The sequence below is a fragment of the Equus przewalskii genome, chromosome 1 (assembly GCF_037783145.1).
Source record: "Equus przewalskii isolate Varuska chromosome 1, EquPr2, whole genome shotgun sequence".
Lineage (NCBI taxonomy): Eukaryota > Metazoa > Chordata > Mammalia > Perissodactyla > Equidae > Equus > Equus przewalskii.
This window is the reverse complement of record NC_091831.1, coordinates 29,196,269-29,456,406: the sequence shown is the minus strand read 5'-3', so window position 1 is coordinate 29,456,406 and position 260,138 is coordinate 29,196,269. Positions and strand designations below refer to the sequence as shown.

Here is a 260,138-nt window from a genome sequence, read left to right as displayed (position 1 = left end):
GTTTTCCTTCTGTTAAAATGGGAATAATAATACTGACCTACCTCAAAGGGCAGTTTTGAGGCATGACTAATGCTTTTTATAAAGCATTTTGGGATTCTTCAGCAGAGGAATTCTCTTAAGTCCTGAGTATTTTTATAGAAGCAGTATCCACCACGAGCTTGTGTCCACCGTGAACCATGTGTCTTGGATGCTATCATTAATCTATATGGTTCTCTCTGAGAGATTGAGGAAATCCATTGGATAAGTGGTGGATAACCAGCCAGACAAAATTCAAGAATGTGTAAACTCTTTGTCACGGAAGCTTACACAGGATACTTTTTCCTTGATTGGGTGGGATTTTTCCCTTTTTATGTGGGATAGTAGTTATTTGTGACCTAAGAATAATTTTGGAATAATTTCTATTAATATCAACTCTGAAGCTAGTTATACTGATCTGAGATTGTGTTTGTTCATAATAAAAGTGAAGTGAATCTGATTGCACTCTGTCTGGGAGTTTTTTGGCTGTGATTCAGTCTCCTGGGACTTATCTCTCTGGTCCACCACCCTATCTATGACCTGTTCCTCTACCTTTAAGAGTGAAAAAGAAGTCAAAGCTCCCATGCCTGACTCATACCCCAGTGACCCGCCCTGCCCTTCCTAAGGGTAACTTTAGGTTAAACTCAGCCTTGGCAGCAGGAAACCAGGAGTCTGCTGCCATTAAATCAAACATTTACACCAGCTGGCACCCTGGCCCTGGGGAGATGCCAGGTCTCTTGTATGTCACATGGTCACATGGACCCACAAGAGAGATCCTGAGAGGAAGAGAGCAGCAGGAGAAACACTCTGAGAAAGCAGTTCTTTACCTTGCCCCCAAGGCTGTTCAGTCCAGGTCATTCCTCCAAAATGTAGTCCCTCCTGGCAATAAAATAGCTTTCTGAAGATGCTGATTAACAACAGTGGAAAGATAGGAAAAACAATCCCAGGGAACGTTTGTAAATTCCTGGACTAGAGAGGGTCTCATGATCATAAGGCAGGAAAGGCTTTACTGAGAATCCTCATGTGGAAAAGAGAAGGTGGACTTTTTACAGTTGGAAGAAACTCCATCTTCCACAGGGGCCACCTTGACAATGTGAGGTTTCTAAGAGTTCCCTGGAACCAGCTCACTTCACTTTCTAGTGTAAAGTTGCCCTCCCCTTGGACAAAAAGCAAGATTCTCTTGGAATATATCTGAGCATCCAAAGTCAAGTCTATATTTACTGAGGTCTTGCCAGACAGTAATGTAAGTTGATGGCAGCCTTTTCTTCATCGATTAATATCTGGCTTTTCACCCTGTTCCCACGGTTTTATTTAAAATGTTCAAGCTGGACTATTTTTTCAGTTCTATAACTGCACTCTCTTTGCAGGTTTCTGCTTTGTTTCCCATTAACTGGCATCCACTTTAAACAATTGTTCCTCACTCAGCTCTGCTCCGTTTCATTTCCTCCTGTCTTATGCCTGGCTGCCCTCCCTCGGATTAAATATACTTCTATGCTTCCACCAGACAATTTGTATTTTGTATATTATTTTCTCCTGGGGCTGTTTTCTTATTCTTATCTACAAAAGTTTCAAGAAGGAAGAGGAAAGGGGAGAGCTCTCAGAGCTTGACCAATAGGTTCAGTTGAATTTAAGATTGAAAGAGAACGGGAATAAGTAGTGAGCATACCTGCAAGGGGGAGCTGTAAAACAAGAGCTGGGGGCAAAATAAATGAACCCTTGTTTTTGCCATGCTTTGTATAGGGAGGTATAAAGAGGTTAAGGCTCTATTTAATAATCAAGATTTAACCATGGGACAAAAAGATAAAAAGTAACAAGATAATAACGGAGAAGAGCATAGAAATAAAATTCCTGATGTCCAGTGGCCATCAGTTTGCTCCCTCTTCCCTAAAGGAAGAAACAGCCTAGTTCCTAAAACTGTCCGTCAGGGTAGAAAATGAAATAAAAGGCATCCAGACAGGAAAGGAAGACGTAAAACTCTCTCTGTATGCAGGTGACATGATTTTGTATATAAAAAAATCCTAAAGAATTCACACAGAAAACTTTAGAGCTAATAAATTCAGCAAAGTTGCAGGATGCAAGATCAACATACAAAAATCAATTATATTTCTATAAACTAGCAATGAACAATATGCAAACAAAGTTTAGAAAAGAATTCCATTTATAACAGCGTCTAAAAGAATAGATAAACAGGGATAAATCTAACAAGAGAAGTGCATAAGAATGGTAGATTTTAAGCTACAAAATATTATTGAAAAAGATTAAAGAAGGCCTAAATAAATGGAAAGAAATCTGATGTTTATGGATTGGGAGACTTAAGTTGGTAATACTCCCCAAACTCATCTATAGATTCAATGTAACCCTTATCAAAATTCCAGCTGCCATATCTTTTTACAGAAATTGACAAGCTGATCCTAAAATTCATTTGAAAATTCAAGGGACCCAGAATAGCCAAAAGAAACCTGAAAAAGAAGCACAAAGTTGGAGGACTCACATTTCCTGATTTCAAAATTACTTCAAAGCGTCAGTAATCAAGACAGTGTAGTACTGGCATAAGGACAGACATATACATTGATGGAATAGAACTGAGAATGTAGAAATAAACCCATCAATTGATTTTGACAAAGATGTCTAGACAATTCAATAAGGAAAGAATAGTTTTTCAACAAATGGTATTGGACAACTGGATATCCACATGCAAAAGAATGAAGTTGGCCCACTACCTCACATCATATACAAATATTAACTCAAAATAGATCAACTAAAACTATAAAACTCTTAGGAAAACACAGAGGTGTAAATCTCCATAACCTTGGACTAGGCAATGGTTTCTTACATATGACACCAAAAGTATAAGCAACAAAAGAAAAAAATACATTGGACTTCATCAAAATTTAAAAATTTAGGCTCTAAAAGATACTATCAAGAAAGTAAAGGGGCCAGCCCCATGGCCTAGTGGTTAAGTTCAGCATGCTCCACTTCGGCAGCCTGGGCCCAGTTCGAGGGCATGGACGTACACCACTCGTCAGCAGCCATGTTGTGGTGGTGACCCACATACAAAACAGAGGAAGATTGGCACAGATGTTAGCTCAGGGTGAATATTCCGCAGGAAAAAAAAATTTAAGAAAGTAAAAAGACAACCCATAGAATGAGAGAAAATATTTTCAAATCATGTATCTGATAAGAGATTAGTACAGAATATAAAAGGAACTTTTACAACTTAACAATAAAAAGATAAATAGCCCAATTTTAAAATAGCCAAAGTATTTGAATAGACATTTCTCCAAAGAAGATACACAAATGACCAATAAGCATATGAAAAGATGCTTAATGTTATTAGTTCTCAAGGAAATGCCAATTAGAACCACGATGAGATACCACTTCACACTCACTAGGATGGCTCCAATCAAAAAGATAGCTAATAACAAGTGTTGAGGAGGAGGTAGAGAAATCGGAACCCTCATACGTTGCTGAGGGGAGTCTAAAATTATGCAGCTGCTTTGGGAAATAGTTTGGCAGTTCCCTAAAAGGTTAAAACCTAGAGTTACCATAAGACCCAGCAATTCCACTCCTAGGTATATACCCAAGAGAATTGAAAACATATGTCCACACAGAAACTTGCACATGAAAGTTCATAGCAGCATTATATACTATATAATGTAATAGCCAAGAGATAGAAACAACCCAAATGTCCATCAAGAGATGACTAGATAAACACAATGTGGTATAGCCATATAATGGAATATTATTCAGCCACAAAAAAGAATGAAGTACTGGTATGTCTACAACATGGATGAACTTGGAAAACATTCTAAGGGAAGGAAGCCAGACACAAAAGACCACATATCGTGTCATTCCATTTATATGAAACATCCAGAACAGGCAAATCCAGAGACAGAAAGCAGATTAGCGGTTGCCAGGGGATGGGAGCAGGTAATGAGAAGTGACTGCTAGTGGGTATGGGCTTTTTGGGTGAGGAGGAAAATGTTCTAAAGTTAGATCATGGTGATGGTTGCACAACCCTGAACATGGTAAAACCACTGAATCACACACTTTAAAGGGCGATTTTATGGTAGATGAATTATATCTCAATAAAAAATGCGTGAGAAAAAATTGTCCTCTGTTTTAATGTTTTTACCATTAATTGTAAATAGCGGAGATTCAAATACAAATAGAATGAAAAGAAGCCCTCCATATGCTCTAATTATATAGTGATGTGGTCTCCGTTCTCAAACTACAAGGAGACAAAGACACCAGCCACATGAGAAAAGGCAGCTGCTGTAAACAAGAGGCTCTGGGATGATATTCTCGCAACACCAAACGCCTTGGAAAAATCTATATACCATGTTCTACATTAGTTAAACGGGGTTAAGGCCACTGCATAAACACAAATCTAACAACATTTTAATGCAGGAAATCCAAGTTCTGAGTCCACCAGACCTGTGGATGCAATAACAACCACAACAACATTGACTCTAGCCAAGCACTGTCCTGAGCGCTTGACAGAGCATTGTCTCATTGGATTGGAAGCCAATGTTATTATTACCCCGATTTTACTGATGAGATAACTGAGTTCACTTGGAGAGAAAGTAAGTGGTGAAAGTGTGAGTAATGGTGCCATGATCCAGCTCCAGAACTATGGTTATTAACTACTTTCTATATTGGGTGTGGAATACATGACAAACTAGATAAGCCCAGAGTGTGTGTAATCTCTCATGTATTCAAGTATATGCCCGGTGATAATTGAGTTATCCTCAGAGGCAAAGCCTCATTGCAATGCAGGAAGCTGAATTTATGCAAAGTTAAACTGTAGGCACATCCTTTGTTCCAGAAGAACCCAACTCACTCCACCTCGTGACCCATTTTAACATTCAACCACACGTGAGTTTTAAGTTCTCTTTTCAAACCGTGGAAACATACCTGACACTTCCTCCTTACTTTTCTAAACCCTACTCCACTCTCTTCTCTTGTCAGATTTTGAGATCCTTAAGGGCATCTTCTTTTAAGAATGTCCTCTGCACCTAAACAATCAGTGCTTGATAAAATTATTGAAAGATCTCATGTTTTGTTTTAAATTCTGTCTCTGTGACAAACTGTGTGAAATGTCACAGGGAAGGAGTGGTAGTCTGTGACCGGTAGTTAACTTTCTACGCTACAAGCAAAGCGCTGATTCTTGTATGCTGACTTCGGGGCAAATGCCACAGGCCTTAATTGCAGGCTCCAAGGAGCTGAGATTCTATACTGGGGTTGCTGGAGGCAGAGCCTTCCTCTTTTCAAGACCCAGGCCTGCCCCTCCCCCACCCAGTCCTGTCCAGCCTGCTACACCCAGGCCACAGAGAGCTCACAAAGGCCAAGTGTCTGCTGTGCTGACTCACAGAGGTTCCCGGTCCGGGCTAGCGCTGTCTCAGAGGGGCCAAAGGGGCCTTCTCCTTCCTGGCCATTTCCCATAGGGGCAGTGAGTAGCCAGGCCCATGTCAGGCTTTCAAAAACTTTGTAAATCACTAGAGGAAATGAGTAATGAGAGGAGAGTGAAAATGAAAGGCAACAGAGGGTACAGAATTGCTCATTACTGTAGTCCTATGCCCTTCTTAGAGCATTCTGGTCGGCAGTTAAGGATTCACCCCTTAGTCTTTTTGTTTGTTTGTTTGTTTGTTTCACATATATACAGATATTTAATCGAACTAAAATTTGCATAACATAAAATTAACCATTTTAAAGTGAACATTTGGTGGCATTTAGTCCATTCACAATGTTGTGCAACCAGGACCTCTATCTGGTTCCAAAACCTTTTCATCACCCCAAAAGGAGACACTGTACTTGTTAAACAGTCACTCTCCATCTTCTCCCTGCCCCCAGCCCCTGGCACCCACCAGTCTGCTTTCTGTCTCTAGGGATCTACCTGTTCAGGATATTTCATATACATGGAATCCTACAATATGGGACCTTCTGTGGCTTCCTATTCTTAGCATAAAGCTTTCGAGGGTCATCCACATGGTAGCACGTAGCAGTACTTCATTCCTTTTTTTTTTTTTTTTGCTGAATGAATTATATTCCCTGAATGTATATACCACAACTGGTTTTTCTCTTCATCTGTTGATGAACATTTGAGTTATTTCCCCCTCTTGGCTACTGTGAATAGTGTTGCTGTGAACACTGGTGTAGAAGTATTTGAGAACCTTTTTTCAGTCCATTTGGGTCTATACCTAGGAGTGCAGTTGCTGGAACATATGGCAATTCCATGTTTAACTTTTTGTGGAACCACCAAACTGTTTTCCACAGTGGCTGCAGTATTTTACATGCCCACCAGCAGTGTGTGAGGGTCACCGTTTATTCTTAACACGCCTCATTTGTTCCTTTCCTTCTCCCTATTTCTGAGAAAGCCAGTCCCCGAATCCCCTTTCCCCTGGAGCAGAGGGTGGGAGAAGTTGCACCTCTGGTGGAAAGACTATCCTCAGGCAAAGCTGAGCAGCAGGGATCCCTCTGGCCTTATCCTGTGCAACCATTCCTGCCTTGTCTACAGATAAGATCCTGTGACCAGGAACAGGCGAGGACAGGCTCCTATCGACCTGGGGCACACCCTCTACAGCCATTTATGTTACCTGATAAAACTACCCTCCTAGCGCTCGCCGGTACCTCCGTCCTCGCACAGAGCATTCCATTAAACCCACTTAAACAGCCGAGTGCAGAAAGGAGGCAGCTCTATGTGGAAGCTGCCAGCCTTGGCTCAGATCTGTGGGCGGGGGTTTAACTGTCAGCTCAAGCTTAAGATCTCCGAAGACACAACCTCTAGCCTTGTCCTGCCCAGCCCCCTCTGCAAGAGGGCCCGCCTGTCCTGGGCAGCGCTGGTAGCAGACATGAATGGAGAGGAAGAGCCTCCCTCCCCGCCCCCTCTCACCGGGGTTACTGCCGGTCACAGAGCTATTTACATTTACAACAGCCCAACAGCGCCTGACGAAGCCGGAGCCAATCAGCAGCCTCCAAGCTTGTCTGATCCGTCTGCTCCAATCAGGAGGTGCTATCCAGACAGCCTCTCTCTCTTTGAATCACAGGTCGGCTGTCGCCTTTTCTGGGGAGGGGAGCCTGACTCAGACTCTGCTCTCCTGGACCTCGGTCTGCCCTTCTCTGGAATGGGGAAAATACTGAAAGGCCGTTCGGTCGGGGAGACATTTTACATAGGAATGGAAACCACTGTTCCTTAAAGCCAGCACAGATCCAATGCTTTTCTGCTGTGAAGAAGTTTCCCCTCCCTCACTGCCACCCTCTCCCTAACTCATGATTATTCATATGGGCTCTTAATCCACAGCTGCCTTTCAGGTGGTGTCAGACCTTGCTAACCAGGACAGGCCAGTAGGCAGAGCTAATTTTTATCCTCGTCTGCAGTAATGCAAATACCTATCATGGAAAAGGCAGAGAGCAGAGAATCAGCGAAACAGCCTAAAGATTGGATACGCACAGGGTAGAGCAGAAGCAGGAACGTGTTCTGGAATGTTCCTGGCTGACGTAGTAACCTGAGCATGAAGGAGTGAGAGAGTGGAAGGGAAAAGTGGAAAGCTGGCCTTGAAACCCTCCCTGGGAAGTTTAGACTTGCTCTGTAAGTGACATGGAGCCGTCAAGTAGTTTCAGGTTGGAGAGGAAAATTATCTCCTCTGTGTGTCAGAAAGTTAGCTCCGGTGGAAACTTAAAGAGCAGATCAAAGGAGGCCCAGATAAGGGTCTGGAAGACCAGTTAGGCGGTCTAAGGACCTAAAAATTCAGATAGTAATGGTGGAAATGAAAGGAAGGGAGCAGACTGAGAGGCATTTGGGAGTCAAATGAATAGCAGTTTATTGACTGGATATGTGAGGGGAGGGAGGAGAGGAGCCAAAAATGACTTTGAGGTTTCTCTCCTGAGTGATCAGAAGAGTCCCACCTCCACCAACCGAAATATGTAATGGGAAACAAAAAAGGAGAGAGAGAGAGAAGCAGATTTTGGAAGGGAGTTCAATTTTTGACATGTAGAGTTTGAATTACAAGAAGATTATCCACATGGAAATAATACCCAGGCCACAGCAGGGAATAAGGGGGTCTGTGTTCAGAAGAGAAATAGAGGTGAGATCCAAAGAGTCTGTGGTGAAACTAGAGAGAAGATTGTTCACCTAGGAAGGGATTACTGAGTAAGACGATTCAGTGACAGAACCTTGGGAAGTAGCAACGCTTCACAGGTAGAAAGAGGACAGAGAGTTAGCAAAAACGACTGAGAAGTATCAGATATGTGAAACAAACAAACAAACTCGAGTAGTGTAATAGAAGTAAAAAAAGAATTCTCCGAAAAGGGAGCAGGACATGGTAAAAAAAAAATAGATATCTGACAAAAGAACATTGGTAAATAAATTATGAAACATACATTTAATGGGCTTCTATGCAGACATGAAAATTGTGTTGTAAAACTATATTAATTGCCATCAAAAGATGTTCAATACATCTTGTTGAGAGGAACATTCAGGTTAAAAAATAGTAGGTACAAAATGATTCCATAAAAGATAAATTACATATATGACTGCAAAAGAGCATGAGGGAACTTTTAGGGTGAGGGAACCGTTCTATATCTTGATTGGGGTGGTAGTTACATAGCTGTATACAATTACCAGAAATCTTCACTGTAATGCCTTTAAAAAGAAAGGAAAGGGACAGTGGATGGTACCTACTTCATAGGGCTGTTCTGGGAATTGGATGGCACAGTGCCTGGAACACAAGGAGGGCTCAATCAGTGGAGAACGGAAGGGTAACCCAGGAGCGCTGCATGGAGGAGGTGAGACTGGAAGCAAGGCCTGGAAGGATGAGAGAAGACCTCATCTAGCCCTCCAAAACAAAGCCAAAACCAAACTAACAAAAAACCCTGGAGCAGTCCAGACGAAAAAGAAAGTGGGAGAAATTGAACACTTTTAGAAGTACTTTTAAACTGAAAACGGGACGATAGATAGGGGCTGGCCCACTGGTGCAGCGGGTGAGTGTGCACATTCTGCTTCAGTGGCCCAGGGTTTGCCAGTTTGGATCCTGGGTGAGGACATGGCACCACTTATCAAGCCATGCTGTGGCAGGCATCTCACATATAAAGTAGAGGAAGATGGGCACGGATGTTAGCTCAGGGCCAGTCTTCCTCAGCAAAAAAGAGGAGAATTGGCGGCAGATGTTAGCTCTGGGCTAATCTTCCTCAAAAAAAAAATAAATAAATAAATAAAAAGGGAAGATATGTGAGGGGGCTTGGTAGCTGACTTAATATATGCCACAGAAAAGGAAATAGATCTATTCCTTACTGCTCTGGAGGGTTGAATAAAGGAGTGAAACTATATGGGAATGATAGTATGGCTAGGGCTGGGGTGGAGCTGATTTTAAGTCAAAATAACTTGAGCTGTTACGAAGTCTTGGTAGGAGTAAGCCACCTCTCACCAGATTTGTTCAACCTGTCTGAGATGCTGTCACAAGGTTCCTTTATGGGGTAAGATACTGGACTAGATCACCTTGAAGGTTCCAACTTGCTTTAAGACTCTGTGATTGCAAGTACATGAAAACCCTTTCCAGGACAGTAAGTTAAGTTTTGTTCTTTTCAGTCTGTCGTATGGATGTCAGCCTTGTCTCTTTTGGTTGTCCGGCTGTATCCCATCTCTTCATGGTTCCAAGCACATCCATTCAAGCTATCTTTATGACCTGGAATGGATGAGCTTAAATTGATCATATCTGGCTGATAACCACTAATTGCGTTTATAACTAGGCCTCTGGTAGAAATTTAATTGCTTGGTTTTAATATGGATTCACATTATATTTCATATCTGTGCCACTCATTTGGCATCCCAAGGTACGGTGGAGATGCTGTTAGACTGGGAGTCAATAGGCCTTAGTTTCGAGCAGTGGTTCTGCCACTTACAAGATGCTTGACTTTGGGAGAGGCGTTGAACACAGAGGTTTTCAACATGTGATCCATGGGCCCCTGAAGATCCCCCAAGAAACTTTCAGGGGATCTGTGAGACCAAAATGATTCTCATAATAATAATAGTAAGCCTTTATTTGTCTTTTTTCATCATCATGTTGACATTTGTACTGAAGTAAGGGTGGGTATCTCTTCATACCTTGACAGGAATCAAGGAGGTAGCATGAAACCGTACTAGTGGTCATTGTACTCCTCACTGTCATGCACCTGGAGGGAGTTCAGTTTCACTTAAAAGTATTCTTGAGGGCCGGTGGGGTGGTGCGGCAGTTAAGTTCGCACGTTCCGCTTCAGCGGCCTGGGGTTCGCCGGTTTGGATCCTGGGTGCAGACATGGCACCACTTGACAAGCCATGCTGTGGGAGGCGTCCCACATATAAAGGAGAGGAAGATGGGCACGGATGTTAGCTCAGGGTCAGTCTTCCTCAGCAAAAAGAGGAGGATTGGCAGCAGATGTTAGCTCAGGGCTAATCTTCCTCAAAAAAAAAAAGTGTTCTTGATAAAGAAGGACAATTATTAATTGCATTAAATCTTGACCATGGAGAACATGTATCTTTAAAGTTCTGTGTCACAAAACAGGAAGCACAGTACGCATACAGCACTTCTGCTGCATTTCAAAGAACGATGGTTGTCTTGTGGAGAAGCACTGCACCATTTTAGCTGTGAACTGAATTAACCACTTTTTTCCTATAACATCGTTATTTTTACTGAAAGAATGACTGACCAACTATGGATATTTAGAGTTGAGTATTTGGCACACATTTGCTCAAACATTAGTGAAGTGAGATTGTTACTTCCAACTTGCAATATTTGTTCCAACGATAAAATTTGAGCTTTCAAGAAAAAAAGTTGAATTTTGGAAACCCTGCATGTGGCACTGAGTTTGACAGCTTCCTGGTAATTAAAGACTCATCTGATGAAATCAGTGGTGATATTAACAAATGTGTTTTTTTTTTTATATTGTAGAATGAAATGTGTCAACCCTTTGGAAGATTTGCATAATTCAGTGAACCAATACTTTCCAAATGACAAACACACAGTGTTACAAAATCATGCATGGATGAAAGGTGCTTTCAAAATGCAAGACAGACCAAGGATTCTAATGTAACAGTACATTAGAAACTTTTGTTTCATATAATGAAACAAAAAGTTTACTGATGTCGTTTCAGATTCCACATCACAATTAACCTTTCAGAAATGATTACTTGTTGAGTTTTAGTGTAGTATCAAAGAAGAACAGCCAGAATTCTCTTTAAAAAGGCTATTAAAATACTCCTCCCTTTTGCTACCAAATATCTGTGTAATATTAGATTTTCTTCATATACTTCAACCAAACCACATATGGCAACCAACATGAGTGTCCGGCTATCTTCTATTAAGTGAGACATTAAAGAGTTTAGTAAAAATGTAACACAATACCACTACTCCCCCTAAATATTTTTTTGTTTTGGAAAAAATATAGTTATTTTTCATAAAAATTTATGTTATTTGTTTATGTTAACATCTAATAGGTTTATTGTTCTTATTTCAAAAATTAATAAATATTTAAAACTATGTTTTAATTTCTAATACGGTGAGTGTTTAATAGATATAACCCACATAAACAAAAACTCTTCAGGGTCCTCAATCTTTTTATAACAGCTTTATTGAGATATAATTCACATACCATAAAGTTCACCCATATAAACTGTACAGTTCCATGGTTTTTAGCACATTCGGAATCGTGTAACCATCATCACAATCAATTTTAGAACATTTTCATCACCGGAAAAGAATCCCCTCCCCACAAGCAATCATTCCTCGTATCCTCTCAATGACGCCTCCCTATCACCTGCCCCAGTCCTAGGCGACCACTCCCTATTTTACTGTCTCTTTCTATAGATTTCTCTGTTCGGGACAATCCATAGAAATGGATTCATACAGTATGCAGTCCTTTGTGACTGGCTTCTTTCAGTTAGCATAATGTTTTCAAAATTCATCCATATATCAGTACTTCATTCTTTTTATTGCTGAATAAGGTTCCATTATATGGATATACCCCATTTTATTTATCCATTTGTCAGTTGATGGATATTTGGGTTGTTTCTACTTTTTTTTTTTAAAGATTGGCCCTGAGCTAACAACTGTTGCCAATCTCTTTTTGTTTTCCTTCTTCTCCCCAAAGCTCCCAGTACAATGTTGTATATTCTAGTTGTAGGTCCTTCTAGTTCTGCTATGTGGGACGCCGTGTCAGCATGGCTTGATGAGCCATGCTAGGTCCACGACCAGGATCCAAGCTGATGAAACAGTGGGCTGCCAAAGCGGAGAGCGGGAGCTTACTCACTTGGCCACCGGGACGGCCCCTGTTTCTACTTTTTTGCCTATTGCGAATAACACTGCTATGAACATTCATGTATAAGTTTTTGTGTGTAACACTGCTATGAACATTCATGTATAAGTTTTTGTGTGTACATATGCTTTCAATTCTCTTGGATATATGTCTAGGAGAATTATTGGGTCATATGGTACCTCTACGTTTAATCTTTGAAGAACTGCCATCATCATTTCATGTGCTTATTGGCTATTTGCATGTCCTCTTTGGAGAAATGTCTGTTCAAATACTTTACCCACTTTAAAATTGGATTATTATTTTTTAAAATTGTTGAATTACAAGAGTTCTTTATGTGCTCTGAATACTAGTCCCTTATCAGATACATAATTTGCAAATATTTCTCTCATTGTGTGGGTTGTCTTTCCACTTTCTTTTTTTTAGTGATCAATGTTATTAAACCTCACCGCCTTTTTTTTTTTTTAATTTTATTTTTCCTTTTTCTCCCCAAAACCCCCCAGTACATAGTTGTATATTCTTAGTTGTGGGTCCTTCTAGTTGTGGCATGTGGGATGCCGCCTCAACGTGGCCTGATGAGCGGTGCCATGTCCACGCCCAGGATCCGAACCAGCAAAACCCTGCGCCACTGAAGTGGAGCGCGTGAACTTAACCACTCGGCCACGGGGCCGGCCTCTCACTTTCTTGATAGTATCTTTTGAAGCACAATTTTTTTAATTTTAATGAAGTCCAATTAATTTTTTTTCTTTTGTTCTTTATGCTTTTGATGACCTAAGAAATCGTTGCCTGATACAAGGTCACAAAGATTTACACTTACATTTTTGTCTGAGTTTCATAGTTTTAGCTCTTACACTTAGGTCTTTGATCCATTGCATTCAGTCTTTGTATATGGTGGGAGATACTTTAATAATTTTAAGAATTTACATTGGCTCTGACTGCAAAATGTTTGAGATCAGAGATTTACGTCTCTGAGCCTTGGTTTCTCATCTTTAAAATGGTGACTGTATTTGATTTACCACCTCATAGGGCAGCTAAAAGTCAACGAGATGATATAAATGATTGGACATGATAAATTAAAGCACTATTCAAATACAAGCTATCATTGCCGTTATCATTTCCTATGTATATGTTGTCTGTCAGTCTGTTAAGACTTGAGTTCTTCTGATTGTTAAAAAAAGAAATAGGCCCAAAATGGAGTCATTTGCCCCCACGACAGCAAACCAGGACATAATTGCAGTTTTGACCTTCCCCAGAAATGTAATCTTAGTCAACCAGTCTGGAACTTTCTGGTCAGTATCAATGAGGTGATCCGTCATGTGGGCCCTCTCCACCCCCCAGAGGCAGATGAGGCATCTGAAGGATAGAACCCTTGCCCTTCACTTCTCCCAAACGAGAAGATGTTCTGGCCCAAAACAAGTCTTTCTTTTCTCTTGCTAATAACTTCCTTGCCCACCCTCTTTCCTATAAAAGCCTTCTATTTTTGTTTTTCTATGTGGTCCTTTGTGACTAGCTGCTGCTGCTGCTTTTTTTTCTTTTTTGCAGGGAAAGATTCGCCCTGAGCTAACATCTGTTGCCAATCTTCCTCTTTTTTTTTCTTCACCAAAGCCCCAGTGCATGGTTGTATATCCTAGTTTAAGTCCTTCTAGTTCTTCTATGTGAGCTGCTGCCACAGCATGACAACTGACAGACGGGTGGTGTGGTCTCATGACTGGGAAACGAGCCCAGGTTGCTGAAGCGGGCGCACTCAATGTTAACCGCTAGACCATCAGGGCTGGCTCAAAACCTGTTTTGTATAACTCCTCAGAGTATCTCTCTGCTTACTAGATGGGATGCTTCCAGATTCAGGAATTGTTTAATAAAGCCAGTTAGATCTTCAAATTGACTCAGTTGAATTTTGTTTTTTATCACTCTTGAAATCTACCTGTCACAGCACTTTCCTCGTACTAGACACATAGCGATCCTCAGTAAATATTTATTGGTGAACTGATTGATAAAACATGAACAATCCTGCCTATGTTCTCAGGGAGGCAGGAAGAGAAGAATTTACTTTTTTTGGCAGTCACTCTCCAGACGCTTCTCACTGTCAATTCACTAAATTTGCGGTTAGCCAAGACTCACAGCCTTTTTCACTTGAACTGTTAAGCTAAATCTTCCACATACTACATTTGTGAAATTAATATTTTGAACAGAAGCATGGAACTTTAAAAGTATCCCTGGTAAATTTCATTTACTTGTTAATCCTAACTTTGGAAGCTACTGAGAGCTTTTTGAATCCCTATTCTTTCTTCCAAGATATCTCTTCTAGCTTTGTTTAGTTGAAAATAGGATAAGCATGTCTTCTCTATCGCAGATAAGAGGGTTGTCTAGGTCAGAGCCAAGGACAGTGTGAAATGTTTTATTTTGTTTTCAGCTAATCTAAAATGAGACCTTCTTCTCTCCTGAGTACTGTGCAATGAATGGATGAGCTCACCTGATCTACCAGCATGGCTGGGTCCTCTAAACAGTTGCCTTATTTATGTCATGGATCGGCCTTAGAGTCAGAGCCAGGAGAAGAGCCAGTGAAAGAGAAAGGGAAAATATTCTAGAATTTAGTAGGTTAAGGGTAACAGTTACCAGCGAATACATAGCTGCATACATAGAGGTACATAGCTAATAGTACCTCTGCCATTTATCCCTGGTGAAATCAACACAGTGAGGTGAAAAGGTGACACAAATAGTCTGCTACCCAAGAGTTAAAGACTTGGCAAGTGTGAGTCCCTGCCAAAGGCAGATGGACCCTGAGGCCATTCCTGCCTCTAAAAGAGTAGAACCTAGAGAAAAAAGGAGTAGAAGGTGCATTTAGAATCAAGGGTTTTGGAGTCAAGATATTCAGTGAAATGTAAGAAAGAGGAAATATACTAGGCTCTCCTAACTGGTTTTGATATTTGTAACTACAGTAGAAAACCTTTAAATCGTCTAGGGAGAAGTTATCTACTGATAATGGACTAAAGAGCCAGGGGTCCTAACAAGATCCCGGCAAAGCAGATCTCAGACTCAACCAGTGTCTCCCTTTCCTCTCTTAGTAACCTGGTGTGGGTGTGGAGGTGGTGGTGGTGTGGGAGAGAGGTTGATGAGCTATGATATGACAACGTTGTGTAATAGATTAGGAGGGTGGGGGAATGTCCCAATGGGCTCTGTTCACTTGAACAGTCTCTTGGAGTTTCTTTGAATTTTGTTTTTATTTTATACCTAAGTTATACTTGTAAATAGTTTTAAAGAGTCAAATAGTTTTATAAGACTTGTTTGAAAATAGCAACACCCCATCCACCTCTCCACACCATATTCTGCTCCTCAGAGGGAACTATTTTCAACGTTTTTTGCTGACTCTTTTGACATTTACCTCTGTACTTCTAAATGATGTGCTTATATGGCTACGTATTGATTAAAAAAAAATTTTTGCAATTATTTATTGACCTCTCACCATGAAATTTCATCTTCTTCATCACCATCACCACCTGCTCACTCAGTCACATGGGCATGTGCATGCTTCACTTTCCCTGGCCTGCTAACATGGTAGTGTTATAATTTTTGCTTATAGCAATATTCAGTGTTTATATTACTGTGACTATGTAAATATTGCTCCACATAGCCCTGTAATATAGCCATGATTTCTCTCTTGCACAACTTTTTGTTTTCTCTGGAACTATGATTGTCTTTTTTTCTTTTAGCTTTCTGAGTTGTAATCATTAATTCAACCCAGTCTCCCCACCAGCTGTCTACATCTCTTCTCAGTACATTCGGTCACACTGGGTGTTCTACCAATTTCATCTTCTCGAAGAAATCTCTCTTGGAGCCTTCTCACCTGCTCCAGCCTGGACTGGTTGCTTTCTAAGCCTGCTCCATAGCTCTGTGCTGGGAATTCTCTTCAGCATCGTTCTAGAGATTCCCTTTTCTTGTCTCCCAGGCTGGATTCCCTGTTCCGGATCTGCTGTGCTTCTCTTTCTTGGTTTCTCCATGTTTTGAAGAAGCCCATTCTCTATGAGTCTTATGAAAAAGAGTGTTCTTAAGCTATTCTCTCTTTGTCCTAAGTGTTCTAAAATTTCATGATGATATGCTTTGGTATGGATCCATTTTCATCCAGTATCAAGGACATTTGGTGGACTCTTTCAATCTGGAAATGCTGTCCTTCAGTTCTAAGAATTTTTTTGTATTATTTCTTCCCCTCCATTTTTTGTTCTCTCTCTCTCTCATCTCCAGAATTGATCCTCTATTTTTAGAAATCTTTGTCTTTTATTTTCCATGTCTTTTTCTTTTGCTTGATTTTCTAGGAAGTTTTCTCAACTTCATCTTACAAACCTTCTATTGAGGTTTTTTTTGGTTTTGTTTTGCTGAGGAAGATTAGCCCTGAGCTAACATCTGTGCTACTCTTCCTCTACTTTGTATGTGGGTTACTGCCACAGCGTGGCTGACAAGTGGTGTAGATGTGCTCCGGGGATCTGAACACGCAAACCCAGGCCACAGAAGTGGAGCACACCAAACCCAACTGCTATGCCATGGGGTTGGCCTCTTCTAGTGAGTTTTTAAGATCTGTTATCATACTTTAATTTCTAAAAGGTTTTTTGGAATTTTCCTTTTTATTACATCTTGTCTTGCTCCATTTTCTCTTCTTCCTTTAAGAATATTAATGATAGGGGCTGGCCCTGTGGTGTAGTGGTTAAGTTTGCGCACTTTGCTTCGGCTGCCTGGGGTTTGCAGGTTTGGATCCTGGCGCAGACCTAGCACTGCTCATCAAGCCACACTGTGGTGGCGTACCACATAAGGTAGAGGAAGATTGGCACAGACATTAGCTCAGTGACAATCTTCCTCAAGCAAAAAGAGGAAGATTGGCAACAGATGTTAGCTCAGGGCCAAGCTTCCTCAGACACACACAAAAAAGAATATTAGTGATAGCTTGAGGGAATATTCATCTTCTCCCTGCACAGTGTCCTGTTCTCCAAGTTGGGGTTTTGTTTTCCTCTTTTCTATTTTGTCAGATTTGTGTCCACAGATAACTGATGATCCTTGGTTGTCTGTTCTTGTCTAATCGTGAGGCACCAAAAAGCCAACTGGAGGCTCAGAGCACGTGATAGGACACACTCAGTGTAAGGAGATCTCTGTGTACCTAACCAGATTGTTTCTTTGAGTCATTTGCAATATCAGTATCACAGGTTTTTCCTTTTAGGCTGTCAGAGTCTGCAAAGAAGCTTCCTCCAGTGTCCTTCCTGAATAGTTCAGGACTGGCTGCCAGCATTTTAAAGGCTGAAAGAGAAAGGTCTAACCTTCTCTAAAGAGTCTAACTTTCAGTATGTAAATATTCTACTTAACCTCCACTTTTTTGTATAATACTGGGTAGTTTCTATCTCCTGGCTGCACCGGGACTGATACAATAACTCTGCCTTTAACTGAATCTGGTTTTCCCCAGTCAAGAGATTTTTTTTTTTTTTTTTTAAAGATTGGCACCTGAGCTAACATCTGTTGCCAATCTTTTCTTCTTCTTCTTTTTTCTTCTTCCCAAAGCCTCCCAGTACATAGTTGTATATTCTAGTTGCAGGTCCTTCTGGTTGTGCTATGCGGGATGCTGCCACAGTATGGCTTGATGAGCAGTGCCATGTGCACACCCAGGATCCTAAATGGTGAAACCCTGGGCCGCTGAAATGGAGCGCGCGAACTTAGCCACTTGGCCACAGGGCCGGCCCCAAGAGATCTCTGATTTTGCTCCTTCCAATGGGTAAACCTCTGGTGTTTTGCCTGGAGTTGGGGGGATCTCCTCACAACAGAACAATTAACCTCTTCTAAGCCATACCTTCATCCCCCCTCTTCCAAAAAGGTAGCTGGTTCCACCAAATCTGGAGCCATTGTGTGGTCTTCAGTGTAAATTGCACTGATTCTTGGCTATCCCCATTGCCTGCTTAAGCTTCAGCTTCCCAGAGTCTACTAAGGCAGTTATCACTCATCCATCTGTTTTCCAGCTTCCAAAGTCTTATTGTGGTCTCTTCTCCCATTCTTTTTGTTCTTGTGGGATTATGTCTCTTTAAAAATCCCTTTACTGTTATTTTTCTAGGGTTTCTGGAGGGAGCAAATGCATGTCTTCAAAATGTCTTCTTTATCTTGAAATTCTCCTGTCGTTTCTCAGAACCTGTTTATCCCGCACATATTTGTTGAGTGCCTCATATATATGTTAGCCTCCATTTACACACTTGGGATACATCAGTGAACAAAACGGAATATCCTTACACTTATGGAGTTTATACTCTAGTGTGTATGTGGAGGGAGAGGTAATAAAAAATAAACCTAAATATGTAGACTATATCATAGATATTATATTGGTAAGGTAAAAATTGCAGCAGGAAATGGAAAATCAGAAGTAATGAGCAGGGGGCTAGGCTGCAGTATTCAACAGTGTGATCAAGGTAGTTGGCATTGAGAAAGCAAAATTTCAGCAAAGACTTGAAGGAATTGCGATCATAAATATGTATATTCCTAATGGGATGTGTTTCTACATATTTTCCACAAATTTTATCCTCTCTTTATTCTTCCATTGAAGGTAGCCCAATGTCTTCTCTTTATTTTACACCTCCACTGCACCTGGCATGTAACTCTACAGAGAACCTGACATCACTGGCTGCCTATGTGCCTGGAGAGATATTTGAATATTGGTGCTGACTTGCCATATTCTTTTGGGTAAGATGCCATTCTCAGATCTCAACTTCTCCATTTGTGTGTGGGAATAATGGGAAATTGCTGGACCTCATTCTTTTCCAGAAGCTAGTACCCATGAGCTTCTAAGATTACTAAAATTATAAGGAAAATCATGGTATTATCATGACATTTTTAATGATAAATGAGTGATAAAGCCCACATTTTTTTTTTGTCAGAGAGAACATATTCAACTTATCCTGGACTTTAGATTTACTTTGGGGTATACTGAGGCAAGCTAGTTTGACCCTACCATTCCCATTCACCAACTCATTAAGCCCCACCCCACATTCTTGCAGGCTGGCTTCATCACCAGATGGACAAGTAATGTTCTTCTGTTCAGGGCCACAATCAAAGAAACTAACTTTAAGTGAGTACTTATGTGCCCAGCACTATGCTGGTGCTTGACCTGTTGATACTCACAACAGCCCAAGGAGACATACGTGACTGGTTCCATTTTCAAATAAGGAGCCTGAATCTCAAAGATTAAATGACTTGTGTAAAGTCACACTGTTAATAAATGGCACAGCCAGAATTCAATCCATGTCAGTCTGACTCCCAAGAACAAGCCCCTTCTGCACACCACACTGCCTTCTTAGGACACTCTCTCAGAGTTGCATTTCAGAATATTTTATGATTCATCAAAAGCAGATAATAAATTGAAGAGTTTCTGAAATGTGAGCAAATTAAGCTCATGAAAATAAAACCCCATTTTATTTAGTAGGTGTGTTAGTATGGGTTCTCCAGAGAAAGAACCAACAGGAAATCTATTTTGTCTTTCGATCTATCTAGCCTAAGCTGACTTGAAGCAAACCTATGATGATATCTCTTTCCTGTTTTCCTGTGCCAGAGCCTGCAAGAGTTCTCTGTTAACTACCAAACAATGTCTAAACTCCTTAGCATGATATTCCAGCCTTGCCATAATATGAGTCCGGTTAACTTTTAAAAAAATGTTTTATGCAATATTTAAGATATATGGACTACATTAAAAATAACACAACAAAACATCCATACACCCTGTATCAAATTTACCAAATGGCACATGGTCTGCAGAGTCAAACACCTTTCATAAACTTCCCTGATCACATCTCCTTCCCTACTGTCCTGAATTTGGTGTTCATCCTGCCCAGGCATTTGTATATGCATATATACGCCCCTAAACAACACATAGTACTATTTTACAGTATTTTAATCTTTATGTAAAAGATAATACAGGAATTCCCCTGCAGCCGTAGGTTTTTGTCTCCACTCAATATTATATCTATAATATCTACCCATGTTGATATAGCTATAGTGATACATTATTATTCATTATATATAACTAACATCATTGTTATTCATTATTCATTATTGATACATCTATTGTTATTCATCCATTCTCCTGCTGATGGACATTGAGTTTGTTTCCAATTATTTGCTATGAATATTCTATATCTGTCTCTTTGTATACATGAGCAAGAGTTTCTCTAGAATTGGAATTTATGGGTCACAAGATATGAGCATCTTTGACTTTATTAGATGTTGATAAATTGTTCTCCAAAATGGTTGCACCCACTTACAGCCTCACCAGCAGCATAGGAGAGTTCCTGTTACTCCACTTACTCACCAACACTTGATCGCGTTGGACCTACTCTCCAACCTGCTTTTGTAGCTTTAATTCCCACTGCTCTCCTTCATGGCTCTTTGATTCCAGCCAGATTGTAGTACTCACTGATCCCCAAATGTATTCTGTAATTGATTTCCCTTCTCCCTCGGTATTTATTGATTAGGTACCCTATGTCAGAAACCCTGCCAAATGTTAGGAAAACAAACATGAAAGACACGGCTCCTGTCCTAAAGGACTTTATAGTTTCCTGGAGAGACAGACTTGCAAACGATTAGAATTTAATTGTCACAGTGAAGTCTGTACAATGACAGTATGCAGTAAGGCAGAAGGAGCACTCAAATCTGCCTCCATCTGGGACAGGGGAAGGAAAAGGAGTGGGGAGAGGGCTAGGGAGGACTTCACAGAGGAGGGAGTTTGACCAGGCTTTCACCCAGGCAGTTATCTCTGCTTGGAAGATCTCATCCTATTCACGACCAGCTCAAAGGCCAACTCCCCACAAAACGTCCCAAACACTCCAGGAAAGTACTTTGCACTTTTCTTATAGCCGTATTACATTGTCTTGTATTGTAGATAATTGTATATGTATATCTTACCTCTTCTACTAAATTATAAACTCATTAGTGGAAGGTGTTGCCCTCTTAGATATCTTTATACCTCCCATAAAGCCTGGAATATTGCTGACACACATTATGTGTTCAGTAAATGCTTGCTGAATGAAAGACTAAAACAAAGGAGGAGGAGCTCCAACATTTGGCTCCAGTTCTCCCAGATGCCTGATGCTTCAAACATTCTAAGTATAAATCAGGCTGCTTTTTGCTATTGTCAAAGTAAGAGGAAGACCTAAAAACAAACAAACTCTCTTTAAAGTCACCTGCCCAATTCCCTTGGTGCAAAAACCATGTTATGTAACATTGTAAAATCTGGCCAATCAAGAGAGCTTTCTCTAGTCTTCTGTTTCTCGCTTCTTTAATAAACTCTACATTCTCATGTCAAACAATCTTGCCAACATTAATTCATTGCCGCTGCGCCCATCAGCAGAATGAAAAATACTTGCATACCTCTTTGGTATAACAATGGGGCAATGATGTTGGAAGCAATTTAGGTTGGAAGCTGCTGGCTTTTGACTCTCTCTGTAATGAATCCTCTTCCTTCTTTTCCAAACTGAGCCACCACTCCATGTTGAAATAGAGAGTTTGACTCTGCTCCAGGATTTTGTGAGAAATACATACTAGCTATTAACTAACAGACGTGTTTGAAATAGTTTTTTTCATAGCTTTTTGTACGTAGTTGAAATCAGAAAGCTATGGAAACTGAGGTGAAAATACTTCCATATTGATTTATAAATCCTCTGTGTTAAAAACGAATCTGCAACTTTCCCAGATTTTAGGTTGGCAGAGAGCTAGGGCAGATACCAAAGATGTCCCTCTGATTGTTTGTTGCCACCTGAGCAACACTAGTGGCTTGGAGATATCTGTGAAAGCTGGATTTGGAGTCAAAATCTACTCACAGGTCTCCCCTAGGAGCCCTTACAAAGAATTGCATTGGGAAATGAGGCTCTTTCATCGAGGAAGATAAGAGGCAAGCACTCGCATATCACAGTAAGAATCTTTAGATTCCTTCACAAGGGGAATTCCATTTGCATCCAGTCTTAGGACCAAGATGGGAGATTCTAGGAAAAACAGATTCTTTTCATGAAGACATCTGCAATAACAACTGCAGCATTTTTTATTTTTCTTTAAACATATCACAGAAAAAACTATTTTTACAATGATTTCGTTACCACGAGAATCAGGAAGAAACGCACAGGAATTCGCTCTTTGCACTCTGGGGCTGGGGAACCAGTACACACAATCTACGAGTGTGTTTCCAGACTTTAAGATGAGTATAACACTTCTGTCAGCTACTGGACTTGTATGAAGAAAGTGAAGCTCTTTACAGCATTTTATTCACTAAGGGACTTTGTAAGGATGCAGCGTGAGATAAAGAGAATGGTGAGTCTCTCCAGCCAGGTGTAGGCTCTAAGATTCTGTGGTGATAGGCTGGTGCCAGCCAGGGGGCAGAATGACTACTTAGGGCAGGAATGAATGGCAGCTGCCTCTGCTCCTTCTGTCAGTAATTCTCCCTTTCCATTTTGTGCGACATAAACTCCTCTGTCAGCTTTCAGTGTATGCGTCCCTTTCCACCTTTTGTCTGGAAGGAAATAGACACTGGACGGCTCATAGCCCTGTTCTTGATGTAACACTGAAGGGCTGATCGTCAATTGTCTTTGGCTTTCAAAATCTATACTTCCCTCTCCCTAGCCTGGTAATTGAATGAGACATTCAATAAAAGGAAAAGGTGTTGGTCAAGCTTTTCTCAATGTCAGTAAAAGGTACACCTTCCCATCTTTTGTATTCATCCACCAAAGCTAATAAATTTTTTAAAATCCTATACTTGCAATCCTGTGCAGCAGCAACCGACTTAAGCCTAGATTAAGGTAAAGTGTAAAATTCAATCTCAGACAAACTGGCCTTTGCCAGAATTTTGAAACTAACATAGATAAGTGGAGTGCTTCTCCTGTTCAGCTGAGCATCCCTATGCTCAAACTCTCAAAAAAATTAAACTTCTAGACTCTTACAGCTGGAAGGGACCTTTGTCCTTGTGACTACCCCTCAGTCTTGCTACCCATGAGTCTTGCCTCCAAAAATGTCTCTTTTATGTGAAGTGGGACTCTGGTGCAGCCAGAGTTTTTTGTCTGTTACCTCTTTGTAATCAGAGAAAACACAACTGGCTGAGATTGTTGTCAGTATGTGGGTGTGCCTAGAAAAAAATACCCTCTGTGACCAATAGTTCTTTCTTCGCTGTACTCTGCTTTCATAAGATTTCTTATGAATAAAACATATTCACATGACGTTTTGTACTTTTCTTTCCTTATTCAGTTAATGCAGATGCTCACCTCCTCTGGGCAGTATGAGAGAAGTATCAGCTCTGTTGTAGCTAAAGATTAAGAAAAAGAGGCATGAAGAAGCTCCAGAACTTGCTTAAGAGCACATGAGGGGACTCTTTTGGAAATGGGATGAAAAGTCAAAGTCATGGACTCCAGGTCCATAAGTTAGTCTACTTTCCTCCCTATGAAAAGCTTGTTTGGGCCGGCCTGTTGGCACAGCAGTTAAGTTCACATGTTCTGCTTCGGCGGCCCTGGGTTCATCAGTTTGAATCCTGGGTGCGGACATGGCACCGCTTGGCAAGCCATGCTGTGGTAGGCGTCCCACATATAAAAAAAAAAAAGTAGAGGAAGATGGGCACAGATGTTAGCTCAGGGCCAGTCTTCCTCAGCAAAAAAGAGGAGGATAGGCAGCAGATGTTAGCTCAGGGCTAATCCTCCTCCTCAAAAAAAAAAAAAAAAAAGCTTGTTTACCTTCCAGGACAAAAGAAATTCTCAGCAACTTTCTTTTTCTGGGAACAAATATGTACCCTGTTTTCAGGAAGGAAGGCAGGAAGAAAGGAGAGAAGGAAAGGAGAGAGAGAGAATCAGAGTAGTTTCAAATTCAAACTTTTTACAAAAATACAAACTTGGGCCGGTTTGAAAATATGAATCTCCAGTAAAGTGAACATGATATCTTTGTTGTTGTAGAACACGGTAAATCATTTCAAAGGTCACATACAACCAGAGCAGTTAGGGTCAATCGGAATAGTTAAGACAGTGACCTGCTCACCCTGAACTGTTAGAGGGAGCTGTGGCTCTAACAGGGTCATGTCATCTCCAGTCACTGACCTTTGGGTTCTCTAAAGTGGCTGCTTGGAACGTTTGGCTTTTCCCATAGCTGAATTATTCTTGTGCCAACTTGGCTTACGAAATGCTTACAAGCCGTTCAAAATATTGCCATGAAAGACACGGACAGCTCCAGAGACAGGTCCACAGTTTCCTAATTTCTTTTTTAAAAGTGCTAAGATGGGAACAAAAGTTACTGGGAGGATTTTCAACAGGTTTGCCCTTAACATTTGCAGAGCTATGGCAAGAGAACAAATGAAGGCCCACACACTGTGCTTAACTATTTAAAACTTATAAATCATGCTAACAAACTTAAACAAAATAGGATAAAGATAGATTCTTTCCTTTTGCCTTGACACATATGCCTTTCTATTCTAGATGGCCAGATTTGGATTTAGAATTCTCAGCCGCCTCAGAGTTCCCTACCAGAAAGTGTTGGTGCAGGAGGAGCTGCCCCCAGCCCCGAGCCTCTCGTGCTTTTCTCTCCCTACCCCAGCTCTGTTCCACACTGGGAGGGAGGGTCCTCTCACTCAATCAGGTGAACTCTGTGACACACACACTTCAAAGAGCCAACCCTGGGGGTCTGGTGATGTGGGCACAGGTGGTACAGTCCACTCTTAGAGGACAGACTCAGGGAAGAGGCCCACGCAAGCTCTGGGAGAGGGCTTGGGGCCATCTGGGCAGGAAATGCTGGGGTTGCAGGTCCTCAGAGCTTAGTCTAGGAGCAGGTGAACACAGATTCAGGGTGGAGACATCTCGTTGGTCCCATGGATGCTTCCACAAGCTGAAAGAAGGTCAAAGGGGGCCCTGAAGCCTGGCGCTCAGGGCAGGGCTCCTCTTGCCTGGGTCCAGATGTATACTAACTTTCAGATTTTTTCGTTTATTTTTATTAAAGTAATGCATGTACATAAAGTAGATCAAACAGTAAGGACTAGTTTACAAAGGGAAGTCAACGCTCCCTCCCACTGCGACTGCTCTTCAGAGGCAACCTTTTTGAACCGCTTCCAGCATTTACGTCAATAGCCCTAAATTATGTTTTTACTTCTATTTAATAATTTATCAACTTTAGATGTTATCTTTTTTATGTAAGCAATCTTAAATTCTAGAGAAGTTGGAAGTACAGTATAAAGAACTCTTTCTCTTTCTGAGCTGTTTGAAAGTTGCCAGTACAATGCCTCATCCCCTATGCATTTTTTTAGTGTGTATTTCCAACATGCAAGGGCATCCTCCTATATAACCCCAGCACAATCATCAATTCTCAGACTCCATTCAAGTATCCCAATAATGTCCATTTTAGCAGAAGAATCCAATTTGGAATCATGAATTGTATGATTTATCATGAGTTATGTCTCCTTAGTTTTGTTCAATCTAGAACACTCTTTTCTTGACTTTCATAATCTTGACACTGTTGAAGACTAAAGGCCACTTGCTTTTTGGAATGTCCTTCAATTTGGGTTTGTCTAGTATTTCCTCATGATTAGATTCAGGTTCTGCACCTTTGATGGTAGTGTCACAGAGTGCTATGCTGTGTTCTCATTGCGTCATTTCAGGTGGCACATGACTTAGATTTGTCCCACTATTAGGGATGTTAACTGTTCCCTTGGTTAGGGTGGTGAAGGAAGGGTAGCATTCAATAATTATTCTGCGGGGAAATACTTTGAAACTGTTTAAATAGCCCATTTCTCAGCAAATGGATGCCTTTCTCGCTGAACTTGGGATCCAACACCCTGCGTCAGGCAGCCCCCTGCATGGACACCCCCCACACCTGCTTAGACTCCAACACCCTACCTGAGGCACCACTGCCCCCAACCACTCCCACCGTGAAGACACCTGACTTGCTTACCTAACGGGCTTTTGGCTTGATTGTTCATGAAGGGAAGGAAGGGAAAGAAGAGGAGGGGAGGGAAACAGGTAGAGGAAGGGGGAGAGTAAGAGCAATTCTGATTTACTTTCATTATGGTGAATATGAGAATAATCTGAATTAATATTAATTCAACATTAGAAAACTTCTTCTAGGATAAGTGTTTACTTCTTTTTCTTTTCTTTTCTTTTTTTTTTTTTTTTTTGAGGAAGATTAGCCCTGAGCTAACATCTGCTGCCAATCCTCCTCTTTTTGCTGAGGTTTGCCAAGTGGTGCCATGTCCACACCTGGGATCCGAACTGGCAGCCCCTGGGCCGCCGAAGAGGAACGTGCGCACTTAACCACTGCGCCACCGGGCCAGCCCCCTAAGCGTTTACTTCTTACGCTAACTTTTAATTATTTTTCTTTTCCCTCATTGCCAAGGTAAGCTTGTATTGTGATATTCATTTAATGTGAAAAAGCTGAGAAAGAGATTTCTCTAGGTCATATGGCAAACGCTTTGCTGAACTAGGGTAAAATATTAGCAGGGTCAAGCCTATCACCATCTCCTCTCTATTACTTTCACTTGGTTAGCTCCCGCCTTTTGTATAGAAAGTAGAGGTGGAATTCGTGCCTACACAGTGCGACTTGAGGGCTACTGTGAGGTCCCAAATATCTGCTGGAAAAAATATTCCCCATTGATCTGTCGTTCTCTGCTCTCCCTTTCTGTGTGCCCTGAAATTCACATGATTTGTAGCACATTTAGGGAACTCAAACAAAAACAAAACTGGATGCAGTTTCCAGGAAGTCTTCATTTAAATGCACATCTATTGCCCAAAAACCAGCAGGCTTTAAAGAGCGAGTCCTTTAAACATCTCCCATTCATGGCTTATGCAAAAGTTCAGTTCAACAAATACCTACCAAATACAACCCCTGGGCTAGGTACCAAGAGGGAGAAGGCAGTGAAGAGACAGACATGGTGCCTGCCCTCACGGAGAACCACAGTACAAAAGTGATGAACGTCACAAAACAGAAACCACAGGGGGCTTGGAGAGGGTGTAATATGGAGAGCTAAGCTGAATAAACTTTCTGGGGACTTGAAGAAAACAGGAATTACAGTAGCCCCCCACCCCCTTATCCAGCAGGGACACATCCAAGACCCCCAGTGGATGCCTGAAACCTGGGATAGTACCAAACCCTACGTACGCTATCTTTTTCCTCATACATACACATTTGAGGTACGACAGCTGAATTAGCACAAATTTCTTTCTCCTTCTTCACAGTTAATGGAGAGGAGATTCATTCTTACCATAGATCTTAGCAACCTCAACATACAATTTTTTCCCTTTCCTTATTAAGTCAAGAAATTTCACTTTTTCACCTAAAGGAAGCACTTGAAGGCTTCTCTTTGGCATATCTGAATTGCGAGCATCACTGCCCTTAGGCTTTAGGGCCATTATTAAGTAAAATAAGGGTTCCTTTAAAACAAGCACTGTGTCACTGCAACAGCGGATCTGGTAACTGAGCGGCTACTAAGTAAACAACGTGTAGGTAGCGTATACAGCGTGGATACGCTGGACGAACAGATAATTCGTGTCCTGGGCAGGACGGAGGAGGATGGTTTGAGATTTCATCATGCTACTCATTATGGCGCACACAATTTAAAACTTACGAATTGTTTATTTCTAGAATTTTTCATTTTTTATTTTTGGAATGCAGTTGACAATGGGTAACTGAAACCGCGGAAAGCAAAACTATGGATAAGAAGGGACTACAGTACTTAAGTGAAAGGTTAATGGGAGAAGGGAGAGGGGCAGCAGAGAGCTCTAGGCAGAGGGAAGGAACGTGCTAGGGCTCAAAAAGTAGAGTATCATGGGAGTAGAGAGCAAGGAGGAAGGGTGACCAGAGATAAGGTAAATTTATGAGTAGGGAAGGGCAAGGCATAGAGGGCCTTGTAAGCCATTCAGTCCTTTATCCCACTGAAGGGTTTTAAACAGGGAAGTGACATACAGATTTGCACTTTTAAAAGATCACTATGGATATAATGTGGTAAATAGACTGCAGGTGCAAGGGCAGACGTGGGGAAACCTGTTAGGAGGCTCTTAAGTAGTCCAAGTGAGAGATATTGGCAGCAGTGGCATGGAGAGAAGAGGACAAACTGAAGAGATATTTAGGAGTTAGAATTGATAGGTGGTACAATGTAGGAAGGAGAAAGAGTCCAAGATGATTCCTTGTCTTTTCCTTGGTAATGCTTGTAACAATTATGACTAATTATTTGTGCAATTATTTATTTAATGTCTGCCTTTCCCCACTGGATGATAAGCACCCCAAGGACAGAGACCAATCTTATTCAACACCTTATCCATAGTGCACATACTCTAGCATGGTGTGTGGTACATAACGGGGCTTAAAAACTATTTGTAGGTTAAATTATGTTTTTGGTTATAAGTAAATGGGTTTATGGTGGTATCATTCCCTGAGTTACGGACATGGAGGAGAAAGAAGTTTGGAGGATGAGTTTCAACCATGGTGAGTTGTGGGTACCTGTGAAACATCCAAGGGAACATGTCCTGGAAGCAATTGGAAATACAAGTCTAAACCTGAGGAGAGAGAGTTGGGCTGGACCGATGTGGGAGTCTTGAGCATAGACAAGGCAATCAAAGCCATGGAGGACATGAGATAGCCTAATTAGAAAGTTTAAAATAAGAAAAGAGACCCTAGAAGGGCACTCTGAGGAAGTAATATTTCAGAGTTGTGCAGAGGAGTAGCAGCCAGCAAAGAAGTTTGAGGAGTGGCCAGAGTGGTCTAGGGAGGGGGAAAACCAGGAGAAAATGGAGTCTGAGTGTGAAGGGCAGTGTTTAAGAAAGAGCGAGTCGTCAACAGTGTCCAATGCTTCTGAGCACTCACACGATGGAGGTAATTGATAACCAGCTTCTATACAGACATTGGGCAAAAGCTAGAGTAAAGAATTAAGGTGAAAGTGGAAAGAGAAAATGGATTTAGCAAATGTAAGCAGCTCATTAATTAATTTATCAGATTAGTTAATTGTCATCTTTAAAAACAATGTTTGCTCCAGAGAGGATAAAACAGAGAACTTGCATTAAAAAAAAAAGAGCATAGAGCATGTGTGTAGTTGAGCTCTTGATGGGGAGGTAACATGGAGATTCAGGGCTAAGGAGGAGGTCTCCAGGGTGAGTGCCTATATGTGGGAGGAGCGTAGGGTAGACAGCTTTGATTAATTCACCATTTTGCCATAGGTCAGCCCTAATCCTCACCTTTAAAGAGGATCAAGGGGTCAGCCCCGTGGTCTAGTGGTTAATATCTGTGTGCTCCACTTCAGCACCCTGGTCCCAGTTCCCAGGTGCAGACCTACACCACTCATCAGCAGCCACGCTGTGGTGGTGACCCACATAAAAAATAGAGGAAGATTGATACCGACCCTGGTATCAGTTTCCCCACATTAAACCCAGAATATATGGGGTTAAAACCAAAACAGTCATTCCCTGCTTACTCTCTGGCTTCTTGCCTCCAGAATCCACTATCCTCCATGGAGACAGACACCATCAAGGACAAGCACCTGGACCATCTCCTCCCCACAAAGGGATATGGGCTGGTGGGAAAGCTGCTGACCAGCAAGGTCACGGGCTCCCTCCTCTCTGCAAGTAGTCTCAAGGCCAAAGACAAGCTGGTGGGAAAGCTCTGACCAGAAAGGCCATATGCTCCCGCCTCCCCTACCTAAAACCCCAAATAAAAACCCTTCCTTTTAGCTTTTCGGGGAGTTTGGGATTTCAGCGTTAGCTGCCCTCTCTCCTTGCTCAGCGCTGTGCAAAAAAATAAAATTCCTACTTTCTTCCACCACACCCGGTGTCAGAGATTGGCTTGCTGCACAACGGCTGAGCGAACTCACTTCAGGTTTGGTAACAACATTAGCTCAGGGCTAATCTTCAAGCCAAAGGAGAATACGGCAACAGATGTTAGCTCAGGGCAAATCTTCGTTGGCAAAAAAAAGAAGCTCAAAGAATTACTGTCAGGATTTAGTAACCAGTGGAACTCTACCTCTTATAGATTTTCTTAATGTCCTCAATCAAATAGCAAGAAGATAAAGCTTTGTTGAGAAATTTTAGGACGTTTCTGGAAGCTTCTTAACCTCTCCTCTGCAAAGAAGCAATCCAGAGGAGAGAGCAAAGAATATTTAAAAACAACAACAACAACACTGAGAAACTGGGATTAATAATTAGCTAAGCTCTTCTTTTGTTTCAGAGATTTGATTTGTTGTGTATCATCATTCTTGCCCCTTATCTAGTTATAGGCATGTTGGGGGAACTAATAAAACCATTTGTGTGAAATGTTTAAACCTTACAGTCAATAACAAAAATGCAAGGTGACACTTCCTTTCTTAAGAGTTAATAAATTAAACATTAACCTAAAGTGCCATTTACTCCTGGAGGTTTATACATGCAGCCCAATGGCTAACTAGAAAAATGGAAAGATAAAGGACAGCTTCTGTCCCTGATCTTGAAATTTCTAGAATTATAAGATCAGGAAAAGTTGGCATGAAAAATGCCTTTCCAAGCTTTCGGTACAGAAAACTGGACCCTTGCGACAACCCTGAGCTCAAGGGCTCAAATTCACCTCCAGGTGAGCTTGGATCGGAAGAGTGCTTCGGTTAAGAGAATGTGCGCTCTGCATGCTTGCCTGGCTAGCCGGTTCTCAGCTGCTTCCTAAAGGCTGGATCTTCCTGCTTTCAGGGTTTGGGGACAGTATTCTCTGCCCTGCATTCTCTATGTGCAATCATTTCATCACCGTGTAACCTCTCCCACCACACAACTTCTTGCTCAGAGGTTAAAGTTGAATAGAAATCTGAGTGCTGAGGGTGCAGAAAGTAAAATTTCAACCCAGAAAGCAATATCTCCACGGCACGTGTGAGACTCTTTAATAACAAGTGCGTTAGTTCAGAAATTAGGCAAAATTAAGAATAAAGAAATTATAGGAAAACTGTCCTCTCGATGTGCTTTGGTAATAGCGAACATGTTTTTGTGCATATGTGTTTTTCGCAAAGCTCTGTTCCCAGCGACATTTGCGATAATGAGGATTAAGGGGCTTAGAGGCGAGCTCAGAAATATCCGAGATTGGAGCTTCAAAAAGACAAGTCAGTCTTCATTTCCTCCAATCTTTCCCCATCTCTTTCACTCCAGTTTTAAGTTTTCCTGGATAACCATAAACTCTTTTCTACTAATGTTCCCATCTAGCATTACAATTTAGAAGAGGGCCATTAAGTCTGTCCCTAATATTCATTCATTCAACAAATACTTACTGATACTTATTAAATTCCTTTTGTTTTCCACCAGCATGCCACGCACTGCAGATACAAATATGAATTAGATACGATGCCCAGCTTCCAGGAACTTGTGCTTTAGTGGTGATTCCAGAAAAAAAAATTCCAAGAATTCTGGTGACCTAAAGCATTTTCTGGAATATAAAGATGATAACACATGGATCTACTTTTGTAGATAAGTACCATCTTCTAATTTTGTATTATTGAAACCATGACTCCAAGTCTAAAAATATCTGTGTATGCGTATAACCTTAGATGTTTACACTGTTAAATTTTTAATTGGTCCTTAAGTAGAAGGTTTTTGCAATTCATTCATTCTTGGGTTTGTTTCTGAGGTATTTCTTTCTTTTTTTTAAATGAAGATTTGCTCTGAGCTAACATCTGTTGCCAATCTTCCTCTTTTTTTTCTCCCCAAAGCCCCAGTACATAGTTGTATATCCTAGTTGTAGGTCATTCTAGTTCTTCTATGTGGGACGCCACCACGGCATGGCTTGATGAGTGGTGTGTATGTCCGTGCCCAGGATCTGAACTGGCGAACCCCGGACCACCAAAGCTGAGCGCACGAACTTAACTACTTGGCCATGGGCCAGCCCCTAAGGTATTTCTTAACACTGACGTACTTATCAGATGATTAAGCATACCTACCAATTTTGAGAGTCAAAGGGCATTTCTGATAATAAGCGCAGGGTATAGTGTCCAAGAAATTGCTGTTCTGCCCAGTTTTGATGGCTTTTTTTTGCCTCGTTTAAAGAGATGTTTAATTATTATGCAGAATTAATATTTAACAAACAGCTTTGCAAAGCTGAGTTGTGACATTTTCTATTTTGTTGATTCATTTCACTATCTGAAGGGTGTTTTGAAATTTAATATCTGAGCTCCTCACTTCAAAACTCAGTCTTTGAGGGGCTGGCTCCGTGGCCGAGTGGTTGGGTTCGGATCCTGGGTGTGGACATGGCACCCATCAGGCCACATTGAGGCAGCGTCCCACATCCCACAACTAGAAGGACCTGCAACTAGGATATACAACTATGTGCCGGGGGCGGGGGGGGGGGGTGGGAAGGGTGGGAAATAAAGCAGAAAAAAAAAAAAAAAGATTGGCAACAGTTGTTAGCCCAGGTGCCAATCTTTAAAAAAAAAAAAAAAAAAACTCGGTCTTTGAAACTGAGATACATTGTCGAAGTGAGACAAAGGTCATGATGTTTTACCACAACAATTATTTAATATTTCTCCTTTTCCTTTCTTTTTCTAATTATGAATTCCAAGTGATTATAGTGATTCTAGCCAGTAATCTGCATACCGTCAGTTTTAATGAAGGCTGAATAGATTAACATGGAGCCATAGGTAGCCTGTGAGCTTAAAATCAAGTTATCTGGTATAGAGTAAATATTCCAATTTCATTTCATTCTTTCATTCAACAAACGTTTATTGAGGGCCTTCTAAGGGACAGGCACTGTTCTAGATATCAAGAATACATCAATGAACAACAAAGATAAAATTCCCTGCCTTGAGAGAGCTTATACTTTAGTAAAGCTTACATTCATTCAAAAATTCCAAGTAACCAGTTCTGAGAATGGACTCCACTTTTTTTTTTTTGAGGAAGATCAGCCCTGAGCTAACTACTGCCAATCTTCCTCTTTTTGCTGAGGAAGACTGGCCCTGAGCTAACATCCATGCCCATCGTCCTCTATTTTATACATGGGACGCCTCGCCGCAGCATGGCTTGCCAAGCGGTGCCATTGGACTCCACTTTCATGGGGGAAGGGAGACAAATGACAAGAATCCCAAATCACTTGAAAGTTGCAGCATGTTAGAGTCAAAGGGCCACTGGATTTGCAATCAGGAGACATTGATTGTAGTCTCACTGTGCTAATTCTCCTTGTTATTTTCTTGGTCTTAGTTTTCCCATCTGTTAAATAATGGTGTTGAATTTCATAATCTCTGAAGTCTCTCCTGGCTTGAATAGTCTATTATTCTATGATATGTAACAGGCATTTACTTAATTAATTAAGGTAAATTTACATACCATCAAATGCACAGATCACAGGGATTTATCTTTAAAAGTATAGAAGTGTCCAGGAGTCATCTTAAACTCCTGTCCCTTCTGTAGCTACAATACAGTATAGAATTATGTATCACGTTCAGAGTAATGATCCTGAGGCACTGCAGGATGCTGAATCAGTGAGAGAAGCCTTCATTATGTTCATTAGACTACTTATTAAAGCAAGAAAATGCACTGAGGCAATTTAGAGAGATTTCAAACAGAAAGTGTCTTCTCATTAACTCATAGTTAATCAGAAACCCAATTATCCGGTGTGCTCTATTCCATGGTTTTACTGTTTTTAGACTTATTTATTCTCCTTTACAACCATGACCAAATCATTGATCCAGAGCCCAGCCATTTCACATTTATACCCACTAAAATCAATGGATTATTTCTCCTTCAAACAATATGAAATGCTACCACAGAGAAAGAAAAAGCAAATATTTAAATAAGAAAGAGACATAAATGAAGTGATAAAATTCTGAGTTTTATTTTTTAAAAAATAAAGAGGCCAAGGCCCAGGATAAGGTAGACATTTAAAGGGATAGGTGCTCAAGGTAGAGGAGACAGCTGGCAGACGGAAGACATTTAAAGTGATAGGTACTCAAGAGAGCAGGACCTTTTTTTTATTATTATTATTGAGATCATAATGGTTCACATCAATGTGAGATTTCAGTTGTACATTATTTCTTGACTGTCACCACATAAATGGAGAGCAGGACATTTTAGGGAGACTAGAGGCAAGCTTAGAAGACAGTTAAAGAGGTACGCGCTGGGGTTTGAGAACATGTTTAGTAAAGAGGCAGGGATAAAACAGTCATTTGTCAATGGCCTGGTTAGGAAGGAAGAACATGCACTCCCGCTCTCTTCCATTGGAAAGAAAGAAAGGAAGGAAAGAAGGAAGAAATAGGAATGAAGTGCTAAAATTCTGAGTTTTGGGGCCGCCCTGTGGCTGAGTGGTTGGGTTCTCTCGCTCTGCTTTGGCGGCCCAGGGTTTTGCAAGTTCAAATCCTGGGCGTGGACATGGCACCACTCATCAAGCCATGCTGAGGCGGGGTCCCACATGCCATGACTAGAAGGACCCACAACTAAAAATACACAACTATGTACCGTGGAACTTTGGGGAGAAAAAGGGAAAAAAAATCTAAAAAAAAAAATTCTGAGTTTTGCTTTAAAACACTCCAGATGTATTGTATCAAGTATATGTGCAATTAAAAAGCAACTAAAAAAATAAGAAATAAAACCTCTATTTTCCAAGTATGTGTTTATTTCAACAAATCTTAATCTTTTCTAAATTCTAAATATCTATAAGCATTAAAATATGCTAAACAAGGGTCTCTGGAAAAGGTACCTCACTGATGAGACTGAGCGTCTGAGAGGCTGGGCTGTATTCCTCTTTAATTCAGTGTATCTGAGAAGCTAAAGCTAAAGCAGAACTCTTTGAAATCTTAGTGAACACAAACTGGCTCAACTCTACAGAATAATAAAGCAAAACGTAAAAATGGTTTAGGTATTCAATATTTGATTGTGACATTCAGGGAGAATGTTGAGGTTGGCCTATTATATAAAATCTATAGACACATTCATCAGTCTGAACTCCTTCTAAGATTACACCTTTCTTTCACAGGATACCCCTTGTACCATTCATTTTTATCTTCAATCAGAGAGGAAATTTTATTTCTTTCTGTATTGACAATGAATATCTCCTCAGAAGTTATTATCATCCACAATAACATTTCTATTTTTTTTTTAAAAAACTAGACTTTAATTTCCTCCCTTCACGTGACCTTTGATTAGAACTTCTCTTCCATTCTCCTTTCTCAGCTGCATCCTTCCACTGGTCAGTTAAGTCAGTCTTTTAGAAGCATTATTTTTTATCCTATCCGCTCTCCTGGCTCTCCTTTACTTCTCACTCTTTTGAAACACGTTTCCACATTATTCAACCTAAACATTCGTATTGAGCAAGCGGTGCACGTCCAACAATGTGCAAGGTGAGTGTTGGAGTGATGTAAGAGGCCTCCAGGTTTGGAGCCTGCAAAGAAAGGGTTTACAGGATACTTAGCGAGACGGCAAACAGCAGAGCAAACAAAACCATGAGAAAACCATCACACTACCATGTGATCCTGATGACCAGGGTGACTCTAGAGTTCAGAAAACCAGGCAGCTAGAAAACTCAAAGCTGAGAAGCAGGGGCTGGCCCCGTGGCCTAGTGGTTAAGTTCGCGCGCTCCGCTGTGGTGGCCCAGGGTTTCGCTAGTTCGGATCCTGGGCGGGGACATGGCACCACTCATCAGGCCACATTGAGGTGGCGTCCCATATGCCACAACTAGAAGGACCTGCAACTAAGATATACAACTATGTACCAGGGGGAATTTGGGGAGATAAAGCAAAAAAAAAAAAAAAGATTGGCAACAGCTGTTAGCTCAGGTGCCAAACTTAAAAAAAAAAAAAAAGCTGAGAAGCAAAGCCATGCAACCGTCTGCCAGGAAATCTTATGCTAATCTGAAGTGTATGCACCCTTCTCAGTGCCACCTCCCAGTTTTGGGGCCTATGTGCAACTATCAGAAAACAAGAAGAGAATGCAACCAGGTAAACTGGTGGGTTTATGTAAATTTTAATACCTCTTCTTTCTAGCTGTATTAATTTAGCTGGATCACTAAGTGTGATCAGACCATTGAAAAAGGTGTCCAGGAACAAATATCAGAAAAGTGTGAGTATGAGAGTGTACATGTGTGTGTATATGTGTCAGAGAGAGAGAGACAGAGACAGAGAGATACTTAGCCAGGTGGGAATCAATCCAAAGATGTATAATCACAACACTACAGTGACGCAACCTGCTCCACCAACATAAACCAATGGGTCATTGGGTAGAAATAACAGCACACAAGAGGCCAGATCTATGAATTAACACCTGACTCATGAGTACCATATAAAAAAGTAACTCCAAGACTTCCCTGAGGGCAGTTACTACCCCAGCTAGATACGTCTTTGTAAAGTCACACCTTGACCTGGGGACCTCCGTAGTCTTACCCTGACCAAGACTGTCATAAGGATTGGCTTTTACCCTCAGCAGAAGGCTTGTGCATGCCTAAGCACTTAGTGTCTTCGCCAGTTTATTCTAGTTTCACAACATAGAGGTTTTTGCTGTTTACTGAGATCATCCAAGTATCAGGCAGCTGCTGCCTCAACCTATAAATGTAAGGAAGTGGCGCACTCTGCAGGACAAAGCAGCCACTGCAGCCCCGGTGATCTGTCAGGAACCCGTCCTGGGCTTTTTGTAGCTCTACACTGTTTCTCTCCACAATGTGGCGCTGCTGTTCTAAATGCTATTTTTACAACCAGTTAGGACGGGATGTCACTGTGTCCACGGTGACAGAGAGGGGACGGTATAGGGAGGGGGCGCAAGGGAATTAGAAGGAGGGAGAAGTTAAGGAAGAAAGCTGGATTTTCTGCCAGATAGGGCTTCCCTAAGCTCCCCAAATCAGACCCATTTCCATTAGGGAAGTTATCCCCCTAGGCCAAGTAATTCATTTGGGATCATTTAATCCAATCCTTCTCAAGCCTGGCTGACCAACAGAATCACCAGGGAAACTCTTTTAGATACAGATTCCCAGATTCCACTCCCAGGAAACTCTGATTTGTAAATTTAGGGAGAGACTCAGTTATCTATCTTTTAAAAAAGCTCTCCTGAAGATCATTGGCATTTTGCTTCTACAAGATTTGGAAGGAAAAAAAAAAATATTTTAAGGGGACTGAGTCCTTGCAGGACTTGGCAAAATCAACTTCCATTTCTCAATTCCATAACAGTGAACGTAGTGAGAATTTATTCTGTTCTCTAGGAAATAGCACATTTTACTGAGTAAGCCCATCTATATCCTTTAGGAGCTTATTTAACAGACCTCTGTTCAGTGTTTTCTCCTGTCCGTTTTGGGAAAAGACTTTGTGACCCAACAGATTTGGAATTCCGCAGTAGCAGACCCCGCTGTCTCCCTTCCGTGTACTCATCACCCTAGTTGGGGAACATGGGGATCTGGCAATCTTCGACATCGCTCAGAGCTAGGCTTGAATCCCAACTCAACAACTCATCAATTATGGGACATTAAAAAAGTTACCAAACCTTTCTGAACCTTTATTTATAATAGAAGATAATCATACCTGCCTCTGAAGGTTATCATAAGGTACAAATGAGATAAAGTCCTTAGCACTCTGCCTGGCACCTGATGATCAATAGATGTCATTTATTAATAGGAGTAGCATTAGCCTTGTCTCTTTTTCTCCTACCTCGATTTCTAGAACTTCTCTCAAGCACCCACGTAATCTGATGACTCTCTATGTACACAGTCTGCCTGTGTCCTACGGCCCTGCTTTGCGGAGAACAGCTTTGCCTTGCCTCCGATGATCCGTAAAGAAGGAAGTCCTTCTCGCCCCAGAACCGCAGCAGGTGGAGAAAATAAATATACTTATCGGTCCTTAATTCTCTTCCCCTCCATTCTCTCTCTGTCTAATGTTGGAATGATATAGTTGGAACTTACCTCAGCAGGCGTTTTCAAACTTGGGTGAACAATAGAATCGTCAGGAGCACAAACTGAAGATGCAGTTTCCTAGGCTGCTCTGCAGGATTCCGATTAAGTAAAATTCAGGAACTTTCACTTTAACAAACCCCTACAACACACGTTAAGAAACATGGCCTGAAAAATTACCCAGTCCCAGGGTATCAACCTCAGAAGCTTTCAACGGCCAAGCAGATCACGCACATGTATGAAGGGGCGGGACAGAAGATAAAAACAGAGTGATACTTACCAAGTGAAACTGGACAATGCACGACCTACATATCTTCTTTTCTTTTTAAATTTAATTTATAATGCATTTTGAACCACCTTGATAGACAAATAAAGTTTGTCTTGAGTCCAGAGAGGTGAAATGACTTGATCAATGTTACTGATCAGTAGCAGAGTACAGCCTCGCTTTGGGAATGCCCTGGTTACCGTGCCATGTCCCAGCCTCATAAGAGGAAGTCAACAGTCTTCTTCTTCTTTGGCCAATCTCATACCAACCCAATCTCATATGAATCTCATACCTAGTTGGAGAAAAGGAAGAACGGCATTGAGAACACCCAGCTCAGAGGGTTACGTCAGCCTGGATTGTTATCTCGAACGGAATTTTCTTAGTGCAAAGCAGCCCGGCATTCACGGAGGAGGTTTTTGCCCAGTGGTCCTGAGTACCAAGACCTCTCAAACTGCAGACAAATACCATCAATCATTTTGTCATGGGCCTTAACCTTATTTAAATGTTTATTTTCAAAGCAACTAGAAGGAGTTTCTATCCTTCCTAAGAGAACTATCCACCTGGTAGTGGTGATCCATAACAAGAACTATCAGACTATTAGTCCTTAAAGATGTCCCCAATGTATTGTTAAGTGGAAAAACCAAATTGCAGGAAAAATGTAGATAGTAAAGTGATAGAAAAAAATTAAATATATAGGGAAAGGTAGAAAAATGTTGAGAAAGATATATACCTGGCTCTTAAAAGTAAATCTCTGGAGGATGGGACTGGGGATTTTCCTTTTTATCTTAGCTATCTGAATTTTTTTAAACAACGAGAATGTATCATTTTTATACATTTTTTTCAAAAATAAAATACAGATATTAGATAAATGACAGTGGTGATGGCATAGTTATTTAATCTCTCCAAATCCCCACATAAAAACTGAGAGAGCAACAGATAGCAAAATCAAAATCCAGGGACTACATTTGCAAAACCAGATGACAAGATATCCCAACGAAGCCCAATACAAGCAGGTGAGAGCAAATCACGGCGTCTACATACTTGCAGCATCTGTGCGGGAGAAAGCAGAGGAAGAGGCAGGACACCTGACAGAACTGCAAACTGGAAAACCCCAAAAGAGCCAAGAGGAAAGTGAGAAGAGTTAATCTGAGAACAAGAAGTAAAACTGGAGGAGTTTCGCCTAATCTTCTCAGTGGCTGAGTGCCCAGGGCCCACGGTACAGTCTGAAGTGGCCAGCACAATCTAGCCCTTATACACTCTGGAAACTGATCAGCCAGGGCTCCGTTCCAGGACGTGGCCACACACTGAGAAGAAGCCTCTGGGCGTAGGATCAAAATTAAGCAGATTGGGGTAATAGAGGCAAAGGAAGAGGCGGTCCAGATAAGTGAGGGAAGAGAACAATATCGGGAAATTGCAGAAAGCAAGCCACCGTATTTTTAAACACTACTCTCACATCTCCTAAAGTTTCAGGAAAACCAACATTACATAAAAATAAGTAACAGAAAAGTATCAAGGTTCAATCCAATAAAACGTATTATAAGGAAAAAGAGACTGAGAAGCAGAGTAACGTTTTTACAGACAATTAAAGCATTCCACAAACAGATTAAAACATTATACTCTGCTTCAGGACAAACTGAAAAAACATTTTCAAATGATATAAGGCATAAAAGAATAGTAGAAATCAGAAATAGAAAAACTCAGAAATAAAGTGACAGAACTCATGAAAGAGTTAGAAATAAAAGGAAAAATTCAGAGATTTTTGAAAAAATTCAAAAATAAAATTTTAAAAATTCAGAATAAAGACTAAATAAACACAACAGGTAATGCCTCAAGAGAAATAGAAGGGGAAAAAGAGGGAAAATTTTGGGGCTGGCCCCGTGGCGGAGTGGTTAAGCATCCCACATGCCACAACTAGAAGGACCCACAACAAAGAATATTCAACTATGTACCGGGAAACAGAAAAGTATCAAGGTTCAATCCAATAAAACGTATTATAAGGAAGAAATAAAATAAAAGGAAAAAATAAAATAAAATCTTAAAAAAAAAAGAGGGAAAATTTAAAAACCAAAAGAAATAAATGAGATTAAAGAGAAAAATGCAAATATTGAAGATAAAATAAGAACATCCCAACTAACAGATAATGAGAGGTCTATACTCTCATTGTTGGGAGAAATCTCGACTATATTGGGAAGAAAAATGTTTAAACTTTTTAGTACAAGATTAAAAGTTCACTCAATGATCTTGGAGTTCTTCACTGATTAGAACCCACATCCCTCTTTCCCGGGAAAGGTCTATTTTAGCTAGTTTCAAAAAGAACGCTCAGGATGAAGAGAGTAACATGGATCCTATACATCTCAGATGGATGCAGATTTTATGGGTCCTATAACGTACACAATTTGGGCAGTCCTCCTTAAGAAAAAGAATACAAAATGTCTTATTTTTGTAAATTTTTAAAAAAACATATGGCAGTTCAAGGGACCCTAATTTAGCCTTGTGGGAAATCTCTCTCTGCCCATGTCTATTTCTAACCCCAGGATGGGCTGTCTTCTAGCTTTTTTAAAAATGATTTTTTTAAAGACAATTTTTTGAGAGCGGTTTTAGGTTCACAACAAAATTACAAGGAAGGTATAGAGAGTTCTCACATAGCCCCTGTGCCCACACATGCATAGTGTCTCCCATTATCAACATCCCCCACCAGAGTGGTACATTTGTCACAACTGATGACCATACATTAACACATCATAATCACTCAAAGTCCATTCTTTACAGGAGGGTTCATTCTGAGGGTTGTACATTCTACGGGTTTGGACAAATGTACAATGACATGTGTCCATCATTATGGTAATGTGTAGAGTGGTTTCACTGCCCTAAAAATCCTCTATGCTCCATCTATTCATCCCTCCCTCCTAAGCCTTGGCAACCACTGATTTTAGTCTCTGGTTTTGCCTTTTCCAGAATGTCATATAGTCAGAAGCATACAGTATGTAACCTTTTTGGACAGGCTTCTTTCAATTAATAATATTCATTTAAGCTTCCTCCATGTCTTTTCATGGCTTGATAGCTCATTTCTTTTTAACACTGAATACTATTTCACCGTATGGATGTATCACAGTTTATTTATCCGTTTGCCTAGTGAAGGACATCTTGGTTGCTTCCAAGTTTTGGCAATTATGAGTAAAGCTGCTATAAAGATCTGTGTGCAGGTTTTTGTGTGGACATAAGTTTTCAACTCCTTTGGGTATACCAAGGAGCATGATTGCTGGATCGTATGGTAGAGTACGTTTAGTTTTGTAAGAAACTGCTAAATTGTCTTCAAAGTGGCTGTGCCACTTTGCATTCCCACCAGCGATGAATGAGAGCTCCTGTTGCGCCACGTCTGCATCAGCATTTGGTGTCGTTGGTGTTCCAGACGGCCGCAAGAAATGTAAAATGTTACACTGCTGATAGAAACGTAAAATAATATAATCATTTTGGAAAAGTTTGTAATTTCTTTTTTTAATTGCAGTAACATTGGATTATAACATTATATAGCTTTTGGATATACATCGTAATATATTTCAAATTCTGTGTAGATTACATCATGTTCACCACACAAAAACTAATTATAGTCCATCCCCTCACATGTGAGCCTAATCACCCCTTTTGCCCTCCCCCCCACATCCCCTATGGTAACCACCAATCCAATCTCCATTGATATGTGCTTGCAATTTCTTAAAGTGTTATGCACACATCCACTATTAATTAGCCACTCCATTTCTAAATGTTTACCCAAAATAAATGAAAGGATATGTCCATTCAAAGACTTGTACCAAATGTTCATAGCATCTCCTTTTGTAATGGCTAAAAACTGGAAACAATCCATAAGACCATCAACAGGTAAATGGGCAAACGAAATTCATACAATGGAATACTACTCCTCAATAAAAAGAAATGAACCGTTGATAAATGAACAACTTGGAAGAATCTCAAAAAACATTATACTGAATGAAATAACCCAGACAAAAAGAGTACATACTGTGTGGTTCCATTTATATAAAATTCTAGAAAGTCCAAATTAATCTATAGTGATAGAAGCCAGATCAGTGGTTGTTTGGAAATGGGATGGGAAGCTGTGGAGGGGTGGAAGTTGACAACACTGTATTGTATAATTGAAATTTGCCAGAGAGTAGAACTTAAATGTTCTCACCAAAGAAAGAAAAAATGATAAATATGTGTTCGAGGCGATGGATGTTTTAGTTAACTAAATGGGAGGAAGCCTTTCACAATGTATACATATATCAAATCATCAGAATGCACAGTTTAAATATATTACAATTTTATTTGTCAATTATGCCTCAATAAAGGTGAAAAAAAAAAGAGAGAGTAGGGAATGACTGATGACGAACAGATAATCGTGCCTGGTGGCAAACGCCCCAATAAAACACCCGCACAGGGAACCCTTCCAGCTGGTGCTCGGGAAACCTAGGTGGGTAAACAGTAAAGACAATGGTCTCAGGCAGGAAGCCTTTTAGATCCATCGGTGAGGTGTAATTTCATCACTCCCCTCCTAGCACATTAGCAGAGGTATAAGCAGATGGGTGGGAACAATTTTGTGTATGACTTGGTACTCATTTTTTAAAAATATGAAACATACTTCTTCAGGAGTCCAGAGAAAAATAAAATCCCAGAGAGTTTCTTGGAGGGCTGGCTTTGAGGCTCATGTGGTCGCTAGACATCGTTTCATTCTTGCAGACTTAAGCTGAATGGTTGCCATCTGTCTCCTTGACTTGCCCTACAATTCACCAAACTAAGGCATCCTTCTCTCCAGCCTGTCCTTTAGCAGATTGCTGTCGCTGATACAGATTAGCTTGCCTTTATTACCCTCCTGTATCCTATTTCTTTTTTTAAAAAATTGTGGTAAAAAACTCATAAAATAAAATTTTAACCATTTTTAAGTGTACAGTTCAGCAGCGTTAAGTATATTCACATTATTGTGCAACAGATCTATCCTCTTTCCTCTTGCCCTGAACCATCTCCTCTTCTGTATTCCACTTTCTCTTGACAGCATCCCAGTCATCCAGATTTGAAATCTCAGAAACAACCTTTGACTATTTCTTCTACTCCACTTACTAACTCCATCAGTTCCATCTGTAAATTCTGTCGGTTGAGTCAGCCTCCAAAATGTTTCTCACTTCATCAGTCCCTTTCTTTCCAATTCCTTTATCTCTATTCTAGTCTAAATACTTGTTACTTCTTACCTGGACAATTGCAAGAGTCTCATGATTTCCCTGTTTCCAGGAGCTCTCCTCTTTGATCCATTTTTTCCAAATTAACATTTTTTAATAAAAATTTTTAATCATGTGATTCCTCTGTTCAGAAAAACCTTCAATGACTCGACCTACAAAATAAAACATGGTGTCCTTAGCCTCTCACAAGGCTCTGCCTGATCTGTTGTAACTTATCTTTCTAGCCTTATATCCCATAAGTATGGTGTGACTTCAGGGGATCCACAAGGAGAAAAGAGCCATTATCGGTGTACAAAGCAGAGAATGCATCTCCATCAAGGCCATTCCATAGCACCAGCATGACACTGATTTCATTAGTGTTCTCATTTCAAAGAATGCCTTTCCTATCCCAAACAACGTTTAAGTGTAAAGTCATTGTGAAATCATAGGCACCAAAAATGAAATGTTCATGACTTTTGCATGTCTGCATTATTTTTCTTTTGGAAACAATAGAAATATAATTTCTTCGGAAAATCATAGGACCAAAGTACTGGAGAAAATCTTCTGATCTGTCCTCTTGTCTTTACATCCACTGCTACCACCCTTGGCCGAACCACTGGTATCTCTCACCGGGACCACCACAGCAGCCTCCTAAACGGTTCTCCCCGCTTCTATTCCACCCCCTGCTAATGCATCTCCACACAGCAACCAGAATACATTTTTCTAAAATATAAAACATACCATGATATTTTCCTGCTTCAAACCCTCTTATGGCTTCCCATTGCTCTTAGGAGAAAATCCCAACATCTCGAAGCCTCTCTCGGATCTAGTTTATTCTACCCTTTGATTTTCTCCAACTACTCTTCCCTCTTTGCTCACTACGCTTCAGCCATGTAAGTCTATTTTCGGTTCTGGAAACCTGCCTAACTTGTTCCTTGTTCCTAATTTGGCCCTTTGCATGTACTGCTCCTTTCACTGGAATGCTCTTCCCTATAGCTATCCAGATGGCCCCTTCCTATCTTTCAGGTCTATCTCACATATCATCTTCTCGTAAATGCCTTCCATGAGCATACAATCTTTAGATTGTAGGCCTCTAGTCACTTCCTATTATCCTGTTTCTTGGCATGTGGTATCTGAAATTATTTTGTCATTTGTTCATTTATCTATTTTCACCACCACCTCTGTAATGTAAATTTCATGACGACAAGAGTTAGTTTCTGTCTTCCTCACAGCTGTATCCTTTGTGAATAGAAGACCGTCTAGCATATCACAGGCACTCGTTAAATATGTGTTGAATGAATGAATGAACTACCTTCAAGCAGTCTGAAAGGAGAACAGCCTGTTCTCTCCTTAAGTATCTCCAGAGAAGAGTCCACCATTTTTCTGAAAATGAATTCTAGCATCCAATAACTTTTAGTTGTCAGAAGAGTCCTCCTAACATCCAGCCAAAATCTTTCCTAAAGCAATTGCTGTCTCTTCTCATTTGGTCCTCAATGGAATCGTTAAATTGCCTTTTTATAGTTGGTGATAAATTGTTACTGGTTCTATTTCCCACACTTCCTAATAGTATTGTGCTCTTCTGATCCTTGTTGAGCTTCTCTGACTCGTTTCATTTGTGAGCCCAATATTGAACACAAATATTACGGCTTGAAATAATGCTTACAGAAGGAAACGTCAGCTTATAAGTACTTACCTTAGAGTAAGCCTTACATCACTCCACCTCTGCCTTCCTCTCTTTTTCTATAGGTTCCACACGTGTTTTCATAACAGCCTTTGGTGAAAATGCTTGGACTTTCTCAAGAATCTCTAGGTTCAAACAAGAAGAAATTATGAAAGAGCTAAAGGGTGCAGCTCCTAGAAAAGCTCCTGAACGTGACTGACCCACCTGTGTTTTGGCCACTCCATGCAAAGCATGTTACAGGCACAAGGTCTGAAATTCCGACGACCCAGAGGAAAGTTGAAAGAATAGCAGTTAAAGCCCACTTTGGTGAGAAGTTATTAAGACTAAAAGTGGACTGGGGGGGTAAATCTCCTCAAAGCTAAGATGAGGACAAAGTAAACAGAACTGCGGGTCCTCTAAACGGCACTGGCCAAGGCTCTCTGTGAGTGGCATTTGGTTTAGTTAGACAGTATAGGCACTGAGGTTAAAATGACAAGCTCTGGAGTCAGGCACACCTAGGTTCAAATCCTGGCTTGCCACTTACCCACTGTGTAAACCTGGGCACCTGACCTTGCCGTTCTAAGCCTCAGCTTCTTCACCTGGAAGCGAGTGCAACGAGAATCCTGCCTCCCTCGTGGAGCTGTGAGAATTAGACAATTTAACTCACGTGTGCCCCTCTATCGGATTATAGGAATTGCTCAAGACGTGTTAGTTACTACTACGAATTCTATGTTCTCTAAATTATTTTTGCGGTTTCAGATTTTATGTTTTAACTCCTCTAATTTTTTTTTAAGTTTTTCTGTTTATTTTCTTACTATTTAAGGACTTGGTCTTGTCTGAACTAAAGGACTTTTTCACACTTGATTCAGGATAACTGGTGGATCAGAGTATATTGAGACACCAGGTGTGATGATGGCAGCAGCCATCTGCGCTTGTGTAGCTCTCTGGGACCAGGTAAACTCGCATATGGGAAAAAAGGCAACCAAAAGTGTTCAGCACAAGAGCTACTCATAAGTCCCTGAGTGAATGTAGACAAATGAACATAGAAATATCAGTTCCAGGATATGGCCAGAGAGGAACAGAAGACATGATGAGCAAACGAAAAACCATCATCTCTTGAGGTGTGTTCACCAATTTTCTCACAGTCTACGGGTGAATGACCATCCTACTGGGAAGTAAGCGGAAGACACAAAGGGTGAATACCCTATCCTAGCGTATAAGAGCAAGACAAAAAGTTAGACACATAGTCTATTGAGAGAGAACAGTACTCACCTAAAGATATAGCACGAGTCCCAACTTAATTTGCAAGAATTAAAGCTGACACTTGTAAAACCTCATAAAGCGATGGTGGTGGGGAGAGAGAATAAATCCATGTTAGCATTAGGAAAGAAGAAAGAGTATCACTAATCTGTGAGAACTGTTAGGGTGATTTGCAAAGATAAAAAACAGCTAAGGTCCAGCCCAGTAGCGCAGCAGTTAAGTTCACACATTCCACTTTGGTGGCCCAGGGTTCAGTGGTTTAGATCCGGGGTGAGGATGTGGCACTGCTTGGCACGCCATGCTGTGGCAGGCGTCCCACATATAAAGTAGAGGAAGATGGGCACGGATGTTAGCTCAGGGCCAGTCTTCCTCAGCAAAAAGAGGAGGATTGGAAGCAGATGTTAGCTCAGGGCTGATCTTCCTCAAAAAAAATTAAATTAAATTAAAAAAAAGAACATTCTGAAAAAAAAAAAAAAACAGCCAAGAGTACAGAGAGATGGTTGACGTGGGGAGGGAAATAAAAACACGCTAAGGTTATTATCTTGTTTGGGGAAAGGATACAGATACTTATTAACCTTAGCTGTCAATAGAAAAGTATAAATTAAATATACCAGTTTAAAATTTAAGAGTAATCACTAAAGGGGCTGCCCCTGTGGCCGAGTGATGAAGTTCGCGCACTCTGCTTTGGCGGCCCAGGGTTTCGCCGGTTCGGATCCTGGGCGCGGACATGGCACCGCTCATTAGGCCATGCTGAGGCAGCATCCCACATGCCACAACTAGAAGGACTCACAACGAAAATATACAACTATATACTGGGGGGACTTGGGGAGAAAAAGCAGGAAAAAAAAGTAATCACTAAAGAATAGGATTAAGATACATAACTTCTAAACAACTAAAGAGGAAACATGGAGCCAACTTATGAAAGGAGTGATAATGATGATGATGATAATACAACAAGAATTCATAAGTGGATGAGATAACATAAGGTAGGTGGATACATCTAAACATATCAGTAATGACAAAAAAAGTGAGTGAATTAAATCCCTATATGAAATGAAAGACTTTCAGATCATGTTAAAAATAAAAACTCTAATTCATAGCCAAATACTATTCACAATATACATGCCTAAAAAAAGATGAAAAAAAATAGGAAAACAGAAATAAGAAAAAAAATACCAAGCATATGGTCACTAAAAAAAGAAATTTGAAATGTACTAATATAAGGTGAAAATAGATTTTAAGGCTAAAATCATTAAATGAGATAGAAAGAGATATTTCACATTAATAGAAGTTCAAATCATTAAGAAGATATGACTATCACAAAATTTTATGCACATAACTCACAGCTTCAGAATTTATGAAGAAAAAAAGACAGAAATGCAAGGAAAAATTAAAAACTGCATGATCGTTATGAGAGACTTTAACATACTTCTCTAAGAAATTCATAGACTAAGTAAGTTAAGAATACATAGCAGCAGTATGAATTCATGTCTAGCTTAATATAGATACAGGTGGTTAAATGCATTAAATATTTATAGATATGTATGTATACGTGGGTCAGTATACACACATATGTTTCCTTATTCTATAAGCTGAGAGGGCCTAGAAGCAATGAGACTCCAACAGCAGCGAGCACACTCAGCACCCAGATCTTTGTTCTAGTACCCATCCTCCAGTAAAAAGAAGGAGGGACCCTTAGAGAAATGGCTGATCCTAAGACTAGGGCAGGAAATGTACAACATTAAGCCTGGAACATTTTGTACTGCCAGAAAGTAAGGAAGTGCTCAAGAACAAAAACAAAAGCGATAAACAATAGACCCACGTGACGGAGGCGTGCCAAAGGGACACAAGAGCCAACTGAGAGAGGTTCAACGGCCAAAGCTGGAACAATTTGAACAAGAAAATAAACAAAGCCATAGTGAATTATAACTCAAGGTATAAAATAAATATCTATGAATCTTACTGATATAAATAAAATGTGAAACAAATAAATGAATAGATGAAATGAATAAATGAAATGAATAAATAAATAAGTGAAAGGAGACAAATCTCTCATCTAGAAGAATCTCGAATAATTTATGTAGCTACTCCACCCTCGAGGAAGTGAAAGATAGCTCCCCGCTCCTTAAATATGGGCTGCACATAGTGACTTCTTTCCAAAGATTGTACCACGGAAAGGGGGAAAAACAGAGTAACCTTACAGTTGAACACAAATACTACCAGCAAACAGTACCTCAGCCAGGTGGTCAAGGTCGACACAACAGTGATGAGTTACATTAATAGTATGTATTCTTAATATGTGATGAAAATGGCACTTTATCTCTGTGGTCTTCTTCCCAAAACCCACAACTCCAGTCTGATGATGAGAAAAATATCAGATGATTGCCACATGAGCGACATTATATAAAATCCTGACCAATACTTCTCAAGGTCATCAAAAACAAGGAAAGTCTAAGAAACTATTACAGCCAAGAGAAGCCTAAGGAGACATGATGACTAAACATAATGTGGTATCCTGAATGGGATTGTGGAACAGAAAAAAGACATTAGGTAAAAACTAAGGAAATATGAATAATGTGTAAACTTTAGCTAATAATAATATGTCAGTATTGATTGGTTAATTGTAACAAATGTAATATAAACCACACTAATGTAAGATGATAATAATAGAGAAAACTAAGTGTGGGGGTGTATGAGAACCCTCTAAATAATCATTTTTTAATGTAAATCCAAAACTGTTCTAAAATAGAAAATCTATTTTAAAAATAAAGGAATAATAAACTCACGCACAGAAGAACAAAAAATTTGCGTAATACAATTAAGAAGCTTGATCCAGAACTTCCACTTCTATTAGCATGGCAGACTAATATCCTGAGCAACTCTTACATTGAAAAAAATCTAAATATGCTGGATAAAATATATATATATATAAAATATATATATATATATATTTTAAAGGTTTTATTTTTTCCTTTTTGTCCCCAAAGTCCCCCAGTACATAGTTGTATATTTTAGTTGTGGATCCTTCTAGTTGTGGCATGTGGGACGCCACCTCAACGTGGTCTGACAAGCAGTGCCATGTTTGCACCCAGGATTCAAACTGGTAAAACCCTGGGCCATCGAAGCGGAGCATGTGAACTTAACCACTCAGCCACGGGGCTGGATCCTGGATAAAATTTAAAAAAAAAAAATTTTCTTTTCCTTTTTCTCCCCAAAGCACCCCCGTACATAGTTGTATATTCTTCGTTGTGGGTCCTTCTAGCTGTGGCATGTGGGACGCTGCCTCAGTGTGGTTTGATGAGCAGTGCCATGTCCGCGCCCAGGATTCGAACCAATGAAACACTAGGCCGCCTGCAGCGAAGCGCACGAACTTAACCACTCAGCCACGGGGCCAGCTCCTGGATAAAATATTTTTGAAAAAATCTTTTTGAATGAATTTGATGAGCTGACAAGATAATAAGGAACACTCTGAGGCCAAAACAATAGTTAAATAGGTGAAAGCAATAACTCAAAAGGGTAAGTTGAGCATAAAGCCGGATTTTCCTCTGAAGGCATTTGACAAACTTAAACAAACTTGAATTTTGTTTTTCAGGGTTTAATGGGTTATTGAAGAAGAATACATGGCCTGGGGCCCTCCCAAGGTGGGAAGTCTAACAAGAAAGCTCTCTTTCCTTCGGAAAGCCAGGACTACCAAAAGATTATACCTTCCACATAAAAGTAAACTAGAAACAAAAATTGATGCCCTTTTTCCAGACTGAAAGAAAATTTTTCCTGTCTCACACCATAGAAATGGAAAAATTCACCTGAGAATTTCATAGATTCACAGTCTGAATTCACGAGACTCAGGTAGTCCAACAAACCTAAAATCAAAAATTTATTTTAAAGTTTCCCTGTGTTGAAAGGTTTCCTAGATGCCTGACAAAAGCAAAACTAAATCCTTTTATGGAGGACCCACTTTTAACTAGGCCTCAAAGAATTCCTAAACACACACTTCTAAGAAATATAAGCTCACAGTAAAAAATCATAAAACACATAAGAAAACAAAGTATTATGAATGAGAGCCAGAAAGAAAAAACAGAATGAGAAACAGACTTTCAACTCCATTCAGAGAGTTTAGATATTTGGGTTATCAATCACAGAATTCAAAATAAATATTTTAATATACTTTAAAAAATAAAAGAAGAAATAAAAAAGGTGGGTAAGGCTCAAGAGACTACAACAATCACAATAAAGATTGTAAAATAAGTAGATAGAATTTATTGAAATGAAAAATATAATAATTTAAATTTAAAATGTAATGAATAAGTTTAAAAGCAAACTGGAAGCCAAGAAAGACAGTCAGTGAACTGGAAGACAAAGTGTGAAGAAATTACCCAAAATCCAGTTCAGAAAACAAAGCTACAAGAAAGATAAAAGAGAGGTAAGGGAGGGTACAGTGAAAAAGTACTAACATGGACTCAATCATAATTCTAGAAGAAGAGGAGAGAGAGAATGGGCCAGATGCAATATTTGAAGAGAAAAATGGCTGAGAATTTTCTAGAACTAATAAAAAGCATCAAACCACAGATTCAGGAAACAACAAATCACTAGAAGGTTAAGTAAAAAAAAAAAAAACCCACCCTTAGAAACAGCATAGTGGACCTGTAGAACGCTCAAAGCAAAAATAATATCTTAATAGCAAACAGAAAGAAAGTCACTACTTTCAAAGTTACAATTATTAGACTTTAAGCTGACATTTCAGTAGGAACAATGGAATCCAGAAAACAATAATATCTTTAATATTACCAAATAAAATAACTATAAACCTAGAATGACACAGTCAGTAAAACTGTCTTTCAAAAACAAGAATGAAATAAAAACATTTCAAACAAAAACTGAGAGAGTTTGCCACCACACCACACTAAATGTTGTAATTAAGGTAAAGGAAATGATCTATTTCTTGAGATCACAGATAAAATAATTAGCCAAGAAAGTGGTAGATATGTGGGTGAATCCAAAAAAGCAATGACTAGATGAAACTATAATGATAATGTCTTGTGGAGTTTAGGTAAAACCAGATAGAATTAAAGTGCATGACAATAATAGCATATAAATTGGGAGGAAGATAATTGGAGTCAAAGTTTTCTACAGGTCTTTTATTGTTTAGAGTGGAGTAAAGACACTGATTAACTTTGGACTTTGAAAAGTTGGGTATGGATAATAAAATTTCACGAGTAAACACTAAAAGCATAGAGAGTATATAACTTCCAACTTACTAGAGGGAAATAAGGAATGAAAAAAATATTCAATCACTTTAAAAGAAGACAGGGAAAGATAGAAAAAGATACATAGAGGGGAGGTGGGACAAATAGAAATCACCCAGAAAAATGGCAGCAGGAAATTCAACTATGTCAGAAATCACAATAAATGTAAACGGATTACATTTAAAGTAAAGACAGATTGATTAAAAGTAAGTCTATCTATATAAGGTTTACGAGAGAGACATAAAACACAGTGACACAGAAAATTTTAAAGTAAAATTATGGAAAAAGATATGCCAGGCAGACACTAACAACAACAGCAATTTGCTTAGCTATACTAACGTCAGACAAAATAAACTTAAAGACGAAAAGTCCTACTTGAGATAAAGAAAATCAATTTGTCAGGAAGGTTTAACAATTCTGAACAACATAATTCACAATTTTACCTAATGGACACATCTGGAAGATACACAACATTACAAAGTATATATTCTCTAAGAATTAAAAAATACTTAGAACTGAGTGACATAAATATACCACATATGTGATACAGCTAAAGCAGTACTTAGAAGGGAAGTCATAACCTTAAACGCTTTTGAAGAGAAGATGATCACTATAGGGATGCTTGAGTGTGCCCCCCACATGGCAGTTGGCTTCCCCCAGAGCAAGCGATCCAAAAGTAAGAACAAAATGGCTTGCGACTTAAGAAGTTAGAGAAAGGAAAACATAATAAATCCAAAGAAAGTAAAAGGAAAGAAATAGTAAAGAAAAAATCAGAAAAGAATACTTTACATACATTTACACTTTCTATGTGCTGGACACTGTTCTAAATTCTTAGCACTTTAACTTAAGAAAATCATACAGCAGAGAGGATTAACAAAACTAAAATTTGATTTTTAGAAAAAACTATTAGAATTAAAAAACCTCAGGGCTGGCCCCATGGCATAGTGGTTAATTTCAGCATGCTGTGCTTTGTTGGCCCAGATTCGTGGGTTTGCATCCTGGATGCAGACCTACACCATTCATCAGCCATGCTGTGGCAGGCCTCCCACATATAAAGTAGAGGAAGATGGGCATGAATGTTAGCTCAGGGCCAGTCTTCCTTAGCAAAAAGAGGAGGATTGGCAGTAGTCAGCTCAGGGCTAAACTTCCTCAGCAAAAAAAAAAAACAAACCTCTGGCAAGATTGATCAAGAAAAGAGATAGAAGGGGATCCAAATAGTAATAGTTATAAAAATGAGAACACTATAAATATGATAGATTAAATATATAATAAGCACAAATTATGAAAAAATGTATATCAACAGATTTGGAAACTTGCATGAAATGAACCAGTTGCCAGAAAAAAATATGATTTACTAAGACTGACTCAAAGGTAAATAAAAACCCTGAATGATCCTATAGCCATTAAGTCATTAAAACAATAATTTAAGGGGCTGGCCAGGTGGCATAGTGGTTAAGGTTGCACACGCCACTTCAGCAGCCTGGGGTTCATGGGTTTGGATCCTGGACATGGACCCACACACCGCTCATCAAGCCATGCTGTGGCAGCATCCCACAGACAAAGCAGAGGAAGATTGGTACAGATGTTAGCTCAGGGCCGCTCTTCCTCAAGCAAAAAGAGGAAGATTGGCAACAGGTGTCAGCTCACGGTCAATCTTCCTCATGAAACAAAAACAAAAAAACCCAATATCTTAAAATATTCCCACAAAGAAATCAGGTCCAGATTGTTTCACCAGTGAGTCCTAATGCACATTTCAAGGGCCAAACAATTCCATTTTATATAAACCAATCCAGAGTATAGAAAAGGCTAAACCATTCCCCAACTAATTTTGTGAAGCTAGCGAAATCCTTATACCAAAACTTGATAAAGACTTTATGAGAAAGGAAAATTGCAGGTCACACTCACTCAGTGACATAGATGCAAAAAATCCTAATAAAGTGTTAGAAAACTAAATCTAATAATGTACAAAAATCACAATATGTTATGACCAAGATGGGTTTATTCTAGAAATGCAAACTTGGTTTAATATTAGAAAATCAACCAGTATAACTAATTATATTTGCATATTAAAGAAAGATATTATGTTCATTCACTAGATGGATAAAATTCAACATCAATTTGTAATTTTTAAAAATCTCTTATAGGGGCTGGTCCTGTGGCCAAGTGGTTAAGTTCGCGCGCTCCACTTCAGTGGCCCAGGGTTTCACCGATTTGAATCCTGGGTGCGGACATGGCACTGCTTGTCAAGCCATGCTGAGGCGGCATCCCACATGCCACAACTAGAAGGACCCACAGCTAAAAATACACAACTGTGTACTGGGGGGCTTTGGGGAGAAAAAGGAAAAAATTAAAATCTCTTATAAAACTAGGAATAGATGGGGACTTTCTTAGTCTGACAAATCTACAAAAACTCCCTGTATTAGTTATCTATTACTACATAACAGTTCACCCCAAAGCTTAATGGCTTAACACAATAATAAACATTTGTCTTTTCACATAGTTTCTGTGCGTCAGAAATTCAGGGCAGCTTAGCTGGGTGGTTCTAGCTTAGGGTTTCTCATACAGTTTCAGTGAAGAATGCTGGCCAGTACTGCCATCATCTGAACGCCTGGCTGGGGCTGGAGCATCCTCTTCCAAGATGGCTCACTCATAGAGTTGTCAGTGATGCTGCTTGCTGGCAAGAGGCCTCTTTGCCACATTGGCCCTCCCCTAGGGCTGCTTGAGTATGCTCCCAACACAGCATCTGGCTTCCAAAAAAGAGCAAGGTTGAAACACCAATATCTTTTATAACCTAGAAGTCACATACCATCATTTTCACAATATTCTGTTACACAGGTCAGCCTGATTCAGGGATGGGGTGTGAATGTCATCAGGCAAAGATCATTTGGGGCCGTCTTGGGGACTGGTTATCACAACGCCATATCAAATATCTTATTTCATGGTGAAACAGTCAAATGATTTGCTTTAATTTCATGAACAAGACAAAGGTTGCCACTATCATCACTTCTATTCAACGTTGATCTAAACGTCTTAGCTGAGAAAGAAAAACAACAAAAAGAAACAGAAGGAAGAAACAGTCACTGTTGTCAGATTATATAGATGTAGCAACATAGAAAAGACAAAAGACTATACCACAAAATATTAGAATTAAGGTAAATAATGTTTCTGAATACAAAGCCAATATACAAAAATCAGTTGAATTTTTATACGCCAGTTAGAAAATGCAATTTAAAAAAAAATGATTTCACTTACCGTAGCATAAAAAATATGAAGTAGCTAGCAATAAACCCAACAAAAAAACACAAAAAACTAAACAAAAAAATATATCTAAATTCTTGATGGAGAATATTATAAAACTTTATTGAAAAACATTATAGAAGACCTGAATAAATGGAGGGCTATATCATACCCATTGATTGTAAGATTCAGTGTTGTGAAGATGCCAGTTCTCCCCAAATTGATCTGTAGATCTGATCAATTCCAATCAAGATCCTAGAAGTGTTTTGGGAAGGGGGAAGAATTGACAAAGAGATTCTGAAGAAAAACTAGATGGGAGGACTTGCCACACAAAATATAAAGAATTATTATAAATCTCTACTAATTAAAATGTTATCTTACTGATGTAGAGAGAAAAAAATGTAGCCAATGTGAGGGTGGCCCCATGGCCTAGTGGTTAAGTTCAGCACACTCCACTTTGGTGACCCAGGTTCAGTTCCCAAGCAAATACCTACAACACTTGTCACAGCCAAGTTGTGGCAGCAACCCACATACGAAATAGAGAAAGATTGGCACAGATGTTAGCTCAAGGTGAATCTTCTTCAAGCAGAAAGAAGATTGGCAACAGATGTTTGCTTAGGGCGAATCTTCCTCAGCAAAAGAAAAGAAAAGAATAAATGTAAATTTGACTGATGAAAGAACTGGTAATAAAGAGCAATGGAAAAAGAATAGATATCTTTTACCTAGTTATCCACATAAAAATAAGTAAATTCGACTCCTAACTTACACCATACACAAAAATCAATTCTAAGTGAATCTGGAATCTAAACATAAAAGGCAAACTATAATATTTTTAGAATACAATATCAGAGACTATCTTTACAATCTATGAGTGGGAAAGAACTTCTCAAACAAGACACAAAAGGCACAGGTTGTTAACAACAACAACAACAAAAATAAATTTCATAGAATCTCAGATGTCAACTATTCTATGATGCATCACTATTTTAAGAGAGGAAAAATACTGACAATTGAACTATAGGATAATGCTTTCTTATTACTTAGAATTTTTAATCTTATACTATTAAAAACTTATTTAAATGTAGATTTTATGTGCATGCATAAAAAAGAAAATATGAGGGAAATAAACTGGTTAAAATATTCCCAAGATGTTTTCCTATTCAGAGCCTGAATCTTATGAATAGTTCTTGGCAACAGTCTTGAATTCTGTGTTTTCTACACACCCTTTGTTCCTTAAAGGGTGCCCCATCCTGTCTTCAGGATTTTCTTCCAACCCACTGGCACCCATTTTGCAAATTTTGATATCAACATTTCCTTGATTGACAAAAATGTGTCAACAGAATATTTCAGACAATAGCCAGGACTTATAGTAGTTTTCCACATAGTCTTTAAATACTCTGTTGTTTGAAAAGTCAAAGGATTACAGTTGTCTGGGAAAGAGATCAGGAGTAACAACCAAGTCCCTGTCTGCGTGGGGAATAACAACTACATCACGACTGCTGCCTGGCTGGCAGGGAGTGTAAGATCCATCAATTATAAGAGATGCTGTATTTATTTCCTATGGCCACCATAACAATGACCACAAATGTGGGGCTTAAAACAACACACATTATCTTACACTTCTAGAGCTAGAGTCTGGAATCAGTTTCAATGGGTCAAAACCAAAGTGTAGGCAGGGCCATGGTCCCACCAGAGGCTGTGGGGCAGAATCCATTCGCTTTCCCTTTCTGACTTCTGGAGTTGAATTCCTTAGCTCATGGCCTCTTCCTCCATCTTCAAAGCCAGCAGCATAGCATCTTCAAGTTTTTCTCTACTTCCATTGTCACATTACCTTCTTTCTGTCATTGCAGTCAAATGTCCCTCTGCCTCTGTCTTATAAGGACACCTGTGATTACATTTAGCCCACCCAGATAATCCAGGGAAATCTCACCATCTCAAAATCCTCAATTTAATTACATTTGCAAAGTAACTTTAGCCGTGTAAGGTAACAGTCACAGGTTCCGGCGTTTAGGACCTGGATATCTTTGGGGGGGGGGGGGCACTATTCAGCCTACCACAGATGCTAAATTGTGAAAAATGTGCATCTAAAAATTTAATAATATCAATAATCGCTAACCTATATAGCACTTACTCTAATGTGCTAGGTACTATTCCATATATACTTATTTGTTAAATTCAACACCATATAAGAGACTCTCTCTACAACCTAGGGTTAGGGAAGGATTTCTTAAACTAGATAAAAAGGCACAAACCATAAATGATGATGATAATAATAATATGAACAAATTACTATTGATAATAACACTAAATTATTACATTTTAGTAATTATAACATTAAAAGTAAGAATTTCTATAATCAAAAGACACTAGCATAAAGAAAGCAAAAAAAGAACACCACAGGGGCCGGCCCCGTGGTGTAGTGGTTAAGTTCGTGAACTCCCCTTTAGTGGCCCAGGGTTCTCCAGTTCAGATCCCAGGTGTGGACCTATGCACTGCTTATCAAGCCATGCTGTGGCAGGCGTCCCACATATAAAACAGAGGAAGATAGGCACAGATGTTAGCTCAGGGCTAGTCTTCCTCAGTGAAAAAAAGAGGAGGATTGGCAGCAGATGTTAGCTCAGGGCTAATCTTCCTCAAAAAGAAAAAGAAAAGCATACCTCAAACTTGGAGAAGATATTTGCTATGCACATAATTGACAAAGGTTTAAGGTCCACAGTATATAAAGAACTTATATATCATTTAAAGAGGAAAGACAAATAATCCAACAGAAAAAGTAGTTGGAAGACTTAAATGCACACGTCATAAAGTGCCTCACAGAGTGTAAAATGCTAGCTGGAGTGTAAATTGTGAAAATTGCTTTGGAAAATAACTGAACATCATCTTGTAAAGTAGAAGATGCATTAACCATGTGATCACAGAATTCTGCTTTGTAAAGAAGATTGTAAAGAAATTGCTGCTTATGTAAACAGAAGATGTGTATGAGAATGTCATAGCAGCACTGTCACACACTAGCGAAAGATCTGACAAACTCAAATTCCATCAACAGTAAAATGGACAAATTGTGAACTATTTATACAATTGAATACTCCATAACACTGAAAATAAATTCATTACAACTCACAGAATAATGATCTGAATAACTGCATAGGTAATTAACAAAATTAAAATTAAAATGAGACACCGGCTCACACTCATTAGATTGAAGAAATTAAAAATATGATTAATACCAAATATAGTGAAGATGTGGAGAAAGAAGAACTCTCATACTGCTGGTGGGAATAGAAATTGGTATGAATACTCTGCAGAAAAATTTGGCAAAATCTGGCAAAGCTAACAAGCACATTTTTTGGATCAACAGTTCCACTTATAGCTATATATTCTATGGAAACTCTGATACCTGACTTCCAGAAAACAAGAATATCTGTGTAAAAAAAAAACCCTAAATAACCACCAAGAGACAATGAGTAAATAAAATTTAGTACATTCATGAAAGGAATGCTACACAGTAGTTTATGAAGAAACTAGGTTACATGTATCTACATGAATAAATACCTAAAAAAGAAAAAAACCAAGGAAGATGTAGAACTACATGACATATGATTGCATTTGTATAAATTTTCATTTATAAACATGCAAAACAATACTATATATTATTTATGAATACATATGTATGTAGTTAAAGCAAAAACATGCATGGGACTTATAAGCACCAAATTCAGAATAATGATATGTCTGGGGAGAGAACAAAGGGAATAGAATTGAGAAGAATGCCAGGGAATTCTGTACCAGGGCTTAGAAAAGGATTAAATTCCTCCAGTTCATTCCAAAAATCTAGCATAATCCTGCTACCAACACCAAACAAGAATGGCATTAAAAAAAGGAAAAGAGGCAGACCAATTTTACCTATGCTCATAGAGGAAATTTGAAGTGACATGCTAGCAAATTAATCCAGCACTGTCAGAATAATAGCACTGTCATAAAATAATACATCATGACCAAGAAAGGTTCATCCCAAGAATCTATGAATGGTTCTAAATTGGGAACTATACTAATGTAATTCACTATATTAACACATTAAAGGAGGAAGATCTATTATCATCTCAATAGATACTACCAAGATAAAGTACTAAGATCAAAACCTATTACAGATTTTTTAAAAATTCAGCAGAAATATTAAGAAAATTTCTCAGTCTGATTAAGGATACTTACCTACACAAAAATCATATTTAGGGGCTGGACCCATGCATAAGTGCTTAGGTTCATGCGCTCCACTTCAGCAGCCCAGCATTTCCCTGGTTTGGATCCTGGGCATGGACATGGCACTGCTCATCATGCCTTGCTGAGGCGGCGTCCCACATGCCACAACTAGAAGGACCCACAACTAAAATATACAATTGTGTACTGGAGGGATTTGGGGAGAAGAAGAAAAAAAATCATGCTTGATGAAATATTAGAAGCATTTCCACTAAAATAGGATAAGGAGGCCCACTACCACTACTAACATTATATTCAAGGTTAGCCAATGCAATAAAGTAAGAAAAAGAATTGAGAAGCATAAATATCGAAAAGGAAAAGCAATTTGGTGATATCTATCAAAATATTAAGTACATATATCCTCAAGTTTTAGGTGACCTATTGAACATATAGTTTTTCCCTTTCCCTATTGGGACTGCACCCCATTAAAATGATGACAAAGAAATAACATATAAATAAATAAAATTTACAGTGGTGAAAATAATGAGGGAGCCTGTGAGCAAATGAAGGAGTTCAACCAATATTTGGAAGGTAGAGAATGAATAAAGAAAGGATAATGAAGCCAGGAAGAGGAAGCTACTGCCTAAAGTACATGTGCAGGGTGATACAGCCAAGGGCACCGATCAGTTCTTCAGAATCCTGGAGAAGATTTTAACTGGGAAACACCAGATACAAAAGAGGGAATTAGTGAGATGTGGCACTTATTAATTTAAAGTCTGTATACAGAGCAGTCAGCCCATCAACTCCATTCTTCCTCCATCATCCAAGTATCTACCTCTCTGCAAATAAACGAAGAATTCTCCCTAAAATAAATCAAATGGCCTGAGAAAGGGCTCAATATGCAAAATGCAGACTCTGGAATCATAGAACTTTCCAATATCTGATGTGTGGGATTTGACCACCCAAGTGAAAAGGTCCAGAGTTTTAAAATCTGAGATTATACAACATCTGAATAAGAGTACAAGGTTTGCTGGAATTGAATGTTTAAAGTTATACATACCATGTGTTATGGGTTTAATTGTGACACCAAGATGCGTTGAAGTCCTCAGTACCTCAGAATGTGATCTTACTTTGAAATAGGGTCACTGCAGACATAATTAGTTAAGTTAAGATGAGGTCATACTGGAGTAGGGTGGGCTCTTAATCCAGTATGACTGGTGTCTTTAAGAAGAGAAAAGGATGTAGAGACACAGACACACAGGGAGAGTGGCATAGGAGGACAGAGTCAGAGACTGGGGTGGTGAGTCTACCAGCCAAGGAATGCCAAGGATTGCTGGCCATCCCCAGAAGCAAAAAGAAAGTCTTGGAAGAGATTCTTCCTCTGAGCTCCCAAAAAGGAACCAATCCTACCAACACCTTAATTTTGGACTTCTGCCTCCTGAACTGTGAGATAACACATTTCTACTGTTTTAAGCCTCTCAGTCTGGTACTTTGTTACAGCAGCCCTACAAAGCTAATACACAGGACAAATCAGTTTTCTATACCAATTCTTCTTAGTCTTGGCATATTTCTTAGCATCCTTGAAAAGCCAGTGGAAATGGAACAGTAAAATAAAAAGGAATGGGTTAACCAGGACTTCTGAATTACTGATCACTTCCTGCCTAGACTTTCCCTACAAAGAGAAGGAATTCTGAGTCAAAGTCATTACTGTGAAAGAGGATCATTGCCACAAGTCATGTTATTCAACATTAAACTCTCTGTCAGGTATCATAGTCCTTTTTGGTTGTACAAAGACTTAGGCTCAGCTTTGGCCCCTTCCACCCTCTATTATAGGGCTTCTAGATTCTCTAAGTCATCTACTTTAGAAAGCATTTTGCTATCCCATGCTTCTCCTTTCTGCTCTCGGTATTCTTATTTTTGAAAAATAAATACACGGACTGTTTAGGAGACACTGAGAAGCTGGACTTGACAGAGGTACTATTTTCTCCCTGTCACTCTCTCACTCATCCAAATTCCCAGAGAAGGATACTTGACTGGCTCAGCTGGGATAGTACCAGCCTACACATGACATTTGTGGTGGGGGTGGGGAAAGGCTGCCATTTGGTACAAAATTGTCGCTGGAGGACCCCCATTGGATAGGTCTATCTGCCCATTGGAGATAGACCATAAAAGCAATCATTATGAGCTGGATAGATAGACACTCCAAAAGTGTTGTACTAAAGCTATTGTTTATAATAATTCAATAAATATCCTTGAATATACATCCTGATAAATATTATCTGATTACTCCCTTATGACAAATTCCTAAAGGTGGAATTATTGGGTCAAAATGTGTTAATATGATCAAAGTTTTAAATTCATGTTATCAAATTGCTCTCCAAAGCATTGGATTAAGTCATGCTCCTACCAGCGGTATATAAAATGACCATTTGACAAAATACAATATCTTTGTCAATATCAGTTCTCATTTTTCTAAACCTTTGCCAATTTGATAAATGAAGGTGATGTCTCATTGTTTTAATCTGTCTTTTACAATCAGTAAAGCTGAATATTTTCATCTGCATTTTGGATGTTTTTATTTCTGCATTTATTGAAGACCCTATCCATATGAATTAGCCATTTTTAAATAGGGCTATTTTTTCATCCTAATGGTTAATAATAGCTCTTTATATATTACAGAAATTCACTTTTTAACATATATGTCGAAAATATTTCTATTAGTATTTTTATTTTGTGTATAGAGGGGTTTTTTTTTGATACCTGGTTAAATCTAAAAAGATGCTTTTGCCTAAATATTAATTGTCCTCAGATCAACTTTAATAGATTTTTAAAAATACTATGGAGAACAATAGATTAGACATTAACAAATGAACCTTGAATACTTAATGAGTATGAAGTGCCAAGCAAATATTCAGTCATAGCAGCCTCTGTTATCCTAAATAGCCATCCAATCCATGCTCTTTTATTCACTACTATAGTTCAGCCTTTGTCTTTTCTCACCTGGATTTCTGCAACTGGTCCTAAATTGTCTCTGCATCTAGTCTCATCTAAGCCACCTTTCATCACTGCCAAAAAATAATCCTTCCGATATACAAATTTTATGGCACACATCTGCTTAACCCCCTTTGATGGGTTAAACTGCCTTCATGATCAAGTCCAACCTCCTTAGCACAAGCCCTTCCCACTGGCATCCTACTTAATTTCTCTGGTCTGCCTTCTATTTCCACATCACACACACTCCAGCCACAACCGACTGATTATAGTTCTTCACATGCACCCTGTTGCTTCACAGACTTGAAATGTCTTCTGTTTTTCCTTCTATTTGGATTCGCCTTCCTCTCTGTCACTATTGGCGAACTCTTACTCACTTTTTTAGACTCAGCCAAGTCTTTGCATCTTCTCCCTCTCTCCCTGCTCCTTTAGGTACACGGCCTCTATGCTTTCATAGCACTCCACACATATCTCTTCCTTAGCACTGCTGAGTGTTTACTAGTCTGTTTCTTCCGGAAGACTATAAACGTGGTGGCAGCCTCCTCCATCACTATAATTCAGGGGCTTACACAGGGCCTGACACATCATAAACCATTAAGTTTTTACCAATTAAGTATAAAGACAAATTAACATTTCAATATTTTCTCAGGAAAAAGTACAACAAAGCAAATGTGCCGCTATCAAAGATTTAAATAGGGGTTCAACAATATAGCAGAGTGTCAGGACATTAACAATGATAATTTAAAAGAATAGTGTCACTTAGAGTATTGGGTATATTGCTTTTCTGCCCTGTGCCTTAATTTCCACATTTTTAGGTCTAAAAGAATGTTATCAAGCAAATATCTTCAGAAGATAAACTTGGGTAGAAGATCAAGAAATTTGATTGTAAAATGCTACAATACATCAGTTGCTGATATAAAATTCCAGGAGAACAAAGAATACTTTCTTTTCAAATATCTACAATGTTAAAAGTTATTGAATAATGTAATATAGTTCATTTTTAGAGGAACAATGCAAATGTAGTTCATTTTTACATGGAACCCTTGATTTGAGGACACTGAGAGGAAACGTCAGACCTGGGATTTGGAGAAGATGGGACGAGATTAAAAAGGTTATTTAAACTTCAAAGTCGCTAAGAGACTAGAGCTTAATGTTCTCATAGCAAAAAAGAAATGATGATTCTGTGAGAGATGATCACGGTGGTAATCATACTGCCATGTATCAAATCACACGTTGTACATCTTAAACTTATACAACATGATGTCAGCTATATCTCAATTTTTAAAAAAGGTTATAAAGTTGAAAACAAATGCAAAGCCCTGTGGAAATCATACTTTTATGTATAATCCCTTGTATCTACAACATCAAGATATTCTATTCTCCGTATCAAAGTGACTAAAACAGCAATACTTAAATCCAAATAGAAATAAATTAAAAAGTTGTCAATTCCTTTGCTAGATTGAAAACAACCCAAATATTCAGCAAAATAAAATTGCTGACAATTTATATACCTGACAATTTATACTATCCTGCTCTTTAAAAAATAAAAGAGAGAGATCTTTAGGCCCTAAAGTAGAAAACTGTATAATATGTTATTAAATGAAAAAAGCAATTTGCAAAATATAATCCATATAATCTCATTTTTGTGAAAAATGTTTATATACATATTTATATTGATAGGCATATATTTAAAAACCTGAAAGGCCATCTAAAACTTAACAATAGTTATCTTGGAGGGGGGAGAGGGAGACGGTCATGACAGGGGAGTGTGCTCTGCTTTATATATTGCTGTTAGGGTGAAGTTTTCACAATGAGAATGCATTAATTTTGTACAAAACAATAAAGGTATAAATTTTTCCTTTGGGGAAAAAAATCTAAAGCAGTGGGAGAAACTTGTTTAAAATTAGCTCTCCCTTTGCACATAAAAATCACCCAGGTCTGGCAGCTGGTCCTGTGGCCTAGTGGTTAAGTTTGGCATGCTCCACGTGGGTGGCCGAAGTTTGCAGATTCACATCCTGGATGGGAAACTACACTACTGATTAGCCATGCTGTGACAGCAACCCACACATAAAAAAGTGGAGGAAGATTGGCACAGTTGTTAGCTTAGGGCTAATTTTCCTCCAGCAAAAAAAGAGGAGGATTGGCAACAGATGTTAGCTCAGCGCAAATCTTCCTCAGAATGAATAAATAAATAAATACATAAAATAAAATCACCCAAGTCTGTTTTCCCTCCTACAAGATTTTCCATCCCTTGGGAATTCCCTAGTCAAGTAAATGGAAAGAACCCTGTCCGCTATTGTTGTCAGGGAAGAGATCAAGATTGAAACCCAGGAGTCATTGCTCCTTACCTCCCTAGGACTTGACTCTGGATCTTAAGTAGACTCTGCTGCTCCGTTTCTGAATGATGAAAGAGTGTAGGACCTGCAAAACGTACAAATTTTCAGTTATAAGATGAATAATTTCTGGAGATCTAACATACAGCATAGTGACGATAGTTAATAATACTGTATTGTATACTTGAAATTTGCTAAGCGAGTAGATCTTAAGTGTTCTCACCACACACACACACACACACACACACACACACACACACACACATGGTAACCATGAGAAGTGATGGATGTGTGTATCAACTTGATGTGGTAATCATTTCACAAGATATATGTATATCAAACCTCCAAGTTGTACACCTAAAATATGTACAATTTTTATTTGTCAGTTCTACCTCAATAAAGCTAGGGGAATCAAAGAGAGAGTGAAGAACCTAAAGTTGTTTGTACAAGGGCCAAAACTGACCAAGCTCATCTCACAATAAGGAATTCCCAATGAAGGCCTGGTCTGGACGATTCCAGGTGGACAACAAAGTCACCTGGTGAAAATACTCAGGAAGAGAAGAGTCCTAAATCATCTGGTCTGAATAATCTAGATGATGAGTTAGTATAATAATTTCTTTATTTTTCAGTTCAGTTTGCGAGTGTAGATCTTGCCAGAGAGGGTTTTGAAGCAAGAGAAATAGGATAAAGGGAAGAAAACAGACAATTGTCTCTGGTGGGCCCTGAGGAAAGGTGACATGGATGCTAAAGTAGAAGACGTGGCCATGTGGAAGTAAGTTGGGGGCCCTTTGAGGACCCCTGCACTGTGACTGAGGTGACCCTTCCTCCCTAGTGGAACAGAAGGAACAGCAACTCAGAGATGTCTGAGCAAGAAGCTTGGGCGCCCTACTGGCTTCACCACCTGAGTTAAAGAGGGTAAGGATTTGTCTGCCTACTGAAATCTCATCCCTTCTTTAAAGCTCAAATGCTACCTTCTTCAGAAAACCTTCCCAAATTAAGCCTATATGATTTATAGTCAGTTGGTAGCAATTTAATACCTTATTAAATTACATTCTTATATTATCACTTTGCTAGATTGTAAATGTCTTTAGGGTGGACTTCATGGTTTGGTTTTTAAAAATGTCCACAACCCCCAGGGTAGGTTTGAGAATGTAATAGGTGTTCCACAAGTAAGTGTTTGATGGAAAAATTGAAAGGAAGAAACCATCAGGCTCCCTAACGTTTCCTAAGCTTCTTTCTAACTTAGAGAGAGAATACCAGAGACAATTGGATCGTATGCCCGCATTCTCAGATCAGAGGGCTGAGGTTCACCCACACAGTACATGGTATGTTTTTCTCTAAAGAATGCTATCCTGAATGTAAATTAAGTCTCAAAGCCCGCAAAGGACAACCCGGAAAGCACAGTCCCTTCTAAATCCCCTTGGGGACCAGGCTCTCCTGGTGTCTGTGTCTGTGTGAGTATACGTGGGTGGGGGAGGTGGTGGTGGGGTGGGAGGGCATAGGAAGAGGGAGGAGAGAGACTCAAGCAGTGATTGTGTGGAGGGGATTTGCTATGTCTCTTTTCCTCCCCCTCTTCTTTCTTTGTCCTCTTTCTCCGTGTTCCTCTCTTTGTCCCCTTTTCCTCGTCCCCTTCTTCTGCATTTGTCTGGGAGGATCCTGGAGTGTTCTTTTGATCGACTCAATCTTTCTCTGGCACTTGAGTTCTGATTGGCTGAAGGACTTAGAGGGGAAAAAAAAACTTTAATTAAGTAGATAATCTCTTCTTTGGGAGTTTGGCAGCTCCATTTCACCTCCCCTTAACTCTGTTTGGGATCGCTTACACACCAAGGAAGTTGAGGTTTGAGGAGAATTCCATCCCACTACCACTGAGGAGAATACTTCCCCATCTTGTCTGTCTCCCAAGATTTCAGAATTTTCTATCCTTGTTACTACAGAGGATTATGTTTCTTATGAAGCCTTCTGTGTGCATCTTTCTTTTCACCTGTGTCCTCCAACTCAGCCACACCTGGTAAGTAACCTGGACTCCTTCCTACCTGGAACTGGGAATAGGTAAATGTATGTACTATAAGGGAGAGAGCCCATTTTCACTTCCAGAAATGTGGGAGGCCTTGGGATCTCTCCTAGGAAAAACCGCTCAATGGAGTAGGGCTCTTTCTAAATTTATGACTGATTTCAGTAAATCTTTAGGACTCGACCAATAAAGGGATGGATTAAAAGATGGGGGGTTCCTATTTTTATAAATTGCCATACCACAAATATTCTAAGTGGTTTTTGGGGAAATGGACAATAGCTCTTTGTACCAAATCCTGATGTAGCCCGGTGGAGAAGAGGAAGGTAGTTCAAAGCCAGTGCTACTGTGTGTTGAATCTGATCTTTCAGGTGAAGGCTGGAGGCAAAATTCAGTGGGATCTTATTCTGCACTTTCTGATTTAACTTTAATTTTTTTCAGAATATTCTAAATAACCGCTAATATCATCACATCCTAGAGATTAAAAATTAACTTGAGCTAGTGAGTTGGTATTGGGTTAACAAACATGCTTGAAATAAAATATTTTTGAAATCTGAACTTTCTACAAATTGAGTTTGTTCAATTTACAAATATTTCTAAATTGCTCAGAAAACAAGATAATGTGTGTGAAAGTGTTTTGCAAATTATAAACCACTGCACAAATGATAGCTGACATTATCATCATTTTCATTTAGCTCTTGGAAACCACATAAAGTATCTATACATGAAATGTTAATAAGTACGAAATAATGTAGAGATGTAAGACCTGGGAAATGCACATTGCTATTTGGGTATTTGGAGTTTCTCCCCAATTAAGATGTAAGCTCAGTTTCTCTCTTTATCATTTCTCATTGTGACCATCTATTTACCCAAGATATGAATGCAATTGCTACAAAACTGTCGAGGAAGCAAGAATAGGAATCTGTTTGCTGAAATCAGCATCCTGTGCTAATTGAGAGTGTTTTCTTATCATAAATGAGTATAGCCATCTGTATTAGAGAGTTGATAAGAAGTATGCCAAATTAACACAATGATCTGCAAGTTAAGGCAATAATTTACAACAATTGAACCACCAAATAATTGGTCAATTTTTAATTGGCATTTTAATTAAATATTTCGTGTTCAAACATAAACTCTCTTCTTTCCTGCTCATGGGAACAAAAAGACAAAAGGGAGAGGAGACTATTTCAGAGCATTTCTACTGATGTTCATGGTATTCTTCAGCTGATTCAGTATCAGCAAAAGAGAAACACGAGATTCCTTTCCCCAGTCACCAGGGCAGTGTGGAGAATTGTTCTATAAAAAATACCTTTACTGTGGGTTCCTTCCCTGGGGAGGGGGTCATGTTCATTTCATTCCGATACTGACACAGCCACACTGAAAGGTGGCTGGGTTGCTTGTCTGTCCAAATTCAGTGTCTGCATTCAAAAAGAAAAGAGAAAAAAGAGATGTGAATGAAAGTTCTAATTTAAAAACAGGGTTTAAGAGCCCCTTCTCGCTTTGCCTGACTTTGAGGAGAAAAATGTACAAATCTCCTGTATAACGTAATTAGATTTTAACTGCTTTTCCCCAATAAGCCCCAATTTGAATTAAACATTTGTACTTTGCCAAGAGTCTGGTTTTGGTAGCATTTGAAAAGCGATTTTTAAATTTAGCATTAAATCTTGATTATTCTGATAATGGCACTATCAGGGTTTTGCATAAGGTCATCTTCCCCTCTGTGCCATGCAGAGAAATTTGACCAACCGCAGCCTTTCAGATGTTTCTCTTAATACTTCATTATCAACCTTTTATGTAAGGACCTCAAAAGCGTTTAACAAATAGAGAACCACAATTTCTGCTTGGTTGTTCAATTGTAGGCTTGCCTGAAATTACTCTCTAAAAGAGTCCATCAACAGAAATTCCTGAGTTTGAAAAGGAGAGAATAAAGATGACATTCACTTATAATATGTAATTTTACTAGGTATCTCAATGCCAAATAATTGGGGGGAGAAAAGCATTCTTCACAGTTTCTTCTAGTTGGGACACTTCTGAAGAGAATTATCCTATAGCAACTTGAGAAAAATCTTTCCTTTGAATTTGTTTTTCTTAATCCTAATGGCTTCAAAAAAAGAGAATGGGAACGCATCATACAGCCGAGCAGATGGCGGTGATGGTTACGATGGTGGCCAGAGATGAACCAATTTGACTTTCCACTTCCAATACTCACTCATCTGGAACGAACGGGCCTTGAACATGTTTTTCCTTAACTGTTGCCTTCATTTTGCTCCAAATGATGTCTTAGAATGATACTGGGTCTTGTCCGGTTCTCATTCTCTCTGCTCAACTCAATCACCAAATCAGAAAGATGCACTGGGAGGCAGAGATTAACTACGGCTCTGCTCTCATCCTTTAACAGACATCACTACCTCCACTTCTTTCTAAAGGATTTAAACAGGGTCAGTTTCTTTGCATAGAGCAAGAATTTATTGCAAGTCTTTGGGTTTTAAGGCAGCTTTTGAAATACATCATCCCCTGGTTCTCCACATTTATATTTTAGAGTAATCTTTCTATGGCTCTTGAAATTTCATCTTATAATTATATGCAGAACCCCTAATTAGCAAGGGCTTCAGTTATTGTAGGGGGAGTGTCTTTGAATCCATGTTCTCATCAAGCATCATCTAAAGCTAAAATTATTGTTCTGCACATACATGTGCTACCATTTTTCAAATGTATATTATGAACAATAAAACACACATTCATTTAAAAATGGTTGAATTCATGGTAGCTTGTGGTCATGTTAAGTTTTTGTTGAGTTTTCCCCACCAATAGATGCAAAAACAACAAGTGCAATCAAGCGAGGATCCACTCAACTTTGTCACATTAGAAAGGAATTCTCATCCTCGCAGAGGGATCTCTAAAGTTAGGAAAATAAAAAGTAAGATAAAAGAAATTGTTTTGGAATCTGAAAAATAACATGCCAATATAACAGATTCACAAACCTAATGGCTTCCTTGGTCAATTAAAAAAAGTTCATAGTCCATTAAAAAAAGGTTGGGATTCATAGGGTAACTCTGAGCAGGATTAGGTTAGCAGCTGCACTGTAGGAAGTCCTTCCACTGGCTTGAGTCACGATCAGAGCAGTTTAATTCCCTGTTTTGTCATTGATTTCCTCAATAACTTGAGCCCTGCATTTTTCCTTTCAGAGTCTGTATATCCTCTGCCATGAATACTACTACTACTAATTATTAGTATTTACAAGGGCTATGAGGTCCTGAGAAAAGACACTTCATTATAACTTTTCTTATAGAACCAGTTTGTATAAGCGATGAGGAGGATGCTCCCCGGTGAATCTTCATCTTTTTGTGTGTGGATGATAATAAAACACAAAGAAGGATCTCCTCTAATTGTTATAATATAGAGATAAATGGGGTATTAAAAAGGGACCAGAAGAAAAGGCGTTTCAAGCCATCCCTCTCTCCTTCATGGAAAGAGTTTACCTTTTTATCTTTTTCCCAGCTGGGACAATTGGTTTAATGCTCTCCTATAATGGGTAATGCTAGTCTCTCTTGGGACTATTAATAAAATCCCCTTTTCCTGGGCTCCATTTACTCTTTTCTATTTCCATTAGAAAGGCAGAGGAGAATTCACAGGGCTTAGAGAGAGGTCAATACAATTTTTCTTAGGATAAACCCTCATTGTTCAGAAAGTAGATTTTTCTTCCTAGGTAAAAGTTCAGGCTGGGTTAACAGTTGGGGGAAATTCTGAGCTTGGGTCACATAAATAACATTCCCCATTGCCTCCCATTTGAAATATACCTATACTCCGAGGGCCTCTTGAAAGAAACTACCATCCACTCTAGACAGACTCTCCAGTCCCATTACAAGCCAAACTTTTATGGTTTGTTTTTCTCAATCTTTATTGTAGGCCCTTGTTATTGATCATATCATTTCTCTGTATGCTTCTTAGGTCAGAGATTTCTCCAGGCCAAGAGAAATCAGACCATAAGGGGATCATTTAAATTCACCATTATCTGACCAGTCCAAATTTACTTTTCTTAATAGGTTGTTTTCCCAACTTCAGCATCCTCCGGTACCAGCACATGATGAGGCTATGTTCCAGTAATCTCAATAAGATCCTATAAGTTGACTAATAGTTCAGCATTTCTATCAGCTCCACAAACAAAATTCTTATGTTTTCCAGGCCAAGCTTAAACCGTCCTACATAAGGAAGAACTTTCCCTTCATTCAGAACTGTAATTCTCTTATATGTGCAACTAGATATGGACAATTGTATTTTTTAAATAAAATTTTAAACAATAACAAAAAAAAAAAACCCCTGTAATTCTCTTTTGCTGCCATAAATCTCAGTACTTTCCCTTTACTCATGCTCTTCAGGTTCACCATGTCAGACACTTAAGGTTCCATTCCATACCAATATCCAGGGTAATAAATAGTGAACCAATAGATTGGCCATATTATCCTGTCTGGCATTTCTTCATGTTAATCCAAGGTGTCTGGTGGAGCCAAGACTGCATAGATTATTGCTTCAGGAGCATTCTATTGTTTAATTTTATATTATGGCAAATTTGTTTTTTTTACAAAGATGGACAGAACAGCATGTATAAGGAACCCCCATCACTCAGCTTCCACAGTTATCAACCCCTGGCTAGTCTTGCTTCATCTATACTTTCTGTAGCATTTTCAACTGCATGTCTTTCTCTTGGTTTAAATCTTTCTGATACTATCCTGGTTCAAAATAGGGAGAAGAGAATAGGAAAAGGAATCTCCTAGAGTCCTATCTGGAGCCAGTCATTAGAGTAAATCTTGGGGAATATCATACGGGTATGCCTGCCTTTGGGGAAAAAAATCGAGAATACAAATTAGCAAAGAGAGAAAATTTATTCAAATACTTATTTCAGTTTCTTTCTGTTTGAGCTGTGACTGGTTAGCAAAAGCAATAGAAAGAGATGGTTGGGTTGGATGGGGAGAGAATATTTTTACCATCCATTGGATTTTTTTCCATTAAGTAGTAAAAATGGCACCAAAGTGCCAAAGTCTGTCAATTTTCCTACCTTAAACTGTTAACCTGGTTGTTTCATAGGATAATTTTTAGAGTTACCACATACACCTACCTTCTTGATCCTGAAATAAATTGGTATTGTATCCACCAGCCCAATTGAGAACATGAATATTTTCTAAAGTCTATACTACAGGGACCAGGGTAACAAGATCAAAAAACAAAACAAAATTCTCTGCCTCCATAACGATCCTGGAAGAGGTTCCTGCAATCCCAGGCTTTCTGGCAACAGTGGTTTGAGCTGTTCCTTAGCAGCTTTCACTTAGAGACCAGGGAACAGATTATGAGCACAGCTTATTCCCAGTTAGAGTCCTCATTTAAATGCTAAGTGCTGAAGTGCTTTTCTGTAGCTCAGTGTTTCTCAGCAGAATTTGCCACAATACATACAGAAGGAAGGAAACGAGGACGAGGAAAGACAGCCTATTGCTCTATATAATATCCTGGAATACAAATGACCCTTCAGTTTCAGAGGAAGAGATTATCCCTTGAAACATTGTGATTTGCTTGGGAAGGAATCTGCCTGAAGTCTCAGACTTTTGCAGACCCATGATACACAGTTGTCCTGTGGGCTATTATATGGTCTTTGCCAGTAATTATTTGGCAAGGACTGGATTTGAGATAATGTGAGATTTTAATATAAATTTTAACATAAGGACTACTACTAAAACTAATGCACCTGTTTAACTTTTTCTTTTAGCCAATTTGTTTACAAGCCTTTTTTCCCCCTTATTTTAGGGCACTGCATTATAATATAGAAAGTTCACATTTATAAAAAAATATTGAGAATTATTTATAGAGCTGAATTCCTTTGAAGAAAGAGATATAGTTTAAATCTGTGAAATAGATATGGGGATATGACCAAAAGCTACATAGTCCTTAATTTTTCCTTTAATACTCTTCACTTGGCCTCAACTTCACTGTAGTCGTTTCTTTCTCCCTTTCCTTTCAATGCCATACTCCTTCAATGAGTCTACACTAGTGGCTTTCATTTCATATCTGTTCACTCGCTGCAATCTGGCTTCTGTTCCATTGCCCTACTGAAATGGATCTCTCCATTGACATCACCTTTGCTCCCTATTGACAAATTTTTAAGTAGGAGGAAACTTGTGTTTGAAATTCTGAATATTTCTCTTCCCCCTTTTTTTTTAGATTTTTTAAAAAAATTTTTCCTTCTTCTCCCCAAAGCCCCCCAGTACATAGTTGTATATTTCAGTTGTGCGTCCTTCTAGTTGTGGCATGTGGGATGCTGCCTCAGCGTGGCCTGATGAGTGGTGCTAGGTCCGTGCCTGGGATCTGAACCTGTGAAACCCTGGGCTGCTGCAGCAGTGCGTGTGAACTTAACCACTTGGCCACGGGCCGGCCCCTTCTTGCCCCTTTAAGACTTCAGATATATCTTGTGTCTTCTACTTCCTAATCCCTTCCCCTAGCTAACTAGGAAAGAGCCTGATTTCAATTATTTATACTTTACAATGGGTACGAATTAGTCACGCTGTTCACGCTTGAAAAAAAATTGCAGTTTAAACTTAACTCTCTCTAATTGTACAGTGAGTTGTTCGTAGCTTAAATATCCTTGGGGATTGTCAGAGAGGGGTAATGAAGAACGCTTTTTGACCAATGAGATATTATTTCACAGTCATTAGCAAGACCCGCCTCCTAGGTAACTGTGTGCATGTATGCATGTCTGAGTGTGTGTGCTGGTGCGCATGTGTTCTGTGGGTCAGATGTTGTGAAGGATAGAGTGAATCATAGGAAACTTGCTCAGAAAGAGCTGTCTTTGGGCTCTCCCCAGCCCAAGGCATCTTGGGAGTTCTATGAGGTGAAAAGCTGGCTGTCAGACATTCATCCTAAAAGAAAGGTGCTTCACTGGAGCACCTTATAGCTACAGATCCAGGCAGCTCCCCTACGCTGGGCCCTCCCCTTAACCTTTTCCCCTTTTCCCCCTGTACTCTCTGCCAAATTGCCAGATGGAGAGCTGCATCTACATTCATTCACTGCCACTTCTCCTTTCCCCTGGTCATCACCTCAAATTATTGTAATCAGATGATCTCTCCTAAAGTAGGCCAACCAGAGCTTCATGACCCAGAGATTTTTAAGGACCTTGAGAGACAAGACTAAAGGGTAGGGAAATGCCAAACCAGTTATTCAGACTCATGGGGAAAGTGAAGGGAGGCAGAACAAAGGAGGGTATCAAAGGGCATTGAGATGGAAGTCCTGGGCATTGAGAGGGAAACACCAAATTCTGGAGATTCATATTCAGAATCTTTGCTTTTTAATAATATATGTGGGTAAGGGAAAAGGGAATCCTAACTTAAACCTAAGCTACATCAACCGCTGGGATTAAATGCATCAGGGCACATTTGGCAAACTAATGAGGTTTGCCTGCAAGAAGCTTGCTGCTTGAGACTAATTCCTTCCTGGGAAGGAACTCTCATACTGATGGGAGAGGGAGTCTAGCACACAAACCTGGCCTAGTAACAAGGTCCTGGTCATGCAAAGGGAGAAGCAGGCCTGAAGATAGCATGGTGCTTGGAACTCCCGGTCCTGGTCCCATCTGCACCACAGGCTATGTGGAATCAGGCATGTGTTCTCCCCATGGCTGTTAAACTGCTAACTACACAGTGTGATGGACTACAGACTGCCTCATGGGCTACGCTAGTTTGCAGAACGCCCCCAAATGGGGAAAAATGGTTGAAACGAATTGGATGGTGGCTTAAGTCACTCGTCCACAATTAAATGTAGCCGCCAGAGAATGGGAACTTGAAATTTCCTGTGAACTTCCTAAGGTAGTAAAATAAAGTAACTTTCTTCAAATGGTATCAAGTGAAGAGGGGCTTTGAACATCAGACTGTATGGATCTATAGATAATAAATGTTAGGTAAGAAAAGACAAACAAACAAAAGAAACTTGGAGACTTTCCAAGAGCTAAGAGAGAAGCTGTGGCATTTGTATTTGGGTTGAACCAAAGTCCTTCCCCTCCTGTCCCAGCTCCCTGGGAAAAATTTTTGCTGGTGATCAGGCTGATTATGGAATAGACAATTCAGGAGGCTATAGAGCCCACAAGAGAAGCTGCATAATGCTGAAAGGTGTGGGGTTTGAGGAGCTGTAGTGCCCTAGATCAAAGAATTTTGAATTGTGGTTGTATTATGGCCACGTTATAGCCACCAAGGTGTTTCAGGTTAGAAAGTCTCTAGACCAGAGAAGCAATGGAAAATGATAGAAAGTGCACAGCGCTCTGCTCTAGCAGTTACCTACAGCCTCAAAACTACTGAAGCATCTGTATCTGCGGATAGTGGTTTAACAAGAGTTGACAAGATATTTCATAATGAAGAGACTGTCAAGGACTTAGACACACGTTAAAAGGAAGGGGAAAGAACTTGTAAATGTTGATATTAGAGGAGCTGTGGCAGAAGGTAGTCAAGACAGGATAAAAGGACACAATTTGGATAACCAGCCTAGATGAGAGCAAGTAACAGCGGAAGCCACTTATAGTAAAACATTATTGTGAGAGCTCAGAACGAAGGATGGCGGGGGAGAGAGAGAGAGAGATAGCTGACTGGTCTCCCAAATTCTTACTGTTGGTACATTAACTTGGGAGAAGCATGAGATGGCATTAGAAGCTTATAGTAAAAAGTATAGATCAATGAACAAGTTCAAGACTCGCTTCAGGGTTGACAACATGAGTGTGGAGGCAGCCTAAGAATATAAAATAATAGCTGTGGCGGTAAAGACTTCCGTAAGTGGAAGGAGTTAGTGTATTTCCTAGAGGGCACATGGCCCCTGGACAAAGACTCAGAATCCTTGCAGACATATTCGCTGCCCCCCCCCCAAATATTTTATTCCTGGTATGAGAAAGGTAGGCATAAACAGATCAGCTGCAATTGCCAGGAAAACACTACAACACCAAGAAAAACTGCAGCAAGGAAAGAGATCTGTGACTGTAATGCTCAGTGCAGTCAGAGACCCAGCCCCTCAAGCCGACTGGTGAGAGCTTTGAGATCTACCCAAACCAGAAGGTGCCCCATCCAGATACAAAAGAAGGGAATGTCCACCAATGTGTTACTGCTGCAGTTGGAGCAGCAATTTTCCAGAAGATTAAAGCAATAATTTGAGTCTTATTATTATTACTTAGGTATTAGATGCTTGTAGGCACTTCCCTGTCCTCCCTCTGAACCAGTGTTTCTCGAAGTGGCCTCTGAGGATCATCTGCAAAACAACCATCTCAGGAGTGTGTGCACGCAGAACCCTACCAGCCATTTCCCCATCACCACTGTTCAGCAAGAATCTCTGGAACTTAGGCCCAGGAACCTTCACGTTTAATAAACTCCCCAGAGGATTCTCATGCACTCTATGCGATAATACATTTGGATTAGTTTTCAACTGCCTACACTGAAGTCTATTCTCCAAATCTCCAGAACTCCAGATTATGTATGTATATAGGCAAGTAGCATTTTATTTTTATATAATTATATAGATTTGCAGAAGGTTGCAAAGAAATGTACAAGGATATCCCATGCACCCTTTCCACAGTCTGCCCCAGTGTTAACATCTTACAACTACAGTACAACATCCATAAAGCTTATTCAGTTTTACATACACTATAGTTTGCATTCCACTGTCGTAGACCGATGGAACACCTCCAAAAGAACGCCAAGGCAAGACAGACACAAGGAGACAGGAGGTAGGGCAAAATTCCAGTCTGGCCCACGCCAGAAACCATGGCAACCTGACAGTTAAAGGGCGTTGGTGGAGTGCGGTTGTTGCTCACGCCCTCCGCCACGGGCACTCACGGTAAGGCCAGGGGCAGATCTGGGGAGATGCTCTCACCAAAGTCATCCTCTTCACGCATCTGGGGATAGGGGCAGGGCTAGAGCTTCAGTGAGAGACTTACTGAGGAATTATCCTGCTTCTCCGGCCAGCCCCTAGTCCTCATGTATTTGCTTTTGAGCCAGTGGAAACTGCCAGCTCCCAAGGAAGTAAACAGTCTTCCCTAAAATCAGAAAGTGCACTGGCACTTACTCTTCAGAGTCATTATGGTGGTGGAAGAGGTCCAGGGTGGATGAATCAATAACAGCCAGTGTGCCAAGGCCCAGTACACCGCTCTTGGGTGGGCAAAGGCACTTTTAGTGTGAGGTTCCTAAAGGCTGAGGCCAGGAAAGCTATCAACAGAACACCGGAGAGACTCTAGTTAATACTTTTAAATCACCCTTTTCTTTGCAAGGACGGTACCCTTTGAAAGGACCACCTTTTGAAGGGGCTCCAGGCTGGGCCCGCCACCTGGATTCAGCATATATGAGCAGGTCAGGAGAATTAGCAAGGCTGCAGACCCCAGAAGTTTACCTAAATGAGTGACTGTGGGGCCTTCCCAGGAGAGCCTTACTCTAAAAGAAGGGAACTGAGAGGCTCCAGCAACGAAGCTTGTTTCTGGAATTTGCTAGCAAGCCTCTCGGTTCCAGCCCATGGAGGAGCTTGGAGTGTGACTAGGAGTGGGTGTTACAAGCGAAAACTGGGAGAACTATTTTACTAAAGCCCTATAAGACCTTGTACACAAATGGCAGTTTTGATACCCAAGTGGAAAAGTAAAACACTAAAAGGGGTCAAAAGACATTTCCCCCTATATTAAAAAAATTAATAAACTTTTTTTAGAGAAGTTTTAGATTTACGGAAAACTTGAGCAGAAAGTACAGAGTTCCCATATATCCCCCCCATCCCCCTGCACAGTTTCCCCCATGATTAGGTGGCACATTTGTTCATCCCTACTTTTTTATGCATTGAATCCAGTGTGAGCAGCAACAATCCCCCAAAAATGTGGCTGGGGGTGTGATGGCACTCAGACAAAGCAGAGCCCATGCCTGGCACTCAGGTGCTGGGTGGACAGGGAAGCAGAAGGGAGGGCTAGGGCAACGGAAGAATAGAAAAGCAGCAGAGACAATGAGAGAGTTAACTGAGCTTCATCGTGAATGTGCGCAAAACATCACTGAGACCTTCAAGAAATCCTTCTCAAGAACTTCTTGGGGATCAGGAGTCCTGGATTAGCAGATGGGAATGAAAGAAAGAGAAATATGGCCTGCAGAAAGGCAAAGCAGTGAAGGAGTACATGCTCCAGAATCGGACTGACTAGCTTCCAACCCTGGCTTACTACTTGGCCAGCTGTGTGATGCTGGCTAACCACTCTATGTTTCAGTTTCTGTGTCTGTAAAAAGGAAGACATATAAGTGTGACAATTATATGAGCTTCAAACATTTAAAGCACTTAAAATAGTATTTTGTGCGCAAAGAATAAGCACTCAATAAATAGTGCAGTACCTAACCCATAAGGTTGTTAAGAAACTTGAATATGATGATACAGGTAAAGCAGTCAGCAGTGTTCCTGACACACTCAATGAACGTTAGCTATTATTGCGTGATAAAAATTAAATGGTATATGGTGTCAGTAGACGTAGTGGAAGACAAACGAAAGGGAAGAGGCAACTATAACCTTTTTATTTGGCAGTGTAAAAGCGAAACTAACTGCAGTTATTTATGTAAATTGTTCACCACTTGTGCCTAATGACTATGAAGCACAATGACAATTATACACAGCATTAATGTGTCAGATTGACTTTGCTAAAAGTTTTGATTATGACACCAACCTCTGCGTACGTATGCTCAGTGGTCATTGTCTGTTGCTCTTGCAGGATGGTCATCTGCTAACGTAGCGTGGTCATCTGCTCACTGTTAGAAAATTAGTGGCAGCACTGGTTTACCCCAGACTTCCTTCTCATATCCCCCAAATCTTTTTTCAGTCCTTATTATCCTTAAATATTCTGCTGCATCTGATGATTCTTCCATTCGTTTCTCAAAACTCTTTAATTCAATGCGTTCTTATACAGTACTTACTAAGTTCAAGGTACCGTCTTACGAGCTGGAGGAGATACAAAGATGATTAAGGCAGACCCTACTTACAGTAAAGCATAAGGGAATAAAGAAAAACTTTAATATTAGGTAGCAAAAAGTAGCTGTGAGGCTTTAAGAAGTGCTGGTTGTGGCTTTTGAACCAGATACTTATTGAAGAATAAATAAGATGTTTACATAATAGCTTTGTTGAGACACAATTCACATACTATAACACCCTTTTAAAGTACAAATCAATGGTTTTTAGTATATTCACAAACTTGTGCAACCCTCACCACAATCAATTTTAGAACATTTTCATCTCCCGGAAAAGAAGCCCCACATCCATTAGTAGTCACTTCCCATCCCCGCTTCCCTCAGCCCCTGGCAACCACTAATGTACTTTCAGTTTGTATGGAATTGCCTATTCTGGACATTTTATATAAACAGAATCATACACTTATGGCTCTTTGTTTCTGGCTTCTTTCCCTTGGAATGATGTTTTCAAGGATCATCCCCGTTGTAGCACATATCAGTACTCCATTCCTTTTTATGGCCAAATGATATTCCATTGTACGAATATACCACATTTTATATATCCACTTATCAGTTGCTAGACATTTGAGTTGCTTGTACCTTTTGGCTCTTATGGATAATGGTGCTATGAACATTCATGTGCAAGTTTTTGTTGGACTTGTTTTTAATTCTCTTGAGTCTACACCTAGGAGTGGAATTACTGGGTCATATGGTAACTCCACGTTTGACCTTTTGAGGAATTGCCAGAATATTCTCCAAAGTAGTGGTACCATTTTACAATGCCACCAGAAATGTATGAAGGTTCTGATTTCTCCACATCCTTGCCAATACTTGTTATTGTCTGTCTTTTTTTATTTTAGCTTAGTGGGTGTGAATTCTTTTTGCATTTCCCTGATGACTAACAATGTTGAGCATCTTATTATTTGTATATCTTCTTTGGAGAAATGTCTATTCAGATCCTTTGTCCATTTTTTAATTGAGTTATTTGCCTTTTTATTGTTTAGTTGTAAGTACTCTTTATATATCCTGGATAAAAGTGTTTAACCAGATATACAATTTGCAAATATTTTCTCCCATTCTGCAGGTTGTCTTTTTACTTACTTTCTTTTCTTTTCTTTTCTTTCTTTTTTTTTTTTTTTTGCTGAGGAAGATTTGCTCTGAGCTAACATCTATGCCAATCTTCCTCTATTTTTTAGTATGTGGGCCACCAGCACAGCATGGCCACTAACAGAGCCCAGGAACTGAACTCAGGCCACTGAAGCAGAATGCACTGAACTTAACCACTAGGCCACCGGGGCTGGACCCTCTTTTTACTTTTTATTGTTTTTCTTTTGTTTTTTTTGAGGAAGATTAGCTCTGAGCTAACCTCTGCTGCCAATCCTCCTCTTTTTGCTGAGGAAGACTGGCCCTGAGCTAACATCCATGCCCATTTTCCTCTACTTTGTATGTGGGATGCCTACCACAGCATGGCTTGCCAAGTGGTGCCATGTCCTCACCCGGGATCTGAACCAGTGAACCTCATGCCACTGAAGTAGAACATGCGAACTTAACTGCTGTGCCACTGGGCCGGCCCTCTTTTTACTTTCTTAATAGTGCTTTGTTGTTGTTGTTGTGCTTTTTCTCCCCCAATCTCCCCAGTACATAGTTGTATATTTTAGTTGTGGGTCCTTCTAGTTGTGGCATGTGGGATGCCGCCTCTACATGGCCTGACAAGCAGTGCCATGTCCACGCCCAGGATCTGAACCAGCGAAACCCTGGGCTGCCAAAGCAGAGCATGCGAGTTCAACCACTCAGCCACGAGGCCGGCCCCTTAATAGTGCTTTATGAAGCACAAAAGTTTTTAACTTTATTGAAGTCCAATTGATCATTGTTTTCTTTAGTCACTTGTGCTTTTGGTATCATATCTACAAAAACCATTGCCTGACCTCAGGTCATGAAAATTTATACTTACATATTCTTCTAAGGGTTTTATAGTTTTAGCTCTTACATTTAGGTCTATGATTAGTTTTTAGTTAATTTTTGTATATGGTGTGATGTATGGGTCCAACTTCATTCTTTTGCATGTGTATATCCGGTTGTTCCAGCACAATTGGTTGAAAATACTAAGAATAGGCAAGATTTAACACTACAGCATGAGCAAAGACATGGAGGCATGAACTTATGGATGCCCAGGAATAGCAACTGGTTCAGCTTTACTAGAGGATTGAACAAGGAGGGATATTTCACTGGAAATGAGGTTGGAAAGGTACGTAGGGTCGGATTATGGAGTGCCGTGGGTGGCAAGAGTTGGAGAACTATGAAAGATTCTTGAGCAGAATGATATCAGAATCAGGCTTTCAGAAGATTGACCTAGCTGCAGACTATACACTGGATTGGAGTGGGGTAAAAACTATAAGTAGAGAGGTCAGTTAGTGGAGTATCTACAGTGGTCTAGGTCAGAGGCCACAACTAAGGCTATGACAGTGAGAGAGAAAAGAGGGAACTATTATTTGGGAAATATGATAGAACTAAAACACACACAGATCTTAAATACTTATTGGATGGTGAGAGTGGATTGGAAGAGATTTGGAGAAATAGTGGTTCCATTAACGAAAAAACAGTAAAGTCAGAAGTGGCTAGTTTGGCAGGGAAGATGTTAGCTTTTAAACATACTGTCTTTACAATTTGAAACATTCCCAGTAGAGAAGTCCAGCATTCATTTGGAAACAGGGCTCTGGATCTCAAAATGGAAGTCAGGGCTGGAGGTAAAGATTTGGGAGACATTGCATGACCATGGTAGTTGACACCATGGGCATGAATGAGGGGTCCTCTCCTATTCCCTTCTCTCTCTAGATGGCAGCTTCTTCTGTGTTTCCTCAGATGATTCTTCTTCCTACTCCCATCTCTAAATGTGAGTTCCTTCATTCTTTCATTCAACAAATAAATACTCGTTATTTTAAATGCTTACTATCCGCAGACACTGTTCAAGGCCCTGGTAATACCTTGTGAACAAAAACAAAAACGAAATCTGCCTTTAATGAAGCTTACAGTCTAGTGGGAGGAGGGAAACAGTAAACAAAGAAAGATGTAAAACATAGATTTAGATGATAAAGTGCCATGGGGAAAAATGAAGCAAAGAAAGGGGATGGGGAGAGTTGCAATTTAAGATAGTATGATCATGGAAAGCCTCAAGGAGAATAACACATTTGATTAGAAGGCCCAAGGCAGGTGAAGGAACACACTATGTGGACATCTGAGTAAAAAGCGTTCTAGGCAGAGAGAACCACAAGCACAATGGCCTGGAGGCTGGAGGGTGCCTGATGTGTTGGAGATACAACAAGGAGATCATGTGCCTGGAGCAGAGCAAGCGAGGGAAGAATAGTAGATCAGGCCACAGGCATAACTGGGAGCAAGACTGTGTAGGATCTTATAAACCATGATAGGAACTTGGTTTCTACTGTATGTGAGATAGGAAACCACTAGAGGATTTTGAGCAGAGAGTGGCAAAATTTGATTTATATTTTAAAGAGATCAATGTTTAAAGGGATCAATCATTTTGAGAATAGAATGTGGGAGAATAAGGGTGGAAGCAAGGAGATCAGTTAGTAGGCTTTACCAATAATCCAAGCGAGAGACAATGGCAGCTTGAACCAGGGTGACAGCAGTGAGGGTGTTGAGAACTGGTTAGAGTTCGGATATATTTTGAGCTGAAGCTGGCAGGATTTGATGACAGATTGAATACAAGATGTGAAAGAAAGAAAGGAGTCAAAGATGACTCCAAGATTTTTGTCTGACAACTAGAAGGATGAACTGTCCTTTGCTTAGACAGGGAAGACTAGAGAAGGAACAGATTTGGGATGGTGGCAGCAGAGATCAAGAGTTCAGTTTTGGGGGCCAGGGCTGTGGCTAAGTGGTTAAAGTTCTGTGCACTCTGCTTTGGCAGCTAGGTTTGCGGGTTCGGATCCTGGGTGCAGACCAACTCCAGTCATCAGCCATGTTGTGGTGGCAACCCACATACAAAGTAGAGGACTGGCACAGATGTTAGCTCAGGGCTAATCTTCCTCAAGCAAAAAACAAAAACCAGGAGGATTGGCAATGGATATTAGCTCAGGGCAAAACTTCCTCACAAAACAAGAGTTCATTTTTGGATGTATTAAGTTTGAGATACCTATTAAACATTGAAGTGGACATGTCAAGAATATAGTTGGATGGGGCCAGCTCCGTGGCCAAGTGCTTAAATTTGTGTGCTCCGCTTTGGCGGCCCAGGGTTTTGCTGGTTTGCATCCTGGGTGCAGACCTAGCACCACTTGTCAGGTCATGCTGAGGTGGCGTCCCACAGAGCAGAGCCAGAGGACCTATAACTAGAACATACAACTATGCACTGGGGGGCTTTAGGGAGAAGAAGAAGAAGAAGAAGAAGGAAGAAAAGATTGGCAACAGACGTTAGCTCAGGTGCCAAACTTAAAAAAAAAAAGAATATAGTTGGATATATTCTTGTCTGGAGTTCAAGAGAAGGTCTGAGAGGCTGGGCTGGTGGCATAGTGGTAAGTTCACAAGCTCCCCTTCGGCGGCCTGGGGTTCGCCGGTTCAGATCTGGGCATGGACATAAGCACCGCTCATCAAGCCATGCTGCGGCAGGCATCCCACATATAAAACAGAGGAAGATGGGCATGGATGTGAGCTCAGGGCTAATTTTCCAAAAATAAAAGTTCTGAGAACAGTTGGGAGGGTTCGGGAAGGCATAAACCCTTTGAATGATGCCCAATCTGGATAGTATCATCGGCAACTGTACATACGGGGAATGGGAAGCTTGTACCTCTGTCTAGGAGTAGGCTGATTGTACCATGTTCTATAGTGTTCCCTCCATCTGCTAAACAAACTTTATATCTTCCACTGTTTGTTAGCATCTTTCCTTCAATCATATAACTGTCCCTAGGTGATACCCACACAAACACTTAAATTTCTTTCTCTATGGCTCTCTTCCCAACTTCTAACATCACATGCTTACTATACTTTCTGTAATATATATTATATTTTACCCCCCAAAAGGAAATCTTGCCATCGTCTCATTAATCAAAAACTAGATCCTCCTCCCTTGGTGCTCACCATAAGGACACACAGTCTTTTCTTGATACTGGATATTTTGGATGTGAGTAAGCCAGCCATAATGGTTCAAATATGTCTGCAAACAACTCAAGGGGTTAACAACACAAGTCAATTTGTGGGAATCTTGTCCAAATAAGGCCTACAGTCATGTCCCATGGCAGGTGCTCAATTAAATCTGATTGATTAATCAATGGGCTAGATCAACATATCATACAAAGCTTTACATATTGTAGGATCTTTGAGGAAAGAAGACTCCTTTAGTATCTCTGCCTATCCCTCTCTGTGACTCTAACTTAGTATCCTCTCCCAGGAAGTCTCTTCGCCCAGGCTCCTGGCACAGCTTTCTCCCTTATCTGCCCCTCAATTTTTGTTGTGTTGCTTTGTTTTATTTCCTGATACTGCCGGGCTTGTGGAATGGGAACCAGCCTCTGTCTGGCCTGGTAACGTCCAAAAGTCTTTGAAAGTTATTCATAACTTAAAGATTGCCCTTCTGAGCCAGAGCAAAATCAGGCTCTTTTCTCTCAGGCAAAGGGCCTGGCCAACTCCTCTGACACCAGTCTTCGAGGATCAGAAATTCATCTCCAAACCCATAATGGATTTGGCAATTGTGAATTCATTTAAATGATTTTGAACATATTTTTGTGCTTTTTTGGTACTACCATCCCCAAGAGAGCTGGGCTTTCTATTTGCCTTAATTGTGCCTGCGAAGCTTTAAAAAGTAGGCCCTAGTTTTCTGTAGTCTTTTACGATTTTCTAAAATTCTATTTCATTTCTTTCCTAATCTTTTTCATCTTTTCTCATTCAGCAGCCTCCCAGTTTTTTAATAGTGTTTTTCAAAAACTACCCACACTTTAGGTGTTGTGTGTGTTTTGTATGAAGAGTGTCAACCAAGCTCTTTTGGCCTCTGACAAGAGACTGAACTTTCTCAGTCTATTTCATTTGCAACCCATTTTCTGATGATGGCCAGCATCTTACTGGCCTTTAGAATTTCAGGGTACACTAACTTTCATGGAAGAATACATAATGATTTCCATGTTACTTTCTTCCATTATAATCAAGAAAAGAAAGATAAAATAGGTAACATATTTGGATTAATATCCAAATGCCTATACTGAAGTCCATTCACGAAATCTCTGGCATTCCAGATTATGTATATATGTATGTAACATTTTATTTTAACATAATCATAGATTTTCAAAAGATTGCAAAGAAATGTTCAGGGAAGTCCCATGCACCCTTTTCCCAGTATCCCCCAGTGTTAACATCTTACAACTACAGTACAAGATCCACGAGGCTTATTCAGACTTCAGCAGTTTTACACTCACTTGTGTGTGTGTGTACATATGTGTAAAGCTCAATGCGATTTTGCTACATGTAGAGCTTTGCATAACCACACCACAATCAAGACACTTAACTCTATAATCAAAAGACTCTCTGGTGATTTATAGCCACACCCATCCCTCATCTCTAACCCTTTGCAACCACAAATCTATTCTCCAACTCTGTAATTACATATTTCACAATGTTACATAGATGAAATCATTTTGAGATTGGCTTTGATCACTCAGTACAATCTCCCTGAGGTTCATCCAAGTTGCTGCATGTCTCAATAGTTCGTTTCTTTTTATTGCTGAGTGGCACTCCATGGGATGGATGTACCAGTTTTTTTAACCACTCACCCTTTGAAGGACATTTGGGAAGTTTCCAATTTTGGGTTATTATGAATAAAGTTGCTCCAAGTATCTGAGTACAAATTCCTGAGTAAAAATAAGTCTTCATTTCTCTGGGATAAACGCCCAAGGGTGGAACTGCTAAGTTGTATGGCAAGTCCATTTTTAGTTTTGAAAGGAACAGCCAAACTATTTTCTAGAGTCAGACTGTTTATTTTTGGAATTTAGTGATGACTCAATGCCTAGAAAGATATTCCACTGTTTACCTCTTCCTGATTAGAGAACTATCCTTCTCAGAGTCCTGTGGAGTCAGAAGGATCTAGATTCAAATCCTGCTTCAATCACTCATTAGCTGGGTGAGCTTGTATAATATATAGAACTGTTTTGAGTCTCAGATTCCCTATTTTAAAAATAGGGATAATAATGCCCCACATAGCAAGGATTAACAAGAGCAACATGTGAAATATTGAGACTGGAGCGTCTGGTACACGGTAGAGGGTTAATGCTATCTCTCTTCCCACCCCATGGCAAAATAATGATCAAGCATTACTCCCAACATTTTGGTATTTGAAGTTTTAAAAATCCAAAGAAAGCATAATACTAGCTCCTTTTGTGCATATTCTTTTTTACTAAATAAATTATCTTTAATAGATTCCATATGTATAATTTTTTTTTGGCAAAACCATTTTTGCTTTCTTCCTATCAATTGTCTTTGCTGAAGTAATCCTTACAACCCTTGAAATGAGCTGGTGTGTGTCCATAATGCTCTGTGGTTTTTCTCTCTTCTAGGTCAGTGAACAATTTCCTGATGACTGGTCCAAAGGTGAGAAAAAAATTTCTTTGATTTATTTGGATGTCATTAATCTTAGTTTCTTGACTGAAGACTATACATGTCAAGTTCTTTTCATTATATCCACATATTTTATTATGCAGTATATTTTATAGACAGAAAAACTGTGGCACAGAGAGGGTTAGACACTCCCGAAGCCACACAGCAAACTAGTATCAGAGCCAAGACAAGAACTCAGGAATATTGATTTTAAATTTATGGCCAGAATTTCCAGAGCCTGAAAAGTCCACAGCCTTTCACAGTCTCACATGCTTCTCAGTGCAGTGGTGGGATGCAGTGTTTCATTTTTACAGTGCTGGCATTGTACCGCATGATCTCTAAGGACATTTTCAGCCCCAAAATGTTCTTTTCTAAGATAGTAATGGGATGAGAACAACTGAAAATTCACGAATTATGTAATTTGGGCTCATTCTGGAGAGGCAGAATAGTATAGTGAATAAAGACTAGTGAGGTCCAGCAGTCTGGTAAAACTGAATTTCATTCCTGTTCGTACCGTTTGCTAGCTGTGGGACCTTGGGCAAATTGCTTTACTTCTCCTCAGGTTCCAATCTATAAAATGGTACCTATTTCACAAGGTTAGTTGTGATGCTAAATGAGACAGCATATTTAAACTGCCTATTCTGTCATTGTTTTGGAGGGATGGGAGAGTGGACAGGAGGAGAGGGGTTTGGACACTTTAGGGCAAATGCCTCCCAAGGTCAGCAGCTGTGAGTCTGAATTTGAGCCCCGTGTCCCTGCAGGCTTACCTGATCTACTCCAGCAGTGTGGCAGCTGGTGCCCAGAGTGGTATTGAAGAATGCAAGTACCAGTTCGCCTGGGACCGCTGGAACTGCCCTGAGAGAGCCCTGCAGCTATCCAGCCATGGCGGCCTTCGCAGTGGTAAGGAAAGCCTCGGCCACAGCTCCCTGGACCCCCTGGCCACAGGTTAGAGCCCCACTCTCCAGGGATGGCCCCCTGCCTCCTCTACACCCTTATTCCTCACCTGGTCTCTATTCTCAGGTCATCTCGCTCTCTGGGATCTTCTCTGTTCCTTCTCCAGCTCCTCTTTCCTACCTATAGAGGTTTTTCTTTCTTCCTCAACACTCTCACTACTCCACAAATGGACCTTACCTCACCCCCATCCAATACCATCCTTGGTCTCCCAGTTGGCTGAAGGATTCTTCACAATATGAATAACATCAGGAAGTAGGTACGGGTCATAATTCTTCGTGCCTCTTAGCTCCTTCCTTCAGCAGGTTCAGCTGAGAGGTACAGGACAAGTGGGAACTGACTTGGAGATCAGATTCCCTTGGAGAAGATCAAGAGTGGCCATGCTGGAAATGCAAGAGCTACCAATCAGGGGCTCTTTTCAGGACTGCCTGGAGCATGCCTCTTAGACTTCAATGTTCCAGGAGGAAGTGGGGAGGGGTTCTTTACAACCTGGCCTTCAGATTCGTCTCTTCCCCCATTTCTTCCTTAGGCTCTTTCCCACCTAAATCCTTTACAACCATGTATGTCAACAATAATCTAGCCACCTGCTCATAAAATGTGTGACCTGAATAGATGGGAGGAGAGAGGAGTAGGGCTGAGACCAGGGCTGGAGCAGACCCTGGAAAAGAGTAAGGTCCATTATAAAGGTGGGGAGATAGGATGGAGCTGGGAAAAGAGGGCATAATGATTGTATTAAAGGAAAGTAGCAGGATTAGTATTTCTTTGGGCTACAACCCCTCCCTCTAACTCACCCAATTCTTGCTTCCTGCCAGCTAATCGGGAGACAGCATTTGTACATGCCATCAGTTCTGCTGGTGTCATGTACACTCTGACCAGAAACTGCAGCCTTGGGGATTTTGACAACTGTGGCTGTGATGACTCCCGCAACGGACAACTAGGTGAGTAGTAATATTAGAGGTGGGTAGGGCAGGCCAGTAAAATTCACTTAAGGAATAAAAAGTTTGGTGGGTAGATTGGTGGGATGAAGAAGAGTTGTATTCTTCGAAATCTGAGGGAAATGAAGGTGAACCACTTTAAGCCCAATCGTGTCTACAGTGACAAACCAGGCTAAATGTAGCTTGGGGCTCTGCTTCTCTGATTGAGTGGTTTCTCTAATTTAAACACAATAATGATAAGGGAACCACACCCTGCAGATTCAGTCCTGTTACTCTCTCCGACACAGGGGGGCACGTCCTTCCCTGTTGCCTATCCCTGTCTCCTTTCCACTCTTTGCCTCCACTGTTCTTCTAAATCCTCTCTGCCCTGCAACTCACCTTCCAACTTCGTTGTTCATTATTTCAATTGCACCTTTCTCTCTGTGTCAATGCTTGCGTTTTCCTCATCTTTTTCGTGCCATTTCGTCCCTTCCGGACGTCAAACGGTGGCCAGGCACGTGCACACACTGCCCAAAGGCAAACACTGTACGTAGAGGGGCGCGCCGGCGCCTTTCGGGGAATCCACTCGGCAACTACTTACGTCATGGAGTTCTGAACAGGCGATTGGCTGAGGCTGGAAGCGGGAGCGCAAAGGTGGCAAAAAGAAATCTAGGCTGAAACTAACCTGAAGACAAGGCTCTTAACCCTTCTCCATCCCAGATCCCCCAAACCCAATTAGAAACAGCAGCCCAGGAGGCTCCGCGCTCGCCTGCTCAATGACCTTCCTCCCCCTGCACTTTTCCAGGGGGCCAAGGCTGGCTGTGGGGGGGCTGCAGTGACAACGTGGGCTTCGGAGAGGCAATATCCAAGCAGTTCGTGGATGCCCTGGAGACAGGACAGGATGCCCGGGCAGCCATGAACCTGCACAACAACGAGGCTGGCCGCAAGGTGAGTCCTGCAGCCCCTGGGGTTAGGCAGTTGGCTCCATTCACTACCAGCCCTAAACGCAGACAGCTCTTCAGTTCATTCAACAGGTTGGAAAAACGAGGTACCAAGCGAGCTGGCCTTGTAGACTAGCTAGGCGCCTCGCAACCTCCCGCTCCAGGCCGACTCCCCACGCACATAGTCCCTAGCCCGCTCACTTCTAGCTCTCTCTCCAGGCTGTGAAGGGCACCATGAAACGCACGTGTAAGTGCCACGGCGTGTCTGGCAGCTGCACCACACAGACCTGCTGGCTGCAGCTGCCCGAGTTCCGCGAGGTGGGCGCGCACCTGAAGGAGAAGTACCATGCAGCTCTCAAGGTGGACCTGCTGCAGGGCGCTGGCAACAGCGCGGCCGGCCGCGGCGCTATAGCCGACACCTTCCGCTCCATCTCCACGCGGGAGCTGGTGCACTTGGAGGACTCCCCGGACTACTGCCTGGAGAACAAAACGCTAGGACTGCTGGGCACCGAAGGCCGAGAGTGCCTGCGGCGCGGGCGGGCCCTGGGCCGCTGGGAGCGCCGCAGCTGCCGCCGGCTGTGCGGGGACTGCGGGCTGGCGGTGGAGGAACGTCGCGCCGAGACCGTGTCCAGCTGCAACTGCAAGTTCCACTGGTGCTGCGCTGTCCGCTGCGAGCAGTGCCGCCGGCGGGTCACCAAGTACTTCTGTAGCCGCGCGGAGCGGCCGCGGGGGGGCGCGGCGCACAAACCCGGGAGAACACCCTAAGGGGCTCCTCTCCCCTCTCCTTTCCCCATTTGTCCTTGACTTCCTTTAGAGATCCCAGTAATAGGGGAACCTAGGGAATGGGGGCCTCGCATTCCCAAGCCCAGGGATCCCGAGAGGGAGAGACGCTGCAATCCCTCCGGAGTTTGCCACTTTCCAACATCTTCCCCCAATTCCTCTGCGCTCTCCAGCTCGGTCTGAATCGTCCTTACAACCCACACTTAGGTCTGAGAACTCTCTGTTCTTTGATTAAGAGCTTTGATCTTCCTCGGACTAGGTTGGAAATAGGCGTTCCTCCTCCCTGTCCTAGCTGCCATGACGCCTGACCTAGCCTATGGAGCCTAAGGAACTGGAAGAACCCTTCTCAGTTAACGCAGGGCCGGGGAAAGCCACGGCAAGCCTCGGCTTCTCTCTTTTGCCTATTTTCTTGCCCAGCCCCCATTTTCTGTGGCCAGCTCTCTACCACAGCTGCATCTTCCATCTGAAAAGCCCCTCCTGTGCTTCTGATTCTGCTAACTATTGGCATGGACTTCCCAGGAATCTCTAATGCTTTCTCTCCCCTTCTCCTTTCCCTCTTTCCCTGAAGAGAAACTGCGAGAAAACAGACCCAGGAAAAAGCATGTCTTTGAGGGTTGGTTCCTAGAGGCAGGGGTTGAAGATGGAGCCAGTGGGAACACTAGAGTGCTGACTTGCTGAAAACTCATGGTGCTACTCATCCTTGGGATACCTTGTTTCTAATGGACTTTACCAGTGGGGCAATGGCCTTCCTAGACAATCACCCCAGGTGCTCCAGACACATAGCCACAATGTTGAAAACTATGGAAGGGCAGATTACCAGTCACTTTCTATCCTTTAAAGTAGCCTTCTCCCTGTTCCTAACCTGTTTCCTCCTAGCAACTAATTTTACCTCTTTTCCTTCCCCAAGGGTCACTGTTCCTCTGAGTCAGACTGAGCTAAATAAAGCCAATTTCCCATTCAGACCCTGGTTTCCCCTCCAAAGGCAGGTCAGAAGGAAGGAGAGGCTGGAACCCTTCCTTTTCACTGACCTGGTTCTCAAACAGGCAGACTTCAGGGCACTGGATACTTTGCCTTCAGTTAGTAAACTTCCTACAATGAAACTGTTGCTAATAGGAGGTTCAGCACCTTGAACTTTAATTTATTGCAGTCCCTGTGACATGTGCCTTTTCCCCTCAAGGTACTCAATGTATTCTTGAGGACATAGGGGAGGGCAGGTGGAAGATAACGACCTCTAGGCCCGCTCTTCCCTCCCACGTTGCCAGGATACCCTCCTCCATGCAGCCTCACTTCTCCGTTGGCCTGAGTAGTTAGCTTGACCTGACTGAGGCTAATCTGCCAAGGATTGGTAAATCACCCACATAAATCTTCCATTCAGTAGCCAAGAGCTTGTACTTATGGGCCATGAGCCTTCTGCTCCTCCTCTCAGAGAGAAGCAGAGTGGTAGGGACTTGATGATGAAATCGGGCTCTGGGAAAGGAAGAGCCAAGGCCTGACGGACACTCTGTAGCCCCACGAGTTTCTCAGGCAGCTCCCTTCCCCTAGGCCAGCCCTGGGTCGGGCAGCTCTTCTGGAGTAGAAGGTCAAATGCTAGACAACCTCATCTCAGCTCTCCCAGAGTAGGCAAGAGCACGGAGGAGTATGGCTCCAAGTAGGTAACAGGGGCTGAGGCTCTAGGGGCTGACCTGTGAGAGTTGAAGGGCTCCCATATTCCAAAGGGAACAGTGGCCAGGTTGGACCCCAAACCACTGGCCTCATCCGTACACATCTTCTGGTCCTACTAACGCTTACTGAGGAGAGAGGATCCCCTTCCTTCCCTACAGGGGACACACTTCCCCTGAGGGTCTCCTAGTGCCTCATTTCCAGCTCTGTCAGCAAAAGGCCTTTTGATCCTTCCCTCAGCTTTGATCCGGGTCTCCTGAATCTCCCAACTTGCCCTTCTTCCCTAATCAAACAGCAGCATATGTTAACCTGGCTGTCCCACTTGCCAGAATTACTTGATAGTGTACAGTAAGAAAATCTGGCAAGGCAAGAAAATATAAAAGTACAATGTTGTAAAGGAAAGCTGCATTCTCCAGGAGGTCTCTCAGCATAAACGTAGGAGAACTATTCTGCTTCATGTTTGATAACTCCAATCAGCACTCAAAACGTCATGCTGCCAGAAAGTTCTTTCAAAGGTTTGTTTTGTATTCCCAAATGGATATGATTGATATCAGATTCGAGTTCTATAAAGAAAACATTACTGAGCTATCTTAGATCTGTATTGCTTTTTCCCCGCTCTTGCATTATCCATTCATTCATTCAACAAACACTGGAGTGGAAACAGACTGGTGAACGACACACAGACTTCCGGTGTTCATGGAGTTTAGGTTCTTTCTTATACTCAGTCTTCAGTGCTGTGCTCCCCTTTACAAGTGTGGACAACTCCAGAGTGGCTGCTTGGGAAGACATCTTCGAGGTCAGCTAGTCAAATCTTTTGTTTTACAGATTTAACTTATGCTGAGAAAGATGTCTGGCTTGTTCCACCAACTAGTAAGTTACTGTGGGGTGAGTACTGGAACCCAAGCCGCTTCCCTCCTCTTGTGTGTTCTTTAGGAGCCCATCTGTCTCAACAAGAGGACAGAAACAGGGAGGTCCTGAGAAGTGACAAGGACACTAGTTGGGCGGGGGTGGGGGGGTGCAAAACACTGTCTCCTTCCTGTCCTTGGCCTGTGAGCCTACACACAGGCAGGGTTTTCTTTTCTTGAAAAGAATCCCAGCCTCAACTGGCCTTAGCAGCAGGTTAGGGCAAAGACAGAGATAGGGTCGTGCTCTGTGCTGGTGGTGCTGGTGGTGGTGGGAGGGGAGGGCAGGCCAGGGCACTCGCCTATTGTGGGTCTGGATTGGATGCTTCCACTCATTCATTTCCTTTTAATTAACCTGCATTCCTAGAGGAGAAATATTTATGTTGGCTCCCATAGAGGCAATCCGCAGACTGGAAAGAAGGGGAAGAAAGCCTGCCTTAGCAAAACAATATCTCTAAAGAGCTCAAGAAGAGAAAATAGGAGAACAAAATGCCATTAAAATAGCCTTCTACCCCCACTGGAGTCAATGAAAACTTCATTTCACATGCTAATCCCTCACTCCGCCCCCTTCTCTTCTCACAACACCTTTTCCGAAAGTGTTTGGGAAAAGTCTTCGCAGTCAGTACACAGCTCCCTGCAGCTCAGACTTCTCCTTGTGTTAGTTCAGGGCCCCAAGTGGGGCTCTCACTCCAGCAGCGGCTTTTTTCTCCCCCCCTGTAATTTAAACAAAGACTTCAGAGTTCATCAACCTCCCACTGAAATTCACAGCTGCTGAACAAACTAATCCCCTCTCCCAGCCTTTCTTCCCTTCAATGGGCTCTTGGCTTCAAAGACACTTTGGGAAAGGACTTTGCTGGGGCTCACACTGCTTCATCAATAGAAGTTAGCGCAAGTATTATCTGAAGAGCAAGTGGCTTTACAAACAAATACTGCCTAACAATCCCTTCCTCCCAAACACACACATCTAGCCTGCAGACATGATGGGATCTACAACAGGATTAGAGACAGTAGCCCCTGGCTTCACACCCAGCCTCTTTGTGTGCCCTGAAGTGGTGTGGGGAAAACCCTGGAGCTGCACATCAGGCACGGATGGAGACAGACAGACAGACAGACAGACACACACACACACACACACACACATACACACACACAGCAGAGTGGCCACAAATGTTGCAAGGAGAGAGGCTTGCAGCCTAATTCAGTGACACCCTCCTTTCTTCAACTCTCTTGACTCCCCATTTGTCCCCAAGCCTCTCCCCTGCCTTAATAGGGTATAGGGAGCAAGAACAAAGAGGACTAGGAAGAAGAGAGATAAGGGCAAAATAGGACCCAGAGGAGAAAATAACTGGGAGATGACTCAGGAAACCAAATCAAAGCAGCTTTATTGCAAATTAAGTCCATCTGTGCTTCAAACGCAGCGTCCAACCATAAAGGTGCAGCTAGAGAAGGCAGCCCTGAGAAATGCTGGGGCTGAGGGGCAGAAGGGCCTCCAACCCTTGAGGAACAGCGCTAGGAGAGAGCCTTTCCTTAATATGGTTCCTCTTCCAGAATTGGGCTTATAATCACAGAATGCATGGTCTAAGGCCTTGGGCCAGTGCGCAAACGGGTCAAATCGGGGGCCGTTCCCCACTGGTAGTGCACCCCTGCCACCTTCCACCTAACTTGGCTCACCCTTAATAATGCTGGCAGCTGAGAAGTTCCCTTTAAAAAGGGTCAAAATTCCTTCTCTTAGTTTTGCTCAGCACCCATCCCTCATGTCCACGACTTGTTCAAAGAGTAAACAACAGTCAAATCTATCCTAGTCTCCATGGCTCAGAGAAATATGGACCTGGAAACATGAAGTCAGAGGCAAGGAGAAGGTAAGGCTCATAACCCACAGAAAGGGAAAAACAAAAGACCCACAAGATGGGTACAGCAGAGGTAGACTTGGAAGTAATGATCCTGCCACCCTCTCAGAAGCCACTTAAACAGAATATCCCTGGAGGAGAAGACACCCTGCTCCAGATCCAGGAGCGCAGTATTAGGGACAGTGAAGAACTAGCTCTACACTCTGCTCAAAGGCTGAGAGAGCCATGGGCAGCTCCTGGCAGGCCAGGCATACAGGGGCAGAGAGCAGGCCCTCTGCTGGTTTGGAGCCAAGCCTACAGCATCAAATACCAGGCAGCAAGGGAAGAAGGTTGGGAAAAACAAACAGAATCTGTTCCAAAATTCTCCTTTTCCACAGGGAGAAGTGAAGTAACAGTAGAAGTGGCCTCCTGGCAAGAGAGACTGCCTGGTTTACACATGCAGCTTATGAGCAATGGTGAGGACAGCCTTCAGCACAGGCATGAAGCTGGAGACCTCACTGAAGCTGCTGCAGCCCACCACCTGGGCATGCACTGCGAGGCCCTGCTCAAAGCTTCCTGCATCCACACATCGGGCAACCTCGTGGAGCCCAGCCAGGACATGAGGCGAGAGCTGTAAAGGGATTGACCCTTAGGTTAGTAAGCCCAATCCAGCCCCTTCCCCGGCAGCAGGGAAGAGATATGAGAAGACTTAAGTTCTGGAGCCCAGTCCAGACAAGATGTATGTATCTGGTGGGGAACTCAGGTCAGTGAGACCTAGGGGAGGGGACTCTGGGCTCCCATTGGCCATGGGTGATGGTGGAAGGGCAGAAGGCAGAGCAGCACTGTGAAGTGCACTTACTGTCCCCTCGTAGAGCTTCTCATATAGACATTCCAGACGTCGGGCTGCCTCATCCAGCTTCCGTTTTGTCTTCTGCAGGGAGGGAAATGGATTCTGACTCCAGCCACTAAGATTAACACTACATAGGACTATAAAGAATCACAGTATATTAGAGCTAGAATGGTTTAATGCTACTTCTTTCATTTCACAGAGGAGGACTGGAGGCCCAAAGAGGGTAAGTGACCTGCTCAAGCTTGCACAGCCAGTGAATGAATGACAGGTTTCCTTACTCCTGGTTTCACCCTCCTTCCAGTCCTCTCTGCTGCCTTTCCAAGAGTTAAGTCTTGATACTATTGGGTCCAGCTACAGAGGAGCTGGACTTCAGAAGCGATGACCCCTCCCCCCACTCCACACGGACATCAAATAACTATAAGATACAGACAGCATGTCAAGGGACAGTGAGAAAAGAGTCACACAAGGAACAGGGCTATAGCTAAGGGGTCTGGAACCAGCTCGGGTGTAAGGGGGGCATTGTGGTAAACGTTCAGACTTACTAAGTCAGTGGCAGACAGGGAACAGCGTTGTAGAAGCGCCTCAAAACTGGTCTTCAAGGGCTGATGCTCTAGGGGCAGCTCCTTCCTTTCTATCTTCTTGGGTAGCCGTTGCTGAAGTTGCTGAACAAGGAGCAGGGAGATAGGAGAGACAAGCAAGCCGGCTTCCCTAAGGACCAGTCCTCAGTGACTCAGTGTCACATTGCTCCCACTAGAGCACAGCAGAGTGGCGGAGAGGGGCTCTCTCCTCTGCAGCAGGGACACTTGGTATCTGCCCCTCCACTCATCTCCTTCAGCTCAGAGTCGGCCTCCACCCTGAGGAATGAGGCCCATCCTCATGCTCCCTGCTCTTCCACACCCAAGGAAGGCCAGAGGTTTCCAAGGGAGGGGAGCACATTGTTCTTGTCACCTGCAGGCTGAGTTCTCCTGGCGCTCCAGGGGGAGCATGGCCCATACCAGCAACAGGGGGCTGGGAAGAAAGGACTCCTTGTGGCTGAGGGGCGAGGCACATAACTGGAGCTGTAATTGGTGTTGGGGGCATAAATGTCTCTGGTAACTAAAGAGAGAGAAAGAACGGCACGTGAGTCTGAGCTGAGAGACTCTTTAGGCCCTGGTTTGAGGGAGTGGCAGAGATTACAAGTGAACAAGGGGACAGAAGAGTAAGTGGGGAACTGGGAAGTGGGGAGACTGGTATATGTACGTAAGAAGGGAAGAGGAGGGGACCGAAGGGAAGACAATGAGTGGAGAAAGAGAGAGGACAGAGTGCAGCCTGAGAATGGGAAGGACTGGGCTGCATTCTGCAGGGAACTAGAATGCAAGCCATTGGTGAATGTATGAGGGGGTGGGCGGGGAGAGATGCACTGACCTTTTTCCTCTGGAGATTTCCCCTGGGAGCTGGAGAATTTTTCAAGGAATCTTGAGGTCCTGTATAGTACAAAGATAGAGGTCTTAGGGGCATAGTCAGGAACACTGGAAATTTTTGGTCTGAAGGACAGCAAAATTATTTCAGTTGGAGTCCATCACACCTCCCTCTGCAGACCAGCCATACACTCAGTTGACATTCTGCAACCCAAGGGTCCCCAGTTCATTGGCTTGAGGAAGAGACTCCCAAGGTAGTAGTGGGGAGGGGAGGAGAGACAGGCAATGACCTAGACAAGGGAAGCCATGGAAGGAAGACTGACCTGGATAAGGAGTCAAGATGCCAGTGGTTGGGAGGGTGCTAGAGCATGGAGCTCCTGGCCCTCCTGGAGGGTGTGCCACAGGAAAGCTGACAGGAGGGACTGGGGGTGGGGAGCTCACAGGGCTGAGACCTGGTGGTCTCACAGGAAGCAGAGGGATCAGTCGAGGAGTCTCAGGCAGAGAGGCAGAGCCAGGCTGCATGATGTCTGGGGGTGCCACAGGAGGAGGTGGACCCGGAAGAGGCCATGTTCCAGGGAATCCCATGGGGTTAAGATCTTGTGCCCTTTGACCTCTTAACAGCTGTGGCTGAGATAAAGCTGAAGTGGAACAGAAACAGGTCATTTGCCACCAAACTTCAATGTGGGAGAGACTCAGAGCATATCAGGGAGGAACAGGGCAGCAATAAAAAAGAAACTCTAATAATAATAAATGATTAATACATGTGTGTGGAGATCCATCATTCACAAAGTAGTTTTAACTATATTCCTTATTAGACCCTCAAAACAATCCTGTGGGGTTAAAATGACCAACATAACAACTACTCTCATTTTTCAAAAGAAACAGAGTGGCTAAGTATATTGCCCACAGGATAAAGCCAGTAAGTAATAGTACTGGGAATTCAGACTTCAAATTCCAAGCTCCTCTCACTAGATAGATATAGCGCTTCCCAAATCCAAGCTGGCCATGCCAACTGTTTTCCTCTGTGCTCTTCCCAGACAGACCTTCATTCAGTCACTCACCAGGCCTTACCCTAGGGCCCAGGGGCAAAGGCTGGGCTGCCTGGGGCCCAGGTACCCTGTAGTCACTTATATTCTGCATTCTGGAGCCCTGATAAGGGCTAGGATGGGAAGGTGTCAAGGGCATCACTAGTGATGACTGAGGTGTGAAAATCCTTGGCCTTTGAGATGGAGCTAGAACCTGTGAAGAGAAAAAAGGGTCAGCACTTGGAAAGGAAAAAAAAGGTAAGTAATTGAAAATAGAAAAACAGTAGAGAAAATGAAACAAAAAGCTAGTTCTTCAAAAAGAAAATCAACAAAATTGATAAATCTCTATAAAGACTGACAAAGAGAGAAGACACAAGTCATCAAGATCAAGGATGAAACAGGGAATATTACAACAGACCCTGCAGCCATTAAAAAGATAATAAATAAAAACCACAAATAACTTTACATTCCTAAATTTGACAACTTAGAAGAAATGGACCAATTCCTCAAGAACCAAAAACTACCAAAACTCAGCCAAAATTAGATAACCTGATTAGTCCTATAACTATTAAAGGAATTAAATTTGTAATTAAAAAGCTTTCCTCAAAAGAAATCTCTAGGTCCAGATAGTTTCACTAAAGAATTTTACCAACACTCCAAGAATTAACACAAAGTTTAGACAACCTGTTTCAGAAAACAGAAGAAGGAACATTTCCTAAGTCACTTTATGAGGTCAGTACTACCCTGACGGCAGCACCAGACAAAGACAGCACAAAATAAAACTACAGACCAATATTTCTCACAAACTTAGACACAAAAATCCTCAGCAAAATTTCAGCAAATCAAATCCAACAGTGTATATAAAAAATAATATACTACAACCAAGTGGGATTTATACCAGATCATACAAGATTGGTTTCATATATTTAAAAATCAATCAATGTAATCTACCATATCAACAGGCTAAAGAAGAAAAATCATTTGATCATATAAAATGATGCAGAAAAAACATCTGACAAAATTCACCACTGATTCATGATTCAGTACACTAGGAACAGAAGGAAAAACTTCCTCAGCCTCATAAAGAACGTCTAGAAAAAGCCTAGAGCTAATATCATACTTAATGGCAAAAGATTGAAATTTCCCCCCTGAGATTGGAAACAAGGCAAGGGTTTTCATTCTCACCATTCTTATTTTAGTACCACAACAAGGCTAGAGAAAGTAATTAAACACATAGAGATTGGAAAAAAAGAAATAAAACTGTCTCTATTTGCAAACAATATGGCTGTCTACATAGAAAATCCCAAGGAATCCATAAAGAAATCCTAGAACTAATAAATGAGTTCAGGAAACTCATTTCTGAACACTGAAAGGTCAAAGGATATGAGATGAACACACAAAAATCAATTGCATTTCTATAACTGACAATGAACAAGTGGAAACCAAAATTAAAAATGCAACACCATCTGACTTCAAATTACTCAAGAAAATTAAATACTTAGGTTTGAATTGAACAAAACATGTCAGGATCTATATGACAAAAATATGAAAATTAAAATCCATGCAAGGCAATAGTGCACATGCATGTCTGCACGCACATAAAATCACAGATGCACACACGTTTGTGCAAGCACACCTGGCTCTGGAGAACGCTTGCAAGCATTCTCTCTACACAGCCAGGAGGCTTTGCACCCGTTTGCAATTAGGCGCGTGCCCTGGTCGGGGATGGGGGAAGGAGTGGAGGAACCAAGCACACGCATTTTCTTTCTCATTTTCCCCCTCTCCCCCAAGACTCTCTTTTCCACTCAAGTTAATACAGGCAGAGATGTCAAGGATGACCAGGAAGAGGGGAACATCAAGATTCCCTGAGCGCAGCAGTTCTCTGGAGCTGAAGGACCTGCGCTACCTCCACCCCCTCATAAAAAAAAAAAAATCCATGCAAGGAAAACTTTATAAATTGGACCTCATAAAATTTAAAATTTTTGCTCTGTGAAGGACCCTGTTAAAAGGATGAAAAGACAAATTCTTACATAGCTATACACACAAACACACACACAGGAGAATATGTAAAACTGGTGAAGTCTGAAACTACACTATGTCAATTTCTTGGTTTTGATATTGTACTGTGATTGTCTGGGACATTGGCATGGGGTAGGATGGAGTTGGGATGCATGAGGCTTCCCAGTACAGTTCTTTGCATCTTCCTGTGAATCTATAATTATTTCAAAATAGAAAAGAGAGAGGGAGAAGGGGGAGAGAGAGAGAGAGTAGGGAAGGAGAAGGGAGATGAGGGAGGGAGAGGGAGGGGGAAGGTGGGGGAGGGAAGAGAGAAAATTAGAGTGGGAATTAAAAGTGGAACAGGTTGAATCATCAGAGCTTCTTCCTGATACCTCCATCTACAATCTCCCTAGGATTTTGTTCCCTAGCCCCTCTAGTAGGCTCCTGGTGTTACGAGTTAACATAAGTTAACAGCACCCTGCCCATCTGGGGACTATGGCCAGGAACCTGGAGGTCAGTCCCACCACTTCACACACTCATTGAAACTATCGCCAATTTCTGTCAATTCTACCTACTAAATATCTTAAATCCAACCTCACTCTCCAGCTTTAGGTCATTCATGTCCTCATTATCTCTTGCTCTGGCCTCCTAACTGCGCCCAACCTTGCCCTTCCTAGACACACAGCTAGCCCTTCTGCTGCATAAGACCATTCAATAGCTCCTGACCACCTTCAGGGTCAAGTCTGAGCTCCTGAGCACAGAATGCCAGGTCCTTCCTGATCTAACTCTTACCTGTTACCCCAGCTTCATCATACTCATTCTGAATATTCCCTAATCTGAATATTCCCTAAACTTCCCCTGCCCCCCAGAGTAAAATGTTTTCTTCTGTGTGATCTCATGACAGCTTAACCCCAATCATGGCATCTATGAATTCTACTCTAATTATTTTTTACATATCTATCTTTCCACTAGACTAGGAGCTAATTAAGGGCAAAGATCATGGTTTGTGCACCTTTCTGTTCTAAGAGCCTAGCAGTTGTTCAATAAAGAGTTGTTAGAAAAATAACTGAGTTTTTGCTGTATGAAGGCAGGAGTTTTCATCATTTTTGTTCACTGATATATTCCTAGTGCCCAGAACCAGGCCTAGTAGACACTTGGTAAGTATTTTTGAATAAATGAACAAACGAATGAACAAGGCCTTACCTGGTGAGAAGGTTGGAATTCTGATCTGTAAGACTGTGTCTCTTTGGAGTGAAGGGTAGCTCCCACAACAACCCGGGGGAAGGGGAAAGGAGGAGATTGTTGGCCCGGGACACCAGAACCCTGGGCATGAAAAAGTCGATCTCTCAGCTGGTGAACTGGTAGCTATAAAAGTTATAACACAGAAGAACTGTGTTAAGCAAAACTAAAACAAGCAATCATACTCTCTTCTGAGCCTGGCCCCACATAGCATTCAACCTTCAGCTGAGTCTCTACAATCTAACCACCTTAGACGACTCAAAGGTGCCTAAGCCCTGCCAAGCCTCCCTTCTTACTGTTCTTTCTACCCAGAATGCCCTACATCTGTGGGGAAGCTATTTGTCTTTGAAGGTCCAGCTCAACTGTTTTACCCACTGCAAAGCCTTCCTCGACTTCTCCAGGCAAAACCAGCCCCTTCACTGGAGTCCCACAGCATTTGGTAAAAGCTTCGGTTATGGCACTATAAATTACTAACGTCTGCTTTTCCCCCAAGAGATTGTGAGCTTCCTGCAAGACTAAATCTTATTTATCCTCAGAGCTTCAGCATTTAGCATAGTGCTTGGAACATGGAAGTGCTCAGCCAGTGTTAGATGACTGAATGAAATGGTTTGCTCTCTCCACATGGCCCCACTCACCTGAGCACAGTCACTAGGTAGGTAGCTCATAGCAGTAGCCAGGCTGCCCTGAGCTGCCAGGAAGGTGGCATACTGAGTGACTCTGTAGGTTGTGGCAGGGCCCGGGTTCACCCCATTAGGACCCCGTAGTAGCTCCAAGCTCCTGTTAAGGACCATCACCTTCTCCATCAAGTCCTATAGGAACAAGGACGAAGGCAGTCAGCACTCTTCAAAGCACATCCTGCTCTCTAAGCCCAGGAAGCTCACCCAGGGACTTCCCACTGTGGGTATGAGGGCACCTGGCCATAGCCATGTGGAGGCAGCAGGCAAGGATATACAAGAGACATGACAGTTAGAGAAGGGCCACTTGGCCTCCCTTCCCAAGCTGCTAGCATTGGGCTCGACCAGGCCCATCTGGATCTTAGAATCTCGTACATCTCTGCCTCTTTTTTTGCTCTCTTTACCCTTTCTGTTAGTACATCATCAATTTCAGACTCTGTTATACTATTGTTTCATGTGTGACTTTGTCTCCCCATAAGTCTGTGACCCCCACCTTCTCTGATCACCTGCAGAGTGAGTATCTGTTATAATTTAGCTCCACAGAAGCTTTCATAGCAGCTAATAGAAGGCCCAGGGCCTGACAATTACTCAAATATAGAATAAACTTGTATAACCAAACCTGAAGTGGGAAAAAATTATGAAGATTAATACCTAAGCAGCTGCCGCTCAGTCTTCCCCAACTGAGAAGGAGGGAAGGAGGTGATAGCTTATCCCTAGGAGAAGGTCCCAGACACTGAGGGTCCTTCTCTCTTCCCTAATACCCTGATTTCAGCCTGGGTACCCAGAAGACTCACCTCTGATGTCCCTGCACATTCCCACTACTAGCCTCTCTTAAAGGTCTTGTATGGAGGGACCAGGGCTCCACAGAGAAGGGATACCTGTAGAGCCATGGGGGATGAAGCCGGGTGGCATTTGGCCCAGCACTCCACCAGCCGCTCCACACTCCCTGAGCACACATAACAGAGTGTGGCTTCAGAAGTTAGTGCTCTGTTGCCTTCCTGCTCCATGCGAGTACCCAGCATGTCTGCAGAGAGATGGAAACGTCTTTAATGTCACAGGTTCCCTGTGCTCCTCCTCTTTCTCCTGTTTGGAAATAGGTGGAGGACCACGAGCTACGGGACAAGTAACCACAGCGGTGTTGCGCAACTGAGGCTAACTCTGCTCTACAGTGAAGGGCAAAGCTCTTGCATCAAGATGTGACAAGAAAAACAGGAAAACAAATGATCCCTATGGAAAGAAGGGGCATGCACTGTGTCCCTGCTTCTGAGCTGAGCCAGACCTTGGCCCTGACGACATGACCTGGCCTCCCAGAGCTTGGGCTGCTCCTCTACCTCTCCCCTCAGGGTGCCCATTAACTCCATGCTGGAGTCACATCACTCCATCCTGAAGCCTAGGGCCACTTACCACAAAGCTCAGGGAATTTCTCTGGCCCTGAGTATGTCAGTAGCAAGGCCAGTGCCTCTCTCCAGTTCTGCAGGCTACAGGCACACACCATATCCTTCCAATTCTTCTGCACAACACAGGCTAGAAGCTGTAACAGGCAAAGGGGGCAGGAGGCCATCAACCATCCATCCAGCACAGGCAGCAGGAGTCACACACAGGGATATGCTAAAAAAAATTTCACTCATGAGTAGGCTTCCTGTTAGACCACTGACTAGGGGCTCGAGGAGAGGTAGGGGTGGTTAGAGTGGAAAGAGAGAGAGACAGGCAGATCCTCTAAACACTAGTCCCAAGGTGTGGGCATCCACCTGACAAGGTCCAAGTAAAGGCCTCCCCTCCTCCCCTGCATGGTGGGCAGTTACCGAGGAGATTCTGGTTTTCTTCTTGGCCAAGTAGTACTCCTGAGTTTGCCTCAACAGATCTGCACCCCCAGCCTGGGCCAGGATGATGGCATCAGCAAAGCGCTCTTCCTTCAGACACAGCTCCACAGCAGGGCCCAGTTCTCCAAGCAGGAGAGCCTGGCTCAGAAGTCCATCAGTGTCTGCAGGCAGAGGCATCCCCTCCATATTAGCCTGCCCTCGGACCCTAGCTTCCTGTCTCCTGCAGAGCCCAGAGAACACCTCCTATATCTCTGTATCACTCAGCCTCCCTTGCCCCAAACAAATTCCCAAGTTTCATTCCTCAAAACAAAATGTAGTGGGGTGTCCTGGGGTGCTCAAGTCCAGTGATAACTCTGTAAGGACAGGACCCAAGATGAGGGAGAGACTCAAGTGGCAGTATCACAGGTGTGATGTGTGCAGCTCAGCCAGAACAGGGTCACAGTCCTTTAAGCAAGAGTACAGAAGGACAGAAAAAATATCTTGGTAGAGGGCCTTCCATAGGAAGGACCCATCCAAGAAAATCTACAGCCAGAGAGAGCTCTAACTGGTAACAGAATCACCCAGTATTTGTGATGATGGGAGGGAGGCAGGAGGCAGGGGACAAGAAGGAAATGTCCTCAAGTCCGAAAACTCTGATCCCACCTACTCCTACACAGAGGGTTTCTCTCCCTCAGGGTCAGGCTACCTTCTGTGATGGGGATCGCCCATGGAGTCAAGATCTGAGGGATCAGCTCATCAAAGAAGGTTGAGGAGGCAGAGGCTTCTTCCGTGGTGTGTCTGGAGGCCTGTACAAGGAAGGGCAGAGGTGGCTACTTAAGAAATGAACCGTGAAGACAGAGAGCTGGCTTAGTAGTTCTCCCTGGGAGCTCTACTATTTGGCCCTCAATGGGTAAAGCTAAAAGAATAACCAGGTAAGGTTTGGGAAGGGCTCTAGTTCATGGTTAAAATACAGCTCCACTCCAGCTGAAAAGCTTATGAACTCTGTGTCTCACAGTGGCTCCAAGAGAGTGAGGAGTTTGAAGACTTCTACAGAAGGTGAGCACCGCATGAGAGCAAAGCAAAGGGCCAGGGAGGGGAAGATGCCCAAAAGGTAGGTCTCCTGGGCTACCCTAGGTCCAGCTGGCTGGGTTCTTACCACACCTGGCTGTGGAAGGCCTGTTGTCTGTTACTGCTTCGGTCATCTCCCTTGGGCTGAGGACTCTCAGCCAGCCCCACGTCACTCTTCAACCATGTGGCCACCTGCAGGGAAAGACCTATGAGTAACACACTTCCCAGCACGAGGTCAAACAAGCATTATGCTTTCTTCCCACTTCCATACCCTACCAACTGGACTCTCTAAGATGTTTGAGCTATTTTCCGGGTAAAAAGCCTAACTCCAGGAGGTAAAATGTCTGTATACACATTAATAAAGCCCAGGAAGAGGTATTCTGAGATGGTTTCCAGTGGCAGGATTCTCTTCTTCTCTGCATCAAGCACATGTGTCTGATGTGAAAGCAGCTTACCTTCTTTTGAAGCTCATCTTTACTGTATCCCAATAGCTTCAGGAATTTAATTCTAGAGTCTTGCTCTAAGGTCACCTAAGGAACCACAGAACACAGAAGTCTCCATTAAATGAGTATGAATGACCCTCTCCTACACCAGCTGGTCATCTGTGCCAGTGTACCCTCAAACATAGTTCTTTGTACTACCAGAAGTGCCCTACTGAGGCCAACATCATCTCTTCCCTTTTCTCCCCAGATCTGAGTCCCGCTGGGCTGTGGGCATAGTGTTAATAAAGCCCTTTTCCCCTTCTGCATGAGAACTGGACCTTCAGTTGACTTCCTAAATCTGTTATCCTGGTAACTTGATAAGAGTAAAGTGTCAGCTATGTTTCTAGGCAACACTGCTTGTGACTGGTAAATTTGATCTAGACTGGAACTATCTGAACTATGATCCACGTGGACACCATGCTCTAGGCTTCCCTGATTGCAAGGACTCTTGTAATTGAACAGATCCCTTGCAGGGACTCTAGAAGCTATGCTTTTGGAGTTGGTAAAAGAGATATTGCCCCTTGAGGGCGTAAGGCTTCTGGGCCAGGGCAACTTATGCACCTGCCTGATGTACATCTCATCTCCTTGCACCTGAGCTGTCATCTGGGGAACTGATGGAGAGAACTCTAAACTGCTGCAAGGACTCTCACAAAAGAGAACCACCTGATGCTGCCCTGCTGACAAGCTGTGGTTCCCGTCCCATATCCTTCTGAGGATACTGATGCCAAGAGAGCCTACAGTGGTCTTGTGATTCTAAATGTCTCATTGAAAAGACTGCTGGTGGAAGCTGCATGGATATAGTAAACAAAGTCAGCCTACCCACTCAGTGTTGCAGATCCTGAAGGCTGAGCCTTCAAGAAGCCCTACCCTAATCTGGGTTAGCTGGCCTGGGCTCTTCATTTATCCTACACAGAACCATGAATTCTGACTACCATCTTTCTCATAGTCTCTCAGGGCTCCCTCCTTCTTCCACACTCTTCTTTTGGAGATGTTCATCCACATTTAGCTTCAAGACCATCATGACGGACAGCTCTTAGGTAGCTTTTCGACCAGACTCCCCTCTGTCCTATGGGCACCGCTGCCTCCTTTGTTCAGCAAAGTAAAGGCTGAACTCCTGATGACTCCCTCTATTCCAGGACTATTACCTGTATCCTGCTTATAACAAAAGCATCATTTCTTACTCTTCCCACACCATTTTCTAGCTTCACTCTATAGCTGATGATCTTTCTCAAATCCTTTTCTCTTTTCCAGATTCCTGGTGTCTACCTTCATAAAGTCCCACTATGTTTGAAGCAAAGACCCCCAAGTCCTTCTTAGACCACACAGGGACAGAGTTTGTCCTTCTTGTTTTATTCTTTCCTACAATCCCAAAGATTTGAATAATCCTCTCACTGCCTGTCCAATCAGTTATTTCTCTTTCTTCCTTCACTCCTCTCCTCTCATTTGCCCATTTCCTCTGACAAGTATAGCTCTCCTCCTGGTGTCATAAGCAACTTGAAATTAAATTAGCACTGGAACTGAAGCCATGCTTCCAGAGTAGAGCACTGAGTCCCACCACAATGACTTGCCTTGTGTGACTTGAAACAAACTCAAAGCCTTTTCATGACAATGTACCCTTCCAGCCAATCTTTTTCCCTTCTTCTCCTTTCCTACCACCTTATCTGCCCTTTGGCATGGTACTGTGAAAGCCTCCACCTTGGCTCTGGTAAAGTAGCCAGGACATCGCCAAGAGTAGCAACAAAGGCAAAAGTCACTTGCACTCCTCAGGTTCCCTAGCTGTGAATGGTCTCTGAGCCTCTGGTAAAGGGTGAAGATTTTGTGTCTACAGGGTGGGTGTCATGTAGGAAAAAACCTAATAGGGGTTAGAGCCTCTAAAGTCTGGGTCACAGTGTGGCCATGCATCTCCTGGAGTTGAAAGTGGTTGGAATACCCAGCTTTGGGGAAACACTTCTGAGTAGCCAGGCTTCAGGCTTCTTACTTTCAGGAACTGCCAGAGCATCTTTTCGCTTTGCAGTGATGCTCGTTGGACCTTGTTCTGACAATAATTCAGGAGATTTCCTGATCCCAGGGCCTCCTGCAGCTCAGCTGACCGCATCAGGAATTCAGATTCTGTGGTGACTTGACTGATGAAGACGAGGTGGAGGCAAGGCTGTGGCACCTGATGGGCAAGTGTGTTGAGGAGGCCAAAGGTAACCAGCTTCCCCCCAAACTGGTAAGGAAAAACAAGATGGGTAAAGGTCATACCTTCAAGTTAAAAATTAACACCAAGTCAGGATCACAGGAAAGGCTATCTATTGGTTGACCCTAGTATTGGAAATCAATAATAAGAGAACTCCTGGGGGTGGAATAGGATCAGGAATTGAGTACGGAATGTGTTCCTATACCAAAACCACCTCTGCATTTTTAGCACCATCAGCCTAAAACTGCAGCACATGGTACTCATCTTCCCCTCACCTGCCCTGGTACCACCATTCTCCAAGTCACCCGGACTAAACACCTTGGCATTATCACAGACTCTTTAGCCAAGCAACAACAAAGCCTTATTTTGTTCAATGTCTCTTACGCAGGTCCCTTCCCTGTCCCATTCCCAGTGCTAGTACACCTAGATTACTGGAATAGGTTGCTAGCCTCTCGGTCTTCCTCCTCCAATCCAAGCCTTAGACTACCACCCTATACCTGCTGCTACTCAGGAGCTTATGTTTTCACAAGGCCACAGGAGAGAGCTTAAGCTCCTCTGACTGTAATGCACAAAATCCTCCAAAATCAGGACCAGATCTGCCTCTCCAGCATTTCTCTCCAGGCTCATTTATGTGATCTCTCCACAGCCCCAAAGTGCCCGTGTCTGTGCCTTTACCCATCACAACACCCTCACCTGAGCATCCTCTTCACCAAATTAGGCACTTTATATAAAGCATCTGGCACAAAAGCAGACCTGAGCAAAGTTCCTTTACTCCAGCAGTACTCCCCGTTGGCTGCACACGAAAACCACCTGGGGAGCTATCCAAAGCCGCCAGGCTGTAGCCCAGACAATATATCAGAACCTCTGGGGGTGACACCAGGCATCAGTATTTTTTAAAGTTCTTCAGGTTATTCCAATTGCAGCGTGGTTGACAACCACTGCTTTACTCCCCCACCATTCACTACTTCCCTTCCTAAGACCCCCTCCTTAATGAACTTTCCCCGTCAGAATTCTTCTCTTGACTCCTATAGCACAAAATCTACACGAGATTAGTGCTAAATAAAACCATCTTAACTTCTGATTTGTATAGTACTTGATAGTTTTACAAACTGCCAACATATATTCTTATTTGAGGTTCATGCCAACTCACTAACATAAGCTGAGCAGGTATTTCTATCCCTATTTTACAGATAAGAATACTGAAGTCCTGAGGCAAGTTACTTGTCCAAGGTTACCTAGCCAATAAGTGACAGAGTTATAGTAGGAATTCAGGTCTCTTGACCTCAGAATTCTTAACCTCACTTCCTTTTCAGTGCACTGGTCTTACCTCCCTAATAAAACTACTGACTCTGAAAACAAGAACCTCTACTTTTATACATCCGTTTTTATCTTTTTTTTTGAGGAAGATTAGCCCTGAGCTAACATCTGCTGCCAATCCTCCTCTTTTTGCTGAGGAAGACTGGCCCTGAGCTAACATCTGTGCCCATCTTCCTCTACTTTATATGTGGGATGCCTACCACAGTATGGCTTGCCAAGTAGTGCCATGTCCCTACCAGGGATCTGAACTGGGGAACTCCAGGCCGCCGAAGCAGAACGTGCACACTTAACTGCTGCGCCACTGGGCCGGCCCCATACACATCCATTTTTAATTCAAATCTAATATTTAAACCATTGAGCTAGGTGCTCTAGGGCCTTGCTACTCCTCACTCAGACCAGCAGCAAGGGCATCACCTGGGAACTTGTTGGACCAGCAGAATCTTTGGCCCTACCCGAGACCGAACAAACCAGAACCTGAATTTTAATAAGACCTCAGGTGATTTGTGTGCACATTAAAGTTTGGGAAGCACTGCTTTAGGGATAAAAATAACAAGAAGTCCCTATCCTCAAGGAGTCTATTACTTAGTGGGGTATCCAGACATGTATATGAATAACTTTAGTAGAGTTAGAATGTATTGGGGCCGGCTCCATGGCCGAGTGGTTAAGTTCGCGCACTCCACTGCGGTGGCCCAGGGTTCGGATCCTGGGCGTGGACATGGCACCGCTCGTCAGGCCACGTTGAGGCAGCATCCCACATCCCACAACTAGAAGGACCTGCAACTAAGATATACAACTACGTACTGGGGTGGGGGCGGTTTGGGAAATAAAGCAGGAAAAAAAAAAAAAAGATTGGCAACAGCTGTTAGCCCAGGTGCCAATCCTTAAAATAAAAAAGGAAGATTGGCAACAGTTATTAGCCTAGGTGCCAATCTTTAAAAAAAAAAAAGAATGTATCATTACAGGAGTATAAATCTGTGAGATTACGGAAGTGAGGGTACGTTTGACTTGGGTTGAAGATGGGCATCATGCGGGGAGTGGTATTTAAGTGAGGAACATTGAAAGGCTTCAGTATGATTCACTGGCCCAGGAGAGAAGGTGAAGGGTAGGGTACAGGCAGAGGCAGCAGAGTTGATGAATTATCTGTGGAACAGAAAGGTGTCATATGTAACCAGAGCATAGGGAACACATGAGGATAGAAACTGGAAAGGTAAATGGGGCCTTGTGTATATTTGGCCTTGAGCCTATAAGCCAATGAGGGTCAAAGGTTTTTAACAGAGGAGTGACAGGATGGAATCTGCATTTTCTTCCTTCCTGCTCTGTATTCTAACCCATACACTACCAGTCCAGACATGTAAGAGTGAAAGAAAAACTAGGTGGAACCTCAGGCTGTTCTCCATAACCAAGAAGTCTACAGCAATCAATTCCTTTTAGACGAGACTGGCGCAGCAGGCAGAGTGAAGGGGTAGTGAGGGAAGCTATCATAACTCTCTGCTTCAGCGTTAAGTAGGACCTGATCTGAGACACAGGCAGTGGGAATAAATCTCCTACAGAACATAGCTCCATGCTGCAAACACAGTAGGCTTAACGAACACATAGACACACACACACTACACTTACAGCAAATGAAACTCCTGTTGGCCTTCTCATCCATTTGGGGGGTCTTTTCAAGGGAGGTATCAATGATGCTTGAGCTACTTGCTCTGGCACCTGCAATGGTGGGAGAGGCTGGCCTTTGCTGAAGGAAGAAGAGATCTGAGAGTAAAAGGACACCTGCATCACCAGCTGGAAGCGATGGTTTAGCCAGTAACTCTACCTACAAACTCCATTTTGGGAGGAATCCATGAGAGACTCAATTTGACCCACGAAGGCAGGACTCCCATATTCTAGGAGATGGGGATGGGACTGCTAGTGAGGACAGAACTCTTGGGAAGTCTACTGCATCCAAGGTCTATAGAGTGTGATACAAAATGGATCTATAGGAGAAGGCGGTAAGACAGTTCATACTTCCAAAATAATGGTCCCAGCATGGAGTCCAGTGTCCCTGAAATACCACAGGGAACATCCAAAAATAAAATTTACAACAATATGGATGGACTTTGATGGTATTACGCTAAGTGAAATAAGTCAGATGGAGAAAGAGAAATATAATTTCACTCATATGTGGAAGATAAACAAACAAACAAATGCACAGATACAGAGAACAGATTGGTAGTTACCCAAGGGGAAGGGGGTAGGATAAAATGGGTAAAGGGGGTCATTTGTACAGTGTAAGACGGAAATTCTGAGACTTTTGGTGGTGAACACAATGTAGTATATACAGAAGTTGAATTATAATATACACCTGAAATCTATATAATGTTATAAACAATGTTACCTCAATTAAAAAAATGTAAATGAAAACATGGGGGAAAAAAAAGAGTCCAGGTGAAGGTTTCCTTTGTATTGTGGCAGAAACTGACATCCTCCCAGGAAGATGGGCTACTCTCCCAAACCCAGGGCCCGGGCCTCCCAGTCTCCAGTAGTCCCCACCTTTCCAAGGCCATATGTCCTCTCTGCCTCCAAACAGAGACAGCCCCTTCCCTCCAGCATTCTCCACCTAGCCCTTCAAACCTTGTCAGCTTGTCTCATCTGCTGGACGTCCCAGCTCCTACCCATCACAGAGTACAAACTGATCCAGCCGTCAAAGGAGGCAGCAGAGAACACTGGAGGGTCTCGAGGGCACCACTGGACATCAAAGCACCAGCTATTCTGTGTGGGTAGCTTATATACCACCTAACATGAGGGAACACAACCATTAAGGAAACTCTGACTTAGGTAAGGCAACCCAGAACACAGAGCTGCAGTCGGGATTCCTCTACCCGCTCATCTCCCTTCCCAGCAGGCCCATAGGAGGGCCAGCCTACCTCACTGCTCCCCAGATTCCAGCATAAGATCTGATTATCTTTGGCACTACTGAGCAGCAGCTCAGCATCAGCCTGGCTCCATGACACTGACAAGATCCCCCTAAAAAGGGAAGAAAGAGGAACTAACATTTGTTGAATGCCTATAAAAGGGTGCCTTATATATCTGGGATAAATCTCATCCCTATAAAATAAGCATTCCAATTTCATTTTACAAATGAGGAAAATGAGGCTTTGAAACATCGAGTAACTTTCAGCAGTCACAGCCAAAACCCAAGTCAAACCCCAGAGCCTGCGCACTACACACTCTACCACTCTGCCTCCCAAAAGTCACTGCAGGATGGCCTGCTTCTTTTTCCTGATAGTACAGTGGGGACTATGAATCAGGCAAACAACTATCCCTTTGGGTGCTTTTAGGCCGGGAGGGCAGTGAGGACCTAATTCTCACAAGTCTGCAAGGAGGTAATAAAGGCAAAATGGCCCTTTAGTCAGAAAGAACAGACCATGGGGCTGCTTTCTCAGCTGTCGGCCCAAGAGCTACAGCTTCAGAGGCAGGCCTATTCACAGGATAGACAGGAGCCAAGGTTATTTTATTAAGAATAAGTCTTGGAGGAAGCAACTTTATCATCTAAAGAAATGAGCATTATCCTCAGATCAGAGCGTGGGCACTGTCCCAGGGGGACTAAACACTGGCTCCAATATTTCTCATGACCCCTTCCCCACTCACATCTCTAGAAGTTAGATGGAATCTCAGGCTCTTCTCCATAACTTCTGGGTCTAAAGGACTCTTCTTGGTTGGGGTTGGAGGTAGGACTGGGTGACTGTGTGTTCACTGGGATGGCTTTAAAGCCAGAAAGGATGTTTGGTAACTAAAGTGAGGCATAACTGCCTCCTACCCAGGTCAGTTATGCACTCCCTTCCTCACCCTCCACCAAGGATGTGGATGGAGTTTGAGATGCTACCTGCTGTGGCTCTCCAGCACCTTCAGGGGTGAGGAGGCAAAACGCAAGTCCCACAGCTGAATCACTGGGAGATGATCATCTTCCGAGCACAGCACCAACTGGGTGGCTATGTCTGGGTGCCAGGCCAGTCCTGAGCAGTGCATCTGTGAACAAAGCAGACCCCAATGGGTGATGTAACCTGACTCTTTCGGTTATGAACCTTTTCTGCCCAGTTGTAAGGGGACTACTCTGAGGGTAGATTTTGGGTCTCTCCTATGTGACTCGGAACATCACAGCCATCAAGGAATAACTGATGACCCTGAATAAGTAAGGACCCTGAATAAACAGAGCCTCCAGATCAGCTCTGTTTAGCTTCCCTAAGCTTTCACTCTCAATAGGAAATCTGCTAAGGGGCTGAATCCACCTGGGCAACAACGAAAAGCAGAACCCTGGCCAGGGAAAGAGCAGTTCCAATGGCTACAAATGAGAGAAAAGCCAGAGTCCAAGCCTGAATTCTGCCTCCACGACTCACCCTTTTGCTGTGATCACTGACTTTGAGGATAGGTTCATTCTTCCTGAGGTCCCACACAACTGCCTTGCCGCTGGGGTGAGCAGAAGACAGAATGTGTTGAACTTGCCGGTTCCAAGAGAGTGCCCGGATGTCTTCTAGGGGCTGCTGAACCAAGAGACATCTGCTGTTCCACTGCTCCCAAGCACCCAGAGAAAGTCCAAGAGTAAACATGGGGCTTCCCAAACCAAGACAGTCTCAGGGAGCTAGGCGTTGAACTTTGCGGACAGGATCCTTTAGGGTACTGGTGTAAGAAGCTGAAAGAATGGCAGGCACACTTGGGTTTTACTCCTATCCCAAGGTGTTCCTGAGAGGACAGAGGCAAGATTTAAAAGCAGCCCTCTTGTCTATGACAAAGAGAGAGGGCGAGAAGGAGGAAGGTGAGGGAGGGAGGGAAACATAGACACCCAGGAAGCCCAGAGAGAGTGAGGCAGAAAGAATAGCCATTGCTACTTTTAGGGCATCAGGTTCTATCAAATTCACACTTAACTTACCTCATGATACTGTAAGCATAAGATAGAGAAAAGCCAGGAAGCAAAAAGATGGGCCCAGTTACAGACTGACAGACAGGTACACTCAAGAGACAAAGATACCCCAGACCCCCAAATGCACGGGAGAACCAGACACAGAGCCAAGGCTGGCCCTCCGCACACAAAGGACAAGGGTATATCTGGGTGTCCTACTCTTGCCCCGTCTCCGCTGAGGCCAGAGCTCTACCTAACCCTGCCTAAGCTATACTATGATAAAGAGTATTCTCACTCCTCCACTCAATGTTTGTTACTCCTCACCCTTCTTCATTTTCCTTCCAGAAACTCCTAGGATGGTTAATGACCACAACCCTCCCCCCACCCTTACCCTTCCCTTAGTTCCTGCTATTATCTGGCCGGTAGCATGTTAGTCGGTGGAGCTTTACTGCCCTCCAGTGGTAAAGACTGAAATCTCCTGTGCTCTGGCTGTCTCCAGAACCCAAGACTTTCCCTGGGAAAATCAGCTGCACACTCTAAGCAGACAGCCCTGAGAGCCTCCTCACCTGTGACTTGGATCCTGGGGTCAATGGCACACTCAGGTTATTCAAATCCCAAATGAAGATTTCAGAATCACTGGCCCCTGAGGCCAGGAGATTGCCCTGTATGAAGAATAGGCCTTTGGAGATACCCTCCCGGGAAGAGATGAGAGCAGGAAAGAGAGCCCCATTTGGGACTGCTACAGCCTCCCCCATAACAGCCTGGGGAAGGTTCAGAGTTACAAACTGGAGGTCACAAGTGAATGCTTCCATTCAGATCTGTTGCTCTATGGCTTGGCCATGTCTGACCAACTGAAATGCAGTACCTGGAAAGGATTAAAGTCGAGGGCTCTGACAGCCCCGGTGTGCTTCTGTCTCTGGGAAATCACAGGCTCCTTCCCCGATGACAGGATGTGGGTCACATTGTACAGAGTAAGCATGCCATTGTCCCCGCCGCCTGCAATAACCCCGGAGCCTTCCAGAAGCCCAGTGCCAAAGATCCCCCAGATCAGCTTGTGAAACCTACAAAGAGGAGGAACTGGCATCAGCACCAACTCAGGTCCCACAGCAGTAAGCAGAGGGTAGGTGTCTTTGTCAGCCTCTGCCGTTATGCAGGCATCCCCACCCCTAGCTGGGGCCTCCCCGTCTCCCTCATTTCCCAGACACAGAACAGAGGTCTCCTCTGCCCCATCTTGCCCCTTCTCTGAATAAATATTCCATCTGTGTTATACTAGAAGCCAGGAGGCCATTGCCTTGGAGTTGTGTGGGGAGACTATTTTTAAAGTTACTATTATTGGGGTTATATAGGCCCAGTGATAAATACTTCGAATAGATTACTTCACTTAATCTTCACAACTCATCAACAACTAACACTTATTGAATACTTGCTATATACCAGGCACTGTTTAAGTGCTTTACATGGATTAGCTGATTTAATATTCAACAAGCCCATGGAGTATTATTATTAACTCTATTTTCAGGTAAGGAAACTGAGGCACAGAGAAGTTATGAAACTTCTGTAGGAAGTGGCAGAGTCAAGGTTCAAAGCCAGGCCCAAGTTATTTCAGAGCCAGAGTTCTTTTATTTTAAATTATTTTTATTTTAATTTTTATAGCAGTAACATTGGATTATAACATTATATAACTTTCAGATGTACATCATAATATATTTCGAATTCTGTGTAGATTACATCATGTTCACCACCCAAAGACTAATTATAGTCCATCACCACACACGTGTCCCTAATCACCCCTTTGCCCTTCTCTGTCCCCTCTTCCCCTCTAGTAACCATTAATCCAATCTATGTTGCCATGTGGTTTTCTGTCGTTTTTATCTTCTACTTATGAGTGAGGTCATATGGTATTTGACTTTCTCCTTCTGACTTATTTCACTTAGCATAATACCCTCAACGTCTACTCACGTTGTCATAGATAGCCGGATTTCATCACTTCTTATGAGAACCAGAGTTCTTAACCATCATAGAATGCTGTCTTCTATTTAGAGGAAGATCCAAACTCTTCTATACCTGACTCAAAGCAGGTTCCTGAGACCAACAATTGCCATCCCCTCTTCCCTCTCAAGCTGGAAGTGAGAAAAGACCCAAGGACCTCTCCACCTCATGCCTCTCCCGTGTGACTGGCCCACTGAGCTGCTACGTGGCTGCAGTGGGCCAGCCCTAGAGACAGAGAGGCACAAAGAATAAACACACCACTTGGGAAACACTTTTCTGGCCTTCTGAGGATGCTTCTAACAAGACACTGCCAGTGTCTTGCAGAAAAGAAAAAGGTGGACCCTAGGCCCTCTGCAAAGCCTTAGGGAAAGCATGTGAAATCTCCAAAGCCTCATAGATGGTCTGTCCTACATTTCACAGCTGCTAGCGAAGGATATTTCCACAGCCCTTCAGAGAAGCCAGATTTCACATCAAATGATTTCATTAGATCCCCAACTGAAATGAAATGTTCCCACACCTTGGGACAGTCAGCAAAGAAATTGAGTGGGGTGACTGGGCAGGAACCTGTTTGGCCAGTCATTAGAGCAGAGCCAACCTGTCAGAAGTGAGGAGCTAAGCACCAGTTAGGACGTCAGCATCTGAACAAAAGAGCAAAGGTGACACAAATGGTGGCTCTAAAGCTACTGTCAGAAAGGCTATGTTTTCTAAGGTTGCACTGATTTTAATGTGTTCAGAAAAATGTGGCAAAAGAATGTGTGTTCCATACTGGCTCAAGAGGTTGCCATGACATCCAGGGGCTAGAGCTCAGTGTGGGCAGAGGGCAAGTTAACGAGTAGCTAGAGAAGCCCATAATAGGTCACAGAGGAATTGGAGGAGGGTATGGCCAGTGAAAAACTCACATGGGAATGGTAGAAGTGGTCCAGTGACCTCAGTGTGGTCAGAACACATGACCCAGAGACCACAGTAAAAGGTACCTGAGACCTCAAGGGGGTGTCACCAAAGGGTTGAAGAAAAGGGCCCAGTTACTTTAGAGTGACCAAAATGCAGAACATAGGATGTGACTAAATGATTTTCTTTCGGTAAGCATGTATAAAGTACATTCCTATTGTTAATCACTAGTGAGGGTGAAGCTGGAGCCCAAATAGGACACGATAGCGAACACCTGGGAGAGTGGGTACAACTGGGATGAGTCAGGCAAGGAAGGGGACTTCACTATTCAGTGGGCTCAAGGAGTGTCAAGCATCTCTGCTCTGCAAATGGACAGGGAATACATAGGTAGCTCTGTGTGTGCATGCGTGTGTGTGTAGAGAGAGTGCACAAGCATGTGAGCAAATGTGACAAACTCTTAACAGCTGAATCTAAGTGAAGGTATATGACTGTTCACTGTAACATTGTGCAACTTTTCTATGTTTTAATATTTTTTAAATAAAAAGTTAAAAAACAAAAAAGATGGCCTTTGACCTGAAAATAGGAGCTAAGAGATTTAAGGAGGGTGTATAGGGAAAAGAGTTTGTATAGCAAGGTGGGAACTTTCAAAATATGAGAATACAGGTGGAAGTCTCTGATAAAGAGGTTCGCACGATAATGATGGCAATGATGGAGACCATACAGCCTCAGAGAATGATGGCTGGCACCTAAAGAAAACACTGGTTCTTTGATTCTCACCCAGACCTCGTGAAGCAGAATTTCTAGAGATAGGCCCTCAGAGTCTACATTTTTAACAAGAGCCCCCAGGTGATACTAACAAGCAGCCAGGGTTGAAAACCACTGTGCTACAGATACGTGAGAGTGCATACCGGCCTAGAACACCACAGGAAGAAGCTGAACTTCATCAAGACAAACCCAGCCCTAACAACCAGCTCATGGCTATGCTTCTGGCAAGAAAAGATAAGGCTGAAGAGAAGAAACTGAGATGTCTGGGACCTGAATGTAGCACCAACTAAGCTCCTCTGAGGCCAAGCTTCAGCTACCTTATGATTAGGAATATGTGCTGTATAAATTCTTGCTTCCATGATTTATGTACTTCTCTGTTTTGGATTTTGCTTTTATTTGCTTAGTAAGTTTCTTTTTGAAAAATCCCAACCTCACGCTAGTGAACTAAAGTGAAATAGAGTTTGCCCACATCCAGGCCAAAAGAGCTGAGGAAATCTAAGTTTCCTAAAAGTCAAACAGCACGCTGAAGGTAGTGCTCCCAACTGGGGAATGAAGGCAGTGGAGTGGAGCAATAGCTGTCCAAGAGGAGAACTACTTTTCTGAATGCCTAGTATGCACCAGCCTACTATGTGCCTACTATGCATCCTGAGTTTACAGTGGAGAAAACAGGGTCAAAGAAGTTATGTGCCCAAGAGGGCAGAAGATGGCAGAGCCGGGATTTGAACCCAGGTCTGTCTAATAACAAAGCCCATACTCTCTCTACTCTGATCTTGATGTCTCCAGAGAGAGAAGGCAAGTCTTGGAAACAGAAAAACTAAGAGAAGTACACAAAGTGATCTTTTTCTGCTTGGTGTTCTTCCTTCACAGGCACTCAAAGAGAGGTCACAGTGCTCCCCAAGTAGCTAGCTAGAACTGAGATAAAGATACTGAAAGATAGATCACCTACTTTCTCCATGTTACTAGAAGATGAGTCATATAGAGGTTACAGAGGCCACTCAGAGATGTAGAACCTCAGTGTAGACGGAGGATGGAGTGTAGCAAATTACACACTGGTCTCTGACATCAATTCAGCTACAGCAGCTATGTCCTCAGTTCAAAAGTCAATACATAAACAATGTATTATTCTCCCAGAAACCTTTCTTCTTGAGCGAGATTCATCTAACACACCAAACATTGCTTGCTTCAGTGCACATGCTAATCCATATTGATTCTGATTGCATCCAGTGGCATTTATCCTTGCACTTTCTCTAGACTATTGATAGCTTGAGGCTGTCCCTAACCTACACCCACACCAGTGTTTCACAACATTTCCCCTTTCAGTCAGGTATTTCTAAGTAGGTATTTCTCTGATGCATCACGGATTGAGGATAAGAGGATCTTCAGGATTCAGATGTGGTTGGGGCATGGGTCTGGTGAAAAGGGCAGGCAAAGGAAGGGGGAAGATTGTGAAAAGTCTATGTATAATAATACAGAGACACAGGGAGGAGTTAAGAAAAAAGGGAAAAAGAAGGAGACTAAGCTAGAAAAAGAAAGGGAATAAGAAACTGAACATAAGGCCTGAATTTGGAGCTCAGTACGTTCTTAGAAGTCATCTTGTACAACCTCTTCTTTATTCATAAGTGAGGAAACCTAAGACCACTGATGGAACTCAACTTGCTCAAAGTCACATAGCTTTAGCCAAGGCTGCAAACCAACACAACTGTGCTTTCCACTAAACCACACAGAAGGTGAAAAAAAGAAAAGAAAAGAAAGAGGGAAGCATAAAGCAAAGGATGGGTAGCCCTCTATCTACCCTGATCATCTTGGTCAATAGTTTGTGATGCAACCTAACCCAGACTGGAACAAAAAGAAGTGGCTGTCTTAGACCCTGAGGTGTCTAAGATGATTTCTTCAGAAAGACCCCAACACAACTATGTCAGAGGGAATCCCTTAGGTCTTTGGGACTGAGAAGCAATCTGTGGACACAATTATAGAGGTGGGAAAAAGATAGCAGGGATGAAATACTATCAATAGTGTTGACTGTAGTATTTATTTGGGTTATAGATCCCAAATCCCTGCAGGGTGGAGCAGGGTATGAGGTGAATTTCACAATGCCTGAATTTAGTACCAACGTTTCAAAAACGGTCCCTTCACCTACTTGGCTGCAAAACAAACAGATCATCACCCCTGAAAAGCTCTTAAGGCACTAAGACTAACTGAAGACTAACTATAACTAACTGAAGTGGTGGACATGAATGCTTAGTTTGTTACCCCCTAAGTTTCTAATATCACTCATTCATTCAACAAATATTTGTTAAGCACCTAATGCCAGGCACTGTTCTAGGTACTAGAGATACAGCAGTGAACAAAAGAAACAAAAATCTCTGTCCATATGGATTTTAGGATTCAGTTTTAAGATTTCTTAAGCAATTATATTGCCTCTTTCTTAGGGACTGTTAGCCCTAAGGAGTCACTACTGTGCTGAAGCTGCTGCTTGGCTGGTCAAGGATAAGAGCCCTTGGCCTCTTTTCTTATCTCCAGGAGTATGAACATTATTGAATTAGCTCACTCCTTTCAGGGGCCCTTTCTGAAATGCTTGCTTAAAGGCTAAGAATATCCCATCGTTATTCGTAAACCCTCCAGTGCCTGCTCTTCAAAAGGTACAGGTACTGGAAATACAAAGAGATGTAAAAAACCTGCAAAATAAGGGATACCATCATAAAGAGATACAGGGGCTCAAGAAAGGGAGAACAAGAACTAACTTTTCATTATTAGGTTAAACCATGAAAAGAAAGAAGAGGTACTTCTGTCTAATCTCTTAGATGGATCAAACAATGCACAAGAGGGTGGAAAGCAGACCAATCTCTAAAATGGGATGGGCAAGATAATTCTCTGGGCTATAAGAAAAAGATTAATATTTTTAATCTAAAAAGTTATAGAAATTGCATTTTGTTACTAGTACAGTAATATATGCATATTATTTACATTTAATCTATAACAAGTATAGTGAATATTCATTTTTCCTGATGGTCCAAATTTGAAGACCATTGCTTCTGACCATAAGCCTTATCTTTACAAAACCTATAAAAGAGCCGTTGAATAATGAAAAGAAGGTGGATTTTGGAGTCCGACAGGCCTAGACTTAAATCCTAGCTTCTCACAGTTTTGGCTCTCTCCTATGCAAAATGGGAATAATAGTATTTATTGCTTAGGCTCATTCGGAGGAATAAATAAAACAGGCGGAACCCTTAGCATAGTGGCTGGTATGTATACATGTGCCCATTAAATGCTAGTAGCCAGCCCTGTAAGCCTGCCAGAGCTAGGAAATCCATGAGTACCCAATCAGTGCCTAAGAGCAATGAGGAAAGAATCATTCGTTCGCCTCCCACTGGCAGAAAAGGGAGATGTTGTGCAAGGCTGTTATCCTCCCACGAACCAAGTGAGGAAATAGCCAACGGTTCTAGGTTCAGAGAGAAATCAGGTACCTACGGGTCCAGGCTTCTGTGAGTCATTTCTATCACATGATTCTGCCCGACACTGCTGCTGCTGCTGACCAGAAAGGTGGGAGTGGGTGTTTTTTGTGGGTTTGTTTTTTTTTTTTTGAGGAAGATTAGCCCTGAGCTAACATCTGCTGCCAATCCTCTTCTTTTTGCTGAGGAAGACTGGCCCTGACCTAACATCTCTGCCCATCTTCCTCTAATTTTATATGTGGGATGCCTACCACAGCATGGCTTGACAAGTGGTGCATAGGTCCGCACCTGGGATCCAAACTGGCAAACCCCGGGTGGCTGAAGCAGATCATGCAAACTTACCTGCGGCGCCAACGGGCCAGCCCTAGGAGTGGGTGTTTTTAAAATCCTTTTGCAACATAAACCCAGAGTTAACTTCTCTCCAACTTGGTGAAGGCCTTTCTCCTCTCACTTGTCTCCTCATGAGCCCTGAGAAGCACACACTACTCCCAGGATTCTCCATCAGGGTCTACGTCAGGATCTGCCCTGCTACCCATCAACAGTTCAGACACAGTACCTGCTTGAGGCAGAAAGGACTCCCTTGCGTTTCAAGTCCAAAGAGGGGTCCCTGAAATCAACCTCAAAGATTTCCAATGTGCCATTTGTGCTAAAGGAGGCATCAAGCTGCTGGGCAGATGTTCCTAGGCACAGGAAAAGTCAGGAAGAGGCAGCATATGAGCAACAATATATGCATGGATTTGGGGTATAAATGGTTAGGGAGGGGAGAAGAGGAAGAACAGAAGAGGACTACATATACTGTTTTTCAAATGGTTAAGTCCAAAGCAAGCATGAGGTGCCTAGCTTGAGCCATAGTTCAAGGCTGCCCCAGGTACCAAAAACACTTAACATCTGTTTGCTTTTGCCAACCCCACCTTTCCATGACTCTGAAGCTCAATAAAGAATTCTGGATAGTACTAAGTTTCCCCTCAACCTATGTGCTTCCATTGGATCCTATTACCATACCTGTGGCCAGATACACAGGGTACTGGCTGGCTGGGCTCCACACTTGGACAGCTGACCGCTCAAGTTCCTTCAGCTTCATGGTCTGTCCTGTAGGTGGCAGAAAACTGACATGGCCCTCAGCCCACTAAAATAGAAACCAGCAAGCTTAAGGGCAGATCCAGGGAGCACCTGTGGACAGATCTTGTTTCTCTCTCTCCATCATGGGATCGGGCATTTCAGGGCAACACGGGGTGACAAATACATGACCATCTGTAGATCTGTAAGGACAATTCATTTCCCCAATTATTGAAATCTAATGCTTTAAACCCTAAAAGATATTAAACTACACTGGTTGCCACATGCCGACTGGTGACGATAACCTCAAACCAGACAATCTCTCAGTGATCTTATCCATTCCCTTGACTTTAAATATCATGCATATCCTAATGACTTCAGATTTACATCTCCAAGACAAATCTCTCCTTTGAGCTCCAAGTTCTTATATACAACTGCTAATCAAATATTTTGACTTGGATAGAGCAAAGATACCTAAAAGTTAGTCTGTCTAAAATGGAATTCTCTATTCCACCATCTCCTCCCCCCAAATCTGTTCTTCCTCCAGTTTTCTTCATCTCAGTAAATGGTACCACTATCTACCCAATTGCACAACCCAGAAACCTGAAAATCACCCTTGATCTCTCCTTCCCTTTATTCGCTTCTAATCTGTCATTAAGTATTCTAGATTTTATCTCCAAAATATATATTAGTCTGTCTACTTTCCTCTATCTCCACCCTCACCACTGTATTTGAAGATACCATCACCTCTCATCTGGATTACTGCAATTATCTTCCTTGGTTATCTCCCTGCTACTCATACCATCGCCCAATTCACTCTCTACATAGCAGCACAAGTGAGCTTCTAAAATCAAAACTAGGATCTTAGCATTCCTTGCTTAAAATCTTTCAACAGCTTCTATCACACTCAGAATAAAAATCAAACCCCTTATTATGGCCCTGCTCAAAAGCTCCAGCCTACTGCTTCAATCTCATCTCTCGCTACTTCCCCCTTATTCATTGTGCCCCAGCCGCATTAGCCTTTTTTTCCTCTCCTGACTTTTTCCCACCTTAGCGCTTCTGTAAATTGTTTCCTACACTTCGAATGCTCCGTCTTTCATTCTCGGCATGACTGGCTTCTTATCACATCTTCTGAGCTCAGCTTCTCACCTCCTCAGAGAGGTGAACCACCCAATCAGAAACAGCCTCCATTTTTTTCTTCTTAGCAATTTATAATTATATATTTATTTACATTTACATTGTTGGTCTCCACTAATAAGTAAACTCCTTAAGACCTAGCACTGTGCCTGCTTTGTTCACCATGTTATAACTAGTGCCAGAACAACGTCTGGCACATAATAAGCGCTTGATAGTATTTATTAAATGAATGCAGACATCCATTTTTACTCTGTGGTTTCCAATCCAATTCTAATGCATATTCAAGATGCCATCCCAACAAGCTAGCAAAGCCGCAGAAAAGTTAAACAAAAAATTAACACTGAACTTGAGGGAGGAAACTTGGGACCCACAGTGACCTGCTTGAGCAAGCCACAGTCAGGTTAGTCCCAACCTACAAAAACAGGAGGTAGTATCACTTAATCTCTAACGCACTTTCCTGTGCGAAGAAACTTTCAGGCTGTCAATTCAGCCAAGACTTCCAAGGGCCCTCTAAACTCTTGAGGCTACATCAGGTATCGTCTGACAGACTACACATCATGCTATAGTCACCAGTGCCACCTGCTGGTCAAAGCCATTTTCAGGTTTCTGGGGAAAGATCCCTTAACAAAAGCAGGAGCTTCGAGTAGTGCATTTGACGTGCACATCTCATTTAATTCTCACAACAGTTCTATGCAGTAAGTACTATTATCATCCCCACTTTACAGAGAAGAAAACTGGCTAGGCCGAGACGTGAACCCCAATCGGCCTCCAGAGCCCAGTGCTTTTAACCGTTATACTAGTCTAAACCAAACTAAACTCCAGAACATGTTTAAACCTCTGACAGTCTAGAAATTGGGAAGATGGGCTTTTAAACTAGTTTGTTCAGAGACATCTGTTCACAAAAGGGCGCCCGCTGGGGTGAGAATGGCGGGCGGGGGAGGGGGGCGCTGAACGGGGGAGAGCTGTGACCCTGCAACCCGAGCGGGACAGGCTCTGGCAGGGCTGGAGGCGGCCCGCTCCCTTGGCGGCCCCGGCCCTTCGGAGGGCGGTGAGCACGGCTTCTCTCCGGCCCTGCCCCAGCGCGGCGCGCCGGGCTCCTGCCGACAGGCCTCCCCGCCCCGCAGGTCGCAGAGACTCGGTGCGGGCTCCGGGCCCAGAGCGGCTGCGAAGGCGCTAGGGCAGCGCTGAGGAGACACCCTGGGCGGGCTGAGGGACCCGGGCGCGGCGGGGACAGCGGAGCCGGGTCCAATCCGAGGGCGGGGGCAGCGGGGGGTCTGAGGGGCTCACTGCCCGGGGCGCGGCGCAGGCGCGGGCCGGGGTCCCCGGGGAGGGCGCGCTCCCTGCGGCGCGCTCGGGTCCCAGCACGGCCTCGGCTCTCAGGGGGCCCAGTCAGACCGGGAAAACCAACCTGTGCGGAGAGCCTAGGTCAGGGGTCAAGTGCGGCGGAGCGGGAGCGAGTCCTGCCCAAGGGCTTTTGGGTTCTGCTGGGCGCTGTGGACGGCGGCTGCGGAGGGCCAAAAGCGGTCCTGGCCCGCAGGGCACCCCTCGCCCAGCGCACCGCGAAGCGCCAGGCGGAGGACCCGGCTGACCCACGGAGAAGATATAATAAGATTATACGGAGCTTTTAATCGGGCCTCCCCACCCCCGTCCTGTGATTGCGCACTTACGGCGCAGTGGGTCAGATCCTGCGACCATAAAGTTCTGGTCTATTCAATTTGAGCCAGGCTCCAGGGGCAGCTTCTGAAAAGGGAAAATACTAACTCATCATCTACTTATTGGAGAAGACCTGGCCCTAGCTCCAGGAGCAATCAGTAGATTCCTACTTGAAAAGGTAAAAAGCAATCGAGGTCATTAATAGCCGTGAGTGATGCACTGCAGCCCAGCAACAACTGGTGCCCCAAAACTGTTGGTTGAACCAATAAACAGATATAGGTGTGTGGAGGTCGAGGCTCCTGTAGACCAGGGGCTTCCTGAAAGGTTTCAGGGACAGGAGATGGGTGTTGTATCTTGAAGCTGCAAGACAGGTGACGTTCCACAAGAAGGGGCTCAATCGGCTAGTAGGCAACCTGACATTTCCCATGCCATGAAGAGGCTATGGTTGGGGGACTGGGCTGGATACAGACCGTGGAATACCAATTCAACTCCGCAGATAATTGGGAGGTACTGAAAATTATGGGTAGAAATGCAATAAGATAAAGATTGTATTTTGAGACTAGCAACATGGGTCCTCTTGAAGAGAGAACAGAGCTGGAGGCAGGAGTCAAATTAGGAGACTAATAGAACAATCAGTTACCAGGTGATGCAGGCCTGGATTAAATCGGTGGCAGTGACTGTAAAGGAAACCTGGACAGGCTCTTGTGACTGGTAAAGGTTAAGCACTTGGAGGGAGAGGTGAAAAGAGGATTATATTTTTTCTGTTGAGGGAATTAATGGCATTTCTAAATAAGTGTTCTGTAGGCAGCTGAAGATCTTAGACCTAAGTTATTTGATTGAATACTTTCATTTAATGCACAGTATTTCCATCTGATATACCTCCAAACATAGTGAGCCAGTTATGACAGGGCTCCCCAAGTCACTGAGAAACAACTCTAGATTTCCTGACTTGGGAGTTCTGAAGTCAGGAAAGAAGACAATTTAGGGCATTGTCTGTGCCTGCCCACTCTCTATGTACTAAGTACTCAGTAAATATTTCTTGAACTTCTTAGCACAACAGTGGATGAGACCTGAGGGGAAGTAAACAGCGTTGAATACTGAACCTCAGGCAGCAACTCAAATTAGGGAATGAGGCAGAAGTGTCACAGATGGAGTGCTCCAAAAGACATCTGAACCAAAGGCATAAGGTCAGTTTCAAGCAGGACATGATTTTAAAAAATAAAAAGTGCATTCTTCTTTCAACTCACACATCTCTTAGAAATTCTTTTCACCTTGTTTTGTAACTGCCAGTCTCCTCTTCTATATAACTACTAGAAAGCAATTTTATCTTGTTCAATTTTATATTCCCAGGGCCTATAAGGCACACAGATGTTGGTGAAATAAATGACTATCAAGTGCTATAGAGGACAGAGAATGAAGACAGTGGAGAGCTTCAAAGAGCGGCATTTTAGTAGAAGTACCCACTTCTCTTACAAGTCTCTTTCACTACCTGGGCAACCACTAAAGGACCCGTATCTAACTTGAATGGAATTGCTTCTATAGGTCAGGTTGAATATATGCTTTTTTATGGCACAGGTTTTCAGGTGATGATTGTAATTTAAGAAAATGTCCCCAAAGGGACGAAAAGGAAATGAGTTGGTTTACTTAAATACAGATACACTGAGATAGACCCTCAAAAACATGATTTTCTGCTTTCTAAGGCTATTTGAGGTGCCTGAATAAATCAAGGTAACAAAAGCCATGCACAAGTTCAGAATAACTCATTGAACTGTCTCTAATTCATAAATATACGTATTGTCAACTAAAAGAAGCCAGGATTTAGAAGTTGCTTGGAATAAGGAATACATATTCTTAAAACAAATAACATTAGAGGCAGTCACAGCCCTGGCCAGTCAAGAAACACCTATTTATCCCATAATATACTGGAAACATGTTAAGAGTACAATTTTGTTTTTAAACTAACCACTATAAAATGGTTTTTTATGGGAAATAAATCTTGTTCCAACTTGGGAAATCAGGAACATATCTTCCTTCTTCAGCCACGTAAATGGGAAAAGGAGCTACCCTTACCACCTGCCGCACAACTGGAACCCTCAACTGTTCAACTGCCTTCACAGTCCTGGCAAAATGAACATCTTCTTGTGCTTAACTCCCTCTGCCCTCCTGGCCTTCCGGTCTCCGACGGGCGGAGAGGGTGGGGACAGACAGCAGGCAGAACAAAAGGAAAAGGACGAGGTTCCTCACAGCAGTGGCTATTCCTGGGGAAATGAGGCACAGATACCACAGCACTAAGTTTTATTAGGGATTTCATTAAGGTTAAATCTCTAGAAATGAGAGTCGGGGGGCACAAAGCCCATGAAGCTTCCTCAGATCTCATAGTGAACCACCGGCTCAGGCTCTTTAGTGGGATCGCCGCCTCGTTCCAGGTACAGATTATTGTAAGGATACTGCTTTGGCCCCTAAGGAAAAAACACAGGTCAGCAAGAACAGCATACATCCAGCCAATACCTAGCTACCCCCAACTTGGAGTTAACAATCACACATGGTAAATGGGTACATGGTAGCCTCTGGTCAGATCCAGCTGGGCTAGAATGGCATGAACAGCACTCCTCGTCCCTGCTCAGCCCAAGGCAGAGAGAAAGCCTAGATTGTAAGAGAAGTGGTGCCTACATTTTGTGTGTGTGTGTGTGTGTGTGTGTGTGTGTGTGTGTGAGAGAGACAGAGAGAGAAGCCACGCTTTCTAAAGGAGATGATGCATCCATCCCTCTCTCGGGGTTGAGACAGACTCAATCTCCTTAAAATCACTCAGCCTCTAATGGTTCCACCACTAAAGTGGCCCAGCAAATGAGGTGTGCAGGAGCAGTGGTGGAAGAAAGCACAGAGGAGACACGGCTGGGATGTGCTTTAGGGGCTGCTGGCTTTACCAACAAACAGCTGTCAGAGAACACAGCTCAAGGGGAGGAGAAAAGGGTGATGTGCTTACAGAACTGAAAAATGGAAGAACCACACTGTTTCTTGCTCTCCTGAAGTGAAGTTAGCGCTCACACCAGCCCTAAGTGCACTCTCCAGCCTAGGGCCCCTGGGACTTGGTAGGAAGGCTTGTGTCAGTGCACATACACATACCAGCTACCATCGGGACACTGACTATCTCTGCAGAGGTAGCACTGAGCAGCCAACTGCAAACATAGCAGCCTCCCTGCTTTCAGTTCCTTTCCTTACCATATATCCTGCAGACTACTCCCAGATTAATCTTCCTAAAAACCTAGCCTTCGTTATGTCATTCTCCTGTTCAAAAGCCCAACATGGCTCCCTGCTGCCCAGAGACAGACTAAGTCACCACTATACCCCAATCCCTAGCATGCTCTGCACCTGGTATATAGTAGGGGCCTCATAGATATTTGTTGAATTAATGCGTTACTCTACCATCAAGTCCAAATCCCTTAGCCATGCAATGAAAGCTGCCCAACCTGACTGACTGACTCGCCTCACAATATTTTTTAACACAGCAATTTCCACACCTGATCTCCCAGGACATTAGAATTACCTGGGGACTTGTTAAATATTGATTCTAGAACCCCACTGTGGAGCTACTGAATTAGGTTCTCCAGGAAGTGGTGCCCAGGAACCCGAAATTTTTAGCAGCTCTCCAGGCAACCAGTGCAGCTGGTTATCTAGGAACTATTTTATATGCTTATTCCACTCCAGCTAACTCACTTTCCTTTTCCTTCCTTCCTCCTGTCTTCTCTTGCCCCAAATATTATCTCCAACTTCTCCCCTCAATCCAAAGCCTATGTATTTTTTTTAGTATCTAGCATAACCCTTCTCCTTAACAGCACCTCATACCCCTTAGAACATACATTCACTACACACACACACATATATACACACACACAAAAACTGCCAAATTCCCGTATCTGTTCAAATGTTCCTCATGTCATTTATCCGAATCTTCTTCTTATCTAAATTAAACTTCCTTAAAGCTAGACAGTATATTTGCTATGTCCTTTACATTCTCCAAAATATAACCGTCTATGCTTGTAGTAAACACTTAATTGCTTCCAGTACCCTACGGGAAATAAATGTCCTTCACACCTCCAACAAAGGATAAAGTTTCAGCTCTAGATTCCTTGATTCTGCTTTGAAAGATCACTTGCTGAAATATAATTGGTAAGTAGAGTCCCCAAACAGCAACGCTAGAGACTAGGTGGCTTCCATGTTCATTCCTCACCTAGTCCTAAAGTGCTTCTTTTCATTCAGACTGATCCAAGATGTAGGCATGGAGCAGTGCTCTGGTACTTGTGCCAGGCCAGTGCGTAAGGCCCTCTCCAGGCCTTACCAAGAAGCCAAGCTTGGTATTGGCTGGATCCCTATTCCAGAGATTTCATTCCTCCAGGAAATGGGGCTAAGTAAATGTGCCTAAGAGAGCACTTCTCAGATACTCACCACGGGCTGGTAGGTGGGGTAAGTGTCCCCAACCCAAAACATGAAGATCATGAAGGCCACAAAGCCGAAGAGATGCTTACACATGAGATTCCAAGAAACAGGCGTGGGAGACGTGTCCACACGGTTCCTGATATACATGTCTAGGTCCCAGTGCATCTGAGGCAGAAAGGCAGATAACTGTCACATACTACTCCTCCCAAAAAGGCAGGTAGTCCAGAGTGATCACAGCCTGATACAAGGCTTGACAAAGGCATCCTACTGCCCTGGGCAATATTCTGGCCCACAGGACTGGATGCTGGCTTATGTCTACGTCCTGCTGATCAGAGACAGCTCAATCATGGAAGTTCACAACTTTCACAATACAGAGCTTTGATGATTCCCAAAAGTCCCATTCCACGTGCCACAAATGGAACCTCAGATCTCAGATCACCAGACCTTGCTTCCTTGCTCAGAACACCTTATTATTACTTGGACAGAGAAGTGCCATTTGAGTTAAAGAAAGAATCCTCAGGAAGACATTAGGGAGAAGGAAGAAAAGTCAAATGGGTATGGTTCTCTCACCGGTTCACCCCAGTTCAGCCTCAGATCTGGGTGGTCCCAGTCATACCATGGATCCCTCTCCTGCTGTGAGCGGTCAGGGAGCTTCGGGTAGTCGCCATACCTGGGAGACAGGAAGAACTTCTAGAAGAGGCTCTGAGCAGCCTCACTCAGACAATTCACTCTCCTCATGTCAGAGATGAGAAGCCAAATGACAGAGACAACTGCTTCCTCTAAGGACGAAGGAACTGACTTTCAAATCAAAATCTCAAGTTCTAGTCACTAAGCACAGAACTAACCACAGAAGTCCAAATGGTAATTAAAAGTTCATGTCAAACTCTGAAACATAACATATACAAGCTTTTCTTACCTTTTTTGAACAAAAAAAGTCACAAAAGGTTATAATGTTAGAGTTGGAAGGGAATTTAGCCATCAATCACTCTGATTCCCTCATTAGACAGAAAATGAAACTGAAGTTTAGGGTCTGAACCCAAGGTCACCCAGCTAATTGGAATAAAAACAAAAAGGGTACAGATTAGAAAAGTATTGTTTTCATAGCAACTGTGTTCCTCAACAACCAAGTTGGTATACATCTCCATGTCTCAAACACCCCATGGGAATTCTTGCTAAACTGGGTTTTCACCAACAAATCCAGGTTCAACTTACACAGACTGCTACCAAGGCTGCTCTTGTCCACAACTCAATAAAACACAGGAAATGATGACAACTGGACATATGTCACAGAAGATGATTGGAAAACAAGAAAAATACGGGCTGCTGAAACCACGATTGAAAGAGCGATGCTAGGACAGAAAATGGGGGTGATCACGGTAATCAGCTCAGATAATTAACCATAGGGATTTTATGTGGCTGGCGGGCCGGGCAGAGCATGGCTAACATCAACTGGAGTAAGGAACTTGGCTGTTAATCTACTTAACAGTTGCTCCGATTTCCACAGCCCTAACAGCAAACATACTTTTTAAAGAAAGATATACACACATATATAGAGTACTACATCTACAAATAAGGTTCTCATGACAGGAGTCCAGCTCCAGCCTGGTCACGTGCCTGAATGACAGCACCTGAGCCCAGCAGATGCTCGATCTAAATGAAACCTCGCGCTCGGGACGGAGCCAAGGAAGGTTCCTGCTATTCAGGGGTCCTCAAGGGAGCTATTAAAACCTCGGCTTCCTCATTTGAGGAAACAGCCTGAGCCAAGGAGAAAATTGAAATCCTCTTGACTGCAGCTGCTCACCAATCCCCTCCCATCTCCCTCCACCGAAAGAAGCAACCACTCCATTGACTCTGAGGGGTCACGAGAAGGTTCGGGGGAAAGGGTCAGAGTCGAGCCACCAAACCCAGCCGGCCTTCTCCCATCACTACCAAGGTGCGAACAGACCCTTTCTATCTCACCCCATGCCATCATCCGGGTATGGCTCATAGTCTTCCACCCGCATGTTATACTTCTTGGCAGCGGCAGCCCGTTCCTCTGGGGTCTTGGGATAGGGTCCCGGGAGCATATCCTTGGTAATGTGGGAGGCTGGAGGACATACCAGAGCAGGTCGTAAGCGCCCCCGTTCCTCCTGCCACCCTGACGGCATCAGGCTGCAGTGGCTGCGGAGGCCGGAGCCCGAGACCTCGCAGGATCACGAGACCCTCCACCCCCTCTTCTGGACATACCAATTTCACCTCCGCCCCCTGCCCGGACACGGCCGCCGTGGTATCCATGACATCCACCCTGCCCCCGACACACCAAACCTCAGGCATCCCCTTCCCACACTGTTCTCGCGGACCTGTCCGTGCACCCAACAGCACCACGTTCCGGGCTGCCCTTTGCAGCCATCGGACTCCCAGGACCCCTGCCCTGGCCGCCGCCATCTTCACCTTCTTTCAGTTTCACCCCGCACATGCGCAAAGGCCTTGTCACGGCGGCTGAGCCGGGCCAAACGCGACCAAGCAGCCGATAAAGAAGAAAATCCTAAGGGTTCAACAAGGGCGGGGCTTGCACGGCGCGGGGAAACCAAAGGGTAGATGAGCGGGTGGACAGAGGCAGAGTGGGAAAACGGGAAGGAAAAAAACCCAAGCTACTCACTACTTTGATATTTCAGACTGTCGTGTCCCTTTTCTCCCTCGGCTGACGTAGACGCATGCAGGGATGATGGGGACTCGGAACCTGAGCATCTCGAAGGCGGACAGGTGACCCATCTTCTCCAGGAGCAGTACAAATGAAATGAGCCTGTCTTAACTTCTTCTCTGACTGCTTTCCTTTTTCCTCTCCTTCACTGGCACTTCCTCCTTCCATCCCCAAACGTGATTATCCTTCAGATTCAGTCCTTGGTCTTGCTTGTTTTGGTTCTCTTCGCCAAATTGGTTGATCTCCTTCATTTGGATGCAGAGAGCAACACACAAATCGGCCCAAACTGGGTCCACAGTTTCAGTCCGTGTTTACATCTGAATGTCCCTGTCACCTCAACCTAACAACTGTAAAACAAATCCTAGCACCAGAGACCTCTCTCGGGAGATCGCCTAAAGCCTCAGATTTGCTACTACTGCAAAAGCAGATTTCAAGCTGGACCACAATTAATAAACACTAGCTTAACAGAAGAATGGGGGGCATTATTATATTTGCATATGAATATGTTTTCACTTTATTTACACAAGTGGGATTTGCATAATTTACGCGGTGTAAATATACACGTATTTCCAGCAACTTTTAGAGTGATCACTGTTTTGGAGCAGAATCCATTATTACAGACATTCTTGAATATATATCAGAGCAATAAAAACTAATATGTACTATTCGGTATATAAATTTTGAGGTGGACTACTTCGCAGAAACTTGCCTTCTTGTAAATGAGCATCACTAGTTGATGTTCAGAATAATTGGACAATATCTGTGTTCAGTCACTAGCAAACCCTGATCTAATTTGGGTCAGAAACAGAGTTGGTCTAATTAATTAATTATTAATTAACTTATATAAAGATGTGATTCGCATACCATAAAACTCGCCCCTTTAAAGTGTACAATAAAATGATTTTTAGTATAGTCACAAAGTTTTGCAACTATCACGACTATCTAATTCTAAAACATTTTTATCACCCCAAAAGAAACCCTATATCGGTTAGGATGTTTCCCCACCCGCTGGGAACCACTAATCTACTTTCTATGGATTTGCCTATTCTGGACATTTTATTTAAGTGGGATCATACAGTATGTGGCCTTTTGTGTCTGACTTATGTCACTTAGAGTAACATTTTCAAGGTTTGTCCATGTTACAGCATGTGTCAGTTTTCATTCCTTTTTATGGTCAAATAATATTCCATTATATGGATATGCAACATTTTGGTTATATATTCATCAGTTGACAGACATTTGGGTTATTTCCACTTTTTGGCTATTATGAATAATACTGCTTGTAAACATTCTTGTACAAGTTTTTGTGTAGGTGTATGTTTTTAATTTTCTTGGGCACATACCTAGTAGTAGAATTGCTGGATCATAGGGTGACTATGTTTAACTTTCTGACGAGCTATTTTTCAAAGAAGCTGTATTGTTTTATGTTCCCACCAGCAGTGTATGAGGGTTCCAATTTCTCCATATTATTGTAACTGCACGCCCTCCAGAACCAGTTCAACTGACCCCATCTCTTATCAACAGAGTGATTAAGAATTGCATTTCAGAAAATCTGTAAAGTCATGTAGCCAGCGCATGTGTAAAAGAAGAAATCGTGGCCTGAAACGACCTCAAAACTAAAGATCCTCCTCCCCATGGAACCAAAGGACTGGGATGTGACTGGAATTTGGAAGTCAGACTCCTGTCAGAAGCCAGGGGTCCCTCATTCAGGAAGATCCAGTGTTCAAATTCCTTCCCAACTTCATCAAAAATGTTTAGAACCCCATCATAAATGTTTAGAACCCTGTCATAAGTGTTTAAAACCTTACCATAAATGCTTGAAGCTCACTAATCAAAACCTGTCCCTCCAGTGTTTCCGTGTGCCAGCCTATTCTCCCTAACCTCTTAAATTTTGCCCCAAATCCTGAATCAAGGAGATGGATCTGAGGACACTTGCCCCCTGTCTCCCTGAAGATTGATCTCGCAGAATAAAAGCTGATTTCTCCCCTCAAAGGCTGATGCCATAATTAATTGGCTCATTACGTGCATCAAGCAGAGAACCAATTTTGTGCGGTAACATTATCACCAACTTGCTATTGTCTGTCTTTTTTTATTGTAGCCATACTAGTGGATGTGAATGGTATCTCATTGTGGTTTTGATTTGCATTACCCTGATGACTAAAGACTTTGAGTATCAGGGCCAGCCCCATGCCAGAGTGGTTAAGTTCACGCACTCCACTTCGGCAGTCAGGTTGGATCCTGGGCACGGATGTGGCATTGCTCATCAAGCCATGCTGAGGCGGCATCCCACATGCCACAAACGGAAGGACCCCCAGCTGAAGGTATACAGCTATGTACCAGGGAGCTTTGGGGAGAAAAAAGAAAAAAATAAAATCTTAAAAAAAATACTTTGTGTATCTTTTCATGCACTTATTGGCCATGGTATATCTTCTTTGGAGAAATGTCTATTCAAGTCCATTGTCCATTTCTTAATTAGGTTGTCTTTTTTTTTTTTTTAATTTTTTTTTTTAAAGATTTTATTTTTTCCTTTTTCTCCCCAAAGCCCCCAGGTAACATAGTTGTAGATTCTTCGTTGTGGGTCCTTCTAGTTGTGGCATGTGGGACGCCGCCTCAGCGTGGTTTGACGAGCAGTGCCATGTCCGTGCCCAGGATTCGAACCAACGAAACACTGGGCCACCTGCAGCGGAGCGCGCGAACTTAACCACTCGGCCACGGGGCCAGCCCCTAGGTTGTCTTTCATTAAGTTGTAAGAGTTCTTTATGTATTCTAGATACAAATCCCTTATCAGATGTATGATTTGTAAGTATTTTCTCCCATTCTGTGAGTTGTCTTTTCACTTTCATGATGGTGTCCTTTGGGACCCCGTTCTTATCCTGAAAGGTGTTTGAGTTTGTCAAAAGTTTTCTCTGTGTCTATTGAGATGATCATGTGATTTTTTCTTTTTTTAAATGGAGGCATCATTGATATATAACATTATATTAGTTTCAGGTAGACAACATAATGATTCGATATTTGTATATATTGTGAAATGATCACCACAATAAGTCTACTTAACATCTGTCACCATACATAGTTACAAAATTTTTTCACTTGTGATGAGAGCTTTTAAGTTTAGCAACTTTCACATATGTAATGCAATATTATTAACTATAATATGTTATACATAAATAATACACTGTGCTGTACATTACATCCCCATAACGTTTATTTTATAGCTGCATGTTTGTGCCTTTTAACATTTTTTTTCTTCTATCAATTTGGTTAATTTTCAGATGTTGAACCAACCTTGCTTTCCTGGAATAAATCCTACTTGGTCATGGTACATAATCCTTTTTATGTGGTATAAATTTTGTTTACTAGTATTTTGTTGAGGATTTTTGCATCTATACTTACAAGGGATTTTTGTCTGTAGTTTCCTCTTCTTGTTTATGTCTTTGTTTCATTTTGATATCAGGGTAACACTGACTTCATAGAATGAGTTGGAGCCTTCCTCTTTTATTTTTTGGAAGAGTTTGTGAAGGATTGGTGTTAATACTTTTTTAAATGCCTGGTAGGATTCATCAGTGAATCCATCTAGTCCTGGGCTTTTCTTTGTGGAAAGTTTTTGGATTCCTAATTTAATCTCTTTACTTGTTATAAATCTATTCAAATTTTCTATTTCTTCTTAAATCAGTTATGATAGTTTGTGCCTTTCTAGGAATTTGTCTATTTCATCTAGGTTATATAATTTTTTTTTAAAAGATTTTATTTTTTCCTTTTTCTCCCCAAAGCCCCCCAGTACATAGTTGTATATTCTTCGTTGTGGGTCCTTCTAGTTGTGGCATATGGGACGCCGCCTCACCGTGGTTTGATGAGCAGTGCCATGTCCGCGCCCAGGATTCGAACCAACAAAACACTGGGCCGCTTGCAGCAGAGCACGCGAACTTAACCACTCAGCCACGGGGCCAGCCCCAAGGTTATATAATTTTTTATAATACAACTGTTCATAGTATTCCCTTATACTTTTTTTTATTTTTGTGAAGTCAGTAGTAATATGCCTTCTTTCACTCCTGATTTTAGTAATATGAATCTTCTTGGTCTAATTTATTTTTAATTCCCAAGGTTACAAATATTCTTGTAAAAATTCAAACATTGCAGATAAAACTAAAGCCTTAATTGCGGCCACAGCCCCAAACCCTCCACAGAGGTAACCCCAATATCAGTTTTGCAGCATAGTTACTATGCAGCATAATTACATAGTTAAGCTAGTGTATTAGTTTCCTATTGCTGCATAGCAGATTACCATAAATTGAGCAGCCCAAAATAACACCAATTCATTATCTCAAACTTTCCATGAGTCCGGAGTCCAGGCACGGGCTAGCTGGGTCACAGCTCAGGGTCTCACCAGGCTGAAATCAAGGTATTTGTTGGGGCTGCTAACTCATCTGAGGCTCTGTGTCCTTTTCCAAGCTCAGCAGTTGTTGGCAGAATTCAGTTTCTCGCAGTTATAGGACTAAGATCCCTCCTTTCTGGCTGGCTGTCAATCAGGAGCCTTTCTCAGCTCCTAGAGCCTACCCACCATTCTCTGTCACATAGCAGTTTGCTCCTTCACGGTCAACAGGAGAGCTTCTTCAGCTTCAAATCTCTCTGATTTCTGTCTCTGACCTCTAGACTCAGATTTAAAGAGCTAAAGTGATTAGGTCAGTCCCATCCAGGACTCCTCCTTTTGATTAACCCCCAGGAGAATCTCCTTTTGATTAACTCAAAGTGAACTGATTAAGGACCTTAATTACATTTTTGCCATATAATGTAACCTCATCGAAGGAGTGATCATATTTATAACTCCTGCCGTCATTCAAGGGGGAGAGTTACATGGGGCATGTACACCATGGGATGGAAATCTTTGGATCCATCTTAGAATTTGGCCTCCCACAGCCAGCCTAAGAATGGTCTAAGCAAGCAATAGAGGTAATTAATTATAAATTATAATATATTTATATTTATATATAAATATAAATTATAATTATAAACATAGGACCTTTTATAACCAATATAAATTGTTTGAAAATGTAGGATGCTCATGGTTGGCCACTACTGATAACATTGGCCCCATGGCAAAAACATCTTCAAGTAGGAGAGAGGGTGACACAGGCAGAAAAATCAAATGATGCCAAACAAAAGAAAACCATCTTTGATTTTAAAAGAATTCAATTTGCCATATATCTTTTGCCTAGGCCTTCAGACCAACCTTTACGCAACGTTTATGGGACAATTGCTTTTCCTTCTGACTTCCTTAGGTAGGTCAAGAGTTTGCTTCTCTCGCTATCCATGAGTGTAAAGTTTAACGCCCCACTAAACCTTCCTCCTTCTTTGCCTCTTGTGTAGGCCTGGGCACACTGCGGCAGCAGCAGTATTTTGTGGATTGGTTAACCGAGTGATCACCTCTATTCAGTGGGACTAAAGGGGGACTAGCCGCCGGTCTTCAAGGGCAGAGCCTAGGGTGTCGAGCCTCAGGTCACCATTAGAAGGAGCTCCCCCAAGCGTCGGCTCCGCGTTCTTAGCGTCTCTGGACCGTTCTCTTGCGCAGCCCTTCTCTATGGTTTTCGTTGTGTTTTTTTTCTCCGGAATAGGCGGAGCTTCCGGTTCCGGTGGGGCCGTCCCTAGCGGCGGAGATGGCGGCGACAGCGGCTGAGGCCGCGGCCTCGGGCTCTGGAGAACCCCGGGAAGAGGCCGAAGCCCTTGGCCCCGCCTGGGATGAGTCCCAGCTGCGCAGTTATAGCTTCCCGACCCGGCCCATCCCGCGTCTGAGTCAGGGCGACCCTCGGGCGGAGGAGCTTATCGAGAATGAGGTAGGGGGCGGGGCCGCGTCTCAAGGGGGAGGGGGAAGGGACCAGGTTGGGAGGAGAGGTCAAAGGGAATGGTGATAGAGGTGGGGCGCTGGCAGGGCTGTGAACTAGGGCCTAAGGGGCGATGGAGAGGGAGGCCAGGAGAAATGGGACTTGGGGGGTTCGTGTTAGCAGGAGAAACTATTTTGAAGTTGGCAAGTAGTTGGAATCATGGGACAAGAATCCCCCAGCTCCTTGGGACGACTTCATTTGTTCTCTTCATCTGGTGTTTTCTCTTAGGAGCCTGTAGTACTGACCGACACAAATCTTGTGTACCCTGCCCTGAAATGGGACCTGGAATACCTGCAAGAGAATATTGGCAACGGAGACTTCTCTGTGTACAGTGCCAGCACCCACAAGTTCTTGTACTATGATGAGAAGAAGATGGCTAATTTCCAGAACTTTAAGCCGAGGTCCAACAGGGAAGAAATGAAATTTCATGAGTTTGTTGAGAAACTGCAGAATGTACAGCAGCGAGGAGGGGAAGAGAGGTAAGTTCCCAGATCATGGTTTTCCATTGGATCTAGGACATCCGTTTTCCTTTCCTGGACTTGTTTGAGGATATGGAGGAGTTGGGTGAGTTCTCTACCTTGAGGGATGAGGGAATGACTGGACTTGAGCTGTGACTCTCTGATTCATCATCTTCATAAAGTGAGAATCACAGTTGCCTGGCAGGGTGAGGTAGGGGAACGAATGAGTGAAGTTGTTTGGGTGAAAGCTGTGATGAAGCGGAAGACATAGGCCCTGTTCAAAATGAGAAGTCATTACTTGATTCTCTTGTTTGCATTTGGGAGGGCAGCCCCAGGGTTGCCAGATACTCTGATTTTTCAAGAGAAGCCAGAAATCAGAGTTTTTATTTAAAATTTGTTTGATTTTTAAATGTGGGCAGCTAATTCAAATTTTTGAAAATGCTGTAGGGGGCCAAACCAGAATATCTGTCGTTGGATTTAACTCTGAGATTGCTAGTTTGCAGCCTTTGTCCTAAAATATTCGGCTGGCTGGGGACAGTTCAAGCTGAAAAGTTGCAGAGTCTTTTGTGATTCTGGGGTGAAGGAGATCAGCATTCTCCAGCTTAGGGAAGGTCAGATTAGAGGAGGGGTGGCATATTGATGTTCCACCTTGCAATGATGATAACAAACACGAGACACACATGCGGGAGTGATCCTTCCTCTCTGCTTTTCTCCCTATTTGTGAGGACTGTCTCTTACATAGGTCCCAGACAGCTTTCAGTCCCACGTTAGAACATCGCCTCTAGGGAATTGCTTTCGCTGAGTACTTCATGGTGAATGGTCATCTCCGTCTCACATTTGGCCAACCCTGGGCTCCTCTCTAGTCACCTGCCTCAGTTCTCTTCCTGACTCTCTGTTAGCAGTATGTGGCTGAATGAAAGGATTTAAAATATCCTTTTTTTTTTTGTCTTCCTGACACTTAGCAGTCGTCATAATGATAAGGCTTTGACCAAGAGAGTTTGTAAGATCTGAACTATGATTGATCTTTCTTTACGTCTTTTAAAGACTGGTTCTGTTGAATCATCTCATGCATTGATTTCCTCAAATTTAACAGCATGCGTACTCACATGCACACACCTCCAGTGTTGAGAGAGAGAGAGTGGTTTAAATGGTGCTGATGGAGTGTAATTCTGTTGAATGAATGTGTGCACTGGAATGAGTGTGAGATGAGACTCGTGAATCCTCTGGTTTCTCGATCACTTAAGTTTCTTGGTTCCTATGGTGAGAGCATTTCGCCTTCCTACGTATGAGCCATGAGTGTAGTCCGTACTTGATGGCTGATGGCAGGAAAATCTTTTACTGTGTGCAACTGTTGCCCTACCATCTGACTTTAGCACCACGCAACTCCACTGTAAAATCGTACAGTTGGTTGTGATTCTGGGCTAAAGGGTATTAGGATCCTCTTTGAGCTATTTTGAGCAATTCTGGTTAAGGTATAACAGAAATGGCTCAGGTTCATGTTTGGGAGTGTTCCTGACTCTTTCAGAGTTAACTTGCAAATTTTTTGTATGAACATGTATTTTATAATCTCTGGGGAGAGTCAAAAGGTTGCATTCGAGTCTGGAGGGTTCCATGTCCCCAGAAGGTAGCTAGTATTTCCAGCTTATCAAGTTTTCTAATTAATGTTGCCTTAAACATTATGATTCTGGGCACTGAGATGCCTTCGAGCCTTTTGAAGTAGTCTTCTCAGGACCAGGACAGGAGTGCTTCTGTCTCTTTTCTTCTGGTTTGCGCCCTGACTAATAGCTTTTGTGAGGCTTATTCAAGTGTGTCTGGGTTCTCATATCCCTTCAGTAACTTCTGACGTTCCTGAGACGTTTTAGGAGCCCTGGGCCTGCAGAGAGCCTGATGAGGTGTCTTCTTTCCTCTGTAGAAGGCTGCTACAGATAGGTGGTTGAGTCAGTTAAGATAAACTAGGCTTCGTGCCAGAGCTCAGCGACTTGAAACAACAAAGGTTTATTTCCATGCTACACGCCCATCGTGGTGCACCTGGAGGCTCTGCTCTTAGATCATCTTTTTCACTTTGGGACCCACGTTGCCCCAGCAGCTACCATCTGAAACTTTGCACTTGTTGTTGCAGATGGAAAGAGATGTGTTGGTAGTATGTTCTAGTTCTTAAAATAACAGTTCGGAAGCAACATAATCTCTTCTTTGCGCATTTCATTAGCCAAAGCAAGTTAAATAAGCAAGCCTGGCTTCCAGAGGATACGGAGGAATAACTCTTCCTCTGAACAGGGAGAGAGCTAGCTCTTGGTGAAGAGTAATATATGTACCCCAGTGGCTACCGAGGGCCAAAGGGGATGTCTTGGACCCTGAGAGTCTCTGGGACAAGGCTGATTCATCACTCTAGGGTCTATGGATAAGCTTTAAGGAATCTATGAAATTGTGTGAAAGTTCTGTGTGTGTGTGCATTTTTATGGGGAGTCTTCCTTACATCCTTAAAGAATTCATCCTGTTACCCAGAAAAGGTTAAGAATCACTTTTTAAAACAAAATGTTTGGTGCTGAACAGAACTCAAAGAAGAGTACGTAAGGATTCAGTTCTGTGAGAATTCGTGTTGGTTAAAATTCCCATGACTGTATCTGCTCTCTGTGGGAGATGCTGGTGTGGGTCTGAGTTTGGATTTCCAGGTGTGGGGAGGCCATGCCAGGAACTGTGTGTACATGCACTAATGATTCTCTTCTTGGGGAACGTAGGTTGTATCTGCAGCAAACACTCAATGACACTGTGGGCAGGAAGATTGTCATGGACTTCTTGGGTTTTAACTGGAACTGGATTAATAAGCAACAGGGAAAGCGTGGCTGGGGGCAGCTGACCTCCAACCTGCTGCTCATCGGCATGGAAGGTAAGAAATCTTTCGGAAAGCAGCATGGCTTGGAGTCATACAACCTGATTTCTAATCCTGTCTCTGCTACTTATTCACTCCATGACTTTGAACAAGTCGCATAACTTTGTTAAGCCTCAGCCTCCTCATCTGTAAGAGAACAGGATAATAATCCTATAAATAGCTATGAAGATTAAATGAGATAATGTGTGTTATGTCTTTAAGCTAGTTTCATGCACTCTAAAAAGAAAGTTCCCTTTTCCTTTCCTTAGCTGCTGTGTGAGTACGTATGCTCAGATATTAGGGATCTCTCTAAAATACTGCTTATCTCTATTGGATCTCTCTGTACTCACAAGATTTTTGTGCCAGTAGAAGAGGGAAACTTATTTTTCCAATATAAGTTGAACCTTACCTTTTGAATAGATAATGCATTCATGGGGTTACATTTAAAAGGTATAAATAGACATTTAGTGGTAAATGTCTCTTCCACTCCTATTTCCCAGCCTCCCAGTTTCCCTCCCTGGAGGCATCGCATGTTATAAGTTGCTTGCATATTCTGCTAGAGGATTTTATGCGTGCACAGGGAAATATGTAAATATGTTCTGTTGGTTTTTCTTCTTTTGAATAAAAGGAGAAGCCTTTAAACTCCAGCCAGGAGAAGGAGAGCTACTTACCGGCCAGGGTCATTGCCTCGTAGTTATTTTTTATTTCTGGCACCAGTTCAGTGCCAGGCCCATAGTAGGTACTTAGTAAGTGGCAAATAAATTGGATTGAACAAGGAAGCAGAATAATTATTCACTGTCATTCACCGCTGGGCTCTGAAGTCTCTTCTCCCCCTTGATTGTCCTTTCTTCAGATTTGGATCCTTTGCTGCCAGTATCAGTAAAGGTTTCCAGCAGTGCAGGCTATGAATTAGATAATGTGCCCGTTTGAAACCAACTCTTGGTCACCTGCCAGGGGCCACTTCTGGTTTACTTGACTGAGTTTTTCTGTTGCCTTCCTTTCCTGTGGTGGAGTGTAGGGAAGTGGATCCCTCAGGTAGAGAGGAGAGAGCAAATCTCTTTTGAGGATGCATGTGGACTCTCAGCGCTTAATAAGGCAGCTGTCCTGGCCCACCCAGGCTGACCTGGGGAATATTGTCTAAACTCTATATGCTGCAGAGGGCCCTTCAGCTCTCAAGGATTGTGCAAAGGATAAACAACAGAGGCGGCCCCAGTTATAAGGAATAGATGGAGCATGCACTAGGGCAGAACTAAGTCAAGATGGTTTTTAAAATAATTTGCCTTAAGAAAATATACCACACTCTTCAGGAATCTGATATCCCTCTCTGCAATGAGAATCAATAGCCCCAGTTGCTCTAAAGAAGTGTTGCATCCCACAGGTGTGTTGAAGTGGGAGCAAAGATTGAAAATCTTTGAGCTCCAGAAGAGCTACCCAAAGCAAGTACATATTCATACAATTTAACATGACTGATTAACTCTATCAAAGAAGATCATGCATGCCTTGTTGATAACAGTCATTTCACTTGTTTCTAACTATTGTTTTGTTGCGCTTGAATTCTTGGCATGGTCACGAAAAGTACAAGAATATACAGTATATTCCTTTGCCAGACTTGTGAGTATGGTTTTAATGTGCTATTGCTTCCAGTAAGGGCAGCAGCCATCATTTAAGAAAGTCTACTTTGCTTATTGGTGGTGAACCCTTAGCCAGTGATGGTTGCTAGACTTATTACCCATTAAAAGTGTAACACCTCATTTGCTGAGTGTTGTAATTGCAGTCTCCCTGATTCTGCTTGAAATTTTGATGCGGAACCCTTAGCTAGGAGGGCAGGCCGGGTTTCTCTCCAGCACTGGTGCCGCTGTTCCAGCCTGTGCAATAAAGCCACTGCTCTAAATAAGAAAACATCTTTCTTCCTACAGGAAATGTGACACCTGCTCACTATGATGAGCAGCAGAACTTCTTTGCTCAGATAAAAGGCTACAAGCGATGCATTTTATTCCCTCCGGATCAGTTTGAGTGCCTCTACCCATATCCTGTGCATCACCCATGTGACAGACAGAGCCAGGTGAGCTTGTGTGGTCTGAGGAGGGTATAGAACTCTTGGGACCCAAGGCTAGCGCGTCTTTCCCCTTCCCTGTGGTGGTCTGCCAGGTTTGGACAAACTCAGAGGATAATTTCACAGTGTAGCTCACATATTCCAGGCCCATGTGGTGGTCCCCAGATGATTATAAGCATAGTCATATGCCGCATAATGACGTTTCAGTCAACAATGGACTGCATATATGCCAGTGGTCTTGTAAGATTAGTACCATATAGCCTAGGTGTGTAGTAGGCTACACCATCTAGGTTTGTGTAAGTACACGCTATCGTGTCCGCACAACGATGAAATCACCTAATAATGCATTTCTCAGATGTATCCCTGTCGTTAAGTGATGCATGACTGTGTAAATAGTCTCATAGAGCTAATTCTGGAGCTGACCCCATCACTGATGCTGGTAGGCTCTGGTTATCTTGTTTGATTGGAATACAAGTTCATGGAGCAAAATGTGTATGTCTCCATTAGATTTAGTAATTGTTTTCTTTTGTTATGGAGGCTACTTTTTGATAAGGAGAAGGGTGAGTAGAATTAAGATACGTTGCTTAATGTTTTTTCTGGATCTAAGTGACGTATATGGTTACTTTGTGGCCAACCAGAGAGGTCTTTTCCTTTCTTGAGGAGAAAGCTGCCTACCTACCTCATGTAGGAGTCTTTGCTGGTTTGAATGTTTGTTTGGGAGAAAGTTTCTGAAGGTTTGGGTGAAGGAGGAGTCCTAATTCCTCATATCTACAGGCCATGAGTAGATTTTCTGGCCTGCAAGCTGTGATGACTGCTTCTGACCTCAGGAGCACTGAGGCCTAGGATTCTTTATCACTTAACATTTGAGCTTTTAAGTCATCTTTCTTTGACTGCCAAAGTAACTAGCATATAGTAGTTACTGATAAAAATTTGGTGATTGATTTTTTTTTCTTTCTCTTGAACCTCTTAGGTGGACTTTGACAATCCCGACTACGAGAGGTTCCCCAATTTCCAGAACGTGGTTGGTTACGAAACAGTGGTTGGCCCTGGTGATGTTCTTTACATCCCAATGTACTGGTGAGGAGGGGCTAAGACTACGGGCTTCTTGGGACTTTTCTTTCCCATCCCCGGAAAGCCTTTTCTGTGTCCCTTCTTCTGAGTTGTGGCAGCGTTGGTTTTACATGAGCTACGGGAGGGTTGGCATATCCAAATGTGAGCCTACTGAACATGAGGGAAGTGCAACCCTGTCTCTAGGACAAGATGAGAATTGCTCAAGTCCAAAGATGTCCCAGAGACTGGAGGCTGGAGAAAGTGTTCTTGGCTCTTTGGTACTTGGAGACTGAACACTGCCTCAGCCCCAAGGGTGTGTTTGACGAGATGAGTGTAAAGATACTGTCGTCATTAATTCCCTTAGCTGGACTCTGCCCAGTTTCCATCCCTCCCTCTGAAAAGTATTGGTGGCCAACAGGAGCCTGTTTATTTTCTTGCAGGTGGCATCACATAGAGTCATTACTAAATGGGGGGATTACCATCACTGTGAACTTCTGGTATAAGGTGAATATGGGTTTTTCCCCAGATGGGACTGGGGTGAGGTAGGTGCAATAAATTATTTGGGGGTGGAGTGGGGAAGTAGGCTATCTCTGGAAGTGATTCTCAGGTCTTCAGGGAGATGAGGAGGGATAGGGTTGAACTGGGTGTTTTAGGAGGAAGGATGCTGCTAGGAACCGGGTGACACTGAAGCCTTCTGCTGAAGGCATTTCCTGAGCTGCTGCTTCCTTTGCAGGGGGCCCCCACCCCTAAGAGAATTGAATATCCTCTCAAAGCCCATCAGAAAGTGGCCATAATGAGAAACATTGAGAAGATGCTTGGAGAGGCCTTGGGGAACCCACAAGAGGTATGTGGCTGCCCCAAAGTCACACTTCTGTTGCTCAGTGGGTAGAGTGACTAGGGAAAGTCAGGATGGGTGTCACATTCTCTATAGCTCCTCTGTTTCAGTATCTGGTGTCCTCTCTCTCCATAGAGGTTATGGGTATGTGTAGAAAATCCTTGTTTTCTGGTGAGAACTGGTCTTGACTGGCGGATCAATTATAATCTGTTCCATGCTAGTGGTAGTGTTCCCCATGGGGCTAGTGTGCCAGCTGGGGACCCCTGTGGGGATTCTTCTGGAACAGGAAGCAAGCAGTAAAGCGTCTCCTCACACTCTCCCTGCTGTGCCCAGGCTGCTCTAGGTAATGTTGAGATCTCCTTCCCACAGGTGTGCCAGTGGCCTATGGGGTAAATGGGGCAGGTTTGTATTTGTAATGCTCTTGCCTCTGTCCTGTGGCTAGCCTCAGCATCCAGCAGACCTGTGGGATTGGGAGATGGCACCAGCCCCAATTGCAGGTGACCTTTTCAGGATATAGAGGCATTTAATGTTCTTAAGGCACATTTAAGGAACATGCAGACAGACACTCTTGGGTGTTTGGGAATTGTTAGCTCCTCTGACCTTCTGTCTGTCTGTTTAAGGCTGCTTACAGATAGAGGGTATTGTGAGACGGCGGTAATACAAGGTGGACCCAGAGGAGAGGGCCATGCCCCAGAATACTGGGTTGACCTCCAGGAAGAGAATTGGCTAGAGGGTTTACAAGACTGAATGGAAACCTTGTCCCTGCTCTTGGCTGGACATTGAACATCTCCAGACACACCTCTTCCAGCTCCAGGGCCAGGGGACAGGCAGTTCTGACTGGCTCCTCATGTCTCTTCACAGGTGGGGCCCTTGTTGAACACAATGATCAAGGGCCGATACAACTAGCCTGCTGGGAGTCGAGGCCTCCTTCCAGGCGACTGCTAGCCCGTCCACACCGCTTCATTGATGAGGACAGGAGACTTCAAGCGCTAGTATTGCACGCTGCACTTAATGGATTGGACTCTTGCCATGACCCTGGAGGCAGGTGTTTAGGGCAAGGCAGGGTAGTCGGCACCCCACTCCCATTTGGAGGGACTTCTTACCCTTGCCTCTGTGCCCCAGCATCCTCTCTCTCTGCCCCCCTAAAGTCCTGCATTCAGTGTGTGGAGTCCCAGCTTCTGGTTGTCATCATGTCTGTGTGTGTGAGTCTGTCAACCTCGAGGTGTGCGTGCACACATGTATGTATCTGTCCCTTGCTCCCTCCCTCCGGGTCAGGGTGCCACTTCTGGCTCTCAGCCCTATCTCCTACACCCTCGGTGCCTCAGCCTGAGAGAAAGGAGATGCTCTTGGACGCCCACTACACCTGGGCTGCAGGGCCAGAGCTGTCCTGACCATTGGGTCCGTCTGCCTCCTTCCGGTTTTCACAGAGTCCAGCTCTAGGCTGGGCAGGAATGGCTGCTGGGACTCTAATGGGGAGAGTGAGAGGGAGGCTTGCCTTTGAGAGCCTAGATAGCTTCCTCTGAGAGTGAATTCGACAGGGTTCCAACTTGGACCTTCAAGCTCAAGCCATACATAGAAAAGAGCCTTGGGACACAAGAACCAAGGATTGTGCTTAAGTTCCAAATTACAGGCACATACAGCTTCTCTTTCAGCACCAGCTCTTGCTCCCTGTGCCAGGTACCAAGGGAGTCCTAGCAGTGGCTTCTCTAGGTTTTAGGAGTGCAAGCCTCTGGGGATGTGTGTGCAAATGTGTCCACACTGGCCTGCCTCTGTGCTTACCAAGTTTCTCCACTGCTTAACCTTACGCCGTGGGACATATAGTGGGAGTGGCAGGGCAGTACCGCCTGACCTAGCCTAAAGCTTTTAAACTCAGTTTTAGCCATTGGATGTTGGTCAGGTCTCACTGCAGCCTGCCTGAGGCAGACTGGCTAGAACCTCCAGGTCCTATGACCTGCCCTGCCCAGGTCACATCCTCCACGTCTGCAGAGCTTCCTGGCTGAGTAGACGATGTGGGGTGAAGCTTAGGCAGCTGACGCACCACCTGTCATCCACCTCATGGCAAGGGAAAAACTGTAGCCTTGCCTCTTAAAGCCAGCACCTAACCCAGACCCCACCGTACTGTTCCACAAACACCCTCAAAAGTCAGGGCAATGGGTGGAGCACGGAAGAGGAATTTCCTTTTCTGTTCGTAGCTACTCGTGGGAACCCCTCTCAGGGCTGCAGCTTACAGCTGGGCAGCTGTGCACTGCACAACTCAAAGGGCCATCATTCACATCTGTTCAGTAGAAGTGGGGCCCCTGGAATTGGGCACTGTGGTGGCTCTGTGTCTTCTCACCTCCACTCCCATCTCCATGCCCCTTCTCTCTGGAAGGAAAGAGGAGTTGGAAGTCTCTGGGTTTATTTTCTCTTTTTTTTGCCAAAGGTTTACTTCCAGTGTCTGAGCTACAGCTCTTAGCCCTGAATCTCGGTTTACAGTTTCAGTGCACTGATGGACTGAGAGGATGTGTGTATGCATGTGCACACCTGTGTGTGTATTTTGGGGAGGGGTGTTTATTTTTAGTCCCCCATTCTGGGGTTCTCTGATATAGTGTGGGTGTGCAAACACGGTACCTTCTCAAGTGTAGTTCTTTCAAATATAGCCAATGCTGGACAATGTGACTGCAGTGATCTCCATCCTCCGTCCCTGGGGCAAGAGGAGCACGGCAGAGAAAACAAGGCACACGGCGGAGCAACTTGACCACAGTCACACTTTGAAAGATAGCAGATTATTTTCGTTCTCCTCAGCAGATCTGCTGCATTCCTGGCTCAGCCCTCACAGATGTGGGTGATGTGCACAGGGAGGCGTGTGCCACTCAGCTAATCCTTGCTGGGTGCTGTGCTGACATAGGTCTGACCTAAGGTGACCGAGTGGGAGGGCCCTTCACAGGATTGGTCCTGATCCTTGGGTGATAGAATAGTGACCCCTGGTTATTAGACACCCAACATGGGCCTAGTGTTTTTATCTTTGTTCCTCACTGTCTTGCAAGGTGGGTGTTCTCATTTTACAACTGAAGAAATGGGCTTGGAGAGAGTGAGTGATAGTGGCAATCAGGATTCAAACCTCACTCTGTTTGGCTACAAACCCCCTGCTGCTCCTTTTCCGCCAGGTTGTTGATTGTCCTTCCTTACCTTCTCCCTTGTACTGCAGGCCGTCCTCAGGTCTCACCCCACTGGGCGATGTTTGGTGCAGGCAGGCTTAGCCCAAGAGGGTGCAGAAGATACAGCTCAGGCTAAAGACTTGGGGAAACTGCTGGGAAGCCATGTTAGGAGTTAAGAGCGCTGGAAGGAGCTATGGGAAAATGAGTTCTAGATCCCATTGCCTTACTTGTGTGTCATGGAATAGGTCCCGTAACTTCTCCCAGCATGCGTCTGCATCTATAGAATTGAAGATGTAGTTCTAGATGATCACTAAGAACCTTGATTCATGTTCTGCTGCCTCCTTTTCCCCCAAGGAAGAGATCAGGGCTCTTCCCTTCACTTACTGGGTTAGGGATATTCAGGCTCAAATTCTACTTGCAACAGAGGAAACATCTCTGCTCTGTTGTTTACTCCTGTCCTCACTGACAGCATAGAGCCAGACACACCCAGGGAAGGTGGGGGGTTAGGCCTGTATGGAGGTCAGCCACGTTGCAAGCTCCCATTTTTATACCAGCAGGTACAAAGGAAACTACTGTTTTGTGAAGTCAAATATTTGTTGGGGGGTTGGAGTTTGGGGGATGGAGGAGGGGCTGTTCTGGGCATCAGTTGAGCAGATGCCCAGGATGCCTGGGGGAGACCAGCTTCCCCTACAAATCAGAGCTCTAAATTACAAGGTTTTTACCAACGTGAACAGTTGGGAGAAGTCGTCTGCTCTCATTTGCGTAATGGTTTCTGTCACTGGTGATTAGACACAGGATGAAGGAAAAGAAATTTGACAATTAGGAATGAGCGATCATTAATCTGAATCTGTTAGGAGACAGAGAAGGGAAGGATCCTTATCAGTGGGCCAGGCCAGTGTGGGGAGACCCTCCCTCTGCCCCCCAGAGACTCTTGAGCCACACGCTTTCATTGTTCCCTCAGGCGGGCTGAGCTGGTATTTCTTCACAAAGGCTAGGTGGGCCCAGTTCCCAAGCCTGAGGTAGATACAGGAACAGACATCTACAGGCATGAGCCAACAGAGAGGTGAATGTCAAATGCAAGCGATAGGGCAAACAATAACAATAGAATAGTTTTGACATGTGTATGCTGTTTGTAGAAAATGTTTTTGTAATCAACACTCCACATAACCACCTGTGACGAGTATTTGTTAGATTCCAATGCTGCAAGGTGCAGAGAAAACCTGGTCTTTATCCTCCAGGAGCTCCTGCTTAGTTGGAGAAGAAACCACACAAAACCACCAGAGGTTATGAAGCCATGTATCATGCACACTGAGGACTAGATTCGAGACTGTTGAGAGAGGAGGAAGATCACTTGAAAGCAAAGCTCTACCTCCGGGCTCCTTCAAGCCCCTGGGCTCCTCAGGGAGGACCTCTTCACCCGAGGCCTCCCAGCGATGTTGCTTTTTCCCCCTGTCAATTCAACTGTAGTTACGTGGAGGGCACTGAGGCCTCTTGCCCAGATGTGTGGCAAGTGATGAGATTAACCAGCAGGCTGAGTCTTAAGGTGTGGAGAGTCCCAACCTGGATCTTCCCAGATCTCTTGAGTTACTTCTCATCCCTCTGTCTCCTCACATTTCAAGGATGATATTAATTTGCACCGGTTGGTATTTTTTCCTCAGTTTTGTGAGTTGTATCTGCTGGGTTCCTTAGATCAGAGGCTCCCTCAAGGGTTGGGGGCAGGGGTGTGGTGGTCTTTGTCTCCTCTCAAGGATTGTGAACTTCTCATGGTTGGGGCTGTGCTTTTCCCCTTGGTAAATCCCCACCTCTGAGTATTTTGCCCTTCAAAATCCAGAGCAGAGCTTAGTAGGGCTCTGGAATGCACCTGGAAACTGCTCCTGGGGTTCCAGAGGTCCTGGCCTTTCAGCACATGTCCTCTCTGCTTTTCCTGGCACCTCTCGTGCTTGTCCTCCAGTCCCTGCGCACCTCTCTAGTGTCCTCTCAAACTGCCTGCTCTACGGAGATGTTCCAGCTTCCTTTCCAGAGCTCCCCCAGTTTCTCGTACTTAGCCTCCTCCTGCCCAGTCTCTCCAGCAGCCCCTTCACCAAGGTCCTTTTTCCTAACCAGCTGCCCTTTCCTCAGAAGCTCCATGGCTGCGAGTGTTTGGATAGACTGTCTAGGAGCCTTCTCCCTGGGGTTGTCCTGTTCATCTTAGAGTCATCTTCCTTTTCTGACCTTCGATAGTTCTGTCTGTTTACCCCAGATTAGTCCATTTGTTCTGTGCCTTGCTCTGTTCTTTGCCATTCGTTTGTCAATTCGTACATCCTGGTTTAGCTTTTCTAACTCTGGTGGCCCTTTCTGCTCATCTTCACTCAGCTCTATTCGATCCTCATAGGTCTCGGGATCCTCAGCCCTGCTGAGCACTTTGGGTTCTGGGGGACGAGGTCTGAGACCCTGGCAGCCTTGAGGCCCAGGGGCCTGTGGTCAGTGAGGCCTCCAGAGATGGGTGAGGAGAGAGGACCTAGAGAATCGTGGACAGTGGAGAGCCAGTGACGGGGGGATTGGGCAAGAAAGGCTCCAGGAGTGGGGCCGGGCTGGGCCTGACAAGCCAGGGTAGAAGACACAAAGTTTTGTTTCCATCTAAATCCACCTGTGTCCTTGGGGTCCAGCCGTTCTGGGGTGCTGGGCATTTTGTGAATGTCTCCTAATTTCTCTCAGGTGTCTGGCGATGCTCTGAGTCACCAGGTTTGGCTGACCTCTGCATTTCAGCATTTGCTGGAAGGGAAACAGCATATTGAGTAGTCATATGTCAGGAGTGGAGGTCTTGGATGAGAAAGGCCTTGAAAACGAGTGCAGGAGAGAGGGACCCAGTGGTCAGCTTATACCCAGACTGTCTCTTCACTCCTCCAAGTGTGTACAGTAGGTTATTAAAGAAGTTAAAAAGCTGGGCCGCCTTCCCCACCTGAAGTCTGGTCGTCAGGTAGTATTTTGGGAAGGAGCATGTGTCCTTGAATTTCCAGTGTGCAACAATCTAGCGTAGTGTTTAAAAGCATGGATTTTGGAGTCAGCCGTCTTTGGTTCAGATGTCTAGCTTTGCTACTTACCAGCTGGGTTTGACCTTGTTGATTGACTTCACCTCTCTGAGCCTCATTTCCTGAACTGTGATGATGTGTGTGTCGGGGAAAGGGCGATGTTGAAAATATCTACCTCAGGGATGTCGGATTAACTGAAACAATGTTTGTAAAGCTTTAGCACAGTGCCTGGCAAGCACTTAATAAATGGCTGTGGTGGTGGTGGTTATATTTATTATGTGACTTATCCAGAAACTTGACTTCAGTGATTTCTAAGCAGATTTCCAGGGCTACTCTCCTTCCCAAGAAAAGCATAGGGAACACCAAGGAAGAGAACCCTGGAGGAACCCATATTGAGGTGGGGGCAGAGAGAAGAGCCTTGGTACTTAAACCATCCTGGAGGGAGGGAAATAGAGAAGCGTCTGATGCCTTCTGCCTGGTCAGCCACACTTTACCACTGTGCACACCAGCCTGGGGCCGGGTCGAGAAGCTGTCAGGTATGAACTATTCTTACACTGTATGAGGACAGCCGAATGAGTTCCTGTTAGACCTGGAGAAGCTGTTGCCAGCCTCACACTCTGAGGCACTGCGGCAGTCAAATCAGGTCCCCTTGGTTCAGTTTTATTCTATGCCCTGCAATGTGTTTAAATTATATATGTGTTAAGATTGTTCTAGGACAGAGGGGCATTCAGAAAACTATAAGACTGGAATCCCAATAGCGAGCATTTGTGGAGCTCCCTGGAGCATTTCCATTCCAGGCCCTGTGCTAGTCCCTACCCATGTGCTCTCGGTTCACTGGGGGCCACAGGCAGGCAATTAGCATTATAGGTGCCCAGAGGAGAAGCACCTGATGAGCTCAGGGTTCACAGTAGGCTTCCTGCAGGAAGTGACACAGTCTAAGCTGCTATCTGGAAGATAAGCAGGGGTTGGGGAGTAATAAAAGGCATAAATTTCTCCTTTGGCTTCTCTCTCCCAGTCTCAATAAACACTCGATGCCTCCATGTTTAAGGGTTTTGTTAAGCACTCCTGGGAAATAGCCAGGTGATGAGCCCTTAAAAGAAGAAAACCCTTTGGTCAGCCACAGGAATCTTTGAAAATCACTTGGTTGCTGGGCAGGATCGTCCTAGAGTGCAGATGGATTGGACTGGCTCAGTTGTAGCCCCTGCGCTGTCATCCTCCACAGAAGGCTGCATTCTGGCCTCTGGAGCCACACTACTTGCAAGAGATGCTGGATCCCATTACTCAGACATCAGCCAGAGAGAGATTCTGGCTGCCTGGAATTCTCGGCCTCTTCCGCACTGAGAGCCCACTGATCTCTTCAGTTCTGCCCCATCCCTGGCCGCTCTTCTCCACCCCTGCTCTGAGCCAGCCCCTATGCAGTTCCTCTCTAGCCACTCACATCCTCTTTCCCCTCACCCTGGTTCCCAACCCCATGGGTGAAGAAGACTGCACTCTAGCTTATGCCAGGCTGTCTCTGGACTGTAGGCCGTTCTGTAGTCACTGCATTCACCTCTTTGGCTCCTAGATTTCTGTGGCTCTGAGCCTTGGAAGCTGCCTCTTTGGGCCCTAAAAATTTTGCTCTATTTTATTCAGTTTGCTTAAAACCTCTTCACTTGGTCATTGAGGTCAATCCTGCCCTTCAGGGAAGCACTGCTCCTTAACCAAAATCTAAGCTACACCTGGACTAGGTTTTTGTTACCTCTTGAATATGTAGTGTATAGTAGCCTATAGGGTAGTGGTCGAGAATGAGGACTTTGCACACGTGGCTTTGAATCCTAGATCTGTCATTCTATGTGACCTTGGGTAAATGACAAACCGCCTGAAACTCACCCTCTTCATATGTATGCGGCTAACATTACCTATGTCGTCCCGGTTACGTGAAATAAGGTATGTAAAGAAAGGCTTAGCAGAGTGACTTCCCCAGCAAGGGCCCAGCCTTTCTCTCTTTCAAAGCCTTTACCTCTTCCCCATCTTGCTTTCGGACTAAGGTCCTGCTTCTAGTCTCGGGCAAGTCTAGTTGTTGGCTCATGAGCAGAGCAGAAGTATGAGCGTAAACGTTCCTGTTCATGTTACCAGTCCCTCCCTCTTCTCAGTGACCTCTGACTCACGAGGACCCTATCACACCACCGTTGCTGGGGAATGAGCTTCCAAAAATTTCTATATCAAAAATACCTGAAACACACTGTCAGTGAAAATAGAAGACATCAGACCTGCTGCTGCCCAAGGGGTAAGAGGCACTGAAGGTGTGTGTGACCTGGAGGCACAGTAGGCAGGGATGCAGGAGACGAGATGGACACAGAGGCTGCTGGCTAGTCTAGAGGCTACAGGACCATGGGCTTGAGAAGGGTCCCTCCAAGTTTTTGAATAAGTGAGCTTTTGACTTTGTTGTTTGAGCAAAACCGCATCCTCTTTACAATCCGTGTGGTCATTGTTCTCACAAGGGTCTTTGTGATGACAAGAACAGATGCAGTGGGTGTGACTCCTGGGTTTGAGTCCCTATTTGCTGCTTCCTAACTTTGTGACCTTAGGTAAGTTAAGGTCTCCGGGTCTCGGCCGCTTCACCTGTGAGGGGTGGGAAACAGCACATGGCTCGCACCATTGTTATGAGGGTTTGTGATAATCTTTTATCACAATGCCCAGTTCAACGTGGGCACTCAGGAGACGGTTCATTATGAAGACCAAGTGTGTGTCAACAATGTTTAGTTAGTGCTTGGAGAGAGAGGAACTGCTGGCAGCAGGGCTTTTCTCATCTTACTCTGACTCTCAAGATACAACGTTCGAGGTGGAATCACAGAGGAGATGACTTGGGGTGGGGTAAGCAAAATGGAAAAGGTCTTAAGGTTGTGGAAGAGACTGAACGTCCGTGAAAGGCAGGGCTAGGGACAAACATGGTTTTCTAGGATGGGGTCTTGAACAGAAGCAGACACCTAGGCTCTAGGTTACTACCTGATCCCCTGAAGAACAAAGGAAGTGGGGCAGGAGGGTGTCTGTGGAGGACGCAGTGTGGCTGAGTGGAAAGAAAACAGGTTCAGGGGCAGTGACCCTCCGTGTGAATCTTGGGTGTACTTTTCACAGGCCGGGTGATTTGGGGCATGTTCATCTGTCTGTGCTTCAGTCCCCTCGTCTTTAATATTGGTTAATACTACTACTACCTTCCTTACAGGGTTCGTGGGACAGGGTGTGCAAAAATGCTGTCTAAACCGAGCACTCTCTGTTAGTTGTTGGGTCGTCGTTGGGTGGGGGTTTAGGAGAGCTTTCCAGAGAGGGTGGGTCACAGAATTGCAGAAGTTCACAGATTAGAGCGTCTCACATTTCCAGCAGGAATAATAAAGCAGCATTTCCCACTAAAACACTGTTCTTTCTCTCTGCCAACATTTGAGTCGTAAGGATTTTGTTTTGATTTAAGAAGGAAGAGCAGTGTGGTGAGAAAGGGCATATGTTTTGGAGTTACATGGACTGGGTTTGAACCTTGGTTTCGCCATTACCAACACTGGGGTGGTCAGATTACTTACCATCTCAGAGCTTTGGTTTCTTAACAGATCCCCTCATGTCGCTGTTGAGAACGAATGAGCAGGTCAAGTGAAACAGCTCAGTGTCTAGTGCCTACCTAGTAAGTGCCCAATAAATGTTAGTTCCCTTTCTTTCATTTCTTTTTCCCTTAGGAAGTGTCCAGTACACCCAGCATATGAGAGATTCTGTTGTCCATGCCTTAGTGTGAACAAATAATATCAGATTTCCCTTCTTTTCTAGGATGAGGTCATTTGCACTGAAGAAGTGTAATGAGTCAGGGAGGATCATGGAGAATGGGGCAGGACTCTACAGTATTGGGGATGGAGTAGGGATCCTGTGGGCATCTAGTCGGCATGAGGATGGGATGAAGAAAGGGTGATGTTGAGAGGTGAGAGTTTCAAGAAAGAAGGTGGGTGTTGAACGCTAGAGGGAAAAGCCCCTTGAAGAGGGGCAGCGTGGAGTGGAGGATAGGACGATGAGCTGAGCGTGAGGAGACCAGCATTCTGCCTGGAGAACTTAGGAATTGTGACTGCAAGTCAAAGTTGTGAGAGAGTCCTGCGTTCAGCCAGCTGTCATCTTAGTGCAGATCTTCCTCCCCTCCTGATGGGGCCACATCCCTGTACACCCATCGCAAGTTGAAAATGCATTTACTACACCTACCAAACATCATAGCTGAGGCCAGCCTACCTTAAATGTGCTCAGAACACTTACAGTAGCCTACAATTGGGCAGAATCATCTAACACAAAGCCTATTTTATAATAAAGTGTTGAGTATCTCATGTCATTTATTGAATGTTATACTGAAAGTGAACAACAGAATGGTTGTCTGGGTACAGAATGGTTATAATTGTGTTGGTTGTTTACCCTCGTGATCACGTGGCTGCCTGGGAGCAGCAGCTCACTTTCACTGCCCAGCATCGTGAGAGAGTATCACCTATATCGCTAACCTGGGAAAAGATCAAAATTACACATTTCAAATATGGTTTCCACTGAATGCACATCACTTTTGCACCATCATAAAGTTGAAAAATTGTAAGTCAACCATCATAAGTCAGGACCATCTGTACCTGTAGGAGTTGTAGTCCTCTCAGAAAGAAAGAATATAAAAAGAAAGAGGGGCTGGCCCTGTGGTGTAGTGGTTAAGTTAGGCACCCTCCACTTCATAGGTTTGGATCCCAGGAGTGGACCTACACCACTCATGAGCCATGCTGTGGTGGCGACCCACATATAAAGTGGAGGAAGACTGGCGCAAATTTTAGCTCAGGGATAATCTTCCTCAGCAAAAAAAAAAAAAAAGAAAAAAAAAAAACACAACCAACCCAGAAGTTGTCAAGATGAGAAAACTTTTAAGTGTTTTCAGAGCCAGGGGAATGCACCACCCAGTCAAGGTATATGGCAGCCTAGGTGGGGCTCTAGACTTCTGTGAGAAAATGCAGTTAGGTACTAAAGAGCATCAAACCCAGAGATATGACCTGTGTGACTACCTCTTTAAGTAATGGAGGCTCTGTGACATGGCTTTCAGAGGCCACAAGTAGGACTTTCTGAGTCCCTTCTTAGAATCCACTCAGTGGCCCAACCAATGTTTCTGGTTGTTCTATAACCTCAGCCATCTGAGAAGGCATCCTCCAAAATATACGCGGTAGCATCAGTTGTTTCCTTGCTAGGGAAGCATCTTTTAACCATGGATAACGAAGAATGAAGGACAGACATGTTTAAGACCATCAACCCCCCAGCGTTACTATGTTGGCTTTAAGGAATCTGTGCAGTTTGTATTTTAAATCCTTGACATGTGGAAGAGAATTTGCCTCTTAGATGAACAGGTTTACCTTGTAATACCAACTGAAGAGTGTTGAGTAATTTTTTTTAGACTTGAATTTTAAGTTGAAATCTTGCTAAGTTTATAGTTTTGGAACATTTAAAATAAGATTTGCTGTATTTATACATTTATTGGAGGTATAATAATTGAGTATTTGGGAAGGTATGTTTTAATCAGATAAATGAAGTACTTAAGGAAATCAAATTATTAACTACGTTAAATCTAGTTTGTTTTATAAGCAAAATAATATTTGTAAGCTGAATTTAAAATTTTAGACAAGAACTAGGATTTTGAATTTGTTACTTTGAAAATTGAATGTAACTTTTAAAACCAAAGTAATTTCTGGATAATCATTTCCGTACATGAGAGTCACCCTCATGGGTATCAGGAAACTCCCAAGAGAGATTCTGTCTAAACGTAGCGTTACCACAAACCTGAGCCGCTTAGCTCTCCAGCTACCAGGCCACTGGCCGCAGTTAAGATGGCTGTCATGGGTCGAATCAGAGCTACAGACATATTTTTGAGTTTTTAAAAAATTAGTTGGCAACATTTAAGGTAAACTTTAATCTAACAAGCCAGATTTTTGGCTTCTCTGGAAAATAAGATCTGGCAACAATAAAATCACATTTTCCATATGACAACAATTGGCTGGAGCTGAGTGGCTACCCCTGCTTTGGGCATGTTCCTTCCAGTTTGCCGTAATCTTCGCTCCTCATGTTGGTACTTTTCGCCTGGTTTGTGTCTCTCACTTGAGTGACCTGTCTGGCCCACACAAAGTCTTGGACGTGTGACCCCTGAACTAGAGGTTCTCTGAGGTTCCTAACACCTGATATATAGACTGGGATGAGGGCTCAGGAAAAGTGCGGGCCCCACCCTCCTCTCTATTCTCCTGGTCCCCACTCTGGCCAGGCTGCATGCCACCTGGCCCCAGGGCTGGTTCCGGCCCCTGTAGGAAATACGTAAGAAGTTCCCAGGCTCGGACTTCTCGTGTTTGCTGTTCTTGCCTGTGACCAGACCAGTGCCAGGTCTTCTCTTGCCCACTTTGCCTGGGCTCTAACCTCATGTCTCGGTTCCTGTGAACTTCCTGATCACCTTCGTAGTTTGACCACCGCCTCACTTTGGTGCGTGAGGGGTCCCAGGCTCTCTGTTTTATGGGGCTCCCAAACCTGACTGTACCTGATCTTTCTGGCTTGGTTGTGAATCTTCTGACTCAGACTGCCAAACCCGGACCCCATTCCCACCATCCCTGCTCACTGTCTGGGCAATGTGGTTACTTAGCTGAGGGATGGAAGCCAGATGGCTGGGGGTTCAGGAGACATGGGAGGTGAGGTTGGAAGTGTTTGGGTTTTCAAGAGAAGGACAGAGGCAGAACCCAACTACAGTTTAAGGAGGCAGCTAGTAGAAGGCTTTTTAGGTGAGGGAGGCCACGGCACATATTTGTAGACAGGAGAGGGCGGTAGGAGAGAGAATTTTAAGTGTGAGAATAAGGTCTCACAGGAGGCGTAGGATGATGGGATAGGAAATAACAATATTTGGCTACACCCGGGGAGATCCAGAAGCTCAGAAACATCTTAACACCTCAAGCAATGCAGGAAGGGGCGCTGTTGAAAGTCTATAATCCCCTAAAGTTATGGTTAAATAAATGATGCTGGAGGTTTGGAGAGTAGAAAGCGGGCATGGTCATGGTGTTAGGTCCATTGCCTGGCGCAGGAGAAATTTCCAGCAATGCAGCCGACGGCCTCTCACAGTATCTGTAGATGTAGCAGAGACATCTGAACCAAATGGTCATGAGGCCTGGGGAGGAGCCAGACCCAGTGAGGGTTGATTAATGGGTCCATGGCGGCCTGGACTAGAGGGAAGTCTCCAGCAGTATGCCTTAGAGCCCAGTCTGGGCCTGTGTCCTGTCTGACATTTTTATTGACAACTGACCAAGGCGGCAGCTCATCAGGTTTGCCGGTGATAGAACTGGGAGGGGCGGCTAATACTTTGCATGAAAGAGTCAGGATTCAAAACGATGTCAACAGGCTGGAACACTGGGCTGGAACCAACAAGATTAAATTTAACAGGGATAAATGTAGAGTCCTGCACTTAGGTTAAAACAAAATCAATGACATAAGTACCGGGTGGGGGGCGGGCCCAGCTTGACAGCAGTTCATGGAGAAAAGACCTGGGGGGTGTAGTTGACTGCAAGCTCAATAAGAGTCAACCGTGTGACGTGACTGCTAAAGCTCTGGTACAATCATGACCTGCATTAACCAAAAAGGAGCAGCCAGGTCACGGGAGGCGTTTGCCCCACTGCTTTCCGAGATTGTCAGGCCACCTCTAGAATACTGGGTCCAGTTCTGAGGTCCTTTTTTTAAAAGAAGTCAATGTCAAATGAGAGAATATCTTGAACAAGCAGCCAGCATGTTAATGGGCCTGAATACTGCCGGAAACTTGCCAGAAATTCTATGGTGCTGCGGTTCTAGAATGAAGGGCAGGAGTGGATAACTTGGCCCCAGGCAAAGACAGTTGTATCTGGAGCACTTTTCAGGGATTTGGGTGAAAATATGGGATCTACTTTTCCTCAGTTCCTGTGGGTACCCAGAGGCATTGGCCTATAGATCTCATCCCAGGGCTTCCTGAAGTCGGGGGATTATGGGTTACTTAGAAGGGATCTAGGATGGGGGTCAGCGTGGAAGTGGGTAGAAAACGGAGCAGTGAAGTGGGAAGGAACCTGCAAAATGGACCACAAGCACCACCGTTTCAGCGCTCTCCCCCCCGGGACATGCAGTTCCCACTTGGGTCACAGCGTGGCGCCCTCGCTCCACGCGGGGATCCTGAGCCAATGGCGCAGGCAGAGTGGGCAGCCCGGCCGCAGCGGCGCTTCCCACACTCCCCACTGCGAGGAGCCCGCGGGGCCGCTCCGCTTAGGCACAGCCGGCCCGGCCGGGACTCGTGTGGCCAGAAGACTGCGGGGTTGTGGAAAAGCTCGCCCGCGGCGCAGACACACGTGGAATCCAGATGTGGCTCCTGCTAGGGCTGCGCCTTCCGGCCTGAGCTACTCTGCACGCGGCCTCTTGTCTGCCCTCGTGAAGCCCAGGGTGCAGAGGACTGCTCCTATGGCAGAACTACGGAGAACTCCATCTCCATCTCTGTGGGGTCATAGAGGGGCCCGAATTCCCTGCCACTGACTGGCTGTACGACTGTCACCAACTTCCCTAAGCTCTGTATGTCCTGGGTTACTTAACTGTTGGAAGTAGAATAACATCGCCAAGTTCATGGAGTTGTTAGGATTGAACGAGTCAGGCATCTGGGGCAATGATGCTGAACTTTTAAAGGAGTCACCAGAGGAGCTTGTTGAAAATGCCGATTTCTGGCCCCACGACCATCATTTCGTAGTTCTGGATGGGACCCAGGAATGTTTTTTTAACCAACTCCCAGGGGTTCTAATGTCCATGGTCCTCTGACCACATTTTGAGAAACTGACCTAGGACATGCAAGGCTACCGAGTGTACATTAGTTCTCTTCCTCGGAGCCCCTAGGAGGAACAGTGTGGCGATCGTGGGGCTGGACTGACTAGAGTCCACAGTTTTGCTCTCCAGATGACTGTAGCCAGGATGGTGGGAGGAGGAGGGTGGGTCTGGAGATGGGGACACAATATTTAAGCTCAAAATGGGTGTTTGAGACCTGGGGGGATTGGATGAACTGAGGGCCATTGAGGAGTTGGGGTGCTGGCACCAGGGGTGGGGAGTGCTTAGCCGTGGGGCAATGAGGGTGTGTGAGTATTGGAGTGTAGTGTGTAATGTGTTGTTAAAGGGAATGAGGTCAGGGTGGGCCAAGGAGGAAAGGATGGGGTGGAATACATTGGCGTTTTCTTGAGGGGCTGGAGGTGGAGGTTTGTTATATCATGATGGGGCCAAGAAGATGGGATGATGGAGACTGCGATGCTCAAGGAAGCCCCGTGGGGGCAGCCATGCTTTGTGATTTGTGGTGAGACATTGAGCCCAAGCTCTGACTGTTCCCTTTTTTGGAGTAACAGGGGAGAGGGATGCTCCTTAAGAACTTCTGGGGGAACTTTCCTGCCCCAGGGGGCTAGGTGAAGGTGTGTGTGTGTGTGCGCGTGCGCGCGGGTGTGCGCGCGTGCGCGTGTACAGGGAGGGGAAGGTTAGCTTATGCAATGAGATTTCAGAGGACCTTCCTCGATTTCCTGACTGACTTGAGGAGAGGCAGTCAGTCTCCAGGATACCCTCCTCTGCCCTACCTCAACACACAGAGTAACCTTTGACCTTCCTGGTTTCTCTTGGGGCTCAGCTCCCCAAAAGGGGGCACTCCTGTCAGCAGCTCATGACATGTGGATGTCTACTAACTGAAAACACCTTCCAGAAACTCTGAAGACCTTCCCAGAGGAACATTCTAGAGAGAATCCTCAAATCCCAAATCCTTGAACACTGGAGCTGAAGAGAACTTAGACACCGTCTGAAAGAGTCTCCCCCAGCTTGATCCTTGGGAACGGACACCTAGTGTGAACACCCTGCCTTCTAAGCCTCTGGGGATCCCAGCACCTGGTGTGGGAGACGAGACTCACACATTACCTAGAGAAAAGGGAGACGCGGGAGAGTCAGGCCGTGGGTTGTGTGTTCTGCAGTAGACACCTGGGCAGTCAGCGGTGGGCGAGCGCCTACGGGAGAAGGCTCCCTAGAGCAGGGCAGCTGGAGCTGCAGCAAAAAGTGGGTAGGATTTATTTTTTAGCTATTTTTTTCTGACTATGATTTTATGAAAAATGAAAAAAACAAAAAACATTGGGATGAGAGGGTGGAGCGTGTTGGTCTGTCTACAGGGGAGCAAAGCTACAGAGGCCTGAATCCCTCCGAGGTTCGAACAGTAAAGAAACCAGCGTGGTTAGAGGGCTGGGTGACTGTTGGGGCAGAGTGGGAGAGAAGGGCAGAGAGATTTGCTACAGCGGGAGGTGTGAGGCTGCAGCCAGAGGGAGGAAACTCAGGGTTGGGCTCACAGGAGAGACAGGACTGAGGCTGGAGGAGCAGAGGAGAGCACCCAAGGAGACAAAGAGAGGAGAAGAGGGTTTCAGGGCTGGATGTGAACATGCCCGAGAAGCGTTTCCCAGGTAAGCGGGAGCGGAAGCAAGAGAGTGGAATCCTTGAGATGGAGGGAGACACAGGGTGGGTGGCCACAGCCTCGAACTCAAAAGAGGAGTTGGGGTAGGAGTTGGGGGTGAGGACCCAGGGAAGGTCATTAGAGTTGGTGATTAAGAAGTCAGCAGAATGGTGTAGGGTTCATTTTTATTTATTTCCTTTTTTTTGAGGAAGATTAGCCCTGAGCTAACTACTGCCAATCCTCCTCTTTTTGCAGAGGAAGACTGGCCCTGAGCTAATATCCATGCCCATCTTCCTCCTGGTAGGGTTTAAAGAGTGAGTAAATGGAGAAGCAATGGGGCAGCAAGTGTAGACAAACATAGGTTATCCTTTGAGAAATTCACAGAAGATTAGAGACAGGCCCGTATTTTGAAAAAGAAGCTGCAGCAAAGGTTTGTTAGCCAGGGGGAGAGGAGCAAGTCTGGAGATAGAGGACAGAGGAGGAGCCATCAGAGAGAAAGAGACTGAAGCTACTAGACAGGGCAGACATGGGAAAAGCAAGTTCTAGAAGGGAAGGAAGGACAGGGAGCCAGAGCCTGGAAGAGGTCAAAGTCTCAGAGAGATGGGGAGAAAAGGGTGAAGTCGAGGGGCTCCAGCTGGACCCGGGCTTCGATCTCCTAAAAGCCGGAGTCAAGGTTGAGGTCAGCTCTTTCAAGTACAGGTGGCCGGGGCGGGGCTGGGCTGGAGGGCCGCAGAGGAAGACGGGAATCGAAGGAGCAGTCTGGGCATCTGATGTGTTGCCCGGTGGGGCCGGGCTGGAGTTTGCCTTGGGCCAGATCTGATGCTCTGCTTCTGGGAGCAGGATGGAGCAAGAAAGCTGTGGTGCGACCAGGTTACAGCAGGCTCAGGAGCTAGAGGCCAGGACACCATGAGGGCAGGGAGGGAGGGAGGAACAGCTGCCAGAGGCTGGCCTGGGAGGCTTGATGGAACAGTGCGGGTCAAGAGCCTGAGTTTAAATGTGAGGCATTGTCATTGTTACTCTTTTTAAGTATCTGAGGTGGGCTCTGAGTGGAGAGAACACAAGGAGATGCAGAAAGATGCAAAGCGTTGCTTTGTGCCAAACACTGTTCTACATTAATTTAATTCTCACAAGACCGCCTATGAATTAGGTGCTATTATTACCTTTTTATGGGGCTGGCCCCGTGGCCGAGTGGTTAAGTTCGTGCGCTCCGCTGCAGGCGGCCCAGTGTTTCGTCGGTTCGAATCCTGGGCGCGGACATGGCACTGCTCGTCAGACCACGCTGAGGCAGCGTCCCACATGCCACAACTAGAGGAACCCACAACAAAGAATACACAACTATGTACCGGGGGGGCTTTGGGGAGAAAAAGGAAAAAATAAAAAAAAAATCTTAAAAAAAAAAAAAAAAAATCAAAAAAAAAAAAAAATTACCTTTTTATAAAGGAGGAAATTGAGGTTCAGAGAGGGGAAGTAACTTGGCCAAGGTCACACAGCCAGTTGGTGGCAGAGTTAGTGTTCAAAAGGTTTTTCTGACTCCAAAGTCCGTGTTTTCTATTATGTCTTTTTATCAGGTACTTACAAGGTAGGTGACTTTGTGCAAGTTACTTAATTTCTCCCTCACTTGCCTCATCTGAAAAGTGGGGATAATAGTAATAGTATCTCATAGATTGTTGTGAGGATTAAATGAATTAATGTATGTAAAGGACTTAAAACAGTGTCTAGTACATAGTGCTACTTAAGCGATGCTGTTATTATTATCATTATCTGTATTCCTCACAGCCTCCAGCCAGAAGCTAAGGACTTTGAGGAAGGAAAGAAGGTCGTGGGGCATATTGGTGTTTAGAGAGGCTGAGGGAGCGGGGGAAAGGTGAGCTTCCAACCAGTGGTTCTCAACCAGGGACATTTTTGCTGTCAGAGTAGCCTGGAAGAGCCCCTGGCTTCTGGTGGGCAGGATTCAGGAGTGGTAATAGTGGTCACTCACATCCCAGTGAGAGTGTGCAGGAGAAACTCAGCTGGAAAGGATGCTTGGGATTTACCTCCTCAGAAGAGCAGCAGTTGCAGAGATCGGAGCAGCTGGAGCAAGTGTGGGGCATTCGGCTTGAACCTGGAGGTCTGTGAGGGCCTGGGAAGTCTCAGACCCTGCTGGAGGCAAGGCTTCCTGTAGGGGAGGGGAGGGCAGAGGAGGACTGCAAAGGTGGGCTGGGACCAAACCCCAGAAGGCCAGGCTGAGGGTCTGGGCACTGAGCAGGAAAAGTGGAGAGCCAGGGGGTTCTGGACCAGGGGCCTGCCATATTCAGGAAGATGGCTCCTGCAGCCGGGGAAGAGGTTGGGGGGGAGGGGAGAATCTGGGGCTCATTAGGGGAGTGGGAACAAACCCTGGCAGTAAAGGCACATGAGCTGGGCTGGGTTTGGGGCTGGGCATGCAGATAAGTGGCACACTGAGGGACATTTGGAGGAAGACTGCCCAGTGTGAAGATGCGTGAATGAGAGTGGGCTAGGCTGGATCCAGCAGGCACGTAACCTGGAAGGAATTCTGGGAGAGGTGGGCGGGTTTGGGACTCAAGGTGATCGCAGTGAACTTAAGGTGATGATGGGGAGTCTGGGAGGAGATGTCTGCTGAGGTGCTGGAGATGCCGGTTGGAAGTCAGGACTGAAGTACCGATTTGGGAGGCATTAATCCACACCTATTGAGTACCCATGACACTCAATACGCATATAAAACAGGGACTCTTTGGGGGCTCATTCCAATGGGGTTGCTAGTTGAATCTGAAGCCCTGCTTGTAGATAAGTTGGTCATGGAAGAGAGTGTGGAGGGGGAGCACTGGAACCTTGAGGCTGAGCCTGGGCCCCTTCTGCAGAGAGGGAAGGAGCAGAGTTGCTGGGACGAATGAGTCAGAGAACTAGGAGGGCGCAGAGGGCTTCCGGGAGGGCATCCCCAGCACAGGGACCGCAGAGAAGAGGCCTAGCGGCCAGCTGCTTCCAGAGCAAGTGACTTCAGGACAGCAGCAGGGTGGAGGCTGGAAGTGGGCAGTGAGGCTGCAGGGGGAGGAGGCAGTGGGTGAAGGTGGCTTGTGGGCTGGAGGAGTTTGGGAATTCAAGGAGACGGGGATGGAGCTGTGGTTCCCAAGGCAGGTTGAAGAGGGTGTATGTGAGAGAGAGGAAACACAGGCTGAGAGAAGGGAAGGAACACAAGTGGGGGTTCTTCTCTGAGTTAAGGGGTTCCCAAGGAACCAGCCCCACCTTAGGTACGAAGTAGTGGATTTCTCCAGGCTCAGTTCTGTGGCCTTTCTGTGCCCCTCACCCCTCACTTATGCCCCAGTTCAGGCTGTTTCCTCTGCCCTGGCCTCAGGAAGGCAGAGAAAAGGATAGCCCGTGGCCTGTGACTATCCTGATTTATCTGACTTTCCTACTGTGCCCTCCAGACTCGGGGATTCGAGACTCCTGTGCTCCCGCCTTCCCTCCCCAGGACAAAGCTCAGCTCCCGGATGGTGACATGCCTGTAGAGTTCTTTCCTGCTTGCCACCCTCAGTGCGTGGGGCTTTTCAGAAAGCCTGTGGACTACCCTGCGCCCTTCTCCCCTCCCCCGATCATCGTCTGCGACTCCCATTCAGGCCTGACTTGCCTTTTTCGGCATTGCTTTGATCACAGTTCCTGCTGGGAAGTGGTGCCCTGATCCCTCCCCCACCAGCTCCCTGGCCCCTGAGTCTGACACCAGAGTCAGGAATCAGCAGAGGACGTTGAAAACTCCTCTCCTCTAGGACTCCTCCTCCAATTGGGCTCATTCAATTCTTATTGCTCCTTTCCTCTGTCAATTCTGCAGGTGGGGGGTCCACTCAGATAACCTGGTAGATAAACAGCAGCACGTGTCTGCTATTTTACCGTTTGGGAAGCATTTTCTTCTGTGGCACTGTAATATTCTGGAAGGGAACTAGAGGTCACCTAGTCTAGGGGTTTTAAAGAATATTTTAAACTTTGGAACCTTCTATTCAATTTTGAAAACACGTACACACACACATAAAAACAGAGGTGCTATGGCTCCAGCTTGCTCCCTCTTGCCCCAGCCCTTGCCCATAGCAGCCTTGGGCGCTCTCGAGAACCCTGAGAGCTCCACAGAGCACATTTTGAAAGTCTGATGTGCTTCATCTGTAGGCGCAGAAACAGACCCAGAGAGATGAAGGGACTCGCCTAAGGTCACACAGCAAGAGCGAAAACTCAGGATTTCCCCAAATTCCTCCCACTTCTAGTATTCAAAGACTTACTAACTTCTAGCTGAGCTGTCCCTCTAGTGTTTTTTTATGACTTTGTGTTCATCGTTCACTTACTTGGCAGATGTTTATTGAGCAGCTACTATGTGCTGGGTACACAGTAGGCTCTTGGGTTATCAGGTACCAGTCCTGGGAGTCAGTGGAAGCAAAGACACTGTGTGCACTCACGGGGCTTTCAGTCTAGCGACGCGGGCAGAAAAACTACCTCTGTGAGAAGATGACCAACAGTGGATAGGCGGGCTCGTAGGCGGCCTGGCAGTCCATTCGGGCTGCTAGAACAAAAACACTGTACACCAAGGGGCTTATAAACAGCACAAGTTAAGTTCTCGCAGTTCTAGAGGCTGAGAAGTCCAGATCAAGGCACTGGCTGATTCAGTGTCTGGTGAGGGCCTGCTCCCAGTTCATAGAACACCGTCGTCTTACTGTGTCCTCACCTGGTGGCCAGGGAGCTCTTTGGAGTTGCTTTTACAGGGGCGCTAATCCCATTCTAATCACCTCCCAGAGGTGCCACCTCCAAATACCATCACCTTGGGGATTAGGTCTCAATGCATGGATTTTGGGGGGACGCAAAATTTAGTCCCTAGAGTGGGGATTCAGCCTAGTTAGGAAGTGACCTGGAGCCGAGAGCTAAAGGTAAACTGGGAGAATAGAGGAGAGAAGGGTGTTCCAGGTGGAAGAAGCAGCATGTGCGAAGCCCTGTGGCAGGACGGAGTGGCGTGGGATGAGAGAAGGCCAGTGTGGCTGGAGGCGGGAAGCGGGAGCCATGCTGGATGGGGCCGCGCAGCTGAGATGAGTGCTGGGGCTTTGTTCTAGCATTCGACTGGCGTTTCAGAAAGATGGGTCCAGTTGCAAAAGGTAACTGAGTGACGTGTCCTCAAGCCTGTCCCTGTGAGGGTCCTTTCATTCCATCTCCTTCTGCCTGTTTTTCTGACTTCAGTCACATGCTGCTTGGGGTGTTCTTAGCAGGCCTTGTTTCCACTTTTTGTGGCGTATGCATTTTGGCTCTAAGGTTTATGTGTGCATTGTAGTGTGAGAATGTGTTGCTACTATATCATTTATTAATTTAACAAATATTAAATTAAGTGCCACTGTGGGCCAGGTACTGTTCCATTGTTGTTATGGGCGTCCAACAGGATGTGTCCTAGTGTGTGGTGTGGGTGCATTGTGTCAGTACATGTGAGTGCTTATGTGTGGATGTGTTGACCGTGTGCTCTAAATGATGACCACTGTGAGTAACTGTTATCCTGTGACTGTTGGTGTAAGTCTCCTCTGGGTGTCATTGTGTGTGACTGTCCTTGTGGTGTGTATTACTTGATGTAACAACAACAGTGGGTGTGGCTGAGGGTGGGTGGTTGTGCATGTTGCTGTGCCCTGGAATGTAGGACCATCGGTGTGTGGGATGCGTGCCCTGACCAGGCGAGGCTCGGGTGGAGTGATGTGTCTGTGTGTCTTGGGGGGTGTAGGAGACCCCTGTCTTCTGCCATAAATCCAGAGGAAAACAAGCTTCCCAGGGACTGTTGGAGGCGCTCTGCACGCGCCTGGGACGATGGATGCAGGGAGTGGAGCCTCCGCCTGGCGCCCCTGGGATGTTGGGGAGCTGCAGCCTCCCCCGCTGGCTGGCGCTGGAGGGGAGAAGGGAGATGGGGGGCGACTGGGCGGGTCGGGGCTGAGCAGATGGGGCCAGATTAATAAGGAAGGACCTGGGGGAGGGAAGGCCAGGGTGGGAGGCTATGGCAGGAGGCGGTTGAGATGAAAGTGGCCCGACTGGCGGGCAGGCAGGTGGCCTCTCCCCTGCCCTGTCAGCACTTTTTAATGTCCCCTTGGTTAGAATGTGTGGGAGGAGTGAGGCTGGGGGAAGCTGGAGCTCACCTTTCCCAGGCCCCGAGGCGAGGGTGGGGGCAGCCACGAGGGGGAGTTTCTTTCGGTGGGGTGGGAGGAATGCGGCTCAGAGGTGGAAGGAGAAGAGTGTGGCTCCAGCCCCATCTCTGTCCACTAAAAAATTACCTGGGCTCAGCCTGTCCATGGGAGGCAGGGTTAGGAGGCCACTGGAGAAACGGAAAACCAGAAAGGGCGTTAGAAGAGGGTGACTGCGCGCGAGGCTGTGCGCGCCACACGCGGGTTACTGTTGCAGATGTGGATTTGAACCTGCGTCAATCAATGAGTGGGAGGCTGAGTGCACAAGAATGTGTGAGCAAGACCGCGTGTGTTTGTGTTTGCTCAGCTCTCTGCGTGTGGGAATCTAAATTTTAAATCAGGGGGCTGGCGTCCTGGCTTGGCGGGTTGCCGCTGTGTGGCTTTGGGCAGGTCATTTAACCTCCCTGAGCTTCCATGCTTCATCTCTAGAGTAGGGATGAGGGCATCTGTTTCACAGGATTACTGTGGGGCTTAAATAGACTGAAATAAATGTCCAACCGTAAATCTCTCTGTAAACGTGCAGTATCACTGTTAATAATCGCGCGTGGGGCGTGTTGGGTGACTGTGTGTGATGGTGTGGGTGTGTCTGGGGCCTGAATGTCTTTGTGTACTAGTCATGGTGGGGTCTGGGTAAGTGAACAAGTATGGCAGTAAGCGTGGATTCTATTAGTGATGAGTTTGTTGTGCCGGTGACTTTACAGGTGTTAGATGTCTATTTGGCAGTTGTAATAAAATCTATGAAAATACTGTGTAGATCCAGGAATGCTGAGTGTGAGTGTCTTTGTGTGACTGTGAATGTGTGTGTCTGTCTTTGGGCGTTTATATCATTGTGTGTATCTGTTTGCAAGAGATTATTTTGTGTCTTGAGTTGTGTCTCAGTTGCCCGGGCACCTGAGATGGAAATGTGCATCTTGGAGTGTGTGCTGCCTGTGTGTGGGATGTGTGGGGATGGGTTCAGTGTGTCTGTGTGCCCTATGTGTGTCTCTGGGTGTGTGTCTCAATGCGAGTGTGGCTGAATGTGCCTTTGTCTTGGTCGTGTGAGTGTGATGGCGGTGTGTGGTGCCTCGGTGTGGCTGTGTGTGACTGTGTGTGTGTGTGCGTGCATGCGAGTGTGTGTTTGGTGAGCGGCTCTGCTGCCTTAAGCACCTTTCGAATACATTGGCCACAGCTCATTGAATCCTTTAACAATCTGACTCTGCTCTTCCTTCCCCGTTTTTTCTAATTCAGTTCCTCTTATTACAAAAATAAAAAATAAAGCGCTGCCCCTTTCCAATGGCTGGCCCTGCGGAGCCCCCGCCTCGGGACCAGCCTCGTTTCACTCCATTTCGGAGAAAACGGGAAGTCGGTAATTTTAAAAAATATTTTCTACTTTATTTGGGATTTAATGTTCTTACAGAATCCTGCTGCCTCCCTCTGTCCCCCCCATCCACCCCCAGCCCCACATGCAAGAGGCGTAATGGTCCGTTCAGCATATTAGGGGAGCCAGGCGCTCGTGTGTGTGTGTGTGTGTGTGTGTGTGTGCGCACACACTTGGATAAAGACACACAGAGACCCACAGCAGACACACATAGGAATACACAGCAGCTCAAATGTATACTCAGACATGAACTCAAACACTCTATCCTAATCCTCCAGCACCACACAGACAGACCCATGCCTGAACGCAGTCTCACCCTGAAGGGAAACACAGAGGCAGGAGCACTGTCTGGGGAGACCCTGCAGAGACACGAAGGGAGCCAGACAGGCAGAGAGGAGAGGAGGGAAAGGGACGTGCTCTCAGTGAGAGACAGATTGGAAGCAACTTCCGTGCCGATCAGGAGCGTGAGTAGAGCAGTTCAAGGGAATGAGAGGGCGGGTCATCCCTGGGCAGGTGTCCCACTTTTGTACAAGGGCGCACTGCAAGGTCAGGAAGTCATTACTCAAGGTCATGCAGGGAGTCAAGACTAGATGTGGGAACAGAAATGAGACTCCTGGGCCACTGTCCTGTGCTCTGCTATTGGGGTCCCAGGGCAGTTAACTGTGTAAGTGTGTGTACATGTGTGTGCATGTGTATATGTAAGATGTGCTTTTGAACAGCGCTGACTTAAATGCCATACACATATTAGGTTCAACAAATGTTTGCAGGGCCTGAGTGTGGCTGTGTATGTCTGAATAAACACGTATTTGAGAACCGGTGTGTGCATGCACATGGGAGCACCCATCATGGTGTATAAGCCTGTGTGAGTGTGGCTATGTGTGGACATGTCTATGCACAGACTGTAAGCCCCATAGCAGCAGAACCATTTATCCCCTCTGTATCCCCATCACCTAAGGACATGCTTGGCACATAGTAGGTGCTCAGTAAATATTTGCTCAAAAGTAAATGAATGAATGAAATCACTCTGAGAGCTCAGATGGCTTAGGGAGGGCCTGACCTCCACGGGTAGAGACCACAGCAGCTGAATCTCTGGGCAGGACCTGGGAAGAGAGGAGATGGTCCCCGTGGGGTGGTGGGCTGGGAACTCTGGCTCTCTGTCCCTGCTACCATCTCTCTTGTTAGTAGATCTGGGCCTTGGGGTCTGTGTTTTGTCCGGAGTGATGAGTTTCAAGAGTTATTTCAGACTATTCTGTGGGGGAAAAGGAAACGAGATATCCATTTGTTAAATACAGGACAGGTGAGGGAGAGAAGGGCAATCGTGGACAGGAAATCAAGATGGATGGAAGAACAGAGACAGATAGACATACTGACTAAACACACAAACTGATTAATAGATTTATTTATAGACAGACCAAAAGACAAATAGAGACACAGATAAATAGACGTACCGATAGACACACAGACTGACATGAATAGGCAGGCAGTCAGACAATCTCCAGGAATGACTGACAGACCAACAGACAGGCAGACCAATCGATAGACAGATAGATGGACAACTGATTGCACAGAGAAGATGGATGTATAGCTCAGCATACAGAATGGACCTCCCCAACAGCCATGTCCCGTGTTGCATCCTCCTTCCTTGCCAATGGAATCCACTTTCTTGTTCGGTGTTTGGAGACCAAGGGCTTTGGGAAGGGTTGAACCCCTCCCTTGCCCCAGAGCTAAGTCTTAGCTGGTCCAGGAAAATCATAGTAGTTCCATTCGCCTTGCCAAGGATTGATTTAGGAATGGATATGTGATACAACTCTGACCATTGAAATGTAGGAGAAAGTCTGTTAGAGAGCCTTTGGGGAAAATTTACATCACCCTTATAAAAGGACCTATGGAAGAGATGTGCCCCCTCTCTCCTTCTGGATTTTGGACTTTGCTATATGAAGATGTAATGTGCTGAGCTGCTGCAGCCTTTTTGAGACCCTGAGGTTCCTCCTGAGTTAAAAGTGACATGCCAAGGATGGCAGAAGAGAGATGTGAAAAGAATCTCCTAAGGCACTTTTGGTAGAGTCGTCCATAACTCGCAGCCAAAAGCATCCTAACTACAACACAAATCAACGACAAATTGGCAGACAAATAATGGAGAACTGGAGAGAGACATGCTTGGAGAGACCAACCAATAGACAGAAAGACATACAGATAGAAAGATGACCAACAGTTAGACAATAGACAGATTCTTCAACTGACAAAGAGATAGGCAGATGGTTTGTAGATGGATACTAAGTAAGCAGACGGAAGGACAGAGATGCATTAGACAAATGGAAATATGGATTGGAGCATGGGGGAATAAATGGAAGGACTGGCAGATGGAGACATATGCAGACAAACAGGCCACTGACTCCTCCAGGAAACCTTCTCTGGTCTGATTGGGATTCTCTTTCTCAGTGTTCCCATGGCCTCCTGTACACAGCGCCACATCAGCCCTCACCCTCTGTATGGGGAAAGTTGGTTTCTTTGTCACTCTTCTTCATGGTAAGTTCCCGGTCACAAGTTCCTTGAGGATAGGAACCACATCTTACTAACCACCTTTAATATCCCCAGACTAGCACAGAGCTGAGCACACAGTAGGTGCTCAATAAATATTTATCGAATGAATGACTGAACAGCTGTAGATAGATGATGGAGGGAAGGGAGGAAGGAAAGGTCGGGGGAAGGAAGGAGGAGAGAGAGGAAGGGAGGGAGGAAAAGTAGAAAGATGAACAAAAAGTTGTACAAATAGCTAAATGGAAATGGACAGATGGAAATGGCGGGCAGGTTGACAGACCATCAGAGAGGCAGATGGATAGTGTGTTCATGTATGTACCAACTCCAGACAGATGAACAGAGAAGCAGAATGATCAGCAAATAGACAAATGGAGGTATGTGTGTGAGCGAGAGAGACTGAGAGAATGAAAATGGATAAACAGATCACTACCAGGCAGGCAAGTATATTATGGGTATATTATGGGATAGTCAGCCGCGTGATTAGATAGATCAAAAATGGTAGAAAAACAAATGAGAAGGAGGAAAAAGACAGGTCATCAAACCTAGGACATGCAGATATCTGGCTAGTTAGACAAAGTAAAAAACAAAAAGAAGGGCCGGCCTCGTGGCATAGTGGTTAAGTTCACGTGCTCTGCTTTGGTGGCCTGGGGTTCTTGGGTTGAGATCCCAGGTATGGACCCACATACAGCTCACCAGGCCATGCTGTGGCGGCATCCCACATACAAAATAGAGGAAGATTGGCATGATGTTAGCTCAGCAACAATCTTCCTCAAGCAAAAAGAGGAAGATTGGCAACAGGTGTTAGCTCAGGGCCAATCCTCCTCACCAAAAAAAAAAAAAAAAAAAATTGCAGAAAGAGAGAAATGGGTACATGAATGGATGCATAGAGAGATGGACATAGAGATAAACAGATAAATTGCAGGGCAGACAGTTGGAAAGACAATCAGACTCAATGACCCGGATGTTTGTTTATCAACTGTTAGACACTTGTTTCTATTAACTATGTAATTTCCTTGCTTGGGAAAAATTCTCTGTCTCTCTCCGCCTCCCCCCCAACCCCGTCTCCCTCTCCCCCAACACTCTATTCTATCTCCTCCTTCTCTGCCTCCCTCTGTCCCTCTTTTCCTCTCTCCTCCTTCTCCCATGTCCTCCCTCTCTGCTTTCTCCCCCCCCCCCACCTGCTTCTGTCTTTAAGAGTCACCCTCTGCACCCCATAATAAGATGTGTCATTTGTGTGATGGAGGCTGCCTCGAGTGGGGTCTGGATTTGGACAGTGAAGACGCATGGGAACCTGGGAAGGTAGAGAGCCTTCCCTCCCCTCCTCCCTCCCCTCAGCAACCCAGGCAGGCTTCCTCCAAAACCCAGTAACTCAGCCCTGGCCTCGGGTTCTTTTTTGGACCATCCGTTTCTTCATCCTCCCTGCCGGAGATTCCAGGAGCCTGGGGTGAGGCCTTTGAAGTCCTCCTCTGAGACCTGTTCACTTTCCAGCCTCCGGGGACTTGCAGTTTTGGTAAGGGGCACGGAAATGGTGGCAGATATAGACGTCAGCAAGGGAGGCGGGTCCAGCAAGCTCCTCAACTCAGAACCTCGGTTCTCTCCGTCTTTTATGTCCATCTCAGTCACTGGCCACTTTCTGAATCTCCTCTGAGTCTTTCAATTCAAATAATTCTTGAGCTCCTATGGTGTGCAAGGTGCTGTGGGAGACAAATGGGAAATAAGACAAGTCCCTCTCCTGGAGCCATCCTCTCTAACAGCTTCTCTAACAGACTAACAGCTTTGTGAGTCATTTTACCTATCACAGATATTCTACCCTGTTAGTGGTAGAATTATCCTCATTTTGAAAATAGGGAAATGGAAACTGAGTTCAAGAAACTTGATCAAATACACACTTGAGTAAGTGAAGGAGGCAGATTCCACCAGGTCTGTCTGACTCCACATCTTGGGCTTTCTCCTGCAGACTGTGCTGCCTACTGGGTATAACGTTATCGGTGCTGTCTGCCCACCTGTGGTATGGAGCATGCACTAACGTATATGGAAACGATTTGGAAACTGGACAGCACTTAGGCAGATATAAGGTACCACATTGGTATCATCGTTAGTGATGACCTGGTGTCTTAAAACCCCTTCCTCGGCGTCTGTTGTGTCCCTTCTGCTAACCGCAGGCTGCTTCCTTGCTTCTGTCACCTGCTCCTCTTTTCTTCCTGTCTCCTGAGGGTAGGTTTTCTCTGGGTCCCCACTTCTTGCTTTCTGTTCTTTCCTCTCTAAATCCCCTCGTCCTACAGCTTCAGCTATGGCTTCCGAGCAGGTGGCTCTCAAATCTGTACTGCTGGCCTTTCCTAGCCACAAATTCGGCATCTGCAGAGTCAACCAACTGTGGATGGAAAGGCCTACGATAGTTGCATCTGTACTGAACATGCACAGACTTTTTCCTTGTCATTATTCCCTACACAATACAATATAACACCTATTTACACAGCATGTACATTGCATTAGGCATTATAAGTAAGCTAGAGATGATTTAAAGTATCAGGGAGGATGTGCGTTGGTTGTATGCAAAAATGATGCCATTTTACACAAGGGATTTGAGCATCCACGGATTTTGGTATCTGCGGGGTCCCTGGAACCAATCCCCCCTATACCAAGGGACAACTGTGCCCCAAGCTAGAGCCTTATTTCAACCATCCGCTAGGAGTTTATCGCCTAAATCAGTGGTCTCAGACTTTGCTGTGTATCAGAATCACCTGGAGCGAGTGTGAAATCACAGACTGCCCACTCCCACAGTTTCTGATTCAGCAGGCATGGGGTGGGGCCAAAGAATATTCTTTTATATCATTATACAAGGTATAAGTGACAAATGATAAACTACACATAATAAAAATGAACAATCTGACAAGTTTTGACATATGCGGACGCTCATGAAACCAACACCACAATCAAGATAATGAACATATCCAGACCCTCAAAGTCTCCTTATTTCCCTTTATGATCCCTCTCTCCCCCTCCTCAGCCTGCACCCTCATCCCCAGGCAAACTTTAAGCTGTTTGTGTCAGTATAGGTTAGTTGGCATTTTATAGAATTTTATGTCAGTGGACTCTTCCTTGTTTCTGACTTATCTCACTCAGCATCGTTATTTTGGGATTCACCGTGCGGTTGCGTGTATCAGTAGCTCACCCCTTTATTGCTGGGTAGCAGTCCGTCTTATGAACACACAGCAGTGTGTCTCGGTTTGTCTCTCCATTGGCTAGTTGATGGGCATTGGGTTGTTTCCACTTTGGGGCTGTTACAAAGAAAACTGTCAAGAACATTTGTTTAAAATCTTCATGCTTTTATTTCTCTTAGAAGTGGAATGGCGGGGTCATATAGTAAGTGTATGTTTAACTCTATAAGGAACTGTCAGACTGTTTTCCAAATTGGTTGTACCATTATACACACCACCCATCAGTGTATGAAAATTCCAATTGTTCTACATCCTTGCCAGTATCTGGTATGATCAACATTTTAACCTTAGCCATTCCAGTGGGTATGTTGTGGTATCTCATTCTGGTTTTAATTTGCATTTTCTTAATAACTAATGATGTTGAACAGCTTTTCAGGTGCTTATTTGCCATCCATATATCATCTTGGGTTAAGTGTTCAAATCTTTTGCTTATTTTAAAAATTGGATTGTTGTCTTCTTACTGTTGAGCTGTAAGTGTTCATTATATATTCTAGAACATATGTGCTTTGCTGGATATATGTTTTGCAAATAATTTCTCCTATATTTATTGTATGGCTTATTTTTTAATTTTTTAAAACAATGTCTTTTGAAAAGCAAACATTTTTAATTTGCTAAAGTCCAATTTATTGATTTTTCAAATTGTTTGCACTTTTTTGTCATATTTAAGCAATCTTTTCCAAACCCAGGGTCACTAAGATTTTCTCCTGTGTTTTCTCATAGAAGTTTTATGGTTTAGCTCTTATATTAGGTCTAGGATCCTCTTCAAACTAATTAAGGGTCAACGATTTTTTTTTTTTTTGTATATGCCTATCCAATTGTTCCAGTATCATTTGTTGAAAAGATTATTCTTTCCCTATTGAATTGCCTTGGTACTTTTGTCAAAAATCAACTGACCATTTATGTGCGGGTTTATTTCTGGACTCTCTATTCTGCTCCATTGTTCTGTTTTTCTGTCTTTATACCAGAACCACACTGTATTGCTGGATCTTTATAAGTCTTGAAATCAGTTAGTGTAAGCCTTCCAAATTTTTTTTTCAAAGTTGTTTTGGCTCTTCTAGGACCTATGTATTTCCATACACATTTTAGAATCTATTTGTCAATGTCTACACATAAAAAGCCTGCTGGGATTTTGAGATTGCAGAATCTATAGGTCAATTTGGGGAGTATTGACATCTTAACAATATTGAACATAATATTTCTCCATTTATTTAGGTCTTTTTTTTTTTTGAGGAAGATTAGCCCTGAGCTAACTGCTGGCAATCCTCCTCTTTTTGCTGAGGAAGACTGGCCCTGAGCTAACATCCATACCCATCTTCCTCTACTTGATATGTGGGACGCCTACCCCAGCATGGCTTGCCAAGTGGTGCCATGTCTGCACCTGGGATCCAAACGAGCGAACCCCAGGCTGCCAAAGCGGAACGTGCGCAGTTAACTGCTGCGCCACTGGGCCGGCCCCTGTTTGGGTCTTTTTAAATTTCTCTCAGCAATGTTTTATAGTTTTCAGAGTACAGGTCTTACACATCTTTGGTCAAATTAATCCCTAAGTATTTACTATTTTTTGATGCTATTGTAAATGGTATGTTTTTTAAATTTCCATATCTTATTGTTTATTGCTAGTATATAGAAATACAATAAAGTCATGCATCACATAACAATGTTTCAGCTAATGGCAGACCGCATATACAATGATGGTCCTGTAAGATTAGTACCAAGTAGCCTAGGTGTGTAGTAGGCTATACCATCTAGATTTGTATAAGTACACTCTATGTGATATGTGCATATAATATACCTAAAGAAACCACTGAAAAAATTATCAAAGAGATATTCTCAAAAACCTCATAGAAAATAAAAGCAGAATTCTAAAAAAATGTTCAAGTAATGCATGAAAAGGCAGGGAAAAGAACACAGAAATGAAAACCAGAGAGAACAAACAGGAAATAAAACATAGAAGCGCTGGAGCTGGCCCGGTGGCTGAGTGGTTAAGTTCACACGCTCCGCTGCAGGTGGCCCAGTGTTTTGTTGGTTTGAATCCTGGGCGCGGACATGGCACTGCTCATCAAACCACGCTGAGGCAGCATCCCACATGCCACAACTAGAAGGACCCACAACGAAGAACATACAACTATGTACCGGGGGGCTTTGGGGAGAAAAAGGAAAAAAATAAAATCTTTAAAAAAAAAAAAAGAAGCACAGACTTAGGCTCTAGCATATGAATAATTACATTAAATGTAAATGATATAAACACAAATTAAAAGACAGATTGGCAGAATTGATGAAAAATCATGACCCAACTATATGCAAGAAATATACGAGAAAATATACAAGAAATGCACTTCAAATATAAAATATAACCTTCATATATAGGTAGGTTGAAAGCAAAAGGATGGAAAAAGACATATCACAAAATATTATTCAAAAGAAAGCAGGAGTCTATATGTATATCAGTCCATATGCCATATTAATATCAGACAAGTTAGATTTCAGAGCAAAGAAAATTGCCAGAGACAGAAAAGGATATGATATAATGATAAAATGGACAATTCACCAAGAAGACATACAATCCTAAGTGTGTATGCACCAAGCAACAGTGCTGCAAGATATGTGGTACAAAAAATAATATAGCTGAAAAGAGAAAGAGAAAAATACACAACTATAGTTGAAGACTGCAACACCTCCTCTCAATAACTGATAGACCAACCAGAAACATCAGAACTCAACACCACCATCAACCAACAGGATCTAATTTATAGAACAGTCTATCCAACAACAGTAGAATACACATTACTTTTCAAGTGTACATGGGACGTACACTAAGACCATATCCTGGGCCATAAAACAAACCTCAACAAATTTAAAAGAATTAAAATTATAAATAGTGTGTTCAGTGACCACAAATGGAATTTTTAAAAGTGGAATCGATAACATAAAGATAACAGGAAACTCTTCAAACGCTTCAAAACAAAACAACACATTTGTAAATAATCCATGAGTCAAAAAGGAAGTCACAAAGGAAATAAAAAATGCATTGAACTATATACACCATGGAATACTACTCAGCCATAAGAAATGATGAAATCCTGCCACTTGTGACAAAACTGATGGACCTTGAGGGTATTATGCTAAGTGGAATAAGTCAGAGGGGGAAAGTCAAATACCATACGATCTCACTCAGAAGATAAAACAATGACAAACAGACACATAGAGACAGGCATTGGATTGGTGGTTACCAGAGGGGAAGCGGGGAGGGAGGAGAGTGAAGGGGGTTGAAGTCTTCAACTATAGTTGTGTGTGTGGTGATGGATTGTAATTAGTCTTTGGGTGGTGAACATGATGTAATCTACACAGGAATCGAAATATAATGATGTACACCTGAAATTTATATAATGTTATAAACCAATGTGACTGCAATTAAAAAAATACATTGAACTCAATGAAAATGAAAATACAATATATCAAAATTTGTTGGCCACAACTAATGCAGTGCTGACAGGAAATTTTATAGCACTAAAGTCCTGCATTAGAAAAGAAGAAAAGTCTCTTGGGGTCTGGCCCGGTGGCATAGTGGTTAAGTTTGTGTGCTCTGCCTTGGGAGTCTAGGATTCGCACGTTTGGATCCTAGGTGCAGACCTACACACCGCTCATCAAGCCATGCTGTGTGGGCATCCCACACACAAAACAGAGGAAGATTGGCACAGATGTTGGCTCAGGGACAATCTTTTTTTTTTTGAGGAAGATTAGCCCTGAGCTAACTACTGCCAATCCTCCTCTTTTTGCTGAGGAAGACTGACCCTGAGCTAACATCTGTGCCCATCTTCCTCTACTTTATATGTGGGACGCCTACCACAGCATGGTTTGCCAGGCAGTGCCATGTCCACACCCGGCATCCAAACTGGCCAACCCCGGGCCGCCAAGAAGTGGAACGTGTGAACTTAACCACTGCACCACCGGGCCGGCCCCAGGGACAATCTTCCTCACCAAAAAAAAAAAAAGAGGAAAAGTCTCAAATCAATACAAGCTCCTACCTCAAGAATCTAGAAAAAGAAGAGCAAAATAAACACAAAGGAAGAAGAAATAATAAAGACAGGAGCAGAAATCAATGAAATTGAAAACAGAAAAATAGAGAAAATCAGTGAAACGAGCTGAGTTTTTGAGAAGATCAATAAAATTGACATGCCTTTAGTAAGACTGATGAAGGAAAAAGGAGAGAAGACGCAAATTACTGATGTCAGAGTGAAATGGGATATCACCACAGACCCTGCAGACATCAACTGGGTAACAGAATACTATGAACAGCTCTACACACAACTCTACACTAAATTTGACAATTTTGATGAAACGGAAAAATTCCTTAAAAAACACAAATTACAACTCACCCAATATGAAATAGATCATTTTCACAGCCTTCTAGCTATTAAGGAAGTTGAATTAATAATTTTAAAACTCCTAAAAAGGAAATGTCCAGACCCAGACAGTTTTACTGAGGAATTCTACCAAACGTTTAAGGAATAATAAACAGCAGTTCTGTACAATCTCTTCCAGAAGACAGAGGAGGAGGGAACACTTTCCTAATTAATTTTATGGAGCTACTATTACCTGGATATCACCAGACAAAGACAGTACACACACAGAAAACACCCTGCAAGACCAACACCTCTCTTGAATATAGATGCAAAAGTCCTCAACGAAATACTAGCAAACCAAATCCAATGATATATACAGGGAATTGTCTGCCACAACCAATTGCAGTTTATTCCATGAAATAAAAGGCATGAAAGGCATGAAAGGCTGGTTCAATATTAAGAAATCAATCAATGTATTCTACCCTATTGACAAGCTAAAGAACAATTGTATGATTATATTAGTTGATGCAGAAAAAGCATTCACCAAAATTCAACACCATTTTGTGGTGTTTATATAAAAACTCTCTGAAAAATAGGAATAGAGGAGAACTTGCTCAATTTGATGAAGTACATCCACATAAACCCTACAGCTATAGTTATACTCAATGGTGACAGACTGAATGTCCTCCCTTCAAGACTGGAAACAAAGCAATGATGTCTACTCTAACCACTCTTTTTCAACATAGTGCTTGAAGTTCTAGCTAAGGCAATAAGGCAAGAAAGGGATATAAAAGGCGTACTGATCAGAAAGGAAGACATTATTGTCTACTTAGGAAACCCCAAGGAATCTACAAACAAATAAAAAACCCCTAGAACTGATGAGTGAGTTCAGCAAAGTTGCAAGATACAAGATAAATATAGATAATCAATTGTATTTCTATATACTAGCGATGAACATATGGACACTGAAATTTAAAATAAAATACTTTTATAATCAGTCAAAAATAAAATGAAATACTCAAGTGTAAATCTAAAAAAACACATACAGGACTCATATTCTGAAAACTATAAAATGCTGATGAAACAAATCAAAGAGGATCTTTTAAAAAATGGAGAGACGTACCATATTCACAAATCGGAAGACTTCATAAAGATGTCAGTTCTCCTCAAACCGATACACCATTCTTATGATCCCAGCAAGATTTTTTTGAGTAAATATAATTATTCTAAAATTTGTGTGTAAAGGCAAAGGAGCTAGAAAAGCTAAAACAATTTTGAAAAAGAAGAATAAAGTGGGAGGAATCAATATATACAATTTCAAGACATTATAGAGCGACAATAACCGAGACTGTGTGGTATTGGTAGAGGTATAAATCAATGGAACAGAACAGAGAATCCAGAAACAGATCACACAGTTATGCCCCAGCTGATTTGTGACAAAGGTGCAAAGGCAATTCAGTGGAGGAAAGATAATCTTTTCAACAAACGGTGCTGGGGCAAGTGGATATCCAGAGGTTAAAAAAGAAGAAGAAGAAGAACCTTGACCTAAATCTCACCCCTTATACAAAGATTAACTCAAAATGAATCACAGATTCAAATGTAAAATATGAAACTATAAAACATTAGAAAAGAACATAGGAGAAAATTGTCAGGATCTATGACTAGGCAAAGAATTCTGAGACTTGACACCAAAAGCATGATCCATACAAGGAAAAATTAATAAATTGGACTTTATCAAAATCTAAGGCTTTAGCTCTGTTGAAAGACCCTGTTAAGAGGATGAAAAGACAAATTACAGACTGGGATAAAATATTTGCAAATCACATATCCAACAAATAATTAGTATCTGGAATATAAGGAGCTCTTATAACTCAATAGTAAGAAACCCAAGCAATCCAATTAGAAAATGGGCTAAAGACATGAAGAGAAACATTTTGCCAAAGAGGATATACCCATGTGCTATGTATATACATATGGCAAATAATCACATGAAAAGATATTCAGGGTAATGAAAAACAAAACTACAATGAAAGATCATTACACACCTATCAAAATGGCTTAAAGGAAAAAAATAGTGACAATACCAAATGCTGGCAAGCATGCAGAGAACTGATCACTCATGCATGGCTGATGAGAATGTAAAATGGTACAGTCACTCTACAAAATAGTTTGACAATTTATTTTTAAAAATGAAACATGCACTTATCATATAACCCAGTAATTGTACTCCTAGGCATTTACACCAGAGAAATGATAACTTACGTCCACACAAAACCTGTATACAAGTGTTCACAGTAGCTTTATTCATAATAACCCAAAACTGGAAACAACCCAAATGTCCTTCAGTGAGTGAGTGTTCTTCAACGGTTAAATAAACTGTGGTACATCCGCGCGGTAGACTACGGCTCAGCAATGAAAAGGAATGACCCACTGCTGTACATCATGACCTGGACGACGCTCCAGAGAACTACGCTGCGTTAAAAAAAAAAAAAAGCCAATCTCAGAGGGTTACATGCTGTATGATTCCATTTATACTATATTCTTAAAATGACAAAATTTTAAAAATGGAGAACAGATGGTTGCCAGAGGTTAAGGAGAGAGTGAGGGCTGGAGGGAAGTGGGCGCGGCTATAGATGGGCAACACGAGAGGTCCTTGCGGTGATGGAAATGTTCTGTACCACAGCCATATCTATGTCAATATCTGGTTCGTGATTTTATTCTATAGTTTTGTAAAATGTTACCACTTGTTGAAAGTGGGTAAAGTGTATTATTTCTTACACATGCATGTGAATCATCTTAGAATAAAAAGTTTAATTTTGAAAAATGATCAAAGAAAATTAGCACTGCTTTGCACAAGCCCTTCACAGACCTCACCCTGGGAGATGGGCACAGCTGAAAATACATACAGAATCGCAGAAGGTCTAAAGAAATGCATGTATGATAGGTACCTAAGGCATTCTGTGATCCTTAGGGCTCCCCCTTAATGCCAGGGAGGGCAGCCATGTCCCCTCTAACACTCTTTGGGGTTTTGTCAATGCTAGGACCTGAAATTAGGGGAACCATAGGGCAAAGCTGGAGGTCAAGTTTCAGGTTTTTATGTTAGAGGAAGATTTGAAAGAAGTTGAAGGAGAGAGGTGGGGGAGGACAGAGCCAGCTCAGGAGTCACCTCCTCCAGGAATCCTACACATAGTTGCCTAAGTTAGACGTCCCCTCCCCTCTGCTCCATTAAGCTGAATTCTAATCAACCAAGATCAATAACTTACTTTTCTGTCTCCCCCTCTGAACCGTACATTTCTAGAGAGCTGGGATCACCTCTCAGTTTGCCTCTGAATACCTTAAATGTTTTATTTTTAGATTAAAACAAATAAAAGAATAGTTGCTCGCCAGTTTTTAGATGTAGGGCCAAGACCTGTCATTATGTATGGGCATGCTGATTGGCATCCCATCGTCTTTCTTGCATGAGTCACCCAAATTGCCTTGGCTGCCATTTTTGGTTTTGTTTTCTTTAACATGGGTTGGAAACTGAAAAGTACTTGAGAAACAATCTGAGTGCAGAGTCCTAGATTTTTTAAATGATTTTCCCCCTTCTTTTCCAGTTGTTTCACGAATGCGTAATTTGCTAACAAAAATTTTTATCAACTTGCTATTATGGAATCTTTCCAAACAGCAATATTAGTTTTGTACTCATATTTTATTGGTTTATGTAACATTTAGTTAAATTATATAATAAGAATAATGTGCACAGCTGGCATAAACAGGCTGAGTTAAAAACAAATGACTCTTGGTAAACATGCAGTTCAACCAAATTGGGGGAGTACAAGTGCTCGGCGTCCTAGCCACGGACGTTTGATGAGCCATGAGTGTAAGTCAGCATGTTTTACAAAGGAATTGATGGTGTCGCTTAAGCCAGTGAGCCAGGTAAGTGCAGGTTGTTGAAAGTTCTATTTTAATAATATCAGTAATAATAACCAGCACTGATGAGTGCTTACTTCGTGCCAGGCACCATGCTAAATGCTCCATACGTATCTCAATTAATCATTACCTGAAAGAAGGATTATCATCCCCATTTTATAGAGAAGGAAACTGAAGCTCAGTGAAGTTCAGGAACTCTCCCAAGGCTTCATAGCTATTAGGTGGTGTAGCTGAGTTTCTGTCCAATTCCAAAATCCGTGCTTTTGTGCACTACACTGTATTATTTCTAATATTTGTCTTATTGATGAATAAATGAATGCAAGCAAGTATGCAGAGGACAGGGAAAGGCTGGAGATTGGGAGACATTTTTCTGCAGTCAGGAAAGTGTCCCTTAAAGACCAATTGCTTTATTCTTGGCAGTTTCCTGAGATGAGAGGGGTTCCCAAGAAGAAGGTTGGATGTTCTTATACACACAATGGAGTACTACTCAGCCATAAAAAAGATGCAGTCTTGCCATTCGTGACAACATGGATGGACCTTGAGGGTATTATGCTAAGTGAAATAAGTCAGAGAAAGACAGTTACCTGATGATTTCACTCACATGTGGAAGATTAAAAAACAGCAACAAACAAACACATATGGAGATTAGATTGGTGGAAGATTAGAGGGGAAGGGAGTGGGGGAGGACAAAAGGAGTAAAAGGGCACATGTGTACAGTGGCAGATGGTAGTAGTCTTTGGGTGGAGAACATGATGTAGTCTACACAGAAATCAAAATCTAATGATGTATATCTGAAATTGATATAATGTTATAAATCAATGTTACCTCAATAAAAAACATAAAGTGTCTCTAGACAAAAAAAAATACTCAGTATGGATGATGTGTTAGTCAGGATAGACTGGGCTATGCAGCTGTAACAATCCCCACTCTCAGTAATTTAGGGCAACGAAGGTTTATTTCTCACTCACACCACCTGCGCATTATGGTTGAGTTGGGGGCTCTGCTCTGCAGTGACATCTCTCAGGGCCCCAACATGGCTCTAAGATGTCCTGTGGTTAAAAAAAGTTAAAATCCTGTTTGCATTCATGTAACTTTCTGTTTCTCAGATTATTTGACTACACGACCATTTTTCTTCTGTAGCACCTATTTATATCTTATGGATCTCATGCTCAGAAATGGTTGTAGCATAACAAACCTTTGTTGCACATCAAATAAGTGATAAAATATGAGTAAAGCAGTCTCTGCTCACATTTATTGATTTTTCAAATGTGTTCAACAAATATCTGTGGAGCCCTTACTTTGTGCCAAGTGCTCTGCCAGCCGCTGGGGAGGCACGACTTGCTTAAACATATATGGCCCTTGCTCTCACCAAGCTTCCCCTCCAATGAGGAGGACACATATTAAACCACAAACAGCCACCCTCACTATGCACAGGGTGCAAAGTAAATGTTTTCCAAAATGCTAAGAAGAAAGGCACAGGGAATGCTATAAGAGTGTGTAATAGGGTGACCTTACCTAGTCATGTAAGACTGCCCCAAGGAAATTAATCTGCCATTTACAAGTTAAGCAGTTAGTTAGGCAAAGTGGGAGGGGAGAGTAGAGGTTGTAGATAGAGGTGAGAAATGTACCAGGTAGAGAAAATAGCATGTGCAAAGGCCCTGAGGTAGGAACAGAGGGGCCAGCAAACTTGGAACACATTGAGAAAGGGGCAGTGAACAAAGAGTCATAACATGCAGGACTCACAGGTGAAATTGATATTTTGAGTTTGATTCTAAGAGCAGCAGGAGCCAATGAAGGGGTTCCCAATCCAACAGGGAAAATGCAGACACACTCAGCTAATTCATTACGTGGCTTTGTATAATAGGATATTTCATTGGCAAAGCACTTTATGCTTTACAAAATACTTTCACATAATTATCTTATGTCTTCCTTGCCTCAGCCTCTGAGGGAGATAGTCCAAGTATTGGTATAGATGGGGAATCTGAGGCTCAGAGAGGTAAGTGACTTGCCCAAGGACACACAGTGATGTAGCTGGAGAGCAGGCATCTACAGCCTGGTCAGGTCACTTCTTAGGCCAGTCATGCAGAGAAAACTCTGGTTCTGCATGAGTTGGTCCTGCAGTCCATGTCCTTACTGACAGAGAGGCTCCTTTATCGAAGGACTGTATGGAATAGTGGTTAAGTGCTCAGGTCACGAGTCTGCCCAACTGGAGTTCAAATCCCAGCTCAGCAATCACTTACCAGCTAGGTGACCTCTAGCAAGTTACTTAACCTCTCTGACCCTCACATGCCTTATCTGTAAAATGAGGATAATCATACTGACCTCATAGGGTTGCTGTAAAGATTAAACGAGATAGTGCGTATGAAAGTGTCTGACACAGGGTAGGAGCTCAACACATACCAGTCTGATTTTTCAGAGAGATAATTGGCTCTTTCTTCCATTGTGAAACCTTGGGATATACTGAACGGGGAAGTTAAATGAGGCTCAAAACCCTTCATACCAGGGTTCATTGTATATGAAATGGGTTGAATCCTTGTGTGATATGCAGACATTCAAGATGGTACAGAGGAGGAACAAGTGCTGGGGTCCTTCTTGATACCAATGCTGATGTTCAAAGTGAAGTCTTTACAGCTGATGAGTCTGCTTTCTAGACTGCATAGGGGAGTTCTGCAGGTGATGGTGTCCCTGGGAGCTGAGTGCAGGGGAGTAATTGCCCAGGTGTCCTCCCAGGTGGATATTACATGGTGGCCTTGAGAGCCACATTCAAAGAGCCGTCTAGGGGTCAAGACCCTGGAGAAGCAGCACTGAAGGCTCTCAAAACCCTGCTGAGCAGCAGCTGAAAGGCCTGCCTAGAGAGTTGCTGGGGTATTAGGGTGAAGTACAGGGGCCTGGAGCACAGGGAATAGCTGTGATTCTCAGGACTCAATGGATATCCTTGACCACGTGTGGAGCTTTCAATCCAGGGAACTGTGGGCCTTTGTGTCCCGGAGCATGATGTCGTACTCTAAGAACTTCACATGGGAAAGATAGGCCTTGTGTTTTCCTAGCTTTTCAAGTAATACTCTTGAAGATCGGCCTCTTAGAAATAGGTGGTAGGTTGAATGGGGTCTCAGGGAAAAGTGGACTATTATCTAATCAGTGACTATCATTTTTACACTGACTTACAGCCCCAGATACATTTTGCCTGGTGACCCAGCGTGCTTATACACCCATGCAAACACACATCTGAAACAAAAATTTCAATAAGCAGTACCTACACCTTCATATGTGGTGCACCTTCGTAGGTTATTTTCTATTTTACTCTATTTTGTTAAATTGATTTCATGACTCATTAATGGATTGCAACCTGCACTTTGAGAAACATTGGTCTAATAGATGATGACTTGTCCTTGAAGGTGACTGAGGAAGATGTTGTTCATGAATAATGAAATTCAGATGAGCAATGCCAAAGGCTGAACAGACTGACTGAATGCTTTAAATGCTCATAGCAGATCCAGAATCTGGTTTTCTGTCACCCCTGAACATTGAGGTTGGAGATAGTAAAATGAATAACAATAAGAAAAATAACAACATTCACTGAGGACCTCCTCAGTGCAAAGAACTAGGCTAGGTACTTGAGTGGGATAAAAATATGAATAGGAAATACTCTCTGTCCTTAAAAGGGTTCATAATTTATTGGAAGAGATGGAACTGGATCACAAACACAAAAATATAAGGGGATTTCAGGTCACTGTGGCAGAGTGAACTGATGTGGAAAGATGTCCCCCACTGGAAATATAAACTTCATAATTATATATATATAATAAATTTAAAAACATATAAAATATGACAATTGAAAAGTATATAACCGCATTCTAAAGCAATAAATGAAAATCCCTAAGATCCAGGAATGAAAAGAAAACTCAGAGCCAAAGTAACCAGGGGGAGTTCACAGAGACCTTAGAGCCAGCAATAAGTCACAAGAGCTAGAGTCTAACAGTGATGAAGACAGAAGAGTGAGCCCCAGACATCTGCATGTTGGGGAGCTGAAACTGAGCTTCCTTCATTAAGTTAGGAGCCGTGAAGGGTTACTTATCCATGTAACAGGAACCGGAAAATGCCATTCGCTGATGAGGATTCGGTAGAGAAGCTTGTCATCTTTCTGGGGCTGAGGGTAGAATAAGAATCATCTGTGAGAAATCAGAACCCCAAGCCTGTGTCAAACATAGATGTGTGGTGTGAATTTGCACTACTCACAAGATGTGGGAAACTCAGTTCAAGAAAATAATAAATAAACTGGTCCAGAAATGGTGAAACCTGTAGGGTCCCAGCAGGTGCAAAACTGCTCAACACGATGCCTGCTCCATGGCCAAGGGCGTGTAAGCATCTCACAGAAACAAAGTCCTGCTAGAGATGAGTTCACAAGCAAAAACTACAAACCACAAGAAGAAATGAACCACTACAAGAAAGAGAGTCGGCAAGGACAATACATTAGAGAATTCAAATAACTGTATGTGTAACAAAACAATATGGAAAATACGTTACAATAAATATATTTAAAATGTTCCAAAAAATAAAGGAAAGAATAAAATTCAAAAGGCAAGAATAAGATACAACAGAGAACAAAAAAAGCAGAGTTGAAAAAGGACCAGATAGAATTTCTAGAAATAAAATATTTAAATAAGAACAACTCAATGGAGGGGTTAAACAGTTGACAACACTGCTGAAGAGAGAATTAGTGAATTGGAAGACATATTGAAAAATACCTAAAATGCAGCTCACAGAATTAAAGTCATGGAAAATATGAAGGAGAAATAATGAGACGTAAGGAATAAAATGAGAAGGTCCAACAGAGATATTAGGAATTCCAGAAGAGAACAGAGAGAAAAAGAAGAGAAGCATCATATGAATATACAACGGTAGATAACTTACCAGTATTGAATGCAGAAGTGAATTCTCAGTAAGAAGGAGTACAACTGAATTTCTGAGAGGAATAAATAAAAATAGGTTTACATCTAAACACGTTGTAGTGATATTGCAGAACATCAAAGACAAAAGTCTTAAAAGCTACCAGAATAATGACAGTCAGACAGGGAGCAGGCTCCTCATTAGGAGCAACAGAAACCAGGAGATAAATAATTACAGCCTCAAAATGCTGAAGGAAAGCAACTGTCAGCTTAGAATACTATAACTAGATGATTACCATTCAACACAGAAAGGTAAAATAAAGACAATTCCAGATACAAATGAGAGTTTACTATTCATGGATTCTTGCTAAAGGAATTTCTAAGACTTCAGTGAGAAGAAAATTCTTCCTTTTGGGTTCACAAAAGGGGGAATTGGCTAATAGATGCAATAGTGAGCAAAGAAATTGGTAAATATGCAGGTAAATCTAAATAATAATAATAATTACCATTTTGAAAGGGTATAAAAATGTGGTGGAACAAAAATGCTAATCAACAAATAACATAAAAATTGGACAAGTTTGGTTCACATTCTAAGATTATTCTATTGTTTGAGGAGAACAGAAATATAGATTAACTTTAGTCTTTGTTAAGTAAAACATGCATGTTAAAAAAAATTAACAGTAACTCTATTTCTCTGGAACTACGATGTTTAACTTCAAAACTAGAAGATTAAAAAACAGAATAAAGAAAACTTTATCAATACTATAGATGGCATAAAAAAGGGAAAGCAGAAGGAAAGCATGGAAAATAGAAAACATGAAGTAAGATGATAGAAGTAAGTCCGAATGCATGAATCATAATCAAGGCAGACAGATCACATTTGCCCATTAAAACAGACTTTCCATTTGGATATTTAAAAATCCAGGCATAGGCTGTTCACAAAAGATTTTCCTAAAACGTAAAGTCACAGAAAGATTGAAAATCAAGATATGGAACAAGAATGCTAGGCAAATACTAGCAAAAGGAATCTGGGCTGGCAATATTGATATCAGACAAGAATTTAAGAGCAGAAGCTTTAATAGGAATAAAACGAGACATTACTTACTGATAGAAGGAATAATCCAACTAGGAGAGTTGCTTATCAGTGTGCTGGAGAGGTCCCGCCTGAGCAGCTTGAGTCTCACCTGGGCAGGCTCCTCTGTCGTGGCTAGAGAGCTGGGGGACAGCTTCCTGCTCTGACTGCATTTGCTTTGGCTTATATCTGCCTGGGTTGGGCTCGGGGGGGGGGGGGGGGGGCGGGGGGAGGGTGGGTACACCAAGACAGAGCACTGTTAAGAAAAAAACGTGCTATTTTTCTCAGGCGCAGCTTATAATTGGTGCACGGTCTAGGTACACGTTTATTGTAAACTTTTAGTGTTTGGATTTTGCAAAGTCTAGGGGTGAGAAGAAACCACTAACCAGAATTCTCCAAAAGTGGGCAGGGGTAACAGCCTGAGCTGGGAAAGGACTGAATCCTCCATGGGGCTCAAAAATACCCAATACCACTGATGTGCCCTTGGTATTTCTCTCAAACTCGGTTCTGTGAGTGAGAGGGACCTAAGGAGCTCTAGGATTTGAGGCCAAGGTGGAGGGTTTGGTGTATGTCCTATAACGGATCGGGTGGCAGGAAGCTGGGTGAGGCTTACCATCTGGAAATGCAGAGTCCTGCCTCTACTCCTGAAGCTGGATCTGCATCTGGTGTTCCAGCCTCAACCTGACCAGACATCTACAGACACTCAGAACTGCACCTTCTGGATATACCTCCCCTTGTATACCACGTCCCTTCAGACCTATTACGGTGTGATTGGCCTATGGGACTTGGAAAAGTAACCTTGTTGGCTCCATTTTTCAACTCTGGTCAGCACAGCCTAGACGCAAGGCCTTGCCCTTTACGATGGAGTTGTTCTTCTCAAGAGTTTTTATCTGCCCATCCTTTGGAGAGTTTGTGAGTTTATTTCTGTGACATGCACCTATTGGAGTGTCTGCCCAGCATCTTTGGGAAGTACTCTCCCTACCCTCAGGAGTGGATTCCTAGGAGCCACATTTGGCCACAGTTGAGTGAGGTAAGGCCAGATACTTAATGCAATCAAACTCCTGCTCTTGGGAGGTGGGATCTGAACCAATGGGGCTGGAGGCTGGGATGCTTACAAGGAGAGTCACTTTCATGGCAGCATGAAGGATAGGCCAACGGGCTTCAGCTTCTGGGGACACAGAGCTGCCCTTCCCTAGTCTGGGTGTGTGAGATACTTCTGGATATTGCCAGTAAACATCCATTTGTTCTTAAGCTAGCCCAGGTTTCTTTCTGCCATTTGCAGCCTTTTTATTTTACTTTTTTCATTTGCAGTCTTATTAACATGGCTGACTTAAAGAAGTTATCTCTTCTTTAGTAGGAAGAGTCTTCTAGCAACTTACACAACTGCCAATTCAGAAGCTCTGTTTCATTGTTTCCTAAGGGCTCCAAGATGGTGGCAGGTCAGCCCACTCCAGAACGGGTACTGAGTCTGCCTGTCATCCATTGAGTAGGACTGTCTTGTCTCATCCCAGGAGCAGTAGCTGGAAGGCTCAGACCTGGGTTTTCCCTGCCCAGCAGGCAGCCTAGCCTTCCACGACACCAGAGGCAGTAGGCACACCAAAGTGTCCCATTAACTGTGTTGGGCCAAGAAACCAGTAAACTACTCTGGGATTTAAAAAGCGTCAAAAGAACTAAGTAAAGAATCAGGGCGAGAAGCCATAATGAGCTATTGTGTGTTCTGGAGCTGCACCCAGAGGGCAGCGTTCTCTGAAGACACTGGCTATACTTGATTCTGTGGAGTGGTGTTCCTTGTAGACTTTTCGTGTACGTGATCCTGCATTCCACCTGTATTCTCCATGTACCACGGGTTTGTCTGTTCCTGTGGGTAGTATTCTCAGAGATCATGGACATATCTGATCCTGCAGGTAGTTTTCAAAGAAACCATGGCTGTGTCTGCTTGTATGGGGTGGGGCCCTTATAGACCATAGGGATACCTGGTCCTGTGGGAAGGTGTCCCTGGGGCCACAGGGACACCTAGGCTGTTGCTTGGTGGCACTGCTTCTGTGGGCACGGGATCTCCAGAGACCACAGTCATCCCTGGTCCCGGCCAGCACAGCTTCCTCATTTCTATCAAGACTTCCGACATGGGAACAGCCTCCCTTATTAAAAGTAAATGCCACTACAGAAAAATGCCAACTAATAAAGGTAGAAGGAATTAGAGAATTCACCATTTTGTAACCACTGTAGTCATAACTGATTCAGGCGAGATTATCAGTGCATGCTAAAACCACTGGATAAAAGATGCTTAGAGAACAGAATATTCACAGTCTCAAATCCCGCCCTCCCCACCCCCATAATGTAGTAATCATAAAGGACAAAGACCACCTTCGCAGCAGAGAAATTTGGATGATGCCACCTTAAAAATGATCAAACTTATCATCAGCAGTAACAGGAGAAACTGATATCATGTGCCTCCCGCTGTGACGCACTGAGAAGGAAACATCACCTGTGTGGCGTTCCTGCCCAGAATGTTTAACTGGAATTTAATCGTGAGGAAACAATGAGACAAATCCAAATTGAGGGACACTCTGCTTCCTGAACTTTCCAAAACTACTAAATTCATGAAAGAAAAAAAAAGTTGGGGAACTATTCCAGAATAAAGGAGATTAAAAAGACAAAATGACTAATGCCATGGAAGATCTTGGAGGGGGTGGGGGGAGTTATAAAGGACATTATTGGAACTATTGAGGGGTTTTGAATAAGGACTCATATATTAAGCAAACACTAAATTTCCTGAAATTGATCATTGCACTGTGCAGTACCAATTAATGTCCTTGTTCTTTTTAAAGATTTTGTTTTTCCTTTTTCTCCCCAAAGCCCCCTGTTACATAGTTGTGTGTTTTTAGTTGTGGGTCCTTCTAGTTGTGGCATGTGGGACACCGCCTCAGCATGGCCTGATGAGCGGTGCCATGTCTGCACCCAGGATTCGAACTGGCAAAACCCTGGGCCACCGAAGTGGAGCGTGCAAGCTTAACCACTTGGCCACGGGGCCGGCCCCAAATGTCCTTGTTCTTAAGAGATAAATGCTGAAGTATTTAGGGGTGAAGTGTCATTTATGTCAGCAACTAAAACTTGAGTGTTTCAGAAAGAGAAAGGGAGAGATGAAGAAGATGTGGGGAATAGTTATAAATTGTCCCTTTGGGTCAGGGTGTATGAGTGTTCACTGCAACAGTGGACTTCTCTGTAGGTTTGAAAATTTTCAAAATAAAAAGCTTGAGAAAAGAAACAATTTTAAAACAAATACAGTCACCCCTAATGAAATAATGAATCTAGTCAATGATAGTAAATGGCTGCTAAAACCATTAAGTGAAAAGCTGATGGAGAGAAAAAAGCTGAAGGGGAACTTTATAATGGATAGATCTGGCTGACAGCTACTGAACCCATTGATTAATCTTAATATAATAAAAAGAAAAATGAGAAAAAATTATGTGGTTCTGATATGATGCAATAGGAAGTTCACACCACCTGTAAAATATTCTTCCAAAAAATCAAACCTAAAGCCAAGCAACTCTAGAATGTGCCAATTTAAAGAGACAGAGAAACATGTTAGATGATACCACAGGAGGGCCATCGGCAGCATCCAGATGAAGGAAATTCCAGAGGACAAATGGCCCATAGTTTCTTCATTAAATAAATTGCAAGAAAAAAAAAGGAAAGAAAGTGTAATTTATGGAATAAAAGAAACTTCAGAGCTGCATCAACCATATACAGTGGGTGGACCTGGATTAGAAACCGATTCAGGGAAATTTGAATACTGAGTGGATATTTGATCAGAGTAAGGAATTATAGTTAATTTTCACTTAGGGGAGAATGATATTGCAGTTATGTTAAAAGAGTCCTTAACTTTTAGAAACGTATATTGAAATATTTCTGGGTGAACTGGTTTGACGTCTGTGATTTGCTTCCAAATAATCCTGTGGGAGGGGATACAGATGCAATAAGATCTGCTATGTATTGATAGTTGTTGAAACTAGGTGACAGGTAGATGAATTTTTTAAAATATATTTGAAATTCTCCAGAACAAAGTTGTAGCAAATAAGTCAGCCCAAGCCGCTCCAATGTTTTCCCAATGTATTCTCCCAAAGAAGGCTCTTCAGTCTTAGAAAGAATGGCTGTCCACGCACAAGCAGGGCACAGGTGAGGTCAGGCAGAACTCCAAGGGGAAGGTGAGAGGCCTCCCAGGGCCATGATGGGGGTCCCAGCCCTCTTTCAAGCGGAGCACTCCTTACTCTGGGAGGCTCTGTCTTGTGTTTTTAAACCAGACTCTTCCCTGTTGGGAGAAGCAAAATATCATATCTGGGCAGCTGCCTGCCCCAACCTAGGTTAAGACATGGGCGGGTTAGATCCAGGGCAGAGAGAGGAGGTGAAATTGATGTCTCTTTTGTGAAGCTTTGTTGAGGCTGAGTCCCTGATCAGAGGTCAAGATGGGGCTGGTGGGATGGGTGCAGCACTAAGGTGGCTGTGACCTAACAGGCTTCCAGAACAGACTCTCCCGGCCTTGGTGCCTCAGTTCTCCTCTGGGATGGAGACAGGTCCTGATCCATCTCTCCCCACTCTCATCCTCAGGCAGCTCCATCCCTAGACTCTTTCTTCTTTCCCCTCCATCTAATTCTCTGGCCCGTTTTCATTCCTTCCCTCCTCGAGACCCCTCCTCGTCTCCATTCCCCATTCCCTGTCCTCCGCCCTACCAGACACCCCAGTTCAGGCTCCAAGAGAAGGACGGCTTTTATGTGGCTTGTAAAATCCTATTACGTCTGTATTCAAAACCTAGCAGCTGAGAAACACTGGTAATAAGCGTGTTATTAAGCGTGTAAATACACTTCCACTCCAGGGCCTCCGAGGGGCGGGGGCTGGGTTCTCAGCCTGGGTGTCTCCCCTGCATGTAAGTCCCCTCCCACCTGGCCTCCACCCCAGACTCCGACCTTGTGCTGAGGCCCAGGCCTCCTCCAGTCTCCAACCACCATCGTCCTGCAAAACCCAGACGTGGAGAAGAGGGCGGGGGAGAGGGCCAAAGAAAAAAAACATTAGGAAAAAAACTCCCACCCAGAGAGCATTCTTTCTGCAGCACTCAGGAAAAAGGATGTCTCACAGGGGACGGGAAGGCGAAATTTTTTCACATCCAAATGGATTGCAATTTCCCTCCATTTAGCACCTGAAGGTAATTAGCTCGAAGAGACTGCCGAGTGCGAAACACGTTCACGGAACATTAACTCTCACACATTCTCCAGTTGCAGGGAATTAATAGGAAAGATTAAAGTTTAAAGAGAGCAAAATGCCATTACCTCGCCAGCCACCTCTCTCCGCGGCAGTATCCAGCCCCCGAAAACCTTCGGCCGGTGCTTGGGCCGGGGCTCGGGGCTCTGGTCTCAGCCTCCAGCCTGGCTAGCTGGGGCATCTGGGTGTGCCTCCTGAAGAGTGCTGGCATGTGCTGCTGTGCACACGTGTGTGCAGAACAGGGCAGCGCTGACCCTTCACAGGCTGAGGCAGCCCTCCTCCCATCACCGAGAAGTTTGAGGAGGATGGGGACAGATGTATTGTCTTACAGGCTGACACTTGGCATTGGTATGTGTCAAGGCTGTGGGTGGGGAGTGTGCTAGGAAGGGTCACTAGCATGAGTAGGCCCTGTGGTTTGGCATACCTGTGATTTTGGAGTAGAGGGTGATATCTGCCGTCTCAATAGGGAGACGGAGGGCGTCCCTCCCACTTTGGGTGCGTATAGAGACACTTGGGTGAGGTGATGGACGGAGTGCTTCCACTCTTGTGAGGCAGGCAAGACCCACAAACATACATGTGCACACACACGGTCTCCCACTGTCACACACAGATGGCCTTTGTCACTTTGCTTTTTTCAAAGTTTATGTAGGCTTCAAATTCTAAAGGTTTCTGTGTTGCTTCAGTATTTTAGGAAAAGATGAAAGACAGCAAGAGGGAGACAGAGAGAGAGGGGGGTGGAGAGAGAGGGAGTGAGGGAGAGAGAGAGAGTGAGGGAGAGAGAGAGAGGGGCAGAGGCAGGCAGGAGAGAGAGCGCGAGATGAAATTGAGACATGGAAGAATTTATTGCCCAGAAAATTCCATTCTGCTATCTGATTCAAAAAGTCCAGTCCCCCCAGCTTCGGAAAATCTATTTTCCACATTTTAATACCCTGCAGAACAGTCCTCATAACTCATCCGAGTGTGTTAAGCACAGTTTTATTAGATCTGAAACAAATTTTGGTGGGGAGATACTATAGGTCATTAACCATGGAGTAATTTTATCCTTGTTTCCCTAATGATGCCATAATGGCGAGCGAATTTCTTAACTAAAGACCAAAGAACATTTTGAAGGTCAGTTTCATCTGTGAGCTCCTTCAAGCGCTTCTCAGAGAAGATTGGAAAACTCGCCGATTTTTTGAAGAGTCATTAATAATGTGAAAGCTGAAAGCACCCTCCATTTGCGTTCCTGCTTTTTACCTTTTAATTTTATATCGTCCCCGCTCAGAGCCCCGCTCCCACTCCTTCACCCTCCTCTGGACCTCCCGCCCGCCTGCCCACCCCACTCAGGGAACAAGACTACCCGGTACCAAGCTGGTGGAGGGGCCAGACAGGGGGCTGCCTTGGGGGAGGCAGAAGAGCTGGAGAGGCCAGAGACAGCCCTGTGGCCAGGGCACCCCACTGAGATGGGGGCCTTTGCTATATTCCCAGAGTGCAGTGCACTGAATGAGGGTATTGTTATAGGCATGGTGTACGTGTGTATGTATGTGTGTGTGTGCAAATGTGCGGTGTAGGGCACTGAGGTCTCTCGATTGCATGCTGGCTGTGCACACACATGCTGGGGACCAATGGGGACTTGGTCTCCATAGGTGGGTGCCCCCTGTTGGAAGAAGGCTGGGAAAGGGGACTGAAAACCAACACTGGGTCGAGTGGCCTGGGCAGTGGGTCAGTTGGGGGACTTGTGGTCTGTTGGCAGAGGGAATCTCCCAACAGACATGGACACCATGGAGAGTACATGAAACAATTTGTAGCGTGTTGTGAGCCCTGACTGCATGTGTATGTGTGTGTGCACAAGAGTGTATGTCCTGGGAGTGGTAAGGTCATCAAAGCAAGAGCTCCAAGGCCCCTACCCACAATAGTAAATATCTAGACACTAGGGACAGTGACCATTGTCTGCTCAGCCCTCACTCCTTGGTCCACTCACCCCCTCGTTTCCCAGGCCTGGAGCCCCTCATTTACCCACGTTACCCACCTCCTGATCCCTGATCCCTGGCCCCTTGGATCCCCCCTAGTTCCAGTCCTCCCCCCGGAACCTCCATCCCCCTACCTCCTCAGCCATCTGATGGCTCTCGTTGCAGGGTGCCCAGCCAGGAGCCAAGGAGGGACAGCACTTCTGTGTGTGTGCAGGTTTGGGGAGGAGAGGGCGGTGTGGTGACACTCCGTGCTCCCAGATGTGGTGGCAGCGATAATTCCAATTTTATGCCTTTGTTATGGCTTTAATCACTTTCTTTATGCGTTTTGTTCCAGCGATCAGGGAGAGACACCTGATAGGCAAAGAGGATACCAGGGGAACCATTTTTATTTGGAATGTGGTGAGAAGTCTAATTAGAATCTGAATTCTGCTGAGCCTTGAAATGGCCAGCACTTTATCCTGATCGCCTTAGATATTGTTTCGAGTCAATCATCTGTCATGGTGCGGCAGGAGAGCCTCTCCCTTCACACCACACTCCCTCCCGCGGCAGGCCTGGCCGGGGCACACTGCGGGGAGGGGAGGCTCGGGGACCCCACTCTCAACTGGGTGTGTGCCTCCTCTCCGGGGGGCTTCCTGTTTTGTACGGCTCACCCTCCCCTGGTGAGGTCTGACTTTGAGCTCATGGGGGGCTGGGGGACTGTGGGAAGAGGGTGCTGAGGGGCCTTATTAGAATCAGGAAATATTGGGGTGAGGCCAAGTTAGTCTGGGGCACTTCCTAAGGCACTCCCAGCACGCTGCCCACGCTACCACCACCCCATCCATGGCCCACAGAGACTCTGCTCTTCACTGTCCCCTGGGCATATTGGATCTCTCCCACCTGCTGACCATACCTCAAACTCACCACTGCCACTGCCAACCCCTCCCTGACCCCGCATTTGCCACATGTCCAGCACCATTTCTCTGAAGCTCCTCACTCCAGTTCCACCGCTGGAATGCTGCTCCTGTTTGTTCTTCCTGTTTAGGATTTCTGCCATCTGCCAAGTCCCCAGACTGATTCCACCTCCTCCAGAAAGGCTTCCCTGACTACCTGGATCCACAGTGAGTGAGCTCCCCGAGAGAGGGACAGTGACAGCATGGGCCCCCATCCTGCGATGGGCATGCTAACTGCAGACACTCGTCTGACCAGATCCCTGGTCCATTTACCTGTCTTCTGCCTTCAAATGTTTCCAATTGTCCTCTCTCTTTTTCTTTAACTGTTTTTGTGTTTGTGTGTCCTAACTCTATTCAAACCCCCTTTGAGCATGGCAAAATGTAAAACAGAAATAAATATTACTCTTAATGACCATTTCATCTCCCCTACCACACCATGAGCTCCCCAAAATCTGACTGTTTCCTCCCTGTCTCCTGCCTGTTCCACTATCTATTAGCACACAGGACCAGACGCACAGTAGGGAGCTGTGCCATCGCCTCCAGAAGTCACAGGTTCACTGGGGCCTCTGCCTCCTGCTTCCAACACTGATGATCAAGCGTCGCCATGAGCCTCCTGGATGGTCAGTACCTTCTGGAGCTTGTCCATGACTACTAGTGGGAGTGCCTTATGGACCACTCCAGGGGCAGTGTGGCCAGACTCCCCTATGGAGAGATGCAGACTCAGAGGGTCCCCAGAATACCCTTCTTAATCTGCTCACTTCCCCATCCTCATCTGGACCCAAGTTAGAATGCAACCCTGACTCGTTTCATTCCTGGATGGTCTCTTTCCTTGCTGGCACTTCAGTTCTCCCTGGTCCCTGAGCTCTGGGTGAGGAGTGGGGATGACACTAACCCTGATCGAGCAAGTCGTGGGGCTTGAGGCCGAGAGCTGGGGATGGTTCTCTGGAGTGTGCTGTGGGGACTCTAGTCCTTTCTCCCTCCCAGCTGCCCTCACCCAGAAGGCATGACTGTACTGGTACCATACTCCGATGGATGGAGAGTGAAGAGATGCAGGGAGATTGGGGGAGGGGATCCAGAATTGGGGGTCCTTATCTATAAAGGAAGGCAGGACCGTGGAGCAAGCTTCCTAGTGGGAAACTGCAATCTGTCATTAACATCTAGGTATAAATTAATATATGAGATGGGGTGTGTGTGTGTGAAGGATGGAGGGTCAGTAGGAAGGGGCTCAGGCCCCTGTCGAGAAGAAGCAGGACCCTGGCATACTGGGCTTGCTCATGCAGAGGGGTGGGAGTGCAAGGGTGGCTCATTGTCTGGCTACTGTCTGCCATCACACGAGCCGGGGAGATGGAGCTCTGGCCCAGGGAGCACATGTGCTGTGTAGGGTGCTGGGTGGGAGGACAGAGCTGCCAAAGCTGGTAAAGGCCTGGCCTCTTCCATCTCAGACACCCTCGAGGCACTGTCCTCTCTCTACATCCAGAGGTTGGCTGCAGCGGGGGTAGATGAAAAGGAGGAGAAACTGTTGGATAAAAAGAAATTCAAGAAAAAAAAAAGTAAGTGAAATATTCAAACTGGAAAGTGATATTATAGAAACTGCAGCCCACGGCTCAGTGCATTCAAATTTATTCAAACTCGGTGCCTGACAGTGATGGATGCGGCAGCTTTTCCCACAATATGGAGAAGGCGCGGGGGCATTTAGGACTGTGGCTCCCCTCCGGGAGGGTGGGGGCCCACACCACCTCCGGTGCCTTGCTCCTCCTAAATGGGAAGCAAGGTTCTGGGTCCTGCCCCCTCTACTTTCCCGTACCCTACAGGCCTGGGGATCCTGAGGGACCTGGGTGTCACCAGCTCAAGTGCTTGGGGCATGGCCCAGGACAGAGGAGGCAGGCTGTGGACCAGCATGATCTCCAATGTCAAGGGAGAGGATGGCCAAGCCTGTCTAGGGGACGACTGGCAAGGGTGTCACCTACATCAGAGACAGGAGCACAGCGGTGCAGTTCGCAGACAAATAAATAGCATGAACCCAACAAGCCCCCAAGGGTGCTGAAATCTGAGGGTCTCCGGGATCCCTATCAAGGAGTGGTCAGTCTCATTGATTCCCACTTTCCACCCCAGGCCTGTTTGGCAGCCGCTCTGCCCAGGGCAGGGACAAAAGAGGACCTTGGTGAAACCTCGAGTCTGGGGGCTTGGTCTGAGCAGTAGGTAGGTGACGGAGTGTCCCTGAATGCTGGAGTATTCCCTGCTCCCAGGAACACCTTCCAGCTTCCACTCCACCAATGCTTCTCCCACAAAGTTGCCCATGGCCTCTGTCCAACCTCCTGACCAATAGACCCCACATCTGATTCCTAGACCCCATCCCATGGCAACCCTTGGAATACTGGTCCCTCTGGAAAACTCACTCGTCTCTTGGCTCCCTTGCCCATTGCACTTTCCTGCTTCACCCACATCTCTAACACTCCTTCTCCATCTCTCATTGCCTACACCCTCCCCCAAACATGGCCACAGTGCAAAACTCAAACTTCAGCTCGCCACTGTTCTCTGCTCCAGTCTCTCAGCAGTTCTCAGCTAACACCCCCCTGCAGGTGACAGAAACACTGACCTCTAATTCCAAGCTTCTCTTGAGATCCAGGCCCACAGTCCAGGCAGTGCAAGGCTAACATGTTGAAAAGCAAACTCACATGACTCTCCTGAAGCCAGCAACAATTTGCGAGTCGCTACTTTGTTAACAGCCTGGTCACCCACCCATTTACCCTCACAGAAACCTTCAAGCCTCTAGCTCTTGCCCCGTCCTCATCACTACCTTCAATCAGCTTACAAATTCAGACACTTCCTGACATCTTTTGCACCCACCTTTGCCTCCCCATCACTGCTGGCCCCGGCAAGGCCCTGTCACAGCTCTCCTGGATCTCTTCCACTCCGCCAAAAACCCATTATTGAACACCTACTATGGACCAGTCATCAGGAGGCATCTTCCTCTGAGCGGGGCTCTCTGCCTTTAAGTTCTGTGTCTCCAATTGTTCTACACACTGCTGCCAGATTAATTTTCCTAAAGCACAGCTCTGATCATGTCACTCCTCTGCTCAAAAACCCTCAATGGCTCCCCATTGCCTACTAAATAAAGTACAAACTCCTTACTCTGATCTTCACGGCCCTTTGTGATCTGGCCCCTGCCAGCCCTCCCTCCAAGCCTTCCCGTTGCTCTCCTTCATGCTCAGATTTGCCAGCCAGATTGGATTCTGAGTGGTTCCCCTGCACACTCCCCACCTAGCGATTTCCCGCCTCTGTGCACAGTTCAAGCTCTCTCTCTGCCTGTGATGCTCTTCTTCTGGAATGGCATAACCCTCCATCTCTGCCCATCAATATTCTTGTCCTCAGCAAGACCTGATTCAGGGAAAGCCAGCTTCTGAATATTCCCTGTAAAATGCTTAGCAAGATGCCTGCTAGCTGTTATTATTATTGTTGTTATTATTATTATCCGCCCCCCCATCATTCTTCCTGTGAACCTTCTAGAACTCTCCACAGCTTCCCTGGCTCCTCCCATAGCTCTCTTGATACTGTTATTACTAGTATGTCTGCCCTACATTGTCCTGGACTATAAACTTGAGAGCTAGGACTAAGTAATGCTCATTTGTGTCCCCTTTGGCCCCTAGCCTAGGAGACTCAGTAAACACTTGTTGAATGAATGAATGAATGAATGAAGGTATCAATACAGTAAAACTAGCTAGGACATAGCTGCATGACACAGACTGGGCTCTCCTGAGCCTCCTGTTCTGGACAGTGACCATCTAAGAGTTCCCTGTCATTACTCCCAACCTTCCTGACATGTGTCCAGGTGAGCTGGGACACACGTGTGCAGGCTGTATGACAGGTGTGTCATCCCTCCGGAGCGAGAGAGGAGTGTGGCAGAGTTCAGCCTTCCCAACTCATCAATCAAAGGGCACTTACTGACAGCTCCAGAGAGCCAGCACTGGGCTCTGCTGGGCTGGGGGGACAAGTAGGGGGTGAGAGCTGCCCTCTGGGGGTCACAGTCTACTTGCTCCCTCACTCCTCCTGTGACTCTCAGACACGGGAACTCAAAGGGCTCCATCAGGGACTACAGACATGTACGGGCATGCTGACACGTGAAGCCAGCCCTTGCCTCCCAGCTGCCCTGAAATGCTACTTAGCCCAGAAACGGCTCTTTTACCCTTTTGGTGTAGATCATACTGCCCCATCCAGACTGGAGCTCCCCCGGGAGGTCTGTTGACTTCTGCAGAATTCTTCACTACAAAGCCCACAACAGCACAGACTAAAGCTGCTGAAAGGAGGAGCGGATGGATGGCGGGAATAGTTGATGAAATAAACAAGTAAATAAGCAACTAACTAAACACACAGATGAACAAAGTGCTGGGCTGATTGGCACCCATCACACCAGTTGGCATTTACTGAGCACCTACTAGGTACCAGGCACTGCACAAAATCCTTTACTGCGCTGGCTTGTTTACTCTTCCCTCCGCCCCAGGAGGAGGGACTGTCAGGATGCCACTGAGGGAGGGGAACCTACAGCTCAGGGGAGTGAAATTCCTTGTGAGCGCGCCCAGCTTCTCGGGGACAGAGCCCTGGTTTCCCGCTCTACACTTCTCGCCGTTCTTGAGTGACCTCCCTGCCGGCCCTTTTGGGATTGGTGGGTAGATTAAGCAGACCCCTGGGAGGAGGTTCACAGATAGGTGGGGAGAATTGCAAGGTCCCTGTCCCTTCACATGCACTGATGGGACCTGTGGGCTCTGGGTTTTCACTCCTTTTCTTTCGGTCCCTCCTGGGGACAAGGGGAAGTTCAGAAGAGGCACAGCCGAGGAGCCTCTGTTTCCCCAAAGGGGTCTTCCCAGCGCTCCCCTTCACCCCTCCTCCATTTGAGATAGCCTCTCCTGAAGAGTCCCGGCGCTGGGGGGCGCCCCCTCCCGGCGCGTCCCTCCCCTCGCGGCCAGATACAAACAGGCGCGCTAAACTCCGGGAGATTTACAGCGGGCGGCTGGGCGGCGCGGGCCCCCGGCCGCCGGTGAGATATCTCCAAACAGCGCACTAACCACTTTCCATTTTATACCTCACCAGCTTTATAGCATCTTAAGGATTTCTGTGCACGGCTGGCTTCCCGCCCAGGGAAAAAACCTAGCCTTGTAAATAAATACTAAATATATATGAACAGAGACGACAGCGAGAGACGTGGAGGAGGGGGAAGGGGTGGGGGTGCTTCAGGGTGGGGGTGGGGGTAGCAGCCCAGGGCCAGCCACCGATGGGGAAGGGGGGGGCATGGATATATTGGGGTGTCCGAGACAAAGGCGACAGGGAGAAAGCAGTTGACAGGCAGAGTGAGGGAAACTGAGACAGCGCCAGAGATGGAGGCAGAGTGAAACAGTAGGGGGAGGCTGGATGGAAGTGCCCCACATAGAATCTGTCCCCCGTGTGTGCGTGTGTGTGTGTGTGTGTGTGTGTGTGTGTGTAGGGAGGACTCCCTTAAATCTTGGGGACAGAGAGAAGCCTCTTACAACCCTGCCTCCCCTCCTCCCCACAGTTTCTGAGGGTACTGGGACCCAGGGATGGGCTACCCGGATGCGTGTGTCTGTCTGTGCAGGTGCCTGCAATGATTTGCATGGGGAGGGGGAGTGACAGGGGTGTGTCACCACGTGCTGTGAGGAAAGAACTTGTGTTTGTGTGTGTGAATGCGTGTGTGTGTGCAGGTGTGTTTGGGGTGTTTGAGGTGGGCAGGACTGTGCCGGGTGAGTACTGGGGGTGTTGGTGGGCGTGTGGGCAGAATGTCTGTGGTGTGCTCAGGGTGGTGTATGGGTTAGCATACACTGAGGGGTCAAGCAGCACGTGAGTTCTGAGAACGTGTGCAGCTTTGGGATTGAGCCGTGGAGGGCTGAGCAAGGCATATGTGATCAGATATGTGTGTGGGTGTCTTGGGGTGGGTGGGGGCCTGGAGGGAGATGGGTAGTGGGCTCAGGTAAGCCAGGATGGGCCTTCCAAGGGTATGTGTTAGATCTGAAAGCAAGTGTCCCTTTGGGTGTTAGGGCCTGTTGGGGTGGGTTTTGAGGTGCTACCAGGTGGTCATGCCACCTCCTCCCCATCTGCCCTCCTTGAGTCTTTCTAGAGGCTCCGGGGCCTTCTCCGCAACGACCACGGGGGAGAGGGTCCCCTGTGCTGACTGAAGCCCCCATAATACCCCAGCCCTAGCTCTGAAATCTCTGGACAGGAGCCAGAGTCAAACTGGGGGGCAGGAGGGACCGTCCTCTCCCCTCTCAGGGGACCCAGCCGTCCCTTCTTGGTCCCCCCTTGTCTTCGATATTAAGTATTCAAACCTCATTTACATCCTTATTTTTCAATTTGCTGCCACAGTAGTTTAATTTATTCGATATAATTTCTTTTTCTGAGGGGACATTAATCATTGCCCTGTGCTTTTGGGCGCCTGTGGGATCTCTGCGTGTGTATGTGTGTGTGCGTATGCATCTGTGTGTGTGTGTGGAGGTGCTGTGTGTATCTGTGAGTGTGCATCTGCGTCCACAAGTATCTGTGCCCATGCATACTTGTATCTGTGTGTAAGTGAGGGGCAGGTTTGTCTGGGGGGTGTGTGTGTGAATGCAGGTCTTTGTGAGAGAGTTTAATGACTGTGAGAGAGTTGGGGTGTGAGTAGGTGTGGGAGGGTGGTGCGATTGTGCTCAATTGATCAGCTCCTCTCCTTCAGAATCCCATCCCAGGATGTCAACAAGGAGGGGAAGTGGGCAGAGGAATCAGGAGACCAGAGACCTGGGTCATACCAGCTCTGGGCTTCCTTGAGCTAAACAGCTGAGGTCCAGGACGCCCCACCCCCCGGGGCACCCTCAAGGAGGGGTCCTTCTATTACCCTCGGCCAGTTTTCCTTTCCTGAGAGTGTGTCCTGGACAGTTGTAGATGGAAATGTTCTAGGATCCATGATCTCTCAAGAAAGAGAGATGGAGAGAGGTGGAAACAGACACGGAGATAGAGAAAGACAGAGAGGAGCAAGCCAGGCCATGCGGGGAAGAAAGAAAGAGGAGGAAAGAGACTTGGAGAATGATGGAGAGAGGAGCAGAGAGGGAGAAGTGAGCAAGCCGGCAGCAGCGTCTCAGCCCATAAAGTCCCTGGAATGGGAGGAAGGGGCGCGAGAGACTTGCATCAGCTCAGGCCCAGTCATGGCTCAGTGCAGAGTGACGGGGGCAGGGGGGTGCGTATGCAAAGGGTTAGGGCTGGTTTTCTTCCAGGATCCAAGATGAGTGAAGTGACTTGGGGGGCGGGGGGGGCTTGTTTGGAGAGAAGAGGCAAGAGGAAGGGGTAAGGCGGAGGGAGGAAGAGAGAAAAACCCTCCAGGAGCTATAATTCAGGGGAATGACTTCAAGGAAATTTCCAGGGATGTTCATGGGATAAGAGGGAGGGAGCTTTCCAGTGCTAGCTCCCCTCCCATTCTCAGTGCATCTGGGCAAAATCCGTGCCTTCCCAAAACAGCTTTTTGGTCCCTAGCCCGGGAAGCCCTCAGTTTTCCTTCTCTGACACATTCTTGGAGTGTCCTTTCTCCCCATTGGTGGGTCTTGGGGGAAGTGGGCTAGGAATTGATGGGAAGGCCACTATACACCAGGCGCTGTGCTGAGATTGTACCCATGACAATTGACTGAATCTTCACCACAACTCATCGAGGTGAGAATCGGTCTCCCCACTTCAGAGAGGAGGGAAGGACAGGTCAGGGTTTGTCCGAAGTCATGGGAAAGAGCAGAGTGAGGATTTAAGTCACATCTGCCTGAGGCCACATGCTGAGATTTCCCCACTCCCCTCTGCTGCCTCCAAGGGTCACATCCACCCTCCCCACGCTGTCCTTGCCACTATGCTGGTACAATACACCTCACACACAAAACAAGATCTGGGAGCCAAGGTGAAAATGGAGAGGCCTTTTGAGGCAGGAGTCAAGAGGCTGGGGATGACCCCCTGCAGCTGTTCTCCCAACTACCCCCAGCTGTGGGGTCTTGGAGGTCCAGGACCTGAGTGCCCCCGGGGCTCCTTTGGACCCTGTCTTCCCCTCATCCAGGGCTTGACATGGGTTGAGGACCCCTTCTGGAAGGTGGAGGCTAAACCCACTCAGGCTCAGGGACAGGCTGGCTCTGCCCTGGGGCCTGGTTTCTGCTCCCAGGACCTGAATCAGTTTCGAGCCCAGTCTCAAACAAATCTGACTTGCCCATTTGAGCCTCATCCAAATAGTGGCCTGAGGCCCAGGATTTAGGGGGAGGAGCTTCTTCCTATTAAATTCTGAAAAATGGACTGAAATTGGAAGTTTCAATGGGGCCTGACCATTCAGGAGCCCACCTCATCATCCGAGCCTCCAAACACCTGGCCACCTTGAGGTCGACAGATCTGAATATTCTAATTCCAAACTCCTGTGAATCTGAATGTCCCTGACCTCCCAGCATTTAGTGCATAGATCACCGAGCATCTAGGGCCTGTTGAGCATCTCCAGTTGGAAGTCTGAGATGGAAGGAGGGTGGGGAAGGGAGTCTGCACCATTCCCCCTCTATCCTCCTTGCTCCCTCCTGATTCCCTTCAATTCTCCCGGCTTGGAGAGGCCGCTCTGTCCTCCTCACCCTCCAGAAGTTTGGCTCACTCTTCACGCCCAGGCCTCCAGCACAGATACGTCACACAGAAACCATCGCCCACTCAGGTCAGTGATAACTGGGTGTTCGCAACAGGGGGTCTCTGGGCATGTGCGGAGGAGGCAAGGGGACAGGCCTGGGGCCGAGGAGAAGGTAGCGCGTTCATTTGAATAATGGGCAAAATCAAATTAATTCTACATTAAATAGTTGTGAATAAAGGGTTGAAGTCAGCAGTTTCAAACTTGTTTTCCTTAATTACTTTCCATGTTTAATGTCATTAAGAAGATTAAAAATTCATTAACAAGAGTACTAAAGTGGCAAATCAGGAAAGCGATCACTCCAGGTTAGAAACTCCGCCGAAGCCGCATATCGCGTCTTCGGTGGGGGCGAGGGTGGGGTGGGGGCCCGAGAGGACTGGGCGCAGACACGCGCTCACCCACTGATACGCTCACCCAACGGAAACGATCCGTGGTGACGATGGGCACCCTCCTATCCACACACACTCTCAGACATTCTCCACTCATCCACACCCAGGACTTCCATGATTATGGGGAGACAGGAATTAGGGTCCGCAGCTAACCTAGCCCCCAACTTCATAAACCCCTCTCCTAAGAGGGAGAACTAAAGATCAAACTTTAGTGACAGGCAATATATGGCCACAGGAGTCGGTGTCAGCCCGGTGGTCTCTGAGCTCACTCTCTTGCCTGCTGGCATCTCTCCATCTCTCCCTGTCTCCCTTCCCCTCTCCTCCCACACTAAAGGGCTCTCTGGGGCAAACCAGATCAGTTTCCTGGGAGGAGCTGCTGTCTTTGAGGCTTAATTATCCTGGAAAAGGATCCCTTTTGTCTCCTTAGTTTGGGGAGGGGTGGTGGCTGCAGTGTGGGGAGAGTCATGTTTCCTCCAGGGAGAGGGAGCAGGGAGACAAAGGGTGACCCAGCCAGAGGGGGTAAAGCTGAAGCAGCTGGGGAAACGGGCCCCAAGTGTCCTGTGTTCAGACCAGATCCTGACCCCAGCCCCCTTTTCTAACACCTCATCCTCTCACCTTCTCACTCTGCCTTTCCCCCCATCTCGTTGGCTGACCTCCTTCCTCCCAAATTCCAGACTTTACCTGCCTTCACTGGGAAAGGACCCTCCCCGAGTCATGACGTTCTTCCCTGTGACTCTCCAATCTCTCCAACTGCGTTTCTATCTGATTCCCTAGGCCCTGAACTCAGAACAGGTCCCTGCTGGGGTCTCCGTCAGCTTGGATACATCTGTGCCTTTGCGGCTATGGTGTGTGTCCGGGTGGCTGTGTTGGTGAGTGTGTGTATCGGAGTGTCTGTGTGTGTGTGTGGCTGTGGGAGAAGAACCCTAATCTCAGCCGGGGATCTCCATGTTAATCGTAAACAAATGCAGCTAGATGAGCCTGCAAACTCCGTTAGAATGAGTCCTCTCATTTTACAGATAGGAAAACCAAACTCTAAGAAGATGAAAGAATTCCTAGGAATAAACTCAAGAGGAATGAAAACATAGCTCCACACAAAAACTTGTCCGAGAATATTCATAGCAGTATTATTCATAATGGCCAAAAAGTGGAAACAACCCAAACGTCCATCAACTGATGAATAAATAAATAAAATGTGGTATATCCATACAAGGGAATATTATTTGGCCATAAAAAGGGATGGAGTACTGATTCATACTGCAACATGAATGAATACTGAAAACATTATGTCAAGTGAAAGAAGCCAGTCACAAAAAACCATGCATTGTACAATTTCCTTTATATGAAATGTCCAGAATAAGGAAATATACAGAGAAAGAAAATAGATAAGAGGTTTATTAGGGCTGGGGTGGAGAAGGGGGTATTAGGGGAAAAGAAGTAACTGCTAATGGGTACAGGGTTTTGGGGGGATGATTCAAATGTTCTAAAATATCTTATGGCGATGGTTGCACAACCTTGTGAATATGCTGAAGAGCATTGACTTGTACACTTTAAATAGTGAATTGTGTGGTGTGTGAATTATAGCTCAAGAGAGCTGTAAATAAAAAAAAGTGATGTGGGGCCAGCCCTGTGGCCTAGTGGTTAAGTTTGGCACACTCTGCTTTGGCAACCTGGGTTCACAGGTTCAGATCCTGGCATGGACCTACACCACTCATCAGCCATGCTGTGGCAGCAACTCACATATAAAACAGAGGAAGATTGGCACAGATGTTAGCTTGGGGCTAATCTTCCTCAAGCAAAAAAAGAGGAAGATTGGCAACAGATGTTAGCTCAGGGCTAATCTTCCTCAGCAAAAAAAAAAAACAAAACACAAAAAAAAGTAACATGACTTGCTCAAGGTATCCCAGCAAAGGAGAGGTGGCGCTGGTACTACAACTTGGTCCCTTACTCTAAGCTCTATGCTCCTCCCACAAGCCCTACAATGCCTCAAAATTCTTGCTATGGAAACTTAAAGGCCAAGTTCTACATGTATGGGATTGTCCACATGACATCCTTTCTTGTCTGTAGGGTTGTCAAATTTCTGTCTGTGATAGGGTGTCTTGTCATGTGTGTGTACATATAGAGTTGTGGTCTCACAGCTCTGTGTGTCTCAGCTCTGCACATCTGTATCTAGGCCCCTGGATCTCTCTATCATGAGTGTGGTCTGTGCCCATGCACCTCTGCTCGCTGGCTGGGTCTCTGTGTGTTTGTCTGCATTTGTAGGTATGTCTGGGCATGCCCCTGACTCTCAACATCACTGCGTATATCTGGGCCCATGAGGCTATGGGACTTCATGGGAGTCTGTGTTCACATGTTCATGCATGGCAGTGTTTTTGCCTATGGAATATGTCTCAGTGGGTACCTGTGGGTTTCTTAATGTGTCGGTTTATAAGTCTGGGTTCATGTGCCTTCACTTCTGGATCTCTGTCTGCAATGTGTGTCTCTGCACATGTCAGTCTGCATGTTGGTGTTCTGGTATCCACATAGGTCCATCTGTGGGAGTTTGCATGGATGTAGCAGGAGCCCATGGGCCTGTCCATCTGAGTTTGTGTATCTGAGCCCCCCCTCCAGGCACCAGCCCCAGAAGGCGCCTCTGCCTGCCCCCCCCCAACCCCCCCAGCCGTGGAGAGAGCGTCACAGTAAATTCATGGCCGCCCGGCTGGGAAACAGGCGGCTGCAATGGAAAGGAAGCATGGATTTGCATATTGAATTAAAATTAAGAGCTAATTATGCAAATAAATTATGACATTTGGCAGGAGAATTTGCTTCAAGATCATTTATTACGTTCTTTTTATAACAGTGTGAGCATTTAACGGTCAAAGACAATATTTTAAGGGGAAATTAACGCAAGATTATTAACCTAAAAACAATTCCACGTTAATGAGATGGTGAGCTGGTCCCCCCCACACACCTGGGCAGGTCTATGCCAAGGCTGGGAAGGCCTTTTTCTCCTCCTCTCCTTCCTTCCCCCAGTCTGCAGGGGGGCAGGCTGGGAGGGGCCCGGGGAGGGGAGAGGGGGCCGTGGGGTTTGTATCTTCTTCCATAGGGAGGTCTGCTGAGCCGAAGCTCCCACCTGAGATCAGAGTCCCGGCTGAGTTTAGGAGGCCGCACAGAGGCTGAGCTCAGCCTCACTCCCAGAGGCCCCTAGTCTGATAATGAAAAGCACAGTCCTGGCCTTGGGAGCCCCAGCTCTAAGGAGGAAGGCAGACTCCCACCATACAAATGACTAAATACCAGTTGGGCTGGGACCTGGAAAGTATAGTTTACAGCCTGGTTGTGCCTCATCTCTGACAGCCTCCATCCCCTCCTTCTTCCAGGTTGTAGAACCCCAGATTCCCCGGTGTCCCCCAGGCCCTGGGTACTCAGGAGCTCTGAGCTCTCACCCTCTGGGTCCCATTGTCTCTCAACTTTCCTTATGACCTTAATCTGTTGGCCTAGTTTTCCTTTTTAGGGGGTTGCAAGGGAAGCGGGGCCTCTGATCTGGGTTTCCCTGGGACTCCCCAACCCATCCTACATCAAATGAGGAGTGAGCCCCAAAGGAAGTAGTGGGTGGTGTCCTCTATGGCCCCACTTTTCTCTCTTTGTGTGTGTGTGTGGGGTGGGGCATCTGCTCTGTCTGACCCATGTGCTACCTCCAGGATGTGCAGGCTCTTTCAGGGCTGTCCTTTGTCTACAATGTGGGCCCCTGAAAGGGAGCCCAAGGGCTCTCCATGGGCTGCTCTGCTGTGTGAAAGCCTGGGGTTTCCAGAAGCTCCCTGCTCTGAGGCAAACATGCTCCCTGGGAGGCGAGATGCTCTTACCTGTCATCGCTCGATGCTAGTATTTAGTTCCTCCTGGAGTGGCCATAGGGAGGGACAGCTGTTCCTCATGCTAGGTTATACCTCCAGACCCAGAATTTCATTTGAGTTGTGCAAAACTCCTGTGAGGCAGGGGCCAGGCATCACTGGGGTGGAGGGTGGCAGAAAAGACTATGGCTTTGGACTTAGGAGACCCTTGGACTCAGGAGTCCTGAGGTCACATCCTCTCTCTGCCATTTGCTGGCAAGTCGCTTCCCTGCTGTGTTGGGAGTCTGCCCTCCAGATCCATTCCCACCCTTCTCCACCCTGCTCTGTGCCCGGGAGGCTGGCCTGCACAGTCTGCACCAACCAGCCCCCTTGGGTCTGACTAAAAGGGGTCCCAGCAAGAGATGAGGGGGTCGGGGTATGCACTGCCTTTGCTCCCTCCCATCCAGGTTGCTGTGGATTGGCCGCATCTCCCTACCCAAGGCCACAACTCTCCACGCAGACCTCTCTCCTGGTTCTGGTCACTTATCTCCGCCCATCTTTGTCCCTTTTAGACCTGGGCTGCTCATGACTTCCCGCTGTTACTAACCCTGGGATTCTGCACCATCACTTGTACTTTTCCTAATCCCTGTCCTACCTTTGTAGATAGCTGTTTTATTAAACCCTCCTCAGATGACCCCATAGCATATGTCATGTGTTTCCTGTCAAAACTCTGTCTGGTACATTCCCAGAGTACCTCAATTTCCTCTTCTGTAAAACAGAGATGATAATATACAGCTGACAAGTTATCGGTACACATCCAGTGCGTTCGTATGCATCAAGGTGCTTTGTAATTTATAGATCCAAATCCAAACGCTTGTTTCCAGGTAGCAACTAGACCAGAAATGAAGCAGATGTTGAAGCCATCTCTGCTATGAAGATTCTGTGTGACCTTAGATAAGTCACTTCCCCTCTCTGGGCCTGGTTTCTCATTGACAACATGCAGTGGCTAAACTCCTAAATTTAAGGTCCAGTTGTAGAAAGTGGTGATTCTCTGTCCATTTTGCTGTTGAAGAAAGAGAGGTCAAGTGACTTGCCCAAGGTTGCACAGCAGGTTCATGGCCACCTGCCCAAGAGTCTAACTGGGGCATAGGAGGCTGAGTGGGGCCCCACTGTTGGACCTCAGAGACTTGGTGGAGCAGACAGGCCTGGCCAGAGGGGCCTGGGGCAGGAGGTCTGCCCCCAAGCCCGAGTGGCTCGCTGGCCTCCCAGGGCGGGGTGGACTATCCCCTGGGGAGAGAAGGTGGGATTATTAATAACAATGCTAATAAGAGAGAAAACAAAGCCGGCAGGGCCTAAGCATTTTTTAAATAAAGAAATTTCCCTCATCTCGTGGTTAATTTAAAAGGTTTATTTCTTGAAATGAATCCTCTTCATCAAACCCCCGATCCTTGAAGATCGGAGGCGACTGCAAGTGCCGGTAATGAATTGATTTGTAACGTGAGCGACACGGCACCCTCCCGCCCGTGCCCACTGCGGGCCCTTAATCCGTGGTCTTTCAGGGGAAATGAGCTTCTCCATTTCTCCGCCTGAAGCCCAGCACCAGGCACCAGAGCCAGCAGGCGAGGTCCAGGCCCAGGCCCAGGCCCAGGCCCAGGCCCAGTGGATGCCCTGGTCCAGAAGGGTCTATCTAGCAGGCCCCCTCTCTGGGTTCCCAGCACCTCTCTCCCTTCCGTTCAGGGGGAGTCAGAAGAGCCCCTTACACCAATGCAACCCACCACCAATCTGAGCCACCCACAGCCACACAGATCCACCACCATCTGAGCAGACACACCCACAGCCATACAGACCCACCACCATCTGAGCAGACACCTCCACATACCCACACAGACCCACCACCATCTGAGCAGACACATCCACATACCCACACACACTGTGACCCCGACCCGTCATCAGACCGCACTTGCACGTAGCCTCACAATCCGGCAAAGTCACATAAACAGTCTCCCTTCAGGCATAAGATCTATAATTATGCAAATCCCCTGTACTCATTAATTGAAGGCATCTAGTCAGAGAAGTGTGTCCAGGCTCCGGGGTCTGGTCACACAGGAGCACACACCTGGGCCTGAGACGTCCATTTCTAGAGGCCTGACAATTAATTTGTGAATCTTTGGCACTGTGAGGGTAGCGGCATGCTACGGTAGAAACACCATGGGCTTTGAGCTACAGAGCTGGGTTTGAATCTAACTGCCGTTCTTTCCCATCTGACCTTTCTTGGTCTCAATTTCCTCGTCTGCAGCAGTGGGGCAACCACACCTCCATCATGGGGTTCTTGTGAGGACTACCTTAGATAATATACGCAGAGCTCCTTTTAAACTGTCAGCATCATGAAGGCACGGACCTTCGTGAATGAGGTAATGTATGTCGGGTACTTAATACAGTTTTGGCATAGACTAGATGCTTAATAAATGCTAGATAATATCATAATCAGCATCCACTGCTGTGTCCTCAACACCTACTATAGAGCTCGATATACAGTTTAAAGTAAATTTCTGTTAATTATGCCTAGCATAGTTGATATTAATAGAACAGTAGTTATGGAAACGAGAGAGGCAGAGAAATCATGAGCACTTAGTGAGGGCTCGCCATGTGCCAAGCACTGTGCTAAGCAGATACGGTGCGTTATTTCACTCAGGCAAGCCCGTGAGAGTGTTCTAATATGGACCCATTTTGCAAATGAAGAAACTGAGCACAGAGAGGTTAAGTGGCTTGCCCAAGATGACACAGATGGTAAGTGGAGGAGAAGAGATTTGAACCCAGGTAGTCTGACTCCAGATCCTGCTTAAGCTTTGGGTTATGCTGAAAAAATACAGGAATAGCCTTGCTCTTCAGGAAGACCCATGTGTCTGTGGCAGAGCCAGTTACACCTTGAGGCTGCCTCCTGGAAAGCACCTTGAAAGTCCCACTATTTTTGTCAAAGTCAAAGGCCAGAGGCTTGAAGACGTCTCTGGTGGCAGGTCTGGGCCAGGTAAACAGGCAGTGCCAGCTCTGGGTGGTTCTCAGGCCTATCACCCGCCCCGGGCGGGGGGGGGGGGGTGTGGCGCAAATTCTGTCCTTTCTGTGCTTCCAGCTTTACCACCTCACCAGCCTCTAACTGATCTTTGGTGCCAGTCTGGACTTCTCTATTTTGAAATAGTTTTAAAGCAGATGAACCTAAACCCAAAAGCCCCCGGGCACATGCACCTGGCAAAGTGCTACCTCCTCCCTTCCATCTTCCTGCTTTGGCCATTGTCATTTTCGCTGCCTCCACTTGAAGCCCAGGGGACCTCCTTGTCCTCATGGTCCCCTTCTTGCTGGGGAACAGGTCAGCTCAGACAGTGGCTTGATCACAGGCTGGGTCCAGGATGGAGGAGCCACACTCAGCCCAAATCTTCAACGTGGCCTCAAGGCCAGTCTTTGTCTGGGTCCGACTCTTCTGGGCTTCTGACGGGCTGATCTCCTTTCCTCGTGGCCACGGTCCCATCCCTATCCCAGTCCTAGGGACAGTGAGGGCTCGTGGACCTTCCTGAGTGACCCCCCAGGTCTCAGTTCACCAAAGAGTCCCAAGGCAGCCCCCAAGAAGTGGGACACCCCCCATCCAACCTGGGAAAGCTCTGGGGGCACCTGTGCGCCTCTGCCCACACCCACTGCTGCTCTGCACGTCCGCGTCTTTCCTCGCTCGGAGGTACAGTGCCGAGCAGGCACGGGGTGGGGGCGAGGGGTACCTGCTCTCCTCCTGCAACTTCCTACAAGAAAATCATTTTTTATAACTGTTGGGATCCTGATTGAGCTGTCAAAAGTACATGAAACCAGCTACATGAATGGTAAACTATCCATCAGTCACAGGCCTATTTGTTCTGAGACAGTATAAACATCACACATTTTTCTTCAAGATAGAAAATAATACTTACCCCATCACATCCAGGTGCTTTGGCCCCCACCCCACAAAGAAACTTGTTGGTCACACTGCTCTGTTCCCTTCTTGTCTCCCGAATCTTTTCATTCGCTTTCCTACTAACCCCACTTTCCTTGAAGCATCAACTCAGTTCTGCCTTTCGGCTTTCTCTCCATCTGTTTAAAACAGAATTTAGCCACCCCCTACCCAAAGTTAGTAAGTGCCAAGGAGAAACATGATGGAAATCACTCTGGAAGATACAAACTAGTTTGGATCCCACTGGAAGGGTTCTGGGCCTCTGGACAAGCAGGGACACAGACAGTACACGGTCAGCTCTCGATTTGCCTTCTGAGGAGGCTGACCAGGGCCTGTTGTGCCCACCTGGTGCCTGCCCATTGCTCCGGGCTGATGGGGATGAGGAAGAGGATGCATCCATGCTTTTGGGTAAGACCTCTCCCCCTGCACACCTGGACAGGTCTTTGTCCCTTACAGGGACTCTAGACTCAAGGGAACAGGTGACAGGAACTTGGGTCTTTTTTGAGTCAGCTGGAAGAAGCCGCAGCTTCCTCTCTTACTCTCCTCCAGTCCCCCACAGCTTGGTTTGCACAAAACTTGACCCAGGGCAATGATCCCAGCTGCCAATGATAGGTAGGATGGATGGATGGATGGATGGATGGATGAACAGATGGACACAGAGAGAGAGATTGAGAGAGAGAGAGAAAGAGAGAGAGACGCTTATATCCAAATGCACCCCAACATATGTATCCTCACACTGGTCATGGGGACACATTCAGTGTGGCATAGGAGTTCAGAGTAAAGGCTCTGAAGGTGTCCATTGAAACCTTCCTGCTCCACTCATCTCTAGATGTGAGACCTTGGATGAGTTAGTTGACCTCACTCAGCATTCCTCAACAGGAAAATGAGAATAATAACAGGATCTACTTTGTGGGGCTACGAGAATTCAATGGTAGTCTTGGTAGCACAGTGCCTGGCATGGGCTAACTGTTCTAGAACTGATTACTATTATTATTATCATTACGTTACATGTACTTTGCACACACTTATAATCACTTATGAATATCAGAGCCCCTTCTAAACTTAGATACTGCGCACACATATGCGAACATGCATGTACTGACGGAAGGAGAGGCCAAAATGGAGAGGTGGCATAGCGTGGTGGTGAGGAGTCCACTCAGGAGCCAGACAGGTCAAAGTCAAGCTCTGCCACTGACTAGCTAGTTGATTTGGAGCAAGTTACTTAACCTCGGTTTTCTCATCTCTAAAACGGGAACAATAATAATGGTTTCTCCTTTACAGAATTATTGTGGAGGTTAAATGAGTTAATCTTTATATAATACTGTGTGTTTGATAATCCCGAATAAATCTCACAGCCTCATAAGCTGATACCTGCCTGGCTCCTGGAGTTTGCAAAGCACTTTCACATGTATAATCTTACTAGATCGTCTCTATAAACTCTGAGTCAGGATTGTTATCATCCCCATTTACAGACGAGAAAACTGAGGCTAAAAGAGATCAATGATTTGTACGAAGCCTGGCAGCCAGTGAACAGCAGATAATCCCAGTCTCTTGGCTTTAAGTTCCTTGTTCTTCGCACCGAGCAACATACACCCTGAGTACGTGTGTAGGTGCCCCTGCCTTTGTATCAGGCTCCTCACCCTCCTTCACCCCGCCCATCTCCCCTTCGAGTCCTCACCCCTAGGAAATGGTCCAAACCAGCAGTTCTCAAAGTGCGGTCCTGGACCTGCAGCATCAGTGTCATCCGGGAACCTGCTGGAAAGGCAAATTCTCAGGCCCCCTTCAACTAAATCAGAAACTGTAGGGGTGGGGGTTGAGCTCAGCAATAAAGTGCTGTGGAAATTCAGGAGCACAGGGTGGGCTGGGGGAAGCTTCTAGAGGAGAGGATCAACCCAGGCCTTGAATGATGGTTATGTAAGAAAATTATGAAGAGGTCGATGAACACCATCTGGTGAGAGAAGGTGAGGAGTGTGTCTTGTTGAGGTGAGGGTTTCAGATTGAGAGTGTGGTATGAGCTGAGGGCAAAGCCATTTGGTGTGTCTTTTGGTCTCTCCCGGACACCATACCCTGTTAAGGGATCTGTCCTTGAATCGGAAAGAGGCTTTGTGGGAATGTGCCCTCTATAGACAAACCCCAGTGGGTCAGAGCATTACTGGAGCGGGGGACACCCTCCTCACACCGCATTCCCTAGACTTGCCGCCAAAGCGGCATCCCCAGTCCTCAGTGACCGCAAGGGACCCCAGCCTCATTCCCATCAGGCCCAGAATCATACAGCAAGGGGGTGTTTGCAAGGGTAATAAGGGGCAACTGCAGCCTTCTCCTCCCCACTTCTCCTTTGGGGCCTGAGCCAGTGCCAGTGGAGTCACCATTGCAGTCGGAGGCCGCCCTGCCCGGTGCGGTGCTCCCTCCACGTGCAGCCCATGTGTGCACCTGAGGCTGAAACTTGGGGCTGGGCAGAGTCCAGGGTGAGCTGGCCAGGGGCTCCAAGGCTGAGGAAGAGCAGGCCGAATCCCAGCCCCCTTTCCAGACCCCTGTGTCCTGCCCGGGGCTGCCACTAGGAGGCTAATGAAAAGGGAAGAGGCAGGCCAGGGTTTGGGCCAGCAGGAGACAGCAAGGGGACAATGTGAGGCAGGAGGGGGGCGGCCCTCAGGCAGGGACAGACAATGTCCCCATATGGGAAGCAGACGGAGCCGCCCCGCCCCCCTCGGTCCTGGGGCCTCTGCGGCGCAGGCAGCACTGTCAGCTCAACGCTGGAGTCTGGGTAGATGGTGCCCGGAAGATGAGCCCTCTGAGCAGCGGCAGGAAAAAGAGCAGAAGGAGGGGAGCTCCCAGTTCAGCAAGTGCCCCACGGAGGACTCCGTAGGGGACAAGGAGCCAGGAGCACCCCCATAGCACTCACGTGTACACACACACGGTAACGCCTTTCTGGTTTTTCTAAATATTTTTAAATTATACCATAATACATGCCCAAAGGAAAAGAGTAAACGATACAGACGTATGCAGAGTAAAGGTAAAAATTTCCCTCTGGCCGGCAACCCCACCAATTTCCTTTTTCAGAGGCAATTATTTTGAATACTTGCCCTCGAGCCAAGGCCACTCTCTACTGTGAGTCTGCGGTGGATCTGTTGCAGTAGCATTCTCATCAACGCCAGGCTTTCCTTGGAGCAGAGCCCTGTGGACTGCTGCTGGGACACAGCTCACACCCAGCCCACCCCTTCCCGTGGTCCTAGGTTGTAAATCATCCAGAATGGTTCCCTTTCTACCCAACTTTACCCTTTCCCAAGAATTTTAAAAATCTTCTGTCTTTATTAATGCCAAGCCCCATTTTTAGTTTTATAAGTTTCTCCCTGACTTTAAAATTTTGTTCAGCTTATTTGATTTTGCTCATAAATTATTTTTGCTAATGATCAAAAGGTATGAATGAAATTTCCAGAATTTCACAGTGATATGAGGGCTGGCGCCTCCGGAGGATCAGGCTACAGCCAGGCTATCCCCTCAGAAGATGTGAAAATTTTAAAATCGAGCAGAGGTTCTCCAAGGGGCATGCTCTCTGGGACTTGGGACTATACTCGTCTCTTCCCTGGGGGAGGGAACTAGCAATTCTTGGGTCCCTACCATATGTCAGACTCCTTATATGTTGTGTTAACCAGACCTTACTTGGTTGCAAGTGATAAGAACCCAATTGGAACCCGTTTAGGCAAAGAGGAGAATCTACTGGAAGAGATGTGGATGTCTCAAGTAATCAAAGCAAGGGTCAAATCATCAAAGAGCAGGGAGGGCAGAGTTGGTACAATGCTTCAGGAACATTCAGAACGGGGCCTGATGGACACCAGGATGCTCTATCTCTGGGGTTTCACCTGCGGCTCCCACCACCAGGGAAGAATCAACTCTCCTCTCAGTTCCAGTGTGAAGGACCACAGAGAAGGACCACAGAGAAGGACCCCAGTTGGTCCCCGCAGTTCAGGTGTTCAGTCCAGGACCAGGTGACTCTGGCCAGGGATAGGGTCAGGAGAGTCTCTGAGACTACATGTCCGTTTCCAAAAGAAGAAACCACCATTCTTGGTGGGACTTGGCCAACAATCCTAGCTATCTTCTGCAGCATGTCAGTTCTTCTAACCTTCACACGTCTATGAGGTAAGAACTGTTACCATCCTCATTTTACAGGTGAGTAACCCAGACTCAGGACACGGACTGGTTAGCCTAGAGCCTGGATCCAAAGCCTATGCCCTTGACGTGTGTAATGCTGATTTCCTCGAGGGAAGGAACAGCAAGTCAATGTGAAGTATCTTTCTAGTAGGCCAGTTGCATGCCAGGCACTATGCTAAGCTGTGTAGAGCAGTCAGAGATGGCCAGACAGGGGGTTACATCTAGTGGGAAAGGAATCACAAAGGAGTCACTTTTCATTAGATCATCAGTAAGGAAGTTGACATTTGATCTGCTCCTTAGAGGGTGAATGATATTTCAGCAGGTGAAGATATTGGGGTTCAGGGAGGAACTTCCAGCCAAAAGGACCAGTGTGAGCACAGAGACAGGCCAAAGTATGAGATGTATTTGAGGAACAGCAAATGGACCAGTTTGGTCAAAGCTTGGGATATAGACAGGAAAGGAAGTGGGAATGAAGGTAGAATGATAGATTCATGGCCAGGCTTGACGGGGAGACAAGATTTCCTAGAGGTTAAAGGTACAGGCTTTGGGAGCTCAGCGCAAGGTGTGTGATCCCAGCAACTGATTTGGCTCCCTGTATCTCCGTTTCCTTGTATGTAGGGTAGAATGAAATAAAAATAACTACTTAGGATTGTGGTGAAAATTGGATGAAATAATATATGAAAATAATGCTTTGAAGTATTAACTATTATCCTAAGGTGCGTTAGATTTTAATATGTATTGGGAGCCGTAGGAGGTTTCCAAGTAGGGCTGTGACATGTATTCGTTTCCTGGGGCTGCTGTAACAAACTACCACAAATTGAGTAGCTTAAAACAAGAGAAATTTATTCTCTCACAGCTCTGGAGGCTCAAAGTTCAAAATCAAGGTGTCAGCAGGCCATGCTCTCTCCAAAGCCTCTAGGGGCGGGTCCTTCCATGCCTCTTCCAGGTTCTGGTAGCCCCAGGTGTTTCCTGGCTTATGGCAATGTAACTCAGATCTTCCCTCCATCGTCACGTGGCCATCTTCCCTCTGTGTCTGTGTCTTCTCATGGCCTTCTCCTCTTCTTATAAGGACCCTGGTGATATTGCATTAAGGGTCCGCCCTACTCCGGTATGACCTCATCTTAATTTGCATCTTCATTACATCTGCATAGACCCTACTTTCAAATAAGGTCTCATTCACAGGTACCAGGGGTTAGGACTTATTTGGACAAATTGGAGAGGGGGCACAATTCAAGCCCTAACAGATATGGTCTGAGCTGTGCTTTGGAGAGATTGATTTAGTAGGGGTGAGTGGGACAAACTACATCTGAAAGAAACAGGTGGTGAGGAGGCTGCTCAGAAAGCAAGAAATGAGGGGATCTGATTTGGGCCAGTGGCAATGGGGATGAAGATTTTACAGGACCTGATAATTGCTAGGTTGGGGAGGGATGAAGAAGTGGGAAGAAGGAGGACCTAGATGATTCAGAGGCTTTATACTGGAAGGATGAAGGAGTGAGGAAGGGAATCAGGAGGAGGGGGTCCATTAGACGGTAAGCTTTTGGGGGGCAGGGACTGCGTCCTTCGTGTAGTGTCCTCAGTGCGTGGCACAGCACCTGGACATCATAAGTGCTTGAGAAACATTTGCCAAAGAAATGGATGTGTTCAGTTTTACACATGGTGGATTTGACATACCAGTTGAAATAGGGAGGTGGAAATTCAAGCCTGTGTAGATAGGGTTTGGGGTTAGAAATCTCAGTTGGGTGTTCATTTCCAGAGAGATTACAGGTCAGGTTGGAACTGATAGAGTTTATGAAAGTGCGGAGAGGGGAGAGAAGAGGTTTGAGGGCAGAATCGTGGGGCACCACACGTTTAGGGCCTGGGAGAAGGCAGAAGAGCTGGTAGGAGGCCAGAAAAGGAACTTTAGAGATGGAGGAGGGGAAGCAGGAAGGTGCAGTCTCATGGAAATCAAGAAAGGAGAGTGTTTCAAGGAGGAGGGGTGGAGCTGCTGCCAAATGCCTCAGAGGTCAAAGAGAAGAAATACTGAGAGGAGCCTGTGGATTTGCTAATTAGGAGACCAGCAGCAGTGTCCCCACCTGGTTAGGGCAGGAGGATGTGAGGGGAGCCTCCTCAGGACAAAGAACCTAAGGAGAGGAGTCTGTGCACATAAGCCTGTGTGCACGTGTGCGTGTGCACACACACTCTTGCACTCTTCACATCTGTGTGGACTGGTCGGTCTATTAGAGACAAAGCAAAAGCAAAGACAAAAACAGAAAACATGGTGTGAGGGTGGGGGGGGGTGCACCTGTCAGTATTCAGGGTTTGCAAGTGGGGAGATGACTAGACAGGGGAGTAGAGAAGAGACAGCTCAGGAAAGGGGAGAGTAATTCTTAGTGCCAGATGAATCTTCTTGAGGGTGGGGGTGGAGGGCAGTGACGCCCCAGGTGGATAAGAAAACAATGCCCTGCCCAGCCCTCAGACCTCAGAGGTCCCTTGTCCAGGTTTCTGTTGCACCTGCCCCTTGGTGGGTGAGGGGGATGGGGCCTTGTCCTCAGTCCTTTAGTTCAGGACGGTCTAGGAAGTGCCCAGGAAATACTTGTGGTTGTGACACCATCACCACCGCCAGCTAAGATCAGCTAAGCACCTACTGTATGCCAGGCACTTTATGTTTATGATCTTATTTAACACTCACAACAGCTCCACGGGTCAGTACAATTATTATCTCCACTTAACAGATGAAGAAATAGCAGTTCTGAATGATTTAGTGAGTGTCCAAAGACTGCCCTCCTAGGAAATGGTAGAAGCAGGATTTGAACCTTAGAATTCTCACCCTTGACCATTACGATTATTATACTGCAAGAATGCATGAGTCGGGGGGTGGGAGTAACCTGTGTCTGTGTTTTGCACCATTCTGCATGTGTTTGTGGGCGTCCACGGGTGCATGCATTTGTATGTCCTTGTGTGCATGTGTGTTTCTGTGTGAGAGGTGCGCCTGTATGCAAGTGTGTGATCTTGTGGGTTTGAGTACAGATGCTGTTCTACACCCCACCCCCAGGTTTGAGCACCCCAGTTTGTTCCTGCTTGAGGCAGTGATGGTTGAGTTTGGCTCTCAGGTGTGTTCAGAGTTCAGTCCTGAGCCTGCCTCCCCCTCAGAGGGCCCATGGTGGGGGGGGTCCCTGCCCCCCATGGTTCTGCCCATAACTCTCCTTCCTTGTTTAAAGGGGCCAGTGGGTTTAATGATTAGTTACTGCCTTGTCGATATTCTCACCCATGGAGAGGATGGATGGCGAGGTGCTGCCCCCGCCCCTGACACACACACACATTCTGTGGCAGATTAAGAATGAGGGAAGGGACCCTTCAGGAGGGGATTGGGGGGAGGGCAGCTCCAGAGAAGCTCTGCAGGGGTCTTGCCAGGGCCTTTCCTTGTGATTCTCCAGTTGCTCCCCCAAAGGTGGTGGCCCGCAGGCAGACGAACCCCCTCCTTCCCCCTCCCCCTGGTCCTCTCCTCTCCAGCTCCTCCACGTTCTGGGAGGCAGTGGGAAGACGCCCAGGTGAGGGGAGGCCCTTCTTGAGGCGGGAGAGCATGCCTGTGCAAGTTCTCACTGGCATGTACTTGAAAGTGCGTATGTCTGTATGTTTCCGTGTCTTTGTGAGTTTCCATTTTCATGTGTTTTGGTGACTGGCCACCCATGTATCCAACTGTGTAACATAGCCCATAGACATATTTGGGTCCTTCTGTCCCTCCATGCTCATGTGTGACTGCATATGCCCACTTCTATGTGTGTAGCACATGTATCCTCAGGGGGTACAACCATATCTGTGTGTATGGGTGTGCATATACACATGTGTGTAAGTGTGTGGGGGTGTCTGAGTTCTGCTATGTGCACTTCTGTGTCCTTGCCCTCCACACTTGTCAAGGGTGGCTCTCTTCCCATCCTTCTCTGGGTCCTGAACCCCCTTCTTGATGTCCTGGGAAGGAGCTGGTTGTCTCTTGCTGAGGGAGGGCTGAATGAAGCTTCCATCCCTCCACCTTCTCTCTGAGCCCCAAAGGCAGGTCTTGGTGACTCAGGTCATCCATCAAGTTATGGATCCCTGACCCTCTCTCCAGTCTTTGCTCACTAGGACACTCCCTGCTGGGCTCCTGAGACCTGATGGTCTTGAACTTGGGTCTCCTCATTGCCCAGAGGGTGTGTCCACATTATCCTCAGTGGGTTCTCACTGCCCCGGGCCCAGAGCCTTGGGAACCGAGTTCATTCAAGTTCTGCCACCCAACCTCTGCTCAGTCTCCCCGGTGTCACTCGGATCAGAAGACACCCCACATCCATTTAGTGACTCATCCTATGACATAAATGTCTTTGGGGGGAAATTCCAAAGCACCCCCACACTTCATAACTTCTGATCCCTAACCACGCTAACCATTAACCCCACAATACCTGACCCTCTCTTCTTTGACTTACAGCATCTGCTCCTCAACCTAACTTCACTGGATCCAGCCCTGGAAGAAAAGCAAAGAAAAGGGGGACTGTGCTGCCAGTTGTGTCCCTTATGTCAGGACTCAGAACCTGGGGAGGGGAGAGTGGGGGCCTGGGGCAGCTGAGGGGAGGAACAGGAAGGGGTAGGCAGGGAGGGGCTGAGCCTGGCAGAAAAGAAACACTCGGACTCAGGTCCATCGTCCCGCAATCCCCCTGCCCCTGCCACACACACACTCACACACACACTCACACACACTCACCCTGTTGGAAGGTGACATTTGCTATTAACCTTATATTGGGCCATTTTGTAAATCAATGTCACTTACATTTAATAACAAGTGTAATCAAAGGAATTATGCAAATTTAATTTGATGCTTCTTGAATTATGCAAATCCTCGGTGCACATAATGTTCTCTGACATGTGCCCGTTGGAGAGAGAGAGAGCAGGGGAGAAAGTGAGGAGGGGCTGGGGGAGGGAGACTAGGACTGGGACTGAGGGAGGGAGGGGGTGGGGTGGGCTGGGGCTTGGGACTGGGGGAGAGGGAGGCAGGGGGTGGAAGGCAGAGAGCAGCTGCGGCCCAGGTGCTCTCCACCGTGAGTGGGAAGGGGCAGGCAGGTCTGGCACCTCCACCTTCTCCCTGTTCCCCTTTCTGCTCCAGACTTTTACTCCCTCTCCCCTGCCCACACTCAGCATGACCTTGCCGGTCACTTGTCCTCAGTGTCTCCTTCTGTGAAATGGGAGTGGCCAAAAAGTGCTGACCACTCATGGGACCAAGACTCCTGATATAGCTTGGTCTTCTGAGAGGTCAGCTTCTCAGTCCCTGGCCCCGATGGCAAGGTGACCTGGTGTGGCACTAGGCAATAGGATTGTCTTTTTTATTCTTAATGGTCTTGAGGTCCTGGCAGAAAGAATTGTACCATCCGCCATGTGACAACAAAAACCTGCTGACCTACTCCCAGGCACATATTGTGAGAACCCTAACAAGGTGATGAAACACTTATGTTGATACAAGCATTTATATCCAAGATGACATGGCCACACATATACTGTTAAAACAATATAAACATACCCAATGACAACCAAACAGGGCTCCAGTTACTCCCAGGGACCCACATGAAAGCCACATAGATACAAACATTCAGGTGCATACTCCAACACATAAACATTTAAAATGTCACCCAGACACACCCGAGCCCAAGGAACATTGATTGCTAGTGGTATATACACCCCAATGCATGCTATGCTCATGGCCAAACACTCACTGACACTAGCACATGAACATATAAAGTACATTTCCGGTGCTGACATACCCTCACTGACTCCTGAAGCAAACTCAGTGGTTCAGGAATCTCCTACCTGGAACGGTGCCCCTCTTTACTGGTCAGGATCTGTCCAATGTTTATTTGGCCCTGCCCTCAGTGTTGTCTGGAGCAAGGCACAGATCCTGACACCCCGAACAGAAGTGACTGCAGTGAAATGGGCCAAAGTGAGGAGGAAAGACCACCAAGCTATGAAGCTGTTCCCCAAACTCTGGATGCTGGTAGAGCCATGAAGGGACAGCTCAGGCGGTTACATCAAGGTCCCAGGTATGGACCAGTTCCATCTGCCCTCACCTCTTCCGCAGTCCCCACCTACCACTAAGGCCATCACACACTGGCCCAGGACCCTGTCTGTGTGAATGGGGCAGAGCAATGGTGGGTCCCTCTTCCCTGAGCAGTGGGGGTAGAGAAGAGGTCTGCTGCTTCCCTGAGATGTCAACAGGAATCCTCAAGGGTTCTTGTGAAGAGTATGGGACAAGCACACATTATTTTCCTTTCCCATGTAAGTTCTGTCTTGGGTTTAAAGATGATGTCTTCATTCTCTCTACTCCTTTTTCAGCCCTACCCTCATGCGTGGAGTCTAGAGGCCTGTTCCTCTGTACTGTTAATTGGGTGGAGTGACCAAGCATTGAGTGGGGCTGGGGGGAATCAGGGGTCAGAGTGTATCTAATAATGAGGGCGTAGGTGGCAGGGTCCGTAGTGTTACTATATATCTGTTATGAGTATTCTTACGTCTCAGACTGTTTCTCCTTGTCATTCACGTGTCATTCGGTCATTTGCATGTCCACGGGTTAGAGTATGTTTATGTTTGCTTTTTCAGTTTATCGTTTCTGTATCAATGCCCAGAGTGTTTTGTTTCCACATTGTCTTCATGCATGTTATAGTCTGGGGATGTGTCTCACCCTCTCCTGTGAGTCAGCATGTTTGAGTTGTCACAGAATGTGTGTCCTTATACATTTCATACAACATGTGAATAAATGAGTACTTGATATGTCACAATGTGAATATCCTCGTGCTGGAATTTTTACAATGTGTCCTCCGTGTGTTACCATGTTTGAGCTGCCATCACACTGGAGCTATCATGATGTCAGAGATGATATAATGTGTGCCTAAATCTATCTCACTGTGTTTGAATGGCCCCAGTGTGTCTTGCCATGCTTGAATTGTTATCATGTGTTCTTGTGAGCAAGCATGTTTCAGCAGGCAGAGTGTGGCTCGTTATGCTTAAATTGTCACCATGGCCATATCATTGTACTTGCGTTGTCACAATGTAAGCTGTATGTATTGCCAGGTCTGAGTTATCAGGGGGTATCATTGTATCCTCTGTATCACTGCGCGTAACCAGTTTTGAGTTGACACAATGTGTGTAATTGTCACCTTTCTTTTAATTGTCCCCAAATTGTGAGGCTATCACCAGGTTTGAACGTTCACAATGTGTCTCTGTGTATGACTCCAAGTTTGAGTTGTCATGGGTTATCTTTGTGTGACAATGTATTTGCATTTTAACAACATAGTGTGTATCTGTTTGAGTTGGCCCAATGGATATGCCGTCGTGTTTGAGCATCATGTTATCTAATGTTGATGTTGTTACACTGTGTGTCTGTGTGAATCATTGTGTTTCAGTTGTCACAGTGTATGATTGTATGTCATCATGTATGAGTTATGCATCTGTATTCATGTTACAGTGTTATAATATGTGTCTGTGAATATCATGTTTAAGTTGTCACGACGTGTATTACCATGTTTGAGGTGATACAAAGCCTGTTTGTCACAACTGTTGAGCGTATTAACATGTTTGAGTCGTCAAAATGTCTGTGTGTGGCCACGTTGAGGCGTCTCAGTGTTTGACCCTCTGAGTTTGCACATTTGCGTCTGTGTGTATCTAAACACATTTGAGGTATTACAGTACCTGTGTGTCACCATGTTTGAATGTGTGCAACAACCTGCTTCCCAGCATGAGTTCCAAAGTGAAAGACTAGGAGTGAGAGGGAAAGAGGGGGAGCTGGAGGAGGGAGGAGGCTGAGCCGCAACCAAGAGAGGGTGGGATGGGGGTTGGGGGGGTTAGGGATAGAGTGAGCTCTAATTGGCCCGTGGTGAATTATTCACATGTATAATCCTCGCAGAATTTCAGCGCGGGCAGTGCCAGTAAATGCTGTGCATGTTTAAAAGTCATTTCCATAAGTAAGTGCAATTTCTCTACTGTTTGCCCCTGTTTAATGAAGTGAAATCTTGTTTGCATTCCTCCCAATTTCCCAACGAAAGGCGCCCAACCGTTCGCACCAAAATTACACCGCCCAAATTAAAACTCGGGCTCCAAGGGAGGTGAGGGGACAGCAGGGCTGAGCCCTTCTGGGAGGGCCGGTGGAGGGTGGGGGGGCCAGCAGGAGCCAGGCCTGGGTTTTTCACCTCATTGCTTCCCTGTAGTTCTTGCAATTTCAAGTGCTCCCCCTGCAATGTTCCCCACCCCGACATGTCCCCATCATGTTCTTGCTCCCCTTTGCCTCTCCCTTCTTTAAATGAATCCCTGGGGTACAGGAACTGGGCATGAAATATTTGTTCATGTATATGTAAATGCACCCTATATGCGTTTATATACATGGTCATGTGTGTACTTGTGAAATTGTGATACATAATCATACAATGTGACAACTGAAACAATGATTCACACAAACACGCAGTGGAACAACATAAACACAAATGGGTTTATGTGTGTTTCCGTATGCATCCCTGCTTATGTGTGTATGTGGATTTGTGTATGTATCTAGCTTTATGTGTTGGGGATATTGTGTATGTCTAAGATGGATGGTTATACAGACAGTACGGATAAAGAGAGACAGGAGGTGGGAGATGGTGGGTATTTGTATAATTTCTCTATTGCCCAAAGTGGAGTATTTAGCTCTATCACTAGGACCTACTCCTTTCTGAGGGGTGCATGGTAAACCCTTCACCCACCCAACAGCTAACTGTACCAGGGTCCCAGGAGGAGAGGAATCACCTCCTTCCACTCCATGCCTGACAGCGCCCTCTGGCCCTGCGAGGACCAGCAGATGACTGACGTTCCAGCTCCCCATAGGGCACTTGAACAAAGGTGCTCCTGAATGGGCTGGCAGGAGACCCCTCAAGGCTCCACTCCCTCAAAGCTCCACCCCCTTCTAGTGCCAAATGGCACCTTCATGAGGGTCACTTTGGTGTGGAGCCTAAAATGGAATTGTAGATTCCTCTTATTTGGATTAGCTGGAAGAAGGTTGGGAATGGGGTGAGGCGGGGTTGAGGAGAGGGCAGGAAATGATGGTCCCACACACCCCGGCCTCTCAGTGACTGTTGGAATTCCCACTAAGGGCTCCTGAGGTTTTAGAATTTTGAGAGCCCGGGCTCTGGAGGCAAAAGAGTGAGCGGTATCACGTCCCTGTGTGAGGTTGCGTGTCTTTGGTCTTTGTGGATACACCACCTTCACCAGTATAATCCTCTTCTGCTGCCCACCTTCTTCCAGTTGACCACTCAGTCTGGACAGGACAGAAGAAATAAATCACAAAACTTCAGTGGCACCATCACCGCCATATCTACAGACATTATGATCACCACCCTCTCCTCAACACTTCAGTGCAGAACACTGATGGAAAAGCTGGAGGAGGTTCAGGTTGTTTGCTGAAGGTCTGGTAGAGAAAATCGTTCAGAGCTGAAATCCTGAAGGAAAGGAATTCAGGAGAGGTGAGAGAGGGATCACCTCTCCTGAGAGGTGTGAGTCTGGAGCTCTCTTTGGAGAGAGCTTCTTCTCTCATACCTCGTTGATGTCCTTGGGGAGATGGGACATTTAGGCACGGGGCAAAGTGTCATCCTGGTCCTCACCTCCCTACCTTCTCTTTTCCCCTTATCCATTCTGCTATCAACGTAATCACACCAAAGCATGCCTCTGACTTCTGCCTCCACAGCTCAGAAACTATCCATGGCTCCCCACTGCCCAAAGAAAAAGATCTGTATTTCTTCTGTTATCAGGCAAACAAGCTCCTCACAACAGGATACTCCTTCCCCCTTTAGTCTGCTTTCCTAGCCTGAGCTCCCAATGATGCCCCCCACCCCTCAATGAACCTCTTATGCCCTATCTAAGCAAGTAGGGAAACTAGAAACTTCCCCAAGCTCTTCCTTCACCTCAAATGCTGCCATTAGCCCCACCCTCATCCCAATTCCTGCCTGGTGGGGTCCCAAGGATCATCAAGGCCAGGTGTGATGCCACTTTCTCCAAGAAGACCTCTATGCTGGTCCCCACTCTAGCTACCATCAGTAGCACCAGTGATTCCTGGAGCACACTTTCTCTGCTTCTGTTATGTGAATGTTTCTCCTTGCCTGCTGGGGACCAGACTGCTGGGCTCCAGTCTCTTTGGGCACAAGGCTTTGAACACCCCTGAGCAAGGGTAGGGAGTGGCTCACAAAGGCTTTGTGCATGAGCTGGTGGTTGACTGAAGAGCATGTGTGGAGAGTTAGGGTGGGTTTGGGTGCATGTTTCAGGGGGTAGAGCTCATGTTTGGAGCCCCTCTCCCTATCCAACCCAGCAGAATTAAACCCTAGCCCCTGCTCTCCATGGCCCCTGTCTTTATCCTGTTTCTCTCTCCGTGGCAGCAGGAACTGTCCACTCCACGCCCTTGGCAGGAGAGGCTAGGAGTTTTCTAATAGCTGAGAGGTCCTCACTCCCATTGGGGAGATTCTGGATAGAACTGACTTTCCTCCATGCTGCCCTGGGGGGCCCTCATCCTGCCCCCAGGGAACTCTGTTAGTGTTATCCAGGCTGCTCCTTTCATTAGTAAGGTCCTTCCCTCTTAATAGAGGAAGGCTCTGAGTTAATGTGCTGACAGTCCCACTTCTCCTCTCATGGGCCTGCCTTCCATATTAGCTATACCGTTCCTCCCACCCGGGATTCCCCAAGCCCATCACCAGACCCTCCTCTATGTCCCCTTAGCCCCCAAGACCATCTCACTGATTCCCCCCATTAACCACTCCTGATCCTTCTGTAACAGCCCCCCTCCCCCCCCCATTTAACCCATCCTTTCCCTCCTTGATTCTATGGAGAGCCACCACCAAATCTCCATTAACGCTTCTCGCCCTTTTTTCCCTCTAACTCTCTCACGGAACCCCCTGCCCTCCCACCTCTTCCCCTATCCCCACAGCCATCCCCTGGCCAGTCCGGGGCACCTTGCAGTCAAAAGCCACAGGAAGAGGGCTCCAGCTGCGTTTCTAGGTAGCCCTCAGGCCCCACCACCTTTCCAAGCAGAGCCAGACAGCCCAGCTAGGTGTCTGGGGCGAGGGTTGAGGGGTCACGGTGGGTTCCAGACAGGAAGGAGGCGTGGACTTCAATCTGGAAGGTCTCTGTGGGCCCTTCCCCCTCCCCTTAGCAAGTCTGGGAACTCGGCCCGAGCCTGGTCCTCGCTCCCCCGCCCTCGCCTCTCCGCGCTTTCATCAGAATTCAATTTCCGCCCGTAAGTGACTCCGCGGGCCCCTGATCCTTCCCTTGATGAATGAGCCGCCCGGCCCGGCCCCGTCCGTCACCGTCACCCTCGCCTCTGCCCCGGCCGCTGCCGCCCCCAGTCTTGGCCCCTCCACCCAACGCCGCCCGCGACCCCCCACAGCTCCCACGCAGACCCCCGCCGCCTCCACCCCATCGGGTTCCTCCCCCACATCCAACAGCCCGCCCCACCCCCATACCCGCGTGGCTTTCTCAGTCCGGGTCTCTGTCTGTCTCTCTGTGTGTGACTCTATCTCTGTCTGTCTCTGCTCTCTCTCTCTTCCCCTCCCTCCCTCCCTCCTTCCTCCTTCTCTCCCTCTCTCCCTCTAACACCTCTATTCATCTCTGGGAGCAACATCATTTATTTTGCACTTCCCAGATAATTTACTTTTTTTCCCTTCTACAGGAATTCTCCATTTCCCTATAAAATGAAAATTCATCTAGAATTACATCTTATGTCATCATTATGTTTATTAAGCGTGGATGATGTATATGAACAGGACGGGCTTGCTGCTGAGTGCTTAATGGTGCATAAGATTAAGCCGAGGCTCTCAGCTGCGCAGCGACTCCCCTCCGGTTCCCATGTTGTCGAGGCATGCTGGGAGTACAAGTTCCGAGCGCACGGCCAGGTGAACGCGCCGCCGCCGCCGCGCCCCCGCCCCCTCCCCCGGGCCCCGCCGGGCCACCCCGGCCCTGATGGGGGCGCCAGCGCGGCCTGCGCCGCCCAGATACCCAAACAGAGACGCCGGGGAGGGCAGCCCGGCCCTGGGGTCACCCTCGTCCCCCACCTCCGCCCCCCCTCCAGGGCTTGACGGCCGGATCGCACGCCCCCGGGACCCCTTCCGCCTCCTGGGGCTCCCCTCTCTGCCCTGGGAGCTGGGGGCGCTCCTCCCGCCCGCCCACCCTCGCCCTTCATTCCTCCCTGGCTCCCTGGGGTTCTGCCCTTGGTTTCCTCTCTCCAACGCGCCTCTCTTTCTCTCTGTCGTATTTCTTGGGGCGCCTGTCTTTCTGTCACTCTGCGTCTCAGTGTCCCTCAAGGCCTGCCCTGTCTCTCTCGCCCTCCCGTGCTTCGCTGTGATCTGTGGGTGTCCGTCTCTAACTCTCTGGCTCTCGCAGGCCGCGTCCCTCCGTCTGTCCGCCTCTCGCGGGCTCCCTGGCTCCCCCTCTCCCCCTCTCCCCTCTCCCCTCTCCCGGCGCTGGCGGCCACCGCACTGCAGCGCGGCACCAGCAGTCTATGACAAAAACATTATCCTTCTGCTGCTAAACAATCCAATAAACCTCTCCACAGGGAGAAAGTTAACCTCTTGTCTCTTCGGCTGATGCCTTCCCGCCCACGTGACTGCTGCCACAGTAAATTCAAATCATTAGTCTCCTCACCCCATCAAAAAACTTCTATTAGTAATGGAGACCTCGCCGGAGACCTTCCGCGGAGAGCGCTGCCTTCCCAATTCCCAGTGGAAAAATTCTGCGCGAAAAACTAATTCTACTTTTAATAATCTGTCATCAGGACCAGAGGCAGTCATAAATTATATGGGAGCGCGTGCGAGAGCGCGCCACAAGAGGGAAATCAGGGCGAAAAATCAAAGCCCAAGTTTGACAAACTTTCCTGAAGATAAATAATAACTTACAAACAGGATTAGTTGTAAAGTCACGCTCCGGCGCGCAGCCACGGCGGCAATCACGTCTGCCGAGGGCCGCCACCGCGAGGCACCTGTCACCGGCCGCCACCGCCTCCGAGCCTTCCTCCCCGTCCTCCTCCTCGCCTTCCTCCCTTCACCCTCCTCCCCTTCTCTTCCTCGCCCTCCAATCTTCCTCATCCCTCTCCTCCTCCTCTTCCTCCTGCTCTTCTTCACGCTACTCCTCCTCCTCGCCTTCCTGCTCCTTCTCCCTCCTTCCCAGCCTTCTCTCCCCTCCTCCTCGGGCCTGTGGTGGGGCCACGGACCCTGATTCCTAGCCTCCCCCATCCCACCACCGAGGGTCCCCAGCTGCCAGGACCAAGGTCAGAGGAGGGTGAGAGGATTTGCGGGAGCACCGTCCGTCGGGGCCGTGACCTCGAGGAGGGGGCTCAGTGTGTAAAACGGAGCGTGGGTGCGGACTGATGCCCTCAGCCCGGTGTCTGCGGCCTCCCCTGCCTCGTGGCCCCATCCCAGATCTCCCTGTTCCCCGCCCCCACCAACCCGGACGTAGGGAGACTGGCACGGGCAGTGTGTGGCGGAGGCGTAGTCCGACCCTAAGTTTATTTGTCTGTGTTAGTGCCGGGTGGCGGCGGGCGGCGGGCGGCGGGCGGCGGGCGGGCCCCCCAGCATGCCCCTCCCCCACCGCACCCCGCCCTCGCCCCGCACAATCTCGGCGTTGACAGCCGAGCGGGTGATAAATGCCGGCGACGCGGGGAAGGAATTGCGCAAAATAAAGAAGCATGTTCCAACAAGTCCTGTCAGGATTGTATTGATTTAATCATCTGCAGAAATACACATTCTGGATTACTGTAGCGTGCCGGGGCCGGGGGAAGGGGCGGGCCGGCCTGCCAGGGCCGTGCAGGGCGGGGCGGGGCTGCGGAGAGAGGGGCGGGCAGAGCGGGGAGTGGCTCCGCCCCTCGCCCCAGGCCCCGCCCCTTCGCCCCCTTGGCTAGGCCAGAAACTTCCCGGGGTTGGGAGAGAGGTTCTTACCAAAGTGGTTCCACAGGGGTGTCGTTTTGTACCGCGGGGCACCTCCTCCCGCACCAGCCCCGCAAGGTGGGCCCGCCCGCCATCCTCCGACCCTCGGGAACGGCTCCATCGGCTGTCAAGGACTCTCCGGAGCTGGACGTGCCCCCAGGACAGAGAGAGTTGGAGGGTGGGGAGGAGGAGAGGAGATAGGGGAAAGAGAGCAAAGGCCGCGGATAGAATCTGTCGGCCTTGCCAATGTCTTAGGATGGTTCCTGCCCCCATCATCTCTTACCGAGGCAAGACCTGGGCTGCCGGGTTTGGGGGTACAGGGAGGGAGGCAGGGATAACTGAGAGCCGCTTCAGACAGCCCTCAGGGAGCCGAGCTCGACTTGGACTTCATACATGCTCAATAAAGGATAAACCAACAAACATGATAGCTTCTGACTTCTGCCCCAGAGTCCAGGCTGGGCGCCCCAAGTGAGGACTTGGGACAGGACTGGATTTTCTTGTAGTTGAAAACCTGGCCCTTTGGAAGAAACATACCCAAATTAGGGGGTAGGGTGGCAAAGGAATGAAGAGATTGAGCAGCCCCGGAGAGTGGGGGAACCCAAAGGGAAATGGAGGAGAAAAGAAAGCCATTTATTAATTCAATGATTGATTTAATATGTTTTATCTCACAGAGTCCATCCAACAACCTAAGGAGGTTATTACTATTAGTGTCCCCCATTTTACGGATGAGAAAATTGAGGTTCCGGAGGTTAAGTGATTGACTCAAGGTCATAGTGTTGGGAAGATGGGAGGCCTAGCTTTGAGGCCAGGTCTGCCAGACTCCAAACCTCTCCCATAGTTACAGAAAAGGTAACTCTCCCACAGCCTTGGGAGAGACTGCTGTGGGTTCCGGAACTGGATAGTGGGGGGGAGGGGAGGCGGGGAAGATGACTGTGAGAAACACAGCAGGAGAAACAGACCTGGTGAGCAGTAAACCTTGTCCACCCCAAAGTGCAGAGGGGAGAGCTTGTGCTTGAATCTTCCCCAGGGGTTCAGAAAACCATAGAGGAGTTCCTTCCAGTGTGTGGGGTGGGGAGGGGAACCACAAGAGAATAAAGTTATCGCAACCATTTCTATAGGTGCCATCAGTGAATTAGTCTTGGCTTGGTGGGATGGAGAGGACATGAGGAAAGGAGAAATAAGGAGTGAAAAATGAGACCAGTGAAGGAAGTGGAGCATCATCTCAAATCAGAGACTAGGCATTAAGTTACCAAGGGAGTGGGGGTGAGGTCACTCACGGTGGGAGAGACAGACTTCATCAGAGCAGCTTCATCAGTGAGAAGCACAGTGACCCCTCACCCAATAGAAAGCCAAAAGGAATGAGCATAACTGAGAGCACAAGTATGCAACCAGACAGACAGACCCTGGGGTCCCAATGGACCACAAGCAGAATTAGACAACTGAACAGGATTGGGAGTGGGAAATGGAGATGGATTTTATTTCTTTGCATGAGGAGAGGAGGAAGATCAGGAAAATGGGATGATAGAAAGAGGGGATGAAGGGATAAGAGCAGGGAGCAAGGGATTCCCTCTGAGAGGAATGAGGAATCTGCCTGGACCCCATTATGAGAGGATGCTAGCTGGCCCATTTCTCCCCATCTGCACCCATTCTGCCTTCACAGAAGCTTTCTCTTCTGTTACTGTCCCACACCCCCCATCAGCCCAGGAGGGATGGAAACACAAGTTTACTTAATCAACAAACATCTTTTTAGAGCTTCCTCTCTGCCAAGGTAATGTTCCAGGCACTTTATGCCTATGAACGCAATACCCCATAACAAGGTGATGAGATGGATAACTAGCATATCTCCATTTTACAAAACAGGAAACTGAGGCACGGAGAGCTTTATTAATTTGCTCGTTTACACAGTTAGCAATGGTGAAACAAATCGAACCCAAACATTCTCTCACTCACTAAGCTCAGAGCCCTCAGTGCCAACACGGGACAAGGAGTCAAGGCACGGGGGCCTAGCTCCAGTCCTGTCACCACCAGGCTGTATGACCTTGGCAAAGACCCTTCCCCGTTCTGAGCCTCAGTTTCCACATCTGTAAAGTAAGAGGATTTGCTCTGCTAAATGGCTTCCAGACCCAAAGCGCTACAGTGTATGATGCCTCCCCCGCGGACACCTGCTCCCTGACCTCTCCCACACTCCCCTCGGCCGCAGACCCTCAGTCCCAGCCCCACGCGAAGCCTCGCGCTCGCCTGCCCCGCCCGCTCCCCGCGGGCCCGCGCGTGACTTTAGCGCGCGCGGCTCGGCCCAGAAGGTCACCTCCTTCATCACGGATTCTATTTGCATCCGGAATCGCATGTACATGAAAAATGTGTCCGCGTGCGGCCCCGACTGCAGACGCAGATGAAATTCTGTGCCGAGCCTGATGCGCGGTAACCTTTGCAGATGGCGCCGCTATTGCTGAGAAATGGATTGCTTAATAAAGCGTATCATCCGGCATATTTGCTGCTTGGCTAGCCAAATAGAAGTTGTTTTTTGCACAAATTTCCTTGTCAAATTTGTCAATGTTCATGTCATTTTTGCTTTAGGTCACAGAGCAAGGTGCAAATTCCTGGCATCTTTACTAGTAGCAGCCAATTTCGGCGATTTCGGCGGTGACGGAGATTCTCCGAGGAGTCGCGTGCCCGCGCGCGCCCGCCTGTCGGCCCCAGCAGAGTGAGGCCCCGACACCTCCTCCGGGAAGTCCGCGGGCCCGACTCTGGTTTAGGGGGGAGAGGCTCGGGGCCGTGCTGGGGGCGGGGCAGCAGAGGATATCTTGCTTTCCTAAGCACCCACGCCCAGACGCCCCCCACCCAGGGAAGTTGGAGGACAAGGGTGGGAATAGGGGGCTCCAGATACAGCTCTTCCTGTGCCATCTCCTCTCCTCAAGCTGCGGCCCTTTTCCCTTCTTCTTTTGCCTCCTCCGAGGAATCAGTGGGAAAGGGAGCCCTCTTCTCATCTTTTCCTAAGAATCTTTGCCTCCCAGTGCCCCAAGGCTCCATCCACACCGGGTTCCAAAGCCAGGCTGACCTCTCCCCACCCTACAAGAGATTCCTGAGAGAGTAGAGGGAGTGGGAGAGGAGTGCCCCGTTCCCTCCTCCCACAGGCTCCATACCCACTTTGAGGGGCGCTGGGGCTCTCCACTCCCCGAGGGGAATTGTGGATGAACAGGTGTACGTGGAACAGGTGAGGGTGCACGCGACCACTCCTTCCTGGGGAGGTACGAAAAGCTGGTCATTCTGTCTAGATTTCCACCATATGAGCTTCAACTGTTGGGGTTAGGCCAGGCCCACTCCAGACTAATCTTATATAAAAAACAGATTATCCTAAGAGGTCACTCAGGAGCTTGGGCAGTCCAGAGCTAAATGTGGGGGAGTTTATCAGATTATTGCTGCCCAGCAAAAGTCAACAGCTAGCACTAGGAACTGCTTCCAGGTGCCCTTTGCCTGGATTATTTCATGAAATCACCATTACAACAACCCCGGGAGGCATTTACTAATATTATCCCATTTTACAGGTGCAGGAACAGCTCTATGAGGTGGATCCACTTGGAAAGTTTGGATAAGGCTTGTGGGCCTGTGAGGGTAGGTGGACTGATGAAGGGAGGGAGGAGGAGGGATGAGCGTCAGGGAGGGGACCAGTGAAGCAGTCATGGCAGGGTTACTGAAAGCCTGTCCTGGTGTGAGAGGAGAGGAGCAGATGTGGGGCAGAGGGGTGCATGTGGAAAGAGTTCTCTATGGCAATTGTGTATGAAGAGAGGTGGGAGATATGGGGACATGGATGGGGGAACAGATGCTGGGAACAGGACTGCGGGAAAGGGTGTACTGTGGATGGGAGTCTGAATAAGACATAAAAGGGACAGGTATGGGATAACGGCATGAGGACAGGTGTTGGCGGACTGGTAAGTGAGGAAGGCGTATGAGGGCCGGTGTGTGGAGTCAAGCATGGGTGTGGCTGTGTGGGGGCAGGTATGATGGTCAGGAACACGAACAGGGTGTGAGAGGACAGGTGAATGGTGACACTAAGCTCTAAGAGGCTGGCTATGTCTGTGTTGGCTGCTGTATTCCCGGGTCCAAGCCCAGTGTCTGGCACATGGTAGGAGCTCAGGATAGACTTGTGTAATGACAGAATGGGGAAAGGGGTTGATGGGGGATAGGTGCCCTCCAAGGTATGTTGTCACACTAGAGGAGGGGTGGGCAGATTTATCACGACATATTCTAGGGGAGTTTGGATTCTCCCATCAGCCTCTGCGGCACTGGAGCAGGCTGGGGAATGGTCAGACCTGCTTCCCGGCGACAGGAGACCAGCCCGGGATAGGAGCCCAGTGAGCCCAGTGGGGGCTGCAGAGCATTGGATGATGGCGGGTGGGGGTGGGGTGGGGGTGGGAGAAGACTGCCGTCAGATTATTAATGGCCATGCGTTGACTCAATTAAATCCAGCCTGCTTTTGTTGGCAGGCCTCCGCAATTATGCATCTCATTACGGGCGGCCGCCCAAATGCATCCTGGGAGGAGACCAGAACTCCAAATTAACTTTTCTTGGCGCTGCAGGGGCTGGTTGGCCGGCACTGCCTGCATGGTAGCCAATCAGTATTGGCTCCAAAGGGGGCGGGGTCAAAGGAAGGGCGAAGGTTGGGGGAGGGTAGGCTGGCTGGTCTGGGGTGGGTTTAGGCAAGACAGGCTGAGGACCTACATGTCCAGAATTTAACTCCCAAGCCCACTCCACCCCCACCCCCATCCCCACCATGGAGCCTGCCTGGGTGTTTGGGCTCAGTCTTGGAGGGAGTCTGAGCCATGTCCTTACTCCCTCTACGGGTGAGGTCACCTCAAGAGTGAGAACAGAAAATCAAGAGTCCCAGGTCCCCTTGGTTCCCACCTCCCCATCTGTGCATGACCTGGGCTAAATCAGTGTGACTGTGGGACTGCACCAAATCTGTGGCAGCCCTGGAAAGTGAGGGGCGGAGGTGCAGAGAGGGCATCCTTCTGGATGTGGGGTGACCACTCTGGAGGTTGGCCAGCCTAGCTTCTGCCATGCTAGGTGTTTCCCGCGTGTCAGGATGGGCACGTTTGTGTGTGTGTGTGCCTGCTCACAGCCTGCCTCTGCAGTTACACCACCAGTATAAAGCGCTTCATTAACCTGTCAATCAAAGGCCCTTCTCTCCAGCTCCCATACTCTGTCCTCCAACAGCCCATATGTATGTGTGCTCTGGCTCCTTGTGCCATCCCGGGACCACTTGGCATTTCCCAGTCTCTCCCTACACAAACATGGCTCCTCTTGCCCACCTTGGAACCCCTAAATGTTCATGCCTTACCCAGAAGAGTCTGGGGGCCGGTGTTGCCTGTGTGTGATATGTGTGTATGTAGAATATTATCCTATTGTGTGAGTGGCCTTGCTCCAAGCCAGGCATTCATGAGAGATGGCTGTTCTAAAACCTAGAGTATCCTACACTAGTATGAGGAGGTCTAGCTCTGAGCTGCATGACCTTGCACTTGTCACCTTCCCTCTCTGGGCCTAAGGGGCCTCATCTGTGTTGGGTAATCTGGTTTGGACTAGATGATCTTTGATGTCCTTCCTCCTTCCAGCCTTCTGAGTTCAGGTGAGTGTGGCTGATTCTTGACCTTCAGAATTGTACATGCATGCATGTGTCCTTTCCCAGCTGTTTTCCCTCCCTGGGAGCCAAGAAGTGCAGGGGCAGGAAGCTGGCTGCAGCAGGACCACCAAAGCCCAGAGACTGCTCCTGTCCTGGAAGGAGTATGCCTTTCTGAGATTCCACCTGCCACCATCCAGCAGAGTCCACTCGTAGAAACAGACGCACTCACTTACTTGGACCGAACTCCTACAGGGCTGCAGGTGTGCCTGTCTAAGGTGGGCACCCACGTACACCCCAGCAGGTGTGGGCCTAGACAGTGCCCACCCTTGTAGACATGTGCCCTCAACATTCAGGGGCACCTGAAGATTCCAGTCTTCCCAGAAGTGGGCTCCTGGCCTTCCTCCTACCTGCCAGGCCCATGCACAGGGGAAAGAGGGGATGTTTTGCATGACAGGAGAGGGCTCTGTTCACCCCACTTGTGGTTTCTTTATTGTGTGTTAATGAAACCCTGTTTCTTCTGGGAGTTTAATTCTTTCCATCTATTATGTTTAGACAACTCATTAACAATCATTCGTTATAATTAGACTTCAATTTTAGGCTCCTTTCTCAGGGGAGGCAATGCAGAGCTTTTACACATATTTGCATCATAAACAGCTTCCAAATCTCTGGGTGCCTCCCCTGCCCTGTCCCCCTCTAGCTCCTGACCCTCCTTTTCTCTCTTTCCTTCCCTCCCCTCTGCCCACCCCCTGCTCCAAATGTAGGAGTGAGGGTGGAGAAAGGGGAACTGAAATGCGCATAGAGGCCCCCCAAATCCTGCTGCTCCCCAAGTCCCTTTGGCCTGGGCCTGGCCCTCGCTGAATGACGCTGATGTGCTGATATGGGTGGCAGGCTTCTCTGGAAACAGATTCCTCCCGCTGACGACTGAAAGGTGGCACCAGGCTTCGGATCTTTGGGTGTTGCCAGGTGGATGCATATTCCCACAGATATGCCTGCCCACGTGGACACACTTGCACAAGTATGAAAAGCAGACACAGACTCAGCCCTGATGGCCTAGCGGTTAAAGTTCATCGTGCTCTGCTTCAGCTGCCCGGGTTCTGTTTCTGGGCGTGGAACCACACCACTCATCTGTCAGTAGCCATGCTGTGGAGGTGGCTCACACAGAAGAACTAGAAGGACTTATAAGTAAAATAGACAACTAAGTAGTGGGGCTTTGGGGAGGAAAAAAAAGAGAGAGAGGAAGATTGGCAACAGATGTTAGCTCAGACTGAATCTTTCCCAGCAAAAAAAAAAAAAGAAAAAAATTCAAAAATTTTAAAAAATAAATAAATAAGAACAAAAATGAGACACATATGACCACTTAGAGGATGGAGGAGGGAGTCTCTTGAGGATTTTTCTTCCTGTTTCTAAACAGACATTGGTTCTACCGCCACACCTCCTCCGAAATTCCTTTGAGTCTAAGGACTCCTAATCCTTTCAGTCTTTCTTGCAAAATCAGAGGATCTCTATTTGGTGAATAAATGTTTGTTGAGAGAATGAAGAAATGAATTTTAGTGGAAATTGCACGGGTATTAAAGTCAGACAGACTTGATTCAAGTTCCAGCTCGGTAACTGACTAGTCTTGTGATTTGGGCACCTGGTTTAACCCCTTTGAGCCTCAGTTTACCCATCTGTAAAATGAGGATAAGAATGTTTACCTTACAGAGGTCTTGTGAGGATGAAAGGAGAAGGCTAAAAATGTAAAGTACCTGGCATTTTATAGGCACTTGTCTATGGTAGCTATAATAATCCTAGTGAATAATTGTGTTAATGACTTCTGAGTGACTATAATAATCCTAGGAAGAGGCCTCAGGGGTCATTCTGTGCAACTTCCCTTTCACCGGGGCAGTCTTTTCTAGAACATCCTCACTGGGTGCTGTTGAATGCTTTAGTGGTGGAGAGAGCATCACTGTCCTGTTCCATTACTGGGCAGGTCTCATTAGGAGGAAGGTGTTCCTTAGATCCAGGTACAATCAGCCTCCTGGCAACCTTTCCCGTTGGTCCTGGATCTGGCCTCTGTAGCCTCTGGGACTCTGCCTCCTGCTCAGCAGTGGAGACTCTGGGAAGCCCCCATGAGGGAGTAGAAAAGAGGGCAGGATGGAGGGCAAATGCCATGATGGGGTAGGACCTTCGGGAGGAGGCAGAGAGGCTGATGGGAGAGTGTGGGAGGGTATGGCTGGACCCCCTCAGAGGCTGTGGGAACCAGAGGGAGCCACAGGAGGGGAGACAGAGACAGAGAGAGGACACCGGGGGAGAAGGATTTTCTATCAACAAAACAGCAGGACAGATTCTCGCTGGTCTCTGGAAACATCTTCATCTGGTGCCTGAGGCCAGCTCTGAGCTCCTTTTTGCTCATTACTGGCAATTAGTCCTCTGGGCCCAGCCTGGGGGAGGGGAGCACTATTAGCTCTCACTCCCCTGGACATACACACTCACACACACACGTACACCATGAATCAAACTGACAACTTTGCCCAGGCCTGCCCTGCTTGCCCTGCCCTGAGTGTGAAGCGGGATGCACATGTCTACATGGATGAGGGCTGTGGGTGCATGTGCACTCACATGAAGATGTCACATGGTAGGAAGTGTGAGTGCACATGTACAACCCGTGTGAATGTGAGATTGTGCAAATGAGCGGGAAGTGTGTGTATACTGGTAAGGGATATGCATATATGCACACCCTGTAGGAGAATGCGGGAAGGTATAAATGAGCCTGTGCGGACAGAAGTGTGTGTGCACGTGTTGGGGATGGGCAATGAGAGGCGAGGAACTGAATGTGGGAACCGGTGACTACTCCTGGGCTTCTGTTTCCTTAGGAATTCTGGCCGAGATGGCTGATTTTGGCGGCTGGGTTTCAGGAGAGGAAAAGGAAAAGGCAGATCATGGAGTTCCTGCCCCAGCTCCATCTCAGAAGGGCTGTTCCTTGGGGGGGCCGCTTCCTCTGGGAAAAATAGGACCCTAGTGAGGTGAATCCTAGGGAGGGACACCCAGAATTTGCTCCCTGCTCCAAAACCCTTTCCTTCCCGGGCACTTTAGCCTAGCAGTGTCCATAGAAATATAATGCGAGCCACCCGTCCAATTTAAAATTTTCTAGTGGCTATATTTTTTAAAAAGTAAAAAGAAACAGGTGAAATTACTTACTTTTATTTTAATTTTATTAAGTTTTAAATTAATACTTAAAATATAACCAAAATAATATCATTTTAATGTGTAACCAATATTTTTTAAAGTATTCATGAGAACTTTTACATTCTTTTTCAATACTAAATCTTCAAAAATCAATGTGCATTTTTCATTTACAGCCCATCTCCATTGGGATTAGCCACATTTCAAGCACTCAGTGGCCACACGTGGCTAGTGGCTACCATATTGGCAGGACAGATCTAGAGCCTGGCTCGGCTGCTTCCCCACAAGCCAGTGAAGGGGAGTGTGTGTGCCGGTGGAGGGAGCAGGGAAAAGTCCGGGCCGGAATCAGCTCACTCTCCAGGCTCACTCTATCTCAGACTCTCCCTTGTAGGGCCTTCAGGCTCCTCTCCCCACTGACTGGACCCAACCCTTGGTCCCAGCAGAGACACATGGATTCAGTCTCAGAGTCTTACTCTAGAAAGTTCTTCCCTTTGTCTCACTTCAGTGCTTCCTACTGCAGGGGACAATAGCTCATTCCCTTGTTCTGAATTCCTTGTGCAACCCATTCCCAGGACCACCCCCTTCACCCCCCATCCTGCTTCGTAGAAGAGACTTCGAGGTGTGAGGACAGGACCATTCAGAAACTGACTGGGCAAGGGAGAGGGAGATGGGAGAAGAGAAAGCCTAGAAAAGCCCTAAGTCCTTAGGAGAAGTGGGGAGGGGATGGAGTGGGCAGATGGACTAGGAAGTGACCACAGAATAAAAACAGAATTTCTAGAAGGTGCCTTTTCAGCACCTTGGCCCCCTTATCCTCTCAGATTTTCCATCTCCTCAGCCTCTCAGATTTCTTGGGCCCAGCTAGAACACCCCCCTATTTTCACTCCATCCCTTTATTTCCCTCACCCCTCACTCAGCCTCTTATCACCTCCACCTCTTGGCCTCTGTATCTCTCTGTCTGTCAGCTTCTCAGCCTTTCACCTCGTCCGCTCACTTCCTGCTCCCACTCATCATCTTCCACTCGACTGCCAGCCCACGATGCTGAGACCAGGGGAAATTTGGGGAATGGAGACCTGGAATGGAGTGTGAGGGCCTGAGCCGCATCTCCAGGACAGAGAAGGAAGCAAGACCCTTCCAGTCCCCTCCCATCCTCTTACCCCTCCTCCCAACCCCTCCCCCACGGGGTGGCAGCGATTCCAGTCTCAGGGCTTGAGGGTCTCGGGGCCCCTCGCTAATGTAAGGTTATTGTAATTGATATGAAGGTAATTGATAATGTGTTACGGTGAATAATGTCTTCAATTTTCTGCTAAATCCCATTTTTGTAGCCATCTGGGCTCCTCCAACTGCCCCCCTGGGACGCTGGGTAATAGAGAGTAATTATTCTCAAGTCATTTACTTTTTCAAAGTGTTTAGTGCTTATCTGTTTTACAATTAAAATGGAAACGACCCTGATTCACTTCCTTTCTTTTTTATTTAAATAGCACTCACCCCCCCAAACCCCCCACCACACACTTTCAGTCACACACAACCACACGGGCACACAACCCTCCGACAGACACACACACACACACAGAGTATCCTTGTATGTGGCAACATGTCCACCTTCAAAGACACAGAAACAGATGCACATCTTCTTTGTCACTCACACACACAAGCACACATACACAACTTTACATTCAGACAGGGAGCACAGCCTCAGTGACCTAGACATACATACACTTTTGCCATTTTCCTTTGGGGTAAGAGGATTGTAGCTGGGCATTGTCAGGGTGGAGGACAGGGGGAAGGCGTCACCTTGGATGTGTGTCTGAGTGTGCAAGGTTATGTTTGAATATAGAAGGTGAGCACCTGTGTGTCCACATGAGTGTGCTCTTCATGTGATGTTTGTGTCCACAGAGCATCTCCTGGGGGAAGTGGCCCAAGGGAGGGGCAGGAAGCTCCCTGGTCACTGAGGGCTACTCTGCCTCCACACCTTCAAGCAGAGTCAGAGCTCAGTGAGGAGCCAGCAAGGGGGTTAAGGGTCAAGCAGTGGGGAGTGTGGGTTCATACAAGGCTAAAAATGTGCAAAGATAAAGCAGTGGTGTGAGAGCAAATTCATAGCCTGCCTTCTGTGTTTGCATATGAGTTACTGGTGTGGGCAGATGTGTATGGAGCTGGTGTTCACACCCAGTCACACACTAACGAAGGGCCCTGGTGTGCAGCCCCAGTTTAGACATGTGTCCTCAGGAGAGTGGTGAAGCCAGAATCTAGAGACGCCTGGCCATGCTGAGTTGGCCCAGGAGAGAGAGCCTCACCTCACACCATGAAATCTGACCCATTTATTTTAACTGAAAATATCAGAGGAACGGGATCCGTGGAGGATCAGGAGATGCAAGGATATGGGGAATTGGGAAGTGAAAACAGCTGGCACTAGCCCCTCTGCCCCCACCCCCCACCTTCCCACCCCTCCCCACTGACTCCTCCAACTCTCCTTCCTGTCTGACGACCCCCTCACTGGCCTCTCCACCGCTTGACCCTTAACCCCGTCGCTGGCTCCTCACTGAGCCCTGACTCTGGCCGAAGGTGTGGAGGCAAGAGTGGCCCTCAGGGACTAGGGGGCTTCCTGCCCCTCTCATGGGCCCCTCCCCCCAGGAGGTGCTCTGTGGACACAAACATCACAGAGAGTGAGGCACTGACCCATGTGGAACCAAAAGACAAGATCATACGCACCCCAAACCCTTGCACATGACCAGGCATGACATCTCACAAATGTCACACAGCCCATGGGAGGACAACCAAGCCATTGCACTCACTGGGACACTTCAGTCTGGCACTCAGGTGACCTGTGGAGTGGAGGCCCAAGAATCTGCTTCCCACTGTACAGGTGGGGAAACTGAGTCACAGCATGCATCAGGATGGCCATGGGACACCACAGGGAGTCAAACCAGCAGTGACCCAGAAGACCTATCTGCTTTGCCCAACACCTGCTGTCCTCGGGGTCTCCAGCTGCAGGCTCCCCAAGCCCAGCACCCAATCTGTGGCTAGACAAGCGATGAGGGGCATGGAGGGCAGTGGGCGCGCCCCCCTCCCCAGAGGCCAAGCCCAGGCAAGCCGCCTGAGGGTCAAAGGAAACCAGGCTGCAGCTAAGGCCTAAGGGAGTAAGAGCGGTCACCAGAGCACACCCTGCTCCCCCCAGCACACCCCTGGGAAAGCGCAGGGTTCTGTTCTTAATTTTGCTTTTTAAAATGGGAGGATGGTGGCATTATGGGCGGGGCCTCTTCTTTCTGCTGCTTCTCATTTCTCATTCGGTGGGCGTCTGCCTTGGCCCTCTTTCCTTCTCCCCGGAGTCTGTCTTTCCACATCCGTCTTTTCTGGTCTCCATCTCCGTTGTCTTGCTCTGAGCGTCCTTGGCCCTTTCTCTCTCTCCCCTCGCCCCCTTCCCCCTTCCGTGGGTCCCTATCTGCCTGCTCTCTGAGTCCGTCTGTCTGTCCTTGAGTCTGGCCCGCTCTGCCTCTGGGGGTCGCTCCTCAGGGCTCCGCCCCCTTCCTCGTCTCCTGGCGCGGCTCGGTGGCTCGGTGCTCGGTGCTCGGTCCCTGTCTCGGCGTTTCTGTCCCTGTCTCTGCCTCTCCCCCGGCCCCTCACCGACTCCGACCCCTCACACCTTCGCGGAAAAGTAAACATTTTTTTTTTTTTTTTTGCTGTTAATAGATTTAATGTTCATTTGTTGGTAGCCCAGGGGCAGAAACGCGTGACATTTCAAATAATTGTTGTTTCAGGGGTATCCTCTGGAGGGAAATGCGGCAAAAGTGTGGAGAAGATTTAAGCAAATGACTGTGTCAGCTTCTATTTACTCCTGACAGGATCGCCGGGGGCGCGGCTGCGGGATCACCATTAGCGCGGCCGCCGATCAGGCGGGGAGGCTGCCTTTCCAAAGGCTCCGCGGCCATTACGGCGAAGTTAGTGTGAAACACGTTAAATTATCCCCAAAGTGGAGAGAGCGGGGAGGCGGCGCGCGGCGGGCGCCCGGGCCTGGGAGCGAGCACGCGCCCCGGGGATCGCACCGCCAGGGCGCCCCGGCCGGCCAGCAGGGGGCGCGCGCCTCAGTCTTCCCGGCAGGAGGGCAGCTGGGGGCCCCACGCGCGGGCCGGCCCTCCGCCCGCTCCCCGCCCTCGCCCAACCGCCCCGCAGGCCCCACCAGCCCGGGGTTTACTAGCCCGGCGGGAAGGCCACCAAGATCAGCTCCACGGAGCGACAGCAAAAGATCTAACTGTGGGGCTTGAGATGGTTCAGCCTCCCCCTCTTTTAGGGCCGCTTCAGGTTCCTCAACAGCCCGGGCAGGTGTGCCAGGCAACACGCCTACATGACCTGTGCCCAGGTACTCCTGAGGTTTGCGCCGAGCCCCGAGTTCACCCCTCAGATATGCTTCTAGGTAATGGAGGGACCCTCTGCAATTCTTCTTGGCCTCAGTTTCCCCATTTGTAGAACGGGAATAATAATATCTGCCCAACATCCCTCACTCCCTGAGATTAGTTGAAGCAATGAGGCCATGCAAATGCGACCTGAGAAACCATTAAATGCAGTACAAGTGAGAAATATTGTTACTATTGTGTATTAGTTATTATTAACATCCTGCTGTGTCCACAGGAAATACCTGTGCACAAGGCCACAAGTGGATGCACCAGTGCCCAAGAAATAAGACCCCCACCACAGTTCTCTCTGAGTCTGGGGCACAACTCTCCCAACCCTTTCGATTTTGCTGCTGTTAAGCCACACTTGGGGTAAATAAACATCCTTGAGCTAGTCTGGTAGTACAAGTAGGGTTCTAGGCCAGCCCCTGCAAAAGCACACAATTTATAGCATGCCTGGACCAGAGCACCAGCAGTAGCGATCGAGAGCCCTGTCCTGGGGCTAGGGGACCATGTGGGGCAGTCAGGGAGGAGATGCTGGCCGAGGGGACCAGCTTCCTCCTTTGGGATAATGATATCTCCAGACAGAATTTCTTTCCTCCTTTCTTAAAAAAAAATGCCAAAAAACCTCTAAGTATATTGAGATTGTAGCATCATCTACATTATATTTTAGGCCTTGGAACCCAATCTGTGGTACAACAGCAAGTCAGTGACTTGAATGGTCATTAATACCACATATTCACTCATTTCCAACACACTTTCAGGTTTCCAGGAGCTCTGAAGTTCCCCCCCAAATTCACCCAACATTCCTGAACCTCTCCGACATGTCACACCTGCTGGAGGCAAAGGAGGCCTGAAACTACCTTTGCCTTCCTGTGGTTCACCAGCAAGGAGGGGGACCGATAGCTACAAATGATGACAGTGCTGCCATGTGAGCGCCAACGTAGAAGCACCTACAAAGTGCGGTGCATTCAAGGGGGAGCAGGAGACCGAATTCCGGGAGGTGTCCGAGAAGGTTTCTTAAAGGGGTTGTCATTTCATCTGGGGCCTTGAAGGATGGGGTGGAGTTTTCCAGGTGGGCGAAATGAGCTACTACATAATAATGATGATAATTCCCGTATGACCACCCCAAACAACAAAAATAACAATGGTAATAATAGGATTTAATCTGCAGCTGGCACTGTATCAGGCACTTCACACTAACTGCGACCTGTGATTTGTCATAACAACTCCTGGGGCGGGGGGGGGGGGGTGCTGGCAAACACTATGAGGTACTCCCACTTCACTGATAAGGAAACTAAGGCTCAAAGAGATCCTGTGGCTTGCCCAAGGCTACACAACCATCCTAGCACTAAGGCCAGATGAAACAGAATGCCTCTCCTCTCCACTTCATCATTCCAAGACTGATTTTGAAAAAAGGCTGAATTTGTCTTTGACAAAGGCTATGCACCCACTTTTCAATGTCTCCTCATTCATTCAACTGTTTTCTGCATATCTACTGGTGTCAGGCATTGGGCTGGTGCTGGGAATACAAAATATAAGATGGAGACCCTGCCCTCAGGGAACTCGCTTTGTAGGGAGGAAGACCTATGAGTTAATCAACCACAAAGCAATTTACAAAATACAAGTCTGAGAAGCCCAAGATGCTCTGGGCCAACAGGAAGGGGTCAAACTCAGATTTAGGCAAGGTTTGGCAAGAACTGAGTCTGGGCAAAAGGAGGAGTTTACCAGCCAAGGAGGGGGGGACATGGAATTCCAGGCAGAGGGAGCAGCAAGTGCAGAAGAGCAGAGATGAGTGAGAACATGACCTTCTGGTGTGTGGCATTTGAGGAAGGTGGGGGCGGTAGAGAAGGGGAAGCCCAAGAGGTGGCCAGGAGCTAGGTCATGTTCATTGAACATCATGTTCATTGGACATGCCAAGGAAAAGGGCTTGGACTCCATCCACAGGTGTATTATTTTCACGGAGTAAAATTACGTCAAATAAGGGATTCCTCCTTCCTTCAAACAGGATGCCAAATTTAAAGACATCTTTCAATGCCTTATAAAAATTAGGAAGTTTTAAAATGTTTTTAGTATGGATTACCAGCCCAATGGGTGACCAGCCTAATGTCACCTTAATTCATGAGTGATTTCCCTTGGATTTGACACCATTCACTTTCCCTGTTATATTGCCTGTCTCTCCAACATTGCTAGGATTTGCTTAGCTCTTTTCCCACAATGGGAATCCCTGAGCCCACATGTTGGTCCACCTGCTGGCATGGTGGCAGCTGAGGGGCACAGTGGTGGTGGCTGGGTTTGTTCCCACTTGTTTTCTTGCACTGTCCTGGCTTACATCTCCCTTTGACCCCAGGGCTCTCAGTGGACATTGCCTTATCTTTCACCATCATCCTTGAAGAATGTCTCCTTTGCAGGGACAGAGGGCACATACCTTCCAGGCAGCAGATTTGAGCTCTATCCTTAAGAAAGAATTTTCTAATCATTAGAGTTGCCTGAAATAGAAGAGCCTACCTCAGGAGGGAGCGAGTCTTCTGCCCTGGAAGTGTTCAAGCAGAAGCTTCCTGAAATGAGACCATTGTGAGGAAGGGTGGAACCCTTGGCCTCCAGAATCATTTGCATCCCCAAGGCTCTAAGAAGTTCATCCCAAGAGGAGAATGATTTCAGGCATTTCCAGGATGATTATTTTGACCAAGAAAGTAAAAAATTATTTAGGCTAGACACAGGGATCCCTTATAATGGGGAGGACACCAACAACAGAGGCTGCCCTAGGTTCCCCTCCCCAAAGGGAGTCTCCACAGCTGTTCCAGCCTTGCTCAGTGGTCTCCCTTCCCCTAGCACCAAGCCCACAGGCTCTCTAAGGGATCCACATCTTCTCGTGGGGCTTCCAAAAAAAGAACACAGATCCAGCAAGGAGAGGCAGAGGGAGGAAGAGGACACAGTTTGTGGATGTAGAACATTTGGGATGTCACCATCGAGTGGACCATCACCCCCAAGACCTTTGATGTAGGGCTTTAATCCTGGACAGTGGCTAAGGGAATCAGTGCCTCGTTCATTGCTGTACCCTCTGTGCTAAGTACACAGGCTGGTACAGAGAAGATATACAAAAAGCGTCTCTTTTTCCTCCCTACCTTCCTTTCTTCCTTTTTGCTTTCCTTCTCCCTTCCTTCCTTCCCTTTTTCTATCTTAAAAAAAAAGATATATTTTCATTGTAAAAATTATGAACTATACAGAAAGTATAAAGGAGAAAGCTAAGAAAAAAGCCAAAAATAAAGCCCACACAGGTCAGACAATCACTATTTCAGTGACCTTCCTACCAGACACATCTTTCTGTCTCTAAATAAACATAAACAAATGTGTGTAATATGATATAAACAGAATCAAACTCTATGTTCTGTTCTGTAATCTGCCATTTTCTTTTCTTTTTTTTCTTGGTCTCCTCAAAGCCTCCCATTACATAGTCGTATATTCCAGTTGTAGGTCCCTCTAGTTGTGCTATGTGGGATGCCACATCAGCACAGCTTAATGAGCGGTGCTAGGTCTGTGCCCAGGATCGGAACTGGAAAAACCCTGGGCTGCTGAAGCAGAGCACACAAACTTAACCACTCTGGCCCCTAATCTGCCATTTTCATAAAAAATGTATCATAGATACCATTCTGTTTCAACAAATACAGAACTATGTGATTGATGTAATAGTTGCATTGTATTCCACTGTGTTATGTACTGAGCCAGTCTTCTGTGGATAGACATTTAGATTGTTCCAAGTTTTGGACTGTTTTAAATACCCTGAGATGAATATATTTGTGAATAGATCTTTTTACACTTGTACAATTATCTCCTTAGGGTAAATTCTTAGAAATAGAAGTATTGGATAAAAAAATACCCACTTTACAGTTGGGCACGCATTGTCAAACTGCCTTCTCAAAAGATTGTACCACTGGATATTCTTATCCAAAGAGGCTATATTACCAGTCCTTACCCTTTGTTTAAATGAATGGGCTCTTTCTTCAAACACAAAATAACAAAAACCCCAATTCTTCAGACCAGTTTCTGTGTGTGTGCGTGTGTGTGTGTGTGATTATGAAGGACTAGGTAAGCCTTGTACAGAAGAGTGATTGTATGTCTGTGTGTGTTCTCTATATAATCTCTATCTCATAAGCTGAAGTCCTACATGAAAATTCTTAAGAAAGTGTTGTTTTCCTACTGAATCATCCCCTGCTACCTCAGTTCAGGGACGAGGTCTTTTTCAGCCTCCCCGGCCCCAAGGATGTTCACCCATTGTCAGTCTGCCACTATCTCTGAAGTCTCCTGGTCAAGGTTGTTGGGGAGAGGGTAGGAGGGAGGCTAGACTGGGTTTGCCCATGGTGGGACTTCAGGTGTTAATCCAGACTCTCCTTCAGGTGTCCCTGACATCATGGCTGAGGAGTGTAAGACTGTGTGTCTGCATCTCTGTGTGGCGGGAACAGTGAGCAGGTCAACCCAAATCAATGAGTATGAGTCAGCCATAGATCACTCTAGAGGACTGGGTAAGGGTAGGAAAGCGGGAGGGTGTTGTGGCTCAGCCTCTTCCTGCCTGTGGTGCCTACTTTACAGACCCCTCCACCACTCCTCTCTGCTTATCAGGTCACCATTAGTCTCCCTCACGCTTATATCACCTCTTGCTCAGATATTCACATATAATCCACAACTCATACACTTCCCTTACAACCATACTCATACACTTTTGTTTTCACATAATTTGATTGCAATAATTTTCATACTATTACACCCATATCCTTTCATACAGTACATTCACAGAACTTGATGCTTACACACACCCATTTATATAAACACATCCAATCACCCAATATTCACTCCTACACAGTCTCACACTGTTATACTTCGTCCTAAGGAAGTGTAGTCACAAGTTCCCTTGAGTCATTGCCATTAGTGTTGTTGAAACCACATCTCCATACCCTACAACCCCACCCAACACTCCCCTTTCATACACTCTCAGCGTCCCACAGAATTCACAGACATATTTTTGCATCCTACTCAAGTCTCTTGAAGACATTCAGTTACCCAGACACTCTTAAAATGTCATAGCTCATCCAGTCTACCCTCCTTATCTTACAGGTAGGATAACCAAGTCTGAAAGGAAAAATGTGACTTGACCAAGGTCATGCATTTAGTTAATGGCAAATCTAGGGCATCAACTCCAATCTCATGATTCCTACACTAGTGTTCTTTCTCCTATGCCACAGTCTCTCCCTCTTAGTCTCCCTTCCAGCCCCCTGTGCTAATCCCCAATGCTGACTCAGAAACATTCAAATAAAACAGACAGTTCTTGAAGAGACAGGCAGCCAGGTGAATTTGGAATACAAAAAAAGCCTGAGTTGGAATATCAAATACCTTGTAGGGTAGTGACAGGATTCAGAGAGAATGTATGTAAAGTACTTGGCACAAAGTCATAACTGCTAACATTTATTGGGCACTTACTATGCACTAGGCACTATGCCAAGCATTTTATACATTATCTCATTTAATTTTTACAATCTCTTTAAGTATGATTATTTCCCTAAACAGAAAAGGGAAGTAAGGCCCAGAAAGATTAAGTTGCTTGCCCAAGCTCACCCAGCTAGTAGGTTTTGAGACCAAGATTATACCCTGCTCTGATTCCAAGTCTGGCTTTTATGCATATATTGTGCTTCTTCCCTTGACAACAAAGGTCATTCTCTATTGAGTCCTTAGTTTGTCTCAGACACTGGCTATATATACATAGTTTCTATGTATCTTTACAGATAAGAAGACTGAGCCTTGGTAGGTGCTCAATGGATGGTTTTATCATTATGAAGAGGAAGATTCTAACTTTAAAATAAAATTGAGATCTATTTTGTCACCAAAATTCTTCAGATCATGTAAATATTTAGTGGACCTGATCATTCCCAATGATTAGGTCATTTCAAGACAACATTCCTTCCTCACTGATCTGTAATTCCCTGCATCTCCCATCCCAGGGTATCACAGGAAGAAGGTCCCTGCTGTGACTACATACACAGTTTCTCAATTCCACCCACTAGATGAAGTCAGGCAAAAATCTTACACATACTAATAAGGCCACTGTGGCTTAATCAATTACCAAGAACATTAGGGAGCAGAGTCAAAATACCTGGGCTCTAGTCTATCCTTTACTAACTGTAAGATCACAGGCAAATTACTTTCTCTGCCTCAGTTCCTGCATCTGCAATACTGGAATAGCAATTCCTCGCTCCCAGGGTTGTTCTGAGTTTAAAATGCTGCAAGAGATCACTATAGAAAGTCTGGCACATAGTAGGCACTCAAAATTTGCCACCCACAGTCGCATACACAGAGATACAGTAAGAGCACTCATATCAGCCCAAGCAAAGACAGCCACACAAACCTGCAGATGAGCCCACATAACACACCAAGCTGTAGACATGTTCAGATCTGCTAGTGATGGGCTGTCAGAGTGGCTAACAGAAGGGTAAGTCACTTAACAGCTTTTTTTAAGAAAAAAAATTTAACAGTTTAAGACTTTTTAAAAAACATAACCACATTGTCATTATCACACCCAACAAAATTGGCAGTAATTCCCTAATATCATCAAATGCTCAGTCCATATTCAAATTTTCCTCTTTTTTTTTCACATTTGCTTGTTCAAACAAGGAACCAAACAAGGTCCACCCGATAATATATTTGATTGTTATATCTCTCTTTCTTTCTCTTTTTAAAACGTGTACGAATCTCCCTTCCCGTTGAAAAACCTTAGTCACACATTAAGAAAAAAATTCACATTTTTAAAAACTTATCTTTCAAGTAATCTGTGAATATACTTTAGAAAAGGAAGAGGAGAGGAGGAGGAGGAGGAGAAGGAGGAGGGAGAAGGGGAGAAAGAGGAGAAGAAGAAGAAAAGAAATCAGACACTACAGATAAAGCAAGTCTCCCTTGACAATCCACAACTTCAGCTCTTTAACCTCCAGAGGTCTCAGCTTTCTCATCTTTAAAATGGGAAAACTTCTCTTCCTAAGGTTGCTGTGAGTATTAAATTATATAGAGCTTGGAAGCGCTTAGCTCAGTGCCTGGCTCACGGCAATCGTTCGATAAGATAAAAGTCGCCTGTGATGATTTTTAGTCATCGTTATTATCCCGGCAAACTCAGAAGGGCCCCCAGCGCGGCGCGCTTTCAGCACCCTGGACAGAGGTGGCGGCGGCGGCGCCCTCCCGGCCGGGTCTCCGCCCGCGCTCGCAGGAGGATCTGTAAATAAAGCCGCCCGGCTTCCGGCGGGCCCCGCGCAGCCGGTGCAGGGAAAAGAAATCCGGGATTTTCCGAGCCGCCTGCTTCGGCAATGCGTCTGGCAGAGACAATTACCCGGAAACGCTCGGGCTGGCCTCCCCGAAGCCCCTGGTCATTTCAGACCTGGGCCTCCGTCCTTGAGCAGGAAGCCGGGCTGGGCGGGGGCTAAAGCCGCTGCCTCAGTCTCCTGGGTTGCAGAATAGCCAGGGGGAGGACCACAGAAATCGCCACGAGAGGCCCCTAGGGGACCTCCGCCCCCCACCCACCCACCCCCAGCCCCCAGCAAGTGCACACCCCTGTTCCCGCAGTCCTGGGGGGGGGGGGGCGGTGGGGAGGCGTAGAGCGGCCTCCGGAAGCCGGCCCAGGGCACAATTAGCAGGGAGCGGAGACGCCTGCGAAGGCTGATTTAATTAGGTGACACGGTGCCAGGCAGGGTTTGCGCGGGGAGGGGAGAGCAGGGTCAAAACATTTTGTAAAAATCTGTTTCACAAACGCTGCTGCTGCCCTCGGGGCAGAGAGAGATTACGGAGTCTTTGGTGTCGATCAAGGACGGCAAGAGGCGGCCAGGAGCGTGGGGCATTTCCTCCTCCTCAGCCTCTCTCTTTTGTCCAGCCCCCTAAAACAGGCCCAGGAGCCATCAGCTCCGCTGGGTTGCCGGGCGACGGGGCGGGAGATGGGACTTGGGATGGAGACCCCTATAAGGGGGAACAAAGTGCTGCCCGTCTAATGCACCCCCCACATTCTCATGAATAGCATAAGTGGTAGATGCAGGAAGCATCAACTTTTCCAATAAAGTTATCATTTGCGGAGCAGGTACTCTGCCTTTACTAGCTGTCTGGTTACTTATACTCTGTACCTCAGTTTACTCATCTCTAAAACAGTAAGGACCCTTCTGGAAGAGTAAAGCTGAGGTGAGGAGTAGAGGAAGTAAATATGTAACAGAAAGCACTTAATGGTTTATTGTGATTATTACTACTACTACTACTATTTTATTACTATTAGGTGCCAGGCTAGTTGGTTGACATCTGTTATCCCTAATCCCCACAAAATTGTAAGCCACAGATATGATTATCCCCATTGTACAGATGTGGAAACTGAGACTCAGAGTTTAAGTAATTTGCTATATCACTGACCCGATCAGGAGCTGATCTGGGATATTGAACTCAGGACTCTTTGGAATTAAAGCCTGCGCCTTTTCACCATCCTGCTGCTGCACTGCCTCAGTTCCTACCTGTGACCTTATCTCAGTTGACCTCACTGGACCCACCAACATAACTGTGCACACTTTGCCCCACCCTGTCTGGCACAACCAAGCCCACCTCAGGCACCTACACGTTTTTGTGGCACTGAGTAAAAGGAAGCATGCAGCATACGCATACACTCACGTACACACACACATGTATATGTTACAGAGACAATCGAACAGGGTCACCCTCCCACAGAAAGATGCTCCCACACTCACCACATACCAAAAAGTAAAGCAACCTGTGCACAGGCACCTACCTGCCACTGGTCACATATGGAGCACCCCTTCACGAGGAAAAGGGAATTATTATATAGAGAAACAGTTACACCCAACATCACAGGAGAGATATGGTAATGTACAAATATACAAAGTATGTAACACTTTCACATACAAATAAACCAAAGTAGTAAGATAGGAACAATTACATACATTGTTACATACACAGGAAGATTTTTTTTTTTGCAAGACACCATTTACACAAATACGCAAGAGAAACATGGTCACAACACACCCACTACCACATACTGTCACACACCATCTCAGGGAGAGGTATAGCTACACACCCACTGTAACATAAACAATACACCCACACTTGAGAGCTGTAGCTAGGCATGGTATGACACAGAAAGAAAATCAGTCCAAATCCAGTTCATATACACATACTCCCCAGACACACCTACACTGATCAATGGAAACAGGGAACCATAATCTCCCAGGCACACACACACATGCTCACAAACATACACAGAGTCTCTTCTCAAACCCTCTGGGAAGTTGGCTTCAAGCCAAAAGTTTCCAGCCTCCTGAAGTCTTCAGGGCATGGGGGTCAATTGATTCCCCTCCCCTCCCTTCTCCCAGCTGAGCCCAGGACAGCAGGGACACAGTCCTCCAACAGGCATGAGGAGGGGACCCTGGACAGTCAGTCTTAAGGACACCTTGTCTAGCACCATAACCAGTCCAAACTGGGGCCAGCCACTAAGACTTAAGGGCCGTTTTCCCATCTCCCAAATTCACTCCCACCACCATCCCAGCATTAGATTTTGCCCCAGCATTAGCTTTTGGAAAAGGGCAGATGGATTCATCAGCAACCTCCTGTCCTGGGGAGCAAGTGCTCTGTCCTCAAACCTCTCCCCCACCTGTTGTCACCTACCTGTGTAGGTGCTCTGTCTCAGCAGTTCAGAGCTCCGGCCTGGGCAGGGTCCCGAAGGCAAGTGGGTGGAGCCTGGTTCCATCCTCTGCACCCCTGCAGTTCTAGCTCCCTCTGCAGCTGCCCTCTCCAGCTCTAGGCCCCCTGGGCAGCCCCCTCCCTCCCTGCTGCCTGCTCACCCAGTGCTGTGTCTCTTCTCTGAAAATCAGACTAGGGACTGGGGGGAGGGGGGAAAGATCCCAGGAGAGGAAGTGGCATCTGACGGCCCCAGCACCAAACCTGGGGGGCTGCAGGGGGGAGGGAGGAGCAGGGAGGCTTCTCATTGTGTGAGGGAAATTTTATTTTTAACAGATGCTAAGGCAGATGGCGCAGAATTAACAGAAAATGGGAGAGGAAAGAGAGGAAGAACATTACTGACTCCGGAGAGAGTGGACATTAAAAAAATAAAGAATAAGGGAATGAAAACAAGTTTAAGTGCTCTCTCCGGGGGGTGGGGGGAGGGGAGGGGAGCTGAGAGGCAGAGAGGGACGGAGCAGCGTGGTGATAACCAGAGGCGTGAAATTACAAAAGTAAAATTTGTGGGACTCGGGAGGGGCTGAGAAGGCCCCAGTTTCATTGCAAAACTCACTCAGAAATTACTGATGTGATGTTTGAGCTTTTATCATTAATAATAATCGAGAGGGGAGGGGAAGACAAAAGGACTCATGGGCTTGGGGGGTTTGAGGCACCAGGAGAAAAGGTGCTTGAGCTGTGGGGGAGGGGGCGAGACAAGAATCATCTCCGTGACAGAAAAAGGAAAGGAAGAGAGAAAAACTCAGGGAGATACAGCAGAAACTGAGACAAATGGAGAGACAGGGGCAGAATAAAAGAAAAGGGAAGAGAGGAAGCAAGTGGGAAAGGGGAAAGAAGCTGTGGGAGAGATAAAACAGGAGGGGCTGGGGGAGATGAAAGGAGAATAAAAACAGGAGATTCAGAGATAGGGTGGTGGAGTCAGACAGAGAAGAAGAGAGACAGGGATGGAGAGATAGCACCAGAAAAAGAGCACCAGGAACACGTGCACACTAGTGGGCAAGGAAAGTAGCTCCAAAGATGAGTGAGTGATGGTCAAAGTGACCAAAAGCAGGGATTGGAAGAAACAGGAGGGAGAGAGAGAGACAAAAGAGCGGAGGCCCAGGCATATGGAGAAATGCACGAAGAAAAAGAAAGAGACAGGAAGAGTGAAAGACAGACACACACAGGGAATGAAACAGATAGAAGGAAGCAGAAAGAGAATAAAAACTAAGACAGACTTTGAAAGAGACGCAAAAATAGTTTGGGAGACAGAAATTTCAAAAGATAGAAACAGACCCACACAATCAGGATAAGAAAGAGAGGGGAAAGAGAGAAAGGAAGAAAGAAAAACTGAGCCAGAGGCAGAGAGAGACAGAGATACTGAGTGGCTGTGGGGGAGACAACAGAGAGGGCAGGAAGGGAGGAAGGGATGGGAGACAAAGAGGAATGGCCGTTTATCTCTCCTCCCAAATTAATTGAGGCTACATCAGCCTGAGCCACTAAAACAGAGCGATTATGAATGGGTTAGTCACAGGTGGAGTTAAAGGCCTTCAGAGGGATATTAGCCAAAATTGAGTGGCTTTTAATTTCTTTCTAACGAGAGACTGTGGCTGGGGAACCAGGCACCGCCTCCGCTCAGCTCCACTGCTAAACACGGCGTGGGGGCGGCCCCGGCCACTCGCCACATGACCTGTGTGGCACAGGCAGCCAAGTGGAAATGGTCATGCCCAAAACATGCCCCAACACTCTTGCAACATGCCTGCAACATGCCTGGAACATGGGACACAATGAGGGGTAGCCCAATGCAGGGCCAGTAGAGAGGCGGAGGAGGGGTCAGACTGGTCCTTAGAAGTGGCCAGGCCAGGGAGAATGGGAAAGGAGCTGAACAGTCTGGGATGCAGAGGAGAGGGAGAGAGACAAGTAGATACTGCCATTGAAAAGTGCTGCCATTGCCACAGAGTTCTCCAATTGTCCCTGACCCCACTTTGAGGAAGGCATCGAGGTCCAGGACTGCTTTTCTCCATTAGGGAGAAACCAAGGCCCAGATGTTAAAAGAACTATTGCCAATTTACACGAGTGACAATGATGCCCTGAACCCTAGAAGCAGAATGGTGAGGTAGAAAGAGCACTGAAGCATGAGCCCAGAGATCTGGATGTGAGTCTCAACTCCCTTCCTTACTCATGGCAGAACCCTGGGCATCCCCCCTGTGGGTGGACGTCAGTTTCCCCATCAGTAAAATACTATTTGAAGTCTCAAATCCCTTCTAGCTCCAAAATGCTATGATTCCATACAGACAGACTTCCTGTCTGAGGTCTTCTCCAGGGGTCTCAGCTGCTATGCTTAGGACACACGGGATGGGATGTGTGACCCAGGCAAGCACTGGTGACCACTAGAATAAGGTATGTGAACTGAATTTTGGGTCCCCGGCCCAGAGGGTACAAGTCAAAGCAAGTGCAATGAGTTTCAAGCAGTGGGTGAGCAGATGACGAATGCCGAACCCACTAGCCTGGATCATGAGGGCTAAAGGAGGCCAGAGAAGAGGGAAGATCAGTATGGCCTGGGAGGGCCCAGCAAGGGCGTGGCTTGAGGTGGGTCATGAATGGAGGATAGAGCCAGAGAGTAGAGAATGCTCATAGTGTGGACACCAAGAAAAAAAGTGCAGAGGTGCCACCTTGGCTGGAGCTGACTCTACATGTTTATATGGCGGGCAAGGGGGAGGGAAGACAGAGGGGAAAGAGCAGCCCATGCTCACACAGGGCCATGAGGCTGGAGTGAGAGTTGGAACTCAATCCTGCAGGCACAGGGTGGAGGGCACACAGTGCGTTTCTGATCAAGGACAAGAGAGTGTTTGGGGATTTGAGATACTGAGGAAGGTCACTATGGGACAGGCGTGGGAGAACATGGAAACAAGCAAGCAGGCGGGGGCTGTTGTAATAGGCAGATGAACACAGGCGAAGGGGAGAGAAGAGACAGACAGAAGGAAAGAGATGGCAGGACTTAGTAACTACAGAGTGTGGGGGCTGAAGATAGGATAGAAGTAAACGATGACCTTGGACTGTCAAGGCCAGTGCTTTGGAAAACGTTGGTGCAATAACAAGGTGGAGAGTGTTAGGTGGGAGCTGAGACTGACATGAAGATATTGGCTTCCATCCAACAGCGCAGAAAGAGGCTGAGGTGAGGCAGTGCAGTTCAGTGGACAGTGCATTCATCTAAGTATCTACGATATCCAACTTTTTGCTCTGTCTTGGCCATTAGTTAGCCATGAGACCTTAGACAAAACACTCCCTATGTCTGGGCCTCAGTTTGTCCGTCTCTAAAATGTGAGAGTTGGTCTGGGCTCTTTTTAAGTTTCCCTCTAGGTGGATGGTTCTGAGACTCAGAGACAAAGCCAGGCAGAGACCTGTGTGGGAACAGAGACAGGGGCTGGAAGAGAGACCAGCCATAATTCTCATTGGCGGTGGGTCCCCAGAGCCAACAGCTGCGCCCCCTCCCCCTCGCAACTCCATTAACACTCAATTAGAGGGCCTGATGGGCTGAAGCCCAGAGAGTCCCCTCTCTACCTCATACACAGACAGTTCCCATTTGAGGGTTCATCTGATGGGCCCACGAGGAGAAGTCTTCACTCAAATTTATAACTAACTCCAGTGGCTGCCCCACTGGCCTCACTTGCCTCCTCTCCCTTCTTCTTCCCGGGGTGGAGCCCAGAGGGTTGGGTGAGCGTGGGTCTGGGTGGGCAGAGCCCATGCTGGAGCCCAGAGATGAAAGGGAGCAGGCCCTGGAGCGGAGGAAGTGGGAGGGGAGAAGTGAGGAAGAGCGCGTGAGAGTGTGTGAGAGAGAAAAATGACAGGCTCTGAATATTGGGCGCCCTCACTTTAAATCAAGATAAAAGACTGAAGTGGAAAATGAGAGTCCAGAGAAACCCCGGACGGCTCGGGGCGCTAATGGAAACACATGGCTGCCGGCTGCGGGCTTGTCAGCTTCCCCCGGCGCTGCCATTCCCGTCTGATAATCCGGCCTGCCATAAAATTAGACTAGCAAATACCTCCTGACAAAGATGCATGTTTCTCTCTATTGTGCCATCATAAAAAAAACTCCGCTGGTGACTCGGGGAGCCGCAAACTTCAATTTAAATTTACAGTGCTGCGGAAGGAAAGTGATATGCACTCAAAAATTTTAATAACCTATTAAGTTACGACTTCAATTTCATTTTATGAATATTTTCCTTGGGGAGCACGGCTATCACAGAGAAAGATAGAAATTTAAAAAAGATAAATAGTGCCATTAATCTCCAACATTTCTCTTCCATTATCCTTGAAAATTAGGAGTTATTTTTGTTCAGATCTTCATGTAATTAGCTCCCTCCACTTGATTCACTAGCCAGAAAATGACCATGTTCAGAAAATTAAAAATTTGTCATTAAGTGGAATTTAACATAATATCATTTATCTTTATCTATTCCCCAGCTGACAGCAGGAAGCCTTGGCTGCCGTACCGGCTGGTGTGTCAGAGTGGGGAGGGACTGCTCAGGGAGAGACACTGGGAGAGACAGAGATAGAGACCAAGGGAGAGAGAGAAGGCCAGAGCAAGGGTGAGGAGAGAAGGGAGGAGGCCTCGGGAGCTGAGGTGTCAGCCATCGTGGGGAGCAGAGGAGGATGAGGGTGGCTCGAGAGGAGGTAGAGATGCTGGTGCCAGCAGGGACTTGGCTATGGGCCCGGGAGCAGGGCAGGTGGAGGAGTTGGGGGTACAAGAGGAAAGCCAGAGAGGGACGTCGGCAGCAGACGCCAAAAGAGGAAGGTAGCTGCTTAGTGGGGCTGGAGTGAAGAAGTGACTTGAGAGGACAGAAACCCAGCAGAATTAAAGGAACTTCCAGAAAAGGGGAGTGGGAAAGATCGGGGATCATTGCCCTCCTCACCCCAGGGGCAACTAGAGGCCATCATCCTGACCACAGTCTGGCTTTGAGAGAAGACAGAGACAAAAAGAGCCAGAGAGGAAGTGAGAAAGTGAGGAGAGCCAAGAGGCAGAGGGGGAGTGAGGGAACCAGCACATGCGAGTCAGAGAGACAGAGATGCAGAAGACAAGAGTGGAGCAGACAGACTGACAGCAGGGGTCCCTCAGTGAACTCGGGCCCCAGGAAGGCTCCATGTTAGAAACCCTCAGACAAGCCTTTGGACTTCTTCCCTCAAGGGCCGCGTGGCTCCCTCTCCTCCCCCTTCCTTTAAATAGTCCCCACTCTAGTCCCCCCAAGTCAGAAATCATCCAATAAACCATTCAGACCTGGTCCTGGGTGGAGAGAGCTGTGGCTGAGCCTGAGAGACTGAGAATTGGATAAAGGGATTAAACAGCGGCACATTAGTGAGAGATTTAGAGTGTAATAAACCCATTTCATAATAATATGTGCGTTGGGGCCAGCGATCCATCATCGCAGGAGCCTGTCCATGGCGGGGGGAGCACTGACCTGCTGGGAGGGGACCTGGACGAATGGCTAAGGCTTTTTCTCAGGGTCTCAGGATATGGGCAAGGAGCACAGACCGGCCCCTGGGGCTAGGAAGGAGGCCCCAGGACTCTGAGGGCACCTTTGGCTCAACTAGCCACAGGGATCAAGCTGGTGGTACAATGGGGGAGCCTGGGAAGAGGCCTGGGAGCCTGCAAGACTACCCTGTCCTCCCAGCCTAGGACCTTGGCAGTAAGGGAAGAAGGATTTGGGGGGGTGGGGGGTACATCTCCAAGTTGCAGAGTTCACAGCTCACAGACAGGACTGAGCCAGCTGAAGACTCTCACTCAAGCCCTTTACTCCTTCCATCCTGGTTTTGTCACTTATTGGTTATCTGATCTTGGCAAGTGACTTCACCTCTCTGAGCCTCAGTTTCCAATCTATCAAATGTAGATAATTAGGCCTACATCATAGGATTGCTATGAGGGTCACCTGAGATAATGGGTCTGAAATTGTTCTATAAAGCAGAAAACCCTGGGAAACATTGTTATTGCTATGATTCCCCCACATTTGGCTCCCCACCCACAGGCTGCT

At 45.3% G+C, this 260,138-nt stretch overlaps 5 protein-coding genes and 2 long non-coding RNA genes across 44 annotated transcripts in view; 4 read left to right on the top strand and 3 right to left on the bottom strand.

Annotated features, from left to right (window-relative positions):
* Positions 1–475, top strand: part of SCD (stearoyl-CoA desaturase) — a 15,668-nt gene extending 15,193 nt beyond the window's left edge. Inside the window, exon 6 of the mRNA XM_008537599.2 lies at positions 1–475. This exon is cut by the window's left edge and continues 3,635 nt beyond it. The gene's annotated coding sequence lies outside the window, so the exon portion shown is untranslated.
* A 34,354-nt stretch (positions 476–34,829) lies between these two features.
* LOC139073632 (uncharacterized) lies at positions 34,830–88,544 on the bottom strand. 2 transcript variants are annotated; one of them, XR_011522575.1, is made up of 9 exons: positions 88,310–88,434; positions 78,185–78,456; positions 67,808–67,916; positions 64,506–64,578; positions 45,266–45,378; positions 43,606–43,745; positions 38,384–38,660; positions 38,116–38,245; positions 34,830–35,616 (listed from the first exon to the last, which is right to left on the bottom strand). It is a non-coding gene; the product is annotated as an uncharacterized lncRNA (long non-coding RNA). The 2 variants fall into 2 exon arrangements; XR_011522577.1 differs by lacking the exons at positions 34,830–35,616; positions 38,116–38,245; positions 38,384–38,660; positions 78,185–78,456 and having other exon boundaries at positions 42,667–43,745; positions 88,310–88,544.
* On the top strand, positions 66,297–91,878 carry WNT8B (Wnt family member 8B). The gene is made up of 6 exons (XM_008537588.2): positions 66,297–66,498; positions 86,006–86,039; positions 86,807–86,945; positions 87,809–87,934; positions 88,716–88,858; positions 89,071–91,878. The coding sequence occupies exons 1-6, from the start codon at positions 66,431–66,433 to the stop codon at positions 89,614–89,616; spliced, it is 1,056 nt and encodes a 351-aa protein (XP_008535810.1). The 5' UTR covers positions 66,297–66,430; the 3' UTR covers positions 89,617–91,878.
* A 1,679-nt stretch (positions 91,879–93,557) lies between these two features.
* Positions 93,558–123,792, bottom strand: SEC31B (SEC31 homolog B, COPII coat complex component). Of its 37 annotated transcripts, none has more exons than XM_070559069.1 (27): positions 123,612–123,792; positions 121,181–121,269; positions 121,013–121,099; positions 120,567–120,690; positions 113,785–113,980; positions 113,486–113,581; positions 112,420–112,563; positions 111,909–112,051; positions 110,950–111,049; positions 110,657–110,818; positions 109,664–109,798; positions 106,529–106,759; positions 104,524–104,598; positions 104,162–104,260; positions 103,707–103,806; positions 103,004–103,182; positions 102,606–102,732; positions 102,080–102,225; positions 101,163–101,336; positions 100,492–100,653; positions 97,327–97,504; positions 96,589–96,903; positions 96,273–96,331; positions 95,817–95,963; positions 95,411–95,530; positions 94,878–94,949; positions 93,558–94,649 (listed from the first exon to the last, which is right to left on the bottom strand). In XM_070559069.1, the coding sequence occupies exons 2-27, from the start codon at positions 121,224–121,226 to the stop codon at positions 94,470–94,472; spliced, it is 3,597 nt and encodes a 1,198-aa protein (XP_070415170.1). In that variant the 5' UTR covers positions 121,227–121,269; positions 123,612–123,792; the 3' UTR covers positions 93,558–94,469. The 37 variants fall into 37 exon arrangements, with proteins under 37 accessions (XP_070415170.1, XP_070414976.1, XP_070414969.1 ...); XM_070558875.1 differs by having other exon boundaries at positions 109,664–109,753; positions 123,612–123,692; XM_070558868.1 differs by having other exon boundaries at positions 112,420–112,560; positions 123,612–123,691.
* LOC139073626 (uncharacterized) lies at positions 123,729–125,870 on the top strand. The gene is made up of 3 exons (XR_011522564.1): positions 123,729–124,034; positions 124,909–125,043; positions 125,207–125,870. It is a non-coding gene; the product is annotated as an uncharacterized lncRNA (long non-coding RNA).
* A 264-nt stretch (positions 125,871–126,134) lies between these two features.
* NDUFB8 (NADH:ubiquinone oxidoreductase subunit B8) lies at positions 126,135–130,934 on the bottom strand. Its single transcript, XM_008537586.2, has 5 exons — positions 130,630–130,934; positions 130,250–130,376; positions 128,861–128,960; positions 128,300–128,455; positions 126,135–126,315 (listed from the first exon to the last, which is right to left on the bottom strand). Exons 1-5 carry the CDS (start codon positions 130,712–130,714, stop codon positions 126,223–126,225), a joined length of 561 nt encoding a protein of 186 aa, XP_008535808.2. The 5' UTR covers positions 130,715–130,934; the 3' UTR covers positions 126,135–126,222.
* A 5,620-nt stretch (positions 130,935–136,554) lies between these two features.
* Positions 136,555–150,521, top strand: HIF1AN (hypoxia inducible factor 1 subunit alpha inhibitor). Its single transcript, XM_008537585.2, has 8 exons — positions 136,555–136,798; positions 137,075–137,325; positions 140,040–140,188; positions 142,087–142,232; positions 143,194–143,300; positions 143,714–143,777; positions 144,007–144,117; positions 144,970–150,521. The coding sequence occupies exons 1-8, from the start codon at positions 136,622–136,624 to the stop codon at positions 145,012–145,014; spliced, it is 1,050 nt and encodes a 349-aa protein (XP_008535807.1). The 5' UTR covers positions 136,555–136,621; the 3' UTR covers positions 145,015–150,521.
* The last annotated feature ends 109,617 nt before the right edge of the window (positions 150,522–260,138 follow it).

Excerpts from the sequence above, each read along its gene's own strand:
- WNT8B (XM_008537588.2), top strand. The coding sequence starts at position 66,431 with ATGTTTCTTATGAAGCCTTCTGTGTGCATCTTTCTTTTCACCTGTGTC. Across the intron at positions 66,499-86,005 it reads CTCCAACTCAGCCACACCTG|GTCAGTGAACAATTTCCTGA; the intron begins GTAAGTAACCTG and ends TCTCTCTTCTAG. Across the intron at positions 88,859-89,070 it reads ACAACGAGGCTGGCCGCAAG|GCTGTGAAGGGCACCATGAA; the intron begins GTGAGTCCTGCA and ends CTCTCTCTCCAG.
- NDUFB8 (XM_008537586.2), bottom strand. The coding sequence starts at position 130,714 with ATGGCGGCGGCCAGGGCAGGGGTCCTGGGAGTCCGATGGCTGCAAAGG. Across the intron at positions 130,377-130,629 it reads GCTGTTGGGTGCACGGACAG|CCTCCCACATTACCAAGGAT; the intron begins GTCCGCGAGAAC and ends TATGTCCTCCAG. Across the intron at positions 128,961-130,249 it reads TACCCGGATGATGGCATGGG|GTATGGCGACTACCCGAAGC; the intron begins GTGAGATAGAAA and ends CCTGTCTCCCAG.
- HIF1AN (XM_008537585.2), top strand. The coding sequence starts at position 136,622 with ATGGCGGCGACAGCGGCTGAGGCCGCGGCCTCGGGCTCTGGAGAACCC. Across the intron at positions 137,326-140,039 it reads CAGCGAGGAGGGGAAGAGAG|GTTGTATCTGCAGCAAACAC; the intron begins GTAAGTTCCCAG and ends TGGGGAACGTAG. Across the intron at positions 143,778-144,006 it reads CTGTGAACTTCTGGTATAAG|GGGGCCCCCACCCCTAAGAG; the intron begins GTGAATATGGGT and ends CTTCCTTTGCAG.
- SEC31B (XM_070559069.1), bottom strand. The coding sequence starts at position 121,226 with ATGCCCGATCCCATGATGGAGAGAGAGAAACAAGATCTGTCCACAG. Across the intron at positions 110,819-110,949 it reads GGAATCTGGGGAGCAGTGAG|GTGGTATATAAGCTACCCAC; the intron begins GTAGGCTGGCCC and ends CCCTCATGTTAG. Across the intron at positions 102,733-103,003 it reads AGAAAACCAGAATCTCCTCG|CTTCTAGCCTGTGTTGTGCA; the intron begins GTAACTGCCCAC and ends TGCCTGTTACAG.